This window comes from Natator depressus, chromosome 5, assembly GCF_965152275.1.
Source record: "Natator depressus isolate rNatDep1 chromosome 5, rNatDep2.hap1, whole genome shotgun sequence".
NCBI classification, from domain to species: Eukaryota; Metazoa; Chordata; order Testudines; family Cheloniidae; genus Natator; species Natator depressus.
Window position 1 is genome coordinate 99963976 of NC_134238.1, and position 243793 is coordinate 100207768.

Sequence of the window (243793 nt, forward strand, 5' to 3'; positions counted from 1 at the left end):
AGCGCTTCTGCCTGAAAATCAGTGATCTAGCCCATAATTACTCTCTGAAGTACCAGCAGCATGTTCCTACAGAATACTTGGTAAATACTGTCTGCCAAGTAAATCTGAGAATAACTACCTGGCCATGTGGAGGTTTGAGATAACCTGGCAACTCTGGTATGATATAAAGCATCATGCAATTAACCAGTCATTAAGTCTTCATCAGAAATTAGCATTCAGTGTTAATAAATCAGGCTTCGGGGTCTGTTTCCAAAAAAGTGGTGCCTACTGTATTTTCTAAAAGGAATCATTTTCAGTATGATTTTTCTAAATGGTATTTTATGATGGTGGTAATGAGGTTAAATAGGCAGTTGGCTTTCCCTCCTCTTCCAGTGACCTTCTGTAGACACTCAGCTGCAGCTCGGTCTGCCTTTCTTTCCTGCTGACTATCCTGAGGGTGCTGCAGCCTTTTCCAAATGACACAGAAAATGGAAGTTTAACAAAGGGTATATTAATGCTTCTCCTTTCCTTCAGAGACAGCACAGGCAAAAGGTCTTTTCTGTCTCTCACTCTCAAAACAATGTAAGGAAACAATTTCTGAGAGCAGTAGAGGGAACAGAAGTTGAACTCTTGGATAATTACAATACCTTGAGAATGCAGAGGAGTACAGAATTAGAAATTGAACTTTCAGCCGAGAAACAATGGTCTAGACTGTAAATCAAACAAGCAGTACATAGTGCTCAGTGGGTGTGGGAGACTATCGGACAATGCAAATAACCTTTTAAAACCACTCACCTATAAACTCATGAAATTCATGATGAGAGTTCAGCTATTAAAGTGACTGACAAATGGCACATGGTTATGGTATGGATAACAATTCTGAGAATGTGAGGGAGACAGAGAACCACACACACAAACTATGACAGGAGTCCAGGTTGCAAAACCCTTCTCTGCCCATATAGACTGATGTTTGCCTCAGTATACAGCTCTGTCACCTGAAGTGCTTTGCTGTGCCATTCTATTTGCTCTCAGAAAATCCTCCCTGCAATTTAAAATCAGAGCTTATTACTGACTGAAGCATCTTCATCAGGAGTGAAATCTCTTCTTCTGCAGCACAAATTCTTTAATACCATTCATTTTCTCTGAAAAGTCCCCTGAGTAGCTTGTTTATTTTTAAACAGCTTTTTTTGTGTAAAGAAGTGCAAATAATTTTGCAGCCAAATATTTCAGTTTGTATGCTAAAACTGAACAGAGTGAACCTCACACTGACAGCATATTAAATTCTCATAATGAATCTGAGCGATAAGCCCTTTAGTGTGCTGTATGTAGAGTATATTTCATTCTACAGACGGACAAGCCACAGTTGAAATAGGCTCAGATCATTGGTTATACCTGAAGGGGCAAACCTTGGTTGCCACTGCACATACACGTATGTAAGGTAGAGCACGTGGAGTGAGAGATTCAAGACCGCATAAGACAAGAGCACTATGTGCAGAATAAGTAGCCAATTACCAACTCTGGAAACAAGTGGCATAAAAGCAGTTATGTTGCAGCTGATGTGTCAGCCCGTAGAATGGCACAAAGTGGTGTTGTTTGTGCAAATGAATAATCCACATGCATGAAAAAAAACAGCTGCACAAACCCCCCAGGTGAGCCTAGAAAACCCACATAAGTCTGCAGCACCAGAGTGCTCCATCTCTGAAGTGGAGTCAAAGGGGTCCACAAATGGGCTGAGGTGAAAGCAAGCATATCCATGACATCCTTCATAATAAGGAAGCTAGGTTCTGCTCCCAGTGGGACCGAGGCAGGATCCCTGGGATGTGTGTCTTGCAATTACAAGGGTTCTGGAAACAAGAAAATTCAACAGCAAAGCAGCAGACCATGGGGCAGAACACAAGGGTGAATGATGCCAACTAATTGATAGGTGAAGTGCCTCACTCAGCAGGAAAATCAAGGACTCAGGACTGGGAAGAAAAAGAGTCCATCCCTACCAGCTGAGAGGAAGGGCTTATCTAGGGGCATGACTAGGATGGAAGTGTCTGTCAAAGTAGGCAAGACTTGGAGGAAAAGTCTGTCAGCAGGTTCCCTAATGTTAGTAGATCTAGACCCTGTTGAGGCTTTATCCACTCCTAGAGGGTTCTGCTGCAGACCACACGCTTTACCTTTTTCCTGTTACTATCCAACTTCCATGATGACTGCCTCGTATATTGAGTATTGGTGCCTCTAGTCTCAGGCTAAAGCAGGGTGGAATAAATCATGATGAACACAATGAGAACAGGCATTCTGAGCCCATGGATTGTCTATTCAACCCAAAGCAGGTAGGTGTGGACCTTGTGGTTCTACCATCTTGTCCAACATGACACCATCATTTCATCACATTGAGTCCACAGCCTGCTGATCACATGCACTGTCCCATCTGTCGTGTTTTCTGTGCAGAGATGGGGGTGTGGGTTGGATCCTGACAATATGGCTCAACAATGTGCCTGGGATTTATGGCACCTGTCCTCAGAATTACAGCCACTACCCAAGTGGCCATGAACAGGAAAAGCAGTTCCTGCTGTCAGATGTGATTATGCAGGGCTGTTGGCAGGCAAACAGAGAGTAGCAGTATGAGAAATGTGGTGAATGGATTCATGAGATTCTTTCAAATTGGGTTTACAGCAGTGAGGTGGCCAGGTACCAAAGCTCCAGCACACCATGTTGCCACACATATTTTACCAGGAAAATCCTGATCAGTAAGTTCTGAGTTTTCAAATGATCCCTCTCAAGGCATACTTTGTGCAAAATTTAGCATAGTCTTGTAAAAGGGATGAACATCAGAGTACAGACTGTCACAGCTGCTTACTGCTGCATTATCACATACATGCGCCCTGTTTGTTCTGGCATATGTTCAATATGTACTATATATTTCCATGTTGGTTTTCTGCTCACATTGGTTGTCTGCATAACTGATACTCATGAATACATGGCATGTGAGCATCTTAGTAGTCACTATGGACCAGATTTGTCCCTGGTGTAAACCCACTGAAATCATTGGAACTATGCCAGGAGTTGACATGGCCCTTTCTGTAGTATTGTTCATCCCATTTTGACTTATTCTGCTGGTTTGCATTATCATGCATGTCTTACTCGCTGTACTGCTGTCTCGCTGGGGTCCAGATGTGTGTGGTTTGCAGGGACATGAATTCATGTTGTCATTTTCTGGCTACATGAATACTTTTTGGCCTGTATTGTTTTGGTATTCATGAGCAATTGCAGCCAGCCTGTCTGGTCTTTGCCAGGGTCAGGCTTTGATATGTCTCTCCTACTACTGTGTGTGTGCATTACATTGCTAGTGGGATGCAACCCTGCCTGCCTGATTGGCTTGCATAGCTATTCCATGGCTGTGTAGTGCAGAGAGTGTCTTGCTGGGATACTAGAGGAAGGACAGCAAGGGTATGCATCTTACCTTTATTGTGGCAGCTCCTGTACAAGGATGGCCAGAAGGAGACCCAGTTTAGGGTAGATAATCCCAGTTTATGGAGTGGCTATTATGATGTTACTATCTGATTATCTCTCTGTACAGAAGCAGCCATCCTCACCCAAGTATATGTAAAGCTACAATGGTTGTTTTTGTAGCCACTATGGTACCGATAGTTTCTTTCCCTTTCTGGCCTTCCATAAAAGTACCTATTCACCCTCCATGTTTATGCAGCCCAGTTCTTTCAGGGGAGTGAGTCAGAATTTGAGGGCCTTTCCCACAGCCACCTCTGCACCTCTTAGGGGATGTCTACGCTGGGAGTGTGCTTCCCTGTGTGGGTAGACACACACACGCTAGCTCTGCTCATTTTCACTCGCTAAAAATATCGGTGTAGCTGGGGTAACACAGGCAGCCACCCAAGTACATACCTGGGGGTCCGGGCGGGTTTGTACTTGGGCAGTTAGCCCAAGTAACTGTCCCTGGTAACCCAGCCACACGGCTATTGTTACTGTACTAGATGAAGCAGAGCTAACGTGTGTCTGTCTACCTGCACAGGGAAGCATGCTCCCTGCTGCTGTGTAGACATACCCTTAGTGGGGGTCACCATGGCTTTGCCATAGCCAGAATGTAGCCCTCAGACAGGATGCTGTGTGGATCAACATTCAACAGCACATTTATCAATCAATGATCCTTATGCTCCGACTCCCCATAGGTTTGATCTCTTCCCGTCCCCAGTTATTCATAACCCCTTTGTTTGCCAAAGAATTGTTTTATTCTGTTGAACTTTGATGCTTTCTGCACAATGATATTCTGATATCCTTCTAATATTTTCAAGCATCCTGTTTTGGTCAGAGTTCTCTGCTCTCTAGGCAGCATCATACGCTTTGTGTGAGCCAGGCCTAATTCAGAATAAACAGCCAACTGCTTGTAACATACTTCACATTACTCACTTTTCCAATGACCAGCTCACACTTTCTATTTTGAAGATAATGTCTTACCTACAAATGCTTTTCGGATGACATCACCGAGGGAATGACTGACTCCGTATGTCCCTCACTGGGCTCTTTTAAGTGCATCTGGGGTCCACTTCTGATTAAAATTGTATAGTGTGGTTTTATTTTATTAAAATATGTGCAACTTCTATAGATCGGGACAGGTTGACTGGAGGCAGGGAAGAGGCACTACAGAGCCAGCTGGCTGAGAAGTGAGGGAGAAAGAAACGGATAAGGACAAGGATGGGTTGGCCGGACAGGATTGTGTGCTGGAGCAGAAAAAGGAAGCAGCAGACAACAATGAAGCCCCCAAGTGAGGGAAAACATAAAGCACCTGGGGAGGGGTGGGACTTAGGAAGAAGTTCCCAGGGACTGGAAGAGGCAAGAAGCCCCAGAGGAAATCTCCAGGTGGGTGTCGTGTGAAGGAGTCAGGAGTGGGCACTTGTGACAGTCTCTATTTGGAGGCAGCAGCAGCTGGAGCATGCATGGAAGAGGAGGAAGCTGCCACAGAGGAAACACCAAGTCAGCAGCAGCATAAAGAGCTGGGAGCAGAGAAAGTCTTCAGCTGAGGACAGCAGGGAGCTACAGGAGACTGACCCTTCCCCAACCCAGAGCTTCAAACATCCCCTTGCCCACTGTGGCTTGTTTTCATGCCTTACATAGCTGGACACAGGGGAGGTTCTCAGCGCTGAGTAGATCTAAGTCTTGGCATGGCGCTAGTGGAGGACTTTTTTTTCTTTTCTTTTTTTTTTTTTTTTTGACAATCACTCCTTATAATGAATTGGTGTGTGGAGGAGGAGAAGCAAACAGCAAGCATGAGCAGAATGCTAATGGTGCTCCTCCTTGCGAGGGCCCCTCCCCACACACAACCCTCTGTCTAAGTCCTGCTCCCTAGTCTGCTTTGTGAGTGTTTACAGCTCATGTAGAATTTCTGTTGTCCAAATTCTCACTGGAGCCTAATGGTGAAATCCAGACCTATTGAAGTCAATGGTAAAACTCCCATTGGCTTCAATGGAGCCAGGTTTTCACCTGAGCTCTCCAAGCCCATTACTCCATACTGAGACTGAGTGAAAGAACTTACACCGAATCTTTGTATGTTTCATTTCACTGTATCATGTTCATCAGCATTACCTAGGGTGAGTTTCCAAAGAATTCCCCACTCACTAAGCCTGAGAGATTGTTCATATAGTGACTGAAAATTAAGCTTAAACGCCCATTTCTTGCCCTCACATATACTAGTAAAAATCTAACTGAAGTCAATAGGAAATGCATCCATACCTGAGGGCAAACTTGGGGCCCTAGCTATTTTGATAATTATTCCCTTTTCTTGGAACTTACATCCTTGACAGATTTAATTTTTTTAATTACTTACCACATTCGGGGGGAGGGATAGCTCAGTGGTTTGAGCATTGGCCTGCTAAACCCAGGGTTGTGAGCTCAGTCCTTCAGGGAGCCATTTAGGGATCTGGGGCAAAAATTGGGGATTGATCCTGCTTTGAGCAGGGGGTTGGACTAGATGACCTCCTGAGGTCCCTTCCAACCCTGATATTCTATGATTCAGTCTTAAAAGTGTGATTCTATGCTGAACAGTGATTTTGTGAAAACGGCTTTGTGCCTTGTTCAGTTTACAAGTAAAAATGTTTTTTCTAACTGCCAACCTCGCAGAGTCACCCTGGGATCTGAGAACCAAGCTGGGTTCTTTCTGGTTTGTACATCACCAGAAAACAAAGGTCCTGCAGACCAAATGCTGCTCCCCATTACACCTGTGCTGCCCTTCAGTGTCACTCTGCAAGTGTAACTGAGCACATAAGTTGAAGCCCATAGGGTTGAACAAAGGCTCATGTTAATGGAAGTTGAGTTAACTTTAGTTGAACCACAATTAATTGACTGCAATGCAGGGATTGCAGGGTCAGGGTGTAATTCTATGGTCAGTGTTGGGTAGGACATCAGACTTGATTATCTTAGCAGTCCTTCCTGGCCTTGACATCTATGAACAATTCCTCCCAATTCACTTTCACAGAGCTGTGCTGGTTGTGCAGGGCCAGGGGCAGTAAAAAGTAGTAAAATCATACTTTCTTTCAACCAAGTAAGCAGATCTGGCTCTGGATACACACACAGAGCAGATCTGCTCAGTAAGAAAATGCCACTTTTATACAGTCACTTTTCAAGGAGGAGTAGATGCACTTCATGGCTTGCTTGCTCAGCTTTGTTTTCCCATGGCCTTTGTCCATTTTAATGCTATTTTCAGGAAGTCTGTTATAAATGTGTCATCTGATTGATCAGTCAACATTTTCTCAAGGGATGCTGGCCACTGCCTGGTTACCTAAGCCTACTTTCTTCTTCCTCCAGCCTATAAAAAAAAAAATCTGCACACACATAATTACTGTACATAATTGAAAACCTGCTACTGCTATGACCATAAGCAATAAAACCTGTACTGGTCAATGCCGAGTGCTGGGTGGCCGTTAATTAACCCAGAAACCTCAGGAAGCGCCAACAGCTTTGGGCTGATGAGCGCCTGAGGGGGGTAGTGGAAACCTTGATGGAGGAAATCCCATCAAAAAGCGGTTGAGCAAACTCAGTGTTTTTGCCAATGACATCCACACAGGACAGATTGGGCCCTTCAGCTGTGGCTGATAACCAAGCTAGGAGTGGAACCCTGAAAGGCAGGCAGATGGAAGCTCTCCTCTGCACTGGCAACGCCTGCAGTATAGCTGGTTCCAAATGTATCGACGCCCGTCCTTCCTTTGGTCCAAACCAGTGAAGTCAAGAGGGAGATTCTGACACATGGGCAAAGCAGTGCCTCCTTATCAACTGCCCAGGCTATTGCAGCCACATCACATGGCGAGGACACTCCATCCTTGCTGGCAACATGGACACAACATGGAAGGTGGCAGTTACAGGTTATAAGCTCTCACTTGATTGGCGTAGAGGAGGGCGCAAAGGGTCAACGGTGGGAGGAATCACTGCATTCCATTGGTCAGCCACAGCTTGCCACAAAGATGGGCAGCCCCCAGACAGTTAGGTACTGACCTGCCATGGTCTGTCCGCCTAATGAGGTGTATGGGGCTTGACCAAAAGTTGAAAGGCAGATGGGAACCTTGCACCTGGCAAAAATAGGAAACCAAGAAAAGAGTCCGTAGGAAGCAAGCAGCTCCCAACCAAGATACATACATTTTCAGTAACGGCCAAATATCATGAAAATCTCGGATTGGACTATTCTGTCACATGAGACATTGCAAACCATCTACATCATAGGCTGCAATTCCTACCATCTCTCACAGACCAAAGGATGCCAATTTTCTGATTTGTGAACATCAGGCTTTTATCTTTTTCTTTTTTCCCCATTCCTTTTACTTTCTTTTTACCACTAGGAAATGTCGGCTTGTAATAAAAGCTGATGGTGGACAGATGCTCAAAGTATTGACTAAAGTGGCTAACAAGAAAGGAAAATTTGTTTTATGTGTTAGTTTATTTCCTCAGAGACAGCAAGCCCACTGTTTGTCTTATCTACAGAGGCTTGGTGCTCATCACCTTAATACCTGAGCAACTCCCAAGTGTAAGAATCACAACAACAGCATCTCTCTCAACCTCTCCGGTCATCAGGAAGCAAGTTTAAGGGTGTGTATTTTCTTCCAATTGTGCATAAAAACGTGTGTGCACTGGTGTATGTAAGAGTAAAGCTCATGAGAAAAGCAGAGACAAGGAGGTGTGTTATACATTTAGTCCTGGAAGAGGAGAGGTGAGTGGTAATTCTTCCTCTTTCTAGTAGGCATTTCCATGGTCTTGGTCCAGCCCCTGAAAAGAGTGTGTATCCCTCAAGTCACCCTCTAGTAGTCAACAGATGTATTGTTCCAGTGGACTTTGTAGCTACCTGGTGAATAGATTTCTCAGGTAGCTAGATCTGAGCCCTCTTACAGCTTTGCAAATCAAGACAGAGATCTTGAATGGGGAGCTACAGCCAAGTGGCAGCCTAGGGTAATGATTTCCTGTTAGCCTTCAGACTGCTGTGTTTTGTACAAGCTGGAGCTTTTCCAGGACAGAGGGTTTAATTCCTAGATATAAAGATAAATAGTCAAGACTGGGAATTACAAATATTTGTCACTGTGGCCAGATCTGTGTCTGATAGTATTGGGCACAGTCTTCTGGCCAACCACAGATTGGAATGGGCATTTTTTGCTATCATATCTATTTGGGTATCCAACTGCAGTATGGAGTCTAAGAGGCTTCCGGAGCGCCCAAGCCATGGATTGTGTTAACAATCTGAGCGCAGATATCTTTAATGAATGGTCTTGTGATGGAGAATGAAAACATTTTAAGCATGTGTTTTCCCCTCCCTTTCCCAAACAGCCTCACTAAAGTCTGGGTTCAGTTTCAACCAGCTGCTGTCTGCCCGGCTCCTAATCACAGTTAGGCCATTAGAAAGCTGTGTGGTGGTGCTGTTTATGATTATGGTAAAGGAGGCATAGAGCTGGTGTCCTGATCTTTGAATCTGCCTGTCAGCCTGTCTTGTCTCACCCCCTGCCTTAACAGATTAATAGAGATATTGAATAAGAAGATGGAGAGTACACTACAGAGCCTTCCAGGAGCTCATTTGTAAGGGTCCTGGAGATGGAGGAGCAGATGCCCATAATAACCCTTTGGGTTCAGTCTGAGAGGAAAGACCTGAGCCATTTCATTTCCATTCACCCCTACAGACTGTTAGAGCTGGAACAGGGGAGTTTGGTGATCAACACACTGAGTGTCACAGAGAAGAATGGCAGGATAAGTATGGATGTGCTTTCTTTCTCCGTGGATGAAAGGAGGTCATTCATTAGGGCAACAAGTACTGTCTCTGTATTGTGCCCTGGCATGAAGCCTGATTAGGAAGGATGCAGGATTTTGGCAGCAGAAAGGTGGCATTGTAGGATATTTTTAGCTAGTTTCTCAGCTGGCTTAGAAAAAATAAGCCTGGAAACTGGGCATTAATTTGCAAGGTTGCTGATGTCAAGGGATGGAGTACTGCATGTTTTAAAGTGGTAGGTGGATTTACTTCTACAAAGAAGGTGTTGACAGTCCCTGTTAATAGACGCCTTACTCTCTCTTTTAGCAGCTAGGAAGAATCCAACAGCAAAATGCTTTCATACAAATCCAAAAATTAGTAGCTAACAATCCAGTCCTGATATTGTGATGTAAAGGAAATTGTAATCATTCAGTACAATGCACATGATGCAGATTGGAAGCAGTGGTATTATAAAATACCCGGCCTGTAGCATTTGCCTGTAGGGGATCATCTCCAACAACACAAAACTATATGCTGGAATAGAGAAGGAATGCCTGGTCATTGTTTTTGCATGCCCTGAATTGCATGCACTTCTGGGATGTGATCATATACATGGACACAGATTCCGAAATTTTGCAATCTATCTTCAAACAGTCTTTCTTATCAGTCCCAAAATCTACAAAGAATGTTAAAGAAAGTTGAAAACTATTGCTGGAATGTACAATACAAAATAACATCTTTGATGTTCACTGCAGACTTTCTTTCTAGAGCTGCAGTGCCATAAAAGTGAATGACCCTTGACTATGAAACATCCAGTGTGCACCAAAAGAAGGAACTTGATTCCAGTTAACCAACCTGAATTCCTTTGTGTGACAGATCAGCAGCTTCTGTAGATAGACATACTTAGACAAACACCTAGACCCATAGAGCCAGATCCTCAGCTGGTGTAAATTGGTGTAGCTTCATTGATGCCAGCTGAGGATCTGGCCCATACTACTTTTATATGGAGCTCTTATAAATGCCTAGGGCAAGGATCATTGCTACTGCCATCACTGCTTCTTGTAAGAATGGTTTCAAATTATTTCAAAGAGGACATTGTGTTTCTTGTCCTGAGCTTGATTGGCTGCTTCAGGAGACTCAACAGGCCTGGATGCACACTCGGTTTACACAGAGTGACCATATTTCCCCAAAATGACTTTCAGCAGAAAGAGTTGTGCGGGGCAAGACTTTGTTGTCTCTGTGGCACATGAGAAGTAGGTTCCCTTTGCTTCCATCACAGCAGTGGCAAAGATTCAGAGGAATTCTGTTCCCGAATCTGCCTGTCACACAGAATTTTTCTCCAGTACTTCTCAGGTTTTCTTCCTTCTAGCTTTTTCTGTCGCAGGTCATCCATGAATGACACCAGAACTGTAAAGCTCCCACGGGATAACATCTAGGGTGCCACCTATGAGGTACAAAAAACAGGATATCTGAGGTGATCCTGATCCCATTAAACTGGACAGCTAGCAGTGTGTACTGAGCACCTGTACAGAGTTCCCGTGACAGCTACCTCCAAAAGGGGATGATCTTGGAAACACCTGGACAGAGGGCAACCTTAATAACATCACAGGTGTGCTACGATGAGTGGAAGTGGAGAAAGAGGGTCAGGTTTCAGGAGGCACATGATTTAGTGCATTACCTGTGGCTGAGGAACGCAAGTTCTGACCATGCTACCACTCAGCAGGTAACATTAGCCTATGTGCACGTTTAGTAAAGATCTCTTTCCTACCGTTCTGCCTGCCTCTTATGTCCCTTATTGCTAATGAAACAGTGGGAACCATTGCCTTTTCCCAGTGTTCTCTAGAGCATTTTATCTCAGAGCTGTAAGATACTAATGATGCAAGTTAATATCTAGAAACTTTGAACAAAAGAAGATTTAATTTAAGATAATGAACTTTAATAAGTCCCTTTCCCTTACTTTTCAGTCTGTCTTTCTAGGTTGTGAGTCTGTCAGAACAGGGATCACGCTTTACTTAATTTTTTGCACAGTATTTTATTTTAGCACACTGAACACTACTTTAAACAAATAGTAATAATTAATTATGCCAACATTGTCTGAATTTGCATGCCTAGAATTAGGTACTGAAATCTGTATGTGTCTTCTATGTTGACACCTACATAAAACCAACCTAATTTTTCAGTGGCTCTGAATGCTCCCATTTAAGTCCCAGTGGAGTTACAGCACTGTAAAACCAGAATAAGTGTATTTATTAATATATTTCACTTTATATGGAGTGTAATAAAAGAGCATCCATCCAAAGCTCTGAATCCCCGCAATATCTTTGGGGACCATCCTCTTGAAAAGATTTTAAAAAGTAGCATGATTAGCATTGACACAAAAATACACATTTTTAACACTAACATCAAGTCTGTCCTCTGTGGAGCAGGGTCGTGGAAATCCACAACAGCAATTGATAAGAAGGTCGACTCATCCCACAGTAAATGCCTGTGAAAGATTTTCAGAGTCTATTGGAAAGAGTTTATTATAACATTAGAAATTCTAAGTAGAGTACATCACCTTAAAGTATCAAACATGGCAAGAAGAAGACGATGGACATATTTAGGACACGCTTTAAGGATATCACCAACATGACTTCTATGTCAACTGACAACATGGACACCAGCTGGAAAGACAAAAAAGAGGGTGACCAAGAGAAACATTACGAAGGTCAATACAGAAAGAAGCTAAATCCATCAACATGACACTTGGAAGCCTGAACAGACCAGCACAAGACCAAAATAAATGTCGGAAACTGCTGGATGCCTATGCACCTGCAGGTACAGGAGGATAAAGAGAAAAGAAAGAGATCTGAAGTTCTGGTCCTCCTTGAGAATTTCTTTAAAATACATTAAAATAAATAGACCTGTCTGGTCCCCCTCACTAACCAAATACACAGCACCAACATTAATATAACTGTAATTAATTGACCCTGCACACAATCCCCAAAGTCCACTGCCATTGCTACCCTTTCCTGACATCCAGCTCCTCACCAGCCAGGAAGAAAAGGACACCCCTGAAGACAAACATAGGGATGAAATGAGTTTCAAAGGTCCAAGGCCCTACCAGAGAGATCCCTGCCAGCCACGGAGCGTGGATAAAAATCAATTCTTTTTTCATTTAAAAAAGCCCAGATTTTGTTGTTTAAATTAAATACACGATTTAAAAAAAAACTATTTAAAATTAACTTTGATATTGACAATGTATAATGAGTTTAGGCCTGAACATAACATATTAATCATTTAAATTAAATACAAAAAATAATATTAAGCAGTACATGTTTGCTGCCAAATTTTAAAGAAAGTGAAATCGCTGAACTGGTGGAAATCACTGGTGTGACTGAAAGCTTCTGTATTCACACACTCTGCACCCCATCATAATAATCTTTGTACAAAATATGGCTGGTAAGTTATCATTTGAAAACTAATTCCTTGCTGGTCAATAATATCATGGTGAGATGTATGTAGCAACATTATAAGTAAAGTTATAAACATAAGCTGAAATCACGACTGAAGTGTGTTTACCACACAAGTCTGGGGAAAGGATAAACTTGTTTCTCAAAGATAAAGGACAAGCTGACGCCTTTGGCCAGGTGTCAGCAAATGCATTTCTGAGGGGGGACTGAACTATAAAAGGAAGCGGCAAAAACAACACAAGTTCTCTCTCCCTATCCATCATGCCCTCCTTCACCCAAGAAGATAAAAGAAACAGCCTTTGGGAGCAGATCCTGAGAATTTGGTCAGCAGCGTTACTGGGAACATGTGGTAAGGGACTTCACCTTGAACCAAGGCTAGTTTGTTAAGTTTTATATTTGGAAGCGTGTTATCTTTATTTCTCTTGTAACTATTTATAGTTAACAGGCCTTAAGGGGCCATTCTGACATCCAGGGATTCAGAGTATTGGAACACACCCTTAACCCCCTGCATTACAGCAGCTCTGTACCACCTGAGGATTCCACAAAGCAGGGAGTGTCCTCATTGGGCCAAGTAATGTGGCATTAAGGCTGGTTAGCATGGCTGGAGCTACGTGAAGTTGCTGGATCAGGGCCAAGGATCTGTCCTATGATCCATTTCAATGGGTCCAGAATAATGAAGAAGAGAGTTTTGTCCTGAATGATACCTAGCCTAATTTTACACTTAAACGTGACTGGTACGGGGAACATTAAATGGCCTTGTACCCCTTTTGCTTCTCTATGATGCATAAAAAAGGCTTGAATGTTGGGAGAGAGGGGCAGAATTGGGAGAGAGGGGAATCTTTTTTTCTGCCTTTTAGCTTATCTTAGAAATATCAGGAGTGCCAAATCCGAGCTTCTCTGGTTTTGTTGGAGCAGTCCTTAGAGGGCCTGTACGCGCAGTGAGTTTTCTCAGCCCTTCACTGAATAGGTGGTATGTTGATTCTCCAACCGCATTTTCGTTTTGCCAAGGGAAAGTGCGACTAAATATACTCACCCACCTTTTGCAAAGAGCTTTAAGAGCGATGGGTGACCATCACTAAAGAAGGTCAATGTATAATAATGATGAATTATTTTTATTACGATTATGGAACATTCAAACAATCTGCAGCTGTGTCTGGTGAAAGGCATCGATACTGTTCCCTATTTCCCCCTCACCCTCTTTTTTCCGGTTCAGAGAATCCTGAGCACATACAAACTGGGGGTTGGGAAATGCCCTTTTTTATTAGCAATAAAACTCTGTCTTTTTCTCCTGATTATCCACAGATTTATGGATCCATAATCATTCACGTCACAGACTGAGGGAGCCGGGGCTGAAACAGGATAATAGCCTTTAAATCCCCTTCTCTGAGCACTCAGATCTTCCCTGTCAGCAAGATTAAAGCGGTCAACAGCAGTCCCAGTGTGTCTGTGTCCCTGCCTGAGCTTTAACAACAACTGGAGGAGGTGGCTGGACGGGAGAGAAATGTGAAACTGCCGCTGTGTTTGATGCTCCAGAGGGAAAGAAAGAAGCACTCTTTGTCTCAGTGGTGGTGGCAGTGGGGACTGGTGTTAGTCCCTCAGTCAGGTGAAGGCAAAGGAAGGAGAGGAGGAGGAGAGAGAAGCATCATGTTGAAGTTTAACCAAAGGAGACCATTCCCATTCTCAGACTGTAAAGGAAGGGAAGGAGCTGCAACAAATATTGTTCCCCCAGAAACCAATGCGGGAGAGGAGAAAGAAAGAATGCGCTCACAGACGAAGAGTGTGGTTTCTGCTACTACTCCATGGGCCTCTCAGTCTGTGCTGCCTGTGGAAACTGAGGGGAACTACCACTATTATGTGGAGGAGGAGGAGGAGGAAGAAGAAGAGGAGGAAGATGAAAGGCAGCTGCAAAATCCATCTCAGGAGAGAAGCAAGTTCTTGTCACCATTTCCCAGCCCCCCTGCCTTCTCCTCCAGAACAGCAGCGTCTGCTTCTTCCATGCTGAACATAAATGTAGGTGGCAAAAGTTACCGCCTCACCTACCAGGCAGTGGCCATCTACCCTAAGACCCGTCTGGGCCGCTTGGCCACGTCCACCGATCGCCGTCGCCAGCTGGGTCTGTGCGATGACTATGCAGTTCAGGGGGATGAGTACTTCTTTGATCGGGACCCCGCTGTCTTCCAGCTGGTCTACAACTTCTACGCCTCTGGGGTGCTGCAGGTGCGTGACGAGCTGTGCCCACTCAGCTTCCTGGAGGAGCTGAGCTACTGGGGGGTGCGGCTCAAATATACACCACGCTGCTGCCGCATCTGCTTCGAGGAGCGGCGTGACGAGCTGAGCGAGCAGCTGAAGGTGCAGCGGGAACTGCGTGCCCAGGCGGAGTCCCAGGAGAGCGAGCAGCTCTTCCACCACATGCGCTACTATGGCCCCCAGCGTTGGCGCCTCTGGAACCTAATGGAGAAGCCCTTCTCCTCTGTCAGCGCCAAGGCTATGGGGGTGGCCTCCAGCCTTTTTGTGCTCGTCTCTGTGGTGGCACTGGCTCTCAACACTGTGGAAGAGATGCAGCAGGTGGACAGGAAAAGCGGAGAGAGTCGCCCTATGCTGGAGCACGTCGAGACGCTGTGCATCGCCTTCTTCACCCTGGAGTATCTGCTGCGGCTGGTCTCCACCCCAGACCTGCGCCGCTTCGCGAGCAGCCCCCTCAATGCCGTGGATCTCATCGCCATCCTCCCCCTTTACTTCCAGCTGCTGCTGGAGTGCTTTGCCGACGATGACCAGCCCCGAGGCCGGGGCTCTCAGCACAAGCATGACATTGAGAAGGTGGGACGGGTGAGCAAAGTAGGGCAAGTGCTGCGCATCATGCGCCTGATGCGGATCTTCCGCATCCTCAAGCTGGCCCGCCACTCCACAGGCCTGCGCGCCTTCGGCTTTACCCTGCGGCAGTGCTACCAGCAGGTGGGCTGCCTCTTGCTCTTCATTGCCATGGGCATCTTCGCCTTCTCCGCCATGGTCTACTCTGTGGAGCACGACGTCTCCAGCACCAGCTTCACCAGCATCCCCCATGCGTGGTGGTGGGCTGCTGTAAGTAAATGCATTGCACTTTGCCGGGTAGCCATTGCTCCCTCCCCTGCGAGATTGGCTGCCTGTCATGAAAACAGCAGGGCCATCCCGGATTTGTGAACATCTGTTCCGAATTCTGAGCTTTGCTTTTACAGGACATGAGCTCTCGCACACACACACTCACCTCTGCTGCAAGCTTACATCGGTTACTGCATCAGGGTATAATCAGTGAAGCAGAGCTGGAAGTCGGTGGCTATTTGTGACTATGCCACACACATCCGCTTCCACTGCTGCTCATTAAAGAAAGGGGGGGAGGATTTGTATGTGGGTGGGGGAAGTGTCAGCATTGCAGAGAAGTATACTGCTAGTAGTTTGTGATAAATGTATTGTACAGGGTTTTCCCCCCCCTTTTTGGGGGGAGTTTGTAAAAGGCTGCACTGACCCAGCATGACAAAAGGTTGTTCTGATTACATCTCTCAACATTTAAATCCTCCAACTTTATGGAAGTTGAAGTAGCTGCAGATGCCTGGCCCTGTAAAATATTTTGTAACGGGCAGTTGTCCAATGGTAGGTGGCATCTCTACAACACACTCAAAATGGCATTTGGTTGTAATTTATACAATACCAGTGGCAGACAAAAATAGATCAGGTGGGGTCTGAATGGCTCAAGGGATTGGTAATGGGATACAGAGCCTTTTGCATCTAGGTCACTAGTTTCAATCTAGTATAGGTCAGTAGTGACAGGAAGTTGATGACATGACATGTCGTGGCTGTTTAGGAGGAATGAGTAGGTGGTCTCAGGCTAGTTCCTAGTGGGCAGAGGTTCATATTGCAAAATCACCAATGGCATGGTTGCTGGTGGTCTTAGCTGAGAGGCCAGAGACTGAGCTGACATGGAACCTGAGGGACCTTTTCATCTTTAGCGTTTACACTTGTGGATGGGGTTTGAGGCACAGGGGCAAATCTGCACAGGGAATCTTTCACAGCCATTGTCTGTGCTGTACTTGTGACTAAACAGAGGACTTCAGTCTGTTGCACAGCATTTCCCAAAATGGGGGACGCACTCTCTTAGGCTGAGCCAGGGCCCATTTGTACAGATTTTCCCCATGCTACCCTACTATCATGGCAGGGCTGAAGGCTGGCCCACCACTGACTTTACTCCGAGGTGCTGACTGAGTACCCCTAAAAGCCAAGCTAGGAGAGCCTATGCATTAGCAGTGTCCCACAGAACCTTTCTTCTCAGCCACAGCATTAAACATGCAGGGACTCATAGTTTGGGGGTTGGGGAGGAAGAGATTGTTCCTTTGTGAAGTGGTCTGCAGAATGAAAGAGCGGGAAGGCCACAGGTCTATTGTTATTCTGTGATAGCTGTGGCAGGACAGCATGGTGCATGCTAGATTGTCAGACTAGAGTGAGAAACATGGTAATATGGCTAGTGCTGAAAGAACAAAGGGCTCAAATCTCAGTTGCAGCCAGTATCGTCTGGGAGGAGCATTTGTAGGGAGAAGGGGTGCAAAGGCTCTGCTTGCAGTTCCCTGATTCTAGGGCCAGTCCTAGCCCCAAAAACAACAAGGAGTCCAGTGGCACCTTAAAGACTAACAGATTTCTTTGGGTATAAGCTTTTGTGGGTAAAACCCACTTCTTCAGATGCATAGTTAGGGCTACTCCTTTTTACAGCAGCTGACTCTGGCCTCTAAGGAGCCATGGGTCAACTCAGAATAGCCAAACCGCAAGTCTGCTGGCCACATCCCTGACAGACACCCCAGACTGTGGGCTACAGCTGTGCACTTCTTTTCTGGCTCTCTGCCAGCTCTGGAAGCTCTAGCTTGGGAGACCGAACTCCTTTCCAGTCCTTTTGCATCACTCCAGCTACCAGCAGAAAAATCTAGTTGCATTATTTTTTAACTTCATGTGCTGAGTGCCCCTGAGCCTGGATACTGGGGTGCCCAGCACATATTGGAAAAGTTACTGGAATGCAACATTTTGCCTTTGCAGGTTCCCATTTAATCAACAGATATAGTACACCCAGAGGTTATAAATTTCATGCTGAACACTCCAGTGGAATATTAGGACAGTAAACCAAGACCCATGGGTGCCACTTTTCTGCATACATCCAATCATTCATAGAGCCCGGAAGCAGTAAAAATACATACAGCCCAATCCTGCAAACGCTTATTGATGCGAATAGTCTTTATTCATCCAAGTATTCCTGTTAGACTTAATGGGATTCTGTTAAAAAAGGTTTGTACATAAGAGCAAGGGTTTGCAGGACTGTCTTTAATGTGCAAATAGTAATTACGTGGCATGGCTCTCTTTTACCCCCATGCATTATAGGAAAAAATTAAGAGATTCAGATAGGTTAAATAGTGGATAGCTTTGTCAGTCACACACACAAATGATTATATCCTCAAAATTCTCATGTGTAACACAAGAGTGAATGTAAGAGGACTAAACCCTTAGCACAGGATAATAATCTTGTAGGGGCTATGGTAGATATATATCTTGCTTTCAACTCAGTATTTGAAGATATTGAGCCTTTATGATCATTCAATGCCAGTGACTTCAGTGCTATTAAACCAAATGCCTAATGCCTTTTATGGTACAGGTGCAGCCCCATGTAATCTACTGTTTCATTCATCTGAAATAACATTCTGTCTAAAAGGTGAGAAGCTGGCACACTGCCTGCCATAATGTTCAAAAATTAATTCAGTGCTATAATCACAAGAACACTGGGCTGGGACTACACCTTCCTGTGTTTTAGCCATTTCTGCTAGCATGTTTCTTATTATTATTATACACAGACACAGGATTATGAACTAAATGAAAACAAAGTTCACAAACATCAAAATGTATGTAGTAGACATAGACTGGTAATTCCCTCTTGGGATCTATGCTAGACTAAATGTTATTTGGGCAGTTTCTAACTGTTGAAGTATTTCATGTCAATGTAAAAAGCCAGCATAATACCTTCCCCATCAGTGTATGGCAGAGCAGGAAAAAAAATGCTCCTGGGTGAAGAAGGGCATGCATTAAAGTCTCAGAAGAGCTATGGATAACGAGATGGTAAGATTCACACTTTCACGTAATATGGTGGTGCCTAAAGAATTATTTCCTGAACTTTAAAAATGATTTCACTGAAACAGCTACGGTTGTCACTGAGATCTGGTGTCAAAAGGTTTCCCAGTGCTCAAACTTCAGTTAAAAGTCCCAGGGCAATCCTATGCACTCAGCCACCATCCCCTCTGTGCCTGTAACATGGCAGAATTTGAGCAGGAAGAATAATCACTCACTTATTGACATACACTTCAAACAAAACAAACTTTTAATCAGCTGAAAAGGCTCTTTGTTATTTACACACTTCCTTAGTCTCCTTATTTTAAAAAAATCCATATTAAAATGAGCTGATGAACCATTCTTCCCAAAGGCAAGTGTTTTAAAATGTATTTCACTGCTAGAGGACACACTTCAAGTCTGGGCCCCGCTCTTCACCACATTCACCACTTTATGCACCTGACAGGTAAAGGTAAAATTCACTTCACACATACTTCACCCTCAAAGCCCAAGTTATTGGGCTGAAGTGAATGGGGGTTGGGGGGAGAGGTGAAGACCAGTCCGTTCCTTAAAAACAGGGTAAGGGCACAAGGCTGTCATGCAGCTTCAACCCAGCCTCTACTGCAGCTAGTTGCACAGAGTGGGAGGGTCACTGGATGGGTCTGGTCATAAATCTGTGTCCATGCCCCTGGACATAACACACACTACCATCTATGCAGACCTGCGTGTGGTTGGCTCAGGGATGCTGTCTGCAGCACACAGCGGAATCCAGAGGTCTTCCTAATTACAACAGTGGGGTTAATTATTTAAGGATAGTTTTTAAACTTTGGGATGGTAACCTGTGAGGGGGCGGGGGGAACAATGTAGAGTCAGTGTGTAATAATTCAGGCTTTTAGTATACAAATGTTCAAAATAGCTTAACTGTGCTGAAAAATCCATATTCCCCAGCTGGCTAGATTAAAGAAAGGTGTGTGTGTGTGCGCTCCTCTGTTTGGCTAATAGATTACTATTGATTTGCCTATAGGTCAGCATCTCTACAGTGGGCTATGGTGACATGTGTCCAGAAACTCACCTCGGGTGCCTGTTTGCTTTCCTCTGCATTGCTTTTGGAATAATTCTGAATGGAATGCCCATCTCCATCCTCTACAATAAATTCTCAGACTATTACAGCAAACTGAAGGCCTATGAGTATACAGCTGTAAGGAAGGAAAGAGGCAAGATTGACTTTATACGACGAGCCAGGAAGAAAATGTCTGAGTGCTGTGAAGAAGGCCCAACCCATTATTTACCAAGGCCTAGATACAATTAATACTCCAGGAAAGATAAAAGGACAGAGGAGCAGAAGGGGAAAGCAGAGGAAACACTATTACAACGGATCACCCAAGTCAAATAAAGATAAAGCAACAGCTCTAAAAGGAATAAGAAAATACTGAAGGCAAATCTCAAACTTTAGTCTTTTTAAAAAATTACAGATCTATTTGACTACAGTTTCTTCTCGGCGTCTTTTTGCTGGTCCTCGTTATTACAGCAGCAATGCGCCTGGTTTATATGTGCGACGCCAGTGTTGATGGCGCTCGATGAATTATCCAGCCAGAGACTTTGAGTTGTACAGCTGACTCAGGGCTGTAACGCCATGCCTGATACACATCCTACAATAATGACCCACCGTGGCCAAATCAAAAGAAACCGAGTCTGTTCCCATGCAGTGGCTGCTACTCAGCAAAAGGCAGGATGACTCTTACCTCAAAAATTAAACAGATGTAGAAGGGGGGAAAATATATTGCTTTGCAGTGCAGAAATAGGTTATGTATTAGGTTTTTAAACATGGCGCGGACACAGATAGTATGGACCCGCTATAGCTACATCGGTTGCTTTCACATATAAACAACGTCTTTCTTAGGTTTTTGGACCTTATTTGTCCTATACCACATAGTTCATGGTTCGATTTGCCAATATTATTTTTAATGCAGCCTTGCAGAATTGTACTTGCTTCCTGGCCCAGAGCGAGTAACTTTAGGAGTGAGAAAAATGTTGATTTTATTCTTTTTTGTTTTTTCCATTAATATCCGCCCTAATGGCAAAGAACTGGTTAGTAAGTTTGGCTAAATGTTTGTGATAGATTTCCAAGCCCATTTTAATGCAAAAAAATCTGTTTAAGAATACAGATGTAAACTAAATGTACTTTATATGAGCAACCGTGTTTAAAGTTAATATCGTCTATTAGTGTGTTAAGAACTATATGGGTTCGTTGTGGTTCAGATCTAAGTTAAAATACAGTTCTGAAAACATAAGAGCAGGCATACTGGGTCAGACCAAAGGTCCATTTAGCCCAGTATCCTGGCTTCTGACAGTAGCCAATGCCAGGTGCTTCAGCGGGAATGAACAGAACAGGTAATCAGCAAGTGATCCATCCCCTGTCACCCATTCCCAGCTTCTGGCAAACAAAGGCTAAGGACACCATCCCTGCCCATCAAAAGGGAAAGGACATGGTTAGCTAATAGGGCATTTTCTTCCCCATGATCTTAGCAATAGATCTTCCAGTAGTTTTGAAACTATACTTATAAGAAAAGAAGCATTTGAATTTGTTTCAACATTGATAAAATCATAATAAATGAGGATATGAGTATACATTGATCCGCATGATAGAATCATGTACATACTGAGGATCTAATTCTCTCTCTGTCTCTCACACACACCCCCAGTCACCTTCAGTAGTATTGTATTCCATGAGAACATCATTTGAAATCAATGGGCTTATTTGCATAACATAACAAGGTCTACCTAACGCCCTATTAGGAAGAATAGCAGACTCTGACTCTAAATTAGCTACAGCCAAAATCAAGTGGACATAGGGGTTCATTAGTTTAGTTCACTGGGAACATTCTTTTCACTTAAGACACATCATGGCGGGGGGTTAAAATAGGAATGAGGGCAATGATCTGAACGTTAGAAATGTTATTTATGTGCCTTCATATATGGCGTAAAATGGGGAAAGAGGTCAGCTCTTTAGAGGAAGTAATGAGGATTGATGTCATTTCATAGCAAAATAACATGACAGGGGATGTGCCTTTAAAATGGCTCGGCTCTTGCTTGTTGTTTGCATTGTACAGCTGACTGTAAATTGCCAAGGTCAGGTCTTGAAGTCCCACTGGAGACCTCAGTGTGAGGCAGTCTCTCAGACAGCTGAGACAGAAAAGGGAACAGTATTAACTCTGCCGTAGCCATGAACATTAAACGTGGTGTTAAGCAGGGAGAACTATTTTTTTTTATCAATGGAGAAGGCAATTAGCAACCCAGTTGCTTTTCTCACTCTCTCCCACCAGGCAAACCTGTTATAACCCCGCCTGTCAACTCTCACTTCAAAAACAGTATTCAGAGTACCAGGGCTGGCCGGAGGGAAAACAGCACCCTAGGTGAACTTGTATTTTGGCACCCCCTGGCTCCCACTACCACCCACCGCCTCATTGCCCCAGCCCCTACTGCGTGCCTGGGCTCCATACAACAGTCCAAGGGGTGGCCCAGAAACCAGAGGGCAATAGTGACAGAGAAGCATGGTGACCTGAGAGCCCCAGAAAAGCGGGGGGCGGGGTGGGGGGTGGGAACCAGAGGAGTACAGAGGCTCACTGGTGTGGGGATGTGGGGGGTGAGGGGGAGAGCGACATGGGGGGAGACTCCAAAAGGGCAGATCTCTCCCCACACCCCAATACTGAGCATCCCCCTTCATGTGCTCCTTCCCAGCCCCAGGGAAGGTAGGTTGTTGGGGGATGGAGGCAGTTCAAATGCAAACGTTCCAGTGTACTGAAGGTAGCTCAGGTGGGTGGTGATGGAGGAAGGTTTGTGCCTAAAAATATCTCCAACACCCTGCACTAACACCTCCCTTTGGGATAAGCAAGAAAAAGATGGAGCCCCTGAGAGCTAGGGAGAATGAGGAGCTGGGGGTGGGGGGGTCAGAGAACAGCCTGGGGGAACAGCAAAGACCTGGGGGACACCCTGAGAACTGGGGATAATGGGACCTAGAGGCAGTGCCACCCAGCGGATTCAGGGGGCCTGGGCCAAAGCAATTTCGGGGGCCCTTTCCATAAAAAAAAAGTTAGTTTTGCCGCCCCAAGCGGCGAAGAAGAAAAAAAGAAAAACCCAAGTCACGCCACCGAAGAAAAAAGAGGACAGGAGGACCTGCCACCGAATTGCCACAAAAGACTGAAGCTGCTGCCAAAGTGCCACCGATGAGGAAGAGCAGGACTGAAAGACCTGCTGCCGAATTGCTGCTGAAATTGCCCCTGCCCTGTCTGCGGGACCCCACTTGGCCCCTTGCACCCCCCCCCCCCGGCGGCCCTGCCTCAGGGGCAGAGGGAGGGTGGCCTCTTGAGAGCTAGGGGGGCTGGGACTTGAAGGCACAGGGAGGGAGCCCCTGGGAGCTAAGTGGACATGCAGGGGTTCTAAGGGGACAGGGAGCCCCCCGCACCCCAGGAACTTGAGGGACTGGGACCTGGGGGCACAGGGAAAGAACCCCCAAGGAGCTAGATGGCCATGGAGGGCTAAGGGGACAGGGAGGGGCCCCTCTGGGCCCTTGAGGGACTGGGAGCTGGCCGCTGGGGAAGAGCGGGGACCTGGAGGCACAGAGGGAGCCCCCTAGGACCTGGATAGACATCGAACAGGGCTGGGGGCACATGGAGGGGCACACGGAGGGACACCCCCCCCCCAAATGCACTGGGTGCGGCTCAGACCTGGAGGCACAGGGAGGGACCCCTGGGAGCTGTGACCTGGGGACACATGCACAGGACTACTGGACACGGTGCGGGGGCTGGGATGGAAAGGCACAGGGCGAGGTGCCCTTGGAGATGGGGGGAACCCGGGACTGGGGGGCACAGGGAGGGATCCCCTGGGGACTGTGGGGGGGCTGGCCCCCGAGGGCACATGGAGGGGGTCCCTGGGAGCTGAGCAGTGGGGACCTGGAGGCACAGGGAAGGCCCATTGCAGAGCTGGTAGGGGGTTGGAGGCACAGGGAGACTGCCCTGACCACTAGGCTCAAAGCTGTGAGGGAGGGCCTCACCCTACTCCTCCTCCCCCCCATGTTCCCCCCCCACCCCGGCCATTTTGTGTAAGCTCAGCCCTGGGACCAATTCGGTAGGTGAGCGCTGAACCCACACACTGGCTCAGGTCCCACAGGTTGAGCCCTGCAGCCCCACGGCCAGCCGCTTTATCTCATTGAACTGTTCCCGCAGGTGCGGGTTCACATTTTGCAGCTGCCCAGGGCTCTGGCAGTTAGCGTCAGGCAGGCAGCTGTGATGAACCGCGGCATGGATCCTCCACATGCCCGGGGCAGAGGGGCAGGGACACGGGCCAGAGCCTGCTCGGCCCCCCCGCCCAAGGTAGGTAGAGGGGCCACTACGGCTCCCCACAGCTACCCGACCAGGCTGCAGGGAGGGGGGATGCGTCGGAGCCTCAATCCGGCCCCTGGTGCAGAGCCCCTGTCGAGCTGTGGAAATCCACATGTGCAAATATCTGCAGATAATTTTTGCGGATCGGATGCAGATACACATTTGCGTATCCATGCAGGGCTCTACTTCCAGGCTAATTAGGCAGGCACTTAAATCCTTGTGTGACTCTAGCTCTAGGTGCATTCATTTAAAAAGTCTTCATTATTCTTACCTCCTCTTCCACTCACAAAGGCTTCCATGTGTGTACCCAGTGTACTAAGCTTACTAAAATGAAAGTCACGTACTGTATGTCAAGGATCTTAAAACCATCCAGTGCAGCCTTGGGTGTTTGGACACCATGAGGACAACAGTAGTTGGATAACTGAAGGAATCTTCCATGCTTGTAGTAAACATCAGAGGAAATACGAGGAGGGGCAGAGCATAAGACTTTAGCTAGAAGTCCTTGTTTCGTGTAACAGAGAATTTGGGATATTTAAGATGATGGGTTTTTTCATGGCATTGTGAAATTAAAATTCTGTCCTGTTAATGTGCCATGTTTGAGTTTGTTGCATTGTAAGCTATTACAGATACTAATGAGCCCTTGAGGGAGACTAAAAATACATTATTTCCATGTGTTTCAATGCAGGCTTAGCGAAGATCTTCACTCCAGTATTCAAGGGAGCAGCCAGTGTTCAAGATGGACTGGTCTCATCCATTAGAACAATTAATTATTGTTCCCCCCACCTTATTTTAACCCTACAGGATTAAAAGGAAAAGCAGACCTCCAACGTTTCAGCCCCCAACATTAAAAGAAAGCCGCATTGGAAAGAGCTTTTGCACAGATGCTTGTCTGAAAAGATCATCACTCTGTAGGTGCAATTAAGCATATAAGTTTATTTTTCTAATGTAGAAATATAGCTGTTGAAGGGGCAACCAAAGAATAATAATTTAATGGGGATCTGGTACTAGTCCCGTGCCTCCAAAGCAAGTAGTAATTTTTTATCTTAAACTAGGCAGTTTTAGGTTTAAGAATCATAAAGAGAGTTATCTAAAAAAGTTCAAATTTTTAAAAAATGAAGGGACTTTATTAAAACCCAAGATAATGGAAACCTCTTTTGCTCACTTCAGATAGCTTAAAAAATATCTTTAGCTGTTTTGGTTACTGAGTTTGTCCTATTTTTATGTAACCTAAATTATATTTGTGCCATGCTTATCTGTTACTTACATAACCTTTATTAACTTCCTTATTCACTAGTAGAGAAATTGGACAATATACAACAGTCATTTAGGACTTTAGCCTGGATTGGTAAATGAAAGGTCGAAGGCACAGAGGTTGTTGGTTTTTTAATGTATTTTAGAACACATAATTTAAAGTAATTTAATAAAAATAGTCTGAGTAACCTAAAAATAATCCAGGTGACTTTAGACAGGGGATTACCAAACACCTCATTATAAAGCTACTGACAGTTTATGTTCAATTCCACTCCATAAAGCGATTTTGGAAGAATGGCAGTGTGAGGTTCCATATTTACTGTCTCAGTAAATTCCACATCTAGTTTGCTCAGTTTACAAGCAAAAGAACTTTTCCCTCCCTTAACTGCTGCCTATGCAAACCCAGGCTGTGATCTGAAAGTCAAGTTCTGTTCTGTCCTTCCCACCCATGGTTACCAGTAATAATGATTCTGCATAGTAAGTTTTCTCCTCATTGTGTAACCCGATTGCCTTAATTGATTTTGGTAGGTGAAACTGGCTGGAATATGTCTACTACTAATTGACCCGTGGCCACTGGGAGCTGCGGACAGTCAATGTAAACAAACTGTTGGATTACCCTGGCAGGCCACAGGTGCCCACCACTGCTTTAAGGCAACAGCATGTGCTGGAAGCAGGTTAAAACAAGAACTAAGAGCACTGCACGGTTAACACCAGATTTTACCTGGGTTCTACCCCACTAGTGTCCATACAGAAAACTCTGTGATCTGGGTTTGGCGATGCTTTAAGACAGGGGTTCTCACAACAAAATTTTTGGTGGCCTCAGAGTGTGGCTACCAACTCTTGCTGGTGGCCACTATGACAATTTTTCCTAAAATACTTAATTAACCTTAGAAAAAACATATAAATATGAACATATACATGTCCAAATCATTGTAATCTATGTAGGGTTTTTTTTTTTTTTTTGCAGACAATAATAAAAATCATGTACTGTTGTCTCTGTTCTTTACTAGACCTAAACAGAATAGATATGGTGCTTTGCATGTTCTTGTCTTATTGTTTCTTTTGGTTGCATTTTTGTTTTAGCCTTGCTAGCTAGTAAGTCTACTTCTGTAAAAAATGGTATTTTTATGTTTGTTAATATCACTTTTCACAGCAGCAGACTTGTTAGCTAGCTGGGAGGCAGTGAAACATGATATTAACAAACATACAGATATCACTTTTCACAGCAGACTTACTCAGCCCTGGCAAGCTGAGGGACAAATTAAGGGCTTGTCTACACTACGCACTGGATCAGCGGGCAGTGATCGATCCAGCAGGGGTCGATTTATCGCATCTAGTATACATGTGATAAATTGGCCGCTGAGCACTCTCCTGTTGACTCCGGTACTCCACCAGAACGAGAAGCGTAAGCGGAGTCGACGGGAGAGCGTCTGCTGTCGACTTACCGCAGTGAAGACACCGCAGTAAGTAGATCTAAGTACATTGACTTCAGCTACCTTATTCACATAGCTGAAGTTGCGTATCTTAGATCGACCCTGCGTAGTAGTGTAGACAAGCCCTAAGTCTTGAATGAGGAGGTAGGGAGGGAGGCAGCGGGGGCCAGGGTGATGGGGTGGATGGGTCAGGGGATGGAGCCCACCAGGCCCTGCAGCTGGGGGCCTAAGCCTGTGGACAGAGATGAATTTCCCCATTCTTTTTACTTGCATAAGACAATGTCGATGCCTAAAAACTTCCCAAAAAGTCACTGCACAAAACAGAGCTGATTCCAGGCACTGGCCCAGGGAACTTCAGGGATTTGTTTAATATTCAGCCTGCATGTTTCAAAAAGGTCAGTGAATGTTTTTACAATTTCACTGCCATTTTTTTTCCTTTTAGGCCAGGGCCCACATGTTCCAAGTTTAAAAGGAAGTGTAGATAAAATAAGAAAGTGCCAAAACCCAATTAACAAAAGAAAGAAAAACAAAAACCATCACCACAGCTGATTCACTGATGGCACAAGCTAAAGTTACTTTAATGGTAGGTTGAACGTACTAAGCTTTCGACCAGCTTCACTAATCTTCATCTTTTTGCTGATAGGATTAACAGGCAGCGAACAATGCACATTCTCAAAATCACAAACATGTGTTTCTCTGCTTTAAAACAAGATATGGCCAGAGCCAAATGGCAAGCTCAGGAGCTGTAATGGAATGGTGGATCAGAAAGCCAAAATGAGCTGGCTTTCTGAGTAAATTCTTATTTTTGCTGAATGGGAGGGCTATATGAATTAGTAACTCTCCATGCACTGGAAGCAATACAAAATCCTTTATGACAGTGCTGATTTAATGTAAATCTCTTATCTGGTCTCCCAAGAGCCCAGGATGCAAAATGCAGTGCTTTTAAGCACCCATTGCTCAGACAAATTACGCCTCTCTGAACACTTTCAGTGGCTCTCTCTTGTCTTCTGCATCAAGTTCAGCCTTCTCATCCTCCTCTTCAGAATTCTGCCCCTGGCTACATCTCTGCTCTCTTGTCCCTTTTGCTACACCAACACATTCTACCACATCACTCCCTTGCTTCTGTGCTGTCTTTCATGCTGCTTTCTAGGCCTGAAATGACATCCCCGACCCAAAGTGCCAGGTGCCACCTCCTCTCCTCATTCAAACCCCTCCTTCAAGTTCACCTCATTCACAAAGCCCACCAATGCTGTGTCAATAACAATGCTGACAATCACCCTAAAAATATGGCCCTCTAAACTAGAACCATCCCCTAGGCCAGTGGTTTTCAAACTTTTTTTCTGTGGACCCAGCTGAAGAAAATTGTTGATGCCCAACAGAGCTGGGGATGACGGATTTGGAGTGTGGGAGGGGCTCAAGGCTGGGGTGAGGTGGGGCCAGGAATGAGGGGTTCAGGGTGTGGGAGGGGGCTCTGGGCTGGGGATGATGGGTTTGGGGTGCAGGAAGGGTTTTGGGTTTGGAAGGGCTCAGGGCTGGGGCAGGGGATTGGGGCAGGGGGTTGGGGTGTAGACGTATCTCCAGCAGCTCCCAGTCAGTGGTGCAGCCAGGGTTCAGAGGCAGGCTTCCCACCTGTCCTGGCACTGCGGACCACGCTGCGCCCCGGAAGGAGCCAGCAGCAAGTTCGGCTCTTGCCCACAGACACCGCCCCCCTCTCCTCCCAGTTCCCATTGGCTGGTTTCTCGGGGCAGGGGCAGCGTGCGGATCCCTGTGGCCCCCATGCCTAGAAGCCGGACCCGCCGCTGGCCACTTCCAGGGCGCTGTGCGGTGTTGAAACAGGTAGGTCCTATCCTGCCTTAGCTGGGCAGCACTGCCGACAGGACTTTTAACGTCCCGGTTGGCGGTGCTGACTGGGAGCAACCCAGTGCCTGACATGCGGCGACCCATTACTGGGTCACGACCTGAAGTTTGAAAAACACTGCACTAGGCCCCTCTGCACATTTTGGGTATGATTTATGGTTTTGTCTGTTTACGCTCTCAAGCTGTTTCATATTAGGGACTACACTTAAGATACCGCTCAAGCTGCATGGACCTTGCCTATACTGGGAAAAGCACCATGTTAAAATTAGGGTGAGTTAATCGCGTGAATAAACTGCGATTATCGCCAACCCTAATATAAAACTAAACATTTTCCCCATCATACTGTTTAAATCTGAATGTATAGTACTACAGTAAATGAAACAATGAATTCACACTACTCTTTCGGGTAATGTTGATCAGTAATTCGGCTTTTGAACCACTGAGGTCTGAGTATCACTGACCTAGAAGGAGAATCATTTTTCCTCTGGCTAGGTGTTTTAACACAAATAAGAGCTCTAAATTCCTGAAATATTCTTGTAACAAGCCATTTTCTTCTCTATTAGAAAAACAATAGTTAACAGTACACGCTAAGTATTTGCAATATTGTAAGTTACATTATCTAACATATGTAACATGAGCGGCTCACCAGGTACAATATTTCACAGAGGGAAGAACAAGGAAATACTATCAAGGTCTTTTAATCACCATGTCTATCAATCTCCATCTCCCCACACAAAGGAGGTCCCACAGCAGAGGAGGAAATGAACGACATGGTGTCTGTTAAATTAGTTTCACCAGGGATCAGGAAAATTTATCTCCCCTCCTCTGCCCCCCAGTGTCAAATCCTTTTTCTTTATAAGTAATTTATGATTTACATATTGCATATGAATAATTCCTTAACCCTCAAAAAAAAGTCCCTTTCATAACAGATGTGAAAAATCTTCCTCCCCATCTCAGACAATCAGTTTTCAGAGATGTTGTGTGACACTAACAGAAGTTTGACTTGTTTCTTATGTGAAAACAGTAGAAATTTTAACATAAGCGTAACAACATTTTATTGCAGTGCCGAGAGGCCCCTTTATGTTAGCTGCTGCAAACACATTGTAAGAGACAGTCCTTGCTCCAAAGAGCTTGCACTCCAACTTTCCTTGGTAGCTGCCAGTAGATGTTCTAATAAAAACCAAACACCTGAAAACAAAAACGAACTTCAAGCCAAGTGGTCATATTTGCATGGGATACAAAAGGAGGAATAACCTAATAGGAATTCAGGAGAAAGAACTGAGTGAAAGTGTCTCTAGATAGAGAAACAAGACATGAGAAATATATAATCAAATTATGAATCAAACAACAGCAATCAGTTCTAGAGGCATTAGGATAATTTTGAGGCAGGAAGAGAGAAAGATAGGGGGCTGTTCAGTCAGAGGTACTAGTATGTGGAATTGAAGAAAGTAAAGACCTACCAGGATAATATAAGCAAATATTCGTATACAACTTTGCAATTCAGTCTACCACTGGTTATCTTTAGTGGTATCTTATTTTCTCTAATGCCTGTAAGTTCTCTGGACAGAGAAATATTCATATATGCCAGACATTTTTCTTTGATTGTGAGGCAGTTGAGGCAAGTAGCTAATGATCTATTATTCCATCATTGCTATCATTACTCACTCAGTCACAAATGCTGCTACATATTTCTGTCAGGTTCGTTATTTAGGGCAGTAATTTTGGAAACACTTCACTACAGTTTAAATTCATTATCTGATGCTAATTAAAATTGTTTCACTGTCACAAGAGAAAATCCAGTTAAAGAAACGGATGAGTTGCAACAGTCCTTCAATAGCTGATCCTGGAATGGATACGTGTACGAACATTTGATGTCACTGCCAACTAGGTCTAATTGGGATTAACCTTTAAGTGTTTACTACTATTTATAAGATTAAGTGGGATCAGAAAGAAGCATAGTCAGCACAGTATGGCCACATCAGTAGATATGAACTGAGATAATGGTGGAATCTATTTGCTTTAATTATGACATGCAAGTGTGCACTTCCAGGTTTAATTAACCTAATATTCTATTCATCTATTTATTGGTTAGGACTTTTGGTTTCACAACACAACAGAGTTCTTTATACAGTAACTCCTCCCTTAACGTCGTCCCAGTTAACGTTTCGTTGTTACATTGCTGACCAATTAGAGAACATGCTCATTTAAAGTTGCGCAATGCTCCCTTACAACGTTGTTTGGCAGCCGCCTGCTTTGTCCACGGCTTGGGGAAAGAGCAACCTGTTGGAGGTAGCTGGTGGGTCCTTGGAACCAGGGTGGTCTGGCAGCCCCCCATCAGCTCCCCTAAATTCTGCGTGCGGCAGCCACCCAGCAGGCTATCAATTGCCGGGCAGTTCAGCTGTCCCTCCCCGCATTGCCCTGTGCTGCTCCTGGGAGCCTCCTGTTTGCTGTGCAGTGGAGGGGCAGGGAAGGGTAATAATAATAATAATAATATCAGGGTTTCCCCCTCCCCCTGCTCCATTATCCATCTCCACAGAGCGGAGGGTGGAGGAAGGGGGATGGACACAACAGGGCTCAGGACAAAGGGAGCTTGCTGGCAGCAGCTGCTGTCTCAACTTGCTGATCTCTCTCTGCCATGCTGTCTCCCCTCCCTCCATTCCTGCTGCCTTGTAGAATGTGAGGCTACACTAACAACGTGTTAACGCTTGAGGGCTCAGCCGAGTGCTAGTTCATCATTTAGCAGTAAGGCATTCCCTAAGAAATATCCCACCCTCTGACTTCACCACCTCAACCAAGCTTCAGAATAATTTCCCTGGCACCTAACCCCCCCATTTACATTAATTCTTATGGGGGAAATTGGATTCGCTTAACATCATTTTGCTTAAAGTAGCATTTTTCAGGAACATAATTACAACGTTATGCGAGGAGTTACTGTATCGCGTGTTAATCTGTGGATAGTTGGAAAGCAAGAGAGATTTGCTTCTCATGAAGATTACACAATGTGTTTCATTTGTTTTAGGATATATGTGTATTAAACATAAAGCTAGAAATTAATGCAGATAATAGAACCTGGGCACAACACAGCAACACTGAATGGTTTTTGTTCCCTTAATTTTTTGCATGCTGATGCCAGAATTGTTAAATTTTCATGTGTAAGGCCAGGCACCGGAACGCACATTTAGACACCCTAAATAGGTAGCCTGATTTTCATAGATGAGCCCTAAGCTCCTATTGAAAAGTTTAGTCTGAAAAAGAACATGTGCAACTCTACATATTTGCACATTAAATTGATGCTCAAAAGCTACCCAGCACCCTAAAAGAAGTTTTCCATTTTAATAAGGTACAAGTTATTCTTTTACCAGCAAAATAATCTTTGTCTAGATCAGGGGTGGGCAAACGTTTTGGCTCGAGGGCCACATCTGGGAACAGAAATTGTATGGTGGGCCATGAATGCTCACAAAATTGGGCCTAGGGTGCGGGAAGGGATGAGGGCTCTGGTTGGGGGTGTGGGCTCCAGGGTGGGGCCAGAAATGAGGAGTTCAGGGTGCGGGAGGGGACTCTGGGCTAGGGCAGGGGAGTAGTGTGTGAGGGTTCAGGCTCTGTCTGGGGGTGCGGGCTCCAGGGTGGGGCTGGGGATGAGGAGTTTGGGGTGTGGGAGGCTCTGGGCTGGGACTGAGGGGTTCAGAGGGCAGGAAGGGGATCAGGGCTGGGGCAGGGGGTTGGGGCACAGGGAGAGGCTCAGGGGTGCAAGCTCTGGGTGGCGCTTATCTCAAGCAGCTCCTGGAATCAGTGGCTATGTCCCCACCCCGGCTCCTATGCGGAACCGTGGCCAGGCAGTTCTGCATGCTGCCCTGTCCGCAGGCACTGCCCCTGCAGATCCCATTGGCCGCAGTTCCCGGCCAATTGGAGCTGTGGAGGCAGCACGCAAAGCAGAGCCCCCTGGATTCCCCTACACAAAGGGGCCAGAGCGGGGCCATGCAGCTGCTTCCGGGGGCAGCGTGGAGTGGCCCCCGACCCTGCTCCCTGGCTGGAACGCTGGAGTGGGGCAAGCCCCAGACCCCGCTCCCCAGCGGGAGCTCGAGGGCTGGCTTAAAATGTCTGGACCGTCAGTTGTAGTTTGCCCACCCCTGGTCTAGATATAGACCTTTTAGAAAAACCTAATATGTCATGTATTTCAATTCAGTAACTGCTATACAATTTACAATCAAAGTTATATTATTCATTATCTTAAACCAAAGGAAGTTATATTTTACCAGAAAACAATGGTTAAATATTTGCTGTTATAAATATGGCACATTTTTAATATACATCCCTTCAAGATTGCCAAAAGTTTCAAGCCACTTCAAGGTTTCATCCTTCAAGTGATAATTTCTGAACTTGCACTATTAACTCATACTTTTTATATAAATACTTGCAGATACTATGTTACATTTCCTGAGTTATAAGTTCATGTAATTAAAAGCTGCAATACTGCACAAGTACAGGAGGTAAAAATACTGTCACAATGCAAATCTTAACCCTGAGTTTCCTGATTTTGGGGAGATTAAAACCTCAACAGTATTGCACTAACTATGGGCCCAGTGTTGCTCTCAGGAAAGTAAAATTCCATTAATTTACTAAGAGCAGGGATGGGCTCAAATACTAGGGCTTGGATCCTGCATGCTTTTCTCTCAATGACTTCACTGGGCCTTCTCACGAGAGCAAGTGCTCAAATACTAGCCAAGGATATATCCTATAAGGAAGTGAATTAATCCTGTGCCAGATGTGATTACGCTGTGTTTTATGTCATATTTCTACATTCTGCTGGGCCAAGAGATTATATGCATGTTGTGGTTGGCGGCACTGTACTGTTCTATTTTCTCAAGGCTAGTTAAAATGTATCAGCCAACAGTAATTGTAAGTACATTAAATTCGTTCATTAAATTCACTTTTGTTTCCACTAAAAGGAGGAGACAAACAGGAAATTCCATTTGCTGAACACCTCAAATGTTAAGCTAAAAAAGCCTATGCTTAGTGGAGGAGTGAAGAAAAAAAACATTTTGCCGGTAAGAAATCTGCATAACCCATTACAAATAACTACTGACCCCTTTCAGATCTATTTGAAAAGCCAAAGCAATTTTTGAGAGCTACTATCAGGATCTCTCAAACTTTGCATGTCACATCCATCTCTGTTCAAGAGGACAGGGAGGGATTTTTTTTTGGTTTGTTTTTTTAAAACAAGGCCAGCCAGATGGAGAAGATCATTATTAAGAACGGATGGATTTGTTCAGTAAATAAGAATATCTCCAGAAGATGTGTTTCAGTTTATACTGTAATTAGGTGATCACTTTTAAAAGTAGTATATATAATTATTAGCAGTATAAAATAGGTTTTATACAAGATAATGGGAAAAACAAGCAGAGATTTAAATTTTGAGCTAGATGTTCAGATGCCTTGATAAACTGTTATTAGTCTGCGAGAGCTTAAAATCCCTGATTATGGATTCAGTGTCATTCAGGTTCTGAAACTAGAGACAACTGGATTTATGAGCAGAACAGCCAAATCATTTTAGAAACAGTTTAATTTACAAATACACTTTTACAAAGGATATTACAAAAATAATCAAACACTGTGCAAAACCTCCACTGACTTGTATTTGGTTACAATGATAGGAAACTGGTCTTTCTGAACCTCATTTAAATTAGGAAGTTAACATCTCTAGCAGAGCCTCTATTCCTTTTACATTTTTATTGCATTTCAATTTTGGAATGAGGCTTTTTAGTCCTCCTTTGACTTTATTTGCCACTTCTTGATCTGTGCTTCGGAGAAGGCTACAAGAAAGGGGGAGAAAACATTATATTTCAAAAGGTCAACTTTTAAGTCAAACGAAAATACTGTCAGACAGTATAAATAAAATCATTAACTATTTAAAGAGAGACCTGCTTCAGGCCAGGTACTGATTTTCTCTCTCTCACACAGAGACACACACACAAAAATATGGAAGCAATTCCACCAGGCAGTACACAGCAAATGATGGCATAGCTCTATAGTGGATCTAGTAGTCTCTACTTGACACTCTGGGCTTTCTATACTCCAGGACCATAGAATAAAAATAAACCATGTAAAGTTCTGTTAACCCTGGAAAGCCAGTTTCCTCGCTTAAAAATAGTATTATTTCAGCAGTGAAAAGGATGTATAACTAATAGGAATGGGATGAAATTAAGAAAAAAAATTAGGATGATCATCAGGAAAAAAGCTTCCCAGCAGTGAGGTTAGTTTACACAGAACATTTTCACCTAGGTAAGCAGCAGTAGGATGCCCTGTTGCTTAAGACTTTACACTATGAGGAACAAACATCCATTGGCTAGGTGATGGACTGAATGACAACAGATCTTTAACATCTCCAACTTCTACGGTTTTTACCATGAACTTGCGATTAGCCAACTATAACCTCTTGTTAATTTGTTAGGTTCTTAACAAGGATAAATAGACCAAGCATGGAATGTGAAAAGAGGCATTAATATAGTTTGTTTATATACAAATCGGTCTCCTCCCTATGACCTAAAATCCCACCGAGGCTGATGGTACAAGAGCCAGGAAGCCACGCCACATCCAATAAAGAGCAGTTCTATTTTCAGCTACTTTATTCCGAGATGTAATTCTTTGACTATGGACTTATAAGTCCTACTGGGAATTTCTGTTAAGCTTTTAGTTATAACTAGAAGTTCTTTTACAATCTAAGGGGGAACTTTGTTTCTTTTAAAAAAAAGAACCCAACACAGATAAAGGTCATATTCATATTGCCTATCCACAAGCAACACAAACTAGTAAGGAGCACGAGAAGCAGGATACTGAAAAAAACATGCCAAGTATGTAGAAAATTAACATTCTGTAAGGTAAAAAGCAAGCAGAAACTGGTATGGTTTACCATTTGGAACAGAGCATATTACAGTGTAATCCACTCTGGACTGCTTTTTATAAATTTCTGATGAAAAGTTTTATTTATCAACTGCTCAAATGAGCGGAGTTTTGTATAGCAGTTTGCAAGCTTTTTGAATTAACAAACTGAACAGGAATTTCAGATCCCCATATTCTTTAAAGAGAATAATTGCTGAACATTTGCAATTATGTATTCTAAAAGGGGCAAAATATATGTTGTCCTCTTTGACTCATAAGACCTCTTACTTGCATAAAAAGCCTTATGTATTTTGCCGATACAATATACAGGAATTCTAAAAGCTATGCCTGTTATTCTTGACACACATTTTTTCATGGTCTCTCAATACTGGATATAATCCTTATGTCCAAGTTATCAGGCATTCAAATACCATGGCAATGGTTGAAGTATAAGAACTTAAAGAGAATAGTATCATTCATGTAGTGGTTCCATATAATTTTAATTCTGAGCAAGTTGCCAATAGGAAATTGCACTGTGTTACGTGCACAAGTGAACTGGATTCTGATCTTATATTAGCTGAACGCTCGTGTAACTCCACTTAGATGTCAACAGAACTACGCCTAATTTACACCAGTCTGCGATCAGAACCAGGAGACCTTTGATTCTCCATTATAAAATCCAGTTCATCAAGGGTGACAAAAATATCAGAAGTGTTCAGCACATGCTATGGTGATGAACAGACTGCACATTTGCAACACAAAATAGGGCAGCAATTTAAGCTTCTATAAATACCAAAGCCAAGACCTTCAAGTGAATTGGATTGGTAAAGCAGAGATTTAGATAGGCATATGAATAGATGCTTCTATAAACCAACAAAAAATGAACAAAAATCAAATTCTGCAGGCAGAAAGGGCACCTTTAAAACAGGAACAAACAAAAGACAGGTAAAATCCTACAGCCATTTGGGCTCCTTACTGGCAAAAGGAGAAACTGACAGAAATATCAGGGGCACCTTTTATATGTACATCTTTGTTTTGTTTTTTGTATTTCAACAACATTTTAAATATTTTATGTAAAAAAATATTGTAGTCATTACCCGTATCTGATTAAAGCACTTTTTGAGCTCAACACTGCTGTATAATTTAGGCAGCATCTTTAGACTAAAAGTACGCAATTAAGCATGGATAAGATTAATTATTACACATTATGGAAGTTAAATGAGTGCCACACAAAATGAAGGAAAAAAGCAGCTCGTCAAGTTGCTCTGAGCATCTTACAATAACAAAAAAATAATGCATGAAAAGCTGATAAAAACCTGAAAGTTGTAATTTATTAATTAGCAAATAAATAAATAAATGTGAAGCCCTTGAAAGAATTCCTATCTACAAAGATGAATTTGTGATGAAAGCCTGGAAATTCTAGTACAAGAGGAAACTATATACTTATAAACCAGTGTGTATGTGTGAATCCCTCTCCTTTGGGGAGGGGTTAGATTTTAGTATTGGTGAAAGACATTGGATTGACAATCTTGGAAAACGAATTCCTCTCTGAAGCCACAGAGCATCAGTAATCCACACTTCCCAAATAACCTCCCTCAATCGTGACCCAAATTACCAGCTCCAGGGGTAGGTAAGGTCTCCACTCACATTCTGTCCTTGGTCTCTCCACTGAGATTACTACCAAGTGTGTCACAGTCAGCACTAACTGTTGTGAGGTTTGAGGGGTGGATGCTTGTCTACTAGGAAATTAACTGAATCTACAAACTGTTAGGGCACCAACCAGTGTTTCAGTCACTAATGACCTGAACTTGTGACATAGCAATTAAAAGGTCCCATATCCACTACAAATCCTGTGATTTATCCAGTTTCTCTTAATACTAGTGACCAGGCTTGGTAATTTTCTGGGAGAATTCAGAGAAGGAAATGTGGCAGTCTACAAATTATTAAACCAAAGTGAATTATGTATATTTTGATGGAACACATGTACAGTCATATGATTTTAGACACAGCACCTGTAAAAGGTACAGATATATTTTTTTAAATCAAAAAGTCAATGTGACTACCATACAGTGGTATCTGAATTATCATTAAGACTACGATTTTGTTGCGGAAGTCACAGAATCCATGACTTCCAAAGACCTCCGTGACTTCAGCCCTGGAGGCTGGGAGCTGCAGGGTTCCACTTCCTCCCGCAGCAGCAGGGAGCTGTGAGGTACCCCTGTCGCTTGAGGAAGCGAGCCCCCAACCTCTGAGCTGCCTCGGGCAGCAAGGGCACCCCTGCAGCTCCCTGGCTGCTGCGGGGGTAGGGGCAACCTGGAGCTCTGAGTCCCCACTGGTAGTGGGGGCTCTGAAGATCCCAGCCACCCAGCCCCTTCCCATTTTATCATGGATATTTTTAGTAAAAGTCAGGGACAGGTCACGGGCTTCCATGAATTTTTCTTTATTGCCTGTGACCTGTCTGTGACTTTTACTAAAAATATCCATGAGAAAATCTTAGCCTTAATCATTAAAACGTGAAGGGTGAAGATAGACAATTTCTTGAATGCTCTAATATGTAGGATGAAAATAATTCAATAAAGGGTACATATATAAAGAAAACTGCCAATGGCACCAGGGATGAGTTAATCTTTTAAACAAATCTCAAAGCCCTAAGTTAAGGACAAATGTTAAGTAACAACATACTGTCAATGTACAAATCATTCTACACAAATCCTACTGAATATCTGTGTGCAGGATTAGAGAATTTAAAGGAATTAAATGTGCTCATCAAACATTAGGGGTCTGTTTATAAAAGCTAAGGAAAAAAGATGTGAAAACTCTTTGTAAGTCAAACAATTCTATCACAATGCAGAGTTTACTAAATTAATTTGAATGCAAATAGTATGTTTCACGACCAATTCCCATCAACAGCAACCCTACTGAAGTTTGCAAAACAGAATTAAAACTGGTTTCAGAGTAGCAGCCGTGTTAGTCTGTATTCGCAGAAAGAAAAGGAGTACTTGTGGCACCTTAGAGTAATGTGCCACTAAGGTGCCACAAGTACTCCTTTTCTTTTTGAGAATTAAAACTGAACTTGGATCACAATAATCACATTTTCATCACTTAAATGGTTTCTAATTATTTACAGAATCAGTCTGAGCATCAGACTATCCTTACCCTACAGCAATAGGAATTAGAGTTGGAAAGCAAAGAGACAGAGATTCAACTAAATGATTTTTTTTTTTTTTTTTTTTAAATTTACAAAGGATATTTTGTCTACTTCAAGTTGCTAGGTGTGTTTGACTCAGTTCTGTCAGATACTTATGAAAAGCTAATTAGGTAATTTTGTTATCTCTGCTCAACTGAGAGTTTTGAAACCTCACAGGTTAGATGTTTAGGGTTTACTAAGCCACCCATTTCCAGATTTCCCTGATGTGACACTGAAAGTTTCTATTACAAAGTGAAACTACACCTATTTACTAAATGCCAACAAATGTATTAATAAGCAAAGTAGGATGCTTGGTGTGATGGTCTAATCCTGGGGAGGTGAGGAAGACAGTGGGCTTTGTGGCTCATGACTTTATTACAGAGAACAGGTTGGCACATAATACACTTTTGCATGGCTTACTCTAAGAACCACCACCGCTCCAGCCCAGGAAGAACAACACAAACATAACTCCAATACCACAGGAAAGGCCTTGAGAGACAGCCTGTACAACAGACAAACTGAACAACATTTTACAGAAGATGCCCGAATACCTGTTTGCTACCTTTGAATACAGGCACATCCAAGAACAAAACATATTTAGTATATACTGGCATATTGTTTCAGGATTTTCATACACGTGGTAGGGACACTGGTGGGCACAGTGTTAGAAATAAGTAAGTTTTTCAGTCTCTAGAAGGCTTTTCCAGCACAGAGCTATTTCATAGCAGTAGCAAAGCTTGAGCTCAGGGAACTAATAGGTTTGGTCTGTGCTTGCATGTGCCAAGTGTTATTCTCTACAGCAGTAGTGGGCAAGCTGCAGGCTGCACACGGCCTGTTAGTGTTATTGGTGGGCCGCGAGACAGCATTTACATTGAGAGTCAGCAGAGACATGCTGGCCGCTGCTTCCCGCAGCTCCCATTGGTTGGGAACGGTGAACTGCGGCCACACCGGCGGACAGTCAATGTAAACACTGTCTCGCGGCCCGCCAGCGGATTACCCTGATGGGCTGTGTGCAGCCCACGGGATGCAGGTTGCCCACCACTGCTCTACAGCATGCTTGTAAACACCACAATTAAAAGCAAGTACGTAAGTGTGTGAAAACTGACTTATTTTGGCTGAAAACTTGAATGGCATTCTCTGTATAAAGAGTTAAAACAATGGGACCCAATTAGAAACACACGTGTCCTACATACCAACAAAGAACCATGGCACCTCGATTTACTTCTGCCCAGGACTTCATGTTCTTAATGCTGACACATTCCACCAATGTTCTTGCAAAACATCCTATTAGATGGGGAAAAAAGAGCGAGGTGAAATTACTCAACGTGGCCTACTCAAAAGTCCTCTGTAACAGTGATTTAATCAAACATTTTAATCCAATCTATATTTAGAAGCTATTGCTTACTGTCAAAATAATTGACTATTTAATACAGTCAATACCTTTGCAAATGTGAAACTAATTCTAAGCAATGCTTAGAATTAATTAGACAATAGCAACACTGAATTGTATGAAAACTCACTGGTATAAAGACAGACACACATTTGTTTCTTTCTACTATTTAATTGTTTAGAGTACCAAAAGCTATTCATGTTTAAAAAGCATGTTTCTACACTGAAAAGGAACTTGGTAAAGGGTGCCTTGCTACTGAAAAGATCTGCTTCCTGCGTGCATTCAATCATCGTCACTTACTTTCAACACCAAAACAAGATCAAGTTTTGCACCTGTTATCCCTGCTGTCAGCATGGCTAAGAGTAAGAAGGTTCTATCCCTTCTCATGCATTGCCAACAGAATTATTTAAATTTATTCCCATTACGGGCCTTCAGCTGCCTCTGTTCAATGACACTGGAGCAACAGAGTTTACACATGTGTCCCTGAGGGCACAACTGGTCTTGCAGAACCATTGCTACTGGTGATGTGTAAGAAGGGAAGAGCGCAGTGTGACTTTCAGATCCCAGGCTGAGTTTGCACGAGTGGCCTTTAGAAAAACATTTAACTTGTAAAATTATCATCAAATTTGATCTTGAAACTGAGAAAGGATAAACACGGAATTCCATTTTAAAGTCACTTTACAGAGTAGAACTGCACATTAGGGACTGATCAACTACTAATTGTCTAAATTAGGCTGGTAGATAAAAGATATTCAGACAAAATTCCCCCCTTTAACATTTGAATGATGGAACTGACAAAAAGTTCTAATTCAATACTAATAAGGAATTAAAACTGTGCCAACCCAAACTCTGACAGAGAACAATAGATATCAGAACTACAGCGAGACCAAAAAAAACAAAAAAAACAACAAAAAAAAAAAAAGAGAGATAGGTTAAACATAGACCAATATAATTAATGCATCAAAAAAAGCCTAGTAACATCCACTCCATAATCATCTGAACTCCTATCTCAGCTTTTATATCAGCATTAGAAGCAGGCATCTGGTAAAAACTGTGAAACCATACTAATAGGGATTTCTATGTATTGCCTTTGAAAGAAAAGTGTAGCAGGGGTTCAACACAGTTGCATGGAAATTGTCGCAAATTAAAGACAATTAAACACTGCAAAAAGAGCTGCCCGTAGGACAACTGTTTCACAGCAACTTTTGAAATGTTTTAGTTCTGCACTGGTTTCCAGATTGGAAACCTGAGAGCTTCTGTGCACATTTTTTCCTCTCTCTCAATCCTTCCGTAGGAAAATGTAGTCAAAACCAATATATTTCCATCTGTTCCATGAAGTAACATCTCAAAAATATTTCAACCAGCTCTAATAAAAAAAATACACACACTACATAATCTGTTTCCCAATCTGTTGCATTCGAGATACCTAATGGTGCTTAGTAAAAGCTCTCAGTAAAAAAACCATACAAGTTTTGCATAAAAAGATTATTTTACTAGGATGGTAGAAAAACATCTTAAGCCAGGATGAAAAAATCCACAAGGTGCTAGATTTTGTTGCTCTGCAGCAAAAAGTTGAATTAATTTTTTTTAAGATTACATTCCGGATGATAACATCTGTGCCATAAAATAGCAGAGATGTGCTATATTTGAGGTAAAATTTTATAATGCAAGTGGTAACCCAGCAGCAGTAACAAATACACTCTAGTAATTACAGGTCTGCTTAGCTGGTGATCACAATATTCATAAACTGGAATAAAACATCACATTTTCTAATTAGAAAGATGCCATCTACAATCTTGTCTATGTTTTAAAATGCCAGATAGCTTTAACATGCTAACATTTATTAAGTAAAATGGCAAAGGAATAGACTACACTCTTGATACCAGCAAAGCACATTTGGGATCTTCTGTTTCTAAAAAACAGGTCAACCTCCTCTGGTGGAAAAAGTGAGCTTAGCTTCCATCACTTCACTCATACAGCATCTCACAACTGCACAGAGACAAAAATACTTTTTTATGTACATCTAAAGTACATTTAAACCATTTATTGCCTCTTTGCCACCTTTTACATATTCTGATACATCTAAAAATTTACACAACAATCTTTTGTTTGAACCTACACAATGAGTTTAATTATGCTGAAAGCTGACATATGATCTATTAAAGATGAATTTCACAGCCTACCTTCTCTTCCATTATCTCTCATTTTTTCATCTTGCCCTATTAACCATTTCAGAACCAGATGGCCTGCTGGATGCTCTGCGATGTGAAGCTTTAAACAAATCAATGATTAACTGTTAGACTCAGGAGTCTTTCAAACATGTATTGGTGCGCTTATGCTTGAAACGCAAAGTACACTGTCAGATGATTTTATAAAAAAAATTCCAACTTGCTCCCCCCCACCCGCAACACATCATATTGTGCCATTTCACCACTATTAGTGATGAGCAAATATCAAAACAGATGAGAATGCAAGTGTTTGGATGCTTATTCAAACATTAACTTATAGAGGTGCAACCCATTCCCCATTCCAGACTGTCAGTGCACAGACTACATCCTCTGCTCCTCACTAGCCAACCCTTTCCCCTGGCCTGCAAACACACCTTCAGCTTCCCAGTAACACATAAGTGTAGTTTCCTGGTCTAGCTGCCTCTATGCACATCTGTGGCTCTTCCAAATTTTCACCAGCTGACACGCACTGAAGAATGGCTTATATGGAAATCCAGAGCTTGTTGGAATATATAAGAGGTCCACGTGGAAGTCTAGCACAGATTGGTCATAAAATGGTGGAAGTGGGGGTTACGTGCAAAAAGTAGAAGATCAGAGATATGAGCTGTGAGAGAAATCACAACTAGAAAAGGTAAGTCAGTGAGTGCTTTGATGGCAGTCTGGATATCATAGGGCAAGGAACACTGGTGGTCCTGAACTTTTATAAGTTGGTTTTAGTTCAGCTTGGAACAGTCAAGAAGTTTAAAACAGCTCTTATTTTATAAAGAACTATATTTGACTTCCATCCCTAATCATTAAACCAACTTCCTGTCTCCCTCTCCAACAGAATCTTGCAAGTGATCTAGTATCTCACAGCTCATATTCACAGGATCAGACATGTTCAGCTGGAAGGGACATCAAGGGGGTCACCTAGTCCAGCTCGCTGTGCTGAGCCATTCAATGTGTGCACAAAAACACTGGGGTAGAGAGGTGGTTTTCGCTGTGGTACCATGAATACATGCAGCTTTACATCTCAAAACTGGACAATGCATTATCTTTGCTTTCCCAAAAATCAGGCCAACTTGGGGAATTGGGCGAGAGCAATTTGGCTGAAAGTTCATTCAAGCAAGGCAGAGGGAATGAGGACTGTAAATGCTTGCCCAATAACACAGTATGCTGAGGATGCTCTTTGCATTGTGACGGAAGGGTCTATCGAGAGAGTTGTGCATTGTGACTGAGGGGTTTATCAATAAAGCTTGAAATCTTGGGATACTTCTAGATTCCCAGCTCTTCCTGGAGTCCCACATGGTTGTGGAAACCACACATGCATGTCTGAAGGCACAGTCTGACTTTAGCTTACTGATGAAGTTAGCAATATTACAATAAACTGCTATAGGAATCCAACCTTCTTTCCTTGTCAGAAAGTTAAGAAATTGGATCTTGGTGCCCCTTCCCTGTGTGCAGGTGTGTGCTTATTTAGTAGCTCACACCCACTGAACTCCTTCACAAAGATAATATCTTCATTGTGAGCAGAAATTCTTTATAGTCTCATTTAACTGCTACCACTACAACTCTTGAGAGATTCTGTATACTATACATTTCTGCCACTCACAAAAAATGTAAATCCACTGTCAGAGAAAGACTTTTTACACACTAGTCTGGCAGATTCAAGACTACAAAGAACTAAGTACCCAGTTCAGAGAGGCAAGTGAAATGCTTAGCTAAGCCATCATTATTTCAAATGCAGTTACAATATATACATACACAAGACATGGCCAGAAAATGCAACAGAAAGTGCAGATTACATTAACAGGGAATGTTTCAGAGTGCAGCCAGTAAAGCATGTGTTAGGTAACTGTAGTAAATCTTATTTAAATGATACAATGGAAACAAATTCATAGCAATATCTCTACTGCTTGCCCTGTGTTAGATGCGTTACCTACCTGCCCATCTTTGCCACCTGGAACCAGTTCCTCTGCTGCCAAACTAGCAATTGCATTCATGGCAGGCTGGACATCACCAAGAGCAGATCCTAAAACATCAGCCACCAAGACGCACGTAGCTTTGTCCATCACCATTTCTTGGGCATGTTCTTGCAGATAACCTAACAAGGCCGGGGAAATGGCTTCTAAAAGTTCACAACGGCGGACATCTGAATCTTTTTTACTGGTGAAATAGTAATACACAATATGGTGGTCCGATTATTGCAGAAAACTTGTTTTTTTATAAAAGATCAAGTAAAAATAAATTCAATCCATATTTGCTATTTAGACAGATGATGTCCTCATTAAAAGGTCAAATTAAAAAAACACAGTCCCTTTTCTGTATTCCACAGCAAATCAAGTTTAATATGATCTTTGGATAACCATCAGAGGTTTTAAAAATAGCCAGAATGAGAAAAGTGTCCAATCAGGTGACACAGTAGTCTTTAACTTCAAAGTGATTGCCAATGTGCCATACACACCAATTCCACCCTTTCATTTTAATTCTTATTTGTCCTGCCATTGTCATCATCTCAAAGCTCTAACAGAGACTGTGTAAGGAAAACTGTTCACAGAGCATTGTGAAATTGCCATCTCTGCAGTATTTAATAAACATCAGCATCAGTTAAACTAGCAGAATGGCAAAATAAATATCCTTCAAAATCCCACAGTGTATCTTGGGCCTGCCAGACTGGTTTATTACGGTCTCAAATAACGCAACACAAAGAAGGGCTGCTGATGCACAAAGGAGAAATACAGATAAGTGACCAATGCATTAATTATTTAAGAAAAACTAAGTTCAGCTTTTTAAAAAATTATCTAAATTAGACCGTGGGGGGGGGGGGGGGGGCTGAATTAGAACTAAAATCTTCCATTTTTACTGCTAGATTTCAAGTTTACTCTTGTACAACTTAGAACACCAATGATGGATGTCCAAAAAAAAAAAAAAAAGCTTTAAATCTGTTCTGAGACTTCCACTAGTTTAGCAAAGGGTAAAAATTGTCCTCTCCTTTGTACAGTTGAAATACTACTGCAACCCAAATACAGTCACTATGCACATATATTTAGGTATATATCTACGCAGAAATCACATCACAACTGTTACGATTTCTGTCAGATAGCTGACACACTTATTTGCTTTCGGTGGTTTGGCTTGTATGTGGGTTTGTAGAGTGAGGAGAAATAAAATGTTATAGAAACTGCAAAATATTAACTCAGCAAAATTAATGACATTATTTGGAAACCAATTGTGGTAACTGATCTTCATAAAGAAACTGTCACAGTCTTTAAACCAAAAAAAAACAGAAACAAAAACAATGACTAAGTGTCCTGTTCAAAAAGCTGGAGTTGGGAAAACGTGTGGATTGTTTCAGCCTGCCAGTTATGCATTTTAGTTACCTGTAAGCATTTCCATCTCCCTGTTGCAGAATTTTGACAATCTCTGGTAAGAAATGTGCAGGATCCCTTGGACTTAGCAAGTACAACAGGACCTTCCTTCCATATTTGTTGTTTACAATATTGGGCAAAGAACCACTTATCTCCTGTAAATATACAAACATCAATAACACACTGCTGGAAGAATACTTTTCAGCAACAAACCTGGTCTGAGTACTTTCAGACTGAAAGCTGGGGAAAGAGAGGTCATAATTTATAGTTACATGATACTATTCAAAACCCAGTGTATAACGTCTAGGTGGAGTTTGTCAATGTATAGTGCTGAATGAGATCAAGTTTTGATATTCAATTTTTGTTTGTAAAATGCTCTGATATCCTTGGATGGAAGATAAAATAGAAGTACAAATTACTATTTGCATTACCATAGTGTTCAGACTTCCTGAAATCAGGGCCCCATCGTGTGAGGTGCTGTACAAACATGTAGTAAGAGACAGACTTCTCCCCAAAGAAGTTACAATCCCAACAGACAAAAGGTGGAAGGGAACACATTATCACAGCACCCAGGTATAGCCAACACCACGAGTCATCAGGTGTGATTATCAACCAATTGTACATCTGTGCAGCAGCCAGCATGCAAAGGACAGTTGAGGATGGGGAAGAAGACAAAGAAGTTATCCTGAATTCAGCTAGGCAGAGAACATCCAGCAGCAATAATTAATTGTAAGTAACAAAGTAAGCCACATTTCCGCTAGGAGAATAACCATTATCACTTGTAGTTTACTGAAGCATTAGTAACAAATACAGAGGGCATTTCCTAGGGATTAATGGCTGGCTAGGAAAAATCATTACATAAACAAGAATGCTGGTGCACAACGCACGTGTCCCTAGAGGCGTGTCGAAAAAACTCATTGATAGGCCACGATTTTTTGTTTTGTTTATTGAAGAGTGCCTATATATTCAAAAAGAAGTATCTATTACCAGCAGTACGTTTTCTGTGTGTTCATGTTCTGTTCTTCCTGCTTTGTGTACACACATTTTGTTTTAAGTTGGCAATATGATTTTGCCTTCCAATTGCAGGACATTGCAGGAGAATTAATACCCTGTATGTTAGCCAAAGAGTTTTCAAAAACTGTTACAGCAGACTTAAGGTAAATATTAATGCACATTTCAGTTATATTTTCTGAAACAAAAGGGATGGTGTTACAGAGCTCTGGGCAATTTCAGTATATTTTATGTCCATACTGTTTGTAAGTAACCCTTCTGCTTTTCAAAATCCCTTAAAATCCCTGGTTTCCAGCAAGGAAATCCTTCAACAACAGCTAGTAAAAGATGAAGTGAACAATTGAACCAGTACCTCTTCACCCTTTGTCTCCCAAAACACATGCTAATAAAGATTATGTTCGGGGGGGGGGGGGGGGGGGCTTTGCAGAAGACAGCAAGACTGTTATTACCTAAAATATGAAGAAAATGCACAAAAGCCGGTAAAATTTTGTTTAGTGGAAAAATGTGCACATTTTACACACACTGCTTTAGGATATCCAAAGTATTAATCTGGCACTGGCTTCTGGATTAGTTATTGAGCTTCTCATTTCTGTAGTCTTCACACTTCAGGCCTTGGCCAGAGTGTATTCTCTGTGCAATAAAACATGTATTCTCTTCTCACTAGGGATTAGGACTGAGGCTTGAACATTACTGCACGAATGTCACTTACGCTGTACATCAGAATCAACCAGCCAACAAAGACAAACAGAGTACTTCAGAACTCAAGGTAGCAGTCATCTGAAATGGCTAATTTAGTAACAAAGGTATCTTGATGGTCATATTGACTTAACATAATAAAGACAATATATTCATCTTGAGTCTGAAATCAACATACATTACATAAGTTTTCAAGACCATAACTACTTCTTTGTTCACTGAAACAAAAGCATAACCCTAGTTATTTTTAATAAAATCTGCATTAGAGAATTTTGTGGCTTTCTGTTATAGGACCATAGAAAAATACTCAAGAAAAATTTAAGAAACACAGTCGTGTAATGTCTCGTTGCCAACACCTTTCATATTGCAGTCTTTAAGAGACTAGATACAGACTTTGCGTCTATTACCACCATGAATGAGAGCTTTTTTACTCAAATCTTAAGTCCAGACATGTGGCTAGCCCAATTTACAGTTCCAACCATGGAGGGCCGAAAGAAGCAGAGATGTTTTTTGGATCTAGGATTAGGGCTCGGTGTAGCCAAAAGAGTTGACTGGAATAAAGGTTTTCCTTTTGCCCTTTAGAAAAAGTAACTTTCCCTTAGTTCCCTAACAGCCAGCAAGCCACATAGGGATTCAAATTTTGTAACACTACAAAAGCAGAGACTAGTTCTGTCAAACACTATAGCATTGTGACCTCCCAGTAATAAAGATTTATTTTCTTAGCATCCCAAGGAGTGGGTTTTTTTTTTTTTTTAACATTCTTTTCACTGTAGAGGCTTTAGATTCATTTCTATATGAGATCTACTTCATCTGCATGTCTAGAAGGCTGAGACACATTTGTGACAGATATGGCAATTTCCTGAAATATTCCTGGAAGGCCTTATTGTACGATGTATCATTGTGGGCTGGGATCATATGCAACTTCTCTAGGCAGCAGTTCTGAACCAGGGGCCTGGTTTCAGGTCTGCCAAGCAGGGCCAGCATTAGATGCACTGGGACCCAGGGAAGAAAGATGAAGCCCCACCACCCAGGGCTGAAGCTGAAGTCTGAGCAACTTAGCTTTGTGGGGCCTCCAGCAATTGCCCTGCTTGCTACCCCTAACACCAGCCCTGGCTTTTATATGTAGAAAAAGGTGTTGTGGCACAGGTGGGCCATGGAGTTTTTATAGCATGTTGGCGGGCGGGGGGCAGAGGGAAGATGAAGGACTCAGAGAAAAAGATTGAGAACTCCTGCTCTAGGGGGTAGATATGACAGATGAGACACCTGGGAGCTCAAAAGACTATACTGAAAATTTGCAAGAAAAAGTATGGACTTTGGGGACAATAAGTTTTAAGTTGATTTCCTGTGGAATTCTTAGGGAGAAGTTAAAGCAAATTCCCAACTTGAGTTATGCAAAAACCCAGCATTTTGAAGCTATGCACTGAGAAGAGGATCATTGTCAGCTGATTATCTATTACAGAAGGCCAAGATCAGTAAAGAAACAGCTGATCTGCCAGCCTCTGTTCTGGAGCTAAGAGAGATGAACTTCTATTCAAAGGGGAAAAGCCAGTTGTGGGTTTTGAAGAACTGAAACTGACCAGAGGCCAAGGCTGGAGTTTGGGGTAAGTTCTGGTAAGTTTTTTCACATGCGTGTAGGTTCGTTTATTGTTTTAATATGTTTTCTCTGTCATGCTTCTACCTTAGGAATAGATGTACTTGCTTAGAAGGAGCTGTGTGGTAACCTATACTTGTGGGCAATACACTGGTCAGGGGCCCCAGAGAGAAAGCAAACCACAGGCGTTGGCCTTTTTAGGCAGTCTGGCTAGCTGGGGATATCATAATGTAAGGCAGGGAGCTGTGCAGCGTCCGGTCAGGAGGAGTACAACAAGCATCACCACCCAAGAGAGGGGATAACTGGGAGCTGAAAGCATAAAGTTGGTTGCCCTTGGTGGGCCATGGAGCAGGAATACAGGTGCACTTGCCCTGAAACTGTAATATTCTTTAGCCAACTTTAAGTTTGACTTTTACATGTCAAACCACATTGCCTACTCTCTGGTATATAGTGCCATCTCTCTAATAACCATTGGTCTTCATTTTTAATCAGAAGAGCTGACTTTTAGTCCTTACTGATAATCTGATGTTCCTATTTCCTTCTTTTCTTACTCTGTTCAGCTAGTTTGACCTACTATGTCGATACTTCAAGCTCTCGGGCGTTATCTCAGATTAATGTTTTGTTCACCTGAACCAAAAATCTTTGAATTTTCTTGTTCAAAATAAACTACACCTTTCCCAGGTATTGGGCCAGGTTTCTTCAACTTCTCTTAGCAGTTTAATACAAATCTCTGTCACTTTGAGAAATCCCAGAACTTAACGTTATTTTTCAATTTGCACTACATTTCTACCAAAGACAAATCTTCATTACAATACAATGTTGCACAGTAAGAAACTACATAGTGCTCTGGGTGTAATCCTTAGATGGGTCAAATTAAATATTTGTTCGACAAAGTCTTCTAGCACTGAAGAAACTTAGTTGAACTAGCGAGAGCTCTCAAAGTCATCTATTACTTGCAGTCTATTTTGAAGAATTTCAGTTGAGAAAGTCCAGAATTTTCAATAAATGAAATGAAGTTCAATATACTTTAAATTTCTAGTACAACTAGTCCCTAGCTAAATCAGCAGAAGTACAAACTAGGGTCTCCAGCAGATTTTAGATCTAGTTTGAAGACTGTAGTAAAGGAGATATAAATTACATAAACATTCAAAAGTGTAGTCCTTCACCAAGGTCTCCTCATGCTAAGAAAAATCATAATAGTTGCTGTGTGCATTGAAATAAAGATAGAGAAAACTGAAGACAAACAACGTTTGAAAACCTGGCTAGGAAAGTCATATATTAGTATCCTAAGGATGAATGGCCTCTTTTGCTAATTGCACTGGTAACATTTAATAGAATATGTTAGGAAAATTCAACTACTTACAGATATGATTAGTTGTTTCATGAGCTTGGTATCATCAATGCAATCAAATGCTGCCAGCAAGACCAAGTGAGAGAATTCACCCTGTAAGGGCAGGGCATCAAGAAGGTTTAGAGACATGCAATGCTGCCCCACATACATATCATTTCCTAAATGTTAGCTGTGATGAAAACTTGTCCAAATTGCAAAAAACTGAGATCTGATGAATGATTTCCTCTAATGACTGGCTGAAGTAGTCCTACAACATAAAATTATTTTCTGGAGGCAACATTTATAATAAAAGCATCTTGTTTAAAACAAAAGTGATAAAAATCAGAGCTGTCTCTATACACTGATGAATTTCCCTGTCTAGACAGCTGTGCAGCATGCTGCACTCTCAATAACTCTCAACTGGATTCTATGAATACCCATCCATTTGAGGCCGAAGATTTGCTTTACAGAATAAAAAATAAAATTTCATTTCTCCAGTAGATTTACCTTACAGTCAACATCTCTCACCAGATTTCTGGGAGCAAATCTCAGTGAAATCCAAACCTACAGGATAAGGGCAAGACCCAACTCCCATAGATGTCAATGAGATACTTTCCACCAACTTCCTTAAGAGCACAACCAGGAGGTCTTGACACAGTTCTTAACTATTAGCTATCTGTTGCCTCTCTCAAAGTGATTCATATATGTATATACTATAGACTTTTTCATCTAACAAAACAGGAGCTTCTATACTGAAACAGACCAACAAGTCATGTCCATTAGTGGCCAAAGCTGGATGCTTCAAATAAAAGTTATTATTCTAATAATTCTCCAAACTGAATATGATACTGTGGAAGAAGGCAGATGGAGAAGGAAAGATTTCTTCATGATTCCAGATGGCAGCTAGCTTTTGCTCTGAAGCATGTGTCATAATAGCTAGTGAAAAGGAGCAGCAAACAGGGGAGTTCTGTGAAGGAGTTCTCCAGGTGAAGCAGGTGTGACTACATGACTCTTTGGGTAAGTTTGCTTGCTGTGTGCCTGCTTGAAAGAAGTTTATATTGTGGTCTGTTTGGGGGACCATGTGCAGAGCCTAGTGGTCTGGTAGACAAGGCTGAGAGTATTTTAATGAGACTTTGATCCCTAATCCTTTAGGATCTGTTAACTAGCAGGCAGGGCTACTTGGGGAGAACAGGGGTTTAAAAAGCCAGTTCCTATGTGACCAGCAGAGCTAGTGAACAGGAGCAGCAAACCTGGGAGTTTTGCGAGGGAGTGTGAAAGCCAGATACACCTAACATTCTCTAAACTTAGGCCACACACACACACACACACACACGCGCGCGCCAAAAAAACCCTAAACCCAGAAAACAAGCTGATAGCTCTCAGAGACCAAGTATGGACTCTTGATGCTAGAGTGGCTGAACTGGAGGATCTGAAGGAGACAGACAGGTGTGTAGATGAGACTTTCCGGGACACAGCAGAGTGGTCCCACCCCCAGTCTGATAGCCTCTGTGCTGTTGAGGAAGGAAATTTTACAGAGGACAATATCAAACTGGAGCAGAAGGAAATGGTCCTGTAGTTGGAATCCTCCCTCTTTCCAGATGATGTCATGGTATCCTCTCACAGTGAAGATCTCTCTCTTGGGCAGGAAACCCCACTTATTAGAAAGAGATAGGTAATAGTAATGGGGGATTCGATTGTTGGAAATATAGATAGTTGGGTTTGTGATGACTGGGAGACCTGCATGGTGAATTGCCTGCTGGATGCGAAAGTTACAGATCTCTTGAGACATCTGGACAGACTTGTGTGTGGTGCCAGGGAGGAGCCGGTGGCCATGATACATGTAGGTACCAATGACATAGGGAAATGTAGGAGAGAGGTCCTGAAGGCCAAATTTATGCTGCTAGGTAACAGATTAATGTCCAGGATCTCCATGGAAGCAGTCTCTGCAATGCTTCCAGTTCAACATGCAGAACTGCAGGGTCTCAATGCATGGATGAGACATTAAGGGGTATCAATAGGGGGCAGGGGCCAGGCCATGCCTGGCTGTTTGGGGAGGCACAGCCTCCCCAACCGGCCCTCCGTACAATTTCAGAAACCCGATGTGGCCCTCAGGCCAAAAAATTTGCCCACCCCTGAGCTACATGAATTCTTTGCATTGGTCTTCACTGAAGAGGATGTGAGGGAGATTCCCACATCTAAGCCATTCTTTTTAGGTGACAAATCTGAGGAACTGTCCCAGATTGAGGTGTCATTAAAGGAGATTTTGTAACAAACTGATAAATTAAACAGTAATACGTCACCAGGACCAGATGGTATTCACACAAGAGTTCTGAAGGAACTCATAATGAAATTACAGAACTATTAACTGTGTATGTAACCTAGCACTTAAATCAGCTTCCGTACCGGATGACTGGAGGATAGCTAATGTGATACCAATTTTTAAAAAAGGATCCAGAGGCAATCCCGGCAATTACAGGCCAATAAGCCTACCTTTCAGTACCAGGTAAACTGGTAGAAACTATACTGGAGAATAGAATTATTAGACACAGATGAACATGATAGGGGAAGAGTCAACACAGCTTTTGTAAAGGGAAATCATGCGCCAACAATCTAATAGAATTATTTGAGGGGGTCAACAAATGTGTGTGTAAGTGTGATCCAGTGGACATAGTACATCTGGACTTTTGACAAGCTCCCCTCACCAAAGGCTCTTAAGCAAAATAAGCAGTCATGGGAAAAGAGAGAGGGTCCTCTCTTGGATCAGTAACTGGTTAAAAGATAGGAAACAAAAGGCAGGAATAAATGGTCAATTTTCAAAATGGAGAGAGATGAACAACTGTGTAACCCAGATGCATCCGATGAAGTGAGCTGTAGCTCACGAAAGCTTATGCTCAAATAAATTTGTTAGTCTCCAAGGTGCCACAAGTACTCCTTTTCTTTTTGTGTAACCCAGGGATCTGTACTAGGACTAGTGCTGTTTAATGTTCATAAATGATCTGGGAAAAGGGGTAAACAGCAAGGTGATAACATTTGTAGATGGTACTAAATTACTCAAGATTGTTACTCTTTTGCTTTGAACTTGAGTAAGGGATCTCACAAAACTGGGTGACTGGGCAACAAAATGGCAGATGAAATTCAATGTTGATAAATGCAGTGATGCACATTGGAAAACATAATCCCAACTATACATACAAAATGGTGGGGTCTAAATTAGCAGTTGCCACTCAAGAAAGATCTTGGAGTCATTGTGGATAGTTCTCTGAAAATCTCTGTTCAATGTGCAGCGGCAGTCAAAAAAACCACCAAAACTGACAATGTTAGCAACCATTAGGAAAGGGATAGATAATAAGACGGTAAATATAATGCCACTAAATAAATAAATCCATGGTACACCCACACCTGGAATACTGAGTGTAGTTCTGGTCACTTCATCTCAAAAAAGATACATTAGAAATGGAAAAAGTACAGAGAAGGGCAACAAAAATGATTACGGATATGGAACAGCTTCCATATGAGGAGAGAAACACTGGAACTGTTCAGCTTGGAAAAGAGATGACTAATGGGGGATATGATAAAAGTCTATAAAAATCATGAATGGTATGGAGAAAGTAAATAAGGAAGTGTTAATTACCCCTTCACATAACACAAGAACCGGGGTCATCCAACGAAATTAAGCGACAGCTGGTTTAAAAGAAACAAAAGGAAGTACTTCACACAATGCAGAGTCAACCTGTGGAACTTGTTGCCACGGGATATTGCGAAAGCCAAAACTATAAATGGGTTCAATTAAGAATCAGATAAGTTCATGGATGATAGGTCCAACTATGGCTACGAGCCAAGATGGTCAGGGCTTCAACCCCTGCTCTGGGTGTCCCTAAACTCTGACTGCGAGATGATGAGACTGGATGGAAAGGGATGGACCATGTGATAATTGCTCCGTTTTGCTTGTTCCCTCTGAAGCATCTGGCAGTGGCCACTATCGGAAGACAGGATACTGGACTAAATGCATAATTATTCTATTCCTTAAAGAAGAGGCAACCAAGATTCCCTGCAATATGAGATTTTACCACTGTGGCTTTTGTATTTTTCCCTACTTCCTTCTTAATACAGTCTATCTTATTTGCCCTTTAAAATGCTACTGTGGAAACAGACATCTTCAATGATTTATCCACAATACCTAGATCTGTTTCCTGAGACGTTACAGTCCAATTCCATCAATGTGCCCGATAAAGCAAATAGACACTTCTGTTTGAAGTTTTTTTTAAACCTTTCACTGTTGTGAGTGACACCTACAATTACTAGAACATAAAGAGACTGAGAAAAATGATCTTTCCCCCCATTTCTTTACTTTGTAACAGTACGATGTATAAAATAGTATCAATGTGAGCTTCCCATTTTGTTTCTTTGAGTATTTCACACAGTAACAAGTAAGAGAAAAATATTTTGAAAAAAAATTAGAAAGATAATAGATGTGCAGCACCTGCACAAGGTGCAGGAAATACAGAATACTGGGTACTAGTAAGATATTTTACTAGCACAAAATACAACCCCAGCTAGTGTGCTTTTTATTCTTGCAAGGCTCTTTCTACAAAAATGTATATTAACATTTGATACAGTTAAGGATCAGTATAATAAGTCTAAGTTTACTATCAAGACTGCAGTTTCACAGTTTGTTCTAACTTCAGAGTACATTCAAATCGATATTTTGTAAATTGGGAATGATGTGACAGTTATGAAAATGCTTCAGTGACTACTTCAACATAAGGTTTATAAACACTCACGGTAGCTATTTTTTCAACATATGTCTTCATGGTTTTCATAATTATTTTTCTGTCCTATCCAAAAGAAGAGGGAGAAACATTAGTAAGCCTTTGTCAATAATTTAATAACTAAGTTGCTATTTGCAGCTTCTTTATACGAGTTTAATTTCAGATCATTTCTTAAAAAGAAGAAATTACTATTATAAGCATTACTTTTGCAACTGAGACTGTGAAATGTTAGACCCAAATTCTATGGCAAGACTCAGCACAGTAGAGAAACCCTGGGGTTTTCTGCAAGATTGGGCTGGCTTGGGGGAGAACTAAGAAAGAGCAGCTGTTATCAAATTACATAAAGGTAAAGGCTGCTTGCCTAATGGACATCCCCTAGCTCCTGATTTCCTGCTGTGTACAGGAGAAGGTCAGTCTGCCAATCCCCCCCATTCCTAGATAGTCAGTTCACTGTGGCACAACTCCTACAGAAAACCAGAGGGAACTCTTATCCCACATACCTCAACTCCCCCTCTAGGGCAGACATCTGCTCAGTAAGGCTCCTAAACTATGCATCAGCAGGGGCTCTGTTCTAAAGGGGCTTCACTAGGAGCATATCTTCCAAAAGACTTCCTCTCCGGCCTTCATTTTGGCCCTTCAGCCACTGCTCTGTCCCTTTTTACCATTCTACTTAAGGGCCATGCCCTAGCAAGGTAGGTAGACTTAAATTACAAGTTCATTTAAAAAAAAAAATATATGTAACTTTATTTCTTTTCACTTAAGGTATGTCTACATAGCAGCTGGGAGCACACTTTCCAGCACAGATAGTGCACTAAAATAGCAGTGTAGCTTCTATGGTACAGGCTAGCTGCCCAAGTACAAGCCCACTCAACCACCCAGTACATACTTAGATGGTTAGCCTGAGATGCTGCTGCGGCTACATTGAGTTAGTGCACTAAAAAGACCAAACAGAGCTAGTATATGTCCATTTACCTGTGCTGAAAAGCACACTCCCCGCTGCTGTGTAGACATACCCTTACATGGAAGGTTCCATGTAAATTTCTGAAAGCACTCCTTACACCCCTAACACTTAAAGCAGAGCGGGTAAATGCTATCCCTTACATAGCTTGACATATCATCAACTCTTGAAGGAGAAACCCTAAACACCAGTCTTGGCAAGCAGAGAAGCCTTTCAGTTAATTTATAATTTTAAGCTTTTGAAGTTTTTACATTCTGAAGTTAAACATGTTTTACATTATGAGCTTCTTTACCATTCTTTCCCCACCTCCAAATTTCCTCCAGCTACAGGAAATCTAAGGGATAGATACTGAGGGAACTGTAACACATTCAAAAAGTTAAAAGCACTATCTGGCGGCCTCCATAAAAATTATTATTTTTTTTTAAAAAGGAGTTTTGCCATTGTAAAAAATTGTGTGTGGCCATTTCCACCCTCAAATACAGAGATTACATTTGCTAATAGGTCAGGGACACGTTTGGCCCATTTTCATGCATGCTCTAACAAAGTAATCTACACAGGATAATTGCACTAGTGCAAAGATCACGGGAAAAACCAATACACAGCAGCCTCGGACACAAACAAAATCAAAGTTTCCAACAACAGCAGAGCCAATTAATAACCTATGGCATAGGGGCGTGTAGGCTAAAGTGCTTACTGTACCTTGGGTGTACCATGCCATAAAGCATGCATGGCTACACGGGCTCCATCATGTGTATGTGCCAGGTAGATTACTGCTTCTCTGATTGCTTCAATCATTTCCTGAGGAAGAAAAAATAATTAGGGGATTTGTTTTTTGAGAAGAGTCTTAGAGAAGAGATATATATTTTGCCTGTAACCCTGTGAACACTATCACTGTGCCTGGAGCCACACTCTTGCGTTGCGCTGGCCTATGCAATTGGCATCAAAAGGATCCTAAAGACGTAGAAATTTCTTTGACCTAGTCTACATGTAAAAGTAAAGTCGACCTAGCTACATCGCTCAAGGCTGTGAAAAAATTTGAGCCCTGTGCAACATAGTTCATTTGACTTAACCGCACTGTAGATGAAAGTAGGCTGACAGAAGAATTCTCCCATCAACCTAGTTACTATTTCTTGGAGATGGCTTACCTACATCAATGGAAAAATAATTCCATCAACATAGGAAGCATCTGCACGACAGTGGCATTGCTGAAGCGCAGTAGCTGTGTTGATGCAGCGTAGACATATGCTTAGACTTCCCCTCTCAAAACTGTAATCACAAGCATGGTGGTGACTGGAAAGGAGTTAATGTGTTAGAACCTCTGTAGGTTCTTAAGTCAAGAGTCTGAACATCTTGGTATAGGATGTGAAAAATTTCAAAGGAAGGATGGGCAGGTGGGCAAGCAGCCATTTATATAGTATGGCCCTGCTCCTGCACCAATAAAGTCTTTGCTGTAGACTCCAGAGTGTAGACTCAAGACCTACTGTCACTTTTAGAGAACCACCACTGCAAGTAAGTTACCTTTGGACCAACTATTAAAGAATCACTGCACACTTTCAAAAAGACATTCATTTCAGTTATTATGGGAACTGCTTTTTTAGTTATTGCAAAATTTATTGTGAAATCTCATTAAAAATATTTGTTGTACACAATGGGACAAAATATTGTTTTATTGTGAGAATGCATAGTAACCATGAAATTACTAGAGACACATAGTGGCTAAGGTAATATCTTTTAATGGACCAACTTCTGCGGTTGAAAGAGAAAGAGTGAAAGAGTGAAAGAGACAAGCTTCTGAGCTACACTGAGCTCTTCTTCAGGTAGAAGAGCTCAGTGTAGATCGAAAGCTTGTTTCTTTCACCTGAAGAAGTTGGTCCATTAAAAGATATTACCTCCCCCACCTTGTCTCTATAATATCCTGGGATCACCACAGCTACAAACATCAAATTATTATGCATTACTGACATATATCTTCATAGGTAGAGAGAAACTTCCAATCAAGATGACAACGCTCATGTACATTAAGGGACTTCAACCTAAGTATACGTGTAATAATGAAGGATAAGAGTACTTCTTGTTGCTATAAAAATTCCTAAATAGTATATTTTTGTAATTATTACTCAAATAAATTATTTGAATGTTTGTTTTAAAAAGATAACCTGCAGCAAAATAAAAATCAGGATATCCTATCAATAAGATCCTTGTTTAAGGTTGTCACCTAACACAAGATAAAGAGGCTTATCACCATAATTTTAATGTTTAATAACTTTTTGGTATTTGTTTCAGATCTCCAAAGCACAGAATCTTCAAGAGTCAGGCCAGTGTTTCAGAAGGAAGGAATTAGTGAATTGCTACTTCAGGAAACCTAAAACACAACACACAAAAAACCCAGCAAAAACACGTATGTGCTGAATATCCCACCTAGTTCACTATCTGGGGCATTTAACAAAACTCTAGTTACTTAATAAAAATTAATGCAAGAAATTAAAACATTTATACTTAAGGCACTTTAGAAATACTTACAGATCTTTGTTTTGGGAGAGCATGGATGAAAAAGTCCAAAAATACTTTATGTACCAGTGAGTGCTTTATCACAGCCTCCCTGTGTATCAAGAGGAGTGGGGGGGAAAGACAAGAAAGTCACACACCCTTTCAAAACACACAATTTCATTTCCTCTGGTCTAACTGTAGCTAGCAGTTATCTGTCTTATGATGCAGAAAATATTAGGATGCTCTTTCAGTTCAGGAAATCAGTCAGAGCGAGGAAGAGAAGTTACAACCAGCAGCCCTAATGAGGCATCAGCTAAGTGTCATAGACAAAGTATTCTTAGAGGCAACAACAAAAACAGTTCTTTTGAAGTGTGGAGGAGTCAATCAAGAACTGCACTTTTGCACACCTTGAGGGATGTTTTTTCAAGAGACCATTGGGTCAGTCTGCCTGATTCTCCTTTATAAAGAAATACCAAGCTGCTTAATTCTGTAGATTGTTTCCTTTTTTAAAAAGGCTGTAGTATAAAATATACCTGGAATTTACAGAGTTTTTAATGAGAACTGCATGAATTGTCTTTTGATAGGCTAGTATGTGAGAAATATTATACACTGATTTAGAATTCCTAGTGGGTGGAATTACAGTCAGTCACTATGGCTGCAGTAGTAAATGTGGCTGAACAGGAAAGCAAACAGTATTTTTTGCACTGTGACCACAATATCCCCCCATCCCCACACAATTTGCTCTGATTGTCATGTCTTGTCTTCAGAAAGTTATTTGCATCCTTACTTTTGTGCCACTGGGGTAAGAATCTGTTTCATTTCATCCATAATGGCCTCTTGCTTTTCAGGATGAGCCTCTAATACTTTGTCCAGTGTAGGGTGAACTGGGGACTGAAATGAAAACACCCCACACCAGGTTTAAATTATTACTGCTGCTTTTCAGGTTCTAAAGAAAAGTTTTCTTCATCATCCATTCACAATTTGAGAAGGAAAAACACCTCACAGTATATGCAACAACCTTCATATCTTAATTTAGTTTTGTGTGAGTTTAAACAAAATTAAGTTACACCATTTTAAAGATGCCAAAAACAGTTATAATTTAAAAATTAAACAAAAGCAAACAAACTGATCTACACTTCTACACTAACAACATATACTCCCAGACATTCACAACGTTGTCAGGCATTACATGGGGAAATAAGAGACTCAGCCAAAGGCAACATGCTAAGTACGTATATTGATGTGCCTTTCTCCATTTAAGATTTCAAAGCATCAGTGCTAGGCATGGCAACACATCAGTTGGATTATAAATTACTATCCAACAGAACAGAAAGAGGAAACCTCCTGGAATTTTCCTATCCAAGACTATGCTGGTCCATCAAATATGAGAGACTTGATAGCCCATCAATTCACATTGGTAACTATTCCAAGAGAAGCTGCTCTTAGCAGAGCCAGGTGATAAAACAGAATATTCCACTGACCAGCATCTCATTAAAAGGAAGGGGAAAAAAGAGCTGGAAGTCTTTATTAAGGAATATGCTATAAATCATTATGAAACCAAAGCTTTGAAGAACTCACGTCTTGCAATATTAGGATTCTTGGCTTCAGAAGAAAGTGAAATGATTTTCCAGGTCAGTTGTTAAATCTGGTATCTGTACAGAGAATGGACTCCCACACCCTTAAGTCTGGAAACATTAGAATTCCTAATAAACCTTTTTATCCCGTGACACTTCATCCAGTGCTCCTTCTCCAACATGTACATTTGTTACTTTTGTTTCCACATTAGGATAAAGAAAGTAATTACTGCAATTTGAAAACATAAGGGCAAAAATACTGAATTTCAAACTAAGAACACACTCACAAATGTTGCACGGGCAATTGGGGGGGAGGGAAGAGACAAAAAAAATGTATACTGCATTTTTAATTTATATATCTTTAGGGTTCGTTTTATTCCCAGCTAACATTATGCATTCATAGCCAGGGGAAATTTTGCACATCTCTGATGATGCAGCAAAAGATTTTAGTAAAACAAATAAAAAGATGATTTGTCAAGGGAAAATAAATCCTATTAGCTCAGAAGACAAGTTGTTCTTAAAATTTAAATGTATCTGAATCAGAGTAGTAAATGCAAGTGGTAATTTTTCTTTATATTCAATATATTTGTGTCAGGAAGCAAAATCTCTCTCAAATGTTATTTTCTAAATGCTTGGCTATTTGTGGTTGACTTTTTCCACTCCAGGTTAATTTACAGACTTCACATTGAACAATTAAAAGGTTACTTTTGTCACTTACATAATAGATTTGGTGTTGAATAGGATGATGGGGAAGACAGTTAAGTCAACGAGGGATGAGATTTTCAAAGGAGCCTGAGGGATTTGGGTGCCCAATTTATTTATGCTCCTTTGAAAAACCCCAGCCTAAGTTAAATGAAAGCAAAAACCCACTAATACATAATGGAAATGTGCGTTAAACATGAATCTGAAACATGAAAAAACAAGTTTACAGGGGGGCTGTACTTCAGGACACAAATTAACTTAAGGATAGCAGATAAGGGCATGACACAGCAACATCATGAATAAAATATCATAGACAGAAGCGGAGGAAGGACCAAACGTTACCTTATAAACTTGGAACGTGTTCCCGTAGAGCTCTTCTGCTAGCATGATCCTTTGCTCCAGGATGGCTTTATCATTGTATGCATACTCTACCACGGCAGATGCTTCAGAATGGCGGAGCATTTTTTTTACCTCACCTTTAAAGCTTTTAATTATTTCTGCAACTTGTGGTTTTGTTCTGTACCATGTGTAAAGATGGACACCGAGAGAGACAGGAGATTAGGGAAAAGGGATGGTATTAAATATATACATTTCCAAAAATAAAGCTGAGTGATTAAGTAGTAGCACAGTAATACAACAAAGACAGGCATCTACACCTGGGACCTTAACCAAACACCTACTATGAAAATACAATTAGAAACTGAACAAAAAGCTCATGTCTATGGTGTTAACAGTAGCTCTGCCATTGAGTCCCCCTGAGCTTCCCACTAGTATCCACAGATATGAAGGGAGCCCACCGTCAGTTAATACTACTTCAAACGTCATTAACTGCAACTTAAAGTCTCTGCTTGGAAGTGTGTGCACAGAATAGATATGCTGACTTGGCGTGTTAACCATCTAAGTCATCTGGTGCCTATAGGTGGCTGTGTCTTGGATCCATCTAGGCATTCTCATCCAACCTTGTGTTTCTCTGTCAGCTCTGCAATAGCGTAGAAGCAGAGAGGGAAGGGTGTGGAGTACATGGGCCATGCCTACCCTACAGGTGTCATAGCTAGTCAGCATAACCTTGTGTGCAAATGCAGATTACAGAGATAGAAGGTGGCTTTCTGTCACTGTAGGAAACCTGCCCGAGTGATGATAGCTAAAGCAATGGAAGCATTCTTCCATCAACCTAGCTGCATCTATATCAGAAGTTAGGTCAGCAGAGCTACATGGCTCAAGGCATGGATTTTTCACACCCATCAGCCCTGTAGCTATGTCAACTTAAGTTTTAAGTCTAGACCAGGCCACAGCTAAGCTCCATAAACCTAGCTGATCTAGCTGAAGGGAACAGAAGAAAAAAATGATCATTGACAATCTGTCCACCAGAGCAAGACAAGGACAGACAGAAAGCTCCTTGTTCCACAGTAAAGGTGCATGTTTATTTTAGGAGACTTCGGATAAACTCTGTGGCGGGGGCAGGAGAGGGGGAGACATGACATTTTTCTGCACTACTGTAACCTTGACAAAGGGAAGGGCATATCTTTGTAGGACTTTATAATACATAAAAAAAGGGAAGGCTTTGAGTGTGTTTTCCCCCCCACCCTTTTTCACTTGTAGTCTTTTTTTTTTTTTTTATTTGCTGTCCAGAATTTCTGAGAAGAGAGAGCCTACCTGGTGACAAGGGGACTGTATTATGGACAGCAGGTAGTTCGCAATCCTCATTCCCAAATACACTACCAAGATAATTTCACATGGAGGAGACAGCCTGGGCCAAAGCCATTATTCACAATACACAGATTAATAATAAAGAAGTACATGCACATTCCAAAATTAACAATATATGCAAGGAAAAAAAAAAAAAAGAAGAACTGGTTTACTTCTTCATACCCACCCATACATAAGAAACTTCTTTACAATATTTCTGGAATATTTGGATTTGCTCAATTCTAGTAGGCTATCTGGGGAGGAAAAGAAAAAGAGCAGTTTTTATCACCCCTTGAAATCGCATGTTTGTTTACTTTCCTACAAAACAAAACTAAAAGCCATTGCTCAGTGACCTACTGCACCCAAGCAGGAATTAATTTATGAGAAAGTGACACCTAAAGAGAAAAAAGTAACTCAAACGTGTGTACCAATAGAGTTTTGGGAGGAAAGAAGTACATTAAGGAGAGCTACATTATACAAAATAGTGCTAACTTCCAAAGCAAATACAATATAAAAGGGAAAAATACCTTTTAATTCTTCGAATGTTTCTTGCCTTTGCTTGTCATTGCCATACCGAATGAAACACTGGATAACTCGAGTTGAGTCATGTGCAAATGCCATCTGTAACATAAACATTTTTATTATCCCAGCTTTTTGCATGACTTTACGTGGAAAAAGTTTAAAATAAACACATTTACTCTGTTAAGAGTATAGTTTTATGCAGCACATAGGGATACTCTGGGAAACAGACGCTATATAAATAAAATACATTATAAAGAAACAAGTTTTAAAGTAAGTGTAGTTTTAACGGTTTTCATTGCTCCAGTATTTCTTTACCAAACATACATTACAGTCAATACTAGCTACTGCAGGCAATGGAATGTTTTGTGATCGTTTGTAAATATGTACCAAAAATACTGAATATTTTATTGACTGGAATAGCCCCATGAGATGCACAGCCTGTTTTCTTGAGACTCTCACAGGGACAGCAGTCACGCAGTCTCACCCTAGCACATGACAATATGATCAGGATGCTCAATCTAACACAGCAGGCAGCACCAAGCAGCCAAAATTTCAATTCACTTTAAAACCCAACAGCTGACTATGCTTCACTACACTACACAGCAAACATACACACCTAAAGAGTGACGTTAAAAATAATGAGACTGTTAGTATTGAAAATGTAATGGTAGAAATGTGCACCAGGGCATTAACTTTGTGTAGGTTTTTTAAAAGAATCAATTGCAAAAAATCCACTACAAGTACAACTCTTACTGAAACTGCAAGTTAACCAAAGTTCACTTACATCCAATGGGAATTTTACAGATTAGAATGCTGGTGGGCTAACAAGTCCCCTTTTAAACCAACTGATCAGCAAAGTTTTCCTGGCACTATTATCCTAAAAGACTGGGAGCACAATTTCTTCATTCACTGAAACCTTGTTCTATATCTGGATATTTTCAATGTCCCCTGGAGCTTCTGGATAAACAGGGTTGTACTGTATGGTTCACAAGGTCATTTAGTGCAACACACTTATTCACTATTCATAAAAAGGGGTTTATCAACTTGCCCACTTTGATTTTTAATTACATTTGTTACTGTATTTTTCTTACAGTTTTAATTTTCCCCTGGAGCAGTTTATGTAGTTCATTTATTAGCTTCTCTCGCTTCTTCTTGTCACAGTTTTTCCTACAAACAAAAACAGACAAGTAGGAGACTCTTAGATCAGAAAGCAGCTTTTTGGAAATACAAAATAACTGGAAGTCATGAGCTAGAAAGCAAGAAGGCCAAATTTTTTTTTTTAAAATGAGCTCCCACAATGGGTACCCATTTATGAAAGTTCTGGCCAGAAGCATAAGTATATTTCACTCACTCAGGATAAGGGCAGATTATAAAATTTCAAAGAGCCTCAACCAGTGAGACTAAGGTCCTGAGCATTTTACAGGATCAGGCCTCAAATTATCTTAATCGAAATGATCTCCCCTGAATTTATGCTCATTTATTATTATTGTACATTTTTACCAAGATCAACCCAGATGCCTCAAGACTATTTCTACCATCAGTCATCAAAATGTAACTTGAGACCTCCAGAGAATTCTAATTCAAGCTAATTAAATTATAATCTATTCATGGAATTTACATGGAAGAAATACAAGCATACACATTCATGAAGGTACCAAGACAGAATGAGCAACGCTTCACCACTGCATGAGTACTAATTAAAAAGAACTGTATGAAAGAAAACATAATAGAACCATTATTACCTTCTCACACTTTCCCATATCTGTTTTGATTTGATGATTACGTCATAATTTGTTTTGTCATTAAGTTGTCTGCTCTGCTTTAATTCCTTCTTTTTCCTTTTTAAATCATTCCATTTAGGCTTCTTAGGTACAGACCCTGATGATAAAAACAAAACATTGTTTATAACGAAGTAATAGTCAACAGATTGGGAGGCAGATCCTCAACTGGTGTCCAATGAAGTCAGAGCTATGACAACTGAAATGATCCGAGGATCCACCCCTGACTGCCTAGCTAGCTAATCTGAAAGGGTTAATACATACTGAACACTTGGGGTGGGATTCTCAAGGGGATTTGGATATACAACTAAAGAGTGCAGTTAGGTAAGACCAATATTTGGGTGCCAGTGGCATTCACAAAACCCCTGCTCAGCTGCTGTAGAAGCCTATGTTTTCACTGATAAAATCATGCCTAATTCCTGGTGGGATGGGGATTCACAACCTCCACCTACAGGTACTGATCCAATAAACGTGCTTAGAGGCTGCTTTAAAGCACATCTGTCTGACTGGGCTCTACACAAAATGAAGGATGTAGTGATGGTGGTCAGTATTCATTAGAGCAGGGACTGGTACCTTGTCTCCCACTTCCCAGGTACAGTCCGCAGCTCTCTGAATATCAAAGCATTCATACAAAGTGGAATGTCTTCAGTAGGACAGGTTGAGAGAGATCCACTACAGAATACCCCAAAACTCATTTATTAGGGAACTCACCTGGGAGGTGGGAGACCTGGGTTTAAGTCCCTACTCCAGCTCAGCCAGTTGGCAAGTGGAGATGGTCTCCCACATCCTGGGCAAGCGTTCTAGCCGCTAGGCTATTGGGCTCTTCTTGAGCCCTGGCTGAAGTGCCTACTCCAGGTGAGAGTTCACTGCTGTGAATCATGAGTGGAGGGAGGTGCCATCCCCTGGCCTGGATTTAAGCGCCTAACTCCTTTTGAGGAGTAGGGCTTAGACCATACCCCGTCCTCTGCATTTCCTATTGGCTAGCTTAGGTGACTCCACCATCAGCATGCTGACTTTTGTGAATCCCTCTTTTTACGCACCTAACTTTCCCCATGCATTGTATAAGGAATCTGGCTACCTAATTTTGGGTTGTGAATTCCGCAAGGAGGCAGGTAGTCTAATAGTTAGGCACTGTAATGCTCAGTTGTAGCTCCCTTCGTGAACTGCATCCTTGGTGACTTGCTAGGACTGGCAGCTTCTGCCTGGGAGATATCAGATATTGGAAGAGCAAGACAACTGCCAGATTATTCTGAAAGCTTTGACAAAGGATAGAGGTAAGTTAAAGTCTTAATAGGATGAATTCTGACCCAGAATGCACCTACAGCCCCTCTAGTAACTTTACATCAGAATATGGCTCAACATATCCCCCCTTCTCTCCTCACTCCCCATCCCCCAAAAAGTGGGAGAGTTAAATTTTTTTTTTAAACGAATATAACTTAAATCACAAATTTTTTGTGATATCTTAGATAACAAGGACTATATGCCCACAAAAATTAAACTTGGTGGGGTTCTTGCCTTTCACATTCTTGAGATAAACTATCAGAATTCAAAAATGTTGTGCTAGAAAAGAATACATTCCCAACTGCAAACACTACATCTGCCTCTGATCAATACCATTGGCACCCTCCTTTTATGATGGAATGTAGATAAAAAATAAACATTAAAAAGAGGAAAAACGTGAAACTAAAGGCCACAATCAGTTTCTGAGCTACTGCCCTCTAATAAATGACAACTGTTCTTATACACAGATTTTGTCTCTTAAAATTTGTTCCTATTAACATGTTAATGTCTTCTACTGGAATCTGTTCAAGAGGTTTTCAAGTACATAAAGCACTAGAGGGGAACAAAAAAAGATTCTCGACAGATGAGTTCATTTATAGATTTAAGTATATCAGCTCTAACAATTACTCACTGCGACTTTATATGTAAAGCCTTCTTGCATGTTTAATCCTTTCAGTCAGTGGGATTCATTAGGAGCTTTTACTATACAGTGGCTAAAGACTGCTGCACAGCAAGATTATTACTTTAAAAGGATTCTTCATATGAGATGTCATAAATGAACTTTAAGGTACAGAAAAAGTTGACTAATGTTTGCTTTTAGCTTTAATCATCTCGTAGCAAAATTAATCACTATATACAATACAGATTCCCCGAAGTGAAGAGTCAGGGGGCAAGGCATGCTAACTAGCACTGTGCAATTGAAGCCCAACAGAATGGATGAATTAAAAGCGCTCTCTCAAGAATAAATTGTTTAACAGTTTAGCACTACACACTTCATTTTTCTCCAATATACCAACCCTTCCCTTTTTTAAAGGATTGTAATTTATGCAAGGTATTTTAGAATCAGTTTATTTTTTAAAAAATGAAGTGAGCAAATAAGAGAAAAGTTAACAGAAAACCGGTCAGTCTCTTGACATAGTTGGTGAAAACTGATGTTTTGCTTGAAATCTGAATGACTCCAGAGCAAGACTGGAGGCTTACAGTTGTTTTAAGATAAAATCCATTAAAAAAACAACATAACTCTGATTTAATTCGTCCACTACCTCTATTTCTGTAAAGTTTTCAAAAGATACAAGTATTCCCCAAACTAAATCAAAGTTAAAACAGTGAAAAAACTTACAAAACAGAACTTTAATGTTATCGTACGAGCTTCCAGTTTCCCTCAATTATTAAGCCACACTTAATTTGTGACAGCCCTTTACATGCAGAACTGTACGTCTGCTGGGAAGCAGCAATCAAATGACAGCTCTCATTAAGAGACACCAGAACCAGAGAGTTATGAAACTATTAAAATAGTGACAGAACTAAATATTTACTAAAAAGTGTCTGTATATACACATACACAGAAAAATAAATTTACAAAAATGGAGAAACATCCAGTACATAACACAGATTTAACTGGTGAATAAATGCTACAGGCCTATAGACCAACAGTATAAATGGAGAATAAAAACCTTTGTTCTTCCAGTTTTGGCTACCATTGTTAGAAGCATGATAAAAGATAAAAACTCATGATTTTTACATTTTGATACCAACACCAGTGGTTAGTCAGCAGCTGGTGCTCTTGTACCAAAGGGGGAGTTGGGGGTTGTCTTTCCTCAAAAGGAGACCATCTCCAAATCGCCCCACTATTCATACCGTCTTTATTAGATCTGTGTTGAAGGTTGAAAGGCAGATGACAGAGAGTCACAGCTTTAATTTAGTCATGTAATACTTGAAGTTCTCTTTGTCACTACAAACTATTACCTATCAGTTTATGCCACCATACCAAGAAATTAGCCAATAGGTTTAGTTTACTGGTGGACTACCTATGTTAAACTGGAATTTTCACTGCCACAGACTGTGGGTCATGTGACTTGTCTAGTCATCAGTTTAAACTGGCGGAAATAACATTTTCCATTGGAAGTCCAATAGAGTGTTATGGAGAAGAATTTTTTTTATAGTTAGAGTTTTATTAGTATTAGAAATACCATGGAAGTTGGTGATAATATAGGAGGGTATTGAAAAGAGCAGTAAGACAATCCTCCCCTCCCTCTATATTTCCAGTGCAAGCAGCTTGGTTCCACATATATTTATGATCATGGCTATCTCAAAATTTCTACTATGGGGTTCTCAGTACAACAGGTACATAGGCATGACCTAGTTACTTATCTCTATGGTGATTACAACAGAGAATAGTCAACTCGTACAGTTAAAAAGTTTATTATACAATCTCACACAATTCAAGGCAATTATAGCATAGCCCTGATCCCACTTAAATCTATTAACATATTTTAAAATATATATTGTTGAAAGAAAATAAGCTTCCATTTTATTGTAAGTATACTTTACAGAGGATATATCTCTTCTGAGAAAAAAGTAAAAAAACAAAACCAAACAAAACAAAAAATACAATATACTCACCACCCTCATTATCCTCCTGGAATTTTCTCTTCCTACTGAACTTTTCTGGTTGCTGCTTACTCTTGAATTGTTTCACACTAGTCTTACCAAGTTTTTTGTTTCCTTTCTCAGACTTCTTGGATCTGAATTTAGGCTTTCCTTCTTCACCTCTTTTAGTAGAAAACTTCTTTGGTGGACCAGAATCTATGCACAACAAAAAGAGAATTAGAACGGATATTATTTTCAAATTTCATTCACTATTAAAAGTTTTAATAATTATTTTGTAACAATTAGATTACACATAATACACCAAAATCCATGCATGCTGATACAGAATAAAAATGATTCAGATTCTGAAAAGCCCCAAGCATTCTTACTAATCTATAACAAAATTTTATATTCCTCCCACCTAGCCTTTTCATCATAGCCTTATGATCCCTCTCCTAGTTTTGCCCTAAATCCTCCATATAGATGTAATGCAATACCAAAGGTGGAGAGAGGATAATTCTAAAGGAACAAAGGCTGCCTTATTTGTAGTAAGAGTTTCACTGCCTCCGAAATCTAAGGCCCCAGTCCTGCAAACACTATTTGAAGAACAAAAGTAGTCTAATTGGTATAATGTGAATGGATGCACATTAGTTTCTCTCTGGCTTGTATCTGGTGGCTCTAGATACAAGACATGGTAATTGCTCACTCTTAGATGCTTAGAAAACTTCCACCAATGAAAGCAGCCAGGCATAAATGGCATAAAATGGCTAAACGTTTTGTGTGATGGTTGCAAAGCAAATTGTGGTAAACCAGCACACCTTCTAAACCAGGAGTGGGCAAAGTACGGCCTGCCGGCTGGAAGCAACCACCACCACGTTCCTGGGGGAGCGGGGGCAGAGAGCTCCGTGTGCTGCACTTGCCTGTGGGTACCTCCCCCAAAGCTCCCACTGGCTGGGAACGGGGAACCGCGGCCAATGGGATTTTCGGGGGAGGTACCCACAGGCAAGTGCAGCGCACAGAGCTCTCTGCCCCTGCTCCCCCAGGGACGTCGTGCTGGCTGCTTCCTGGAGTGGCATGGGGCTGGGGCCAGGGCAGGCAAGGAGCCTGCCCTGGCCCTGGCGCGCACTGCTGCCACCCCAGAGCTGCTCCAGGTAAGCGCCCCTCCTGCCCCCCGCCCTCCTGCCGCACCCCAACTCCCTGCTGCATCCCACACCCTTCCTGCTTCCCAACCTCCTGCCCTGAGCCCCCACTGCATCTCGCACCCCTGCTGCACCCCAACGCCCTGCCCTGAGCCCCCAGCCCACACCCCAACTCCTTGCCCTGAGCCCCCAGCTCACATCCCGCACCCCAACTCCCTGCCCTGAGCCCCCAGCCCATACCCCACCTCCCTGCCTGCACCCCAGCCCCCTCCCACATCTGCACCCCTCCCCCCTGCCCCTCCCACACTCTGCACCACTGCCCTGAGCCCCCACCTCACTGTGCACCCCCTCCTGCACCCCAACCCCATTCCCTGAACTCCCTTGTACACCCCGCACCCCTCCTCTGCCCCAACCCCTTGCCCTGAGCCCCTTCCTGCACACCGCACTCCCTCTCTCACCCCAACCCCTTGCCCCAGCCCTACATTCACGGCCCTGTAAGCAATTTCCGCACCCAGATGTGGCCCTTGGGCCAAAAAGTTTGTCCACTCCTATTCTAAAGGGCCAGTTTGACACCAAGGACAGCAAAATACAGGAATACAACATATATACATTTTAACAGAACAATTCCTCCTCTTTTCTGTTTATTAAAAGCCTCTAGAAAACACTTAAAATATCTGTGGTATTCAGGTAAGTGACAGCATAAATTGCCAGCAAGTAGGCACTTAGAACACTGCAAGAAAGTACAGCGATCTTACATACAACTCATCCTCTCAGCTGCACAATTAGGTTGTTTTGATCCTTTTTTGTTTTTTTTTAAACCGAGGCTATGCCTACACTGCGTACCTGTGCCGCTGTAAGGTCTCCTGTGTAGCCACTCTTTGCTGGCAAGAGAGAGCTCTCCTGCCAGGAAAATAAAACCACCCCCCAACAAGCGGCGGTAGCCAACAAAGAGCTATCCACTCCAGCACTTTTCATCAGTAAAACTTTTGTCGGTCGGGGGGTGGGGGTGTGTGGGGTGTGTGTGTTTTTTTCAATGTATGCTTCCTGAACCTAATAAAGGACTCTGTTCTTGCTAATACTAAATTATTCATGTTATTTTCACAGTAAAACAGCTTTAATTAATTAATGTGCTATCTGGTGAGAATACTGAATATTTTCCCTCTCGCATTTAATACAAATAGGCAATGCACAAATGTGAAAGTGAAGAGACAAGCACTAGCTTGAGCTATAGTTTCCTGAAGTACCTCAATCCTATCTTATTGCAATTTTCTTATTCCAGTTGTGAGAGATTCTCTTAAGCAGAGAATGCAAAGTGACCATATTCTTCAGCATAGTTGGCAATTTGGAAAAACTTGGACTAAAAATGAGAACATTTTCGATTTTAACCCAATATAGTATTTTAGATCAGATTTTCAAAGCTGAAGGGTTTGCACCCTTAACCCACTTGCGCCATCTTAGCTCATTTTCAATATTATAGTTAAGGTATTGTTCATAAGATTAACCCACTTATGCAAATGAATTTGAGTTTGTTGTACCTGTTGCATTCTCCACCCTTCAGTAAGAACAGTTTTATGAAATATTATTCTTTGCAGACTTACCATTGTCTTTTTTAAATTTATGTTTTCTTTGTGGTGCTTTTCCATTTTTCCCCATAAATCTCTTTTTACCTTTGGCTTCCATAGCAGTGACACTGAAATATAGAAAGAGAGGCACAACTTACTGGAGACCATGAATGGATGCGTCTGTTTTAGTTCAAGAGCATTATGACACCTCTAACTTAAAAAAAAAAAAATCCTTTGTCATAAGCTATATGATAGAACAGACAAAAGAAAACAAGTACTAAAAGACTGTGGCACTAATTCATAATTTTGTATCTCTAACTTTAAATTTATAATGAGAAAAGTAATGTTTCCCATTTCTCTTGTAATCATTTGTGCATCTGATTACCAAACCAGGTTAACTAAGATTACAACTGCTTGACTAAGTATCCCATAATGTTCATATTAAATGCCATTCTCCCTCCTGCCAAAAATTCTCCATTTTTAACAGAAATGATAAAATGTTATCACTAACTGAGAATTTTTGAATATTTTTGTATATCAGGCTGAACACTAAATGAATGCTATGTTTTATCACTGGGAAGTTCTGTTCTTCCATTTTTTAGGGAAACATTATCTATTTTCACTCCTAAAGATCCAGAACCTGCTATTAGATACAGAATGGGGGCAGAAGTAAAAGCAAATTGTATATGAAACCTTGTTTACTAAATGCTTATTATTTGCACGGTGCCCAAGAGTACAGTAGGCACCTGAAGGTCTCTGCCCTGAAGAGCACAGAATTAAGTTAAGACTAACAAGTTAGGATAAATGCAAATAGGGAAGTGAGAATAGGACAAGGACACATAAATAAAGCCTCTCTATCCTGCAATCATTAATGTGTGCACTGAACTTTAAGCATGTGAGTAAGGTTACGCACACAAGTGTTTACAGGACTGGAGCCTAAAAAAGTATGATACACTTAGAATCGTAATAAGTACTTATTCTAAGCTCAAAAATAATACAGCCTCTCTCCCCCATCGAATCCAACCATTGAATCTGTCCAAACTAATCCTGTTGGGGCTGCTGCACAAAGCCCCGAGGAGGGGTGTGAAGGAGGAGAAAGCGGAGCCCTGCTGGACAGGTGCAGGAGGCCGTGCCCCATACGTAGGGGGCGGCCCCGAAGAAGCCAGGCACGAACGGCGCCGAGCGGGGTATGAAGGCGCGGCGGGGGTGACAGACTCCAGCGCCTAAGGGCTTTGCGAGCCCGGAGGCAGAGCGTGAGGCCTGGGCTGTACCTGCCAGCCCCAGTTCGCCCCCGCCCCGAGCTCGCTTCTGCGGGCCCGGGCGAGGCGCAGGAGTTCAGTGCCCACAGCACAGGCCCGGGGCGCGGCCTCACCCGCCAGACGGGCCAGGCGCAGCGCGTGGAGGAGTTTCTCAGCGGGCCCTGTCCCCTCACCCGCCCCCGCGAGGCGGGCACCCAGGGAGCCCCACGGGCGACCCCAAGATCCCTTTAGCGCGGTGGGGCGGGGCCGGGCCTAGCAGGGAGGTCGCCGGGGCCGGGGAGACCCACCCGCGACCCCCGCAACGGGCGGCTCCCCGCCGCCGCCGCCGAGCCCCCCTCGACCGCCGGCCCCCGCTCACCCAGACACGCGCGCGGCCCCGGCAGACTCCGCACGCAGCCCTGCTTCCCGGCTAGCGTGCTTGGGGATGGGCGGGCGTCGCCGGAGCGTTCCCCATTGGCGAGCCCAGCGGAAGCAGCGCGACAGCGTCGGAGCGGGCTGCCGTAAAGCAGCAGCAAGGGCTGAGGCCACCACAGCCGGGGGGGCGTTGGGGGGCTGCGGGGCGTCCGCGCCAGGGTGGTGCGGCGAGGCCAGGCCCGCCGCGCTCCCGTGGGCCATAGGCGGGGTGCGAGTTCCCGGCCGGGCAGGGGCATGTTCTCAGCGGGGGGCTCTTGGCTCCCTGTTGAGAAACCCGCCTCTTGAAGACACGCTGGGGCGGGGCTGCTGCTGCCTGCCCCCCCCGGGATAAAGTAGTAAAACAACCCAAGTGCGGGGAGCCTGTCTCCCAGCTTCCCACCTGCGCAGAGACACAGTCTCTGGCTTGGTTTTGTGCCCGTGGTTAGTGCCCGTCTGGTTCCACTCACTGCATCGTCGCTTTGGGCCTGCCCGGGAGCTGACCTGAGGCTGGGTCTCTTTGCCCTGGATGGTTCGAAGAACCCTTTGAACATCGCCATTAAACCACAGAGTATTTTCCTGTTGCAAGGTGTGCCATGCTGCAGTGGGCCTGTGATGGGCAGTGCTGGCCTACATGCAAAATCTAAGGAGTTTAATTTCCTCACATTTGACTTTAGGTTCTTTTTGTCTAGGTTTCTCTTTAAAAATAAATCTCCTCTAAAAGATCACTGTTTGAAAGTGCTCAGGTCTGGTGCAGCTCCTCCCATGATAGTGCTGAAGTTAATTATACTGTAGCGGGTCACCTCAGGTTTTGAACCAGCTGTTGTGTGATACTTAAAGTGAGAGTAGGCTTTTCCCCTTGCGTGTTCCAAAACTAGCACTTCCAGGAGCAATATTCAAGTTAGTGAAAAGCTGCTTCTTTAAAACGTGTCCCATATATAATATGTGGGAAGATAAAGTTACTCATGCAGTTTTAGATTTTAGCTACTTCTTTGATTTCCCTGAACCTTGTATACTTAGTATCTTTTGACTGATCAGGAGGCCACTGCTAAAGTATATCTGTATTATTATGATGCAGGGATTTGTATTTATAGGTTTTGAGCTATAAAGCCGTCAATGGGCCTATAAAGTCCGTGCATCTCTAAGCCCACCCCCTAACCCCTTTGTGCCATACTGCCACAGTTACAATAAGTTGCCCCCTTGTTTTAAAAAAAAAAAAGTTGCTAGCAGGGCATTCTCCTGAACTTTGGAATTCACTCACCCACTTAAGGCTAGGTCTTCATCCCCAGCTCCAGCTGTTTTGTGTTGCAAAGCAGTTGGTAAGCTACCTTAAAGATGTAATTAAGGATTCCCCTACACCAGCCTATCATCGTGAACATGTAGAGGTGTGGAAAGTCTGTGAGTGAGAGAGATTTTGGTCCCTGGTTATCTCAGGGTGGGATGGAAAGGTAGCTTAGAGTTACCTTCCCCACCCCATGCTTAGCACAACTCAGCATTTAGCTCTCATTTCAAAATAACCCAGATCTGTTGGCCAGAAGGACACAATGAAAAGTTTATCTTCCCTCTTTCCCCAAGACTGGGATTGTACACTGAGGTTTGGGAATTGTGGCTGGAAAGGAACGTTTTATTCTCTTCCTGGTTTTATGGAGGCTTCTGCCTTTATTTTTGTTTGTATTACTTTGTTTATATTTTTAATATATGGCAAAGGCATCTAGAGCTCTGCTTTGGAGGAGGCTATAGACTACTGTAACTGTATATTATCCAGGATAAAAGAAGTAGGTGATAAAGAAATGCATCCCACACTTAAGAGAAGAAGAAAATAAGTTATATAGCAAGCAGATATTTCCCCAGTTTTACTGAATTTTTTTGTTTTACAGATTCACCAATATTTTCATTTTAAAAATAGATTTCCAGTCCAGAGGTAAGAGAAATTAATAGAGGAGATAGTGATGGGACTAGGGTCCAGCTCTCTGCCTTCTGAAATCAATGGCCAAAAAACACCAAGCCCACCATTTAATTCAAGAGCTGCAGGCTTGGGGCTACAGCAGTAGTTAAGTATAATTTTAGAAATGGATGTACTGTAAAATGATTAGTAGTAGTTATGTAATATCACAGATTTGCATACCACTTTACAAACAGAGCTGTCTTGCAATCCACAGATATGTGAAACAAGTAATTTTTTTTCACTGAACATTTGCTTCAAAAAGTGTATACTTCTGCCTCTAAAATTAAAAATGTGTATTCTCTGGATACCTGCTGACACAGCTCCCAATTGAGTGCCCCCCTCTCAGCTATTCACTAGACTTTCGTGAGGGGAATCCAAATCTCTGGATTGCTAGCTGTATGAAGTCTCCAGAGTCTGACTGGATCCCAACCACTGCCCCGTCTTGTGGTCTCTAGATATACTCTCAGGGCACAGAGCCTCTGTCTGCCACCCTTTCTAGAGAGCTGGAATCTGTTCCCATGGCTCAGTGCTGACCCTGCAGCCTTCCTCATAGCTTAAATACACCCTTTCACAGAACTCCACCCAAAGGTGTGAGCCTTCTGGGTTACAGTTTAACTCTCGTGGGAGGCATATGGTAGTTGTGAAGTTTTGTAGTGTTGTCCTGGGAGGGACCTTTGTCAAGTGACATCCTGCTCAGTCTCCTCAAGTGATCACTGATCCTTGCCAGATGACTTTGTTAGCCAAAGTGACCTCTCCCCTGACAAACCAGTTCTGGACAGAAGGCAGCTTTAAAGTGCTTCCTTCTTGACTAGAGAACAATCGAGATTTAACAATCCTGTATTGCTAGGCCTTTGCCACTACCCCTATTGGAATTTCAGTCCAAAATGGAGGCAAAAGAATAACAGAGAAGACAAAAGGCTGTAACTTCAAAATGTGGTTTGCAGCTTCTTAAGGATACATATAGAGTTTGTAATCTGAGACAGAATTTATAAATTGTGTGGCTGGAATCCCCAAATGACCACGCATATACCCATCACTGCAAACCAGACCAAGAGTGCTTCAGAGAATGTATAAATGTTCATGACCAAACAAATTACGGCATGAGGTTTTCGGTCACAATTTCAGGGGGTAGGATCCACAAAAGAACGTTAGCATTTCAACACTGAGTTTTGCAGTATCTAATTTTTAGGTGCCTAGATAATCACAGGAACAACACTGCGACCTACAAAGGCTGAGTTAGACGTCTAGGCTACTATACAATGAATGGGGAGAGATAGGTACCTTAGATGGTGATCCACAAAACCAGCATGCTAGGCAGGGAGCTGCCTAAGCTAGCCAGTGAGTGCTGCTGATGAGAGGGGTGTGTGCTAAGCTATGTCCTTCTCATAGGAATAGGTGCCTAAATCTGGGCTGCAGGGAGGAGCCTATCCCTGCTCGCAATTCACAAACTGGGGAAGATAGGCGTTCGGCCACTGAAGTCACACATGGAGCCCAAAACAAAATGGAGGCTCTCTATTATAGCATTTAGCCTTGGATTGTTAGGATAAATTTGTTGGCCTGATTATCCTAATTGTGAGTTCAACTGTAAAAAGTATGTTGAAGTTCATAACCTATAATAATACCTATTGATGGGAAAAGGTACAAAAGGGAGAGAAAGATTGAATTAGTCTAAACAAAAAGGGCTACTGACATAACTCAAGGACTTTATTTGATAACTCAAGGACTTTATTTGATAAATAAGAAAATGTGGGTCTAGAAATCAGTGAACCAAAATTGGTGTGTCAGAAACTAGTCCTAATTGGACAAAATAATGAGGGTATGGGCTAGTCCACCCATCAGTCCCTTTTTGGGTCCTTACATAAACAGATTTTGGGGGTGAGGGAAATATGGAAGAACGGAGATGCTACTGGAGTGAGCTTCACCATTGTGGGGGCCTTGGGCGGTAGGTATAAGAGGCCGGGGAGGCTAAGACTCCCTAAACTTCGCTCCGGCCTTCCTTGGAGTGCCACTGCCGAAAGGGCTCCATCCCACCTGCCCCTGTGGGGGCCATGGCCCCACTCCTGGCCCCTGGTCCCGACTGCATCTCCTGGGGGGGAGGGGGTTATGACATGAAGTTTGCAGACCACTGTGTTAAATTTTCAAACAAGCTCCTCTGTGCTTTATCCCATACTGTCTCTCACACCTGAAAGGACCCCACAAATATCTGCAAAATTAAAGCATTATCCCCCTTCAAATCTTTCCTTAAAACTCTCCTTTTCTATCATATCTACAAAAACCTTGACAATGGTTATAGGCTGCTGGTGTGCTGAGACCACTACTTATGGTGACCCATACTGACTCATTGTTTTCTTTTACCCCCTGTGCATGAATCTCTTGTCTTATATTTAGTTTATAAGCTTCTTAGGGTAGGGACCCTCTTTTAGTGCTGTGTTTATATAGCATCTAGCAAAATGGGGTCTGGTCTATGACTAGGGCTCCTACAGAAATACAAAAAATAAATCCCTAATAATAAATACTATATGCCACCAGATGGCACCATTATCTCTAAAATAATATACAGATGGTTGGCTCTTTGAAATGTCAAAGTCAGATCTGTTTCAGTTGATAGGAGGAGTTAGAGATAGCTATGTCACTTCCAAATGTAAAAGGATCCCATAGTCATACATGCAACTGTCATTATCCTTGCTTCATCATGGTAGCTATGAAATAAAGACAGAGTTTCACAAATACTTCTGCAATATGAGTTATAAATATAACTGACTACAGAAGTGATACAAAGAGACAGACACAGATATTAACTTAATGGGGGAACTTGTTCTGTTACTAATATTGGGGTTTTTTTTTCTATTATTTTTGTCACCAAGAAACAATTTGCAAAACATTATTCCTTTTGAGGAACTGCTTGAGCTGTAAAAAAAAACCTACCTGTTAGGTGAAGTCACTCTCTTTTTTTTAGAAAGAGAACTTTTAAACAAAAAGGGCTATGTGTAAAGTTTTATTATTATTCTTCTAAGGTCAAGAAAGGGAGCAAAACTTTAAGAGGATCTTCACTGTTTAAACCCAGGGTGTCATAACACATTATTTGGATTGCTGACAAGTTGCCGATGTAACCCTCAGGATCACACGTTTGGGCCTAATTCTTATGAGGCCCAATCCTACCCTGAAATATTTCTTCACTGGCATTTCTGGAACCATCTGAGAGCGCAACTATGTGTTGAGCAGATTGGACCACTTTTCTGAGGGATGGCCTCAGTGCTCTAGCTGTTTTTTCCCCATCTATATACAGTACTAACAGCCTTTATTTTTTAGCCCCTGTTTAAAGTAGTACCTACAGTATTTCATTACCATGGAATTGTATCATGAAATGAGTGCACTGGCAGATTTTGAGAGGATCTCTTACTGTTTGACAGACCAGAAGTTTGGTTTTTTAAATCTGGCGTGGTCTGTGTTTTTGGAGTTACACAATTACTATATGTTAATTAGAGGGAGGTGCACGCTGCAAAGTTTGGCTCCCTTTATAAAATCTAGATCTGAACTTCCCAAAAATTGGTTGAGGGTTGGAGCTAGAATTCCAGTTCAAGCCCCTCCCTAATGTTAAATATACAATTCTCTCTCTAATGTCATGCACTGTCTCTAAGGGTCAATTTCTGTGATGGACTGAATGCCTTCAATTTCCATTTATATTATTTCTCAGCATCTCACAGAATTGCACTCTTAGTTATAACAATGCTTCTGAATGTTCCCCCACTCTACCCTTCTCCATTTTCCTTTCTACCTCCCTATCTGTTTTAGAGGGAAATGGTAAATATTTAAAAAGAAAATATAGGCAAAATATCATCATTTAGATGTCTCGCCACCTGGTACATGGGCACAGTTAGGTAGTTATCTTAATGACATTAATATTGAAGGTGCACAAAGACTAGCTTGAAGTCATGCTGAAAATAAGGCACAATTTCATAAGCTCCCACCACAAATGTCTTGCATCAAAGTGTCATACATTTTCCTCTCGCATGTTCAGTATATGAGTGAAGAAGTCTCACCTCCCCAACACATTGACACACATTGCTTATTTCTTGTCCAGAACAATGACTATAGCATTACATCTCAAATAGGAACGAGTACTGCTACGTAAAGTGTCATTGCTATAATTGGACACCAAACAGGTCCCTTCCTATTTTGCATACACAAATGAGTGTTTGTATGTTTGGGTATCTTACAGGCAAAATGTAGATACTTTTTTTTTTAATATATAGTCCGGAATCTTTGATTAAAACATTTTCCAAATTAAAGGAGGGAGCTGGTGTTTGGCCTGGGGGGCGGGGCGGGAGGGGAGGAAATCTGTGAGACCTGCTAAAGTGACAAAAAGGGAAGTGCTCTGCATTGCTTGAAAGACCTCTTGCACATGATATTATGAGCCTAAGTAAGGGTATGTCTACACCACGAAATTAGTTTGAATTTATAGAAGCAATTTTATACAGACCATTGTGTGTGTGTCCCCACTAAGCGCATTAAGTTGGCGGAGTGCTTCCACAGTTCTGAGGCTAACGTCGACTTTCAGAGCATTGCACTGTGGGTAGCTATCCCACAGTTCCTGCAGTCTCCACCACCCATTGGAATTCTCGGTTGAGCTCCCAATGCCAGATGGGGCAAAAACATTGTCGTGGGTGGTTTTGGGTACATGTCGTCAGTCACCCCTCCCTCCATGAAAGCAATGGCAGACAATCGTTTCGCACCTTTTTTCTGTGTGGGCATCATACTGCTTTCAGCAGATGGTGCGGTAGGTCAGCAAACCATTGTCGTCATCCACCGCTTCTGCTGCAACTCTGCTCTCCTGGGCGTCTCCCAGGCCGCTTTCGCTGCAACTCTGTTCAGCTGCTCTTGTCTCGCCATACCACGGCAAGCGTGCAGCCTGCTCAGCTGCTGTGTCCTGGCAGCAGATGGTGCAATAGGTCTGCAAAACTGGTCATCCAACCACTGCTTCCCCTGTAACTCTGCTCTCCTGCAGACACCATACATACCACAGCAAGCATGGAGCCCGCTTAGATCACCATGGCAGTTATGAGCATTGTAAACACCTCGCTCATTATCATGCAGTATATGCAGAACCAGAACCTGCAAAAGCAGGCGAGGAGGCAATGGCAGCGTGGTGACGAGAGTAATGAGGACATGGACACATACTTCTCTCAAAGCACAGGCCTCGGCAATTTGGCCATCCTGGTGGCAATGGGCCCGGGAAACAAGCACAGACTGGTGGGACCGAATAGTGTTGCAGGTCTGGGATGATTCCCAGTGGCTGCGAAACTTTCAAATGTGTAAGGGCACTTTCATGGAACTTTGTGACTTGCTTTCCCCTGCCCTGAAGCGCAAGAATACCAAGATGAGAGCAGCCCTCACAGTTCACAAGCGAGTGGCAATAGCCCTCTGGAAGCTTGCAATGGCAGACAGCTACTGGTCAGTCAGGAATCAATTTAGAGTGGGCAAATCTACTGTGGGGGCTGCCCCTTAATGCCATGGCTCATGAAGCCGTACATACACAGGCAACCTGGACAGTAATCAGGAGCTGTTCAACTGTAGGCTGAGCAAGTGCAGAATGGTGGTAGAATGTGCATTTGGATGTTTACAAGCGCGCTGGCGCAGTTTACTGACTCGGTTAGACCTCAGTGAAACCAATATTCCCATTGTTATTACTGCTTGCTGTGTGCTCCACAATATCTGAAGAAGGGGGAATGTCCGGGTTTCAGCAACGCGGACACAGGTAACTAACCGCTTTCATGTTCTCTCCACAGGTACTAATGCGGAGAGTGGACCAGATGATACGTCTGAGGGAGGGGAGCAGAAGGAGACTCCGCTGGTTGGAAGGCATGAGATGCACTGTCCTGAGACGGGGGGTTCCACAACCACCACTCCCAAGAGAAGGAGGCGGGTGGTGGTGGTCGGGGACTCTCTCCTCCGGGGGACTGAGTCATCTATCTGCCGCCCTGACCGGGAAAACCAAGAAGTCTGCTGCTTGCCAGGGGCTAAGATTCGCAATGTGATGGAGAGACTGCCGAGACTCATCAAGCCCTCGGATTGCTACCCCTTCCTGCTTCTCCACGTGGGCACCAATGATACTGCCAAGAATGACCTTGAGTGGATCACTGCGGACTTAAAGGATAAAGGAGTTTGAGGCGCAAGTGGTGTTCTCGTCCATCCTCCCCATGGAAGGAAAAGGCCAGGGCAGGGACCGTCGAATTGTGGAAGTCAACGAATGGCTACGCAGGTGGTGTCGGAGAGAAGGCTTTGGATTCTTTGACCATGGGATGGTGTTCCATGAAGGAGGAGTGCTGGGCAGAGACGGGCTCCATCTTACGAAGAGAGGGAAGAGCATCTTTGCTAGCAGGCTGGCTAACCTAGTGAGGAGGGCTTTAAACTAGGTTCACCGGGGGAAGGAGACCAAAGCCCTGAGGTAAGTGGGAAAACGGGATACCGGGAGGAAGCACAGGCAGGAACGTCTGTGAGTGGAGGGCTCCTGCCTCATACTGAGAATGAGGGGCGATCAGCAGGTTATCTCAAGTGCTTATATACGAATGCACAAAGCCTTGGAAACAAGCAGGGAGAACTGGAGGTCCTGGTGATGTCAAGGAATTATGACGTGATTGGAATAACAGAGACTTGGTGGGATAACTCACATGACTGGAGTACTGTCATGGATGGTTATAAACTTTTCAGGAAGGACAGGCAGGGCAGAAAAGGTGGGGGAGTAGCACTGTATGTAAGGGAGCAGTATGACTGCTCAGAGCTCCGGTACAAAACTGCAGAAAAACCTGAGTGTCTCTGGATTAAGTTTAGAAGTGTGAGCAACAAGAGTGATGTAGTGGTGGGAGTCTGCTATAGACCACCGGACCAGGGGGATGAGGTGGATGAGGCTTTCTTCTGGCAACTCGCAGAAGCTACTAGATCGCACGCCCTGGTTCTCATGGGTGACTTTAATTTTCCTGATATTTGCTGGGAGAGCAATACAGCAGTGCATAGACAATCCAGGAAGTTTTTGGAAAGCATAGGGGACAATTTCCTGGTGCAAGTGCTAGACGAGCCAACTAGGGGGGGAGCTTTTCTTGACCTGCTGCTCACAAACAGAGAAGAATTAGTGGGGGAAGCAAAAGTGGACGGAAATCTGGGAGGCAGTGACCATGAGTTGGTTGAGTTCAGGATCCTGACACAGGGAAGAAAGGTAAGCAGCAGGATATGGACCCTGGACTTCAGGAAAGCAGACTTCGACTCCCTCAGGGAGCAGATGGGTAGGATCGCCTGGGGGACTAACATGAAGGGGAAAGGAGTCCAGGAGAGCTGGCTGTATTTCAAGGAATCCCTGTTGAGGTTACAGGGACGAACCATCCCAATGAGTCAAAAGAATAGTAAATATGGCAGGCGACCAGCTTGGCTTAACGGTGAAATCCTAGCGGATCTTAAACATAAAAAAGAAGCTTACAAGAAGTGGAAGGTTGGACACATGACCAGGGAAGAGTATAAAAATATTGCTCAGCCATGTAGGAATGAAATCAGGAGGGCCAAATCGCACCTGGAGCTGCAGCTAGCAAGAGATGTCAAGAGTAACAAGAAGAGTTTCTTCAGGTATGTTGGCAACAAGAAGAAAGCCAAGGAAAGTGTGGGCCCCTTACTGAATGAGGGAGGCAACCTAGTGACAGAGGATGTGGAAAAAGCTAATGTGCTCAATGCTTTTTTTGCCTCTGTCTTCACTAACAAGGACAGCTCCCAGACTGCTGCGCTGGGCATCACAACATGGGGAGTAGATGGCCAGCCCTCTGTGGAGAAAGAGGTGGTTAGGGACTATTTAGAAAAGCTGGACGTGCACAAGTCCATGGGGCCGGACGAGTTGCATCCGAGAGTGCTAAAGGAATTGGCGGATGTGATTGCAGAGCCATTGGCCATTATCTTTGAAAACTCGTGGCGAACGGGGGAAGTCCCAGATGACTGGAAAAAGGCTAATGTAGTGCCAATCTTTAAAAAAGGGAAGAAGGAGGATCCTGGGAACTACAGGCCAGTCAGCCTCACTTCAGTCCCCGGAAAAATCATGGAGCAGGTCCTCAAGGAATCAATCCTGAAGCACTTACACGAGAGGAAAGTGATCAGGAACAGTCAGCATGGATTCACCAAGGGTAGGTCATGCCTGACTAATCTAATCGCCTTCTATGATGAGATTACTGGTTCTGTGGATGAAGGGAAAGCAGTGGATGTATTGTTTCTTGATTTTAGCAAAGCTTTTGACACGGTCTCCCACAGTATTCTTGTCAGCAAGTTAAAGAAGTATGGGCTGGATGAATGCACTATAAGGTGGGTAGAAAGTTGGCTAGATTGTCGGCCTCAATGGGTAGTGATCAATGGCTCCATGTCTAGTTGGCAGCCGGTGTCAAGTGGGGTGCCCCAGGGGTTGGTCCTGGGGCCGGTTTTGTTCAATATTTTCATAAATGATCTGGAGGATGGTGTGGATTGCACTCTCAGCAAATTTGCGGATGATATTAAACTGGGAGGAGTGGTAGATACGCTGGAGGGCAGGGATAGGATACAGAGGGACCTAGACAAATTGGAGGATTGGGCCAAAAGAAATCTGATGAGGTTCAATAAGGATAAGTGCAGGGTCCTGCACTTAGGACGGAAGAACCCAATGCACAGCTACAGACTAGGGACCAAATGGCTAGGCAGCAGTTCTGCGGAAAAGGACCTAGGGGTTACAGTGGACGAGAAGCTGGATATGAGTCAGCAGTGTGCCCTTGTTGCCAAGAAGGCCAATGGCATTTTGGGATGTATAAGTAGGGGCATAGCGAGCAGATCGAGGGACGTGATCGTTCCCCTCTATTCGACATTGGTGAGGCCTCATCTGGAGTACTGTGTCCAGTTTTGGGCCCCACACTACAAGAAGGATGTGGATAAATTGGAGAGAGTCCAGCGAAGGGCAACAAAAATGATTAGGGGTCTGGAACACATGACTTATGAGGAGAGGCTGAGGGAACTGGGATTGTTTAGTCTGCAGAAGAGAAGAATGAGGGGGGATTTATAGCTGCTTTCAACTACCTGAGAGGTGGTTCCAGAGAGGATGGTTCTAGACTATTCTCAGTGGTAGAAGAGGACAGGACAAGGAGTAATGGTCTCAAGTTGCAGTGGGGGAGGTTTAGGTTGGATATTAGGAAAAACTTTTTCACTAGGAGGGTGGTGAAACACTGGAATGCGTTACCTAGGGAGGTGGTAGAATCTCCTTCCTTGGAAGTTTTTAAGGTCAGGCTTGACAAAGCCCTGGCTGGGATGATTTGATTGGGGATTGGTCCTGCTTTGAGCAGGGGGTTGGACTAGATGACCTCCTGAGGTCCCTTCCAACCCTGATATTCTATGATTCTATGATCTGTGAGAGTAGGGGGGAGACGTTTATGGCGGGGTGGGAAGTTGAGGCAAATCTCCTGGCCACTGATTATGCGCAGCCAGACTCCAGGGCAGTTAGAAGAGCACAGCAGGGTGCGCTGCGCATCAGAGAAGCTTTGAAAACCAGTTTCATGGCTGACCAGGCTATGGTGAGACAGTTCTGTTTGTTTCTCCTTGATGAAAACCTGCCCCCTTGGTTCACTCTACTTCCCTGTAAGCCAACCGCCCTCCCCTCCCCACTTCGATCACCGCTTGCAGAGGCAATAAAGTCATTGGTGTTTCAAATTCATGCATTCTTTATTAATTCGTCACACAAATAGGGGATAAGTGTCTAGGTAGCTCGAGAGGGGTGGGGGAGGAGGGATGCACCGGGTGGGGTGCAGGAGGAGGGGAGGAGGGAAGGACAAGGCCACGCTGCACTTCAAAACTTATTGAATGCCAGCCTTCTGTTGCTTGGGCAGTCCTCTGGGGTGGAGTGGTTGGGTGCCCGGAGGCCGCACTACATCCCTCCCCCCCGTGTTCTGAGGCGTCTGGGTGAGGAGGCTATGGAACTTGGGGAGGAAGGCGGTTGGTTACACAGGGGCTGCAGTGGCGGTCTGTGCCTTTCCTGCACCTCAACCTACGCCGGAGCATATCAGTTTGATCCTCCAGTAGCCTCAGCATTGCATCCTGCCTCCTTTCATCATGCTGCTGCCACATTTCCTCTTGATTCCGCCACCTCTCCTGTTGCTCCAGCCATCTGTCCTCGCGTTCATTTTGTGCTTTCCTGGACTCTGCCATTGTCTGCCTCCACACATTGTGCTTGGCTCTTTCAGTTCGGGTGAACTGCATGAGCTCAGAGAACATTTCATCGTGAGTGCGTTTTTTTTGCCTTCTTATCTCCGCTAGCCTCTGGTACGGAGATGCTAGTCGCAGCATTGAAACATTTGCAGCTGCGGGAGGAAAAAACGGGAGATTAAAATTGAAACAGACATGGCCATTTAAAAGAAGGGGCTGATGTTTTCAGGTTAACATGCAGCACAAACCCAACTAATCCCCCCCACACCCAATTCTCTGGGATGATCGCTTCACCCCTCCCCCCACCATGTGGCTAAAAGCGGGGATGATTTCTTTTCCACCACAGGCAAACAGCCCAGCAGGAACGGCCACCTCTGATGTCCCCTTAATAAAATTCCCCTATTTCAACCAGGCGACCATGAATGATATCACTCTCCTGAGGATAACACGGAGAGATAAAGAACGAATGTTGCTTGAATGCCAGCAAACACAGGGACCACATGCTGCCATGCTTTCTTATGCAATGATTCCAGACTACATGCTACTGGCCTCCTGTGATAAAGTGTCCTACCATGGAGGACGCAATAAGGCTGCCCTCCCCAGAAATCTTTTGCAAAGGCTTTGGGAGTACCTCCAAGACAGCTTCATTGAGATGTCCCTGGAGGATTTCCAGCCCATCCCCAGACACGTTAACAGATTTTTCCAGTAGCTGTACTGGCCGCAAATGCATCCCAAGTCTTCAGGGCAAATTAATCATTAAACACACTTGCTTTTAAACTGTATTATATTTACAAAGGTACACTCACCAGAGGTGCCTTCTCTGCCTTCAAGGTCCGGGAGCCTGGGTTGGGAGGGTATTGGCTCCAGGGTGATAAACAGTTCCTGGCTGTCGGGGAGAATGGTTTCTCTGCTTGCCTGGTGTGCGCGATCTTCAACCTCCCCCTCCTCCTCCTCATCCTCATCCCTCTTGTGTGAGACTCCCTTGGAGGAGTCTATGTACAGTGTGGGGTAGTTGTAGGGGCACCCCCTAGAATTGCATGCAGCATGCAGAAGCGGCATGTCTGGGGCTCTGACCCTGAGCGGGCGTTTGCCTCTTGGGCTTTTTGGTAGGCTTGCCTGAGCTCCTTACATTTCATGCGGCACTGCTGTGGGACCCTGTGATAGCCTCTGTCCTTCATGCCCTTGGAGATTTTTTTCAAATATTTTGGCATTTCGTTTTTTGGAACAAAGTTCTGATAGCACGGATTCATCTCCTCATACAGCAATGAGATCCAGTACCTCCCGTTCGGTCCATGCTGGAGCTCTTTTGCGATTCTGGGACTCCATAGTCATCTCTGCTGATGAGCTCTGAGTGGTCACGCCACGATGGCCAAACAGGAAATGAAATTCAAAAGTTTGTGGGGCTTTTCCTGTGTACCTGGCCAGTGCATCCGAGCTGAGAGTGCTGTCCAGAGCAGTCACAATGGAGCATTGTGGGATTGCTCCCAGAGGCCAATACCATCGAATTGCGTCCACACTAACCCAAATTCGACCCAGCGATGTCGATTTCAGTGCTAATCCCCTCGTCAGGGAGGATTACAGAAATCGGTTTTAAGAGTCCATTAAGTTGACAAAAATGGCTTCTTTGTGTGGACGGGTGCAGGGTTAAATCGATCTAACACTGCTAAATTCGACCTAAACTCATAGTGTAGACCAGGGCTAAGATTATCATCTAAGGTATTGAACATTTTCTTTCTTAACACAGCAGATACATGGCCAAGAGACTTTGTAATTACAATATAATAGTTGTAGCAAATGTGGAATCAGTGTTAGCATAGTTATACTGGAAACCAGCTTCTTGCAGGGCATCTATGTCAATCTGACATTGACTTGCAATCTAAAGAAATCAGTGGTAACAATGAACAGTACTGGGGCACATACTGTGCACTCTCTCCTGCTTCATTCAACAAGCTGAAGGGATAAGAGGTGTTGTAAAGATAACAAGAAGTTTAAAAATAGTAATTGTCTCAAGTTACATAAGGAGGCACTGAGTATTAGGATACCACCTCTGCCCATCTCGTTCTAGCCAAAATGGGATTATATGTTGTCACTGGTAAATGGGGGTGGAGGAAAAATAATGGGTTGACCTTTATTCATACTTGTGTTAACAGACCCCTCTCACAATTTCCCATTTATGTGAATACTTTTGAGTATCTCAGAAACACACTGGATAAATAGAGCTGTGTGGTGTAATGGGGTTTAGCTTAATTGCTGAGGCAACTGCGGGAAGAATGGTAACAACGGAATGTTCTCTAGTGGCTTGCATGCCAGGACTCCTGGATTCTATTCCTTGCTCTGCCACCAATTCACTGTCTCTCTTTGGGCAAGACACTTGAAGATGGTCTGCAAAGCTAAAATGAAAATAGGGCCAAGCCTAGCTGTATGTCATAGAGTCATAGAAAGGCCAGAAGGGACCACTGTGATCTTTTACTTTGACCTCCTGTATAACACAGGCCACAGAACTTCCCCGAAAATAATTCCCAGAGCACGTCTTTTAGAAAAACATCCAATCCAAATTTACAACTTTGTCGGGAATGCTCGTACTAACCACATGGTGGGAGGCAATCAGCACAGAAACCAGTTTTCACTAACTTTTTATAATTTAATTTTCACCTCTTTGAAATTCTCATGGCATTGTCTCAGTCACTGAAGATATCCTAGGTTGCACTGTCTGTGGTATTATAGAGATCAGTATGTTGTGTGTGCAGCCCATGCTATCTGTGAGGTAGGTTGTTCTGCTGCTCTCATAAACATATTGGTTGGTGTAACCCAAGTTGCCCTTTTCCTACCGTTCCTTATGATCCTTTGAGGAATGGACATCCTTCTGGCACACACATCTGATAAGCGGTTCCTCCTTCTACTAGTCCTCATCCCCTTCTGACACTCCCTATCCCCTTCTGGCACTCCCTAGAGAACAGAAATTCTATTCTTGTTTCTAAGAATGGTCCACAAGCTACTCCAATAAAAACAAATTATATTATTATTTGAATTATGGTAGAGACCAATGGGTATTGGGGCCCATTGTGCTAGGCACGGTACAAATACTGAATCAAAAATAGTTCTTGCTGAAGACTCAAGGTCCCACAATGACATCTCAAGGTCCCTTCCAGTCCTATCCTTCCATGATTCGAAGACTTTACCATCTGAATCCAAAGTACCTTAAAGTAAGCAGTGTTTATTAGAAAATTGAGAGAAAATCAAAGGCACAGCTAGTCGACGGTCTGGCTAGCTATGGTAAAATTGACCTATCTTCTTATATGGCCACTATGACTGAATACCTCAAAAACATTTTGTGAACTTTTCCTCGTACCAGCTCTCATTATTCTCATTTAGAGATGGGGAACTGACGCACAGAGATATAAAATGACTTGCCTAAGGTCACTCAGAAGTCCATGGCAGTGCCAGAGACTGAATTCTGATCTCCTGAGTCCCAGTCCAGTGTCTTAACCACAAGATCTTCCACCCTATTATAGTTACAGTTAATTTAAGCAAGCTTAAAAACTTACCTTCGGGACTTGAAGTGTCTGTCCCTCTTCCCCCACTAAAATGCATTTTTCCTGAGTGTCCTGGGTTCTGCATTTACACCTTTTCCAATAAATCTCCCTCCCAGCCAGAGTGCATCTCCTTAATTGTTAATGTAATCAGAGTATGGCACATCCACACATTCAAAGATCCCCTTGCTTTGTGGTTACTTTACTCAATTACAATTACTCAATTACTTCTGTCTGGTAATTCTGACTGCTGCAGTCAGTGACCAAACAGTCCAATATATTGCATTCCAGTGTGCTAAATATTCTACCAACCTGATGTCTCTGCCCCGCCCTGCTCTGGAACAAGTATCATCAAGGCAAACACAAGATTGTGCATTCAATGGTAAATCCAGGCCCCACCTCTGCGACTGACAATGGAAATAGTGCAGTTCTGCTAGCAGCGGCCGAGGATATGCACCATCTGTATGATGTGGCGCTCGCTCCATGGTTGTTCTTTGTTCAACAGGCCACAGAAGACCCATAAGAAAGTTCAGCAGGGTCACAAGAGCCACTGCTTCACAGATGCGCCAACCTTTCCTCCTCTCACACAGCAAGGGAACACACTGATCACGGGCTGGAAGTAACACCATGAATCAGCTGAGGAGTTGCTGTGTGGTCCAGTGGTGGGTAGGATTCCTTATCCCATTGCCCTCTTGCTGAGACATTCAAAGCCTCACCCACTACTTCAGTTTGACACTTAATCTCTAGGTTAGTCCAAAATCCTCTAAATTAAAAAAAGACTGCAATGAATCAGTTGTAATATTCAGTAATTGGAACAAAAGTTAAGTACCTGACTGGGGTGTTCTAATGCTATACAAGTGCCATATATTATTTATGATTAAAATCATCTCTATTTTTAATATTAAGACTCAGAGAGGAAGGATTACAGAGGAAGATGATTCTGTAATATCAAATGTCACAGTCCTGTCATTTAACAGCGAGCTGTTTAGAGACCAGCAGCAGATGGAGGAAAGCCTAGAGGGAATAGGGAAGAGGTGATTAAGCAGGGGAGGCAGAGGAGTAGGGATTAGAAAGGAAGAGAGCACAGTCTGGACAGAGACAGTGATTAGTGTGTTTATCTGTCATGTCATATCCCACCAATCAGCTGGCCATAGGGCTGTAGCAAGTGGAGAAATATGAGGGGAAGAGCAGAGGGCAGAGCACCAGTAAGTATACATGTACCAGCTAGTAATTTCATAATGGTTATAAAGGTCAACTCTTTTAATTTGTATTAGGAAGTGAGAGAAATTAGGAAACACGTGTTTCCTTAGTTGTTTGGCATCATAGTTAGCCTCTTTAGTGCTCCAACTGGTTTTGGACAGACCTAAAGGAACTACTATTGCACTCCTTACTTTCTTAATAATTAATTCAGCCAGCTTCCCAGATTAGGCATTTTGGCAGCTAAAATTATACTTCTGATGAGTCTCAACAAAGGCAATAATGAAAGGGATTAGTGGATTACTCTCTCAACTACACTTGTATGCCATAGCATCCTTAGCCCATCATAGCACACACACAAGATACCTCTGTGCTATAGACACAGCTAGTCAAGGCCATTTGTGTCTCTCTGCTGATCCAGCTACACTGCACCCAAGGCTTGTGGCTGTTTCTTTTTTCAGGCACTGTAGGAAAAACGAACCCTTACAGCAACAATCAGTCAAATGTTGCAAATTTTGCACTGAACAATAATTTCACTAAATCCTTCCATTTGGTTATGCAAAAACTATTGATTTCTCACAGTTCTAATTGCAAAACATTGGTGTCCTGTAATCTCTTGGTGGTCTGAAAGGGTTGGGATTTTTCACTTCATGAATCATTTACAATTCACTGCAGTGATTCCACAAAGTCCTCAGACTCTGAAAAAATAAATACTTTTAAAAAAAATTCATGAACCTTTAGTAGCAATTAGCACAAGTTACATTGGGACAGCTGGTCTCATAAGGAATTGCCACCAATTTACATCCATGTTACTCCCTTGATGTCTTGATTTACACTGTGTAAATGAGAGAAGAATCAATTCAACAATGTTTATAAATTGCAAAGGCTTGGGGAAATTCAATAAGTCTAATGTGTCAAGTAGTCACCTAGAAAAGCATAGGTCAGGCCTTTTAGAGCCAAAGGCTCTGGACTACCAGCCATCTTGATATTCATTTGCTGTTATTTTCAATTCAATCTACCCTGATTTTAATGTCTTTATTCTACTTGACAACTTTGTTGTATTATAAATCAAATTTTTCGCTGGACACCTCCAACAATAAACATGAGGCCAGATGTTCTTATCGCAGAAGTCTCCGTTTGGGGTGTAAAAGAGAGGCATTCTTACATCTTATCTGCCAGCTTCAGTGTTTGTGAGATGATTTCCAGGAACTTCTGATATCCAGAATTCCAGATGAATCCTGTAGGTGAGGACAGGCTCATTAATGATGACTATTCTTTCTCTTGTATTGTCTTCTATAAAAAGAACTGTGGCTGCTTTCTGAGCCATACGCTTGGCTTATTTGGGGGGCATTTTCCTGCCAGATCTCTGGAGCTGGCTGTTCAATTAAAATTCTTTTAACATTTCAAAAAGTGTCTTGCTAAAGTATAGCAGGAACCTGAAGAATGGCTCCACCCCAGTATTGAGACACTGCACATGTGCACAACCTATTCTGCTTGCTATTAAAGGGAATAATTTGACCTTGTTGCGATTGCGATTTTGGAATTTAGAGTTTTATTTACAAACTCTACACACACACACACACCCACCCCCCTTTGAACTTTACTCTGGTTCATGAACCCAATCTTGTGTTAGAGGCTGTCCAGCTGCTACCTTTTATTACTGCTGATACTGGAGTTCTAGCCAGAGTTACCAGGTTAAGGAACATCAAATGACCTGCATCCTGTTAGCTCTGGGTGGTAACCCTAGAACCCCAACCACAGAGCTGAAAACTAGTAACAGCAATAAATGCCTCCATTTTATCCTCCACTGAATGAACTGTTAGTGGAACAAGCATACAATCTCTTGGGATGCCTTCACAAGCATTACGACTAGGTGGTACCACATAAGCTGTACACCACAAACTAATTACAAAGAAGGTTAGTGGACAGTAAGTTCAAGTCAGGGTAAGTGAGAACACTGGCTCTGGTTCAAACATCAAGTTTATTAAGAGAGAGGATTTATCATCACTAGTTCCAGGGGCAGTGAACAATGCTCCCTCTCTTTTGTCCATGCAACAGTTGTGGGTGATCCTGACCCACCACAAATCTGGCCACTAGGCTGGTTAGCTAAGGGATACAAGCTCAAGGTATGTCTACACTTGCACTCGTCTTTAAGTGGCATGTAGTTGAGAGAGTACTTACATTGCTAGCCCCTCTAGCCTGGTTATAAATAGCACTGTAGATAATGAGGCACAGCTTAGGCAAGTAAAGACACACTTGAAGCCTGTGGGTATGTACCAGGGTATATACCCACATGGCCTCTTCATGCCCAAGCCATGCCTCCCTGTCTACATTGCTATTTTAGCAGTGCAGTGTCCCATGGCCTCCCTGCTGCCGGAGCCTTCCCCCACTGCAGGGAAAGACTCTGCCAGCTCCCCACTGCTGGAGCTTTTCCCTGCCTTAGGGAAAGATTCCAGCAGCAAGGAAAGTCTCTGGAGGGAGGAGGCAGCAGGGAAAGGCTCAGCCCGCCAGAGCTTTTTCCTGACATGTGTAGCTACACACTGTGGTGTGGACACAGCTTGTTTTTCAGTGTGGCATGTAGTTCCATGTACCCTACATGTCACCGACACTGGTGTAAAGTGTAGGTGTAGCCTTAGACACCTTCCCGTAAGCTGTATTATGCTTGCAGTACTGCTATTCCATCTGTACAACACACCACATGCCAGCTGCTTGACTGGCTGAGTTGAGAGAGAGAGCCATTAGAGAAAGGAATGAAGTCTTTCGAGTCTCACTGTTTAATTCATTGTCATTTATCCATTTACATTTGTGTCTTTTTTGGAGGTGGGGGTAATTCTTTCAACTGCATTGCTGAATGTGAATACGTATTGGTGAAGCCAGAAGGAGTGAGCTGTTGGATAGCACCAAATAGGTTTGGGTATTAAACTCTTGACCTGTACTCCTTTGCCTAGGAAAACAGAATGGGTGTTTTAGGGCCTGTGTTTTAAGCACATAGTGTTTCTTATGAGAGGACTGCTCTCAGTTCCATTGACTCAACTCCTTCTCTCTCCCAGTGCCTTGTTCCACAGCTCTGCCTCTGAAAGGCAGAATTTAACCCTAAACTTATGACTCAGTGCAAACTAGTGAAAATATGTATTTGGGGGAGGAGAAAAGAATTCTAGCCACTTACCAGATATGGCTGAATGAAGAGGAAGAGAGCAGAATGTATATGATGTTTGTGCTTTTGCACCTGCAACTGCCATGGTTTGTAAGTTGAGAGAAGAGCATGGCTCTTGGAAATCAAGCCAAGAAAATAAATACCAGCTCTGCTATGCAGTTCCAATGCAGTCAGAGCCAGATGCATGGAGATTGTTTCTGGGCATCCTGACCATTGTGAGTGCTGAAGGGGTATCACAAGGGAAGATTTCTGAGTCTGGCACACTTTCTAGTGTGCAGCAAACGATTATATTCCTTGGCAGTCACTGTAGTAACATCAATCATGCTGAATTCTTTTAGTATTCTCAGGGATTAAAATATCCTATTTATCCATTGGGATGAAGGACAGATACAGATAGAATGTCAGTTATTGAAAATTTATCATGAATAATTGTCCATTTATTAGTATTATTAACTCTTTTAATGCATCTCTACTTCTAGGGTGAAGAGAAAATAACCAAGAGCAGTTGAACAATAAGCTGTTAAGAAGTATCTCTCCCCTGTGTTACTTCTTCGAGCAGAGCCATCTCAAGGACTCTAGATCCTGCAGAGAATGAAAATTCACCACTCCTAGCTGTGATACTTAGCATGCCCCCCTGTAGTGCTTTTCTCGTGTCTATGGGATGTATGGCAATCTGTCATTTTTATACAAGGTTGAAATCATCATTAAAGAAATATTGGGTTTCACAAGGCAGTCAAATCGATTCAAGTCTCGGGCAGCCCACCACCTTTTCTTTGCTTCCTCCAGACTCTCCAGCCATCCTCTCCCCACTGGTTTCAGCTTCGCAAAGCTGAAGTTCGCTGCATTGAGAGGGCAACTGATGTATATAATACTGTATCACTTTTTAAGTATACATTACCATCACGTTTGTTTTTTGACTCAATCAGATGTTTTCACTGACACTCTAATTTTTAGAATAATAGACACGGAAAGACTTCTAATACTGAGGCTTGTACATTGTACCACTTCAAGATAAATTGTGTATGCTAGCTTCACAGCAGGAAAGAAGAGAACAAAAGAGATTATGAAAAAACTAAGACACACAGGACTGCATTCCTAAATGGGAATGTTGTGTGATGTACATAACTCTAATCTCTTCTTCCATTTTGGGTTGCAGTTTGAGAATAAATAGAATTTCTGAACTGAATACAAATATGAATACCAGTTTGACCAGATCATCTTGATTCGCCCCCACCCCCAAAAGTGACTAGTTATGAAATACTTCTCAATTGGTTAGGGTGCATAACAAAGCAGTAATTTCCACAAACTCTGTGTAAGAAGCTAATCAGATACATCAGCCTTTTTTCACTGAATTAAAGCGAGGAAAACTACTTCATATCCCCTGTTTTGGTTTTTTCTCCTTTCATCGTGTTTTATTTTCAGTGTGGTAAGATTGTGGGGGCGGGGGGGGGGATAAATCCAAGAGTAAAGCAAGCAGACTACATAAACAGGAATCACAGTCTAAGGTTTTTCATTCAGGAAATATTTTTCACTATGTATTCACTTTTTAACAGAGAAGGACTCAAACCAAAACTTTAGGTCCAAACAGCTCTGAATTTTGAAGGAAGTGGTTAAAAATTTTAAGATAGATCCAGATTCAATTTTCACATGTAGTCTTTTTTTAATGGCTGGGACAAAAGCCATTGTGAAAAATCCTGAACTGGGGGTGTCTGAAAATTACCTTTCAATCTGAAGTTTGTGGCATAGGCCCATCTCTACCTAAAAATAAATACATAAAATCAAGCCATCAACTAAAGACTAAAGGTGACCAACCTTGATGGCCCCATTATCAGACATTGCTTCAGAAATCTCTTTTTCATATCTGTTAAATTTATACTGCTTTCCTGATATATCATGCCATTCTTATTGTTCATTCTACATATTTCTACAATCAGACAAACTGGCAGTGCTAAATGCTGCTGGAAAAATCCTCTTAGACAAGCAAACACCACTTTTTGCAGGGTATAGTGTTACTGACTTTTACAATTCCAAGGCCTCAGACAAACAAAAGTCCATGTTTGATTTTGACAAGTTTCAAAATATGAGCTAACAATTTCCATACTTAGGAAAAAAATATTCTTAAAAAAATAATTTTTCAAATGGCTGTCAACATATAGAAAAGCTTCTGAAACCAGAACAGTTTCCTGATGGACCCCGCAAGGGGTCCTTGACTAGGAAAGTCCTCTGGACAAATACAGCCTAATGCCTGGGAGAGACCATGGTGTGGCTGTGGTGGGACTTTTTAGTTGAATGCAGCCTTTCAATTATTGCTAGGATTGTAATCACCAGGCAGGGTCAAATGTGGCATCCATGATTAGCTTGAAATATAAATACTAAAATTAGACATAGCTTTACCTTACTTTATTTCCATTCAGGAATCGGAGAGTGTAGATGCCAATTTGTTAATTCAGCCATTCAAGGGTATCCACAATCCATATATATACACACACACTGTACAGTTCACTTATTGCTCGTTATCCTTGTGGATGGAGTCAGGTTATCTGGAGAGAGACCTTATTAGAAACTGTAGCATGGCCACAAGTTTCTCTCTTGACCCGCTGTTGCCAGGAATAAAACAAGTTCTCTAGAAGTACTGGACAATCTGCAAGTTCCCACTGAGCTACAGAAACAGTAAAAGCCTCACTTATATCCCATATTTTATTTTTTATTGTAAACGGTGTTAGCAGTAATTTACAAGTGTGTAGTGTTTCACTTTTATATCTACAGAGTAATCACAGAATATTTATAAGGTGTTCGCAAAGGATCATTTTGTTTCCATGTTTCAGAAAGAACAGAATTAATGAGTCCGTATTTAACATTGGTAACCTGTAAGACCAGCTACAAACATATTGAAACCACCAAGAAACTTGTGCAGGAAACTCCAAGAAACTTACATATGAATATTGTGTTCTGCTTTTAAGATTCTTCAATGTATCACATATATAAACATGAGGTAGGTTTGTTTCGTTAATATTTTTTTTTAAAAAGCAACAAATGCCAACTTTGCTGAAAACCCACACAAAACCCAACATTTTATATATATCAACAAAGCATTTCAGAACAAAGTAATCTGCTGTGTTGCAAATGTGAGCCCAAGCTAAATTTCAGTTTTAAAAACTGGATGGAACTGCAACATTCCCATGTCACACTGCTTGCATAAAATCTTTTATTACAGATATGTACAGTTACAATCTGATTTTGCACAAGGACCAGCAAGCCTATTACTCTGAATACGTTTTCAGTCTTATAGGTTACTTGGCTTGGTGAGAATCTTGTTTCTGTTTTTCGTTTACCATATAACAATATATTCTAGGCATACCTAAAAATAAATATGGATAGGAGAGAACACAGTAGTTAAAACAAAACAGTCTTTGATGGCTGATGGCTCTAATTGAATTAAGCAAATGAAATAATATCTATGTGGCTTTTCTGATTAGGCCTGGGGAGAATAGTTAAACGACAGCCCCTTAATATACATAAGGCAGAATGTCAGATGTAATAAGGGCCCCATAAGACAGGAAATACGGTGGGCCGGATCTTCAGCCAGCATAAATCAGGCTAGTGTTGTGAAACTAGGGTGATTTACATCAGCTGAGGATCTGGATCTGGGTTTGTATTAAAAATAAAATAAAATACAAAGTCACCAGAATGCTACTGCATATGCTAAAATGCAATGTGTTTGCAGAATTTATATGGGAGGTCTTTTTTGCTCTCCTTGTTTACAATTCTTGAGTTTGGTTCTCCATTGCCCTGCCTCCTATGCAAAGGAAGTGAGAAATGCTACCAAATCAAAATGGTAGCATTTTACAGAGCCGAACCTGCGGACACGGCGGGTAAACAAACCGGCCGGCCCGCCAGGGGCTTTCCCTGCACAAGCGGTGGAACAAGTTTGGGAACCACTGGATTAAAGAAATGATGATGACCTGACATTTATTGCCGGGTACTCCCAGGTATTTTAGGTGAATAAAGTTGCAGCCTAATTAAACCACATCCATTGCCTCCTGTCTTTCTTCTGGTATGGGCAGACAATTGCACTCAACAGGGAAGATGTACGTGTCAAATGGCAGGTCTGAGGAAATGCAGTTTTTACACCATGGAGATTTGCTTAGAATCACTGCAGGTTTGCCCAAACAATCTATTTATTTAACTGCATTTTAAAGTATACACAAAGTGACCCATTCTTAAAAAGAGAATCTCGAATGTGGTGCATGTATAAAGGAAAGGGAAAATGCCTAAAATTTCACCACACACATAGGACAGCCTGCCTTGAAAGGCTTACGAAGGAGTCATCATGAAGGTCTAATTAATGTGGGAAACACGTAACGAAATAGGGAAACACCATTTCCCATGTGCACCTCTAAGAAGACCCTAGAAAAATCAATTCCACCATTTCTATTAGTCCATCAATTCTTTACGTTCCTGCTGCTGCAGTGTGAATGTGTGACAAGGAGGAAAAGGCAAGGTGGCAACTGCCTCAGAAACCAACCACTACCTCCCCAACCACCTTCCAAAACAGGCTTACAGATTATGGAAGCAGTCCTCCTGAGGATTTGTGGAGTGGGGAGCAGACAGCCAGCATGCCCCAAAGTGAACAGGAAGCCCTTGGAAACAGCGTCATGAAGGAAGGAATGACTGCATGGAGAGGATAGGCAGCTGTGTAGTAACATCTCCCATTACTTCAGTCACTTCTCTTCATACCTACTATGAGTTTAGCTCCCCAAAAGTCGACTACTCCACATGTCCTAAATTACTGTTGCCCTAAGCAGCAGTACTGAAAAAGGGGTGTGGGCCAACTGCAACCTGCCAGGTGCACTGCAGCTGGCACTGCTGCTGCTGTCTGTAGGAATGGACAGGCTGTTATTCCCACAGATCTCTGCCTTCTGTGAGAGTTGACAGGCCTGCTTCCTGGCTGTTCTGCTCTCCAGCTGGCAGCTTTTCCCAAAGGGAACTATGCAGCAGAGAGCAGCCCAACAAAAGCCCACTGAACTGGTTCGGGTGGGTGGTTCTTTCCATATGGTTTTTGTAGAGGAAGGTGGGTGCTTGGCACCAGCAACTAATTTCAAATGTGTGCCATGCCTCACTGTATATCTCAATGCAGTTGCAGATTTCTCATGATTCACAGTGATGAGTCACGTGGCTGAAAGGTGCAACTGATTCTATGCGTAAATTAGCACCAAAAAATTCATCACCACATTCTGTGTGACAAAACTTTCTGTTCTGCTCAGCCACAGCATTGGACGATTAAGGGGCTTGCACCTAGTTTCCCCTTGCAATGCTTTAGTAAAATGTACATGTAATACTGCCTAACTATGAGGAGACCTGTATTCAAATTAAAGACAAGAAAATACCACTGTTTGTTAGTTGTGTTACTGGTCTCAAAAAACAGTATTAGGACTCAACTTTAGTGCTGACATTTTTAGTCTCAATAGAATGTGTGTGAGGAAAGGGGGTTGTTGGCTATATTATTTATTTTTATGGCCTCATTTACAGAGAGTGCACTGAAGTTAATTTGTTGCGCCTGTTTTAATGGAGAGTTTTTTAAACCTTGCCTTTTCCTCCTCAGAAAGAAAAGAAGCACAATTGCTGCTAAGTGTATAATGATGGATAAATGCTAACCTATAGTTGTCTCTCCCTAGTATGGGCAAAAATAAATAGCCTGTAATATCAGAAGCATAGCTAGCAAAAGTGATGCATTTCTGACACAAGATCTCCCCTACCCTATATTTTACTATATTAAAAATGATGATGTATTTTAGCCAAGAACATGTCTTACCTAAAAAACGGATTCTTTAAATCAAGGATGTTACCAGATTTAAAGCCTGTCTGGTCCACCACAGCCACAATCTGAATGTCATAACTCTGTCTGTATCAAAAATAAAAGTACAAAAAAGACAACATAACTGATCTACAATTATATCGGTAACATATGAAGTCAAATAATGGCATTGCCAGAATACCTAGTGTTTGAGTTGCAAGCATTTGGTATATGCAAAATGCAAGGGGATCAATACCTCCGATTTCATACATGCTTGACTAAATTAATTCCTTATTCATAGCCAATGGGTAAAATGTACAAAAGTGCATGGAAGACTTAGGACCCAACATCTAAAACAGGCTGCATAATATGCATTCATTGCAACTGAGGCTGACATTCAACAATGAGTTTTGTTGGCCAAAAATGCAGTAAAGATCATTATTTGATCATTACAATATGCAAGCAGTGTATTTCTTGGTGAGTGTACCACACTTTGAGTGATAGTACAAAATAAATGGACAAATAACTTTAGCCACCCAAGTGCAATCATCACCCAGAAATGCATTTTCTGTAGGGACTTGTTACTAGGAAATGGAATTTACACATAAAAATAAGATAAACAGTAAAGATAAGTGCCTCATTTCATAGATCACACTGTTGGTGGCCAGTCCAAAAGCTCAATGTGTGTCCATATTTCTGAATAAAAATCTTACTATTTGTCTCTAGGCAACACCAGTCTAGCTTGTCATTAAGACCCAGGAAATGCTCCAGGCATTCTGCATTTATTATTGTTATTACTACAGGTTTGTTTGCATGTCACAGAACCATCAAGAACCTCACAGAGTCTGTACTTTCCACAAATTTCAAACCAGTTTTGGGGTTCACAGCCCTAATTCAAGTTGGTGAACCACTTTTCAACTTAATTTAAACCCTCTTTCTCCCAGTTTGAGTCACTATTTAATTTTTTTTCCCGTAGCAGGAGGCTGAGGACAAGACCCAAAGTTGAAGGAATTATTTTTATATGTTGGCATTTTTTTTTTCAGTTTCTACTGCCTCTGGAGATATGCATCTATTTTTGCATCTACATGAAAAAGAATGATTGCCACAGAGGGCTGCTGCCCTGAGCAGGAGACAGAGGACTCTGTGGGAGACTTGGAGGAACCAGCAGCCATGCTGATTGGCCTGGTAGAGGCAGTCCCAGTTGGTCATTAGTGAGGACAGTGTTGTTGTAGCTGTGTTAGTGCCAAGATATTAGAGAGACAAGGTGGGTGAGGTAACATCTTTTACTGGACCAACTTCTGTTGGAAAGAGAGACAAGTTTTTGAGCTTGCACAGAGCTCAGTGTAAGCTTGACAGCTTCCCTCTCTTACCAATAGAAGTTGGCCCAATAAAAGATATTACCTCACCCACCTTGTCTCTCTATTAGTGAGGACATCAGATACATGGCTTAATTCAGTCCTGGGCTTCACTGGTATAACCCAAGACAGAGGAAATCCTCCCCTCGGTGGTCGTGGTGGCATAAATTACCCACAACCCCATCTTTGCCAGTGGGCAAATTGCCAACTAGTGCACCCCATAAGTGAGTGAAACCAGACAAGGAGGGAGTATGGTCAGGGCAGATAGGGGATATGTTAGTTCAGCTCTTGCTGCTATCAGCTGTGCTTTTCGGGGACCATGACTTTGCTTTAAAGCGACTCTCCCCTGGTGGAACCCCCAAGGGAAGGCAGCAGTACAAACACTGTTTCTCTTCTTTCAGAGGCAAGTTTCTTTCTTGGGTACAGCAGCCCTTGCTGATACAGAGAGTGCAATTTGTACTCCTTTAAAGAATTAGGGTAAATCGAGCCCTCAGAATGTTGCCCAGCTGAACAGAAAGACTGGAGAGAAATAGCGCCATGTGAATAGTCCAGACCGACTGTGTGCAGTGATAGACCAGAGATAAAATGGTGGCAATGATGGCAGGGGGGTATCTGCCCCATGACTGAGGGGGGTATTCAGACTGGAAATCAGGAGAAAATTTTTAAATCAGACAAAATAAGGTGGACACTGAGCCAATGAGGACTAAGCACCTAGCAGATGGTTGATTTAAAAGCAACCTTTTAAGGACATATGAGAAAAGTACTGAAATGGTACCCAGGGCCATTCCTTGTAGATAGTTATCAAAGCCATGTTAAGAGGACTACAAGTTAACATGTAGGCCTGTATTGTTAGAGGATTAAGAATAGATACTAATTGTATTTGTCTGTGTTTACCTATATCTTGTTAGAAGTTAACAATATAACCAGATTAGTTTATGGATGCTAATTCCCTTTCATGTCTTAATTACACTATATTATGCATGCAGATGGTTCAGTTAACCTTAAGATCAAGATGTAAGATATTGAAGGAAATAATATTACTTACATTGTCTTCAGCTTAAATTGTCTATGCCATAATAAAATGCCTTGATAGTTTGAATGGCTAATTGCCTTATTTCAGAGTAACAGCCGTGTTAGTCTGTATTCGTAAAAAGAAAAAAGAAAAGGAGTACTTGTGGCACCTTAGAGACTAACCAGTTTATTTTGAGCATGAGCTTTCGTGAGCTACAGCTCACTTCATCGGATGCATAGCACCGATGCATCCGATGAAGTGAGCTGTAGCTCACGAAAGCTCATGCTCAAAATAAACTGGTTAGTCTCTAAGGTGCCACAAGTACTCCTTTTCTTTTTTCTAATTGCCTTATGTTAATTAATACTACTAGTGTACCTGTGTATACATAGGAAATAGAAGTTTAGCTTTAAAGCAACAACATACACTGCCTCTCTTCATCTGGTAAGGCCCTTGCTGTGATGTCTGCTGTCAAGAGGCTATCAGCCTGCTAGAGAACTATAATGGAAGCTTAGGGTCTGATCCTGTTTTAACTCAGATCTGCTTAAATTTTGTCAGGGGAAGTTCAAGCTGCAAGACTGAGGTCTCATGTCTACTCTAGATTAGCCCTGCAATTTCTTATGGAAGAATTTGAACAAACTCTACACACAGACTGCCTATTGGACTGATTCTGGAAGGACTTTTACAAATCCGCAGGTTCACCATCTGTGTACGAAACAGACCTAAGAACTTTATTCATATCTATATATACATAATGATCTTTCAACCATAGTAACTCTCTTTCTTTTCTTGTTTAATAAATCGTAGATTTAGCTAATAAGAATTGGTATAAACGTGTATTTGGGTAAGATCTGAAATATTCATTGACCTGGTGGATAATGTGTCCGATCTCTTGGAGTTGGTAGAACTTTATATATGGTGAATAAGGTTTTAAATAAATCTTAATATATAGACTTGGCTGTCTGGGTGGGAGCCAAAGGCAGGATTGCTTAAAGGTACTGGCTTGGTGAATCTAATTATAAGAATAAACCACCAGTTTATTTGGGGATCATCTTCCCTATTCTTTGCAGTTTGTCCTGATTGAGCATTCTCAGTATAGCCCCTCCGGTGATCACAGTCACAAAGGCATACGTTTTTAATGGTGAAAGCTATTCACCATTGGAACAATTTACCAAGGGTTGTGGTGGATTCTCCATCATGACAATTTTTAAACCAAGATTGGATGTTTTTCTAAAATATTTGCTCTAGGAATTATTTTAGGGGCGTTCTATGGCCTGTGTTATACAGGAAGTCAGACTAGATGGTCACAATGGTCCCTTCTAGCCTTGGACTCTATGAACTCTATGCAGTCCTTGATTGTTTCTGGCTTCCCAGAGAGCAGAGGTGGAAAAAGGTGCCTTAATACGTTTTTGGTTGGCAAGAAGGTTTAACCTTTCCTTTTGCCTGCAAACTTTCCAATTATGTATGCTTTGGTAACCTCCACAATGGATAATTACAATGCATTGTACATGACAGTATCTTTCACAACCATTCTGAAACTTTGTCTAGTGCAGAATGTGGTTGCCTGCTCTCCCCCACATGGAACAGATTACATTGACGCTCAATGGACTACCCTGGCTTCCACTTCATTACCTGATGCTATTCAATATGTTGCTTTTAATGTATAAAGTCCTGTATCATTTAGGTCATGTAAATCTTCAAGACCACCTCTCTGTGAAGCTGAAATCAGTACCCTTTAGCAACCAGTCTCTATTTTTGTATGTGTTGGTGTTATAGACAGGGCACCCTCATTAGTCTAGCAGGGACAGTTTATTGACTCTAGGGCACACTGAAGTCCATCATTATCAATTTACTCATGCTCTTCCTGAGGGGGTAATTTGAGAGGAGTGATCTAAATTTCTATGGAGTTGGGAAGTTCTTTATTATTGTCAGTTGATAATGGTTCAATTGGTATATGCATATGACTTTATATTTATTTTCTGCAGGATGGATTGATTTAAATCATCAATTTTAATCTTGGTTTGCATTTATACTTTTTAGTTATTTTACCAAAGAAAGGTTCATTCTCACTGGTTGGTAACCATTAAAGTATGTTGATTCGCAACCAAATTTAGCCTTTAAACTAAATTTGGTACTTCTTTTTGCTAACCAGGAAGATATAGTGTATCTATACACATTTATTTAAACATATATATATATATACATACACACACATTCACATTATTAATTTTTACAGTTCTTATTGTTAGAAAACAGTGAATGAGGCATTTCTTATTTACTAGATGATTTTTGTACTAAATTCCAATTTTCATCCAAATGCATCTATTAAATCCTATTAAAAATGTACAAAACCAGCATTTTAAAATTATTTTTCAGTAATTAAATAAACCAGCCTTAAATGTGCTGGATACATAAGAACAAAACTAAGTTTATCAAAACTTATTTTATTTCAAACTGATTTATTAAACGAAGGAAGAATTAACTGTAGTTAGTGAGTTGACAGATTGTTTCTGGTCACCATGTGCCATATTTACAAAGGTTTTAGGCACACACATATGTTAAATAGGTGCTAGTGGTATTTTCCTAAGTGCCTAACCTGCTTACGTGCTTTTGAAAATTCAGCCAGTCACTTATCTATATCTTTAGGCACCTAAATATCTTTGAAAATCTAGTTTCATGGCCTTCAAATTTTTAGAATTAATAAATCTCATCTTCTCCCACCAGGCTTTTATTCACAGACTGGAAGAAGAAAATAAGCTTTCCTGCTTTTTCAGCTCCCAGTCAGTTTCTCAACTTTGAATGAACTAGTCCAAATGAAGAAAAAGATATTCTCTCTGCACCTGCAAGTTACCATGAAACCAAAAGTAATTGAGGTAAAAATTCTTTGGCCTAACAGAAACTGGAAGTACTTAAATTTGGAAAAATGTAAAATATCATCATTTGCTCTATTGTAAAGACTGAAACAATACAGAAACATAATGCAGTATATGATACTGTGACATATATAAAGTTTGAGTGGACCTCTAATTTTAAAATGTCTTCTCCCCGATTCTGTAAAAAGAAAAAGAAGCACCCTTGAACTCATTACATTTTGAGGGAAGCTCATTGATGCACCAGACTTTTAAAAATTATTTAAATGACTTTATCAGATTATAGTGAATTTTGGACTTAACATAGGCTGTCAATTGAAAACAGGTTTATTTTCAAAAAGAAATGTCTGTTTAATGTAAATAAAAGCATGTGATTTTTTTCTTTTTTTAAATCATGGATTTTTATCCACCCTGATTTGCACACACTAAATAGCCAATCACAAGCACATGTATAAACAGAGTGGGTGTGGATAGGCTTTCAGACACCATAGTGACAGGTCTGTATAAAAAACTAAATAGATAAAAAGAATCAGTTTTAAGGATTCACTAAGTGTCAAGTTTGCTTCTACCTATACGTTCATCTAATCTTTGCCATCAATATAAAACCCAGTCCTTAAATCCTTAATCCAGCAAACCTACCAATGAAGTTGGGCCAAAAATCCATCAAAGAAAGCCAAGATACACTGGAACTTCCAGAAAGCTTACTATAGTTCATTTGCCAAGGCAGAATTGGAAGGAAGAATATAGTACTATGTAATTATAGTAGTGGCTGTGTGGTCACTTTGTGCAGCACACTGGTTCTCTCTTTACACATTTAGTAACTGATACTTTTTACTTTTGAAAGAAACGTATTGTGACTTGTGTTATTTATCTCCTTTAAGAAGAGCTCCTAATCCAAAAGCTTGGAAACTGGAAAAAGTCCCACGTTGGGCATTTATTGCAGGTGTGAATGAAGTGCTTTGTGAGTGCTTCTACCAGTTTTGATCTTATGAGAACTCTCTGAACTCATAAGGCACATATCCAGAGCTAAACAACAACAACAAAATGATTCACATTTCTATATTTGCTTTCAGTTACAAGCACACATGCAGGTGTGCTAGATTGAAATGAACCAGCTGTGCAAACCAGTCTCTTCAGGGAATGTTTTCACAGCAGAGCATAAGGGTGATACTTCTCAACTCCCATTGACAGCAAAAGAGTAGGAATGCAGCTAACTAACTCTGTACTGACAAAAATGTACTCCTTAGAGAACCATCCTCTTCACTAGCCACACTAAAAAGGGAAAGTTGTGTCTCAGTGATACAGGAGTAGTGTCGTAAACAGGGAAAAGTGTGTCCATAGGAAATCCTTTTCAGAAGTGAAAATTAGCAAGGATATAGCACCACCTCCACTTTACTTGTCCCTAACACAAGATTCACTAAGGGGAAAAAATACAAACATTCAAAATCCGCAGAGGAAAAATGTTGCATTGAAAAAAATGAGGGTGATGAATGCACAATGAGATATCTCAAAAACCACTGACGAACTGGGACAGCTGTGCACTTCAAACCAAAGAAAATGCTGCTTCTGACAATGTTTTTCCTTCCATGAAAATCAATTTTGCTGTGTAAATTTAGGATTGTGTGGACAGACAGATGCTTATAGGCACTGAAAGCTGATCTGATCTTTAAATTGGTTGATAAATCAAGTCATTTGGCAGATGTACATTGAGCTAGTAGTTTTTCCAACCTCCCCATGATACATGGAAATACTCCTTCCACATTTTGGCAAGACATGTTTCCTTTGGGCACCACGATGAAGGGTGAATTTATACCCTGCAGTCTTGGATGCAGAGATGCGAAGCACTAAAACAGACCCTGTGCAGCTTGACTTTTCCATTTCCCCAGCTTGCTAAACTGTATATCTGCATCCCTGATTTTACCTCATCCAGTCTCTATGCTACTAACTTCCCCAATGGGTGCAGCATTTTGGAGAACCTCAGCAACAGAGGCACACCAAAATGAGAAGTCTCCTGGAGTTGCTTTGCCACTTACCGTTTATTCGCTACAAACAGGACTTTCCCTGAGAGAGTTTCCCCTTCTTTGGCAAAGAGGGGAGTCTGAAGGAGGCAGCGTACTTGATACCAGTGAGTTAAAGGTTCCGTCGGAGCAGTTGACAACCAAACAGTTACCCTAAAAAAAAAAAAAAAAGATACATAGGCTCCTTCTCATTTGTTCTGTTAGAAAGCAACACAATTTTGGAAGGGAATTTATGAATGATGGGTCCCATAACTGTCTGTTATATACTTTAAGCTACTTATGAACCAGTTGTGCAAAATGCTAAATTCCTGATTTACAAGTGTCACTGATTTACCTCCATACCTCTTCCCTTCTCACATCTAGTATGACAGACCCATATAATTAAGGTTCAATTCTGCATCTGAAGGATGGGAAATGGGCAGCCATGCATCAGGGCATACATGCTCAGCAGGTTTGCAGGCAGCAACTGAATTAAAAAGTACTTGATAGCTGCCCTAAGGCCTCCAACTTCTCCTCCAGAAGTAACATCACAGCTGGGCTTCATGTAGTCCTGCTGGGAAGAAGACTATTGCCTTCTACTGTCAGATGAGTGCTATTTTTCTAATCTGAGGGACTTTCTTCCCATTCCCCTTCTCACTGAAACAGCATTTTGTAAAACAGCTCCCTGGAAAGCCATGCAACGAATATTGAAAGAAAAAAAGGGAGAGGGCCATTTCGTTTTTCCATCAGGGAAAACTGGAAAGATTATTATTGATTATAGTTTGTCTCAGTGGGAACAGCAGGAAGGACAGGAAAGATAGAATGAAAAAGGAATTCATTTATTCCTCCAGTCCTCTTTCCTTCATTCATAAACTATTATTAGTTATTGGACACTATTCCTTGTGTTAAAAAGCCAGAGGAAATGTGTGTTAAACTTGCACCGTGACTAGTCCTGAAGGGATCCTATTTGATTTTTGTTGTCGTTTTTAAAACTTTAAAATATCCATCTGCCTTCAAAGAACAATCAAAAATCTGGGGATTTGGTCCACGATGAAGGCAAGGCTTCAAATGTAACAACTCATGTGTCTATTCTAACCTGTACTGTGTTTGTAATCCTGGTATCTGCACACCTAGCCAATGTCGATTCAAAACAGATGCTCCCTACAGGACCAGTATTCTTTACTCTCTCTATTTCCAGGAAGTAAGATGTCCATTTCTCCCCCATCTTCCCTCTGTTTTTTTTTTTTTAAATCTAATTAAGGGAAATGATGGCAAAGAGATGGGATTGTCCTGAAAGTAGTAAAGTTTGTGGTCTTTCCTTTTTACTGTGGCAAGGAGTTCCTCTGCAGAGGACCACCCACTGAGAATGTCCTGTTTCCAGCTTTCATGCCTCTGGCCAATGAGATTTCCATAAGTCTCGAAGGAGCCTGTGGTTGTAAAGATAGGGGCAGCCTGTGAGATATCCCCCGTCCAGCCCATTGAGAGCTCTGAATACTAAGAACAGGAATTTAAACATTATTCGATATTTAAACAGTTATCTGATGCAGTGATCAAAGTCCCACTCTTGTCAGCCTATGTTGGTCAGCAGACAGGCTGTTGCATTCTACACCAAAATGGAAGCTTCTTTGGTTGATATGTTTCAATCAGCTCCCACATAGCTGGAAACTTTCTCTGCTGCTTTGTGCCACGTGGGGCTAAAGACAGGCTCTATTCCGAATCCGCTTGCCAGTAAAATTCAAGTTCTACAGAAAACTACTACTTTGAGAAAAAGAAAAAAGAGAATGTAATGTTATTAGAAAAACCCTTACTCAGCGAGCCTTATATCAGGGGCTGATGAAGGGTATTTATCAATAAAGACAAAAAGAAAATAAAATAATTGAAGACTTAGCTTCCCGGGGTCTGGTAATAATTCTTTGTTTCCTGAAGATGTGTACAATTCTTATCAAGTTATTTAATATAAAAGAAAAATCTCTCTCCGCCACCCCCTCATAGGACAGGCTTTTCTGTTAGACTGAGGGTGACATTCTCTCTGATGTGGAGAAGTTTACTCTTCTTTTCCCCTGTGCAGCTCCACCACTTACTTTCCAGAATAGTAAGTAGCAGCACCAAGCACAGCAGGTTCCAGCTGTTCTCTTGAGATGCCTCTGGCCCCCCAAGCAAGCCCAAGCCCAAAGTGAACAATCACAGCACATGTTCCTGTTCTTCCCCATAACACTGAACAGTTACACTCAAATAGGGCAGTAATCAAGGAGTTGGTTTTGTGCAGAAAGATATGGGGATGACACCTAAGAGAAAAAATACTTAAACATCCCGAACTATCACAATTCCTGAACATACCCCACATAAGGTAACAGCGAACAATCCCAACCCACAAACTGCTGGAGGCAAGAATGTCAGTGCTGTGTTGTCATTCCCATGGTTGCTACCTCAAGAAGGCATTCCCTACTGGGAATAATATGACAAGTTCAACATTAAAGTAAGATCACACCTTCCTGCATGAATAAGGAGGCAATTTTTTCTGTGTTTAATGTTTCATGGGAATGATTAAAAAAATATACATACAGTGATCCCACAAATGCCACGTCAAACCAAAAAGCCAGGCCGTGGATTAGTCCGGACTGCATCATCTGGAAAACGAAGGGGATTTCCACTCTGCAGGAGGAAAACTAGAATGTTGCCAGGTTAACATACAAACGTAGTGCAGACAAAATTCCAGCAGAAACATTCTACTGAAACCTGTCTGGTGGTGTTTTCCACACCTTTACCACAACAATTTGTGCTTGAATTGTCACATCCCAGATAAAATCAGTTTAAAAAAATTACACTGGATAATTCTTTTACGTCATTTAGAAACATATGGCTTGATTTTCAGAAATGCTGAACAACCGCAATTCCTAATGAAAAATCCAAGTGCTCAGCACCTCTAAAGTTAGGCCATTAGCTGTTCTGTATGCACTCTGCAGCTTAAACCTGGGCTACTGCATTTTGGGTCAATAATCTAGACTACTGTGAGTACAGGGGGTGGGTGGGAGAGTCTTTTGTTTTTTAATATAAGGGACGCTCAAATATGGTTTTACAAACATAAGTCTGTTAAATTTTTAACAGTAGCTGCAGAAATTCACTCCTCAGAAGCAATAAATCCAGAATAATGACAGCGAGCTATTTGTAGGATTATATAACACCTGCAATGGTCCGTGGTACTTTTAAAATAAAAACAAGTGATGTGTGTGTGCGCATGTATGTACACATGTGAGAGATTCTCTGTACCTTCTCCCTTTTTCCCCACGATTAACACAGTTATAGTTTTAAATAACGTTTCAAATTCAACCACTGCCATATTTCTCAAAACTTTCATTAAAAATCTAGATGGGAAAGCTCTTCACCTACTATTAAAGGCAACAATCTTAAAAAGATTTAAGCATGTGCTTGACTTTAAGCATATAAGTGGATTCCTTGGGGATCTTTACCATTCCACCAAGACAGCCACTGAAAGTGGAACAGAAGTGACATGCATTCCCAGCCCTTCTAAAATCTCTTACAGCAGAGTCAGCATTGACCAGAAGTCTAATTTTTTGTAAGGAATATGAACTCAACCTTCTAAATAAAGCTGATCAAAAAATTAAATTTCTATCCTGCAGAAAATTCTGATATTTCAACATCTTTTTCCCATCTCAAATCAGGACAAAAAGTCAAAATATCAAAACTTGTTCTGAAAAAATATTGTAAAATGTTCTGGAAAATAAATTTAAAAATGTTGAAATGCTTCATTTAAGCTTTTCAATTATAACTAAACATTTCATCACTCCCCCGCTGAAGCGTGACATTTTGAGTTGAGTCAATATTAACCTGTGCATCTGCCCGAGCCATGGGACTTCCAGGATGCGATGGCAACTCAGTGCACAGACAGACTGTAGTGCCTCACGGGACGTATAGTCTGGCTGGAGAGCAGGTTCCACAGAAAAGAATGGGGCCATGAGAGACCTGGAACTACAACTCCCAAGGGGCCCTCAGTAGTGCAGGCAGATGCAGAGATTAAGGTTGACCTGAAACATAATGTTTAAATTTTACTAACAGAAAACTCCACTAAAAATCTATCTTTTCCTGCGGAAAAACTTCTATTTAGATTGGGGTCATATTTCCTGCAAGAAAATATTCTGTTAGAATTTTTTTTCAAACAGCTTTACTCCTGAGCCACGGGCAAGCATGCTGCTAATTAAGCCAACAGGCAGTAGAATATTACTTCACTTCACCTCCAGGATTATCACTAAGTAAGGCAGTACTTCTGGGAATAACATATCATTGGCTAAATAGCTGCACTCAAATCTCTGCCATTCCTGGAAATATGAACCATAAAACTAACCCTTGGAGGGAATGGTAATAATCAAAATAGTGATGTTCACCAGTTTAGAGGAAGGTGTGAATAGCATACTTAAATATTTCTTGTGAAACTCACTGAAGCAAGCCAGCATACTAACCAGGTGAAATGGGGAAGCAATTCTCTCTCACTAGACCATGCTATTGTGCCATAAAATACAATTGACTGCAACTCATACTAGAACTATAGGAGGTCTGAATTTCACCCAAAAGAGCCTGGCAGATGTGTGTTGGGAGTCTGTGTGTGTCTGTAGTTCCTGTGGTGTTCCCTGGAAGAGACCCTAAAGTTCTCCCATTCCGGTAGGGTACACCTCATTCCAGTCATGTACCTAGGGGCTGTCAAGCTGCACAGTGGCCTAAAGTTTTAGGGGGAAATCCTCAACGAAAAGTTTAGAGGCAGGCGGCAGCCAAGAAGGCACCATTAGGAAACTAAGAAGGTGCAGCTGAGCCTTTTTAGTCTGAATAATTTAAAGAAGAGAGTTAAGAGTTACTCCAAGAAAGGAGAGGGATATGCAGGACAGGGGGTTTGTGATGATGCTACCAAGTCAAATGGGGATTGGAATCTTTCACGGTATGTAGAATGCACAGTGGGGCTTGGTCTATCACCAGGATGAAAAGGGCTCCTGCAAATAGTCTACAGAGAAACCACTGCTCCCTGGTATACAGATGATGTCTTTCTATATTGAACTTGCTTGACCCAATCTCTCTCTCTCTTTGCAGGAATGAAAACATATACAAAGACTACTCCACCAATGCCTTTTACAATTAATTAATCTAAAGCCAAACAGCAACTACCTTCCCTGATCCCTCATTCACCCACCATTTTATCCAAGTGGCATTATTCTTCTTGGTGCTAGAGGTACTGCACAAAATAATGGAACTGTTATGAATGTTGTTTCTACACCATCAAGCTTTAGTAACTTAAACATTGCTGTACAAAAGCTATTTTTCAAAGACCTTATTAAAAAAGAGAGAAAATACATTCTTGAGTCAGGATAATCATAAAAACTAGTACAAAATTGCAGTGATTTTCTAAGGCTTGTCAAACAAAAGGCTCTGCATTGTTAAGATGCTGAATGAGCTGGCAACATATTCAGTCTCATAATTTCTACTGAATATTAAAAACAAAAACTAAAAGAACTTCAGGAATAGGAGAACTCAAACGGAACCTCTTAACCATACATATTTTTAATACAAATCTCAAGCAGGCTGCATATCACAGTGACCGTCTGTATCAACAAAATCACCACATAATTCGGCACAAGCGGTGGCAATCTGTGCACAGCACATTTCCCCACTGAGATTCAGTGTTAGCTTCAAAGTTTTCCTGATGCCCAAGGAAACCTTTCCAAGCCTTGTTTTCACCTCCCTCCCTGGCAGGTTGTGAGGATTAATGAATGTCTGTAAAGACCTCTGAAGATGAGAAGCCCTAGCTAATAGGGATGTGTGTTGTGAATACTAATCTCTCCAATGGCCTGAATCTTGGCATATCTGGGGGGACCTCAATGTTCCTAAATATCAGTAAATGTCATCCTTAACCCTGCAGAATGGTCCCTCTTCTTGAAGAAAATAAACACACAAGCTATTATTTTCCCTCCCCTTTAGAGGGATTTTTCTTTTCTTAGGTTTGTTCCCAATAAACTACCTTTAATGAAAATCCTGCTACCTCAATACCAGTTACTGAACGAATTTACTACCCTTGATGTTGCATCTGTGCCACTGTTGTAGGGGGTAAGAGGGCACTGCAGGTGATAATGCTGATATTTTGCTAGAGCCATGCAAGTTATGTTCCATGGACCACAGCTCCAGCCAGAGCCAACAGCGTCTTCTAAAAACACAAATAATTAAAAAACTGAGTAAGAATAGGACACTGATCTATACTAACCTATGCAAATCTTCCTCTTCAGCTTCTGTAAAGTTAACAGTGTACTTCACTGTCCGAGCCATCAAAATTCTGATGTCAAAAGTGTCCTGAGGGGGGAAAAAAGTCACAAATGTTATCATTTTGTCTTGCCACCTTCTAAACTAGGTATCTGACAAAAAAGAAGATATCTTTATTTATTTTAATGACACATTCTCTTTAACAGTTCTAAAAAACATTCTACTAGAGTTTACATTAGTATTATTTGCAATTAATGCATTTGATAGCTCACTTATGTTACAAAACTTTTTTAAAGACCCTGCTAAATCATACAACCATTTTCATTTTGTTTTCACCAACAAACACACAAATAATTCATGTGGCCTCCTCTACCACACGTACAATGTTTGACCAATTATAGAATTTTGGAGATATGCTGAAGAGTTAACTACAATTACATGAGAATCAAAATTAATTATGCAGAATAGTAACCAGGCTAGGAGCAGTCAGTACACCCGTAATTGAAAACATCTTTTTCCCACCTCTTTTTGTACATCCACTAATCCAGACCCTCCAAGGACTCAAACTCCCAGTTGGTGCTAAAATCTTAGCACAAACTCTGCCTGTGATATACACTGAATTTAAAAACTGAGTCCCAATGGGGAGTGAAGTGTATGTATGGGGAAAAGGCACATCCCAAGGTGTGTTTTTTTTCTTTTTAACAATTGTATGTGGTTTATAATAATACACTCTATTATTGATCTTAATGGAAGGGCATAAATTAAGAAAACAAAGGCTTATAAACCAAGCACACATCTTTGCATATACATACATATATATATATATATATATATATATATATATATATATATATATATGTATCTTACATAGGACACGCTTTACCTCTACAGATCAGCTTCATTCTCTAGTGGACTGCCAGAAAGCGTGACATAACCAACATGGTGTGCATGTTGGAGTGCTAGGTTGAATAGCTACAGAGAGCTCACAAAGGACTGGTGGCAAAGTTTTGAAAAGCTCAAAATTTAAATGGAAAATAAATTTTGTTACTTTTTGCCATTTTCCAACCAAATGGAGTCTGGCCTGATGTCAAAGAGAGAGAACAGAATTGAAGAGGTTCATTCTGAGGCAGCCAGTAAATAGGAACATATGTAAAAAAAGAATGGTTGTCTTTATATAGAAACCTGGCTACTGGCTTGATTTTTTAATTTTGTTTTAATCTGTGTGGTAGAGGAGGGAAGGGAGAAACAAAGGTATAATGCAAATTCCAGCTGAAAGCTGCAATGCCTCTTTTAGGGATTGTGACCCCGTGAGGACTGGGTGGAGAGAGAGCCATTTACATGCAATGGACAAGGAAGGGACTGTTCGGAACTGTGAAACCATGGAATTTACAGGTTTAATGCTTTTGGAAAGGCACCAATATCCCTAAAACCCAGGAAAACAAACTAGAAATGGCAAGACCTGAGTGGTTTAATGATAAGCAGCAAAGAAACCAATGACTAGAAAGTTGTAAAAACTAAAGAGCTTTGGGAATCTAGTTTTAATTCTGTAACAAAACCCACACAGGTTTGTTTAAAATATCATCAGCAGCTTGTAAAGGTAGGGCAGTGGTGGCGATGGTTTGAGAGCAATCAAACTGAAAGGTAGAGGGACAAGCTAGGTTTCCTCTTTTAGCAGGGTACACAAGGGGCAAACAGCTAATGTTGAGCTTATGCCTGCAGCTGAGGAAGCTCTGGGTCTATAGACTAGGTAACTTGAATTTATTGTACTGATATTCAAGTTACGGTTTTTAAACATAATATCCCAAACTGGGTACAAAGTCCTGACAACATAACAGACTGACGTGGGCATAAGTGGTGATCCCTGGAGAAACAGAACAGCAGTTTAGGTTAAAGAGAGCTCAAAAGTATTAATTTTCAAAGCCAAAACCAAGTGCATTTAGTCCTATGACCTGCCTGAGATTTTGCAGAGTGTCACCTGGAGTTCCCTGGATTGCAACTTTGCTTTGAAAAGTTGTCTTCTCAGGAGCTCAGCCAATGCCAGGACCTTATTTACTATTAGAGCGCAGGTGAAGGGGACAGAAATACGGATAAGGGAGCTGTGCTGCCAAGGACGTAGGGGTGTGGGGGAGAATAGGGGCAGGTAAGCCACAAAGATAGCTGGGCTTTTCTGGGGGATGCCCTAGAAACCAGAGGATCTGCAGGTTGCATTGCCCCCTTTCCCCTTGAGGAAAAACTAAGTATAAACTCATTGCACTTTCTGTTCCAGAGTTTTTCCTCTTTTTTCCCTCCAAGAGGGTGGCATGTAACACATGGCCTCTGAACAATCTCTCTGTTGGCATTCACACCAGTAAATGTAGATAAGCAAGGAGGAGACAGGATGCCATGAGGATCAATCATGACAGTTTGGCATACTACATATGAAGTAGCTGCCACAGGGGCACAGAACTCTGCACTTCTGTTATTCATGACAAAAGAGGAAGCCAGGTATAGTACAAACAGTAATTAACCTCTGACAGGGATGCTCCTGGTTCTAACAGAACTGGTCACTGGAAACCAAAGTTCTGTACTCAAACCAAATGACACTATACAGCTACGGTTCGAGCTCTCCTAGACAGGGTACTGCAAAACTTTATGGAGGGGATGAGATAGGCAAGAGAGAGAGAGAGAAAATACTTACTACGATAGGTTGTCGGAAGTACTCATCCACTGCTGCACTGCGGAGACTGGATAGATTGACCCCATAAAAACACTGCTGGTACCTACAGACAGTAATGTGTAGTAAAATATTTAATGGAAGAAGTCTCTTGGGGCTCTCACACCCAGAGGATCCATGCACAATTGTGTCTCCAAACAGATTGTGAAGTGTGGCTGAACCCTTAAACCCCCTCCTAGAATTTGTGGAGAGCTCAAATCATCTCTGTCCCCACCCCACTCTTCACCCCCCTCCCCCCCACACCACATATGCACGTTACAGGTTATTTCCTGGCATCAGTGAAATCCACTGCTGGTTAGACATCTTGTGCATTCTTCCAGGCTGAGGAATCTGATGCCATCAGCTGAACTCGCAAGAGACCTCTCTGCATCAGGAAAGGGCTCCCACACTTCACCTCTTAGTGGCATGGCACAGAATCCACAGACCAGGGGAGTGGGAGCTAAGGTGGCTTTAAGCTACCTTTGTGCCCTCCCAATCCTGGGCTGCTCTAGGAACTGGAGAGGCTTCTGGAACAACTGAAAACTGCCCCGAGGGCATATGCTAAGTTATGGCAGCCTCCCTAGGCTGCCTTGTTGGCTGCAGTGCTGCCCAAAAACCCTACAGCAATGCATGGTGCAGCTCCACCCTGACACACCCCTGCAGCCCTCACCATGCCCCCTAAGCTTTCAAGGGTATCCTCTGAAGACAGCTTATGGCTGTCTCCACGGTGCCTGTGCTGAGTGGAATTGTCCCCTAGCTGTATAAAAGGCTTTTAGGGCCCCTACACATGGCTCTGGCCCTTTTACCAGGCATAAAGGGGGAAATGGGTGTGAGGATCTCACCCTAAGTGAATAGGACTTTTTTTAAATAATAGAGACAAGTTACATGCACAGCTGATCCAACTGTGCCAAGCCCTCACTGACAGCAAATCCAGCCCCCCTGTAAAACTCCTTTGAAATCAAAAATATCTGCCTCCAACAACTACCCAGAATCTGAGGTTTGACCCACTTATCAATCCAATGGAGCACTGAAAAAGGCTAGAGACACTCATTAAAGCCCAGGAAGATTCAGCAATTCTCTGGCAATATAAACAAAAAGATGTCTGCAACCGAGGCAAATTTCTGATGATGAAATCATCATCCAGATGCAAAATCAAGGTCTCAAGTCTACTGCAGTCTCTGAAAACACCTTAGGAGAATGCTTAAAACCTCAAATTCCTGTTTTAATTTTAAAGACATCATACAAATATTTTAAATATTGTCTGGATTTTTTTCAAAACACAATTTTAATGCTTAAAACAGGTTAAGAATGCCCCCTTTGGATGTATTAACTTTGCTTTAAAATATTAACTTAATTATTTAATCTGCTACAATGTGAACTGTGTCCTATGTCCCATTTCCAAGTGAAAGATGCTTAAAGTGAGTACTGTACTTCTCTTCTTAATGGTAAGCGTAGCAGAAGAGATCATCTAATACCACCAGTGACAGGAGATCTTCTACCCCTTTTCAGCATGATTACTGATGCACAACTAGAGAACCTCTTATCTACTGTGGCAGAAAGATCAGTTAATCAATTGAAACCTCCCCCATTCATATGGAGGGAGCATAAGAATTTCTGTGTATCTCAGTGGTTGGTATTAAACACTGGCCCACTCTTCCTTAAAGTTAAGTCTGTGCAGTATTATTCAATGGAACGTCCATTCAATGAAATGAATTATCTGGAGATACTAGAGAAGAAAGTCTGCCTCTCATTTAAGCTGGGGGCAGTCACAAAGTATGCCAAAGGCAAAGAACAGACTGTTTTAACCACCTGCAGTATATTTATGCTTTGTACCTATCTTCAGAAGGCTTTTTACAACAGAAAGAGTGATCTCCTCTTGTAAGATACGTTGCAAACAATCACCCTTTCCAGAAATGTGCCATCCTTGACTTTGACCCAACACAAGTTAATTTGCATCTGTCAAGCATCAGGGTAAACTAACTTTTAAGTGTGAAAAAACAAATCCTGCCAGTGCCTCGCTGGATTGTGGCCATTATTGGCTTTGGACAGTAATAAATCTGTGTTTGCGTTAACTATTTCATCCTTCTTTCCCTCCATTAATAAACAAATTATGCAAACTCCTAGTAACTAGGGATATGACATGCACCAGGATTCTGTGATCAGGTTTTTTGCACCATTTCACAGACCTGATGTTTTCACAAGAGCCAACTCAAACTGCAGTTCCAGCCATTTCATTTACTCTTTTGTTGCTTACAGCAAATGGGACAAAAAATGTGTAAGATCTGCAGCAAAACCCTCTTCAGACACGATTAGCTACATAGGAAGGATTATTAAACATACAGCAAGCAGATTTTCTAAAAAACAAACCAGGGAGTTGAGTGAAAAGGGAATTTGGAGGCATGGAATTTTCTGCTTATACAGGCACTGGCTAGCACTAAACAGCACAAGCTGGCACAACTTAAATGACTAAAAAAGAAGAGCAGATACACAGCCTAAATTTGCTGGGGACCCTGTGCCCAGCTCTAGGACTGTACTGGATATATCAGTATATCTTAGTACAAAGAGAAGACACCAGGGGATAAGTGAAGCAGTGGTAAAAACATTGCACTTTCACCTCTAGAGACCTGGGTTTCAACTTTGGCTCAAGGTTCAAGTGAAGTTAATTTGTTGGTCTTTCCACTTAAACACCTGGTCCTGCAAAGTGCTCAGACACTCCAGGAGTTGCTGGATACCTTGCATGATCAATCCCCGCTGGACACCCATCCACACTGAAAGACCGCTGCATGATTTAGGATAACTTAGGATATGAACAGTTGTGCTCTGGGAACTACCGGGGCTGGAAAAATTCCAATGTTGCAGGTGCATTGGATTATCCATGTAAGATCATGTAAAGTATGTAAGAGTGTTATTAGCCCAACATTTACATGGCAAATTTGTTCAAGATTTGTTCAAGAAAAGGAATGAGCTGTTGAAACATTGAGGAAAGGATCCTGTTACAAAGACTGTAAGCTCTTTGGGACAGAGACTCTTAGTTTATGTTTGTACAGCTTCCAGCACAATGAGGTTCTAATCCAGACCTGGCACTACTGAAATACAAATAATAAATAAATAAACAAACAACAATGATCATGATGGGGAAGTGAATTAAGTTCCCAGATCCAGTTATCTGTGAAGGACTTCCAGACCTGAACAATTAGGATCTTCCACTTCTATCATTCTCTTAGCAACCCTGTAGTGACTGGTTCTGAGTATTCACCTGAATAATTGTATCAGTGTGCAATATTATAGGACACAATGTATGTATTACAGCTAGACGTCATTTTGCAGGTCTGGATATTTATGTTAAGAAACTGGATGTAGATAACGTCACCAGAGCATCAGCAGTTAAGAGCTTGTGGCATTAATTAATGGCAGGGACAAGCAGATTTTTTTGCCATTAATACAGATACTGTATACATACTGTATATGTAAAGACAGATATAGACAGAATATTTATGTGTACATCACACCATTTGTATTCCCCACTTGTAAGCTGTCAAACAGAGGTCTTACATTCCCTAATGATGGAGATGAAGCATCACAAGCAACCTTAAAGTGAAATGCTTGGATACTGCCAATAACATCTTGTTCTGCAGAGCCCTGTGAAAAAGCAGATACGTTTCTGCTTCAGACGGCTAATTCAGCATCTATTCCCCTCACTAAGCAATAACAACCCCTATTCATCAATCCCTGAGTTTCTACTATGGCTTCCCAAGGAAGCTGGCACATGGAACAAAAACCAAAATATTGGGCCCCATTCCACCCAATCTGTAGTTTATTATAATTTTTTTTGTATTCTTGAGATCAAAAAGAGCAGAAGCTAAAGATTAAGTGGGGAGGAACTGAAATGATAGATAGGGTTTGAAAACATTTTTTGATGAGATAAGTTTGAGTAATAAAGGTAACAGTGTTGATGTAATATACTTCAACTTCTCTAAAACATTTGACTTGGTACCACATGAAATTTTTGAATAAAAAAATAGAATGACACAAAATGAACATGGCACACATTACATGGACCAAAAACCTGGCTGATAAATAGGTCTCAACTGTAAATGGGGAATTCTTCATCAAACAGGTATATTTCTAGTGGGTCCTATCCTATTTAACATTTTTATCAATGACTAGGAAGAAAACATAAAATCATTACTGATAAAGTTTGCAGATGACACAAAAATTGGGTGAGTGATAAATACTGAAGAGGACAGGTCACCGATATAGAGCAATCTGGGGCCCAAGCAAACAAGATGCATTTTAATACAGCGAAATATAAACATATACATCTAGGAACAAAAAATTTAGGCTATACTTGCATGATAGGGGACTATCTTGGGAAGCAGTTACCCTGAAAAAGATTTGGAGGTTATAGTGGATAATCAGCTGAATGTAAGTTCCCAATGCGATACTGCAGCTAAAAAAAGCTAATGCAATCCATGAGTGCATAAACCATAGAATCTCGAGTAGGAAGAGAGATGCTATTTTAACTCTGTATTTGGCACTGGTGTGACTGCTGTTGGAATATTATGGCCAATGCTGTTGCTCACCTTTCAAGAAGGATGTTGATAAATTGGAGAGGGGTCAGAGAAGAGCAATGAAAATGATTAAAGGATTAGAAAACATGCTTTTAGTGAAAGACTGAAGAGCTCAATCTCTTATCTTAGCAAAGAGACAGATAAAGGTTGACTTGATCACAGTCTATAAATTCCTACATGGGGAACGATTATTTGATAATGGTCTCTTCAGTCTAGTAGACAACGGCATAACAAAATCCAGTGGCTGGAAGCTGAAGCTAGACAAAATTCAGATGGGAAATAAGGCCTAACTTTTTCTAACAATGAGGGTAATTAACTACTGGAACAATTTATCAAGGGTCAGGGTGGAGTCTCCAAAACTGATAATTTTTAAAACAAGATTTTTTTAAAAAAGAGATGCTATAGTTTGAAAGGAATTATTCTGGTGGAGTTCTGTAGCCTGAGTTATACAGGATGGTCACAATGGTCGCTTTGGAATCTATGAAAAGCACACCTGAAGTTGTTGCTATTTTTTCTAGACTCTAGATAAATAAAAACAGTTACAATTTTCTCACATATAAAATTACAAGCTAGACCCTGCTCTGAGTTACACTGATGCAAGTCTGTAGCACTTCTAGATTTAAACCAATGTAACTGAGGGCAGAGTCTGGCCCTACATTTTCAACTAAAATACAGTGTTTTGGACAAGGAGAATTAGGCTGCTACATTGAAGAGAAACACTGACAAGCAACACTGTTGTCTCTAAAGCAGGTGGACAGTTTTCATATAAGCATAAAAGTTGCCATACCAGATCAGACAGCTGGTCCACCTAATCCACTATCCTGTCTCTGACACTGGCCACTACCACATGGTACATTATAAAAATGTCTTATAGAATTTTAACAGACACCAAGATAATATAAATAGAGAACAATAGTCTCTCCATAGGTTTTTTGAACCATCCTATGGAGTTTCAAAGAAGAACTATATGCCTATTATGGAATTCTACAGGATGGCCTGACAAACCTAAAGAAAGGATAAAGGCCACATTCTCAGGTGGTGTAAATCAGCGGGCGATGACTCATCAGGAGAGGATCTGGTCCAAAAGTCTCTATTAAATTTTACATGATTTCAGAGCAATTTCTATACAACCCTATTGGTTTCATCCCTATTAAACTGTATACCACCTTTCCATAAGGGATACTTCAGAGGAAGGTGGAAGAAATCCCCTAATGGATAATTATGTAATGACCTATCCATAGGGAAAGTTTATTCCTAAATCCAGGTGATTAGTAAACTGATTGATTTAAAACAAATGACTTAACCTTTAGAACTCCTATCACTTTCTCTTTCGCAAACCTAAGGAATGGTTGTAAGTGGGGAATATATATCTGTGGTCTCCAAAAGAGGTTACTAATTATTAATCTTCATAGTTCCATAGCATGTCTTTATCCAAGGATTCAAAAACTTTGTTAACAAGTCTATTTACCACCACAATAGGTATGTGAGCAACAGGTAGACTTCTTTGCCCATTGCTGAAATGGAGCCACCTCTCATGTAGAACACAGCAGCTGTTTAACAGTGCACCCGAACATTAACAACAATTTAGGGCAAGAAGTAAAGACCGTTGTTTCTAGCTGAAGCTACAGGAGGAATTTAGGTAGACAGAATGTAATTACTGACTTAGAATTTGACCAGGATATGGAAGTCAATACCTTGTCTCTATGAAAAACGCCACTGGATCTTTGACATCTGTATATGGTCAGGAGTCTGATTTGTTTAACACCCCTCAAGCACCATCCTGGGGCATTGGTTTATTACTGACACAGAAATGCACCTACTAACTATGGATTCATAAACATCTTTTTCTGCAGCACTTGAGAGCCCAGTGGACGTGGTTTCCCATCCTAGCTCTGACACAGCCAGAGCTGATAGGCTCACACAGCATAGCTGCGGATCAGGTTAAAGGAAGTGAGCATGGAAAATTAGAAGGATTTTCTGCCATGTGCTTTGTTTCATTTTAAAACCTTTACTGAGTCTCCAAGCAAAATTTTTTTAAAAAAACATAACAATCATTACCAAAAATTGGCTCTGGAGTAGTGTTCCATGTAGAGCTGCTCATCGGAAAAAGGAGCCAAATGAATGTCACTAAATGTTGGAAACATCATTCCTAGTAAACAAAAGATAATATATAGTAGCAAAATTCAAATGTCTGGTTAGCCCTGTGGAAACATGTACAGAAAATACCAGCAAGCAATAATTGCTTTGCACCTTGAACAGACTAACATTGATTCCCATTACAGGTAATAATATGTAGTTTATTGAAATGCAGTTATAAGTTAAAGCAATCAATAACAAAAATATCCACTTATGACGTGGGTCAGGATATTTCAGAAGCCTGCCAAGAATGATAAAGCATTATAAGTTTTATGTCACTATATTAGACATTTAAACCATTTTCTCTTCTTTAAAGTATGTAAAATGTTAGATGTTACTCTAAAACACCTTTTCACCATTTCCACAATTGGAGAAACATGCTTATTTAGAGCTGACCATATACACAACTCTTTCCACAGATATTATCACAGAAGATATGTCAACAGACTCAATCATAAATCAAACTGCAGAGTACCAACTACGTAATCCTCAAGGGGTCTAGCATTAGCAGCTTGACATAATAATTACATGGGAACTTGTATCCAGATATCTCAAGAACGCTTTACAAAGTATTAATAAAATAAAGCTCAAACATGTAAAGAGAAGTATTATATCAATTTTACAGATGGTGAAACTGAGGCATATAGAAGTTTACATACCTCACACAACAAGTTATTGACAGAGCCGGGAAAAGGATCCAAGTGTCCTGACTTCTATATCAATTAGGCACTGAATCCAATGGCCACTGAAGTCAATGGGAATTCTTCTACTGATTTCAGAGGGCAGTGGATTAGGCTGCTTGATAAGACTTCAAAAATAATATTAAAGAAATATTTTGCACACTGTTGTTTGTGCATCAATGGGGAGCAGGGGCCATAGAGCAGTCGTTTTTGGACTGGAACATGTTTCTTCAAACATCTGTTTTAACTGGTGCAAATTGTGGTGCACAAATGAAAGAACAAATGGCTTTCTTTTTGCAAATACAACAACATGTAGCAAGAGACCACAGAACTTATGACCACAAAAAGAATCACACATCCACTCAGTAAATACACGTTTCTTTTAAGACCTGCTGCTTAGAGAATACTAATACTTCTGCAGAGTAAAACCTGGGATGGGGATTAAAGGTTTTTAAAATTGCTCATGAGACCATGCTGCTTCAGCTTCTGCTACTACACACTTGGCACTTATACAGCATTTTACATTTTCAATGTGCTCTATAAACAATGATTAATTCTGGAGAAACAAGATGGGTGAGGTAATATCTTTTATTGGACCAACTTCTGTTGGTGAAAGAGACAAGCTTTAGAGTTGCACAGAGCTCTTCAAATCGGAGATCGATGCAGCTTGAAAGCTTGTCTCATCAATAAAAGATATTATTTCACCCATCTGGTCTCTTTAATACACACAGCTACAACAACACAGCAAATAATAGCTAATTCTAACTACCATTCATGTGTGAGGTAGATATAAATAAGTCTCATTTACATTATACAGATGGGGAAACAGATACAGATAAATTAAGGTCTGCGTGCTCAAATGTCCATTAATTTTTGATTCCTTTAGTTTTTAAGTGACCAACTTCCATTTCAAAGGGCCCAATTTTCAGAAGTGCTAAGCACCCACAACTCTGACTGAAGATAATAGTACCTGCCAGTCACCAACACTTCTAAAATATCAGGCTCTATCGCATTGGTTCCCAAACTCGGGGGGGGGGGGGGAGTGGCGTGAAGAAATTCCAAGGGGGGCGCGAGGCTGCTCGGCCCTTGAGCTCCTGGCCGGGGAGGCTAGACCCCGGCCCCTCCCGTCTTGTCCACCCTCCCCCGCAGTGACGCTGCTGTGCGGGCAGCCCAGCTTGCACCCGCCCACCTCCCAGGATTTCCAACAAGCCAGTCCTGCCGCTCTGAGCAGCCTGGTGAGGAGGTGGGGAGCAGGCGGAGGGAGAGTTGGCTAAGGGGCAGGAGGTCCCGGGGGAGCAGTCAGGAGACAGGGAGCGGGGGGTTGGATAGGGAGTGGGGTCCTGGGGGAGGTGTTAGGGGCAAGGATCAGAGGGGGTTGGATGATGGTAAAGGAGAGGTGGGGGGCATGAGGGTTTCTCGAAAATTAAAAGGGGGGCGTGATGCCGAAAAGTTTGGGAACCACTGCTCTACCATATGTCTAAATTCTAATGAAAGCCCCTTCCTGCTGTACACAATTCTGTCTGACTCAGGGCTGGGCCCAGGGCTGGGCCCAGGACCCTGCAGTGTGGAGGGTCTGACTTGGTCCAAACTCCATCTATTGCAGTATCGATGCAGATCAGGCCCGGGCCCCCCAGACTCTGGTCCTGAGAGTCTGAAAACTTCTCTCACAATCCCGTAGGACGGTCTTCTTAATCAACACACAGGAAAGGGAAGCCACCCCTTGGTTCAAGTACAGCGGCTCCACATTTAATACTTCCATTTTTTTCTGTCTGCTGAGCTGCAAGCATAGTGAATCTTCTCCGTCATTTGTGATGGCCACCGACATGAAGAAGTCCTTTGCCAATCATGTTGCTAGCTGGTCAAGGAAGCGCAGCCAGATTTTGGTTAATCTCTGGTGCGAGGCAAGCAAACAGTGACTTTAGCAAGAGTTCCAGGAATGACGACACATACCAGGAAATATGAAAGAAGTTTGCAGCATTGGGGATTCACTGGACCAGTGCAGGGAGCAGATTAAGCAGCACAAGAACGATGGTAATTCGCCGTCATCCTACCCCTTTTTGAAAGAGTGTGACCGGGTGCTGGATACTGTGCTGAGCACTGAGCCACCAGCGCTTCACAGCAGCCTGGTCAGCCAGGCCAGTGACCTTCTCATCCCTACATCCACTCTAGGACTGGAGGGGAGCCAGCAAGTGCCAGATGAGGCTGACAAAGTGACTCTTGTGCTCAAACTGGTCCCCAAGGAGGCTTTGCTGCCTGCGTAGCGGCAGCACATTTGGGTCCCTACTCGGAGGAGCTTTCTGATGTCCCCCTAGAGAAAGAACCAGCTGCGGAGCTAGCAGCAGAAACACAAGGGGCAGAAGGAACCCCTCAACCTGGTAAGTTTCTAGCACCATGTTTGTTGTTATTAATATAGGGGTTGGAAGGATTTCTGGTTTATGACCCAATGAAAAATTTATTACAAGCGGCGGGCAGCAGCACATATCTGTTAATGGCGGACTGCATGGCAGTACATTGGCATCTCCCCCTCGCCCCCCAAACCACCAGGTGGAATTCAAAAGGGAGGCTGAGAAGTGCAACCAACAGCGAAACAAGCATTTGAAATTAACTTTTTACTGGAAACTTGTGCATTCTTACAGAGATGTGCTGGGGAGTTACAAGTAAAGGACTTTATATTGCCTTCTCTTTCAGAATGCCATGCCATACAAATCAGGGCACCGCACAGCGTTAAGAGCCCCCTGTAAAAGAGAAACGGTTGGGTGGCCAGGGTTTTTATGTGGTCCAGAAGTGTGCTGAGGGGAGGGGGTTGGCTGTTTAGTTCTGAGAGAGTTCCTGTGCATTTGCATGTAGTCGAGGGTAGATGTGCTCAGAGCAGCTTGCATCAGGAGTCATGGGGAGGCAGTAATTCGTTTGGATGCGAATGCAGTTTCCTGTTAATTCACTCAGAAATTCTGATCTAGTCCTGGGCACTGACAGCCGCAAACTTTTCCTATAAGAGAAACTCTAGACAGGTAGTCAAATTTCAGTGAAGAGCATATTGTCCCGGCCCTCTTCTGTAAGTCGCCAGCCCACTTCACTCATAGTTGTGCAGCTCCGTCGCCATAAGTCTGAAAAATCTCTGTGGCATTATGGCATACTCCTCCACCCCATCCCAAGGGCCAAACAGGTCTGCCATTTTTAAACAGAAAACAATTATAAATAATAACTCACCATTGTTTGCGCAGTCTTTTCACTGTGATTAACTGAATTGTGTCCACTGAGCTTCTGGGATACTTTTTCAAAGTATCATTTTTTGGCCTTGGAGATTCCACAAGGCACTTTTGCCTACTGAACCTGTTGTGAAGCACTGAAACAACAGTGCACTGTTTGATGTCTGCTTTTTGGCCCTTCAACCTCTGCTGGTCCTTCCACCTCAGCAATATGGGCCCACTGCAGCAGGTCCTTGGGATGTAGAACTGAAACACACCAGTCCAAACAGAAGTGTTTCCGTGATGAACTTAAAATGGACATTCTGGACACTGCCAACAAGCGGGTGCAGTACCAGAGTAAGCAGAAAGGCACAGGCAGGCTGCCGAGCCAAAGGACAGTATTTCAGCGCACAAGGAGAGGCTTGCAACACAGTTTCTGTAGCAGGAACATGGGCTGAGGGCGATGACAGAGCCCAGCAGAAAGACCTGTTTGAGAGGTTGCTTATGCTTGGGGCTGCCAGAGTACAGGGTCCTGCTGCACCCACACCATGTCCTGGGTCCCCTCCATGGAACCCCATGCTGTAGACCAGGAACACTTTGAACAATTCCATCGCTGGATGCAGGGTTCCATGTAACTGGACTTAAAAGAAGCTGAACAGAGCAAATCTACTACATGCAGTCCTACATCCCCAAGCAGGCTCCCTACCCCCTGCAGGCTTCCACACCTGTGCAGACGCCCACCCCTGTAAACGCCTCCACCCTTTGCAGCAGCACCAAGCGCGTGCTAAATGTGGAAGGAAGGGAAAAGAGAACAGGGTGCCAGGGGACACACAACAGCGGCGGGGGGGTTATTTGTTAGCAATGTTTTACTGTTTAATGTGTGCTTTATGCACTGTGTTTTATTAATGGTTTTGGCGTTGGTTTATTACTGGTGTTTTGGTGTGTGAATGACAGCTGGCCTGCCTGGCACTGTTTTCTTTTTTTCTCATTCATGTTCAAAAGTAAAGGCTTTTCTTTTATTAAGACATTTCATTACCATTACTGCATCACATCATATAAGGTGTATTTCACATAATAAAGATAAACACATGATAAAGGACAACTGGTAAGTTATACCCAAATGCTATTTCTCAAAACATCTATCTACATCAAGCCATACTGTGTATCTACAGTTCTTGCCACATAACTGCTTATGAAATGGGGAAAGTGGGTATGTCATTCACAAGTACAATCCATGGCAATCAATCCCTGCTCCCACAGTCCCATTTTGTTACATGATGTGGCTGTACCTCATTTACCGTAACCATTGTACAAGCACATTTATAAAAACACACTACTCTCCCATGGAAATCCATAATGTGGGAGCATAGAGCATCTCTGATTTGTGTTCCCTGGGCACATCCTGCCCTAGATGGGATAGGTGCGCTTTCCAATCCATTACTGTCATAGCTCTATTCAGAGGCAAATGGCTCACCTTTGGCTTCAAAAAGGCTGTGAAAAGCACTGCAAACCACAGTGATGCAGACAGGACTGATGACACTGGAATCCAAACAGGTCTGCAAACAGCACCAGCAGCATTTCAATTGCCAAACACACATTCAATCACCATTCTGCAGCTGCTTAGAGCATAAATAAACCTTCTTTTGCCAGGGCCTCTGAGATCAAAATATGGTTTCATAAGCCAATGCAAAAAGGGGTGCAGAGGGTCCCCCAGAATAACAGTGAGGACAGTAACTCTATTTATGACAATGCCGTTTGGTAGCAAGAGTGTCCCAGTCTATGCATGAATGTAGACTCCCAGGTGTCAGAAAAACCTAGCGTGATGAACGTTTCCAGTGCAGCCCATGTTGGTGTCCATAAGCTGGCCTCTGTGGTCCACAGAGGCCTGCATGACAATGGAGTAGTACACTTTGTGGTTTACATACTCATGTGCTTCTTGAGGAGGGCAAACTGTGTGCATGAGTCCCATCAATGGCCCTACTCCAGTCTGAAAATCCCATTCTGGAAAGCCAGCAATTACTTCAGGAATATTGTTTTATACCCACCACTTTTGGGTAAATCACATGCCTGACTGCCTCAGAAACTTCCGCCACCATCTTACCTACAGTTGACTTTCCAATGCCAAATTGGTTAGCAAGAAACCTGTAGCAGTACGCGGAAATCAGCTTACAGACGGCTATAACAACCTGCTTCTAGATCAGGGGTGGCCAACCCGAGCCTGAGAAGGAGCCAGAATTTACCAGCATACATTGCCAAAGACCCACAGTAATATGTCAGCAGCCCATCATCAGCTCTTTTCCACCCCCTCACGCTCCCAGCGCCTTCTGCCCATTGGCAGCCCTGCCAATCAGCGCCTCCCCCTCTCTCCCCACACCTCCTGATCCACTGTTTCGTGGCATGCAAGAGGCTCGGGGGGGGGGAGGGGGAGGAGTGAGGGCACGACAGGCTTGGAGAGGGGGCAGGAAGGGGCGGAGTGGGGGCAGGGCCTGTGGCAGAGCCAGGGGTTGAGCAATGAGCACCCCCCCGGCACATTGGAAAGTTGGCACCTGTAGCTCCAGCCCCGGAGTCGGTGACGATACAAGGAGCCACATATTAACTTCTGAAGGGCCGCATGTGGCTCTGGAGCCACAGGTTGGCCACCCCTGTTCTAGACCAATGTGGACATCCTCATTTGTGTTTCCTGACACTGGAGGGCCAGGGCAAGCTGCTCACAAAGCTCCAGAAATGTAGCTTTCTTCATGCAAAAGTTTTGGGCACACCGATGGTCACCTGAGGTCTTCATCACAATGTGGTCCCACCAATCTGTGCTTGTGGCCCTGCTCCAGAAGTACCTGTCTATATATGGGGTATCAGCGGCTATACTGAGAGTCGCAAGCAGCACCAGCCAGTTTGAGTCTTCCATGTTTCCATGTGCATATCCTCCTCGTCCTCCTGTCAGGTGCCTTCTGTAGGTCAGAAAACGATGTCGGAATGTCCATCAGCATCTCATGGATGCTCTGTCCGTTTGCTGAAACATGAGTGAAAGCACAAGCAAGAGGAGTACTTCAAATGTGACTCCTCCATGTTGCTGGCTCCAGTTGCTGGGAGTGTGCAAACCCAAAAGATAGTACAGCAGGTTATGTTGGGAACTTAGCAGGCTGCAACAACTTCCTGTAATGTGTAGGGTGGATAGTCAAGTTTTCCCACACTGTACCATCAACTGAGGGCTAGAGTGCTGGGGAGGGTGCTAGGAACCCCGGGACATGGTTTGGAGCCTGGGTCCAGAAACTGTAAACTTAGGGTCACTAATGAGCGTCAACACTCAAGCCTTGGGCTTGCAAGCCTAAGGTCTGTGGGGTCAAATCCACTAACCCTGAGCTTACATTGCAGTCTAGACATACCCTAAGAGTTTGTAGATAGGTACCCAAAATCAGAGGCATTAAAATTAATGGACACTTTTGAAAACATCAGCCTAAGTGACGTTTGTAAGGCCACAGACCAAGTCAGTGGCAGAACCAGGATTAACACTCAGTAGTTCCCAGTTCCTAATCCTGTGCTCAGCCTATCAGCCCACATTCCCCTAACTAGTTTAATATACTAAAAACATCCTGTTTTTCACATTGGTGTCATGAGAGAAAGTCTCTCTCTTTAACAAAACCTATGTTAGTGATCTTTTAGTTTGTTTTCAGGAATTCACCTAGTGAAATATAACTTATGGCAACCGCAGGTTCAGACTTCCCTTCAAGGAAATTTCTCAGGAGGCCCTTGGACTTAGAAGCCTCCTTCAAAACTTCTCCAACCAGTAACAGATTGAAACACAGATCCCATTGAACTGACCTGTGGATCTCAGTTGTTTCTGGCTGGATTGGACACATCACTGGAAAAGAGTGGGGTACCAAGAGGCCTTGGAATTAGGAATTTGGGTGTGGTCTGATTAGAGCTGGTGAAAACATTTCAAATTTCACATTTTTTTTCAAAGAAAAAAAGACACATTTTTCATGACATTTCCCATTCTTTGTCCAACTCTAGGTCTTTCTCTTCCCTCTCTTGCCTTGCATTTTAGTTTAGCTTGCCATCATGTTTTGCATTATAAACTTTGAACTGAGAGGCAACCCATAATGCATATGGTGGCACATTAAATTCAGTGACACAAGAGGCAGCCAAGGACAACACATTCAGCACATACAGGTTAAGTGCTGAAATAGCTGGTCTCACCGGCGAATCACAATATGAAATAGTAACAGTGGTGCTTCCAACATGCTCAAATGAAGGGAGAAAACTCTCATTTCCTTAGAGCCTACAGGAGGTGATGAAACACGACACCAACCAGTGCTGTCCAGAGCCACCATTTGGAGGTCCTTCTTGTCTCCCTTCTCTGAAAACTGTCATTTCTCCCAGTCCATCACTGGGCAACAGTGCCGGCATACTCACCGTTTGACTTCAACCATTTTTTGGAATGGAGGTAACTTTCCAGCATCCTCTCATTGAACAGCATGTAACCCATAGGTTCAGAAATAACCACATCGACGTTCTCTGGTAAAGAGATTTCCTCAATTTTACCTGATAAAACCATGATCTTATCAGAGAGGTTGTTACTTCTCACTAGTATCTGGAAAAAGAGTAAAAGGGGGGGAAATAAAACAAGCATGTTAGCTTCTTTGGTTATGCATGGTTCTACCAGAAGTCTCTGGGTAATGTGAAACCCTCTGAATTGTTCAGTATCTAGTAACTTCATCAGCCTTTGAAAAGCCTGCACTGCAATTAAACCTTAAAAAATGGTACAGACTCATGCCTTACTAAAAGAAAGTTTCTAAATACTCTGATGAGAGCAAACTCATAGAAGTGTGCAGAATCAGCAAGTTGCAGTACAAGTTACATCATCTTTTAAGAAATAATTAGAATCAATATCTAGAAGAAAAGAATACAACACGCGCGCACACAGAGAAAGACGGAAGTTAATATCCACTACAGAAGAACACACAGTAGAGATCTTTAAGATTCTTCAAAAGAGTTCTAGAAAAGGCTATTCCTAACTGATCTACACACTCATAAATGCATGAATATTCTCAGGGGATGAATGTTCTCAGACACGGAGGAAAGTCTGAGGCATGATGTTTCTAAACAAAAACAAAACAAGGAATACCTTTTATAGAGCATGCACAATCCCCAGGTACCATGTGCAGAATCCTATGCAGGCTGAGAACCTCAGGGCAAACTTTTCTTAACTTTTTGATCTACATTTCTTTCATCTGAACAAGAGAAACTGACTCAGAATTTAGGTACTGGGTGGCAAGGTGTTTGGGGAAGGAATAATCTCTCTAAAGTCACTCTGATTAGAAATGTATGTCATATTTATCTGTAATGTACCTTGGCACTCAGAGAACACGTCTTCAAAGCAAGCACCAAAATCTGTTTAGACAATGTTTAGAATTTGCCTGTAGGATACAAATACATACTGTGTGATACATACTGATAACATTATCTCGTGTGAACCAGTCTGAATGGGGAAAGGTTGTGCACGGGGATGCTGTACCCTGGAGCACGGCTCTGTGGGGGCACCTACTGCAACAGCACAGTGGGAGGAGATTCAGAATGGGACAGGGGCAAGCCAGGAGAAGCAACCATACAAATCCCTTGGCCAAAAATACAGTTACAGACAGCACAGTGGGGCTGCAGCTGCCAGCAAAGCCTTGAGGCTGCACCAGAGGTGGCATAGAGGCTGTGTATCCTGTCCCTGGATTGAAAGACACCTTCACCCCAATCCTGACACCCTGGATTGAAAGACACCCAAACCCATTTCCTGCTTTGTGTATGGAGGGGGGGGGACCATGATTTGAGTCTGTGCATCCTGCATTATAATGTAGACCACAGAAAAAAGGAGAAAGTTGGGGGAAAGAAATCTTCTACATGAAGCCATGTGGATTCCCAAGAAAAAAGCTGATTAGAAGAGACAAACCTCCCGATGTTTAAGTTTAGTTCAGGTGCTAGTGGAAGAGATCTTCAAACTTATTTCCACAATTCATTGTCAGAGAAAAGACTGTTCAGTGGCTGGAGTAAGCCACTAGCAATGAGTTGTTTGAGCTATAATTAACAGGAACCAGGAACAGAAGACAGGGAAAGGCAGCATGTATCCCCAGGAGTCAAAACAGATATTCATGTTAGAACTCAATTGGCAAACCCTACTGAGTTTGCCCCCATGAAAACAGCCTTTTATTGAACTTGATCCAACAGACAGACGTAGTTTTCTGAGTCTGGTTTCTGATATACGATTATGGGCACATATGGTATTGCCCTAGGTACATGTCTTGTTCCTCTTCAATTTTGTATTTGCTTGTAAACTTTTGGAACAGTGTTCATAGAGGCCATTCAGCTAGTTTACCAGTCTTGTCCATTTTGTCAACAGTTCAATAGCAAGGTTATTTAAAATGTGACTAGAGTGTTCTAAGAAGGCAAGGTACAATTCTTCAGCATCATGTATTTTTTTTTCAAACCCAACACAAAGAACACATTATTGCTGATATCCAAGAAAATTAGTTTAATTAAAGCTCCTTAATTAATGAGTGAAGGGGTAATTTATTTAATCATATTTGTAACCAAAAGAAATCATTAAAGTGTTTTTTTTTTCACATGGAAGTCAAAGTAGCACACAATTTCTTCCTGGTAAGATAATGTTCTTGCTAAGGTAGTTATAAAAAATGTAATAAGTATCATCTTCCCTTTACATGGTTCTTTTCACTTTGAAGGATGCCAAAACTCTTTATGAACTATATACTACCTATGAATCCCTTTCACTCCTAACTCTGGGATGGAACACAGCAGATGTAGAGCAAACTGCACAACAGTTTAGGGCAGGAAGTGAAAACAAATACCACATCCAATCAAAACTACAGAGTGAATTGGGCTGGTAGGTAGAATGTAATAACCCAAACTAACATTTGTCCAATCCCACCCCCCACCCAAACTGAAACACACAGACCTATTATTGTGAATGCTGCTGCCTGATTCCCCCGCTTCTCCATCACAGCCTCAAATATTCAGGAATTGGTTCATATCTTACCCAAAACACAGCACATCTGTAACAGCATGGTGTCCCCTAAAGCCAATATGCACTCAGCTGGAAGAGTGCCATCTAATGAATCATCATCTTCACTTCCTGCAAGACCCTGCATTTATTTGGAGGACTCTCACCCAAATCCTGTCCAGGACTAACCCTGCTTAGCCAGACAAATTTGAGAACACAACCTGTGGTAAGCTTATCTTCCTGAAAACACCATCCTAGCCACTATGGATGTAGAAGCCCTCTACACCAACATTCCACACAAAGATGGACTACAAGCTGTCAGGAACAGCATCCCTGGTAGCTGAACTTTGTGACTTTGTCCTCACACACAACTATTTCACCTTGGGGACAACGTATACCTTCAAATCAGCAGCACTGCCATGGGTACTCTCATGGCCCCACAGTATGCCAACATTTTTATGGCTGACTTAGAACAACGCTTCCTCAGCTCTCGTCCCCTAATGTCCCTACTCTACTTGCGCTACATTGATGACATCTTCATCATCTGGACCCATGGAAAAGAAGCCCTTGAGGAATTCCACCATGATTTCAACAATTTCCATCCCACCATCAACCTCAGCCTGGTCCAGTATACACAAGAGATCCACTTCCTGGACACTACAGTGCTAATAAACAATGGTCACATAAACACCACCCTATACCGGAAACCTACTGACCGCTATTCCTACCTACATGCCTCCAGCTTTCACCCTGATCACACCACACGATCCATCGTCTACAGCCAAGCTCTACGATACAACCGCATTTGCTCCAACCCCTCAGACAGAGACAAACACCTACAAGATCTCTATCAAGCATTCTTATAACTACAATACCCACCTGCTGAAGTGAAGAACCAGATTGACAGAGCCAGAAGAGTACCCAGAAGTTACCTACTACAGGACAGGCTCAACAAAGAAAATAACAGAACGCCACTAGCCATCACCTTCAGCCCCCAACTAAAACCTCTCCAACACATCATCAAGGATCTAAAACCTATCCTGAAGGACGACCCATCACTCTCACAGATCTTGGGAGACAGGCCAGTCCTTGCTTACAGACAGCCCCCCAGCCTGAAGCAAATACTCACCAGCAACCACACACCACACAACAGAACCACTAACCCAGGAAACTACCCTTGCAACAAAGCCCGTTGCCAACTGTGTCCACATATCTATCCAGGAGACACCATCATAGGGCCTAATCACATCAGCCACACTATCAGAGGCTCATTCACCTGCACATCTACCAATGTGATATACGCCATCATGTGCCAGCAATGCCCCTCTGCCATGTACAATGGCCAAACTGGACAGTCTCTACGTAAAAGAATAAATGGATACAAATCAGACGTCAAGAATTATAACATTCAAAAACCAGTTGGAGAACACTTCAGTCTCTTTGGTCACTCGATTACACACCTAAAAGTTGCAATTCTTCAACAAAAAAACTTCAAAAACAGACTCCAACGAGAGACTGCTGAATTGGAATTAATTTGCAAACTGGATACAATTAACTTAGGCTTGAATAAAGACTGGGAGTGGATGGGTCATTACACAAAGTAAAACTATTTCCCCATGTTTATTCCCGCTCCCGTGCTGTTCCTCAGACTATCTTGTCAACTGCTGGAAATGGCCCACCTTGATTATCACTACAAAAGATTTCCTTCTACCCCCTGCTCTTCTGCTGGTAATAGCTCACCTCACCTAATCACTCTCGTTACAGTGTGTATGGTAACACCCATTGTTTCATGTTCTCTGTGTATATAAATGTCCCCACTGTATTTTCCACTGAATGCATCCGATGAAGTGAGCTGTAGCTCACGAAAGCTTATGCTCAAAATAAATTTGTTAGTCTCTAAGGTGCCACAAGTCCTCCTTTTCTTTATATGACTCTGTTTTCCATTGCTTTTCACTTTGCTAAACTTTAACAATCCAGGTTGAAATTTTCAGTGCTGGCTGTCTGCCCTCAGATTGAAAATTTTTGGAAAATTTCAGTTGAAACGGTTCAGCCATTTCTCACGATGAAATTAGGGAAAATTCACTGATTTGCCCACGTAAAAAAATTCTCAGAACCATTTTGCTGAAAAGCTTTAGCACATCCATTCTCTAGAGGAGGAATTTGAAAATTGGCTGGGGAGTCACCCTAATGACAGGGATGTGTCTTTTGCTAGCCCTTTGAAAATTCACCCACATTTGGCCAAATTACGAGCCTCTGGGGGAAAAAAAAATCATAGGTCACACATGCTCAGTAGAGACTTACTTGTTTGAGAGGCAGCTAGAGTCGCTAAAGATTTGATCCGTATCGAGCATGCTCCAGCTACAGGGGGCTGGGCAGAATTTTCCCACAATTGCTCCTCCCAGCTGCCAGGAACAGCGGTGGCTTAAGGTATAGGAACTAGGAGCTCCTGTGCTGTTAGTGCCCCAAGGTAGTGCCCAGGTGGAGTGGAGAAGGAGAAAGCCACCTGACTGGTATACTGAGGAGTGAGGGCTCGATGCAGGAGCCAGAGAGTGGGGGGAAGCACCAAGGGATGGGGGCAGGAACAGAGGGGGACAAAGGCAGGCTGGGGGAACAGCAGCAGAACGGTCTATAACCACTAGAGAAAACTCTCTTCCAGGACCTACAATTGAACCCAGGAGTTCTAAGTCTCAAACCCGGTGCTGTTGCCAATTTAAGCTGCATCTCCAATAGGAAGGTTCACTGATACAGCTATACCTGTACAGGTATACTGGGCTTCAGCTAATACACTGGCAAACTCTCTCATCCCCTTCTAGCAGCTGGTAGGCATACAAGATAATAGACTCCTACTGCTCCCCAGTTACACAACCAGCTCAAGTATTAGAGGTTTGTTCTGTGGATCTAAAGATTTGAACCCTGCTGAGCCTAGTTAAGGGTCAATATGATTCCATGTGACAATTTCAGAGGTGTGTGTGTGTGTGTGTTTGTTTTAAATTAGGAAATTGCATTTAAAACTATATTAAAAGATTATGGTTGCAAAGTCAAACACTCAAAAATTAGGAAATGCCAAATTCCCACAAATGTGCAATCTTTAGTTCAGCCAGCCTTGGGTATATGCATGATGACATAATATGTGATCATGTAATTAAAGACTATTTTTTCTACTGGCCCCCTGCCTCATTCAGTACACAAGGATGGATCTACTCTGGGAATGAACCAGGATTGTGTAGTAAGGAGGACTGTTGCCTGTAAGACCCCTGCCTCATTTGTTGCAGAAGTTTGAAGTTGCATAGTGAATGAAGCAGAGGATTGCAGAAAGAAAAAGGATTATCTCATGGTTAAGGCAGCTGAATGCTGTCCTGGAGAACTGGATCCTAACCCTGCCTCTGCCACAGAGTTCCTATGTGATGCTGGGCAATTCACTTGAACCAAACTTCACAGGCAGTCACTAATTGTGTGTTCCATATTTTCTTGGTGCCCGAGACATTTGAGGCCAGATTTATAGAGTTCATGACTGCAACTGACCTCAACAGGAACTGTGCTCTATAGTGGGGCGCTTACATTGGCCAGAGACAAATTTGAGCGTAGACACGTGCACAACTAGGTCAATGTAAGATGACTTATGTTGACCTAATTTTGTAGCGTAGACCAGGCCTAATTCGGTGACTATATTTTGCCCTCTTTTGGCCCTGGTTTTTACTGGAAGTAGGAGCTATAAATATTTCAGATGTATTCATATAGTAGGCTTATGTTTATGAATCTATTGTAACTTTCATCTCTCTCATCTCCAGAAATTTTATCTAGGAGAAAAAGGGGGACACAATTTGGGATGTAAAATCCTTAACTCCAAAGTATTTAGTGCAGTTTGATTGGTGATTCTGCCTTTTCATCTCATGACATAAGCCACTGACAAGAGTTCCAACTAGTGTTAAATTCCAGGTGCAAAAATATAATTTGAGGTTAAAAAAATGGAACTATGTGACAACTCTAACCTTCAAAATGGTAAGTTCTTTATGACTTTACAATTAAAATTTTACTGTCATAGCAGGTGAGTTCCATCCTACGTCAGTAGCAACCAAAAGTTATTAGCATCTGATAGCTGTTCTATGACCTAGGTGAAATAACTTCAGTGGTCTCAGTTCAGTTTCTGACAGCCAGGTGTTTTTCCCTTTAAAATCTGGCACCTACATTGGGACTAATTGATTCCCTTGTTGATACAGACAGACGGAGGTTTGAACAGGTGTAGAGGTGCCATGATTCCCCCAGATCAATCGAGACATTGGCAGGGCAGTGTGAGAAAGCTGTCCCTGCTATTGCCCGTGATGTACTTCTTAGATGGCAGTCCTCTGGTTATCCATGTATCTCTTGGGCCGTCATAAGAACATTAGAACAACCATATGGGGTCAGACCAATGGTCCATCTAGCCCAGTATCCTGTCTTCTGACAGTGCTCAGTGCCAAGTGCTTCAGAGGGAGTCAACAAAACAGGGCACTTTATCGAGTGATCCATCCCCTGTCATCCAGTCCCAGCATCGAGCAGCCAGATATTTAGTGCCCCCTCCAGGCCTGTAGAATGCTTGACCCTCACAAGGAGGAAAAAGAAAAGGACTCAGGATGATAGGTTCAGTGAGAACCTGCAAGCCAGTCCTGCATCAAACCATGAGCAAAGGGCCTTGAGGGTGAACATGGCAGACACCATGGAGAAGGACAGAGTGGAGAGGAGACAGGCCCAGGAGTCCCAGCAGGAAAAGTAGACGAAGATGCACCAGGACATAATGGGGCTTCTCTGGAAGCAAATACACACTCTTTTGTTGCCCTACAGGTTCAACAGTCATGGCCTCATCATCCTTTGCAATCAGTGGAGAACTGCATCACAGCACTTCCCTACACTTCCCAACATTCCACATGGCAACAGAGGCCACATCCCTATCACTACAACCGCACCACGGGAATGGTAAGGACAACCCCAGCTTCCCTTACACTGACCTATGAGAGCCACAGTTACTTTATGTGTAGCCAAAATGGCCTGGAATGGACATGAATATTCTTTCCCCTTGTTAAGTTCTGTTCCATTAATTTATTTTTAAAAGCTTTATTGTGTTTGTTTTGGACTTGCATGCACATGTTTTGCACTGGTTTTGGTACACAGGGAATTTCTATTTTTTGGAAATTAATTCATCTTCTTTGCTTCACAACACGTACTCCAGAATGCCTAGAGCTACTCAAAGCACTTACAGCTTCTTATTGTAACGGGCCACAGAACTCATAAGTTCAGTGAAAAACACAGTGTACGTATTAAAAATATACAGCAAGCCCCACATAATTCAGAGGTGCATTAAAAGACATTTATATTGATAAATATTCACCAAGCACTAGACAACTCCTTCCTAATAGCCCCCCAAAAAAACTTTAGGGCCAGCTAAAGCATGGTTCACCAAACCCCATTACTGTGGCTGACTGTTAAAGTGCTCTTTCAAGGTCTCCCTCAGCAGCATAGCTCTGCACTGAGTTCTTCTAATAGCCTTTGCGTCTGGCTGTTCAAACTCAGCAGCTCCCCACCTCTGCCCTTCACCCCAGCAGTAACTCCCCCCCTCCCCTTTGCCTCACCAATATCACTCAGGACACAACAAGCAGCTATAATCATTGGGATATTTTTCTCACTGAGATCCAATCTTGTGAGTTACCACCACCAGTGGCTCTTCAATCTACCAAAAACACATTCAACTGTCCTCTGGCACCTGCTGAGCTGGTAGCTGAATCTTCCCTCGGTGCTGTCAAGGAGTCCCCAAGGATCTCTATTGGCATTTCAACATTGCCAGTGGTAATCTGCCAGGTGGGAAAGAACGTCCCTGTCTGCAGTTTTCTGAACAGTCCCATATTCTTAAAGATGTGAGCATCCCGCATCTTCCCAGACCAGCCCACACAGACGTCAGTGAAGCATCCCTGGTGATCCACCAATGCTTGCATAACCATAGGAAAGCAGCCCGTTTTGTTGATGTACTCTGAGGCAAGGTGGGCTAGTGGCAAAATAGGGATGTGTGGGTCACCCATTACTGCAAAACCATCCACTATGTCCTGCACATTGCTGAGAGTTACAGCCCTGCGTAGCAAGAGACAATTAATGGCCCTGTACGTTTGCATGACAACGGCTCCCACTGTGGATTTTCTAACTCCAAAGTGATTGCCCACACTCCGGTAGCAAATCTGGCACTGCAAGGTTCCACACGGCAATTGTCATTTGCTTCTCCACAATCAATGCCACGCACATTCTGGTCTCCCAGCGCTGGAGGGTGGGGCGAGCTCAGCACACTGATCCAGAAACGTGGTCTTTCACATCCAGAAGTTCTGCAGCCACTGCTTGCCATCCCAAACCTGCATTACAACATGATCCCACCAGCCAGTGCTCGTTTCTCAGGCCCAAAAGCAGTGCTCCACTGTCTGCAGCTGCTCCGGGAATGCCAACAATCACCTTGAATCAGTTTTGTGATGTCCTTCAACAAACCATCCTCAAAGAAATAGTCATCTCCCCTAATACTGGGGTTCTTCTTGTGGGTCTGCACATATTGCAGGATTGCGCATCCTCTGCTTGAAAGGCTCATGACAACAGCGCAGAGCTGTGTGAGCTCCGTGCTTCGGTCAGAAATAGCGGACAGTAAAATGCTGTGGAGGTTTCTGGGATTTTAAACAAGGTATGAAAATTGCAGGAAATGGATGGCACATGAGGAGAACCTGATCCCTTGCTCCCAGTCACCCTGCACGATTTGTTTTTACCCCGCCATGCATTGCTAATATCTCCCAAAAGACAGTACCCAGGATGATTGCAAGGGGCACACTGACTGGAAGCAATATGGTTAGTGGCAGCACCAGTGCAAGGAACCAAATATGCATGTGCATGAGCAATATGCTAACTGCAGTGGCTTTATGACAACGTAACTATCATTGACTAAAAATGCAGATATGGCCTAACTTGACTACTGGCAACAACAAACCCTATGAGAAGCAAAATCAGCTTAGTCCAGATTGGTGTAGCCAAGACAGAGACATGATCTATAACAAGAACTTCTAATTTATAATCTCTAATACACCAGTCAAACATACTGGAAATGTTTTGCAATCCAAAGATATTTCTATTAACAACTAATGTGGATCCACTGATCAGGTAGAGACAGGGGAGCTCCTGTTTTTTAAGAAAAATGAGTCTGGGACCTATTTCTTGACCCTCGTTTCAAGCACCCTGCCCCCCAGACTCCCAAAATGGATCTCCAGTTGTTCATACTGATCTCTTGCTAAAATAGGTTGGCTGTGAAACCTTTTTAACTAGGGACTGCTTATTTAAATATACACACCCATATTGAAAATACTTTTGATTTCATGTACATGGCAAGTGCCGAGTGAGAGCAGCACAAGTTTGTCATGAGCATACAACAAGGTACCCAAACAGGCTAGAGCTTTACTGGAACTGGTGACATTGGGCAAGAAATATGATGCAAAATGAGACTATATTTATACACGCATTGACAGTGTGATAGTCTCCTACACAGCATATCACAAATTCCTGCAATAACCAACCTTGCCCATAACCGAAATAGACATGCTTTTATTGTGTACATCAACGTATTTAAACTAAAGAAACAAAATACTTGGGAAGTTTCAGTGTTTCATAATAAAGAAAAGGTTTACAAAGAAAACAGAACATTCCATCTCTTTTCCCCCTCCTCTCCCTTTGATTTTTCAGAGAATGAACAGTGGGTATGTGTGTGTATTGTTATAATAGCAACAGTATGCAGCCAGTGACCTAGATTTCAGAACAATATGAGAGCAGGGCAAGACGACATTGATGAAAAGATAAGACTGTACACACACATTCCACAAAACAAAATACAACAGTTACATTACTCTCTGATGTAATTCCAATGATTTCAAAGGAGTTGCATCAATCTGCCACCAACTGAGGGTATGTTAGTGTTTTGGTAATTTTTTTCCCTTCATCTTTTTTATGCAGCATTCATGACACATTCAAGTCCTAGTCAAACAGGTGGCCCTTTCTTTCATCAGCGAAGAGTTTCTTGACTAATCTCAAATACATAAAGGTAACAACAGATCTCTCAGGTACATCCCTCTTCTCTTCAGGAGCCCTAACCTGCTTCCATTGAAGCCATGGCAAACTCCCACTGAATTAAACGGAAGCATGATCAGGACCAGGTGTTGTACAATAAACTTCTGACCTATGATAATTATTGAGGACCAGTTATACCATCTCATCCTCCACCTGGCTTTCTCCAGAGAAACCCCACTACATCTATTATACTCTGATACCTGATAATTAAGAATATATTCCCTCTCTCTCAGCTCATACTGGTATATTAAACAAAATACTGTAGCTTCCCCTATGTAACAGTGGTTTTCTTCTTGCTTATTATAGAACTTTGTAATTTGATTTTAAGAACACAAATTTCTCCAAAGTACAATGCATCTCACAAAGACATGACAAGCAGTATAAAATATTTCATATATTCTAAAAAGTAGTCTGTTTGCTAAGCCTGCCACAGGGCTTTGTCAAAATGGAAAAGTGACAGCAGCCTTAGCAATTAATATAACTATAATATAAAATATAAATATTGAGTAGACAGCTTTTTACTTATTGATTTGGTAGCCAGAACTTTTTGAGATTCCTCTTAGGAATTGTGGACACAATTGCAATTGTCAGAGAGAAAACCATGTCTTCTTATCTGAAAATGGGCACACACAAGTTTCAGAACAGAATTTAAGTTTAACTTTTTTAAACAAAGGATCTAATTCTTCAAACCTTTACTCACACATGTTGTTCTTACTTTTGTGAGTACTCTTATGCACACAAAAATTATTCAACTGAGTAAGAGTATGCAGGATCAGCTATAAATTAGTTATAGCACAAACTAATTTTAAAAACGCACAACATGTATACAATGCCAACTTGAAATCTTTTCAATTTTGAAAACTGAATTAAATGGTCATTTCCAATGCTACCCCTGATCATGGATCCCTTTGCCATTTGGGATTTTTTCCAATCACACTTCCTGTTAATATATTAAATTTTTCCCTCCTTGGTAGCCATACGAAAGACAAACAAACAAAAAAGGAAAGTTGACTATACAGAGAAAGCACTGAAACTCATTACACAAAATTGCTATCAAGTGCACAAAATAAACAAACTGAAAACTCTAATCTTTCTTTTATAGAAATTTTAGGTGCTACTTGTAACAACAGTTCATAAAAAATTGAACTCAAATGCAGCTTTTACATTTAACACTTTCACACAATTTCTAATTCGGCTCTGATAAAACCTTCGATATCCGCTCATATTTTAGTCACTTATTACTATTTTTTTTTAAATCAGCAAAGGAACCAATCTTAAATGCTAACATTCACATTTCAGCTATTTTTGATGGAATCCTCTTTTCAAGAATGCAGGTAGCTGTGATTATTTTGTAAACAATAGGGGAAAAGAACTATGGAGGTGAAAGGCCAATGGCTCAAAACTATCCATGAGCATCATTCTGAGAGAGAAAAATGCAGTCATTGGAGGGCAGTCTTCTCTATTCCCAGTAGGGTTCACAGGCTGGTTAATGGCTCATAATTATCATTCACTATGTGTATTGCAGTAGCACCTAACAGCCTCAGTCATGGACCAGGACCCCATTGTGGTAGGGGCCGTGTAAGCATAGAACAAAAAGATGGTCCCTCCCCCAAAGAGCTCACAATGAAAGTAATGGATCTACAGTACCTAAGGCAATTGATCAATCTAACAATATTATCATGGACTCCTGATTTTCATCTAACTACCAGATGGTCATCTACCAATGCAGTCCAAGTTTGTACTCGGACTGATAAAATTCAAGAGGATCAGAGGCATTTAGATATTCAGAATTTTCTCACCACAGCTTTCTCAATTATCTAAGCCAGGAACAGGAAGCTACATAGCAAAGGCCAGATACTCTGCTCTAGCTAACCTGGGCTCAGTGAGTGATCAGGCCGGGGGAGAAGCAAACGTGCTTCCATGCCACCTTTGCAGTACCCTAATCCTGGGACTACTTCAGCCCCAGCTCACATCCCCTTTTCAATCACTGCACAGTGTTCACTGAGTATAGAGAAGCATGTAGGAGCCACTAGGCTGGCTATAGAGCACATACAAATTTCCATGTACACTGGGGGAATCCTCAGGAGGACACTTAGTGGCTTCATGGTTCTTTTGTGCACCTGGAGCAGGGACAATGATCTGGCCTGGGAGAAACAGTTTACCACATCCTCAGCATCCAGTTGTGTTTTTCTGAGCCACAGTCATACAACAGCTTCCTCAAGAGAAGCCAACAACTTGCCCCTCCTAAGGGAGGAAATGACATACTCTCAAGCCTTTACCCAGTGACACTCTGTGCTGCAAAGTCCCTCAGACACCTGTTTTCCGTCACCATTTTACATAAGCCCGACAAAACAGCACTGGATATTAACACTCAGTGGAGCAGATGAGATAACTGCAATATTTTCATGGTAAATTGTTTGCTAAGACATATTAATGTAAATAACTGAAAATGCAAACAGGTGCAGTTTGTCTATTTGTTGCTCGGTTTACAATATGATATAAATAAATATTAGGTAAACACTACACTACAAACAGGTGCAAGTGTTATGCTGCTGTCACCATTTATACTTCATCTCTGCTGAAGTGGCAACTGCTCCCAACTCATGTGAAACACCTTTCTCAATTACATTAGCTGTATAGCACGCATGGGCATGTACACACAAATCAATCCTCTCAAGGCTACCCAGTTTTTTTAGTAGATCTGTACCCTCACTGTTAGTAGTGGAAGCAGCTAAATGGCAGCCTTAAGAATAATTAATTCTACACAAATCTCTTCTTCTTGATTCTCTCATAAGATTAGTCACCATGCAGCTCCCAGAAGGGCTTTCTTTTACTGGTACCGCACAGCAAACACACTTGGATTCCACGAGGACTCATTTTTTATTTCTGATGATCCCATCACTAGCCTCTGCAGTTTAATCATTTTAAACTCATGCATCGTAACCCTTTCTTCCCGTTTATTCAAGTGCTCTACATAAAAAAAAAAGTTCAGCCCAATAATGCTATTTTCCCCCCGTGGCCTTACATGAGCTGCTTAGAATAACTAGGGTGACCATATGTTTGGTTTTGGCCAGGACAGTCCCTTTTTTAAGCCCTGTCCCTGCTGTCTTGACTTTTTTTTTTTGCTCTTGCCAGCCTCGCACAGGGGCCAGTCAGTGTTTTGGTGAGCAGTGATGCTAGTCCTGTGCGGGCTGGGCTTCGGCGAGCAGCTCGGGCCAACACTGTGCTGGGGACAGGGGGAAAGGGAGGGGTGCTCGGGCAATTTCCTTTGGGAAATATGGTCACCCTAAGAATAACATTTTATGTTTAGACAAATCTAGTATTATTGCCAGGTACCCATTCCTAGTCTTGTTTCCCCTGTTTTTGCCTAATGGATTTACTATAACGAAGTTGGAAGACTGAGATTATGCATTCGTTTCATGGCTCATTCGTACACCACCAAGGACTATTAGCTATACTCCCCCACCTCCCCATGCACCAAAGTGTTTGTTTCCTTGGACAAAGGCTGTTTCAATCTTTTCCCCCTCCTGCAGGCAATGTGACTGTGTGGGGCAGGATTCAGCTGTCAGCAATTGCATATCCAAGGTGTGGAGTCATGGAACAGGAGAAAAGCTGGCACACTGGTCTGAAAACCAGCTAAAGAGCTGGACACACGGGGTTACTATATACTGAAGCTAGAAAGAGGCTACTAACAGATGAATCAGTGCTGGCAGGGATGGAGCCCCTCTTTTATAAATTTTTCCAGTTTGCAGGCAATGTTAACAGGAAGGCACAGCACAGCATGACAGCTATAATCTCATTATTTTAAGCATGGTACACTGTCACTGCATGGGATGAAAAAGAACAAATTATATTGCTTGGATTGTAATAAGGTGTCACATTTGATATCTTTAGGCCAAATTTTCTCCCTTACATGATCTTAAATCCAAAGTAACTCTACTGGCTTCTCTGGAGTTATGCCAGATGTACTCCCGTGGTATGGATCACAGAATCTTTCCCTTTATCTTTCCTGCACAGTTTAGTGAAGCCACAGTAGAAAATGTAAATGCCAGAAAATTAAATTACCAAACACTGAAAAGGTCACAGGAGTACTGCACAGTACAGAGTGAAATAATATTCTTAGAATATTACAAAGGGAAATAGCTTAAACAACTAGATAATTCAGCTATAACCAGCATCTCTCCTTGTGCAACACCCATTACATCTTCCCCCTTAATTGCCCTATTTAGATATCCTATGTAACCATTGCGCATCTGTAGGCAATACAGTATCTCAGTAAAATACTATTGCAATACTTTCTATGGTGCTAATATAAGGAATATGATTTTACTGCAGTCTGCAAATCAGATTATTGCATTATTGTCATATGGCCCACATGAAAGGGGACAGAGCACAGAATGAGCTCACTGCAACTGAATGTGTTGTGTCTTTCTTCAGTTGGCCAGAAGAAAAGGGGTTGTTGTCCCTCTAAGAACCCTACCCCGCTCCCCAGCTGGGTGGCAGAGGTGATAGGAAGGGGGAAATTTACCTGGACAGAACAGGGAGGACAAGAAGTGACTGGACAAGGTGTGTGTGTGTGGGGGTGGGGGCAGTGCCCTCCAGGGACCTGGGGGTGGTATTTATACTCCATGTACTTCCAGAGAAGTCCCCTTTCACAGCAATCAGGTGAGCAGTATTAGCTACTGGGCACATAGGCAGACTGCCAAGTCACCTGGAGCTTCGCAGCTGAGCCTCAGTAGCAGGGCAAGGCTGAGTTGGTATGGAAAGAGGGCCATGCCCCGGGACAAGCTGATGCCCTTGTGCACTCTTTGGCAGCCCGGACACAGACACCAGATGTGGTTATTTTTCACTGTGATGTGGGACAGATCCAGATTTCTGCGTGAGGGTGATGATTATTTGGTCTGAGATGTTACAGAGGAGGGTATGGCAGGAAGCCATAAAGCGGCCACTGGTTGATAAGGCCAGGAGGCACATGAATAGGGAGGTGGCTAAATTCGTATGTCACCAAGATGGATTGGCAATTGCTCACCCGGAAATGTCATATTCGGCACCCACGTTATTCAGGAAGGATGGGGTACCCCTATCCGACCAGAGAGTGGATATATTTTTGGCCCATATGAGGGAATGAATTGGTAAATATCTGGGAACCCAATAAAGGTGAGGAGGAGGCAGCCAAGCTAATTGCTGATGCTTCCTTGTGGCAGGTGTCCAGTACAGGTACACATTACAGAGGGGATAATGGTTCTTTGATCAAATGGATTTGGAAGGGGATTTAGTGGATAGCCTCCCTTAAAGAAGCTAAGGAAGATGGGTTGGAAAGCTAGGGAAGATGTTATAGGGTTCTGAAATCTGGTATGGTGGAGAGAGAAACTCTCCCCCTTTTTCCAGCTCCCTTAATCCTCATACAAATGGAGGGGTGCCATCAGCTGTTCCAAAAAGATGGACGCAATTAAGGAAATAATCATGACTAAGGCTACATTTTAGTCACGGGTAATTTTAATAAAAGTCAAGGACAGTTCACAGGCAGTAAACAAAAATTCATGGCCCGTGACCTCTCCATGACTTTTACCAGTGAATAAAACTTGGGGATGGGCTGCCTGGAGGTCCTGTGGGTGCAAGGGGAGGGCAGCCCGGCTGCTGGGGGGGGGCGGGGGGGCATGGGCCGTGGCACACGGCCCAGGACCCCTGCTGGTGCTGGGGAGGGGGGTTGGCGAGGCCAGCAGGCTTCCTACCTGGCTCCGTGCCTCCTCACCCCAGCAGCAGCAGAGTTTGGGTGTGGGAGGGGGCAAGGAGTTGGGGCACAGGACGGGGTGAGGTGGGCTCTGGGCGGGGCTTACCTGGGGGGCTCCCTGGAAGCGGCAACATCCCCCTTGCTCAGCTGCTAGGTGGAGGCATGGCCAGGCAGCTCTGTGAGTGGTTCCCGGCCAATGGGAGCTGAGAAGCCAAACTGCTGCTGTGGCCGGGGGTGGGGGGACGGGGGACAGGGGCTTGGGGGCATGGTGGCCTAAGACTGCCCTAGCAGTGGCTGGTGCGCCTGGCGCAGGGGCTACCTGAGCTTCCTCTGAGCCATCCACACCGGCCACTAAAGAAGTCACAGAGGTCACGGAATCCGTGACCTCCGTGACAAACTCACAGCCTTAATCATGACTTGCATTATACAATTTATTGTTGGGTACTACCATACACACTGAGTGAATAATGTTGTGGCCTAATTAATCCTCATACATTGCCTCGTCTTTCTTTCAGTGGGGCTAGGACAATCATAGAAACGTAGGGCTTAAAGGGACCTCAAGTCAATTCCCCCACATTGAGGCAGGACCAAGTACATCTAGACAGGTGTTTGTCTAATCTGTTCTTAAAAACCTCCAATTACGTGGATTTCGTAGCCTCCCTTGGAAGCCTATTCCAGCACTTAAGTACCCTTACGGTTAGGAAGTTTTTCCTAATATCTAATTTAAATCTCCCTTGCTGCAGATTAAGCCCATTACATCTTGAACTAGCTTTAGTGGACATAGAGAACAATTGATCATTGTCCTCTTTATAACAGGCCTTATCATATTTGAGGACTTATCAGGTCCCTTGCTCAGTCTTCTGTTCTCAAGACTAAAACATACCAGTTTTTTTAACCTTTCCTCATAAAAGATTTAGAAAATCTGAACTATCATTTTTGTTGTTCTCATCTGGACTCTCTCCAGTTTGTCCACATCTTTCTTAAAATGGGGCCATCAAAACTATACATGGTTCCCCAACTGAGGCCTCATCGCTGCCAAGTAGAGTGGAACAATTATCTTCCGTATCTTACCTATGACATTCCTGTTAAGGCACTCCGAAAAAGCCTTTTCTGCAACTGCATTACATTGTTAGCTCATACTCAATTTGTGATCTACTATAACCCACAGATCCTTTTCAATAGTACTGCCACCTAGCCAATTATTTCCCATTTTGTAGATGTGTGTTTGATTTTTCCTTCCTAAGTTTAATACTTTGCATATGTCTTTACTGAATTTCATCTTGCTGATTTCAGACCAATTCTTTAATTTATCAAAGTTATCTGGAATTCTAATCTTGTCCTTCAAAGCGTTTACAACCCCTCCCAGCTTGGTGTGATCCACAGATTTTATAAACACACTCTCCACTCCATTATTCAAGTAATTAATCAAAATATTGAACGGAACCAGACCCAGGGCTGACCCCTGTAGGATCCCCTAGATACATCTCCCAGTTTGACAGCAAACCATTGATAACCATTCTTTGCGCATAGTTATTCAATCATTTGTGCATTCAGTTTATAATAATTTCATCTAGAACACATTTCCATAGTTTGCTTACGATAATGTTATGTGGGACACCATCAAAAGCTTCATTAAAAATCAAGATATATCATGTCTATTGCTTCCCCCCCAGCCACTGGGCCAGTAACTTTGTCAAAGAAGGAAATTAGGCTAGTTCGGCATGACTTTTTCTTGACAAATTCACGTTGGCTATGACTTATCACTCTATCATCCTCTAGGTGCTTACAAACTGATTGTTAAATAATTTGTTCCAGTATCTTTCCAGGTACTGAAGTTAGGCTGATGTGTTTTAGAAGATAATCATTAATAGTTCCAAGATTGCTTCAGCTAGTTTCTTAGGGTGAATTTCATCAGGCCCTACTGACTTGAATACATCTAACTTATTTAAATATTCTTTAACCTGTTCTCTCCCTATTCTGGCTTGTATTCATTCCCCCTTGTTCTGATTTTGTCCCTACACACTTGTGCTATTCTTTTGTACTCATTCTAAGCAATCTGTCCATGTTTCCACTTGTAAGATTCCTTTTTGATTTTCAGGTAATCAAAGAGCTCCTGAGGCAAAACATAGTTGCCTCTTACTATTCTACTTATCATTCCTTTGTATCAGGATAGTTTGCTGTTGTGCCTTTAATATGGTCTCAGAGAAACTGCAAGCTTGCCTGAACTCCTGTCTCCCCCTTAGATTTTCTTTCTAAGGGACTTTATCTACTAACTCTCTGAGGTTATTAAAGTCTGCTTTTAAAAAAAGTCCATTGCCCTTATTCTGCTGCTCTCACTCCTTCCTTTCCTTAGAATCAGGAAGCCTATCATTTCATGATCACTTTCACTCAAGTTGCCTTCCACCTTCAGATTCACAACCAATTCCTCCCTGTTAGTCAGAATCAAGTTTAAAATGGCTGCCCCCCCAGTTATTTCTTCCATCATCTGAAACAAGAAGTTGTCCCCAACACATTCCAATAAACTTAGTGGACATTTTGTGTTTTTCTGTATTATTTTTCCAACAGATATCTGGGTAAAGTCCCCCACTATTACCAGGTCTATGGATATTTGTTCTAGAAATGCCTCAATAAATTTAACTTGTTAATTTCACATCCTACAGTATATACTTTGGACATCTGAAACAGATTGCAAGAAATACCACAAGAGGAATGATGACTGTAACCAGGAAGAAACTGATAGAAACTAATCCATTCTTGCTATAACCAGGCGTTATATATTAGAACATTGCTAATGAAGACTCACTGTGTTACTAGATTTTGAAAACTAGTATGTAAAAAACAGCACAATAAAAATGTTAAGGTTACTGAACCACTCAGTGTGGTTTATTTAACAAATTATTTTTGCCAAATTATAACATTTCATAGTGTATTAGTCAACCTCTTGCCGTATATTTTTAAAAAGTAAGGAAGGGATTACAGGTTACCCACTAGTATAGGCACTGCAGCTGTGGGAGGAAAGCCATTTTATTTACAGCAGCATTTGTTGTTGCCTTCTCTGTTGCTTTTAGAGTGAGTGAACTGGTGCTTATGGCAGCTGCAGACAGGTCCCATTAAATGTAAGAGATGATGTGCAGCTATCTGCAGGAGCAGTGTCCCTGCATTTTTGGTATTCATAAACAGGCCAGAAGGAAAAGGAGGCTTATGTGGGGCTGAAGGAATGTGCAGATGAGCACCTGTGCCCTGTAAAGGTAATAAGAGCCTTGCTAAAAACCTGGGGCCTACAACCAGGACCGCTGTTCATACACGATGATGGCAGGTCTGATAAGGTACCAATTCAGTGCAGCATTGAGAAAAACCCTGCACTGCTGTGATCTTGACCTCCCTCCAAATTTGGTACTTATTCTTTCAGGATTGGGATAGCAACATCAGCAGTTACAAGGGGTTTCAGCTCACAGCAGGTGCACTCAAGAGGGTGCTAGAAATCAAGGTGTTACAGGACTTACATCTGCACCAAGCAAAAGATGGCAGGGAACAGCAAAACATAACTAACTTGTTTGTTTCAGAAGCCACACATAGCATATGCAATATCTGGATTTGTGGGCACTCTGCGGTGCATTGGGCCAATACAGCAGCTGGATCTCAGCTGGGCTGCAGGGGCGAAGTTGTACATGTCGAGAAGAGACATGCAGTGGGATCAGCTCATGCCACTTCTGCGCTCACTGACAGGCAATGGCTGGGAGCAGACCTAGTGCATATGGGCAAGGTAGTAAGAAAGTAAATAAGGGGGTCACCATGATATTCCTGGAGAAAGGGGGCTCAGTGATACATCATAGGGACATCCATTACAATCAGACAAAAGTTTCTGGGAATGACGGCGTACATCGGTCAGAGGGAGGTTTTGAAGTACAGCTAGATGTGCGGGCATGGATTGGATAGGTGGCCTGATACCAGGCGGCATGGCTGGGCAGGAAGCGACCACGTATTGCTGGTGCCCACTGTGGCTGTTTTCCAGTGTGTTTAAGAGAATAAAACGAATGGTTCCCAGAGGTAAGAGATCTGGGATTTTGGTGATAGGCCTTGGGCTCAGGTGATACAGTGAGACCTTGTAGCCTTCATGGGCCAAGGTCAGACCTTGTGACCTCACGGGCTGAGGTCCCCACCCTGCTTCACCCACTGTCCCCTTCACAGGGGGGAGGTGCTAGGACTGAGATCTGAGTCATGGGGGGTAGGCTGAGGAGAGCCACCCCACGTTATGGGTTATATGGGAAGGAGCCCAGTAGCCCTGGCACCAGTTAATGGGTTATATGATAAGGAGCCCAGTAACCCCTGCACTGGAACCAATTAAATGCCTGGTATAGGGGAGTATGGATGATGGGTGGGCAGTGCCCCTCCCCATGTTAAAGTCTAATAAAAGTTGCAGGCCTGACATTTAATTCTATGCATGTGTCTGTCCTCATTTTGCAGCTGGGTCCACATAAATACTTCATAGTGCATTAGTCAGCCTCTTGCCGCATATCTTATACAGTAAAAGGAAGTCTGAGTCATGAGAACTCACTAGAGCACTCTCTTATTAATTCTTTCTTGGAAAGCTTTCCTGGGTGCTTTGTAGACTGCTATTTTGAGGAAAAAATTAAGAAGTTTCAATTGCCCTCTTACGTTTTAACCACCACCAAGAAGCAGATAAGATAGGTTAGTGCCAAGGAACACAGAACCATATATGAACCATGTAGAGTAGTTAGAAAGATGGTGTTTGGAAACTCAGTGCTCTGTCAGCTAATATTGTCTGTGCTGGTGACTGACAACATGACATTCTTCCTTCTAAAACAATAATGAATCCATATTTCAGCACAGGGAAGGGGGTACTGTGCTCTTGAAGATATCATAATTTGAATGAAATTTAAAACCAAGAAGCGGATAAGACCCTTCATTACCTTAACTACTTCTTATGCCCTGGGTAAATCCCAATTTCGGCACCTGCATTTTTTCCACCCAACATTCCCTCCCCTGTAGTTACAACTGAATACGGTGTTCTTCATTTCTGCTCTAAACTGTCAGATATTGTTAAGCAGTTGTAGCATTTAACCCTGGAGGTAGTTGATATTGTTATACATATTCCCTTTTTAAAAATTATTTTCAGTGTTAATCTAGTGCTTGTGAGAGTAGCTGGGCTGACCGCCCTGGGGACTGAAGTTTTCTGTTTCTCCACAAAAAGAAGTGGTGCAAGCACAGTCTGCAGCAGTGCAATCTGCCCCACCAATGTATGTTAGCCATCACCTGGAGAAACCAGCTCTGAGAGTGGGAAGGCAATTCAGTTACCGGACCTAATGGATTCTTGGTCTCTCTCTCTACACCAGTAGGGCACCAGTTATTCTAATAAAAGGTTTATATTGCACCATAAGTGTAAATAGCACTTGATAGAACACAGACGTGGCATGAACTCTATCACAACCATGGGGCGGGGGGGAGGTGTCTATTCATTTCTTTATGTATAATCTACCTGTCCTCAGGCTATCAGCCTACTGATAACAATCACTTTTGTTTACTTCTGACCTGGACCAAATTCAAACCTGTGACCAAAAGGCAAAAAATTCCACATCTCATTTCCAATGTCCCAGGTCATTTGAGTTCCCTTTTGTTCTTTATTATTAGAGATCTGGTATCCCATTATCCTGACCACTGCTAGTTAATACTTCAATTTACCATGAAATCAAGTGACTGGACCACAATTTTAACTCCACTGAACTTGTCCTTGCAGCACCAGTGAAGTCAGAACTTGGCCATGCATAATTTTTTGGGGTGTGTGTAACTTTTCAGATGCCTTTTGATGTCTCTGGCAAATGATAAACATCACAAACAGTTCTCACTTTAATTAGCAAAGCTAAAACTCAGCGAGAGTTCTTCCATAATCTAAATTTGAAGACAGAAAAGATTTTCCAGAACAAAAAAAAAAGGTGGGCCTACTATGCAGGTCTTTCCACAGTCCTTTCGAGTGATTACACTAAACCTTTTTTTATACTTACCAGCTACAAAATATATATACACAATATCTTGTTTATGTATAAACAAATGATCAAAAACAACGAGTAGCCTCTATTCAAGCATTTTTAACCACAGCACAAATAAGCTGGAAATATGAAGGTGATGCTATGCGATTCCTAGCTCAATTCTACATCTATCCTATTATTTACCTTTCTTAAATCCAGAACATTTCTATGAGACATTCATTCACTGATACAAGTTTATAAAACAATGAACAGGAAGACTCTTTGGAGCCCTGTATCAGAGCCAAAAGGAAAATGTTAAAACCTAAAGGTTTGTAGCTATGAATATTTGGAAAAAAAGTAAAAGTGTCTAATACTGCAGATGTTCTTCCTTTAAAACCCAAACAGCCTTAATTCCCAGTTCACAGGTTTCCTTATCATGAAAACCATTATTACAATTGACAGACAGCTCAAGGACTGAATTGGTTCTGCAGGATGAGCTATCATCTCGACTCTAACAGAGCAAGATAGGGCCACATTGCTAGGGTAGCATTGGCAAACTTCCACTGCAGCTCCTTAATTGCTTTGTCTATGCTTAAAAGACTGCCAGTTGTGAGTGCTGTACATCTATCATCTTTAAATTAGTATTACAACTCACTAAAAGAAAAATAAGATATCTGGATCAGAAAGACGCACAAAATTATATTATTTACTAATCGGTGACCTTAGTAGTTATTTCCCTCTCTTGACTTAAATAGGACACATGTTACAGCTCAGTCAAGTGTGTGATTATTTCCTAAGACCAGAGAAGGAGCTGACTAATCTCACTAAGGGATTGGAAATTAAATCAATAGTCAGAGCACCTACAGCCAAAAGAATTTTTGTTAAAAATTTAAAAAAATACAAAAGGGAAAAGCAAAAAAAATTTTGTCGGGGAGAAAAGATTTAATCATTGCTATTTTAAGGGCATTTGTGACCTTATTAAAAAGGAAGGAAAATGATTATATTACTATCAGTATTTATTACATTGTATCAACCAGAATATCTTTAAAGATATTTTTAAATTATGAACACTAACAACATACATCCTTAGTCATGTTACAAACAGAAATCTGCAGCATTGCCATTTGTGAGATGTGCTCCTAGATATCTGTTGCCTTTGTGGTACACTAGTTACCTACAGACCAGTTTAACACCTGGTTGAACAAAACACTTACCTCGGCATATTTTGCCACTGAGCTGGCTTCAACTGCATAGACTTTTCTAGCTCCAGCCTGCACTGCAAAAAACGAAAGGATTCCTGATCCACAGCCAACGTCTAGGACCACCTTGAAAACAAAAGGCACACCAAAAAAAAAAAAAAAAGAAGTTTAGAAGGTGGATTATTTTCAAAGTTGTTATTTCATTCTTGTATGTCTAAGTCCCAGAGGACCAAGCATGACCTCCTAAAGAAATATTTACACTGGGAGGAAAAATGGTGTTAAAAAGCCAATCATCATAAATTTTATTTTGGGTGCTTACATTTAAATAGATAAACTGCTTGAACTAGCGGTTCCTTCCCCTGGGCTACTTCCCTCTACTGCCCTTCAGCTTGTGGGGCTTCCGGCCCTCCCTCTACACAAACCAGGTGTTCCTTTACCTAGGGTCTTGGTCTTCTTAGCCCACCGCAGCACTTCTCCAAACTCTCCTCTGCTTCCCTCCAAACTGCTCTCTGCTCCAATACCAATCCACTCTGCTTCAACTCCTCCAAACTGTTCTCTGCTCCAACACCAATCCACTCTGCTTCATCTCCTTTCCTTGTCTGATTGAAGCAGGGGAGTTTTATCAGGTGACTGGCTTCAGGGGCTCTAATTGGCTTCAGGTGCTTTAATAAATCTATAGCAAACTTTCTTCCCTCTACAGGGAATAAGGCTCCCTTCTAACACTCTCCTGCTGCCCTCTGGCCATGCTGTATCACAAAGAATACAGAAAATGGGTGAAGTATTAAGTAAGATTTAGATAGATTAGATGTACATGTACATACACAGACATATATGTATATATTTTGTGCAATATTTTTACATACTGCTAGGTCCATAAATAGCTGGGTGTAGTTTTCAAATGAAGGCCCTGATTCCGAAAAAACTTACGCACATATTTAACTTTAAGCAAATAGTATCACTGCAGCATTGAGTTTTGGATTTTTTTGTTTTTTTAAATGAAAACACTTATGCAGATGTATAACTTTAATCACATAAATAGCCCTGTGGAGTCCTCCAATGGGACTCCTTATGTGAGTAAAGTATGCAGTGGGGATTTCTTTCAATGTATTTTCTCATTTCAAATGCTGGTGCCTTAGTGTTGCCTAAACAGTCTGCATTCTGCTGCTATCTTTATTACCAACACCAGCAGGTCCACACAAATCCCTCTATACTAAGCTGCATAAAGAGTGTAGCAATGGAATTACAAGTCACTCAAGATTTCATGGTTAAAGAGATTCAAAAGTGCATAGATAGATATTGGTAGTTAGTGGCAGAATGATTAAGATGAGTAGCCTAACCAGTGAGTGAGAATGTGAGTGAAAGAGAAGTAATTCAGAAATGAATCTCCAGATCTGAACCTGCCCCCTCTGGTTTTGTTTCTGGGCTGGATACAAAACAAGAAGCCTTATTCTGCAATTCAAATCTGGCTGAAATTCTCATGAGATTTGGCCCAAGATAGTGGAAATCTCACAAGAACATTTAACTTTGTGATTTTTGCCATTTGGGAACAAAACCTCATAAGACTTCAGTGCTATCTATTCAGAAACCAGACCATGCTCCTGACTTAACCTCAAACCTGAGCCCTGGCCTTAAATTAAACTGGCTCCAAAAACTGCCCCAATGGCCCTTCTCTAATAAATGCTGCAGCTCAATCTACCAATAAGCTCAAAACCTCCCAATAATGCAATTTGCGTAGCAGCCTTGAAAAATAAGATATTTTTGTGAATACATAAAAAGAAAGAGAAGTAGTATTGGCAAGAAAATCTGTCAGGGCTGAAAGCGTGCTTCACTTTTAAAAAACATACTTTATGTGAAACCTAGGCTACGTACTAATGAAAGCAATCCAACCGCCAGCGCGTATTGTAGCCAGTCTGAATCTCTGTTTCACAGATACAGGAAATACTAAGGCAACTAACATTGTTTCTTTTATTTTACATAGCTTCAAATTAGGCCTTGGGGCCAAAACATTGCCTCTAATATTATTTTCTTTTCCTAGTGCAAGATTTTATTAAGTTCATTTTTTATTTCACAGACAACAGGCTGTAACAGAGCCAGTTTTGTTTCCATGCTTTGGTGGGTATTAGACCACACCTCCATGCCCAGAGGAGCTAACTTCAAAACAGCAAATTACTGCAAATATTGGGTAAAGGGGAATAAAGAAAAGGTAGAGGCAGGGAGCCAATGACAATCAAGCACAAGTTTCTGTTTAACCACAGGGCCAACGGAAGGATTTGTTGGTAGAAGATTTCTCAAAACCTACTGGGGAACACTGCTGATCATAACCTTTCCTTTTTGTATATGTTGAGAGGAGAGGGAAGAACCAATGGCTATGGTTAAACATTACCAATGGAATGGAGAAATGCAGCTTTCTACTTAGGGCCAGATTCTGAGCCCCTTCCTCACATCCAGTAACACACCTTACTTCTCATATGGTCCATCCGACTTTGTGGAGTAAGGTACTGCTATAGGGCATGGAGGTGCCCCCTACTGAGATAATGTGGTGCTGCAGGCATACCTACCTTGGTTTCCTTTCTTTCAGGGCCTTTTAAGAACTCCACACAGTCCAAATGGATATGAGACAAGATTCCCCTGAAGGGGTTCTACTTTATTAAATCCAAAATAAGCTTGAACTAAAGTCTCTTTCCTTGGGCTCGGAGGTTACACAGCCTTCCTCCTTGGGGCCTGTGGTTCCCAATCCTGGGAGCGTCTCTCCCTTTGGAAAGTTTCTTTCTCTATGAGCACCTCCTGTAAGCAAGCCCTAATAGTCTTTTATCAGGCCCAAGTGTTCATTATCCAATTAACTACCTAGATGGGCTCATTAAATTAACTCTTCACAGGTAGCCTAGGCCCAGACTCCCTTTAAGGGGCCAGCAATGTCATGACAGGCACTATCCATTGTAAGAGCATCAGAATCCAGCCCTCAGTGGGTATGTCTACACTGCAAAGAAAACCCATAGCTGGCCCATGTCAGCTGACTCAGCCCCACAGCCCAAGCCCTACAAGCCTGTTTCATTACAGTGTAGACATCCGGGCTCAGGCTGCAGCCCAAGCTTGGAGACCCACCCCAGCTCGCAGGGCCCTGCAGCTCATGCTCCAGCCTGAGCCCAGAAGTCTATACTTCAATGAAACAGCCCCACAGCCTAAGCCCCATGAACCCACATCGGCTGGCACAGGCCTGCTGCAGGTGTCTAGTTGCTGTGTAGAGATTTTCACAGTGCATTGTCTTAGTGACCACAGTGGATTTTCAATACATGGAATTAGCATTTTTTTCCCAGTAAGAAGTCAAATATTCTCAATATAAGTGTCTAGTTTTAGGACTGGCTGTTAGTGAGTTTACTCTATATATGTATTTGCACTCATGTATTTATATCTATGTATAAGTAAATAAATAAGGACAGTAATTTGTGGGAGTTTCAAGAACTAGTCTGAAGTAGATGTGTAGCTACTTAAATAATTGTGAAAAATCAACATTTCAGGGAGGATTTGTGCTGTACCCATCTAATTAGAGTGAGGTCATGATCCTGCAAACTCTCACAAAGGTGAGTAATTTTCCACGTGTGAATTTAGTGGGACTATCCACAGGTGGAAAGATATACACATGCTTAAGCATTTGCAAAACAGAGGTCTGCTCAGGCCTAATTTTTAGGCCCGACCAGGACCCAACCCGATCCCTACCTTTCCCCCCATCCCTTAATCAGCACTGCCACAGCTTCCTGCCCATGGGGTTGGCAGCGGCCGCACGACCCATTCCTGTCATCCATTGCCCCCTGCTGTGCTGTGAAATAAGAAGCGCTAAGACAGCCAGCAGGAATGGGGCTCGCAGCCATTGCCAGTCCGGCCCCACCAGCAGCAGGGGGAGAGCACCCTGAGGGCGTCCAGCTGTTATTCCACCTCACCTGGACCTGACACTTGTTGTCTGGATCCATTGGGTTTGGGTCAGGTTGCAAGGCTCTAGAATAAGGGCCTTATTCCTGAAAGGGACACTATCAATTTAAAAAAATCAATCACAGTATGGTCTAACTATTTCTACCATACTGTTGTTATTTGTAACATCTAATTATTATCTGATTGAAAGATTCGTTTTCTCTTTCTAATTTCTCTCTCTGTTTACTGAATGCCTTTGAGAGCACTTTTTATATCGTTTGGTCCCCTGTAGAATCAGGTCAGTTCCCCTTTGTTTGTGTGAGTCTTCCATACAGCAAAGGAGGGTGGGGAGGGGACTTTTTAAAATACAAGAAAAATGTGACTTTAAAAGTCACAAAAATTGGCTGGGGAGATTTAGGGCAGGTGTAGTACATAAACTACTCAAATAATTTTTTTTAAAAATTACACTTATGGGTAACATTTTCAAAAGTGCCAAGTGACTTAGGAGTCTAAATCCCATTTTCAAAAGAGAATTTGGAAATTATTTCTAACTTTACACTTACCATCTATTTAAAAATATTGTATTTTTTTGTTTTAGGTCATTACTTCTAGTTAAACCACAAGAAGACATTTTGACTTGCAAGGTGCCATGTTAGTGGCACTTCAACATTTGAACTCCAGGGTAAAATTTTCAAAAGCAACACAAGTACTTAGTAAATTATTTCCTAATGCCAAATAGCGAGGGAGACCAGACAAGAATAGAAAAAATGTATGATTAAAAAGTTTGAGGCAACACCAGTGAAAGTACTGTAGAGACAACACTTAAAAGGTTGTTATGGAGAAGAGGACAATTTTAAGTAGTGTAGAGGACAATCCAAGCAATGTTTTCTAACTTTATTATCGAGGATTCATTACTTTTTAAAAATTGTCTCCATATTCTTTAGGCTTCCTTAAAAACACAAATGGTTGGTACAAGCACTACCCACAGTTGGTTCTGAAGTAGCTCATCTATTACTCAAATTACAAACAGAATGTGTATTGAAAATACCGCCAAGAACGTTATCAGGGGGTCCAGAATCAGTTTTTACCACCACACCTCAGACCAACCGCTTCATTCCTTCACAAGATAAATTTTTCCAAAAAATAATTGAAATGTGAAGGTGATTGCTTCTCCACCATAAATGCCTTTCACTTCAGGTAATTTGACTTCCTTACATCAAAGGAGGAAAGTGACAGAAATGTGAAAATCAACTGAATGGCCAAACTGGCTAGGAAACAAGTAACAACTGAATCAAACTCTTTTTGAAGATCTGAAAATTACTGTGCTCTTTTATCCTCATCCTACTCCCTCCCCCCATCACGCTTCTTATATATTTCAGTCTTTCATATGCCTCTATGCTTTCTGGCTTTCACAGTAAACACTGGTGCAGTATTTCTGCCCTGGCTAGCCCAAACCTAAGCAGCACTGGAATTCTCAGATTCTCGTGGGAAAGAGTTTTCTCACAAAATATCCAATCCAATTTTTCTACCACATTTGTTCTGAAACTTCTCATTTCACAGGACAGGGAATAGAGAGACCACTCTCTAGGTGGGTGGCCGGCAGCATCAAGTTTGTAACAGCTTTACTATTAGGTATGCTGAACAGAGGCCAAGGCAGCTCCAACAGTTGGAAAAATAAATACCCCAAGAGAGAACGCAAGCAGCTGTACAACAGCAATAGCTGCTAAAGGGGCCAACAGGTACAAAATATACACAGCCTACACACTTCCTCCTCCTTAATTCAGCATAAAAGAAATGTGCACAACTGGGTTCTGCTGTCCATTTTCTACCTTCTCACTATAAAAAGCAAAAACTCTTATTGGGGTTCTCATCAGTAGGGAGCCAAAGGACAAGGAGTGTTCCCAATCCACTGCTGTTCTACTAGTTACAGACCCTGTAATACCAGATTTCTACCTGTTCTGGTAAGAAAATTAATCAGCTGATGATGTAACAAATCAACAATCCAATACCATTCACACTCTTATGGGCCAGGCACTGGTGTTCCAGGCAAACTGGGCAAGCCCTCCCATGCTCTTAGCTCACTGGTATTGTTGAGTCGATGGGAGGGGAGGATTGTCTCAGGCATAAAAGGGGTTAAGGTTTCTTAAACCCCTTTGTTTTACTTTTACAAAATTAAACAGTTAAGTATGGTTTGAGGTTTGCATAAAGGTATGACTGACCTATTCCCATTGCAAATAGGCATCATAAAATGCATCTTAACCTTTTATTAACACATACAAAGAAGAAAAACTCAGTTAGAATATCAGAAACTTTAAAAAGTGAAGAGAAACTTTATTTTAACTATTTTCTTTATTTTGACTTATGTTTTATGAAGGGGAAATTTCTTGCTTAATAATTTAGATTGTATTAAAAGTCTTGTTTTGGGGTGGTGTCAATTTTAGATGGCCCTGAGTTGACGTCAGCCTTGTTTTTTGCTGTTGTCTTAAAAAGCAGATAAGTGCACACAGAAAGCAGGAGTTGGGGGAAGACATTACAGGTGTAGCGCACAGTCTTAGCCATTTACAGACCTGGAAAACTTTTAGCAGATTGGTAAACTGTTGCTTTCAGATTGCATTTTTGGTTATAGCAGTGTTCCATACTGGATCCTATGCTGCTTAACATACTGATTAATGATCTGGAAGAGGGATGAATAGTGAGACAGCAAATTCTGCAGATTACACAGTTATTTAGGTTAGTCAAGAACAGAGAGGAACTGCAGATGGACCTAACCAAAGCCAGGTGTGACTGCGCAATGTGGCAAATTAAGTTCAACACTGAAACAGAGTAATGCGACTTTGGTGTGAAAACATTTTATCTATTCAGATACACCTTACACGGTTCTAAATTAACGATATCAATTCAAGAAAGGGGACTGGGCATCCCCGTAAATTGCTCAGTGAAGACTTCTACCCAATTTGCAGCAGGGACATTCAATAAACTAAAAGATGGCAAATTCAAAACTGATCAAAGGAAACACTTTTTTCACACAATGTGTAAGTAAACTGTGGAACTCATTGTCACAAGATGATGTCTTTAGGGATCAAAATTTAGCAAGATTCAAAAAAGGGATTGACCATGTATATGGATACGATGGTTAAACAGTGGAATAAATTGCCTACAGAGGTTGTGGAATCTCCATAATTGGGGATTTTTAAGAGCAGGTTAGACAAACCCCTGTCAGGGATGGTCTAGATAATACTTAGTCCTGCCTGGAGTGCAGGGGACTGGACTAGATGACCGCTCGAGGTTCGTTCCAGTTCTATGATTCTATGAATATCCAGAGGTATGATATGATATACATTTTTGGAAGGGATATTCAACCTCATACTTCATGATTTAAGCCAGTCTCTTAACTATTAGCAAGTAGGAGGAGACCTAATCTTTTTTATTTGGGTTTTTTTTTGGGGGGGGGGGGTAGGGGGAGGAGTAGGGCAGATTGCCCCAAACCTGCCTAATGCAAACTTTATTGCACCTTCCTGTAAAGCATTTGGGCACTGTTAGAGAAAGATTTCAGGAGTGTTCAGATTTGGGTTTCTGGTTAGTCTGCAGGAGCCAGCTGTGAAATTCTGATCTAATGTTTGGATCCAGGGTTTAGATTCAATCTATCCTAAGGTACCTTTAATGTGACCCACCACCATATTGCCTAGGCATCCGTATACTTGACACCTATTTCTGTAAACATATGAGTTGCATATCAGTACACTCATGCACAAAGTTCTAGGAAAGATCAGACAGGAGAGTTCAATCAATGTTATTCTTCCGGACACGATTATGTTTGGATCCAACAGAGCTTACCTTGTCTTTAAAATCTATGTGGTTCTGTAGAATAGCTCTGTGATATGTGGCCGTCCTCACAAAATCCTGCATCATATTCTGTTGTTGAGATAGACAGCCATAAAACTAAAAGGAAAGGAGGAATGGAAAAATAGAAAAAGATAAAGCCCATCTTCTACCAAACTACCCGTATTCAACAGTAACAAGGGCCTGACCCTTTGCTGCAGAATCCTGAGCTAACTTTCTACCTGGTCCGGTGACTAAGGTCAGAAAAACGGGGAAACATCTATAACTTAGCTTCCACAAAACTGGCTTTAGATGGCTTTGTTACCTGAAAATACTGAGCAGCAGATGCCTCTTCTGTTCGCTGATTGAAAACGGAGTGTTCCTTCTTCTGATTCCGGCACCTCTTCAGTGCATTTGAAAATGTGCTGTATTCTAGAAAAGAAAAAAAGAAAAATGGAGCAAAATATGAAAGCTACTAACCCACAGAGAGCAAAACAGCATGTTCACAACAAGAACTCAGTGATAGATTTTGTTAGGAGTGGTGAAGGGGAATGGTGCCTCTTACAAAGTTAGCTATTTATTAGCTGACCCAACAGTCTCAGCTACAGCTGATTATTTACATTAAGAAAAATGTTATGTTAATGCAAAACAGCAGAATATGATGGCAGAGCTAGTAATGGAATGCATGTGTTAAATTATTAGGTTATATTACATGGTATGGAATTCTCCATCTTTGTTAAACCTTCGGGAGCCTTGAGAGATGAGTCTCAATATCTGAACTGATTATTGAGGAGCACGTGGGTGGTCATAACACTGTTGCCCTGTGGTGAATCCCTGACAGGCCTGTTCAAGTGGCCATGAGTTATGGCTGAATCTGTTGGAGGAGTTTCTTTGTGTTGCAGAAAAGCTGGGCAAAGGGGAGTTAATCTTCAGAGTCCACCTAGAGTAGCCTCAGCCAATAATGAGAACAGTAGGAATAATTGGGGAAGGAATAACTTTGTGCTAGGAGGTATCCATCCCAGGATGAAGTCACAAAAATTTGCAGGGCAGAGGGATGGTCTAAGAAACCACTAGCTAGAGGCTGCTGAGGACTATGCATGTTACCAATATTCTAGCTAGTACCCCTGGAGCAGGACAGGGTGTGCGTCTGTGGATCTGAACATTTTTTATATTGGACATGTGGTAGGAAAACTCAAGCAGGCCCGAAAGCGGACAATCAGATTGCTCAGCAGCTTTTGGATCTGATTGAAAAAAATGAAGCAAAACTTTTCACACAGGGAACAAAAGACAACACATACCAGAAATTTAATTAAATATAAAATTTATTTAGAAAAGGAAAAGCTCTGAAAAGAGGTTTCTGCATAAAAGTAGCATAAACGGTAATAAAACCAAGCATGAAAGTCTTCCCTCCTCTGTTCATGGCTGGCTCCTGAAATAAAAGTTAAAACAAGAGCAGTCAGAACAGTTTTAAGTAAACCATGTTATACTAACAACTTACTGACCAAAAGAAAGAGAAAGGGGGGTAGGGGAGAGAACTCCAAAACCCACAGGTCTTCAAATAAAAATAATTAATTTCTGATGAATACAAAGTACATACACAAGGAAGTTGTCACTTAGTGCTCTAGTCAAGTAGGAGCTGTTTGAGCAGCAGCCCTTCAAACCCAGAGATCTGGAAAATAAAAATATAACAGCAGTTAATTAGCCAACAACAATAAATCTCAGAATACAGTAACCAAGGAAAACAATCACCTCCTCCATCTTTTCTTCGACTTTTGAGCTCCCCAAACCAGGACTTAAGTTGTACTGGTCCCTCTCTGCTGGGGACAGCTGCCACAAACAAGGCAAAGACAGCTAGGAGAGGCAGCAGCTGGCTTTCCTAACCCAGCCCATAAAAACTTCAACAAGTTGGATATGAGCTTTCCTAAGGAGAAACATACAAACACACAAAAAGAAAAAAAAAGTAGAGCTGATGAATCAAATACAAATAAAGGGTTCTACCCTATTGTCCTTGCTCAGGCAAACCTTAGTCAATGGGAGTTCTGTTTGAGTAGGAACTTCAAAACAGACTCAGAAAGGAAATGTTTTAAATGTCTGGTAAAAATGTATGGCAAACAGGATGCAGAACTCACTAGAAATTTAGCCAGCGATTTACTTTTCTGTTGCTGCTGCTCAGGTCTTTCAGCCCTTGTCCACGTAGAGTCACTAAATCTGGAAAGGTGGAGTTGAATAGAGTCTCCACGCTCCTTACAGCCATATAGTCTGTTTCAGTGAGAGGGCTTAGCACTGATGAATAAGACAAACACATGCATGGTTTCTCAAGCAAGTCTGAACCAAATCATGTAACAACCCACTGAACTTGTGGGGCAACCCAGGGCCAACTAAAGCAAAGGCTTTATAGGTCTACACCTAAGGCTTAGATAACACACTAAGGGGTATTAAGTTTGAAACCCACTGCTCTGGTGGACCCTGCCAACACCACCCCAACAGGGGACTGTGCATATAGCAGTGGGAGAGTGCAGCAGGCCTGGCTCATTCCCAACCCAACCAGGTACACTTTGGCCGCAGAGGTAAGTATTGGGCGGGGGGCGGTGGCACTTGCTCCTACCATTGTGGGGCGGTGGATCACTGCTGCCACTCCTGTGAGGCAGGGGACAAGAAAGCCTATTCTGCTACCACTATCTCTTTGGGAAGGGAGGACCCATCTGCCTGCCACTACAAGTGGGGCTCTTTGATGGGATCCCCGGGGTACAACTTGGAACTGGGGTCTTAACTCTCCAGCCTGGGCTGTCTCTCACAATGCTTTGCTAGTGAAAAGCAGCAAACCCCTCAGGTGCTGTTATCACTTAGCCCAACCGCATGTGGAGCCCCACACCCAGCTAGATTGCGCGAATGTTCCCTAAACCACTCACAAATCACACAGAGAAAGGCACCAGCAAATCTCCCAAGCCCCCAGCCCTGCACCCCCAGAACATACTGTCTTGCCCTGGTCAGAAGCCTGACCAGTGTAAGTTCATTACCCAGTCTGCCCCTCCCTCAGTGTGGAGAGGACACACACCAGCCTTTGTAAACTGAGCTGAGATTTCCCAAGCACTTCAACCAAAACACACTGTTTTTGGTAAAATATAAAACAAATGTATTAACTACAGAAAGAGAGATTTTAAGTGATTATAAGTGGAAAGCACAAAAGACCAGAGATAGTTACCAAAGAAAATAAAAAGTAAGCACACAGTCTAAATCTTAAACCTTATTCGACTAGGCAGTATTTGGATCAAGCAGTTTTCTCACCCCACTGGATGTTGCAGGCAGGTTACAGTTCTTAATACACAGGCTTCCCCTTTAAGCCTGGGGCAGCATTCTTGTTGCTTCCAGCTTACATGGGAGAGGAGAAAGGTAAAAGCATGATGACACGGTTTCCTATTTTATATCATCAGTCCATGTGCCTGGAAAACACCAGCCCAGATGTGTCCCGGTGGACTTTGCTGAGTCACAGAGGTGAGCAATCCCACACTCTGTGATGCATGCGCAGCCCTCTTACAGCTTTGTAAACCCCTCGATTACAACTCCCCTGCTGATTAAACAAACACTCTCCTGGGAGTGGGTTGTATGACATATATATTAATTATATGACATGGGTGAATATGGAGGCTCCAGGGTGCTGCCTTGAGGTAGCACCTGTGTGAAGATGGGGCCATGGTGAGCGAGCAGGACTGAAGGATTGGGGTGGGGAGAGAGCCTGCCTTGCCTTATGAGCCTGGGGTCCTGGACTGACTATATCCAGCCCTGGAGCAACCTATAAGCAATCTGGAATCAACACTGCCACTACATGATGCATCACTGACATGCCCCTTTCTATCCCTCACAGCACAGAGAAAAAGTAAATTTGAGAAAACTCATTAAAAAGATATACAGTTTCCATGGGATGAACAGAACCTTGTGAGGCCAAGCTGCTTGCCCTGCGTCTAGAAGTGGGCCAGAAACTAACCCATTTCACTCTTCTGCTGTTAGCTTCCCATGAAGTAAAGCAGTAAAGAGTCCCATGCTAGGGGAAAAATTCTTTTCCAAAAACAGCCAATATCTTATGCCTCTTCCATTCCTTCCTAATTATTTGAAAGGTGAGAGCTGGTGCAACACCTTTGCCTTCCTTTCCCTCCCAAGGACAATCTTTTCTCTCTCTCTCTCTCTCTCTCTCTCTCTCTCTCTCTCTCTCTCTCACACACACACACACACACACACACACACACACACAGTTTGCAAAAGTGTTAACATGACTCATCTTTGATCTCAGAGGATGTGCGTGATGGGAAGAAGAGAAAGAACTATGTTCATCTGCTTGTCGTACTCTCTCCTCTGGGTCGGGATAGATGATTGCAACAGTAATTGTCCACTTATGATCCCAGCAAATTATAAAACGAACAGACATTGGGTTAAAAGAAGAAAGAATAGTGGTCCTAAATGAAGTGTTTAGACAAAAGTCTGTTTTTTTTCAGTACTGGCCTCGGATGACCTCAGTCCATCAGTTTCCTTTACATAAGCCCTGGGTGGATGCTGGAAGAACATAAGAGCCTCTTGAAGAATGCAAAGGGGAGAAATGGGGAAAGAGACAGACGCTCCTTGTGTCCCTCCCCACTCTCCTCTACTAGAACTTGCCGTAATAGTGGAACTGTACTGCCATCCTGTTATCCAAAACATCACACAAGGTACTCAAGATTCAGGAAGAAAAAATAGTGACTGCATTACATCTTTTAACTCCCAGCAAGCTTAGAGTAAGCTTTTAATCCTGTCTCTATTTTCTGTGTGTACCTCAGTGGCTTACGCTAGAAACTATGTGAGCTACTTTTATATTAAAAAATAAATATGAATCGTGATAATCATTTTGGGTAAGAAACAATTAATTCATTCCAGCAAAATGAAAAAATAAAAATCTTAGCTGAATAAATTAAATTAAAGCATCAGTTTACAACATTTCCATGAAAAACTAATTGTTTCACCTGTTTGAAATCCCCACAGCCTTCAATCCAGCTTCTAACTGAATCAACATACCACACAAAGCTCTCTCCTCTTATTTTGTTTCCATCTACTGAAATTTAAATGTTAAGCCCCTTCAACCTTTACATATTTCACGTCTAAAGAGAGAGTCTTTTACTTATGCAGGAAATTATAGATAAATAACTTCAAATTCCAGATCAGCTCGCAGATAGAAATTATTATTGCAGCTTGGAGGTTTGATTTTTTTAAATTTATGTTTATTCTCTTCCTCATACAGGACACTGTTCCTAAAGGAAATCATTTAGATCTCTTTAGGCAAAAAGTATTCATTACAAGGTTATCGTTTTCAGATATTGTCTGAAACCTCAGTTACTTGCGTTTGTCTATGTAAATCCCATGATAAACAGCCACAGTTCTACATGTTTACAATTGACTGTGTAAAAACTGAACGAATGACTGAAAAAACTGTAAATAAAATGGATATAGAAGATAAATCAGAAGTGACAATCTGTAATGGAAGAGCTGCATATTTTGGATTCTTTTTAGTATGAATGGGGTGGCTATTTCATTCATAGATTGTTCCTGAAGGAGGCAGAACATTGCTAGCCACTCTGTCTTCTGTGTTAAGCAGGTATTTCCAATAACTCTTTTGGTTCCATTTGCAGCCCACACACTGATGTAGTATTTTTCCCTTCTGGTTAATTACTCTACTTAACAGAAAATATCTCTTCAAACGTCTTTTAACATTTACAACTCCTGGCTGCTGCTAACCATCACAGATCTCATGAATATGTTCACGCTCATATATTGACTAATGTTCTTTGATTGAAACCTAGTTTTCTGACTAGGAATTTAATCTGCTCCAGCAGATCTGGAGACATGCCCAAAGCACTGCCCCAGCCACTATGAAAATGGACTAGGTATACTTCTGTATTTAACAAAGATGTTATCCCATACTGTCTTATTTTAAATATCTATTCAACTTCAGTATGTAAAGCAGGCTTTCAAAACTGCATGCCGGTAGGAACATTTATAATTTTACTTGGACAAATAAAAAGCAGTGTCTATAGTACAGCAAAAAAATAGGTTAGATAACTTAAGGCTGACTGTTGAATCAGAATTACTTGCAAGTCTTTATTTGAAAGTAAAGTTCAAAAATAATCCACCCAAGAATGGTTAAACACATAACTTGCATATTTCTGGGTTGCCCTGATTAGAACTCTACATTTTCCAACCAAGTGCCAAACACTTGGAGCTAAAAATCTATTCAACATTCCTGCTTGATTTTCAAGGACCAACAGAATATTTACTGTTAATCCTAGGGCCCCATGTACTTTACCAAGGTTCTAGGACTCTGTACAACACGTTGTCCTTCTAGGATAGTAGTGGAACTGATTCTCTTCTCAGAAGGCCGCTGGATTGCCAGAGATGGTGCCATACTACTACCTGTAAGCTCGATTCTGCAGCCCTGTCTCTTTAAAGTACTTTGTACTGTTTTGTGGGCTATAAATCCAAGTACAGCATTATTTAACCAAGCGGGGCATGGCCTAGTAATCTGAGTCTCAAAATCCAGACTCCTCTAACCCTGCTTTGACAGAGGCTCCTTCTATTGTCTTGGGCAAATTACTTAACCTAGCTGCTTGTTTCTTCATGGGTAAAACACAGTAATACTTACCTACCTACTTCACAAGGTTCTTGTGAGGATTAGATTTGCAAAAGCATTTAAAGGTCATCTGCAAAGGAAAAGATACTGGGTTTTGTGGCTCTTTTTGCTTCTTTATGTCATATAAGGATGGCCTGAAAATTTTTCGCCACCTGTGTCCCAAAAAAAAATTTTTTTTTTTTTAAATATTAGAAATTCAGGTCTTTTCTACTTTGGTCTTTCTTGAAGATACGATGGACAACTTGAGAACTGGAAGGATGATATCATAATATCAAGCACGTAAAATCAATTTGAGAGGGGGATTATAATTTTTGTTAAATAAAACCAAAATCCCAACCACACTTGTCTAACTCACAATGTTCTATAAACAGTTGAAAGGAAAAATCTGCCAAAGTTTCAACACTTCTCTCTCCACTAAGGGCTGATAAACTCACAATTCATATTATAAGACCTCTAATAAAATCCTTCAAAAAACTCCAAAACCGAAATTCTTGAAATTCTGAAAGACTTGAAAATCCCTCACCTCTGTTTGCCAGAAGCTGGGAATGGGCAACTGGAGGTGGATCACTTGATGATTACCTGTTCTGTTCACTGGCCTGGCATTGGCCACTGTCAGAAGACAGGATATTGAGCTAGATGGACCTTTGGTCTGACCCAGTATGGCCGTTCTTATGTAATTCTTAATATTTTTAAGTAAAAAAAACAAGCAGTTTTATTTATTGCCTTTTTATACACATCAGAACAAAGCAACAAAAAAGTCACACCCATTTGGTTTCCTGTTCAGGTCACTTAAGGTGGAAATTGCGATGTGCAGTAAATGACAAGTATTTTTAGGCACTGTGAAGCAGTCACCAATAGAGCCTTGTCTAACAAGCAAAGCTGCATCGGTTTAACTAAAATTGGTTTAAAAACCAATTAACCTAAACAGGTTCAAACCCCTATTAGATATTTTTAAATCAATTTAAAACCTGTCTCATGTTGATTTATCTTAAGTCAATTCCTTCACAAATTAAGTTAAATCAGTTTAAACCAGGGTGCAAACAGGGGTTAGTGCCAGTTTAACTAAACTGATTTTAAAACAGACCTTTAGTTAAACTAGCACAACTCAGTGTGTAGACAAGGCCTTATTAGTGATACTACAATGGATTATGTGCTTCTAACTGATTTTATCAGCCAAGTGAAGGTGCTTAGGGTGGAACTTTATGGTGGCCTTAAACAGAGACACAGCAACATGCTCTCCTTCCAAATGCAGTACCCAATTAGCTCCTTTTAAATGAGGCACAGAAGGTCCCTGTCATGGGGTGGTATAGACCCCCTGCCGGCTTAGTGACTAAAGAGTTAATGGGAAAAATTTCCTGCCTGCTCAGCTGGGGACTATTGGGGTATGTCTATATAACCTGTGGCAGTGAGCCTCCTCCCCAGGCTTCAGAGCCTGACCTGCACCTTCAAAGCGCTGTCTATACAGCTATATATAGAGCGCTAGCACAAGCCTCGCTAACCCACATCTATCAGCCTGCAAGCTCGCTGAGATGACTATGACCCCAGCAGTCTGGCCAGGTCCTTAACAAGAAATCAGTAGACACAGGACTAGGCGATTATCCAAGGGCAGAATCGGAGTCAGACTCGGTAACAGTCCCACACAGCTGTAAGAGGGTGCCAACTGGTGCCTCAGACACGCCCCTTCAACACAGCACTTCCGCGCATGCTTAACTTTAAGCAAGTGCTTTAGTGGCTGGCTGAAATCAGACCTAAGACTTCTTCACATGGCTACCTGGATTTACTGGATTTCTTTTATTTGATGCACGTAAAATTTTGATTAGAATATTAACTGTAAAAGGCACCTGTCTAGTGACTGGAAGGGCAAGAGCACATTTGTTTCTTTTACAGAATTAACCATGCTGTTGGCACCTACAGTACTACTCCTGAGGTCTATGAACTTTAACACCCCATTATTTATATTCATCCAGCTCCTTTTATAAAAGCTAGTGGTAGCATTCATTGGCTGAAGCAGCAATAGGTCTTCTTCAGCATAGCTGACAATTAATTAAAACTATTCCACATTCAAAAGCTTTCCAGGGTTGATAAAACAGACAGTATCAGATACTTTTGCTAATCAGTTATGAATGAGATCGTCCTGACTCATCTATGGGACAAAGTTTCCAACATGCTGCATTTGGCTAAAGAGTGTAATAAAAAAGAACTTAGGCCATGTATTCATTTCTAAAATACAGGGGGATTTATTTGAAAAGCTGGTCAACATTTTTCATGTGATATCTCTGTGATGAAAAATGGGTTTCAAAACAAAACAAAAAACATTCATGCGTTCAGGTTTTTTAATTTTATTTTGGTCAAACTTCATTTTTGTCCCCACTGCAAAAAGCTGGGTGTGGGGTGGAAGACCAGGAAGGACAGTGTACTCCCACCCCTGTACTCCCACACCTACTTTTTCCAGGAGGAGTAAGCAAAAACAATGAGAAAAAAGTGGCTTTCCCCCCCATCAAAACATTTGTAAAACATTTAAAATTTTCTAATAAAAAAAAGTGAAAAAATTCACAAGCACATTAAATAAAAAACATTTTCTTCATTTTAAAAACATTTTTCATCAAATACAGTTACCATTTTTGACCACTCTACTTGTATGAATGTAGAGAATAGGAAAAGGATGCCAACTGGGTATCATCTAAGATAGGATGCTTCAAGTCCAATTAGTAATCATAAATCTCTTCTAGAATGCTTTTCATCTACAGATCTCAAAGCCCTTTACACGGAGGGCAAATATTATTTCTCTCATTTTACAGATACGGAAGCTGGGGCACTCAGAGATGAATTCCAAAAGGTAGACAGTGTGCTGTTCTTATTAAGGCACAGAGAGTACGCATTCTACTACTTATTTAAACTTTTAAACAATAATGCAGCAACAAGGATCTGCTGTAAGCTTCACAGCCATCGTCTGTTCTGCAGTACAGAACCCAGCCTTCCAAAATGGAGAATAACCTTTGGTGACTACAGCCACATCTGCGGAGCAATAGCAGCTCTAGGCTCCTGACTCCCAGTCCAATTAGGATATCTGCTGATGAGTTACTTGTGAAAATCCTGAATCAATTACATTGATAAACGGGTACAGACTGGGGTTGATGACTTGCTTGCAGGACCTTTTGAAGGTTGATGCTCTGCCCCTTTTAAGACCTTTGTATGGTCTCTTCCGGGAGGACCAAGAGGGGAAATTATGGTTGCAGGGTGTCCAGTTTTTGATCGGAATGCCCCGTCGAAAAGGGACCCTGGCAGCTCTGGCCAGCACCACTGACCGGGCCGTTAAAAGGCCAGTCAGCGACGCAGTGGGTCTAAGGCAGGCTCCCTGCCTGTCCCCACTCCAACTCCTACGTGTAGGGGCAGCCAGGGTGCTCCACATGCTGCCCACGCCCCAAGCCCTGGCTCTGCAGCTCCCATCAGCCGGGAACTGTGGCCTATGGGAGTTGCCTGGCCACGCCTCCATGTAGGAACCTGAGGGGAGACATACTGCTGTTTCCAGGAGCTGCTTGAAGTAAACGCCGCCCGGAACCTGCACCCCCTCCTGTGCCCCAACCCCCTGCCTCAGCCCTGATCCCCCTCCTGCCCTCCGAACCCTTTGATCCCAGCCCTGAGCACCTCCTGCACCCTAAACCCCTAATCTCCACCCCAGAGCCTGCACCGCCAGCTGGAGCCCTCCCCCCCCATCCCTGCACACCATGAGCTGTAATCACACCACATGACTGCAGTGCAGACATACCCTTAGATTCCATTACCCAGCACTAGAGCAGATGCAAGTAGCTCTAAGGGATTCTACAGTCTGAAAGTCACTGTAAGGGGAACTAACTTGCTCCTCACCTGTGAAATTGGCCCTCAGGCTCTGAATAAGATTCTAAATAACTTTAAGGGGAAGATTTTCCTCATATTGTGTACATTTTAAGATAGGGATCTTCAGTTCTGAATTTAGACCTTCCAATACATTACACACTATACTGCGCGTACATTCAATTCAGCAGATCTTCTCCTCTCCCAGCTGTTGTTTGCTCTGTGGCTTTTCTCTGATACCCCACACTTCTTTGTCAAATTGCCTTTACAATACATCAGGTTGGGAAATGATTTTTTTCCTGCAAAAAATTTCAAACCAAATTAACAATTTTTCATTTTCAAAGTTTTCTCTAAAATGTTCTGGGGTTTTTTTTGGAGAAAAACCCTGATATTTTTAAATTTTCAGATTTTTTTCCAATTACAACCTGGACTATTTAGACAAAAGGGATTTTTTTTCAAAAACCTCTTTTTTTTAAACGAGAAAAGCCATTTTTTGTAGAAAAATGTTTTGATGGAATTTTTTTTTTTTTTACCAGCTGTACCTCTCAGCCATCTGATATAGTTATTAACATTACCAAAAAATCCCCACTAATCCAAGAAAATCTATACAACCAGTTTGGTAACCTTTCAGAGACATGATATATCTAGACTGTGTTTATACACTACTTTAGTGCTTAGTGACCGCAATGAAGCAATGCAGAGATGCTTTGTGGGCATGAAAACTGAACTGTGCAGTCACTGAGTAAAGGCAAGTTCTAGTCAGGACTTAAATTCCCAGGATCCAAACCAATAATTTTTTTTGTGAGGGGGCCAGCCTATGATATGAGTGGCTCAGACTTCTTTCAAGAGGGGAGAAGATACCCCGATACTCTGTCACAACTCATGCTGACCAACCTGTATCATACCACTGTAAAATGCCAACCAAATGCTACATGACAATGTATTAGCAAGACAGCTATACTGATTTCTGAGAGATGCCTAACCTCATTGTAGATGAAACATACTCAAATATGAAACATAATATTAGTGCACCTCTCCCATCTGCTCAGAGCAGATGGAGTCTCTCAGCATTATCACAGTGGAGGCCTCCAATAATAAAACTGGAAGGGCGTGGGAGAGAAAAACAAAACAGAATATGGCAAAAAGAGACTCATGATTGAAAAAAAAAAAAGCAGAGTACAAAAATAAAACCACAAGTGATAAGTCATTAAATAAATGCATACTTGTAGCCAGACAGCCAGCCCCCCCGCCCTCAGACCAGCATTGCTGGAAACACACGGGAGCCAAAACACCAGGGCACTCCAGCACAGCCTTTGAAGCTGAGAGAAGCACAGGTGTGCTGCGACAATGTGCCTCTGGGAACGTATACAACGATTGGGCTCACAGCAGGCAGAGGCGCTGTGACAGACATGGCTCTTAGCCCCTACTAAAACAGCATGATGCACACACACCAACATCCTAGGTGGGAAAATATTTACCCTGATAAAAGAAGTGTCCAGTAGTCGAAACTTATTGTTTCTCCCTTGCAAGTGTGAACTACTCTTGCGAGAGCTGGCGTCACCCCGACAGACCAGCCCCAATTTAGCATAGAAAGGAGAAAGAGAATAAAGGAGTACAGAGGTATAAGTAGGGGACCTACAGCACCATGATTTTTGAGTGCTTTTCACTATCTATCTGCTGGTCAGATAAGTGACAGCCTCCCAAGGCTTCTGCAGCTAAGAGGGTCCCTAAGCCTTGTCCCTTATTCGTCTTTCCGCGGAATTGAGTGACCGATCCTGGCTTGGCACCGCTGGAATCGAGAGATGCAAGGAGGGTAAGAAGCACCCACACCTGATCTCCTATCTTTAGTGTACACATATTTTGAAATAGAGCTCTATACTTTGTTTTCTTTCTTTGGGATTGTAGCTTCAGTTTTGTAACTTGTTTGTGTGTGTAACATCTCTACACTTAAATAAGTAGGCACTAGCAATTTTGTAACCACATGATTAGAATCTAGTTTAATAAATTTTGGTAACCATTTATGCATAAGCCTGACTTGTTTCTCTGGTTTACTGTAAAGCAGCCAACACAATTAAAAGAACCTCAGCCGTTTTGGCTATAAAGCCTGGCCATTAGGTGAGAGTACTAAGAGCCTAGCGTTGAGTTGTGCCGCCTCCACGGGGCAAACTCTTGGGGCACCTGTCAGTCAATCCTGACTGCCCGCTGCGAAGGAGCTCTGAGCTCTAGCAGTTAAAGTCACGGGTGTGGAGAGGCTCTTAGTGCTGCCATTGGGGCACCTGTCAGTCAGTGTTGACTGCCCGCTGCGAAGGAGCTCTGAGCTCTAGCAGTTAAAGTCACGGGTGGTTAGGACCTTGGGGCATCCGTCAGCCTAGCCCGGGCTGCCCGCCGCGAAGGGACAGTGCGTCCTAGCGGTTAAAGTCACGGATGGTATAAACGGGCATAGCTGGCACCTCACCAAACATCCCTGGCCATCGGCTAACAATACTACAATTAGCCTCTAGCCCTTTTGGTTTCAGGCGATGGGGCTTAACAGCAGTGGAGAATAATTCAGACACATTTAAACGGAACATCGGCTGGAGTCTGCAATTAGAGCGTTGTGGTTATACTAACAGTAAATTTGGGCCGCGATTTGTAAGTTTACAGAGCAGTGAATTTGGTCCCATAGAGGAACACAAGACTCTCTAGATCAGTAGTTCTCAAACTTTTGTACTGGTGACCCCTTTCACATAGGAAGCCTCTGAGTGCGACCCCCCTTATAAATTAAAAACACTTTTTATATATATTTAACACCATTATAAATGCTGGAGGCAAAGCAGGGCTTGGGGTGGAGACTGACAGCTTGTGACCCCCCATGTAATAACCTTGTGACCCCCTAAGGGGTCCTGGCCCCCAGTTTGAGAACCCCTGCTCTAGGTGATGATTGGATTACACAGAATATATGAAACCCTGCTAGGTTCATCAGCTCTTCTACTGTTAATCAGTGAAACACGCTCTTACATGCACAACACCGGGATCTCACAACTCCAACCAAGGAAATGGAGGTTTAATTCTCCATTTGATAAGGACAGTACCATTAATGATGGCATTAGCACTGAAATCAACTGTATATGCTCATCAAGGATAGACAATCTTCCAAGTATCTGATGCAGAAGCAAAACAAACAAACCAACCTTCCCTTTTACATACTCAAGATGATATATTGGATTTGAAGTTAGCAGTGACCTAGCAGACACAGTAGCAGCAGTAGTAACAACTGCAACAGGGGCAGCACACACCTGAAGGAAAAGGCTCTCAGGAGTCCTTGTGGATTGCCACAAGTTTGGTAGCAAAGAAATTTTTCTCTTAAAATAAAACAAAATTCTGCAGAATGTGAATCTTTACATAGCCATAAACATGGCAGACGAGACAAATGGAATTCAGATGTTCATTTTAACACTTCATTTATTAACAATTCCACCAACATTAAATAATTTGTGAATATGATGACTGAACATTACATTATAATTTGCAAACTAATTCAGTTATTTGTAGTGTTTGTTTCCCTTTCCTTGTAGCGTGTGATTTCTCTTCTGTCCTTTTAAGCTCTTCTACTGAATCCAAACTTACTGCAAAAATGTTGGGAATGGTTTTGTTCCATGCACACTAGTGAGTGAATCACTTCCCACATCAATACAGGGGAACTTGATGCTCACAGACTGTGTCCTCAATGGGCCAATTTGCAAACATAGAGGGGCCTTTACATCAACTGTGGTTTTTTTGATTTGCAACAGGACTGATGGCCCCAAAGTGGTTCATATCCAAAGTAAACCAATAAAGATAAAAGGAGCCAATCATCATCAAACGGTCTTCTCAGCAGGGTATTAAAATAGCACCTTCAATTTCAAGCTACTACAATACTATAAAAACAACTTGAGCTACAGGAAGTTATCACCCATTTTATCAACCTCATTAAAATGGATTATACATAAACTTAAATCAGGTCTGTTTTAATTATTATTTGCATTGTAAAGTATGAGATATAGTGGAGCATTTAGAAATAATCCTGGAAGTTGGAAAGAGCAGTGCCATGAGATGTGGCTATTAAAGTTCCACACCGACTTTGCACAAAGATTATTTAAATTACTGTAACTGTCCAGAACCTCTTTGATTTAAACTACAATCTCAGAACTAAAAGGAAGTGGTGGATTGTCCACCTTTTCAGATCTGCACATCAAGACTAGATGCCTTTCTGGAAGATATGCTTTAGCCAAAATACAACTTAGTGGGGTCAATACAATGGTAACTGGGTGAAATTTAATGGCCTGTGATATACAGGTGGTCAGACCAAATGATCTAATAGTCCCTTCTAGCTTTAAGCTCTATGAATCGATGTTAATTACAGAGAACAAACATGTTTGGTAACAGTTAATTGTCATAACTGAAGCAGGGTTGTAGACCATATGCACCACAGTAAACAATTATTAGTTCAACATGGAAAATGTGTTATGGGCTAATTATTTAGCTCTGTGTCATATTTAGAGAAAATGTACACAATGCTATATGTCTACATCTAGGTGCATCCTCTAACAAGGTTGATGAATATTTGGGGGTGAGACACTAGGTCCATCATGAGAGATCAGGGACATGTTTCTCTTCACTTAATCTAGAGTGAGTGAAGACTCACAGTCCCAGTGTGCATAGCACAGGCAGAAATCAACAGACACATTAATCAGTGTGCAGATTTTAGTTTGCTGGAGTGCACTCCAGACTTGTAGAGATTATGGTTTTACTAATTTTCAAAAGGTAATGGGTTATTGGCATGGCATTTTACCAAACTTATTCCACAGCTTCAACATACAAACCATGGTGTGTTGACAATCATCCACAGAGTGTTTCCCCCAACCTGATTTTTAATCATTTCAAAAAGAATATGTTTCGCCATGTCTTAAGTTACTGATAAATTACATAAACAAATATATACTGTCACCCTCACCTTTTAAAAGCAACATGAACCCTGAAACTATCCTCTGTTCACCTGGAGGGAATAAAGCTCTGTACCTTAAACAGCTCTGATCAAATTCCAGCCAAAAATTTAAACAAAACAAAGTTTAAGCCTATTGTGTTTTCTATGCTAAGTACTATAGATTAACCACAGAAACAATACAGGGCCAGCACACAGCACCACCAGACCATGTACTTTGTGAAACATACAAACTATGGTAAGTAATGACATTAGATTGGAACTGAGCAAAAAATTGGAATTTCTGTCCCATGGGAAATTAGGATACTTAAATATTTGTTTTCATCCCAAATTAGGATGAAAAGTTGACATATCAGAATTTTCCCAGAATGAAGAGTTCTGAAAATTTTTCATTTAGAAATGGTGAAAGGTTTTGTTTCAGCATTTTCAATTGAAACTGACCATTTGGATATTTCCAAATCAAAGTGTTTTATTTCAGTTTGCTGAACTGACACTAAATGTTTTGTTTCAAGTCAGTTCAAATTGAACTGCATCTACCTGTGGTGACACTTTGCATCATGGGAGTTGTAGCTCAGGTGTCTGGTGCCCACATTCTCTCCTATGGACTAGACTGCCTAGCCAGACGATATCTCCCATGATGCAATGTGATATTGCCTCTGATTACGCCTCACGGGACATCATACAAGATATAGTCCAGCCAGGGAGCCTGGCCCACAGGAGAGAATAGGGACATCAGGCAACTGTCCTATCACTGCCACAAGGCAATCTGGCACCATCAGGAGATGCAGTTTAATGCTGAACTCAAAATGGAACTGTTTGTTTCAGGCCATCAAAGTGAAATATTACAATTTGGGTCAAATCAACTCAAACCAAAATATTTTCAGGGAGAGGAGCAGGTTAAGAGAACACAAACCAAAACCACATTTTCCCATGAAAAGTTTTAATTATGTAGGAACTGCATTTTCCATCAAAAAATCATTTTGATGGAAAATTCCCAACCAGCTCTACCTTAGAGTTACTGTGTACAGGAGGGCTACATTATTTCATTCATCCAGCAATTCTACATACACAGCCCCAACTAACCAAGCATAATATTACATGCCCAGCTACATAGAGATGGAGACGGGTCCCTGCACTCCTTACTGCACATAGGGTCCAACAAAACCGAGGCCCACTCTTGTTCAGGACACACTGGCACTTGAATGACTTGGTGGATACAGCAGTTTGTAGAATAGTTAACCAACATCAATTTCAAAATAATGCCAACATTGTCTAATACCTGTCCTGCTTAACTGATTGAACTGGAATATATTTTTAAACAAGAAATTAACCCAACAAACCCTGTACTCTCACTGGAACACGACAACTGAAAATTAAGTGGGAGTGGAACACTCCAGGTGCTTAGACATTTCCCTAAGGCACGAATTTTAAAATTTCAATGAAAAATTGAGAAAAATTTTTATTGAAACACTCTTTGGAAATTCCAAGGGATGTCTTTGCTGAGACTGAGAACAGAGCTACCAGACAACATTAAAGAAGAAGGCAAACAAACCATAACATGACTTTTTCAGTCAGACAATCCCCTCTTCTGAGACAAAAACAGTGCCATTATGCAGAGGTTTACATGCAGGTGGATCAAAGAGTGGTGAAGAGAGCTATGGCTGAGCTGAAAAAAAAAAAATCAGTTTCCAAGTAACTGTCTTCATGTCATTTACTCAGACAGTTTGGCGGAATATTAATAATCTTGAATGTAAAACAGAAAATCTGGAAATTTAAAATTATCCAGATCAGAACTAAAAAAAGACATGAAGGAAACAAAAAGCAAAAAAAATGTTCTAACTCACTCGGCTACATCATCAACGAAAAAAGCACTGGATTACACAGTCGTCACATTTGATAAACCACATTAAACTTCAAAAAATAAATATGACCATGCAGGGAGAAAGGAAACAACATGGATTAACTCCTAGAGCAGAGGTTCTCAAACTTCATTGCACCATGACCCCCTTTTGACAACAAAAATTACTACACGACCCCAGGAGGGGGGACAAAAGCCTCAGCCCACCTGACTCCCACTGCCCCAGGTCGGGGAGCCAAAGCCCAAGCCCCACTCCCCTGGGCGGGGAAGGGGTCAAAGATGAAGTCCAAGGGCTTCAGCCTCAGCCAGCGGGCCTATAACCTGAGCCCTGCTGCCCGGCAAGTCTAAGCCAGCCCTGGGGACCCCATTAAAATGGGGTCCCGACCCACAGTTTGAAGAACCGCTGTCCTAGAGCAATGGTGGGATGTCACATGATACACAAAAGCTGGAAAGATGTGACTGATCTTCTTTCTGCTCCCTTAATTCCCCTCTTTATAATCATTTTGCCAATTGCTGACCTTAAACACCAACAATGGATACATTCGCTTAGTTTATCTGTGCAAGAGGTTAGAGGAATGAGAGGTTCTGAAAAACTAGCAGCATGATATCATATTGAGATAACATGGCAGCAGCAGAATCAGATTAGCCCTTGGGATACCCTTTAGATCTTATTGCCTTGCAAAGGGTCAGTGAGATATTCAAAATAGCATGTAAGTTTTTGGTTGGCAGGCTCCCCCATTGGATCAAAGAGTAAATATTCCATGAAGGTCATGACAATGGAAGCTATCACTCAAGGGGGATGGCAGACTCAAAATGCCAACAGCAAGAACAACAGACATGAAAAATAACAGAAGGCATAAAAATCATTTACTGAGCCATCCAGAGAGAGAACAGAACAGCAGGCCTCAATATCACTTTATGTATCTTGGATCCTGCGCTCTAAACACAGCATGGAAAACAATGAGAAAGCATGCACCTCCCTGGAAGCAAGACAGGTCATAGTGGTAACTATTTTAATGAACAACTATATTTTGATGTCTAACAAATGCTTGTTCCACTCACACAGGAGAGATCCTCCACTGGGTTAAAACTTTAGGGCACTGTGAACACACAGAGAGGTGCGAAGCAGCCAGAGCACTCCGGGACTGGGACTTCTATTTATATCTGCAAAACTAGGGGTGCAGTTGTGCATAAATATATTTCTGATACATTCACACTTTATTCTTATGCATTAGTAACGTTTAAGATTTTTTCAGTAAATTCTGTGAATTTAACCGTGTTCTAAACTGACTGTAATAAAGCAGGTCTAGATGAAGCAAACCATCTCCTCTTTTTAGAGTCCCATGGAAAAAAGTCAGAACTTTAAAAAAAAAAAACTAGCAAGTGATTACATAGTTATATTGGAGTAGAACTTCACATGATGCATATTAAGATTCTGAATCAGAAAAACAAAATTAAGTACTTGCTTATGTATTTTGTTGAAACAGAGTCTAAGAGTGCAGCTGAAGTTGAAAAAGCAAAAGGGTGTGAACAAAAATCAGATTATTTTCAGAATCGCAGCGAAAAGACCTAGTACAACCAAAAATTACTCAATATAGAGGTGTGCAAAAATACGTGAACAAATTAATCACTGGACAATCTAGCCATAGGAGAGCCTTTCCAGTGAGCAAATGGTCTCTAGATGCAAATTTCACAACCAGGTCTGGGCACCACAATGGAACAAATATGCACAGATGTTCCGCATGGAACGTAACATGAGTATTTGCATTTCTGACACGCCTATGTGCTGTTATATTCAAGTACAGGCATAATTTTAAAAAGTCACTATCAAATATGTTATATCTGCTTAGGTCCATATCACATCAACAGACACAATTTATTCATATAGCAAATACAGTAAACATTAGATTTCCAAAAAAATGTATATATAAAAATTCTGTGCCTGGAGATCAACGACATCAACCTATTTCCTTTTCCCCCTTTTACTGTACTCACTTGCATGTAGCATAGAGTATTGTTGCTGTGTGGTGTTTGTGTGAGTGTGTTTTGTTAAGGATTTGAGAATTGAGTTGATTAGGCTATGTAAACACAACTACTGTTTGCATGTCTGTTTGATTTCTGGAGTCACTCCTCAAATAGCAATATGCCAGGACTAGGAGGATTGTAAAGGAGGAATCTGCATTCCTACGGCCACCCTGAAAGAGCAATTTATCCTATCATCATCATGCAATTCTGTGCTAAATTAAGCAGGACATCTGTACTATGGAGCAGACCTACACACCAAACCTACCACAGATGGGCTACAGACTGGCTGGTTAATCTGTTCCAAATAAATGATCTTTGTTTTTGAAAGAAAAGCCTGTAGGTACTAGATACATTAACTTTCATTTTTATGGCCTGCTTGAGCCTATTCAGATGTTGCACATATGTTCAGCAGGAAATGGAGGATACAATCTATGATTTACTGCTGTCTAAATGCTGGAAGCAGGAAGGCACAGAACAACAGTTCTCTGCATGGGCACAAGTGGCGCATGAATTTTTCCTCATCTAGAAAAGAAATAGGACTTTGAGAACTCTCAGCTAATAAAACATTTCCATAACTATAAAATCTCTTGAAATTTAAAAAGGACAAAGTCTTCACTTCAAGTTTGCAGATGGTAGCATTATTTTCTCTCATTTAAAAAAAATATTTATATGCACCAATAAGGCCTATGCCTAGGACATCGGACAAAAAATGGCTGCTGCCCTATAATCTTTCATTCTTAAAATGTTGTTAGCTTTCTCACAATTGGGGCACTGTTCACTATTATGCAGTATACGATCTTTATACATTTAAAATATTATTTAACTTCTCAGGAATCATGCAAAAATAAATGCCATTTTTATTGGCAACTTCAAGTTTATGTAGCAGCCGGTACATTATATTTGATATCAACAGGGTGTTTGTTTAAACTCAACAGACTTTTTTTTTTTTTTAATGTCTCTGGGTAAAAGTAACTTGCATAGATTTACATGGACATTTCAATTTATTTTTTCCCCATTTTCAAATATAATAAAGAGAACACTGGAAAATGGCTTGTTTCCAACTAGCTACACGTAATACCGTATTCTCAATTTCTTATAAAAGTTTTAGCTAACAGTTCCATAATATGAAGCTGATCAGATCTTTAAACTATATCAGATCTCTCTAAGGAGTAGGACCAAGCCTCATGAAATCTCTCTTTCCTGGCAAAACTGCACTTGCCTCCTAACGTCCAGGCCATTCCCCTTTGGAACACCGTGAGCTGGGCAGAAGACATTCTTGACACTTCTGAGTGCTTGTTTGGAGAGGTCTTTTCCTGCTGTCTGCAGCAGAGGGAAGTAGAAGAAAAAAAAGACTCCTTGTGCTCTGATCTCCTTAACCTAAAATGCCCACCAGAATTGGAACCATAATGACTAAATGAGACACTTCAGGGAATACAGAAAACATTAAAAAAGAAAAAAAACTAGTCAGGCTAAATCCTCAAGATGTACATCACAGATTATTTATGGAAAGATCTGTTAAACAGCTCGGAACTTTAGCAAACCGATAACTCTGAAAGGTCAAAGTGTGGTTTTACATTGGTGTACTGTATAACATCAAACACTGGGAAAGGTCAAGAACAGTCAGGATTTTTAAATAAATTATTCAAATCCTGACACTGAAGATTTATCTAATAATTTATCCATACAGTGGTTCTGATTATTTGTCAAGTCCCCATTTATTACTGAATTGTTCTATAAACACTGTTCTGGCATTTTCATTTTTTAAAAAGTATTATTTCTTCTCAATTGTGACACCATTTTGTGGGAAACAATACCGAGCTATAATTTTATGTTGTAACTGTGTTGCTTTAGCAATGTAGGAGGATGTAAGAATGATTTCCCCTTATAGATGCAAGTGAGATGATCTAATAATACACCTCTTTCAAAACCTGCCAGGAGGTGGTGGTGGTGATAATGGTGTGGTACCTGACAAAAGACCAGGTGATCTAGAAAAAGGAGACTTCTTTTCATCATCATCATCATGTTCCCATTACGCCTCTGGCGTTTAGGGCAGCTACGACGCTCCTCCACTCCTGTCTGTTTCTGGCAACTATTTCAGTGAGTCCCCAGCTGTGCCCCAGGTTTTTCAGCTCGGCTTCCACAGCTCTTTGCCATGTTGTTTTTGGGCAGCCTCATTTTCGCTTGCCTTCAGGTGTCCACCTTTTTGCTACTCTGGTGATGGAATCAATTTCCATCCAAAGCACATGGCCAATCCAACTCCAACACTTCCTGGTAATGATGGTGCTCATATCCTCTTGGCTGCACAGTGTCAAAAGATCTTGGTTTGAGATTGTTCTGGGCCAAAAGATACAGAAGATTTTTCTGAGGCAGGTTGTATGGAATGATGACAGTTTGGACATGTCATACTTTCTCATTCCCCAACATTCTGCACTATAAAGTAGTGTTGAAAGTACGCAGCTCTGATAAATCTTGAGTTTGGTTTTGGTGTTGTATTTTGAGGATTTCCAGACTGTATTTAAGCTCCTGAAGGTGTTCCTGGCTTTATTGATTTTGTTCCAGATGTCTTGGCTTGTTCCACCGTCCTGGCTGATGGTGCTGCCCAAGTATGTGAATGTTTCTACATTGGTGAGAATATAATCCTCTATCCCTACTGGTGATGGCGCTATTAAAGGTCATGGAATCTATCTTACTGCGATCGATTTTCAGTCCAAATTGCTGGCTGAATGTGTTGAGTCGAGTTGTTTTTTTCCTGTATATAGTGTTGGGTATGCGATAGGAGAGCGAGAATTCTATTCGTGCTATGTCATAATTACATTTGGTCTAAAATGCACGTTCCTCAGAATAAATGAACTAAGTTTTTGAATTGCCCTGCACAGGAACTAAGCAAGCTTTGAAAAGTCAATGTGAGAAAATTTCTCTTATTTATGCATATAGCTATTATAATAAAATTATATTAAAATAAATTTTGCTGCTGTTAGACTTAGGATAAATTTGGTCAAATGGAACTGCAATTATTAAAGTTTCATAAGTTCACTTAAATGCAGTTGATAAATGATTTTTTAAAAGAACGACAGTGGGATTCTTTTTCAGCATCAGTAGAGTCAAGCTAATGTACAGACACAGAATACATACAGACTGCAGGTATATGTTACAGTATACCAATGCGCATAGATGCTTATATTTTGGTAGAAAAGCTAAAAACAGGAAGGAATTACTGGTTTCAAAAGCATTTGAATTACAAAACTATTTAATGACATAATTGTACAGATGAAGAGCTTAGCCTTAAGGTAAGGACAGCTTTCAGGACAATTAAAAAATTGCTGGCTCTTACACACAGAGTCTTACATTTATCAAGGACGAAATGTTAAGAGTACCATATTCAACTGTTATCTGTCCTCAAGAATAAGAATGGGTTTCTGGTAGTGTTTTTGAAAATGGATGCCTTGTATGTCAATCGCTGGTTAGAACTGGAGACTGATATGTCAAGTCACATGGATCATGAACATATTGCAGTATGTAATAGATAATGTAGAACAGAGGGAAAAGATAGGAGGAGTTTTAGTAAACATATTCATAGAGCAGCAAAGAGAGAGAAAGACGATTCTCAGAAATGCAAGATGTCTGTGATGCGGCAAGCACTTACCAGAATGTGACTTGAATTGGAGTAAGGCACTGTTGTACCCCAGTGTAATTAGGACAGATTCTTTGCCCACACGACAGTATTCAGTGTCTCTGTTAACCAAGCATTTAAACACACAGACGCCATCAGCTGAAGGGGAAAAAAATACTTTAGAAAATTTTAAAAAGTTAAACACAAAACACAAACAGAAGTATAGATATCTACAATTTAAAACTGTCCTAAGCATGCACTAAAGATGGGCAATTTAAGGGAGAAATTTGTTCTCTAGTACAGTGGTTCTCAAACTTCACCCCCTCTGTGATCCACAAAATGGCTGAAAATTCACCCCCCTACCATCCATATGCCACAGGCCTTTGTGAGCTGTGCTGTGTTTGGGGGGCGGGGGGCAGAAGTAGATGCAGCAAAAGGAAGAAAGGTGATAGTCCCTCCTCCTCTCCCCAGCCCTGTGTTCCCACAGGATCTTAGCAACAGTGGAATTTTACTGGTTGCTCATCTGGTGCAGGCAGTCCTGTAAACATCTCTAACAAAGCACTGCTGGGTCACACCTTTGGTTCAGAACCTGCTGCTCTAACCAGTGGAGTTGCAAAGAAAGAAAAAAAAAGGAATCAAGCTGTAGCAACAAAACAGAATGAAGGGACCGCAGCAATTTTTCCTTCTTTTGCATCTTTGGCATTTGGGTGTCACTAAATGCAGTTATACTATGCCACGCTGCGTGCGAAATGAAATCCACCCATAGACCCTACTTTCTACAACTTTACTGATAATGATCCAATTATTTGGCTTAACAAGAATATACTTTTAAGCACTCTTCAGCTGAAGTAAGCACAGGTACTACTCTCTGAAGAGGAAGATCAAAAATCAGAGGGATGGGAAATGGTAAATGATCAGATTCTCGCACAACCATCCTTGCAGCTGTCAGGAGGTGAGCATGTGACACAGTTTGCACGTCCTGTAAAAATATTCATCCTTACTTCCAGCAACCTGAAAATGGCTGGAAAGCTTCAAATTTATCTGGCATCTACAAAGCAGGGGCTACCCAAGATGAAGCCCTCAAACAGCGTTTTAAACTGCCACTCATCACCATAGTATCTAAGCTCCAGTGTTTTCAGAGACAATACCCTGAAAGGAATCCCAGCACTTTCTCTTTTCCCTGATATTTGGGAGTCGGGAGGAGATACCATCACTGAGCTTTGTTTCCAGACAGTTGCGCCTCTCATTTTAGTGTAATCCTCTGTCAGTTAAGCGTCTAGTAATTTTTTAAAGACCTACAAATAAGTAAACAGGTTGGTAGAGCTGAATGAGTGAGTTTTGGGGGCGGGGAGAGAGAAAAGATTTTGGGGGGCAAATGAGAAAAAGCACAGGGGAGAAGGTGGAGCACGTAGTGTAAGGAAAGAAAAGAACATAAGAAAGTGGATTGAGAGAGAAGGGAAAGAGGGTACAGACAATCAAAATAATGTAGAAAAATATACTATGATCTGGTATAGAACATGAAAGAGAAAAACTGGAGTGAGGCCAGGATGGGAAAGGTAGCACAAAAAAGCAAAAGAATTAGTAAGTTACATTTAAAAACAGTAATTCAACAGAAAGTTAATGGTAACATACTGTCCATCAAATACACTGTATTTATTCTGTTAAAAAGCAGGAAGTTCCACTAGAGGGAAGGAGAGATACACAGCAGCCCACATATCTCCTCTCCTTCCACCTCCTCCCCCGCTAGCCATTGGGCTTAGTCCTGGGGCTAGGAGGTGTGAGGTAAATTTTTCAAACTCTGCACTTCAAAGAGATCTGCTGTGGCTAGAAATAAACACAATATAAAGATAGTGGACACTCTAATACACATTTCATATGTTATTCTAGGCTTAACTATTCAAAACCTACGAATTTTCAAGAGTGTGTTCCCAGCTTGAGCTTGTACAAACCCAGACAGATACCTACAAATTTGGGTTTCAAGACACACGCATTTCTGTGTGCATGTACCTTCCTCCCTGGACTTGTGCCCATGAACACATCAGGATGGTCCATGAGTAATACAATTGCTTATTACACATAACCTCCTCAAGTAACAAGCCAAAGTGACCATGCAATCAGCTACTTCCCCCACAGTTATATAGGGGTTCTCCTTTAGTTCTAGTTGTAGAGGCCTGTGCTTTTGGTGGTAAATATCTCCAGGGTTTAATCCCCACTGAAAACAGCAGTATCTACACAGCCACGGTCCATTACACAGATCTCACCTTTGGGAAATGAAACATTTTCTTTATCAAAGAACCAGTTCAAATAATCTCTTTGGAACAATGCGCACACATGCACTCAAGAGTGAATTTCACTCTTCGGCTACTCTATTATGTTACTGTTTTCTCAGTGTTGCAACTTACTTTCTTCTGTAGGTCTATCCAGTACCCAAAAATCAAATACACCGACTACAAAATTTAACAAAAGTTTCATGGAAGTGGTAAGGCTGACACACAGTACAAAGTTACAAAGAGAGACTGGAGCTAATATGGAAGACAGAGCTATACTGCTAGATTTACTGGATGGCTTTTTATATAGACAGAACTCAACTGTAAGAGTACAGATCCAGATTTGGAGACTTACTCCTCCAAACTCCAAGTGTTCTGAGTCAGCTTCTTAGATAGAACTGAGCCACAACATATGACATCAACAAATGAATCTGGATATGGATCCCAGCTTTTCTAAAAAATTTAGAGAGGAGCTGGGGAGAGCAGGTTCAAAATTGTGGTTCAGGCAGATTTCTTCTTTTCAGTTTCCCAGCATGTAATGTTTTCACTGCTGATATGAAAGGGTGGTGCTCACATACGGTACTTTTTAAAGAGGCAGCATCATATACTACATCAGTAACCTAAAATGTAAAGAATGGGGAGAGATCACTAGTAGAGTAATAACCAGAGTGTAAGCATCACATAATTCTCAGTAACATCATCGAGAAACCTGGGTCTAAAACAAGTGCAGGACATACAGAAACAGATCCACATTATCCTTCCAAGGATAAACTTTTGTCATATTTAGATTTATACCTAAAACTAGAGCTGCACAAATCTTGGTGGTTCAATTCACATGATCTTACATAAATCCTTTTCTTTGGTTTCTTCCTTTGTGAGGATTCATATTCCTTGAGTTTTCCTTTGAGGTCTGGAAGAGGGGGCAGCAGGAGGGACACTCCCACTGTTATATAATTGCAACAAATCTCTTATTCAAAAAGTGTGACGCATGGCTAGAAAGGATTAAGCAGCTTGCAGGCTAAATGACCCAGAGCCAACCTTTAGAGACATGTTAGAAAAGTATGCAAATGGTAATTAGGGCCATACCATGGTAGATGGGCTAAAAGTTTGAATGCAAACCTGTATTGTTAGAGAATTAGAGGTGATACTAATTGTATGTGTGTATTCATATCTTGTTAGATGTTAGCTATGTAAACAGACAGTTCCTGTCTATCACTATAACTGTTGATTCAGAGATCAAAAGGGATTAACAACCTTTAGATGAACCTTGGGTGAAATAACGTCATTGTCTATATGTCTCTTTCAAGTTTGTGATAAACTGCTTAATGAATAAATTATTGTATGTTAATCCCTGTAGCTAATTACAAGTGATGCTTAGGAAATAGGTCTACTTCAAAATCTCGATAATTGCCTATTGTTTGCCTAAGGACTCCGAGCTGTCAAAGAAGGCCTGGAACTGTATAAGAATGTCTGGGGTCCTGATCCTTTTTATCTTAGATCTGCTTGATGATTCATGCAGAGGAAGCTTAAGGCATAAGGCTGAGATCTCCCTAACCTGGATCACCCTGAATATGGACATTGGACTATATCCTATGGACTAATTCTGAAAGAACTCTTCGCAACTACAAAACTCACCATCTCTACCGTGGATCTGATCTCAGAACTGTAATCATGTCTGTATGTACATTGATCTTTTAACCAACACTCTCTCTTTTCTTTTTTTAATGAATTTTAGTTTAGTTAATAAGAATTGGCTGCAAGCATGTATTTGCGTAAGATCTGGAATATTCCTTAACCTGGGAGGTAATGAGTCTGATTCTTTGGGATTGTTAGAACTTTTTTATATGATGGATAAGATTTTCAGTAATCCTCATCATATTTGACTTGGGTGTCTGGGTGGAGGCCTAAGGCTGGGTTGCTTTAAGGGAACTGGGTTGTTGGCTTCTGGGTAATCAGAAGCTGTTACAGAAGCTGTTTTGCACTAGTTTGGTAAAACTAAGTATTGGAATATCCACCAGTTTTGGGGATTATCTGCCCCATTCTTTGAACTTCACCCTAATTGAGTGACCTCAGCGGGGCTCCCGGGGACTCTGGTCACAGCCTACCTGAAAATGGGAATGGCTAGTACATACCCACTTACCTGATGGGGTGTTATGAGGAGGAATGAGTTAGTGTTGGTAGAATGCTTTCAACATATAAAGCATTTCAAAATTCTAGATATTTTTGTACTTTTTTTTTTTTAAGTTTTCCCCATTAATAAAGTCTGCTAAACATTTTAATTCACATACAGGTGTTTCTGTCTTAGACATGAGGACTATTCTCTCTTCATTCCACCAGAGCACATCCATGCCAGTACTTTTTTCATTAAGTAAGAAAATACATTAAAAAACCTTAATTAGATTTCATTTAATGAAGCCAACACAAATCTTTCAGTCTATAATCTCTTCTCACATTTTTTCAGAATACTTTTAATCCTTTATAGCACATTATGAAAAATGCCTCACCTGGAACCTGACTGTGTAATTACTTTAAATGTTTTTTTAGTTCCAACTGCTGCTTTTCAGATAATAAAACTAGAGATACACTTTATTTATACTATACATACTCTTAGTTTAGCACAGCATCTACATATGCAGAGTCAGGAGGAGTAAAAGGTGCTTCTGAAGATGCTACCCAAGTGAGTAAAGCGCACAAGTCCTATTGACTTTTATGGGACTTGTGCTCCTTACTCATTTAAGTGATTTTGAAAATCTCACACCCAGTCTTTAACCAACCTGTGCTAAAAATATTTACTGACAACCTTCAGAGATATACACCACCACCAGACAAGAAGCCAGAATCCACTCTAGATGTCCTAGACTACAAAAAACTGATATGCCCCAAGGGGTTAAAAGAGCACACACTGTGCGTCTTCAAATCTGGAGTGCTGTGAAAAGGAGGATTTTTCCTACTCGGAGAGAGTAGGAGACAGCCATGAAGAGCCTGTGGTCAGTCACAGCATCCCCTGTAAATATCACATACTAGGCGGAAGTTTGTGTGGTCTCTTTACTGTTTCATATGTGGATAATTTTAGGCAAACCACTGGGCAATATTCAAACTACTTTGCTCCTTCATTGTGTTCCAGTAGGCCCTTACCCAAACAGTTGTGGGACCTGTATATGGCAGATTTCATGTAAGTTATGAAAAGAGCGTGCAATGCCATTTTCACTGTAATTGAAATGTTAGTAACATTGTGAAAGCGGATCTGTGCCTCTGTTTCCCCCCCCACCTTTTGGTCTTGTCTATTTAGAGTTTAAGCTCTGTGGGACAGGAACTGTCTCTTACAGCCCTTAAAAAAGAAAAGGAGTACTTGTGGCACTTTAGAGACTAACAAATTTATTAGAGCATAAGCTTTTGTGGGCTACAGCTCACTTCATTGGATGCATACTCCTGTTCTTTTTGCAGATACAGACTAACATGGCTGCTACTCTGAAACCTTACAGCCCTTAACACACTGGAATTCTGAGTTTGGTTGTCTTCTCCAGGCACTACTAAAATACAAATAATAAATAAATAAACCACCCCCCAAGCATAGGGTACTTTTAGGGCTGGACCCTAGTCCCATTTACATCCACAGGTATTATGCTGTGACTTGAGTGAGAGCACAGAATGAAGAAATCAGGGAGTGAACTCAGTACAAAAACAACAGTTATTGTTATTAAGGAAAGCTTACCCCAGATGTTGGTGTGAGCAGAAATTTGAGGATATTCAATACTGAAAGTGAGTAAAGTTTCAGCCCAAAAGCTGCTTGTTTATGCGTGCACATGCATAATATATATTAAACAAACATATATGTACATACACACCCACCCACAGTGTACGACCCAAAGGAAGTGCAACTTGAAAAGAAAACAAGAAAACTTCAAAAAGATTATTAAAATTCAGAACCTATAGTACTTGACTTTATATCACTATCTTTTTTAATTTAAAAAAGTTTAAGATGACAGGTAGTAACTAACATGTACTTAACAGATAATGACGTCTCAGTGATTTCAGCAGTGTTACATATGTAATATTTAAGGAATGTATGTATTTCTGTACAATTCCTCATTTCTATTAGGGAAAACTTTATTTTCTTTAATCAGGCATGCATGGCTTCCTGTACCGTCCACTTACTGTATATTACACCTTTCATGCAGAACACTACAAAATGCTGTACAAAACCTCATATGTGTAACAGCTCATAAAACATTGAAACATATGACTATGATTTCATCTGATAAACACTAAAAGCCAAGTTGAAAACTTGTGCTTTTTTGCCTACATATAAGAGGCATGATGATCTTGCCTGAAGCAACTTCATCAAAAGCTAACTATACAGACTAAGATTCTGTACAATGCAGGCCATCTCTCTGTAGGTCTATAAGAAGCGTCTTGCATGATCAGGAATATACCGTACATACTCGTTCATAAGCCGAATTTTTCTGGTAAAAAAGTGAAGCATCAAAGAGCCGGGGTCGGCTTATCAACAGGTCTACACCAAAATTTGATGATTTTAAGCTCTTCTGAATTATTGAATATCCAATACATTGTCATTTTGTTTACCTGGAGTGTTCGCAGGCACGGAGCCCATCAGCTCCCAGTGGCCGTGGTTCGCCGTTCCCACCCAATGGGAACTGAGGGAAGTGGTGGCCACCACATCCCTCGGTCCGTGCCACTTCCTGCAGCTCCCATTGGCTGGAACGGCAAACCACGGGCACTGGGAGCTGAGGGGCTCCGTGCCTGCAGACACTCCAGGTAAACAAAACGTCCCGACCCGCCAACGGCTTACCCTGACGGGCCAGGAGACAAAGTTTGCCAACCCCTGTTGTAGATCGCTGATGATGGAACATCAATTCTGGATTCACTTGTTTAAAAATTTGTTAACATTTTATTTTTACTTAAATTGTATATTTGTTATGTTATAATTGAGATAAAAGAAGTATTAATGTAAATAAAATGTATGGCTATCAATTATACAATTTTTCTCAGTTCATGTCCATGTAAACAAAGCGCTTAAAGAATGTGCTTCCCTAAAGTTCAATTTTCCTAGTACTAGCGGTTTGCTTTTCCTAGAATTGTTCTACTACAGGACTATATTATAATTATTTTTATAGTGAGTACTTATATTGATTGTAAAGTAATTTATTGTCAATATTGCAGCCTTTTAAAGCTGCGAAGTATTTGTTTAGTAGACTAGATTGGCTTGAAATGAATGCTAAAAGAGCAGTGCTGCAGACCTGCATGACATTTGACCCATGCATTTCACAAAATGCTACACCTTACAAGCCAATCAGAAAAATACAATGAACGATAGTACTATGGCACTGGTGTCAGTCCGCTACTGTGTAATTTGATCTCTTCATGCATTTCTACCAATGGACCTCGTGAGTCTCGAGCCAATCTGAAAATATAACACACAGAATCGATGGATTCTGTAATAAAATTGAAATAGCCTGTTATTGCCCAGACATGCCAATCTACAGGGCTGCTTTCAAACAAACAAAGAACAATAATAATTTGACAGTGATAAAGCAGGTGACATTCCTACATAAAGTCCTACAAAATCTATAACTAAATTATTATTTTCTAATATTTTCATACTAGTATTTAAAATGAACAACTGTGAAATCAAAAGAAAACAGTCTGCTTATCATGCAGCGTTCAAACTTAAAGTTGTTGAATATGCAGAAGCAAACAATAATTGCGCTGCTGCTTGTGAATTCTGTATCAATGAGAAGCAAGTAAGAGAATGGCGAAAAAATAAAACAACACTAAAAGGCATGCCAAGAAGCAAGAAAAAATGTCCAACGAGGTGTGCTTCATTTCCTGAGCTGAAGAAAGATTTCAATGATTGGGTTGTTGAATGTCGACAAAATGAGTATGTTGTCACTAGAACTGGAATTTGTCTGCGTGCTCTGCAAATGTCAAAAGATGACAAATACAAATCAGTAAAGCCATCAATGTTTGTCGCATCGGCGGGTTGGTGTACTCGCTTCATGAACCATCATGGTCTCTGTCTTCGTCAGCAAACAAAGATAGCGCAAAAGCTGCCAAGAGATCCGGAAGAAAAAAATCGAACCTTTCCCCAAAGGTTTATTATAAAACATCGAAAGGAATATGCATTTGAACTTGAATTGAACAAATAGAAAATATGGATGAAACATCGATGACATTCGATCTTCCGAGCAACAGAATGGTAACAGGTGTTGGTGAAAAAACAGTTTTAATTAAAACCACTGGCCATGAAAAAAAATCAATTTTATCGTGGTTTTATCGTGTTTGGCCAATGGATCAAAGCTCCCTCCTGTTGTTATTTTTAAAAGAAAAACCTTGCCTAAAAACATGGAATTTCCTGCTGGTGTCATTGTACGTGCACACGAAAAGGGATGGATGGATGGATGAAAGTGGGACTATTGAATGGCTGGAAAAAAGTGTGGAATAAGAGACCAGGAGCACTTTTCAAGAAATCTGCTATGCTCGTTTGGGACATGTTCAGGGCACACAAGATGGATGAGGTGAAAAATGTGGCCAAAAAAATGAAAACTACTTTGCCTGTAATATCTGGAGGCTTAACTTCTGTTCTACAACCGCTTGACATCTGCCTGAACAAACCCTTTACAGACAGGCTACGCAAAATGTGGTCTGAATGGATGTGCTCAGCATGGCAAAATTGACAAAAGGCAGGAATCTTATGAAGCCAAAATCAATCTGGTCGCCCAGTGGGTCAAGGACGCGTGGGAGTCCATTCCCTTGGAAATGACAGAAAAATCATTTCAGAAATGCTGTATCAGCAATGCGCTTGATGGGTCAGAAGACGATGCCATATCTGATGATGACACAACAGAGGCTGATGAGGAGAAGGAATATGAGTCTGAAGATGACACTGCCAACATCTACGATGACAATGCAGGTAACAGCTGTGACTGAAGCAGAGTTTAATTAACTGTTTCGGACTTTGAAGGATTTTAAGACTTTTTAAATAAGTACCTTAGAACAATATGAGACTTTAATATCAGTAAATGGATATTTAAAACACTAACTATAATTTTGAAGGTGATAATAACAACAGGTTTTTTGTTAGATTACATTAAAATAATTCCAGCAAAACTTGAGTGTTTTTTGTGATGCCAACTTTAAAAATATAGCAGGGGTCTGCAAACTTTGGCTCCCGGCCTGTTAGGGTAAGCCGCTGGTGGGTCAGGAAGTTTTGCTAACCTGGAGCATCTGCCACTTCCCGCAGCTCCCATTGGCTGGGAACGGTGAACTGTGGCCAGTGGGAGCTGCGGGGATCCGTGTCTGCAAACGCTTCAGGTAAACAAAACATCCAGGCCCGCTAGCAGCTTACCCTGATGGACCGGGAGCCAAAGTTTGCCAACCCATAAAATATAGGGTCTGCTTATGAAAGGGTCATGGAGTTTTTGCCATTTTTACCTCTCCATCTTGGCTAATGGGCAAGTATATACGGTAAGTGGTTGAAAGGTCAGTTATGTCCATTAAAAAAAAAAACAACAACCCACAACACTTCATCTTATCTAATTTTTAGTTGATTATATAACTAATACTTTGTTGGACTAGTAATCAGCCAGTGGTCAAATGGTCAGAGTGCATTTTGATAATTTGCCTTCTCACAAGGAATATAGCAACATTCTCAATTAACTGGAGTTTCATGCATGATCTTATTAGACAGTGTCCCCCAGTAGGGAATTGTAAATATTCTCTCTCTCTCTTTTAAGAAACACTACCCAAGGATCTCAAAAGGTTTTAAAACATTTATAAATTAAGCCTCAAAATCCACCTATAGAACTAAAATGAATGTTTCCCATAAGTCATTAATTAAGATTCCATTAGACACTAATGGCAACATTTTATCACAAAGCAAGGACTCCCTCCCTACCAAACACAGCCACCAGGAGCATATTATTTGGAGGAACAATTTAGCTGCCATCAGTCATTTAAAATGACAAGGCTGGGAGCAATGTTTTCTTCATATCAGGTTTGGAGTTAAGTTCTTCAAAATCTAAAACGAGATATTAGGTAGATGTGATGATACTCATGATATAATTACTGGACTCTCAGAGTCAGAATAAATGATAACAGTCCTACCTCTTATGTAGCCGTTCATCTGCAGATCTCAAAGCACTTTACAAAGGAAGTCACTAACATCACCACCATTTTACTGATGGGGAAACTAGGGAGAAAGAGGTGAAGTGACTTGCCCAGGGTCACCCAGCAGAACTGTGGCAGAGCTAGGAATAGAACCCAGGTCTGCTGAGTCCCAGTTCAATGCACTATAGAAATTACAGCCCACCTCATTCTAAAGAAAAATTCTTGCTAAAGTATCTTGTTAATGCTACAAAACCGAGCAGTGAATCATCTTCATGCTGAGCAATGATGGGATCATAAGTGAGACTATTATGAATGGCAGTGAACTGAGCTCATTAAGACAGACTGGTGATAAAAACCAAGCACTGAACCCAAGAGATCCATTAATAGTCATTAGTGCATAATGCAGTCAAGCCAATACTTTGTTCACCGTAAAAGTCTAATGCAACAGAGAATTCAAGTTGGATGAAGGCTGAAGGAGCAGAGGTAAGCCTGGTAGATAAACTCACAATACCTAATAAGCACCATTTTGGTAGTATGGTCAGAACTGAAACTAAACTAGAGCTTCTCAGATAGCTAAGCATTACTGAAGACGGACAGCATCTTTCAAGCAATTAACAAATGTTTGAAACTTTGCTCTGGAGGGAGTTTTGATGTTGGTGAGAAATTAATAAAGTCTTCCCAGGTTAAATTTGTTTCTCTAAAATGTAGCAGTCTTAAGAGTGGATCCCAAGAAGGAATTCATTTTTGAGACGAAGGAATGATAACTCAAGAGTGCTGCACAAAAGAGATATTTGGACCTTCGACTGCTCTGGAAGCTATTTTATACAATACTGCCAGCCAGTTCAAAAACATCTGATTCCAGTTTCCCAGAAGATTAATCATTTATTTAGGAAAAGAGATTACAAGAGTGAGAACATAGTAAAACTATTGGAGGAGATTTCAGCACCAAAAATCAGTTCTAGAAATTTAGGAAACAAAATGAATAACTAAGCAAAACTATTGATCCTTGCAGGAAAAGCACTGAGTAGTGAGAATCTGGCAGTCTTAAAATGCAAGCTATTTTACAGAAATGGAAAGTTTTACATTACACATTTCAGAAGAAGCTAAAAAATTAGTACCTTGCATGGCTTTCATATTCATCCACCCACCCACCCACCCTTCGAAACAAACACAGGCCCTACAAATTAAAAGAAAAAAGCGAATTATAGTATGAATGCTTGGCCCACTTTTTCTGATCTGTCACATAATCTTATCTTGCTACACACCCAATTATGATTTATTGCTTTGACTGATGCTGTACCATTTGCTTAGTTGGTTTATAAACAAATAAGGAAATGTGCATGATCTGTATGTCCAAAAGTTTCTGCTAATATGCAGTGTTTAACAGTTTTTATATTCACCAATTTAAAAAATTCCCACCTGGGATGATGACTAAAATTACTGAGCTTCTATCAGCAGTTCTTTACAACTTTCAAACTTGATTTACATGATTATAATTTTGCTGATAGTATGAGATGAGCAGGCCACCTATATAGGAGATGCCAAGATGTCACATTATTGCAACATATGAGATGACCATACTGATTAGCGCACACTGAACCAGAGTCCTGCAACTAACTTGCTTAAAACAAATGCCATTCAGTTTTTATGGCTCATTATCTTAAAGACAATAACAGGAATGAGAAAGTTTCTTTTGAAAGGAAAGCCAACATATCAGGGAGAGCTAAGAAAGGTGGAATCATAAACATCTTTAGCATCTTTTACAGAATATCTTTGGAAATAATGATACCTAGAGTGCAAATCCTGAACAGGGAAGAAAAATGTGAACAATCCAGAGGAGGCAAAAGGGGGGGGGGGAGAGAATCACAGGTCAGAGAAAGAACAAGGTGACTAAGAAAATGAGAGTTGATAGCACTTTTATATACATATGTGACCTTCATCTACTGAACAAGCCAATGCATCTGAAGTTGCCACACAGTAATGTAAGAAAGAATTCAAAGCTGTACCCAAGTAGATATCACAGTAATCCACAATCACAGCCACAATATATGAACTGGTTTCCAACAGCAGGTCTACTAAATCAGCAACAAAGTGAACAGAAACAGAAGTTCCAGTCACCTAAAGAGAATTCTAAGAAGTGGGGATATACTAGAAGATATGGCAGGACTGGTTTGGAATCAAGTTATCTTGCTGAAATAAAATGTCTGACATTCCCTCTGCATCCAGAATGTAATATCTCCAAGAACTAGAGCCTGAAATACTGCTTATGATACAACAAACCATTAAACAGTTGGGGGCCTCAGCACAGTCGAGTTCCATATTGTCATGGATGGGGGGGAAAAAAGGAAATCCAGAAAATGGAAAACAGCAGTGGTCTCATCACTGCATGGATGGCACACAGACTATGGACTGTTATGGCAAAAGAAAAACTGGTTCATTCTATTACAAACATCATGACTACCTGTTATGTCTCAGAAGTGTTAATACATTGAAATTGACAAGGTTTATAAAACTTGACCAACTGCAATATACACACCTCAACTTTTATAAATATACACCAAGTATTTCTCTTACATTGCTATCGTAGTTGTTAAAGTTATCTTTATTGCTGTATCTGTATTTTCACTGCTGGCAATAATCTGTCACTTTTCGATCAGATCACTGCCTATTTGTACGAAGGAAGGAAAGCAAACAGCATACTTATTTTCTTTCTTTGTACTTGGTAGCACAGATTGCCAACCACAGTGAGATGCTCAAAAGATTTACAAGGTCTGCAAGATTGAAGAGAAAATATAAATTATGATTTTATAAAATATATGTCAACATTTATGCAGTTGAGATTGGGCATAAAGGAGGAGAGGGAAAAATGAGGAGCTACTACTGAGTAAAAGGCTTCAAACAGATGAGTTATAGATCAACAACCTATATGCTCCTGAGATCTATCAAATAATTCACAAGTAAATATTGGTTCAACATGGGGTCTAGAATTATGTTAGCCTGGGAATGGGTTCTCTTGAGGCTGAGCATATCAAAAAGGAACTATAAACAATGCCACTTTTTGATCTGTAGTGTTTTGAAAATTACAATTATTGGCACCTCTGTAACCTGAAAAAAATAATCAGGTATAAATATTATTATTCCTGGTGGAGACCCTTAGCACTTCTACCATCTAATGCTTCTAGGAGTGCTGGGATAGGAAGAGGAAGTACAGTGGCAAATGTAGTTTGTGGAGTAAGAAGAGACGGAGGTAAATATATACATTTAGTGCAAAAATTTCCTTTTGAACGTTATCTACACTCCCCTCCCCAAAAAACCAAAAACAAATATAGTTTTAGTTTGCAATTCAAATGAGGCTCTTGGGTATTAAGATATTGAACAGAAAATTGCAGAGTTAGGGGCATCATACACATATTTGACACCTAGTCAGCTTCAAAATAGGTGACTGCTGTTATTTGTATTGGGGTAACACCTAGGAACCTCCCCACTACGGCCCCCTGTGCTAGCACTGTACAGACAAATAGTACAAATGACAATCCCAGTTCCAGAGAACTTGCAATCTAGGTTACAGACAGCATGTGACAGGTGGACAAAGAGACAGTTGGTGGGGAAAATGAAGTAATAAAATGAACAAGAGTTTAGCAGAAAAATGGAAGCCACAGCTTGCCTCTTGCCTGAGCAAACTTTTAAAAGTGTTTACAGTACTATTCAGTCAATACTGCTTGACTATTTACAGGAAACCGTATAGTCAGTTTCACTAACTGCTGTCTAACATAAAAGGATAAAAAATATATTTCTAATCTTAGGCCTTCGCTCTACACTACAACTTTTAATCTAGTTTGTAATCAGCGAATGAACATATTGTCTCTAAATGGTTTGTGACCACACACAACATAATTAATACACAGTAGATGTATGGCATCCTGGCCAGAAAGCTAAGTTGGCTCTCTAGTCTCCTCCCGTAACCAGTTCTAAACACTGTTTTATTTCCCATGTAAACTGATCCCTTAAACTATCCCTGTGCAGCCAGTAGGGCCACCCCTCCTTCTTTACAGCTCTCTGGGCAGCAATTAGGACATCCTAGAGCACCCTGCCGGGTGTCCGGATGGAGCTGCTGTGCATATATGCCCTCGGAGCACTCTATCCCTGCCGAGGTGTCATTGATAGAACTCGCTGAAAAGTAAAAACCTATTTTCGTTAAAAACTGTGAAGTTATTTTCATTTCAAAGGGCTGGTCTACTCTTGAAAGCTGTACTGGTCTAACTATGTTAGTTAAGTGTAGGGTTGGTTTTTTTGTTTTGGGTTTTTTTTTCTTTTCTGATCAGCATTTGTGCTGGTACAGCTATGTGTGGACAAAGTTATACAAAGGTGCCTTATTCCAACTACTCCACTTCCTGTACATAAATAGCTATACCTGTATAAAGCATCAGTTCACCAGCATAACTTTGTCCAGGCTAGGGGGATGTACAACTTTCCAGTGCAGACAAAGTCAGAGTGTTTGAAATAGACCCATTTTGTATTGTTAAAGTATTTTTTATTTATTTATTTTTCAATTTTCCAAAAATATATTTGCAACTGCTTATCAAAGTTTTCATTTACCAAAAACCTGTTTTTCATTAACTTCTTTTTTAAAAAGGCCAATTGTTCACACACACACACACACACACACAGTTCAAAAAAAATTCAATCAACTTTAATTAAAGGATAGATGCCCCGATTTTTTTCTGAATGCAACATCCAAACATGGTGAGGTAGATGCAGTCACAAACTCAGCTGACACATGATTATGTTGTGTGACTTTTTCGTCTCCACATTACTACCGGTATGTCTTCGTAACTGGAACGGAGATAAGCATGTCACAAATTGGTTACTAAAACATGACTGTTTTTAGAGTGGACTGGTGCTTAGGTATAATGAAGGTAAAAGGTTCTCAGCTATAAATATAATTTTAAGAGTTAGTAAACGGAAGAAAAAAAATTCACAGAAGTGTTCATTTCCAGTTTTCACTTAAGTTTTCCAACAAGCTCTACTTTTTCCTTTCTCTGTGCTCTTTTATAGCAATTTCATGGTAAATTCACTGTTTTCTCTGTTGTCTCATCCTACCATGTGTAAATAACATACTACAGATAGGTCTTTCTTAACTCAAGGTATAAAAGTCTAGTGAATTGATTGCACATTTGTTCTTCACACTTGGCAGATCCCTAGGATCAGACTACAAGCTCTATCAGGCTAGGGCCTTTTCTTCATACTTACTCATAAAGTGCCTAGTATAGCGTGGGCATTAAACAAAAACAAAGCAAAAAAATCTGTCAGTACATCTTTAACTTGATTAGATATAAAAAAAAATGTTGTGAGTTATTTGAAAAGAAAAAGTACCAGACTTTATATTGTAGGATAAAAAAATGCAATAAAAACAAAGTTAACTGTCATACCGTGTAAAAACATTTTGCTACATAAATGGCTGTCTTTTTAGTTCAAAGATATTTTTATATCAGCAGCAAGATTCAATGTTATTTATGTTCAAATGCTCATTTACATTGGTGCCTGAGTACAGGCTACAGTACTGAACAACATGATTCACTGCAAATAGCTCTAAATAACCAATGGCTAGAGTAGATTGGAATTGGAATGGAGCTCTCACTGCACCAGCCAAAGAACAGGCTAGTTACTGGGAGAGCTGCTAATCCAATCCAGAGGCAGAAGGGACATTCCCCATGTGCTGCACTCTCCTGCTCCCAGTCTCACTTTGACACCCGGAAATAGCTTCCTACCAATCTCATGGAAAGCACCACCACAAATCCTACCCACCACTTAAAAGTAGGGCTTAAATGGGGGCACAGACCTTAGACTGGCCCTCTCCACAGCGTCGAATTTCATCCAGCAAGAATAAGGTGTATAAACAGGCTGACTTCTAACTAGAATAGTATTTTTACTGTAGACAAGAGATCCAAATCTTTTGGAGAAAAGTTCATAGTGGGGGAAATGGTTTTTAATTTAGAAAATAGGATTGTAATAGGGTGAAATCCCATCACAGGATAGAAGGGATAACTAACTGGAGCCAACATCTATTGCACCCATGTTGTGGTTAATTAGTTGCTTCTCAGCCACAGGGTGCTGGACCAACAGACCTCAGATGATAACTTAATAGACCACCTTTGCCTCAAAAAAGTTCAGTCTGGAAGAAGGAACCACTGGGACTCTTGTGAAGGGGCTTGAAGCAGAGTCTGCAGGAGAACAGATGCCTCTGGAAGATGCAGTCCGAGAGGCCCAGGGCTCAATACCAGAGTTAGGGAAGAAGACAGTCACTCCAAAACAGCTGCGAAAGGAGACTGAAGTCAGAGACCAGAGGAAGGGCTGAATGGCGCACAGAGGCAGATGGCCTACTGGGAGCGAAGGAGATGAAGCCTTACAGCTCTGGTCCCTGACGCAAAGGGGTATACTGACGGTGATCACACAACTCATAACAGGGATGTGTATTCATGTAAAATTATTGCACCCAAAAGACTAAAGGGAAATAAGGGGCTTAAAACAAACAAAAGGAAGTATTTTTTCACACAACGCACAGACAACCTGTGGAAACTCCTTACCAGAGGATGTTGTGAAGGCCAAGGGTATAACAGGGTTCAAAAAAGAACTAGATAAATTCATGGAGGATAGGTCCATCAATGGCTATTAGCCAGAATGGGCAGGGATGGTGTCCCTAGACTCTGTTTGCCAGAAGCTGGGAATGGGCAACAGGGGATGGATCACTTGATGATTACCTGTTCTGTTCACTCCCTCTGGGGCACCTGGCATTGGCCACTGTCGGAAGACAGGACACTGGGCTAGATTTACCTTTGGTCTGACCCAGTATGGCCGTTCTTATGTTCTTAAGCCAAGCTCAATATCCTACCACGAGGCAAGATTTCAAAAGACACACATTGTGCTTGCTGCTTCTTGTAAATGTACAAGAGCAATCTTGAAGTATGCCTTTAAAACTACACACAGAGGCCCCCCAAGAGGCTTGAAATGCAGAGGCTTTAGAGTACAAGCAGAGCTCAGTTGAGTGAAAATTTTACTTGTGAAATAAAAGGGAAGGCCAATAAGAATGTAAAGCTATAGTTTTGTCCAGTACCTTAAAAAAACCCACAACCATTTAAACAATGAGAAGAGGTATGGAAATGTCATCTATACTGGAGTAAAGACTATTTAACCCAGATTATTCTTTGATATTTCTTGAAAGAAAAGCATTTGTAACTGTCAAAAGGCATCGAAAGAGAGCTATGCTGGGATTTGACTCTTATTTCCTTCCAGACTGAAGGCTGTGTTCAAAATTCTGACATATTGTTTCCTTATCAGAAGAAACTACCAGCATCTGGGATCAGGGCACACAGGAGACAAAAATCCAGACCCATCAAGTGTCATGCATCTCATGTGACATTTATGAATTTGGCAGGTCTGTCCCACATCTCATGGAAAACTCATACAGAGAAAAAGAGAAAGAACTCATTCAGCAGGACCAGTGTGCCCTTTAGCAGCACTACATACATCCCACACAATTTTTTAAGCAGAAGTTTATGGCTATATGCAATTTATTTAGAAAATAATCAAATTAGTTCACTGACTATTTTGTATAAACATCACACATGGAGCTGTACCAAACTTGGCAGCTATGAAAATGAGTTTGCCATTTTCACTGCCTGAGGGCTTTATTATCTGAAACTGTCAATATTAAAGAACAAAATTATGTAATTGCTTTTGTTTAAAATCCATTTCTGAGTGTTAAAACTCATTTGCCAGAAGGCCAAAAGCATAACATTTTCATTTGGTATTTAGGCCAGAAATTGTCTCGTTAGATGCCTTGTGTATACTCTCCTAATTCTAGATGTAATTCATCCCATAACACGCAAAGCCCAAGTAATTAGACTTTGCATGGGGAACTCAGGAGGAGTAGCGAGACATGGGATTTGCAGATTGCCAAATTGCAGATAGCACCAGAGGGACCTTCCAACCTACGTATGGGAAGATTGCATGCTGAGCACCTGCACTGCACTCCCCAGACAATGATTTTGTGTCACTGGATACATTTAAAATATTTATCTAATAGTCCCCGACTCCACTCCCAGGCCTTACTTAATCCTTTTCTCCACTTCGCCTGGCTTATCAGGGTTTTCAGGGACCCCCTTCTCCAGCATGCAGAGGCTGTCTGCCTGCAGAAACCCCCATGTCCCCATGCCATCCTATAGAGCTAAAAGCAGATATAAGTTGTGTTGAAAAGTCTGCTGCAGGATCTTTCTGCTCAGCTTAATTTCAGCTCATGAATTTCCTCTAACAATATTTGAAGAGCTTTCCTATCTAGTGGATATCCGGCATGTGGGGAACTCCTATGGCACAGTGGCCTCAGAGGAACTGGTTGGAAGGCCCTCCTACCCCAAAATATTAGGGACACAAATTGGCACATAGGCTGAACTCCTTCAGATCTCAAACAGCCCTCCTCTCTCCAGTTTTCTTGGGTACTATAAACTGAATAAATCCCACTAAATTCCTTCCCAGGAAGAGCTCATTGGACTTATTTGACCTCAACACAGCATTTCTACTTTGTTCCTTTTTCCCAGTCCCCTTTCTCACCCATTGTTTGTCTTGTTTTTTCCCCTCCACATTTTTTTTTTAAATTGTTCTCATGTTTTTAAATTCTTCTCCCCTCCTACTCAGCAGAAAACTACATATTGCTTGGCACAGAGCTGGATGGGCAGCCACTGGTATTCTCCACAGTTGAGCTATGTGCCATAGGAACAGAGCAGAAAAGCCTGAGCTAACAGATTGCTGATTGAACCTGCAGCAACGTACAGGAGAGCTACATTTGGGACTGCGATAGGAGCAAGGAGGCAAGGTGGGAGACTTTCAAGTAGTCACTTGCCACTGGCAACAGAAACCACTGTGGCAGGGGTGGGAGTTGGTAGTGGCTATGGAACATGAATTCTCCCCCATTTAATTTCTTTGCCCTGCATCCCTCTCCTCTTTGAGGGCTTGTCTACACGCATATTTTGCGGCAAGCTGAGATGTAAGTCTACATTGTGCTGGCCTGCCAGGGACTAAGTGTTCATGTGGACCCAGCTGCTGCACATTAAAAGTGCCGCGGAGTGCTCTGAAACAGGCGTAGATTGAATGGCACTAGGAGACTTTTAGTGCATAGCAGCAGGGTCCACACAGATAGTAAGTGCCTGTTTGGTACAAACTAAGCATTTGTGTAGAAAAGCCCTAGGAGAGAGACAGACAGACAAACAGAGACAGAGAGAGAACAATTTTTGTGTACTACAGTTCTACTTAAATAATTGTTAGGTTAGAAAATTATTTAATGAGTTCCACAAAGCCGGAAAGGAAAGGAAAGGAAAGGAAAGGAAAGGAAAGGAAAGATTCGAATACTCACTACCCAGAATACGATTGGCAAACTAACAGCAAAAGTCTTTTGTGGCCTAACTGTGGATCTGAAACACATTTGGTCCTTGATAAATCGAGCACAATGAAAATCAGCAACAATTCTTTAAGAGCCCAACTTTCAATGTTCACATGAATGCTAACAATGTTTACAATTGTAAGAATTAGAAACCAAGAGAAAGCTAACCACTGACAATTGTTAGAGATAACAGCTAGTATGTCAAAAACATCAGTACTAATAGATTGCATTTATTGAACCCCTGCATTAGTTTATTTTCACATTAGCTACGTTTGAAGCAGAATGTCTAATGAAACCTATTTCTGGACAAATCCTGTTACTACAGGTGAGCATCTCTGTTGCAGTCCATCAACTAAGGTAGGGTAACTTTCATACAGCAGTATTATGCTTGACTCCATATGCAACATAGGAAAAGAACTGCAATGTCTTTGCTGCCCCCATATTTTAGCTGACAAAAAGGTTTGAATTTGGCAATAATGGCCCACTATTTAGTACCTAAAAGAGTATACAAATAGGCCTTAGTAGTCTTTTGCTGATGAGTTATCAATGAACCCTAAAACAGTAAACCAAAAACTGCAGGTGTCTATAAAATGATTGCTGACCTTGGCAATAGTGTATAAAACATTTAAAATGGCACTAATTCTAAGCCGTCTTAATGAATATCACGTGGAATTCATATTGCTTTAAAACATTAGAGCAGAGGAATCTGTGTTTTTAATCCAGCTACACTTAGTAGAGAAAATGTTCTGTAGGATTTATGATTTAAAGTCTTTTTAAATTATTAAAAATTGAGAATAAATATAATAGGACTTGTTATAAAAAAGCAAGACCTGTGTACTAAACTGGCGGTGGGGAAAACAGAGGGACAAGCTTAACATAATAAAGTACATGCCAGACTGTGGTTGTCACTAGAAGAATACTCTAGCTATGTCTCTCTACAAACCCTGCCGATGATCGCACGATATAGATAAGTAACTGATTCTACTAGTCAGAAGCTAGCCTACAATTCAGGGGTGCTACATGACAGCAGGTTTTCTCTATAAATGGAGGACATTTTAACACTTAGGGTATGTCTACACTACGAAATTAGGTCGAATTTATAGAAGTCGGTTTTTTAGAAATCGGTTTTATATATTCGAGTGTGTGTGTCCCCACAGAAAATGCTCTAAGTGCATTAAGTGCATTAACTCGGCGGAGTGCTTCCACAGTACCGAGGCAAGTGTCGACTTCTGGAGTGTTGCACTGTGGGTAGCTATCCCACAGTTCCCGCAGTCTCCGCAGCCCATTGGAATTCCGGGTTGAGATCCCAATGCCTGATGGGGCTAAAACATTGTCGCGGGTGGTTCTGGGTACATATCGTCAGGCCCCCATTCCCTCCCTCCCTCCGTGAAAGCAAGGGCAGACAATCGTTTCGCGCCTTTTTTCCTGAGTTACCTGTGCAGACGCCATACCACGGTAAGCATGGAGCCCGCTCAGCTAACCGTCACCGTATGTCTCCTGGGTGCTGGCAGACGCGGTACTGCATTGCTACACAGCAGCAGCAACCCATTGCCTTGTGGCAGCAGACGGTGCAATAGGACTGGTAGCAGTCATCATCAAATCTGAGGTGCTCCTGGTCGCCTGTGTGAGGTTGATCAGGAGCGCCTGGGCAGACATGTGCGCAGGAACTAAATTTGGAGTGACTTGATCAAGTCATTCTCTTTAGTCCTGCAGTCAGTCCTATTGAACCATCTTATGGTGAGCAGGCAGGTGATATGGATTGCTAGCAGTCCTACTGCATCATCTTCTGCCGGGCAGGCAAGAGATGAGGATGGCTAGCAGTCCTTCTGCACCGTCTGCTGCCAGCCAAAGATGTAAAAGATGGATGGAGGGATCAAAACAAGAAATAGACCAGATTTGTTTTGTACTCATTTGCAAACCCCCCCCATCACCCCCCCGTCTAGGGGACTCATTCCTCTAGGTCACAGTGCAGTCACTCACAGAGAAGGTGCAGCGAGGTAAATCTAGCCATGTATCAATCAGAGGCCAGACTAACCTCCTTGTTCCAATAAGAACAATAACTTAGGTGCACCATTTCTTATTGGAACCCTCCGTGAAGTCCTGCCTGAAATACTCCTTGATGTAAAGCCACCCCCTTTGTTGATTTTAGCTCCCTGTAAGCCAACCCTGTAAGCCGTGTCGTCAGTCGCCCCTCCCTGCGTCAGAGCAACAGCAAACAATCGTGCATCTGAATTGAGAGTGCTGTCCAGAGCAGTCACAATGGAGCACTCTGGGACAGCTCCCGGAGGCCAATACTGTCGAATTGTGTCCACAGTACCCCAAATTCGACCCGGCAAGGCCAATTTAAAGCGCTAATCCACTTGTCAGGGGTGGAGTAAGGAAATCGATTTTAAGAGCCCTTTAAGTCGAAATAAAGGGCTTCATCATGTGGACAGGTGCAGGTTTACATCGATATAACACTGCTAAATTCGACCTAAAGTCCTAGTGTAGACCAGGGCTTACATGCTCTGCCTCTTCAAACCCTAATGGTGTTGATTTAAACTGGATGAAAACAGCAGACGACAAAACTTTAGGCCAAAAAACACACGGCCGATTTTTAAAAACCGTACTGTACCAGATGAGACAATAGTCAATCTGCCTTATAGTTTCATACTGTCCCCATCAACACAGTACCTGAGTGCCTTCATTATAAGGCTGATAAGAAATTTGCTATTCCTATCTAAAAGGTATGCTGCCCTCATCTATAGCCAAAACCCAATGGTTTAAAACAAGACAAAAACATCCCTATAATGCACTTAGCCGATTGTATAAGTCAGCACCTACATACATACACATTCTGAAGCACAAGCCTTGATTTTTGCATACAAATCAATAACTATACTACACTGTATTAAATTTGCTTAATTTATATTTTTACTGAAGTTTTGACTTGGGCTCTAATTTTGTTTGTTTGGCAGAGAGCTTATTATTTTAAGAGAGGAAAGCAAAATCTGTCCAGAAAGTTCACGCTGACCAATGAGGAAAAATGGGACCATAAAACCTATATGGCTTGCACCATCAGAACCATATACATGCAGAGTATTTGATTTTATAATGAGATGTGTGGTGATGCAGATTACACATCCAAAAGCAAGAATGAAGGCAATATTCTTCCTTCAAATTCCATGAATGGAGGGGAACCAAAACTCTTCCTTCCTTCCTCCCTCCCTCTCCCCCTTTTTAAAGCAAGAATCCAGTTGAAATGATCCTTGGCAGCAGATACTGAAATTCACGGTCTGAGAAGAAATATGATAAAGCCTTAAAAAAAACTAGAGAAACAAGTTCTGCATAATTTCACTTTCACAGCTCAGTGCTCAATGATATTTGAAATGAAAACCCTTTATCCCCTTGCTGGAAATATGTCTAGACGGTGGTTGTTTACTTGAAAAACACAGTTATCGGCAAGATCTCTATTTCTGCACATATATCCCTACTCTACAGTTGAGAGGCAGTAGATATTTAGTTTTATTTGCTTTTGGACTGCTGTTCCTTGACTTGAGGTGTTAGCACTGGCTCTTTCCTAGAGGCCTTAAATAAATGCCAAAAATATACTCCTTGATACCAACAGTTATTTGGCCAACACCACCAAGGACCACCAAAAGAAAAGCCTGTATATCACAGGATGTTTTTTCCTAAACAACTGAACTTTTGCATGGAGCGTACCGTCTTCTCGGTCTATTTTTAAATATGTTTTATTGACGTTTCAAGAAAAAACGTTTTTAAAAAAATCCCCAAAGGCAATACTCAAAATATTTAAATTAATCCAACAATTGTTACTACCAACTTCCGGCCAAAGGAATGCAAACATACAAGTCTACTGCTCTAGCTTCTGTATTCTCTCTCTTTCCCATCTCCACAATATATTTTAAAAAGTAGGTCTTGTGTCTAGAGGAAGACCTGCGTAGAAGACATTCACCACCAAAACAAATTCCCACCTTGCCTCCTTCCACATAACCTTGCCCCTCCACTTATGGTGTCTTTTGCTCTTTACACACCAAACCTAAAATGAAGGAACCACACAGGCAGGGTGGGGTCCAAATAATCATGTTTCCTAAATATACACAACATGCAAGGCTTAGCTGTACATACAAGCTGGTGGTCTGGCTGGCTTCTGGGGGCTTCTAAAACACAGTGAGTGCTGCCAAAGGGCTCACAAAATATGTAAAGGAACAATACCCAATTCCTGACACTATACCAACCCCATAAAATAAAACCGAAGTCACTTTTGGTGCACTAGAAATTTTGACAAATGGTTTTGTTCTTTTAGGACTCAATCCTGCAGTTTGCAAAAACAGAGAGAGGAGAGGGAAGAAAAGCTGCTCCTGTGCCACCTTCTCTCCCCCTGCTTCACAATACAGATAATTGCTATTGACTTAAATGAGAGTTACTCGTATCACCAGGAGCGAAAGCAAGGACCCCTGTGTGCAAGGACAGCACATCTATTGTTGGCCCCCCGTTACAGGGTACAAGAAGGCCCAGCTGTGGCCACATCTACTCTGACACCATGCCCCATCATCTTCATAGTGCGAACGTGGTGATGCGGGATCAGAGGATCCATTTTTATGAACCAGGCAAATGACATCAGGAGACAGGACTCTCAATCTCTCCTTATGCACCTTTAAAAAAAGTGAGCAAAATGCAATTGTACATCTATTTAAGATGCTTCTGTGGCCCCCTTATTTTAGTATCTGAAACACCTCACAATCCAATGTATTTATCCCCACATCATCTATAAGGTATGTTTGCAAAATATCTTTTCCTTCCATTTATCTGGCAGAGAAGAAAGTGTCTTGGATGATTTTTTGTTTCAATTTTTAGATCTGCCTCCACACCCCTTTTAGGTGAGTACCATTTTACTGAACATTAATTTGGGTTGTAGAAGGTCTTATAAACCTGACCTTTGCAACTATAGCAGACTATTATGAGCGTGCACCTGTGAGGGCTCTAGTCTATCAGCTTCAAAATTCAGCTGTGTCTTTGTATTCTGACGTGATTTAAGCAATACAATTTGTAACCACAAGCAGATCAGGAGTCACTTTCACTGCAAAGCGTGGGAAGAAAACTGTGTCATGGATAACAATATGATTTGTTCTGATTATAGAAAAGTATGCTGATTGCTCAAACTCCATTCTGTGGGCCCCAATGGGATAAAGTGTCATGTTGTGATTACCACACAAATTGTCACCAAACAAATTACCTTTTTCAGCTGACATGGTAACATGTACAGTAAAAATGTTAGGAGCAGGTTATAAAGGAGGAAGCTAGGATTGGACAAATAGGTTGATCTTTAGATCCAGGAGTTCTAATATTCTTAGGAAAGTCAAATCACCAAATCCAAATATCAGCCTCAGCCCATCTTCTCCTCAGCCATGCCTTCTCCAAATATTCATTGTTCATATTAACAAAGAGTGTTACCCAACTAAAAATGGTGCCTGAGTCAGGAGGTGTGGCATGGGTAGCTCTGTATCTGTCCTCGTTGAGCTTTTGGCTCAGTCAACCTCTCGCTGGATATTCTAGATTGTTCTAGATGTAGCCGGCAAAATGAAGGGTCAGAGACTGGAGTCAAGGAGAACACTCTAAAATAACCAAGGGGGTGTGTGACTGAGCAAAAGGGTTCCCAGTTTTAGTTGGATGTCTTCCTGGAGGTTTCATCACATGACATAATCCTTAGTGAAAGATTAATCTTTAATTCTTGGAGACTCCAGGACAATCCTGAAGGGTTGGCAATCCTCCAAGTGAGGAAAGACATTCAGTGTGGACTGAAGCATGGATGTAGTTATACTGCAGCACCGTTTTGGATACAGATTAATTATTTTTGATCAATATTTTTATTTGTCTTAAAACATGCACATGTCCTTTGAGAAATGCACTGATGAGTCACCTTGAATGTCATGCAAGTACCTCGGAAAACATTGGATGAAATTCTCTGCTGGTATAAATTGGTGCAGCTTCATTAGCTTCACATGGGAAAATATTAAATCAGAAGCTACGATTATAAATCCTTGTGATTTACAGAATACCTGCTGTAGCACTGGACCTGCACATAGTCCAGATGAAAAGAACCCAGTAGAAGTGCATAAGCTATCTCCCTGGACCTTTTAAGGACCCCAGGCAAGAAAACCAAAAATAGCATTTCATAATGCCCTGTGTACCATTACTAGTAAACTGATCTCATACTGTTGGCTTCTGCTTAGCTTGACATTTAAGGAGTCTGTGCACCAATCTCTTTATAGGAAAATGTCTTGGAGAGGACTGATGTAAAATGACCAGCCTTGCAGAAATTAAAAGGTTAGACAATGTTTCCTCAGTCACCTTTCAACTGCTTTTTTCTGTTTTTCTTTTCACCTTTCTAACTATTACTTTTACTAGTGAAATATGGTTCATGTTTCCTAAACAAATGCACCTTGACACTATTTTAAAGGACAGAAGTAATTTGTCAAACAGGGAGTCGAACTATTGTATGAGAATAGGCAGGTCTATGAAATATGGGGCAGTGATGATATTTAAATCCAGTCTATATGCAAAACTATACTTCTCTCATGTTAAGAGTGATTTTTAAAATTATGTTTATATATGTAAATACATGCAATCAATAGCTAGGTATAATTGGACATGTTCTTTTGTCAATAAATGCTAAATCTCAATACATGTTGTTTTCATTAATGTTTAAAAGGCGATATAAACCAATGCAGCACAGTATCCTAATAAAATGTTTTGTACCAAAACATAAAAAGGCCAATATGTAATTTTTTTTCAAATATATGAAGTCACCTAGGGAAACTGATCTGATTTTGTGTGCAACAAATATCTTTTAAATGTCATTAACTTGCCTCACATTTTCATTTAGGTAGCAATAAAACAAAAACACAACAGAACAAACACACAAGAATGCTATATCCTTGATGACACCAAATATTTTGAAATATAAATGAAACATTCACAAATCATCACTTTATTTTGGCAATTTTATGTCTATAAATATGTTTTGAATGTCTTACTAAATTCTGGCTATATCAGCACAAAACTTTAAAGGGTAAATTGACAAAATATGATCCCCCCCCCCTTTTTTTTAAACACACAATATATTTTTTTGATGGTCACTGAAGTAAAAGCAACAACACAATAGATCAAAGGCATGGTATTCTGAGCAGCAATACACAGTTAAAAACTAAATTTTTAAAAAGGTAAAAAATAGGAATGTTATATTCTAGCTTGTTCATCTTTACCAACAGCTACTTTAAGCACTTGTGTGTGGTATAGCAGGGAAAATTCCAGCAATTCAGGATTTGTAACACTTTATTTAAACATATAAAATGAAAGAGACTACGAGGTGCAAATTAACATCTTGTATTTAGCACCAGAATTCTGTAGTCAAAAGAAATGTCAGGATATTAAGGAGAAACAATTTTATTTAAGAATTCATCCCCAAAAGAGAGGGAGGAAAAAAAAATCCAGAACATTTTTCTCCATGAAATTCTAAGGAGACTATTCTTAATGGTCCCCACCCCCAGTAACTGGACTGTAGCCATTGCCTGATGCACAAGATTTGCTGAACCTGCAGGATACACGTGTGGAAGTATTAGGTTTCTTTAGTCAATTACCAGGGCGTGGGGGTGGGGGGAAGACTTATTAAATCTACAGGACTTTAGTGGAGCTACACCAGTTAAGGATCTGGTCCATCATTTTATATCAGTCCCTCTTTTCGTTTTCAAATAACATTAGAAGTATTGTAACATCTAGCCTCAAATTCAAAGTCCTTTACCCCAGCTCACAGATATTACTGTATGTGATTCAGAAATGCCTATCATGCATGATGTGCCAAATATACTCTTCATCTTTCTAATTAGCTAGCTGAACACATAACCTGAGCTACAAACAACAAAAATAAAGTTTCCCAATAATGGATTTCTGCTACAATTCTGGAAACACATTCAAACAATTCCATTTCAGATTTGGAACATTCCATACATCTGACAATATGAGATGAATGGAAGGCTTCTCTCTGGAATACACTTCTTAGTTGCCAGAAATGTTTGGCATAAAAGCAATTGGCACCGAAGTGGTCACACCATCATGATCTCAACTTGCATGATTCACTTTCCAATTACCTATTATTAAACAAACATCCATGATTATTTGTTTTTGGACAAAAAGAACCTGATCCTAGAACCATATGTAGGAGTAACACATTACTCAGTTTACACACATGAGTACTCCCCAACTGAAATAAATGGGGCTACTCATATGAGCAAAATTACTCATACATGTTTGCAGGATCAGGTAACTATGACTGTGACGGGGCTGCTTATTGGATTTATTTAAATAAATATAAAGTGATACCGTCAACTTAAAAAACTCACACTTCCACTTGAAGAAAATTTAACTACTTTAGGTACAGATAACACCCAAAATTAATACCAAGTGAAAGACTAAGAGAGGGAGGGGTTTTTTTTAAGTTCATTTATTTTATGATTTGACAGCATTTTGAACATAGACAATTTCACTGTTTCCACTACAGTCAGAGTTGTTTTACGGAGAAACAAAAGAGAAAAAAACATTTTAAAAAAACAGGAAAAAGTGATCATAAAAATCACAAAAACTGGTAGAGGGACCACTTGGAACTCTCTCTCTCTCTGTGTTTTTTTGTTTTTTTTTTGGTCTAAATTTCAAGTTGATAGTGCTCTCTTAAGTTGGACTGATGTTTGTATGGTAAAACCTTTTAAGGATACTCCTGCCCTTGCTTGTGAGGGGTGGGGTGCGGGTGTGGAATTTCCCTTGGCTGGATTACAGCATTAAAATATTTACATTTAAAAAGGAATATTAATATAACAATTTGCAGTAAATAAATAAAATAAAAACAGCAGTGACTTCATGGCATACATTTGCACCAAAACTGACAACAGGGCTGCAAATGAACAAAAGGAAGCATTGTCCAGTGCAGCAAAACTGAGTTGTCAAAAGTTGCCCTAACCCATGCCAAGTTTACATTTTGTTGCTTATATGATATTTGACCCCTTAGGTCAGGGGTGGCCAACCTGAGCCTGAGAAGGAGCCAGAATTTACCAATGTACATTGCCAAAGAGCCACAGTAATACATCAGTAGCCCCGCATCAGCTCCCCACTCCCAGCTCCTCCGACCCACTGGCAGCCCCACTGATCAGCGCCTTCCCCGCACCTCCCGATCAGCTGTTTTGTGGAGTGCAGGAGGCTCTGGGGGGGAGAGGGGAGGAGCGAGGGCATGGCAGGCTCAGGAGAGGGGGCAGGAAGGGGTGGAGTGGGGGCCAGGCCTGTGGCAGAGCCAGGGGTTGAGCAGTGAGCACCCCCTGGCACATTGGAAAGTTGGCACTTGCGCTCCAGCCCGAGTCGGTGCCTACACAAGGAGCCGCATATTAACTTCTGAAGAGCTGCATGTGGCTCTGGAGCCACAGGTTGGCCACCCCTGCCTTAGGTGGTATAGAGTAGACAAAACAGGCTCTTGCAGGGCTGATCCAAAACCCACTGAAGTCCATGGGAGTCTTTCCATTAACTTCAATGGGCCCTGAATCAGACTGTCACATGTTTCTGTATCTATCCATTATTTTCCTCTGTGCTTGAAATTTGGCAAATTCAGCAACATAAACATATTCCCCTACAACAAACAATAAAACAAAACAAAAAAACCCAAGCACACATCTATTTCAGGGATAAGTTATTCCTTGTCTACATAGTTAAGAAGCTAAACATAGTCTACACTCTTACTTTCACACTATTTTTAGAAAACTTAGTTCAATTTTCCTGATTCCCCTGCTCTCTGTGCTTCACCTTCCCCATCTGTAAAATTGGAATTATACTTCTTCCTTTCCCCTATTCTTTGTCTGTCTTGTATAGTTAGCTTGCAAATTTTTAGGGCAGGGACTGATCCTGAATTTGCCTCAGCTTTGGTTGGAGTACATCAATGCTGTTGCAATTAAAAAAAAAAAAAAAAGGGTGGAACAGGCACTCATACTATGGAGCATAAAAAGAATAGATAAAACAAAATATGCACAAGAGAATCTTGATGGTACATTACATAAATTATATAAATGCCAGAGAGAGACGTTAACTCAAACCAGGCTGCCACAACTGTGACCGAGCCTAGTAGTATCATAACTAGGGCTCCGTGTTTGTGACAGAGGTCGCAGAAGTCATGGATTTTGTGACTTCCTGTGACCTCCATGACTTCTGCAGTGGCCAGTGTGGCTGACCCCAAGGCCAGCTGCTGGCCCCACCGGGGTTCCCCCCACAGCAGCAGCCGGAGTGGCAGTGGATGTGCCTGGGCTCCCCCCGCACTGGTTGCTGTGGACCCCTGGGGCTCCCCTCCGGCAGTTGGTGCCAAGGGCTTCCCTCCCGGCAGTACCTCCCACCCTAAGATTCAATCAGGGGTATTTATGGTATAAGTCATGGACAGGTCACAGGCTGCGATTTTTTGTTTCTTGCTCGTAACCTGTCCATGACTTATACCATAAATACCCATGATTAATTTGAAGCCTTAACCATAACTCAGCAAAACAGTTTGTTAATAGTGATATTTATTATTGAGAAGAGGGATTTTCAGTCTGTTTGCTTCCTAACATTTTTTTAGGCTTGAGGAGTTTGATGCCATCGGTAAACCAGAGACCACATTTAGAGCTGAAGTTTAGAAATGGGTTGGTATCATCATCGCGCACGCGCACACACAACCCGAGGCCAGCCTAGAGCACATGTGTACGTTCAGGCACGCCAAGAAACTGAATCTAACATTATTCCTAGGAAGCTGTACTTTCAGAAATAGCACCAGAGCCAATCAAGCTGCACTTTCAAACTGTTGCTACTATTTCAAACTCCAGCACATTAATTTCTAGAGGAATACATAGGAGGAGGTGCAGTGGGACTGTTTTGGAAGTGGTCATTTTCATACATATTAAAGACCGGAAAGGTTAATTAGATCATCTGGTCTGACCTCCTGTGTAACGCAGACCATAGACTTTCACCTGTATTGAGTGCCCAATAACTTGTTTGACTAAAGCATATCTTCCAGAAAGGCACCCAGTCTTGAAGACATTAAGAAATGGAGATTCCACCACTTACCTTGGTAGTTTGTTTTATCCTTTATATCCATTGGAGCAATTTCACACTCAGACATGAGGAGGAAACTTGATGATTGGGGAGTCAACCCCCTGCTTTCTTCCTACAACCTCCTATATGGACAAAGACTCAGGAAAATAATTTCCTTCCTAGAAAGATGTTGCTGAAATTAAAGAACATGTGAAACCCACCAAATCTAAGAGGATTTCATATCACTACTTGGTAACTACATGGAAAACAACAAAATCTGAGGAGATTAATTATTAAAAACTGATATCAAAATAAAAAAGGGAGAATCTGAGGTGAGGGGGATAAAAAAGGATAATTAGGGAAGTGGAACATTTTGAGGTCCAATTATAAGCAAAGGGGCAAAATCTGAGAGGATTTTATATCACTATTCTAGAAACAGATAGAAATGGGCTAATATGAGACTTTATATGATGGGGAAAAAATCAGAGAGGATATTAAGACAATGATAGATAATTAGAAAGAAAATTGAGCCAAATATTAGGAGACTGTATGTTAATATTTTAGAACTGGGAAAAAAGGCAGCAAAACCTGATTATTTGATAATATTAGAAATAAGCAACATGCTCTGAGTGGATTTTATATTGATATTCATAATATGAGAGAAAAGGGGGAATCTGAAGGGAGTTTTATATCAATATCCGATAAATAACTAGAAAATGGTGATTCCCCCAGCCTGTCATTCACATAGTCAGCAGCGAGCCCTGGACTACTGTACTTTACCAAGGGAAGGCGAGGTGATGGAGCGGGAAGGATCAGTGGAGTGAGAAGAGGGAAGCAGTGAGGAATGGACAGCTGTTGGTTGTGAGGGGAAGAAGGTGGGACAGGGCAAACTGGGATTGGGTGTATATTCGTATTCAATAATTTGGTAAAAATGGAGAAAAAATCTGTAGAGGATTGTACATCTATATTTAATAATTAGTTGGGAGTTTAAAAGCCAGTCAATAAGGGTGTGGACAACTGTCCCACCAGCAGCTCGGAGACACTTTTACCCATATTCTATTCAGGCCCTTATTATCACCCTCATCACCATAGTAGCCTGGTCCCTTCCAGCAGGACACCAAGTTGCATGACTACCAGTTGTTACATATGATTCTCTCTCTCTTTCTCCCCCCACCCAGTGAGAAATAAGCGTGAGGAGCGCTTTCGTTTAATTTATTTGATGCCTGCTACTGGGCTCTGTTATTGACTGAGAAGTGCAGCAAGCATTGGGATTGCAAAGTGAGGATGCTTGAGAAGGGTCTTAGAGTACAACTATACTGCTGCTAGAGGTGCAATTTCCAGCTCAGGTAGGTGTATACACACTAAGCTTTGATCGAGCTAGCATGCTAAAAGAAGAAAAAAAAAAAACAAAACCAAAACAGCATAGCTGCAGCAGTGCCGGCAAGCGCCCAGGCTAGCTGCCTGAATGTGTACCTGTGGTCTTGCAAGAGACTGTGCTGCCATGGCTACACTGCTATTTTGATCAAAGCTAGTGTGTGCAGGAGTTATTCCACCTAGGAGCAGCTCCAAAGAAAGATATGGCTCCCGCACAGACAAGCTTTTCCCCTGCCATAAGCAGCTCCACTGTACTTGAGGAGTGGACTTCAGTCTTCATCCTGATGCTTCAAGCAATCTTTAGGAATCTTGGGCCCACCCAGACCATTGTGCACCAACCCAGGGGCTAGTCTGTCTAGTGAACTTATATGGCCCTCATTACTGTAGTATCTGAACATCTCAATATCTTTTATGTATGTATCCTCACAACACACATATGAGGAAAGAAAGCGCTATTCCCCCATCTAACAGATGAGGAATGGAGATATGGGGGACATCCGGTCCAATGTCACACAGGAAGTTTATAGCACAGCAAGGAACTGAACCTGGGTCTCCCAAATCCCAGGTTACCACCCTAACCACGGAGACATCCTTATTGGATTAGGGTGAAAATAATATACCTTGGTGATGCGTGCAGTATAAAAATCTACAGCACATAAGATATGTTTGGGACATCCTAAAAAACAGCAAAAGCCTATCCAGAATCCAGTCTAGTTACCTGGAGGTTCATTATGAATAACGTCTGCAAACTGTTATATCAACTGTCCTATCGTATCTATTTACACCTCTGATTCATGTATATATATTCTGAAGGGTTAATAATTAACAATCTTGGGCTCATTGAACATCCCCCATTTTTACTTGCCTGTATGTCCAAATCTGGAGAACCATTAGCTTGAAATCTGCTTCTCTTAATGAGAGAGTCTCAGTCCATGAAAATGTGTCAAAACCCCAGGTAGTTTACCTCAGTCTTTTAAGTTACACAATTTTTCAATAAAAACAACGTCCCACTCATCAAAAAGGCTAATCAGAGAGCATCGTTTTGGACAATCAAGGTAGGTCTACACTGACAACAACAACAAAAATCCCTGGCACCAAGTCACAGAGCCCAGGCCACCTGACGCGGGCTTGTGGGGGTTGTACTACAGGGCTAAAAGGAGCAGTGTAGAGGCTTGGGCTGGAGCTCGGGCTCTGAGACCCTCTCTCCTCACTGGGTTTGAATCTGGGCTCCAGCCCAAGCACAAATATCTACACTGTAGTTTTAGCCCCCATAGCATGAGCCTGTGAGCCTGAGTCAGTTGATCTGGGCTCAGACTTGCTGCCACAGGCCTTACTTATTTATTTTTGCAGTGTAAACATTGCCTCAGGACACTGAGGCAAACACATAAGAACATAAGAATGGCCATACTGGGTCAGACCAAAGGTCCATCCAGCCCAGTATCCTGTCTACCGACAGTGGCCAATGCCAGGTGCCCTAGAGGGAGTGAACCTACATCCTGTTTGCTTTTTTGACTGCCGCTGCACACTGCGTGGACGTCTTCAGAGAACTATCCAGGATGAATCCAAGATCTTTCTCCTGATTAGTTGTAGCTAAATTAGGCCCCATCGTATTGTATGTATAATTGGGGTTATTTTTTCCAATGTGCATTACTTTACATTTATCCACATTAAATTTCATTTGCCATTTTGTTGCCCAATCACCTAGTTTTGTGAGATCTTTTTGAACTTCTTCACAGTCTGCTTTGCTCTTAACTATCTTGAGCAGTTTAGTATCATCTGCAAACTTTGCCACCTCGCTGTTTACCCCTTTCTCCAGATTATTTGTAAATAAATTGAATAGGATTGGTCCTAGGACTGACCCTTGGGGCACACCACTAGTTACCGCTCTCCATTCTGAAAATTTACCATTTATTCCTACCCTTTGTTCCTTGTCTTTTAACCAGTTCCCAATCCATGAAAGGATCTTCCCTCTTATCCCATGACAACTTAATTTACGTAAGAGCCTTTCATGAGGGACCTTGTCAAAGGCTTTCTGGAAATCTAAGTACACTACGTCCACTGGATCCCCCTTGTCCACGTTTGTTGACCCCTTTAAAGAACTCTAATAGATTAGTAAGACATGATTTCCCTTTACAGAAACCATGTTGACTTTGAGCAACAATTTTATGTTCTTCTATATGTCTGACAATTTTATTCTTTACTATTGTTTCAACTAATTTGCCCGGAATTGATGTTAGACTTACCGGTCTGTAATTGCCAGGATCACCTCTAGAGCCCTTCTTAAATATTGGCGTTACATTAGCTATCTTCCAGTCATTGGGTACAGTAGCTGATGTAAAGGACAGGTTACAAACCATAGTTAATAGTTCCGCAATTTCACATTTGAGTTCTTGCAGAACTCTTGAGTGAATACCATCTGGTCCCGGAGACTTGTTACTTGTAAGTAACATACTAAGGGGATGCTGTTACTATGGTCTGCCCTACATACTTAAACTTCAGTCTGTAACCAAGATGGATGTGAGCGGGTGTGGAGCATGGGGGAGGGGGAAAAGGCGGAGGAAATCACACACTCACAGTAAAGCACTGAGACACTCTACTCTTCATCAGTTCCTCTTTACAGTAACTAAGGGTATGTCTACACTACCCGCCGGATCGGTGGGCAGCAATCGATCCAGCGGGGATCAATTTATCACATCTAGTCTAGACATGATAAATCGACCCCCGAGCACTCTCCCGTCTACTCCTGTATTTCAGCTCCACGAGAGGTGCAGGCGGAGTTGACAGGGGAGCGGCAGCAGTCGACTCACTGCGGTGAAGACATCACGGTAAGTTGATCTAAGTAGGTCGACTTCAGCTACGTTATTCACGTAGCTGAAGTTGAGTAACTTAGATCGATCCCCCACCCCAGTGTAGACCCGGGCTAAGTATTATGCTATTCAGAAACCAAAGAGCTAGCGTCTATTCACAGGTATTTTATCAGCACTGATAAAGAAAAGCAGCAGCAAAGATACAAGCAAACCACTGAGAAAGTCACTGCAGAAACAAAGTCAACCAGTTTTGCTCTTCCATTTTAACTGTTCGAGTGTCTTGTTCATTCTGACAAATACAAATACTCAGTGCAAGACTACCATGCAGCACTGAAGATCAAATTGACCTCAAACTGCAGCTGACATTGGAACAGCACACAGCTGCTCAGAACTCCCAGGTACAAGAGGGTTAAACCCATTGCTCCACCCTTAGAAGGCTGCAGCTCATTGCCCCTCACCAGGTTCAGCCAACCCAGGTGGCCTGTGTTGTGGTAGAGGGTGGAGGAGAAAGGTGTGGTATGACTGTGGCCCAGGCGCTCTCTCCCCCTCCTTGGGGTGAAGGTATATAAATGGTGAAATTTACTCTGTCATTCAGAACCTGTATTAAATGAGGAAACCAAGGCCTTTCTTCAGCAAAGTAACCCTATCCAGGAAAACACTTAAAGAAATGCTTAAAAAAATAAAGTGTGTGCTCTAGGTGCTTTCCTCAGTACGGGCCTAAATCTGAACACAGGAAATGAAACTAGCATTGACATCGACCCTTGACCAGTGACATTGTTTTTTTACCACTCAAAGAAATAATGCAGTCACTATATCCACTATGTTTGAAAGAAAGGAGAAAGAAGAGTGCTCGCTGTTTCTGGATAACCATTAATTGATAACCCCACAGCCGGGTGCATGTTCACTTTTCTTGTATGGCAATTCTATGGGGACTGCTGATCAGGGTGGAAAGCTAGAAATGTTTATAGTTAGCCTTTTGACTCTAAAGGCATTATAGGGGCACTAGATTTTTCACAGCTCTATTCCCCATAATTGTGGATCATCACCAATATTGTCTTTATGGCTTTATCAGTAAAGATTTAACTAGTTCTCACTTATTTCCCACTAAAAAATTAAAAAAAGAGTTGTTTATCTGATTTAGGACTTTTCTTTTTGTAAATGGAAAAGCCTGACGATTTATATTAAGATACATACCATGCCAGTATTTGTTATTCTTCTGGCTGTGTTGTTCAAGCAGGAAACAGTACAGACAACACAAGAAAAAGTTGAGTATCTATTGTGCACTCACAGTCTAATCAAGGAGAATATGTGAGATTTACTACTCCAGTTGTGAGCTATATCTGGTGGTCCTGGCTACTTGGACCATGCTTGGTATGGTTATGTAAAGCACACCATCTAGAGCATTCCATTTTAACACTACTCATTGTTGAACTTAAGAATGAATTAATGGTATCTACGTTAAGGTTTTTCAAATTGAGAATATGATCACTTATGATTACATAAAGGTCACATATCATTAATACTGTGGTTACTATAAAAACAAATGTTATTCCAGATATGCTTCAAACCTATGCAGGTGACAACCAGAGCTTGGCCCATGTGAAAAATAAAGGAAATACATTTTCAGAATTTAGTTATTGAAAAGTCTTGAGTTATGATCTGTTCTCATTAGGAGGCATGGGACTATGAAACAGAACAGCTACAGGAAAATCTCAAGATTCCTGTTTTTATTTGCATCACATTCAGCCATACTAATGGTTCCTTCAAACAGACTAATCTGCTCTATTTCAAGAGCTGCCTGATGGAAAGGACCTGCAGTTTCCCCTTGAAAAAAGAAAAGAAAAAAAGTAATACTCTAAAATAGGTGTGATAATTTAAAATTATTTGTTTAATCCCTCCAAGAAATCCTCTATGCTTCAGTGACACTTCTGAAAGACAAGGAAAAGAGCAATTATAAACCTCCATACATCCAGAGTACCAGGGAGGGCCTGAATTATACTCCCAAAGTACCATCTTTATGATTTTCTTAGTCTTCAGGAGCAACTATTTGTCCTCACTAAGAAAAAGGAGGATTTGCATGGCATAAAAAGTAGATAAGACGCTACAACAGCTTTGCTGCTTAGAACTGTTTGCAACTACTATACTTGGGCAGACCATTGTTGCTAATAAAGCCAATGCATGTGTATTTACAGCACTAGAACAGATGTATAACTACTTTTCAGTGCCTAATACAGATTTCCAAATTTGATAAATTGGTTCAGTTTACAACTAAATTGTAAGTTTTATATGTTTTAAAACTTATCAGGAGATTAAACAATCTAAGTATCTACTTGGGGGAAGTAAAATAATACTGCCGTTCATCAAAGCAAAAAGTATCTGATGTGGGGAAATGAATGGCCCAGGGGACTGGTAACAGAGTATGAACTGTGGCCCCTCAAGATTAACTGCTTGTATCCAGCTCAGGTCAGTATTGCCTGAAAATCATTTTGGATTAGTGTTTAGCAGCCTACGAAAAACGAGTTGGTTGTCTCAAACTAGTTTCAGATCTCAAAAAATTCACTACTGCAAATTACAGTAGTTAGCACTCTTGTGCCAAGGATTATAATGAGGGGTAGGAATCCTATATATTTTCCATGTTTCCGGCATATCACATACTTGCCATCTTTACTTAGTATTGCCAGTTGTACACCAGCTAAGGATCTGGTCTAAGATATGTTCTAACAACTGGGCCTATAATTTTGCCTGCTTGGGAACTAACTATAAAAAGTAAGTCAAGTGTTTTTAATCGTGAATGTTATTAAACAGGTGCAAAAAAAAAACCCCAGAGAAATTAAAATTAGTCCAAGTAAAAGGTCTAGCTGCCGTAGCTCAAGGACTGTGAGGTTGAATTTAATAAATAAAAAAATAATGGGAACAAAGTTACCTATGCCAAGTTTGTTACCTACGCAAGTGAGTTAAATTGGTTGAATGAAACAATGAGATGAACTATGCTGCCCATTTTTCAACCCACTCCCCTTTGCAGGGGTTCTTCCAAGAAGACTTTAAAAAACTCTCATCTTATGTTCCTCGATCCCAAGACAGAAGGAACAGACCAGACTAAATGATTTTCTTTCCGAGAAGAAGAACACCAAGCCTTGCTCTTGTTTAAGAAACTTTATTCTTCACCAGGCCGTGAGTCCTGAAAGTCATCATATCATCATGATATCCTGTCCTCAGCCCATCAGTAAGGATACATAATTGTGGTACTTTCTGCCCAACCATTCTTCCTTCTATCCTCTCTTTCACTCTCTCTCAGCTTTTCACTGAATCCTAAAATTAACTGCACTGCATTTGTCAGCACAGCAAGATGAGATGGGCCATCCAGCCCTGCTTTGTCTGAGAAGAAGGTGGCCAACCAAATAACATTCCTGACTGGAATGTGAGCCAGGGTCCAGAGCGACAGGTGTTGTGGCCAACATGCCAGACTAAAGCATCCATTCATGACTGACCAGTTTTCCAAGAACATGAACAAAAGCCTTATTTAAACCCCCTCTCCCAACCATCTTTTCTATCCCCTCTCTTCTTCACCTTGTGCCTGTCTGTTAAAAGCTGGAAAAGTAAATATCTTTCACACATCATGAATTGAGAGTGAGTTTGTGGGGGGGGGGGGGGCGGAGGGTGAGAAAACCTGGATTTGTGCTGGAAATGGCCCAACTTGATGATCACTTTAGATAAGCTATTACCAGCAGGAGAGTGGGGTGGGAGGAGGTATTGTTTCATGGTCTCTGTGTATATAATGTCTTCTGCAGTTTCCACAGTATGCATCCGATGAAGTGAGCTGTAGCTCACGAAAGCTCATGCTCAAATAAATTGGTTAGTCTCTAAGTGCCACAAGTACTCCTTTTCTTTTTGCGAATACAGACTAACACGGCTGTTACTCTGAAACCTACTTTTACTCTCTTTCCTTTTCATCAAGGAAAGGTTGTTAGTAAAATAAAAAACTAATATTTTGCCTCCAAAAGAAGAAAGACTTTAAATTGGTTGTAATTACATTCATTTTGCATAATTACTCAATTTCAGTTTCAAAGTTCTTGCTTGTTCTGCTTTCTTGCATTTCAATCAATAACCTTCTAACTTTAGAATAAGTGCTTTTGGGTGTTTGCCAAAAAACTGAGTGAAGCAGGGCCTCCAGAAAAAAAATTGTGACATTGAAAAAGTCATTGGACAGTGAAAAGATTTACAACACCTTTAACTCTTTTGGCTCTTGAAATCAATAAGACAGGTATCAACACTGGCTGAGGTGGTGAGAAACTTCTTTAAAGTCAATATAGCCTGTGAGATAGTACTGCCTCCCCACACACACTTCCTCCACCTTTCCACCCTCGTTTATCTGGTTTATAGGTTTGGCGTCTCTCATAACTGGGAGCCGATCATGCACTATTGAAGTCAGTGTGAGTTTTACCATCTACTTTTGTGGGCAGAAGACCAAACCCCTGCAGATGAGTAGAATACCTTAAACAATTTATATCACCTTATTAAGAAAATGGATCAAAGCTGGATACTATTGCTCCAAAGATTCAGAATTTGGAAACTTCAGTAGAACAAAGGGAACACTTAAGACTGGGTGGCCAACCTGTGGCTCTGGAGCCACATGCAGCTCTTCAGATGTTAATATGCGGCTCCTTGTATAGGCACCCACTCCGGAGCTGGAGTTACAGGCGCCAACTTTCCTATGTGCCGGGGGGTGCTCACTGCTCAACCCCTGGCTCTGCCACAGGCCCGGCCCCCACTCGACCCCTTTTCGCTCCCTCACCTGAGCCTGCCATGCCCTTGCTCCTCATCCTCCCCTCCCCTCCCCTCCCACCCCAGAGCCTCCTGCAGGCCACAAAACAGCTGATTGGGAGGTGCGGGGAGGGAAGAGATGGGGCTGCCGGTGGATGGGAGGCGCTGGGAGCCGGGGGGAGGGGACTGATGGGGGGGGAGGGGGGCTGCTGACGTATTACTGGTTTCAGAGTAGCAGCCGTGTTAGTCTGTATTCGCAAAAAGAAAAGGAGTACTTGTGGCACCTTAGAGACCAACAAATTTATTTGAGCATAAGCTTTCGTGAGCTACAGCTCACTTCATCGGATACATTCAGTGGACTGTATGAGTTTTTTCATGAAGTTGATAGATTTCCACTCCATATGGCTAAATTCAGTGCCTTGCATAATGACAGGTTTCAGAGTAGCAGCCGTGTTAGTCTGAATGCATCCGATGAAGTGAGCTGTAGCTCACGAAAGCTTATGCTCAAATAAATGTGTTAGTCTCTAAGGTGCCACAAGTACTCTTTTTCTTTTGACGTATTACTGTGGCTCTTTGGCAATGTACATTGGTAAATTCTGGCTCCTTCTCATGCTGGCCACCCCGATTTAAGATATCAAATTATGCTGTATTTAAAAATGTTATTGAAAACATTAGTACCAGACAATGTTATGTTGCTTCTGAGATTGAAAGCCCTGGAAAAAAGTCCAGTGTCTGCAGTCTATAACCAATAGGCTTTTAAAAAAAAAAGTACTAAAAATAATCTTTTTACCTCAATGCTCAAATTATTTGAAAAACTGTTGGATGAAAAATTTAATCCTGAGTTAGCCAAAGGATTTTTAATTTGTCTCTGTTCAAACTATTTTGAGAGAGATGGGTATGTAGAGCAGGGACATCTCCAGAACCCTACACATTATTTTCAATATTCTCAGAAGTTGCATTTTAAATAAAAATAATCAAAAGGGAAAAAAAGGCTTAATAATTTCCAAATTTAAGACCCAGTTCTGTAAGACTAAGGTTTCAATTTTCAAGTGAAGAATTTGTAAAACCTGACTGCTCAACATGCAAGTTTTTTATGCAGCAAAACTTAGTACTAATCATGATACTTAGATATCTCTTTTTAGATATCTCCTTCTTTTTATGATGGAGTACCAATTTTTGTTCCCACAACTTACTTCTGAAATCTTAACTGTGGAACTAGCACGTGGAGGAAAGACTGTGGTTTTGGAAATCACTATAAATGCTTAACTTCCTGATTTCTGAATTAAAGCAAATCAACAGAGCATTAGACTTCAAACTATGTCTTTGATTGAAATATATTTGCTGTGGAATTTATCCTATGTAATGTTTATGTGGAGCTGTGAATAAGTTTTTGATTGGCCTAATGCACTTCCCTTGGTGATTTCCTTTTTGGTTAATGTTCTATTGATTGTCTTGTAATTCAAGACCACTCTCAGATGCCAATACTTTTAAAAATAATAAAAAGCTAAAAAAAATTAAAAAGTTAGCTTGTGTAAGTCAACTCACACTAACAAACAATAGAACAGAAATATATTTTCAGTTATCCTCAAGTCTCCTCTCTTCCCAACTTTCTGTTTCTCCTCCCCCCAAAACTCAAAAAATATGCAAAGAACAAAATGCATACTAATTCCAGACGTGAATTTTGACTATCATGAGGCCACCAGTCTCTGAATTTGGATGTCTGTTTTGAGTAAAATAGGATAGTTTAAGTGTAACTACTGTCAGGGAGAAAAAAGAAAAGCAGCAGTGTTCAGTAGAGGAATTTTTTTTCTTACTGGTCGCAACAAACAAGCCTCGTCATCCAGTTCACTTTTGGCTCCTATACATTGTGCAGTGCAGGTCCTGTGAATAAAACTATTTCCACCATTAACCTATTTAGGCTACCATTCTTACGTGTATTTCAAATATAATTAAATATATTTGCTAGCCAGCACTTCTGCATTTTCCTATACATTCTATAAAGCCAGAAAATGTAATATGATTTAAGTTACCCTAGTTCACAGCCTTTAACTTTTTGTTACAAAAACAGCCCTAAAATTGTAAGAATTTTATTTCCCATTGTGGTAACAAAAATCAAAATGAATTCATCTGGGGAACAGCTGATGTATCATTCACTTCCACTCATTCCCTCCACTTTGATACAGAAATAATGCAGCACCAGTTCTCTCACAAATCCTATTCAGAGCTGTTTTGTCATGAAGACGCTCGGGGCTCAATCCTACAAAGTGCACAACACACTCAACTCCATTAAAGTCAGTGGGAGTTGAAGGCGCTCAACACTTCGCCAGAGTGCTCGGCATCTTGAAGTATGAACCCACCTATGAAGTGTGCAAGTTAATGTTAGTTGTATTTGTAAAAGATAAAAATGAAACATTTGTATAAGGCACAACAAAATCAGTAGGGAAGGAAAAGAAATTTAAATATCCAGCTTCTGAAATTTTACACTGTATTTTTGCAGTGTAAGCATTAAAGCTTATTTTAATTATTACAATGCAATCAGAGTGATTTTTAAAAAGTATAAAACCTTGATCTCATAAAAGTACTGGCTAGTGGTCTTTCATAGCAGTTAAGTATTGATTCCGCACACCTCCACAAAATAATAGATTGCAGTAGTTGGATAAGAGAAGGATGCAAGATTTTAAATGAGTCAAATTTTGGAAGTACATGGCTGCATAGTCTTCACTTTGCTTTTTGAACTATGTAGTTTGCTTCTAAACCAAAACAATCATGTTCTCTTTCTTATTTTAAATAGCTTGACAACAATATTGTGACACTATAAAAAAGCACTCTCTAGTCTCATTAAAAATTTGCTTTAGAATGTTCAAAACTTTGCTGGCTTAAATTTAAGGTTGCTATTTCTTTGTATATCAAGGAGTGTTCCGGGGGAACACCCCCACCAAATCCTACAAGTCCTGAAGCATGGAAATAAACATTTAAGGGTGGGTAGAGAAATATTAAATGTTGCCAATTCTTGTGATTTTATCATAAATCTTGTGATTCTGGAGATATCTCCAGAGGCTGCAATCCAGAAATTGCATGAGAATCTCAGCTTTCATTTATTTAAAAACATTTCTACCCCTCATGGTTATGGAAAAAAGCTGATCATGAAGTGAGTGAATCCTAAAGTCTCAGAAAACTGAAAGGGGAGGGGAATCCAACATTTATGATTAAAAAATAACTTCATGATTTTAAGTCACTCATGATTTTTGAGCACCTGAGGTAGGCAGTACTAAAATATTCAAAATCACTCATATAGTTCATACACTGTACTATTGTAAAATGTCAAATCACATATTCTAAAAAACAATCTTAACTCCACCTCCATATACCTCTCTACTCTCAGCCTAAAACACCAGACACACATTGCCACCCAGCTACCCATCCTACATTACCATAAGGACTACAAACTCTGGCAAACTACCAACCACAACATACGGCCCACACGCAACCACACACCACCTGTACGTTCAGTCTCCCATAATTAGCCAGAGACGACATCATCTTTATGTTCTTATGTGGCCCCATCATCATAATACCTAAGCACTTCACAAATATTCAAGAATTTATCTTGCTTGTTACTATCCATATAAAGACCAGAGATTTGAGCATCCCCATTCACCTACCCCCCATGGTTTAAAGACTAAAATAGGTCAGACCTTATTTTCCATGTACATTTCAGAAGCAATACCTTTTCCCCACCCCACCATCCCAGCCATAAGCAAAAAGTCAATCTGCTACATCCACTTTCCCTATAACGGCTAGAAATCCCAATATTCACCCTTTGAATAAGAGTCATCAAGTCTGTCCCCTTCTGGACAGTCTACATGTTCACCTACATCCAATCCACTCTATAAATACAGGCCACACACCTGTTCATCACAGCAAGATAGCACATTATCTAATTACCACACTAGAGAGAAGAGAGTCAACGTGTTCACAGTATGTATTACATATTGATTCACCATTAGAACTAGCCAAAACTTGGGATTTCTGGTTCACAGGAAATTTTGATATTTCAAAATTTTCCATGAACTGGAAATTCAGAAAACCTTTTGTTTCAGGAACACCAACACGTGGCATTTCTGATAATAATTATGCTCCTTAGGAGCCTATCCCAGGACTTCCAGGCTCCCTGCTACAGATCTGGGAGCCAATCCCCAGGTTCCTGAAAGTTTTGGCATAGCGGGGCTGCCCTGCAGCCACAGACCCTGGAAGTCTGGGCTCCACAGCAGCCCTCCAGGCGATCTGGCAGGAAACCAGGCAAGTTTCCAAATGAACTTGTGGGGTACATGTCTTCAGCGTTGCCTTCTCAAGCATAAACATATAGTAACGTGTGTGTGTGTGTGTATTATAAAAAAATTCCAAAACACTCCACTGTGCACCCACTCCTCCACTGAGGGAAAGGATTAGAGAACAAACACATGACAGAAGTTGTCATGATGCTTAATGCACTACTGGAAAGCATTCGGATAAGATGGTGAGCATGGTAGAAGAACCCATATAGAATTGAATAACTGGACATGAGGACAGGGCTTATGTTGGAAATCAGGGCTCCATTATAACTACCGATCTGCTGCTACAGAGTGCCTCCATATTGACAGTCATTTTTAATCATCTGTAGCTCAAAGAAGGGTAACCAATTTTCCTTCACACTTTGGAGAAAAAAAATAGTGTGCCATTCTGCAATGAAGCCATTGCTACAAATAAAGCCTACAATTAATAGACAAACCACGCAAGTCTGCAAAGACCAGAACTGAACCTTGGTTCTTAAGCACCAGAAAAACCAGTCTGCTACTCTTTAAGCTAAGAGAAAGCCTTTTACCTTGGTTAAGTAGAGGAGGAACCTTAATATTTGCTCTAAGCTGCAACCATCCACCAGAGGGCAAAGTACTCATACACAATAATCATTACAACAAATATTAATAAGTTTGCTGAATTACAACTTTTCCCCTAAACATAGCCTTTGCACAATTTTGGAAGAAAATTTAGTCACACAGAAAGTTTGAAGGGTTAGAAGTCATTTTTGAGCTACAGAGACACTAAGAAACATGTCAAGATTTCAAGTCGGCATAATTTCTTTTAAAATAACTTATATCTTAAAGAGAAGGCACATATGACCAATTTTATTCAGCCTTCACAGAAAAGTCCTCCTTATCTTTTAAAGTAAATGTGACAACTTTCAGCCCAAATCAATTCTAACAGCCAAAGTCACAGGGGGCTAAAATAAGGCATATAAGAGAAGAGTTTACAATCTGAATCTCTCTCATAATATAGTAACTGCTCAAGCAGCAAATGATAAAACTGCCATATGGCTCTAAAAAGAATCTCACCTCACACCTGGTCTGACAGTGCTTAGGGTGCTATGTGAATGTGCAAGAGGTGAGGCAGATGTGGAAGCATGCTGCCCCCTAAAGAGCTACAGTTCTGGATGTATTCCCCTCTTTTGCCAAGGATGGTACTGCCCCCAATGCTAGTCAGTGTCCAAAAGCCATAATTGAGCCCTTAATAAACTGGAGCCTGATCCTGTATTCACATGAGTAGTCCTCACCGAAGTCAAATACTTGCATGATTAAGGAACTGCCTTTGGTGAGTAAAGGCTGGCTGGGAGGATCAGGCCTCAATTCTGTGAATTGGCTCAGCAGCAGAGAAACCAAAGCAGCATAAAAGGGTTTGGGATTTGTTATGGACTTCAAAGACTGTTTAAAAACCTAGATTTGATAAAAACAAAGTCTTCATTGTATTTTTCAAGTTTTCTGTTGGGTCACATGATCCTTTTCCAATTCAAATATCTAAATGCTGGTAGAAAAATAAAATCCAGTATATTTAATGGATGATGATTGTCAGTGGATTGGAGGGCTGATCCTTGCCATTCACAGTGTCTGGAAAAGGGGAAGTATTTTCTTGGATTTTATTTATGAGACTAATTGAACCCCACAGCTAACAGTGGTTGGACATGGCTTTGATACATAGTCTGGTTGTAATGCTGCAAGGCAAACACAGGAAACCAGTGTGTGAGAAGTTTTAAGCGTTAACATAAACACAGAGTCAAATTAATGCATCTAGGAAATGGTTTGCCCCCATGCCCCTTCAATTTCATTGCTTTTACTCTCCTGTCTAGGGAGGAATCAAGAGCTTCTCTTTCAAGGATATTAAACAAAGGCCTCTTCTATCTATGTCTGGTTAATGTTAAAAATCCCATAGCACACACTTAAAATAAAAAATAAAAATGTAGGGGGAACAGCCCTGACATTCTGGCCAATACTTTTCCTCCATAAAATTAGTTGATATCAAAAGGTCCTGTGTGCTACTCACAAGCACATAATGGCAGCTGTGTTTTCACTAAAGTCACAGTAAGAACCTGTATCTAATCCATTATTTCATAGGACATTGTGAAATACCATTTACTCCACTATTATCCGCAGGGTTTGGTGTTGTACAAACAAATGGAGACACACCAGCTGACCAGCTGCAGCGTGTCTATCTAAACGTTGCTACTGCGCTCATCACCACAGTATTGTTATTTATTACTTGTACTGCAGGAGCAACGAGGGACCCCCAAAGATAGGAGGTACACAGAATAAACGAACAGCCCTGCCGGAAAAGCTGACAAAACGCAGTGTCTTCACCAGCTGCTCAGCCAGGGGTCGGGACCCCTCACGGGGTCACAAGGTTACTACATGCGGGGGTTGTGAGCTGTCAGCCTCCATCCCAAACCCTGCTTTGCCTCCAGCACTTATAATGGTGTTAAATATATTTAAGTGTTTTTAATTTATAGGGGGAGGGGGGTTGCACTCAGAAGCTTGCTGTGTGAAACGGGTCACCAGTACAGAAGTTTGAGAACCACTGCGCTAAGCCACGCTCACCTCCATTCAGTCCCTGCTAGACAGCACCCCAAGCCGAGAATGCTGCATGGAGTCACCGACTCAGGAAGGGGCTCAGTGCACTGCGGACAAAGCAACTACTGACTACGCAGGAAGAAACTTCTGTCCTGCAACTGAACATGAAAATCAGGTGGCCACACTCACTCCCCCGCCCCCGGTCCCTCCTGCTCCAGTACATCGGTTCTCGGCCTCGGGGTGAGTCTAGACACACACACACTGCAACAAGTTGTGCTGCCAGGCGGGGAGGGATTCCCACGTCGCGCAAATGAAGCCGGGCTGCGCTGAGTGGCCCCGTCCGCGCACACGCCCCCAGGGGAGCCTTCCTCAGTCCCGTCCCTCATGCACAGCAAGCCCGGCCTCTGGAGGGGCCAGCCCCGGGGCAAGCGGGACCCTGCTCGCCGGGGGGAAAGGATGGAAAACAGCTTTCAACAGCAAGCCGGGCGCCCCCCATGCGCTGCCCTGTCAGGAGCAGCCCCGACAACCAGCCAGCCACCCACCCACCCACGCAGCCTCACAACCGCGCCTGCTCAATACTTCACCGTCTGTCACAGTCACGTCTGCATCCTCCTCGCCCGGCTGCAGCGCCAGCTGGAGCGCGCCCTGGTTGGGGCTGGCAAGCTGCAGCCCCCCCCGCAGCTGCTCCTCGCTCACCAGCAGCAGCCTCACGCTGTACTGCAGGGGCTGGGGCTGCTGAGGGGCGGCCATGATCCCTGCCGCCGCCCAGCCGCGGAGCTCAGGCGGCTGCGGCTGCTCCTGCTGCTTCCCCGGCCCAGCGCAGCGCGTAAGGGAGCCGAGGGAAAGGGAGAGGCGGCGGGCAGGTTTCACTGATAAACAAGTCCCACATTTGAGACACCTCCCGGCTCTTTCTGGCATTGGCAACGCAGCATTCTCCCCTCCCTCTACAAAGCCGGCTCCGCCACTAGCCGTCCCCCCCCCGCCGCTTGGGGTGAGCCGTGTTCGGCGACATCTCGGCGCTTGCAGCGAAACAGTGACATCTCCCGGCCACCGGCGTGGCTACACCCGCGGACTGGAGGGCAGCTACGGCTTCCCCCGGGGCGCTCCGGGCAGCCTGGCTCACGTGAGCAACCCCTCCCCGGAGGGGCACTGCGAGGCCTGGCTCAATGCAGCCTCCTAGGGCAGGGCTGTGCGGTGAAACGTTTAACCCCCCCCCTTTCCCCCTCTATAGGGCCCACGCTCCGACTGCAGCAGTTTGCCCAGAAGCTGAGCGAGGGGAGGCACTCAGAGCTGGGTGTCAATCAAGGTCACAGGTCACATTCTAAAAGGGGGAATTTGAAAATGGCAAAACATCTGGGAGTAAGGTTCCCTGACCCCAGCTTTTCACATTTTGGGGAGATAAAAGAGCAGTGGGGGTAGGCTGACCAGACAGCAAGTGTGAAAAATCAGGAGGGGGGTAATAGGAGCCTATATAAGAAAAAGCCCCAAATATTGGGACTGTCCCTATAAAATCAGGACATCTGGTCACCCTAAGTGGGGGTGGAATTGGTTTAAAGCAGCAGTGTCCATACTAATCCCTGTTTTTTAAATTGTATTCTGGACTTCATTTTTGTGCTTTTCAGAATGGTTGTGAAGCTAGCCAAGACACTCAAAAATTCTCTCTCCTGGCAGTGTAAAAACTGGGCCTTCAGCATGGAGCCTGTTTGCCCTGTGTCCGCTGAGAAGTAGGAAAGAAGAAGAAGAAAAGAACCTTATTTGGAATATAGTAAAACATTTGATACCCACCGAGGTCCCAATCGTGTCAGCTCTTAGGGTTGGGATCCATAAAGGGATTTAGAGTGCATCTACACTGCAAAAAGAGACCTGTGGCAGCCAGTCTCAGAGCCTGGGTCAGCTGACTTGGGCTAGCAGTTTAGACAGTAGGGCTTGGGCTGGAGCCCAGGCTCTGAGACCCACTCCCACTTGCTGAGTTTCATAGCCCTAGGTTCCAGCCCGGCCCAAATATATCTCCATTGCTATTTTTAGCTCTGTAGTGTGAGCTGGAGTATGTTGATCCAGTCTCTGAGACTTGGTGCTGCAGGTCTTTTTTGCAGTATAGGCATATCCTCAAGCGCTGCAATCCTGAGCAAAGAAATGCCTAGAAAATCACATGTGCAACACTGCTATCTATGTGGGTGTCCTAACCACTGAACTAGAGTCATTCTCTCTCTCTCTCTCTCTCTCTGCCCCAATGACTATGTAAGTATTTAGCCACAGTGGAACAGTCATTGGGTTACAGAGTGAGAATGACTCTCTAATCCAGTAGTTAGGGCAGGAGGTAGGAGACACTGAGTCCAGGCCCCCTGCTCCAAACACTATTTCATTATTGATCCACAATGGAACAGTTTCAATACGAGATGCTGAGGGAGCCCCACATCAGAATATCCCATAAAACTGTGGTTAGATCACCTCCCAGTGTCTAAAACATAGGCACCTACTGAGTTTAGGTGCCTACAGGGTTAGGCAGCAGCCAAGGGGGAGTTTCATCGATTGCATGGGGACTTAGGCACCAAAATTGCTACATGGATCAGACATGAGTATGGTTATGCACCCAAGCCACCCCATTCGCTTCAATGGGCCTACTTAAATGCAAGTTAATAATATGTGAAAGTTAACAGTATGCCTAATTTGCAGCACTGGGGCCTAAAATCATACACTCAAAACTAATTTTTAAAAACATTAATAATTATTTTATCATTCAGGTAATTCTCAAGTGTTCATATCCAAGCTTATTTTAAATGATTTTGAGAGAGTGATTTAGTAAGATAAAAATGTATCAAATTATTTACTAAAATCCAAATAATTCAGTCATTTTCTTCCCTGGTGTTTCTCCTTTATCCTCCTTGTTTTCAGAGAACTAATCAATGTAGCCAGAGTGGTGACCAGGAGATGTCACTATTTTGCTGTAAGAGCAAAGTTTTCATTGAGCACTTTTCAGTCTTGGCAAGAGAAAAGTGTAAGGACATTATTAGTGAAACATTTTTGCTGTAAAAGTTAAGTGCAGGGATTGCATCATAGGACAAAAATGATTTATGATTTTATTATTGAAGGTAAACTGTAAACTTTAAAAAGTAAATTAACAGTTTAAAATAGAATTGTTTTCTGTTTTTAACTCCTCCTTCCCTGTTAACCACAGCAACTACTGAATTAAAAGCAAACAAGATGGGGTCTGTGGAGATTAACTGTTAAAATGGTTAATTTAAGCAATGAGGATGGTATGTATTTTCATTGAAACTTGAATACATATGAGCAATTATATTAGTTAGCATAAAAACGACAAGGCAATCAATCCTCCTTTTCAGGATATAAGATGAATATCGCATCAAATCAGCAAGAAAATCCCCCCTTTTCCCCTATGGTACTACAGTATACCATTGCAGGGTTTCCAGGATCTATTGTATTTTTCTTCTTCCTGGTTTACTGGCTTTTTCAGGTATCACAATTCCTACGCTTCTAAATGTTAATTCTTTCTACAATGCTAATTAAATGAACATACTACATGGACAATCAGGTTGCTAATTAATATAGGCAAGGGTAGCTCATTTTGCAAAAGATGGATGTTCTGGTAACAGCTGCATTCATAGTGGCAACAACTTAGGTTTAAGGGAATGGAACATAGTGGGTAAATTCCCCCTGTTGTGCAGAAGCCAGCATGAGGCCTATGCACAACCCAAGTTCCACTTAAGCATATTTTCTCTTGATATAGTTCCCAATTTGTCTCGCTCAGGTGTCTTTGCTTTTATAGTTCTTTACTCTGAGGTTGCTACTAAAATTTCAAGGTGAATATCTCAGACCTGGAGGGACTTTTTTCATGGCATTACCTCCAACTGGTAGGGAATTACTCTGCAAACAGTTGCCCATTGCAGAATCCATTTTAGGGGCTTCAGACCTGAGTTTAACTTAATCAGCAGGAAATTTATGTAATTTGCCAAAATTTAGGGCTGCATAGATTACGGTATTTAATTTTTGGAGTGCTGGGTAGAGAGGTAAAACATCATCAGGCCTATTCTGCTCACAGTTAATAAGAAACGCTACAGGACCGCCTGAAGGAGAAGGTGGGATAAAACTTTAGAACCGTGGTAACTTTCCTGCATAGAATCAGCAGGTCCCCCAAGGAAAAATAGCAGGGCTGATCTGGGACTTCAACTGTGGAGACAGTTGTTATCCAAGAAATCTGAATCCTTCAAATCCATTTTATTGGCGGTTACCAGAGAGAGAGAGAGAGAGAGAGAGTTAACAGACAACTCAGAGTCTAATGTTTTAATGCCCTTCTAGATTAGGTCCTTCAAGTGAGGCCCATACATCTAAGGGAACAGTGTTACTGGGAATTTCAGCAACAGTAGGTAATTTGACCTTGACTAGTAGGACACTGGAAGATTTGACTAACCCTTTTCCCCTTTACTACAATTGGAGGTAGGGCTGTAGTCTCTACAAATGCTTTGGCTAACAGGTCTGAGAGAAAGGAGGAAAGAAGGACAATAGAGAAACCCAGTAGTAACTGTCCTTATTAATAGCTTTTTCCAGCTGGTCAACTGATCGTAAACCCACTGAAGATTGTCCTTCACCAGAAGATTAAGAGGCTGGTGGTTTTTTTACTATTTCAGAGACCACCACAGATGGCAAAGTTCTGGAAAGTTAGGCTACAAAATCTGGAGAGCCTGAATTAAATTGCCTGGTCATAAGAGTTACCTTGATTTATTTTTCTTTTGGCCTTTGCAGTTTTGTCAGATAGGTTGTCACCCAAGGGGGTTATTAGGAGAATTACTGGGAGAGTCTAAGAAGGAGAATGTTCCAGAATGAGACAAGGGACCTCAGAATGAGGTACAATAGGACTGGGGCATTTGGAAAACAGATAAAGGTGCTTGGATTAACCGTAAAAAAATTCAGCCATATCATAGGTAGTATGCCTGTCTGCCTTGAATGTGTGAAGGAAGTGAAAACGCATTGAGTTGTGGACTAAACTTGCAAGCCCAGAGAATATAATGATGCTCCTGCATATTATACATTCTGAAACCATTTCACTGAGCCATACCTGTTTATTATTTCTATATTTGTCTGGAAGAGGAGAAATAATAACTAGCATCTGTGGGATGTGAAATCAATCTCATTCAAGGATAAACATCTTCATCATGTGCATTTGGCTTCTTCGTCATGAATTGTGCAGTTATTACCTCCCTAGTGGGATGAATTCCATAACTAGTGATGCTCATAATTCTGTTTCCACTGATAGTAGGTAAAGAACTTTAGGGTCCCATGTCTGTTAAAGAGTTTATTTTATTAAATTGGTATTTGCCCCAAGTTACAATAAAACTAGCTGCAGTAATTATGGGGCCATGTTCGTTTGATGAAGATGAACATATTTCTAAGGCTACTTTTGCCCTGACAAGTCCTCCCTATTACAAAATTGGTTCAAAGTATCAAACACTTTTTGTGGAAAACCAAGAAAGCTAGGACTAGCATTATCAAATACAAATGTCCACAGAAGTAGGGGGCATCATCTTTCTGAACTGGAAACTACAACTATGCAGCATCACTAAGTGTGATACAGGAATGGCTACACTTAAGTTCTAGCCGATAACAGGTACTACCATGGCAAATGGTTGAACAAGCTATCATTTCTCTTGTAAGACTGAATTCTTCAGGCTTCTGTGTAAAGCATTATCTTTTGACTACCACATCTGTTGTTGTACTGGCTAAATCTGCAAACGAAAATCAAAACCCTAGGTTGGTCCAAGGATTATAACCCTAAATGAGTGCTTCCTCAGTAAGATTCTTATGTCCCTGAATCAACTGTGGCCACAACACAATACAGAAACAAAATAATTTTACATATTCTGCAATTAAGAGAGTTTATAACAAAGGCTAGATCTAGCTCTCTATTGTCAGTGCATATAAAATACACGGGGAAACACCCACAATATGAAAACCCTCTGACATTTTATTTACACATTTTACACAATCTTATAGAATACTATAGATGAAAGACCATCAGTCCCTGTAAGTTGAGCATGTGTAAGTTTTGGCAGGACTAAAGCCTTATTGTGTGACTATCACCACAGCAACTAGATGTTATTACAAAAGTTTAAAACCATGTAAATATCATTAAATTCCAGGAAATGCACTATCAAGTTAATAGGCTTCTTCATAAACTTCCTAAACAGAGATAAAGATAGAGAGTAATCTACCGCGCCTGCTATAACCAGAAATTAAAATTTTAAATAAATTAGTTAGGGCTTTTCATATGCACACATTCTACCTCACTGCAAGTAGGGAACAATGCCTTTTGCAAGGTACTGACATTATTTTAGCACTAATATTATACAAAACTCTTTTTCATACCTGATATATTAGCTGACTAACTTCAAAACTATTAAATATTTCCCTGCTATGAGAGGGATAGGGACTTTAAAAGCTTTGAGGGTAAATCACCAATAGCTTTGGTATATTAGAGTGTTGCAGATACACATCACAGAGCTAGTTGGTGAATATGGATAGCCACAGCATTCACTTATCCTTGAGGAGTCTGACAGTGGGGATAAGTCTGGCTATTTGGTCCCATGCTGAGCCTTGAGGGCTGTGGGTGAACATATCTGTTCTGCATGTTCCTGAAGTTTGTCTGAAGAGCTGTGGTTGAGAGAATGGGGAGTGGGCTATGCCACACTAGTCTTTCATTGATGGAATGTGGGCCTGCTGACTGGGGATGAAAATAGCACATTATCTTGTTCAGATGCACTCATGGGTTTGGCTTTCTTGGGTGAAGCTTCAGGAAGGGAGGGGTTCAGTGAATAGTCACAGAGGAAAAAATACTTTCCTGAACTTCAGAAACAATGCTGAAAGGGAGAGAATGGTGATCACTGGTTGCTACTGACCTGCAAATATATGGTAAAATGATCATATTAGGGTGGAATTCACTTTGCCCACATAAAGCCCAAGTAACGAGAGCAGATGGGAAAGTAGAATGCGTCTCCCCATACTACAGCCAATAAGGATTCTGCAATGTATCCCCATTTCTGACCATTACTCCAGCCCGTGGGCTGGAATAGCAGTTGCCAGTGCAACCTCTCAACATCCGTGCAAGATGCCAGGACTTCAGGTTGAAGCTCTTGGGGCCCTTCCCTGCACTTTGGCCTCCATGGGACCAGCTCAGGGACTTCCTCTGCAGTGTGCAAGCTGTGCAGAGATCCCTCTACACAGCTGCTCTGCTGGCCGCTCCTCCAACCCCACTCATCCCTAAATGGAAAAGGGGACCTTTCTCCAGCCCTCTGGACCAGACTGAATTTCCTGAATTCCTGCAGGAAAGAAGCAGGAAAGTCTGAACTCCCACACTTGTCCTGCTGCTGAAGACAACTTCCTTTGGGAAGCTAAGTGGGCTCTGGCTTGGAGTCCCAGGTACCCTATTAACTAGCCTGAACTTTCTAGGAGTCTGCCCAGATTAAGGAATCCCAACAGAACTGGAGTGCTGGAACAGTTATGATAGCAAAAATGTCTCCAGGTTATGAATGCATAGCAATTCCACAGGAAAATGTGTTATCCAGAAGGGTTCTTACTAAAAATGGTTCTGCTCAGAAAATTGCTCAGAACAAGCTGGCAACAGCAACACTGTTGTAGTACTATTGTCAAGAAGGTTTTTATAAAAATGCCCTGCTGTTAAACTAATCCAGCCACTGGGAAAGAATGCACATGATAGGATTTAGCAAAATCTGGAATGAGATCAGCCACATCAACTTCAAGTCAGCGCACCAACTCTATCTGGCATCCCTCTGACTGTGCCAGAAATGGATCAAGGTTTCTCAATGGCCAATGTCAGGTCCGTGTGTGCACTGATGGTTGGCTTCATATATGTAATGGCAATTGGCACAGACATTGATGTGCAACGAAATGATTGCTACAATTTAGTGTGCTGTGAGCCATGTGGCATTTTACACTATAGATGTAAGCTGCTGAGAGGAGGCAAGTTAAATAGAATTTTAAACATGATACAGTACATAGCTTATTTAATTGAGAGTATCAATAGTGTACAGAATATTACCCTGTAAAATAGAAGCAATAAAGATAGGACAGTTCTTGCTCATAAACTGTATTATTTTGAATGGTGTCTTCCAGAAATAACCAATTTCTCTGGATTTCTGCCATGTTTTGTGCTGTGGGATCCATATTATAGCAGAGTCAGGAAGAGCTGGAGTAAATAGCCTTGAAATATGAAGCTAATTTAAATTATTTTTCTTAATACTGATAATGGGTCAGATCTTGTAGCTTCTCTCAGATAAAACTCCCAATGAAGTTGGTGGGTATTTTACCTGAGTCAGGGCTGAATAATACGGCCTAATGACATTTATCAGGGTGGGGGAATTTATTTTACAGATTCTTTGTGAGTAGTTGTGTGTTGGAAGAAAAACACCTCAGCATCACTGCTGCATCAGTTTAGCCAGGTCATCTCAATCTCCAATTAATAAACCAACTGAGAGGATCTGTAAATGGACCCTGACTGGTCAGTGGGGTAGAAAGACTGATAGCCTTATCCGGTAGGCTTCTGTGCAGGATTCAGGATTGCATCGTATCATGCCTTCAGACCTCATCTGAAATAAGCTGATGGAGGTAATTAGTAGTGACTCTGGACGATCGTGCAGTTAGCCAAAGTCACCAAACTTCAAGAGGCAACTTTTCTTTCTTTTCCTGAACCCAGTATAAAATGTGTGTTCTGCTGTGTTGATCCTGGCCTTTCAAGATCTCTTTGACACGCTGGGGTTTTATTACTTAATGGGACTTCCCCAATTAAAAATAGCTTTCCAAGTCCTGCATCTGGAATAGTGTCCAAAACTGTGGGCAGTGGACCATTAGCAGTCCATGAAGCACTTGTTGGGAGCCTTTGGAGAGATGGCTGCTGGTGTGATGCCACCTTTCCTCCTTATTTCCAGGTTAGTACAGTGCATTAAAATAAGTTAGACAACATTGAACGCTTTCCTAATATTGATAAGCAAAACTTCCAGTGGGAGGAAAGGTGCTCTGCATTATTGTGCCTGGGAGAGAGAGTCCGTGAGAAAAATTCTCTACTAAGATGTGGTCCACACTGTAAAAGAGTTTGAATACTCCTGGCTTGCAAATACAATAATCATAAATCTCTTTTTTTCTCTGCAAAATTGTATGTGTAAAAATTTGGGTGGCAGAGGGATTTCTTTTTTTACTTTTGGGCCTGGCTCTCCACTGCCTTGATCCTTGTGTAGTCATTTACACCTTTGCAAAGCAAGTATAAACCAGTACCATTTTGATTTGGTAGCATTTTTACACTCATTTTGCACAGGTGTTAATTCTTGCATTAGGGATAAAGAAGTGGAAAATCAGGGCCTCTACCTGTGGTGGTCCAAGCCTAAATATTTTCTGTATATACATTTTGCAGAATTGCATGTGCTCTCTTCAGTCCTGTAATAACTTCAACTACCTTTGCTTTTGCATTCTTGATTGGCTTTATCTTTCTGAGAAGACCCAAGAGTAGCATTGGGCAATTGCTCATATATGCTGAGGGGGCTCATGTGGGTTATTCTATTGTCCAACTTGTCCAGCGTGTATGTGAGGCCATCAGAAAAGATAGTGTACAGTGGCAGATGACTTTCAGCTATATATCCCTGTATTATCAGGTCAGGCTGCTGGAATCACATTGGCTTACTCAAGTGTTTTGCCAGAATGAGCGCTGAGAGGCGAGAGAACTAGCTGCATCTCAGCTCAGACAGGATTGGAGTTATTTTGGTTGGGTGGGAAAAAACTGAAATAAATGGCAGAATTGAAACTGTATCCCTCAATTTGGTGGGTTATGTTTTCTTTTTGTGACTCATGTTCTCTTCCTCTGGGATCCCCAGCTAATTCTGGATGCATAGGCAGTGGCCAAGAAAGGTTTTTATTATTTGCAGCCAGAAGGCTGTGCCCTTCTCTTTAGGTGTAGACCTCACTACAATAATCCATGCTTTTGTCACCTTGGGACTTATAGTAATGTGCTCTACATGGAGCTAATTTTGAAAATTATTAGTAAGATTTAGCTGATGCAGAATGTAGTAGCCCAATTGTAGAAGAGTGTTTCTTGCAGGAAATACATTCACATGTGCTCTAAAGGCTGCACTGAATTTCAGCTTATTGCTGGATACCATTAGAAGTGTTGGTTTTAATACATAAATCCATAAATGAGTTGGATGCTGGTTCCCAAGAGACTGTCTCTTTGATATCCTGGCATTTGAGAACATCTTTCATATAAATCCAACAAACTTGATTTATAAAACTTGCCAGTTGAAAATTTCACTTTATTATTTGCCTCAAATGAAGGACCCTAAACTCAGGTTACTTAGTGTTGAAATGGGCTGATATGTCTCCTGATAGGGTTCCAGGCTAGCAAGGCAACTTCATTGAAAGAGAGGTTTTGAATATCCAGTTGGATTTCACAAAGAAAAAATTGGAGGCACTGTGCTAAGCAGAGTAAAATAAAGCAAGTATAACAAGTTCAGTCTGAAGATGCTCTCTTTCTACGGCAGGTCACCCTAACGAAAAATAAAGCCCTAGTGCAGGGGTAGGCGACCTGCAGCACGCAAGCTGATTTTCAGGGGCACTCACACTGCCCGGGTCCTGGCCACCGGTCTGGGGGGCTCTGCATTTTAATTTAATTTTAAATGAAGCTTCTTAAACATTTTAAAAACCTTATTTACTTTACATACAACAGTTTAGTTATATATTAGAGACTTATAGAAAGAGACCTTCCAAAAATGTTAAAATGTATTACTGGCATGTGAAACCTTAAATTAGAGTGAATAAATGAAGACTTGGCACACCACTTCTGAAAAGTTGCCGACCTCTGCCCTAGTGTTACCGACTCTTGCAAATTTTATCATGAGTCTCACAATATTTAGTGTTATTCTTAAAGCCTCAGCTCTTGGAGTCATATCATTATGTGAGAAGCTCCGCTTTAATAAAAACAAAACAAGTTTCTAACCTTTTCTGTTGTGGTGAAAAGCTTGAAAATATGACCCAAGTGCACCATAAAGGCTCAGGAACCAGAAGGCAAATAAAAAGAACTCAAAATGCATAATTAAAAAACCCAGAATTCTAAAGCAAATCTCATGGGTTTTAGGGCCTGGCTAATGATTTATGAATGTGTGGTTTTGGCAGTGTTGAAGCCACTACTTTTTTGTGTTTAAGATGCAATGAAATATTTGAAGAAGACATCTGCAGAAGATTAAAATTCACACCACGATGCTCTCCACTGTGCTTCTTCTCACAACAATCCCATATTTCCACCATGTGGAAGAAAAATGTTTTTGACTGATGTAATGAATAGGAGTTTGGAAAACCAATTAAGCCCCACTAATTTCCTTTGATTAACTTTAAAAAATCATAACTTGCAAGAGTGTCTTTTCTGCCTTGCAAGTTAAGATGAGACACTTAGTATATGTGTCTAAAGAATACAGTAGTAGATAGCTACATAAAACTGAAAACATTCTTGAAGGGAGCTGAGGTGGAAAAAGGTTCACATCTGGTATTTACTCTCTCCTACCAAACCAGAACCACCTTCAACCCTCAGCACAGATAAATGTATGAGAATAAATCTTAGCTATTAACAACCTAGAAAAGTTCTCAATGAAATTTTGGATGAACAATAGTAAGACATTTATATCCACTTTACTTTTCATTATGCAATATTTGCTATTATATACAGTAGAGTCTATGTATCTTAACTGAAATTAAATAAAGCAGAGGGACTGGATTATGTTGGAAAGGATTTAACACATGTGCAGACTTTAAACGTGTATGATGGGATTGCTCAAGAATGCAGATATCAGGCAGATTCATCAAAAGATTTGGTTTCAGAGTAGCAGCCGTGTTAGTCTGCATCCGCAAAAAGAAAAGACGTACTTGTGGCATCTTAGAGACTAATAAATTTATTTGAGCATAAGCTTTCATGAGCTACAGCTCACTTCATATTTTCCACTGAATGCATCCGATGAAGTGAGCTGTAGCTCACGAAAGCTTATGCTCAAATAAATTTGTTAGTCTCTAAGGTGCCACAAGTACTCCTTTTCTTTTTTCAAAAGATTTGGATAACTCATCAAATCTCTAAAGTACATTTAATGCCTGGGGCTAATAGCATGAATGAGGATGGTGAGAGTGATGTCACAGAATAATACATTCTAAGCCATCTTTAGCAAACTTTGACATTTCAATGAATTACTCAGAGTAAAAGACTTACAGAGGACTAATTAAACCTGATATCTCTGCTGAATAACCCTGCAATCAGGTTAGTGGGCACAATCAGCACAGATTTGTGGACTTAACTCAATTTTCATTTTATTCTTGCAGTTTACCTTTAAAAATGAACTGAACCAACATCTCCAAAGCGTACACAGCCAGGTGGCAGACACATTGCACAATACCAACTCCATGAGTCAACTATTCAGCAAGAATAAAAAATATGAATTTAAAATGAAGCCTCAGATGACACTGTAAATGAAATGAGTTAAAATACAAGCATTCCTGTCTCTTTCTCACTCATGTCTCTGCCTTCCCCAATGCTTGGAACCTTTGACTTGACCTGATCCACCCTTTTCTTCTTCAAGTCCTTTTTTAAAATGCATTTCTTATAAAAGGCCTAAAAATCCTACTCTTCCTCTCTGAGACAGAAGGGTTAATAAAACAGACAACAGAAAGTCTATTAAACAAATAAAAATTGAGGAACAAATAAGTCTGCTAAACTTCACTATTCAATCTTTCTGTTAGTTTTTTCCT

At 41.7% G+C, this 243793-nt stretch overlaps 4 protein-coding genes and 1 long non-coding RNA gene across 5 annotated transcripts; 1 reads left to right on the plus strand and 4 right to left on the minus strand.

Annotated features, from left to right (window-relative positions):
* Positions 1–14082: 14082 nt before the first annotated feature.
* On the plus strand, positions 14083–20528 carry KCNV2 (potassium voltage-gated channel modifier subfamily V member 2). The gene is made up of 2 exons (XM_074954086.1): positions 14083–15723; positions 19778–20528. The coding sequence occupies exons 1-2, from the start codon at positions 14170–14172 to the stop codon at positions 20060–20062; spliced, it is 1839 nt and encodes a 612-aa protein (XP_074810187.1). The 5' UTR covers positions 14083–14169; the 3' UTR covers positions 20063–20528.
* Positions 20529–34276: 13748 nt separating this feature from the next.
* On the minus strand, positions 34277–73149 carry PUM3 (pumilio RNA binding family member 3). The gene is made up of 18 exons (XM_074953303.1): positions 72993–73149; positions 71412–71503; positions 68708–68890; positions 64769–64904; positions 64118–64193; positions 63032–63125; positions 62692–62758; positions 61161–61335; positions 59330–59433; positions 58576–58654; positions 56755–56853; positions 55110–55163; positions 50362–50442; positions 45713–45855; positions 44276–44498; positions 42309–42396; positions 39929–40019; positions 34277–34482 (listed from the first exon to the last, which is right to left on the minus strand). The coding sequence occupies exons 2-18, from the start codon at positions 71491–71493 to the stop codon at positions 34353–34355; spliced, it is 1905 nt and encodes a 634-aa protein (XP_074809404.1). The 5' UTR covers positions 71494–71503; positions 72993–73149; the 3' UTR covers positions 34277–34352.
* Positions 73150–84797: 11648 nt separating this feature from the next.
* On the minus strand, positions 84798–87054 carry LOC141988250 (uncharacterized). The gene is made up of 2 exons (XM_074954087.1): positions 85964–87054; positions 84798–85312 (listed from the first exon to the last, which is right to left on the minus strand). The coding sequence occupies exons 1-2, from the start codon at positions 86214–86216 to the stop codon at positions 84924–84926; spliced, it is 642 nt and encodes a 213-aa protein (XP_074810188.1). The 5' UTR covers positions 86217–87054; the 3' UTR covers positions 84798–84923.
* Positions 87055–95630: 8576 nt separating this feature from the next.
* On the minus strand, positions 95631–231965 carry LOC141987705 (histone-arginine methyltransferase CARM1-like). Its single transcript, XM_074953304.1, has 13 exons — positions 231580–231965; positions 184297–184422; positions 161656–161762; positions 161346–161450; positions 153624–153734; positions 129993–130170; positions 121640–121730; positions 114996–115077; positions 112323–112408; positions 108626–108715; positions 106100–106237; positions 98851–98940; positions 95631–96396 (listed from the first exon to the last, which is right to left on the minus strand). The coding sequence occupies exons 1-13, from the start codon at positions 231911–231913 to the stop codon at positions 96387–96389; spliced, it is 1548 nt and encodes a 515-aa protein (XP_074809405.1). The 5' UTR covers positions 231914–231965; the 3' UTR covers positions 95631–96386.
* On the minus strand, positions 162740–163236 carry LOC141988251 (uncharacterized). The gene is made up of 3 exons (XR_012639713.1): positions 163080–163236; positions 162928–162999; positions 162740–162759 (listed from the first exon to the last, which is right to left on the minus strand). It is a non-coding gene; the product is annotated as an uncharacterized LOC141988251 (long non-coding RNA).
* Positions 231966–243793: the final 11828 nt, after the last annotated feature.

Coding starts and splice junctions, on each gene's coding strand:
- LOC141988250 (XM_074954087.1), bottom strand. CDS start 86,216: ATGCCGCTTCTGCATGCTGCATGCAATTCTAGGGGGTGCCCCTACAAC. Junction 85,313..85,963: donor AGGCAGAGAAGGCACCTCTG/GTGAGTGTACCT, acceptor TTCCTCCCGCAG/CTGCAAATGTTTCAATGCTG.
- PUM3 (XM_074953303.1), bottom strand. CDS start 71,493: ATGGAAGCCAAAGGTAAAAAGAGATTTATGGGGAAAAATGGAAAAGCA. Junction 63,126..64,117: donor TCCAGGGGAAAATTAAAACT/GTAAGAAAAATA, acceptor TTTATGTTACAG/ATGGCATTTGCACATGACTC. Junction 59,434..61,160: donor ACACGTTCCAAGTTTATAAG/GTAACGTTTGGT, acceptor TTTTCATTTCAG/TCCCCAGTTCACCCTACACT.
- LOC141987705 (XM_074953304.1), bottom strand. CDS start 231,913: ATGCCAGAAAGAGCCGGGAGGTGTCTCAAATGTGGGACTTGTTTATCA. Junction 153,735..161,345: donor ACATAGATTTTAAAGACAAG/GTAAGCTCTGTT, acceptor TTTGTTTTCAAG/GTGGTCCTAGACGTTGGCTG. Junction 121,731..129,992: donor AAAATGGTTGAAGTCAAACG/GTGAGTATGCCG, acceptor TTTGTTTACTAG/GAATGATGTTTCCAACATTT.
- KCNV2 (XM_074954086.1), top strand. CDS start 14,170: ATGCTCCAGAGGGAAAGAAAGAAGCACTCTTTGTCTCAGTGGTGGTGG. Junction 15,724..19,777: donor ATGCGTGGTGGTGGGCTGCT/GTAAGTAAATGC, acceptor ATTTGCCTATAG/GTCAGCATCTCTACAGTGGG.